Consider the following 288358-nt stretch of genomic DNA (forward strand, 5'->3'; position numbering starts at 1 on the left):
AAGACACTGCGGGGCCTGTGTTTTTCTTATTGGTTGTAAAAAGAAAAGGAGTACTTGTGGCACCTTAGAGACTAACAAATTTATTAGAGCATAAGCTTTCGTGAGCTACAGCTCACTTGAAAGCTGTAGCTCACGAAAGCTTATGCTCTAATAAATTTGTTAGTCTCTAAGGTGCCACAAGTACTCTTTTTCTTTTTGCGAATACAGACTAACACGGCTGCTACTCTGAAACCTCTTATTGGTTGTGTACTTTCAAATGGTTGTTGCAGTGTTTTCCTCAAATTAATACTGTTTTTTCTCCTTTTAATAAAAGGTTCCTTTTGTTGTACACAGACTTAGTGCTTGCGCGTGGGGAAGTGCCTCTTAGAGGTGCCCGGGGTGGTCTTTAGTTTTCCCACATTACTGGGTGGGGTCTCAAGCTGGCTCTGTTTTGTATTGTCAAGAGGAACTGCTAGATATTGAATCCAGCCCTTGTTGCTGCGTATACAACCTAGAAGAAGGATTACAAGTATAAACAGCACTACCAGCTCAGTCTATAATATGGATGGTAAAAACATACTGCTAAAAACTTAACACATATGCCAGTATATTATGATAAAATTACCAGTAGTAATAGATGCTTTTCCTTCAGTACATTATAATGAAGTCTCTCAGCTAATTTATTTCTCTGTTGAATCAGAGAAAATCAATCCAAGTAAGAAATTATTTGCTTATGTATAAGTGATATAGCGATAACCTCTACTTTGATCATCTTATTTTGCAATCAGTATCAGACATGGCAGATTTAAGATACTTACTGTAGATTGCTGCTAAGCTTTTATTAAATAGGTCTGATGTGAGCAAGATACATACCACAATATTATATTATCAATCTTGTCCTTTAGCTAAAGTTCAGTATGTACTAGTTATAGTAAATCATTTATAGGTAGGTATCTGATGAGATAATGCAGAGTATAGTTGTCATTTCCTTGGCATAGCTCAATGGAACTCCAGGAGTGCAGTATCAGAACTTACATTATATGCTTCTAATTTTAGAACATGCAGAAAAGAGGTCCCAGTCCTTCAGGGTGTACCCTGCAGCTAAGAGTGAGCCGCCCAGCCCTGGTAGACAGACTCGTGATAGCAGGGCTCAAGCTAGCCCACTAAAAATAGCAGCGTGAACATGGTGGCTGTTCTGGAGTCTTGGGCTAACCATTTGTCTCAGGCCCAGGGGGTTTGGTGGGCTTGAGAGCCTAAGCTGCAACATCCACACTGATATTATTAAGCACGCTAGCTGAAGCCCCATTGGTTTGAGTCTGTCTACTGGGCTGAGAGGCTTGCTCCCAGCTGCAGTGTAGACATATCCTTTGACTCCAGTTGAAGCCAGAGGCTTGCAGAATCCGATCAAGAATTATTTAACAACAGGTATTATAAAATTATATTTTTTTACATCTTTGGAAGTTTTCAGTCATTTTATTCATTTATTTCTCAGTCAGACTCCACTTACAGGCTGCTGTTAGAAAGCATGCTAATAGGATTTCAAAAATACAGGATTGAAGATATTGTATAGTGGGGTACGATCAGAATAGTTTGTGTAGATTACAAGTAGGTCCCTTTCATTTGACCTGCTACTGCTGACCTAGTGATCTTGCTTGTGTTCATGAGGTTAACCCCACTACACTGATTCAAATAGAATTGTCACTGTGATCACATTCTTCTTTTCTTTTGTGTGTGTCGTACTATAACAGAATAAAGGCAATCAATTTTTCACGGTGGCACAGAATCCATTGGACACCGTGAGCTACAAAAATCAACATCCTGAAACCACATTTTATCAGCTTGTAACCAAACGAAAAATTAGATGGCAACAAGTAAGGAAGGAGAAAAGGAACTAGACTATTATACAGAACTTTTGTTTTTTTTTTAATTAGGTGTTTCCATTGTTTCAGTATCCTTTATCTTTAAAAATTCTAGCAGCTTTTCTAGCCCAAAGGAACAACTTTTTGAATAGCTGTTTTTCATAGTGTTCCATTGCGAAACCACATCTACCCTCAACAGAAGCAGATTACCTAGAATTTATAATGTAATATTGTTTCTCTGAGTCATTGTAATGAATCCAGATTAGTTTATCATCACTTTCACTCAGCTGCACCAGCACATTATCCAAATGCTATTAGGTAGCTTACATATCTGAATGTTGAAGTTTTATAAATGTTAGCTGCTGCTCTGATTTAGAACTTGAAGGGACAAAATGGCCTTTATAATGTGCATTTGTTTATTAAAAGAGTGATAAAATCTTAGGCAAAGCTTTAAAACAAATCTGGACAACTGAAGTGCAGTGAAAAGTTGTAAATAAAATCTATCTTAAGTTTTGCTTGAGTGCCTATTACTGTACTGTCTCAGCTGTGGTCAGATTCTAATAGCCAATACTAATATCACATCCATTCCACTAGAACAGAAATACAAGGGCTTGATGTTTGAATTAGTGTCTGGAACCACAGCTCAGGTGCCCACCAGTAACCCACCATTCAGTCCGTCTCACTCCCTCAATTTAAATCTTTATGGCCTAACGTCACATCTCTGTAGACTACTCTCTACCTTTTTAGTTTATATTGTAAACATCAATGCCTAGCTCTTGGCTTTTGTTACCCTAGGCAAAATGAAAAAGCACATGCTTTGCAGTCTACAGACGTTAACACAATTTCTGTCACTAAACATTTTTCTTCCCTGGATAATCATCTGATTTCTCTATTTGATAGAGCCAACCCTGCCCCCATGGTTGTCATGCCCTTTTGCTGCTGAATGTATCTGCAAGCTGCATTTAAGGACTCTTGCCATTGTGGCGATTCATACATCAAAACCTACATTTGTGGCTTTACATAAAATATTATGCAGCCACAAACCCTATATATTGCACTATATTAAAGAATTTTGGATATCTCAGCATACGACTGGAAAATTCTTCCCAGCTTGCACTCAAGACATGGTGGATAAAAATCAATATGATTTTTTAAAATCAAGAAAATGGATTTTTTTATTTAAAGACATTTTTTTTTAAATGATTTCAGTTATTTATTATTTGAATTTTAAATCTAAGGCCTAAACTTACTATTATTTATTTAAATGATTTTAATAGATAAAAAATAATGTTCTGCATCAATGAGCCATCTTAAAATTTTAATGAGTTAAAAGGTGCTGCTTTTTTAATTTTACACAGAATCAGGGAGAAAACATCTAATGGTTGAGGTCACCTCATGCTTTATAAACATGCCACAATGTCAAGCATTGCATTAAGTATCTATATATTTTGATCTTTACAATGGCACAAATGCCGTTATGTATAGTTTTTCCAAATGTAAGTACTTTCAATTTGTTTTATGCAAAAAAGCTTGTGCCATAATTACTTTTGTTTCAGTTTAGCTAGTAGGTGCATAGAGAATATTTTCTTCATTTGGACTAGTTCATTCAAAGGTGAGAAATTGATTGGGAGTTTAAAAAGAAGGAAAGCTTTATTTTCCTTTTTCAGTCAATGATTAAAAACCAGATAGTAAAGGAAGTGATCTACTAATTCTAAAAACTTGAAGGATATGGAGCAAGATTTTCAAAGGTATTTAGATGCCTAAAGATGCAACTATGTGCTTTATAGGATTATCAGCTGTGTCTAAACAGGTTAGGCCCCCAACTCCCATTGAGTGCTTTTGAAAAATCTTTACCCACTTAAATTCCTTTGAAAATTGGTATGGCCCATTGTTTCTGGTTACCATCTGTCAATTGACTACAGTTAAGAACATCCATACTGGGTCAGACTAGTGGTCCATCTAGCCCAATATCCAGGCTCCGACAGTGACCAGTACCAGGGTTTCAGGGGGAATCTACAGAACAGGGCAATTTGAAGAGATCTGCCCTGTCTTCTGGCAGCCAGAGGTTTAGGGTCACCCTGAGCATGAGGTTACATCCATGATCATCTTGGCTAATAGTCATTGATGGACCTCTCCGCCATGGACTTATCCAATTCTTTTTGAACCCAGTTATACATTTGACCATCACAACATCCCATGGCAATGAATTCCACAGACTAATTGTGCACTGGGTGAAAAAGTACTTCCTTTTGTTGGTATTTAACCTGCTGCCTAATAATTTCATTGGATGACCCCCATTTTTTGTACTATGGGAAAGGGTAAAAAATACTTCTCTATGCACTTTTTCCACACCATTCATGATTTTATAAACCTGTCTCATATTCTCTCTTAATAGTCTCTTTTCTAAGACGAACAGCCCTCATAGTCTCTCCTCATATGAAAGCAGTTCCATAGGTTGATCATCTTTGTTGCACTTCTCTGAACCTTTTCCAGTTCCACTATATCCTTTCTGAGATGGGATGACCATACCTGAACACAGGATTCAAGGTGTGGGTGCACCATGGATTTATATAGTGACATTATAATATTTTCTGTCTTATTTTCTATCCCTTTCCTAATAGTTCCTAATGTTCTATTAGCCTCTTGAACTGTCACTGCACATTGAGCTGAAATTATCAAAGAACTATCTGCGATGATCTCTTTCTTAAATGGTAATAGCTAATTTAAAACCCTTCATTATATATGTGTAATGGGATTATTTTTTCCAATATGCATTATTTGGCAGTTATCAATGTTGAATTTCGTCTGTCATTTTGTTACCCAGTTTTGTGGGATCCCCGTAACAGCAAATATTTCCTCTATTTAATAAATCAATTTTAAATACAAAACATTTTGAAAAACTTATTTTTTCTTATGTATCCAGCATACTTAAAATTTTTTTATTAGTTAAATAAAACTCTTTTAAAATGCTTAAATTTTTAAATTTCCATCCAAATACAGCTTGATACACATCCCAAATAAAAAAAGAGCATTTAGTAAATAAGAGTCTTATTCCCCATTTCTTAACATAATGAAAAAAGTAATAAGGAATCTGAATAAATGTATGTTAAGCTATATAATTAACTAAATAAATGTAGTACTTGTGGCACCTTAGAGACTAAGGTGCCACAAGTACTCCTTTTCTTTTTGCGAATACAGACTAACACGGCTGCTACTCTGAAACCTAAATAAATGTGTATAGCAGATATAGTGTATCCTCCTAGTTAGCAAAACAAAGTGCCAGATTTAGTATGACGGCTATATTTGGTTTCAAATCAACATGTTTTAATGGTTGTACCAACCAATGAGAATGAGCCTTTGATTAGGAAAATAACTAAAAAGTACAAATGCAACATACGATTCAAATCACTGACTTAAATCAAGGTTTGCTATTTGCGGATTTAAATCATGATTAAAATCAGTGGCTTAAATAAATTGACCCTGACCCAAGAGACACAATTTTAACAAATGTTTTAGGCAATTGTATTATAAATTTGCATGACTTCCTGAATTTAGAAAAAAATTGGGCTTTGGAAATGGTTTCAATCTTTCAGAAGAGGTCAGCAGTTTTGGGTGCCCAACTTGCGATACTCTGTACCTGTTTATTTCAGAAGTGCTGAAGGCCCACAGCTTCCATTTGAGTCAGGGGGCTGGAGGTACTCAGCACTTCTGGAAATCAGGGTTTGTCTTTGTGGTGAGTTAGGGCCTGGCAAGCCAGGATGGGAATCTACAGAGTGCAGCAGACAAATGCACCAATTGGCCATGTCGACGCTGCTGCTGTGCACTAAAAGTTCCATAGGTTGCTTTGATCTACTGGCATAGTAATAACTGTTTAAAATATTATACAAAATAAAATAACTTTGAATGTGGATGTTATGTTACTATTTTTGTTTATTTTTAGTCTTTTATGTAATTACTTGTGAAATAGTACCGGAATGCTGAAGATGAAGATTTTTGTGTTCTCTACCTGTCGCTAAGAACAAAATAGAGTCTCGTAGTCAGACATAGCATAGCCAAGAGTTATGATACTCCCGTTTGGATCATTTGCAGGAACTGAATGTAGGACCCCAGGATCAAAAAGTACAAGCCTTCATCATTTGAGCTAAAGGACCAAGTTCTGTAGCATAGAGAGGAGGCAGGAGCAGAAGGGGACAAAGACATATATGGTGTTAATGTGGGTACACAAGCATATAATTTGGTATATTTCTTCTTAAAGGCTGTGTGGCAAAATGAATGAGAGTTGGGTCTGTTTAGCTGAGAGTTGGGTGTTCCATTTGTAGCTCTGCCTAAAGTGATATTGCAGCCATACTTACATTTCTTATTTGTAAACAGGTGAAGGATAGTTGCCTTTCATAAGTGGGGATATAAGGCCTTGGTTAATAATAAAGATTGTGAAATATGCAGAAATCCTAATTACAATCAGTAGTTGAACTGGCACGAGTGCTGATGGATTCTGACTTTCCATGTTAGCCAGTAGTCCGGGGAATATATGTTATCTTGTAGATGAGCCTGACATTTTCCAGTCTGTAGGAATGCATAACAGACCTATCAAATGTGAGATATGGGACATTAGGCAGGTATGCAATGCCACTGGCTTACTTAGGGATCTGCAGGGTTTGGAATTCTCTGGAGCTAGTTCATTTCCTTCTGCACTGAGGGAGGAAGGGCTGAGGGAACAGCAAAGAAACTCTTGCGTTATTAGGATAAGTTGTTTTGCAATCTCTGTGGAAGGGAAAAAGAAAAGCAGTACTTGTGGCACCTTAGAGACTAACAAATTTATTAGAGCATAAGCTTTTGTGAGCTACAGCTCACTTCATGTAGCTCACGAAAGCTTATGCTCTAATAAATTTGTTAGTCTCTAAGGTGCCACAAGTACTGCTTTTCTTTTTGCGAATACAGACTAACACGGCTGCTACTCTGAAACCTGTGGAAGGTAAAGATCTGAGCCCACCAAAGGACGACCCAGACTCCCATGATTTAGTAGTTATTACAACCATGATGACCACACTGCGTTATTAAAGTGCCACATTACCAGTAGTATTGGCTGCTGCTGATCCTCCTTACTAAACGTGACTTGCTACTGTCAGAGGCAAGAACTGACTCAAAGAGAAAAAGAAATGATCTGCTAATTCTTAGACTGAACCAAAGGCAGTTCAGGCAGCAGTTCAAACCCTCTGCATGGTTAGTGTAATGAGATATTGAAGAGCTGCTTCACTTGTGTGTCTTCAATGGGATTTCAGCTGCTCCTTGCATTTGTGATTTCCTCTCTTGCTTTTTTCCCCACCTCCCTGACAGTCTTCATTTCTCCCACTGAACCTGGCTTCCTATCAACTTTCTCTCACTGCCTGCTTTCCCGTTCTCTTCTCCTCACAGGGACAGCTGCTGCTGTCTGGTTATTCTCTGCAGAACTCTCCTCTCTAATCTGAAGATCACTCAAATCAACAGAGAGTCTCCCATTGACATTGGTGGACTTTAGATTGGGTCCTAAATGACCAAATCCAACCTCCATGGAACCTTCTGACCTAACACTTTATCCCATACCCTTTTACAAAGGGATAGTGCAGAAAGAGTCTACCAGCTGTTTAAATACCAGAAGAGAGGAAAAGAATCATTCCGTGTGCTTTGTCACTGATCGGTTAGTGTATTTTTCTGAGACCAAAATGAAGATTCTTCCTGTTTTTTCCCCCTAGTTAATATTGCTATATGTCAATTTGCCTGCCTGGCTTAGCTCAGTCTGTTTTGCACCATAATCTACTTTGGGAAGAGTGTGCCTGACTAATTTTTATGTGCTCTCCATAGCCGTTCTATGGCATATACAAGGATATTGAAATGTTAGGCCATTTTTCACTTAGCTTCAAGAGTGTGATGCTAGTCAGCAAATATACCTGGGATCTTCTTTTCAATAGTTTACTCTTAATTGACATCTTTCTTTAGGACACAGAAAGGAAAAATTAATACAAGTAAAATTCAGACACTGTACAAATCCTCCTTCCTCATTGCTAGTAAGGAACCATTTCAAAATCATTATCCTATATAAGAACCTTGGACAGACAACCTGCTGAACTTCTTCCAAGAAACACTGAGACATCCATCATAACACCAGAGTATAATTACTTTAATTATGTATTCCAATTAATCTGAAAACAGTCCAGACATTAAAAAAGTTCTCATCTGGCTATTTTTTATCGACACAATGCTCAGTACTGCCTAGAGAATTGGATGTCCTCAATTTACCTGATTAAACAATGGGCTAATCAAGTCTTGCCTTTCTAGAAATACTTTCTGAGTATTGTAATTTGGAGGTGATGAACTCCATCTCTTGAGGTTTTCTTATCCATGTTATCCTCAGTTATTTCTTTACCTGGCCACAGTACTGGTACAGAGTGTAGAATTTCAATATTTTACAAATATGTTTCTTTAGAAACAGATTTCTGCTGGAAAATGTCCTAAAATGGAAGAGACTTTTATTCAAGTGTACAGTACCTTGTTATGAACCTGGATCCAATACAAATCCGTCTTTGGACACTTGCAAGATATGTGTAAGACCATACCGTTCTCACTAAATACAAACAATTCTCTATAGGATGATGGGGTCACTGAAAATCAAATTATCCTTCTCTGAAATTCCCTCCGTGAGAGAGAGAATGTATTGAAGTCACATGCATGTTGAGCATTATTTCTGACAGTCTCACTTCCAGGGTTCTGATTAATTTTGATTTTCTTCTTTATCTTAGATAAATCATTAAATATTATATGCATTATTTGTTTCAATACTTGTCTCCATCTCTCCCAAAGGAATTTTTCATCCAAATCAAATTATACATATCTAGGTTCCTTTGGAAAAGGAAAAGAAGAAGAGGGAAACTTAAAATGCTGCAGGACATGGAAAACCAAGGGAGGACTTCCTTTACCATGCTTAATCAAATACTACTATGTAGCACGTTTAAACAAATATTCATTGGATTTCACAAGCAAGAATTTGGAAATTAATTGAATAGAATGCATTCTATCATCTATTCCTAAAGGCTCATCCATTTTGCGACTAGAACTATGGACAGGCTATTACTAAATCTGAACCAGGGAGCTTATGATAACTTTATGTATCATGTAGGTAATGAAAGAAAGCAGTGCAGCAGCTACTGCTTGTCCAAACCCAAGGGTCTTCCAAGAAGCCAGGAAGTAGCCTTACCTTTCTCTGACTTCTCTTTCTGCATGCAGTGGGCAGCAGGATATATATTACAGATAAAAGAGAAATATAGACTATATGATTGTATCACATATTCAGAGATTCCAGTTGCCTCCTCCAGACTCCTGCTGCTTACTTGGTCTGGGTTAGGGTTAGGGTGAATTTTCCCACCCTGAATTTTCAGAGGGCATCACCCAGTTGCTCCCTGTTGAGTGCAGGGCAGGTAAGACTATTCCCCTATCCTGATCCCAAGGGTATTCTGGGAGCCAGGAATTCCATTCTGTTTAGGATCTTATATCATGTCCATTACTGTGGAGTCTGAGCAGCTGCTAGAGTTAAAAAGTTTATAATGTCAGTCAAATGAAGTTTCTTCTTCTCTTTCCCCCATGTGTGAATCAGGGACAAATCAGTGAATTTTGCATTTCGACCAGAAAGTGGTGTGGTTTGCAATAATTCTGGGCCAGATTATCTGCTTTGTCAAATTTATGTTCAATGCAGTAAAGAGGATCAATTAGAGAAAGAGAGAGTGTTATGGTGAACTGATCATCTGTCTGCTCCTTGTGCATGTTACAGCAGCAATCTGAACTATCCTCTCACCCCAAGAGTATGTTCTTCTACATTAGGAACACCAGCAGTGTAGTATGTGGACTCTTGTACTACAGTGTCCACATTATGGTCCTGATCTTACAGTTTTGGTCTACGTGGGCAGACCCATGTCCCTCTGCAGAGATCCACAGAAGACTATACGCAAAAAGAAAAGGAGTACTTGTGGCACCTTAGAGACTAACAAATTTATTGGAGCATAAGCTTTCGTGAGCTACAGCTCACTTCATCGGATGCATCCGATGAAGTGAGCTGTAGCTCACGAAAGCTTATGCTCTAATAAATTTGTTAGTCTCTAAGGTGCCACAAGTACTCCTTTTCTTTTTGCGAATACAGACTAACACGGCTGCTACTCTGAAACAGAAGACTATGAAGTTCTGCCTGTGTGGATCAGTTTGCAGGGCCCTATAATTCTTCTGTGGATAGAGAGAGGACATAGTTCTCTGCTTCTATTAATTTTGCACCTTCACAAACACTAAAGTAATTATGACTTTAATCCCTTCTTTCTACTGCATTCTCACTCATATCTTTGCTTGACCCCTCTCCCCTGATACCATGGTCTATTGCAGTGCTTAATTACTTTAACTGTTACACTTTGCCTTCCTTAGTTTTAGGCCATTACTCTTTGTTTTATCATTTTTTGGTAATGTGAGTTATCCTCTTCCTTTGAAAGTATTTATACAACATGATCTTTTCTCCCCTGAGTCTTCTCGTTGGAAGTCTGTAGAATTTGAGGTCCTTCAGTCTAACTTCCTATTTTATACATCATTCACTAGATAATTATTTTTTGCTGTGTGTATATTCTTTTTCAATGCCCTTCTTAAGCTATGGGTCCAAACTGGGTAGGGTCAGAGTGACTTTCCCAGCTACAGTATTCTATAACCCCGTGTCACTTTTATGATGTTAGCTTAAATTCAGTCACCCCTCTTGAACTCTCTCTACATATCTCCACATGAGGAGAAGGAGGAAGGAAAAGGGAGCATCCATTAACCCATCTGCCATTAGCTAATGTAAAGTTTATATCAAATATACAATTAATTATGGCCATCATGCACCACTCTGATCCTCAATAACGTATTAAGATTGAGAAATGTAAATGTACATATCTAAGTCTTTTCGACTGACCCTTATCTCACCTACATTGTTGGTGAGATACAACAACTCTGTTGATTTAAGTGGATTTATGCCAGATATGCAGTAATGTGAAACAGAATTAAGCCCTTTGTTTCATATATAAAACTATTCTTCCAAAGTGTCATTAGATAAAAAGCTGACCTCTTGTGGTGAGGATACAGTGAAATTCTGAAAAAATCAGAAGCACTGATATCCCCCCATGTGTTGGATTTTTTCCAACAGGGAAATTTGTAATTTTCAAAATGTCTTAATTGATAATGACAATATGGATACTCAGTTATTCTGTCTCTTTGATAAGTTTGGATGGATGAACTCTGGCCAGAAAATGAACAATAATTTCTGATGTACAAGTGTATTGACAGCAAATGCTAAACTAATGCCTCTGCTGGGTATCCTGGGGCATTGTGTCTTTTCTATATTTATTTTTAGGCCCTGATCCTGAAATCGGCTCCATGTGATCACCACAGGATCAGAACTTTAGACTGTAAGCTCCACAGGGCAGGGACTGTGGTCATGTGTGCTGTGTACACTGTTGAGCATATCACCTGCCCTTAACAAAATAAACTTTCAATATTAGATATCTTTAGTTACCTTGCATCAGTCAGGACTTTTAAAATCCCTGTTGGTCCAAGTGCAAATTATCTAGGTAATCAAGAAGCAGCCAATTACATTGCCAAAAGGCATGGATAAAGCTTGTTTAAAATTTTTTTATATATACATATACACACACTCAATGAGCAATATTAGGTATCTCTGGAAGAAAAGAAAACTTGAAGCAATTATTTTTCTACTATCCTTGTTTATCTCGGGATATTTGTGCTGCATTACCTTCTTTTTAATATAGTAAGTGATAATTACACCCCTTGGGTACATCTTGGGTACATCTTAAAACAGATCTAGAGTTGTTTCCTTATTACTCTGAAAAAATATTTGAAATGAGAGGTTATATATTCTTAATATCAGGAGCACAAAAGGACATATGAAGAAACCTCCATCTTTTAAAAATGCTAACTGCCTCTGAGATATACTAAATACTAAACATGATTGGCTCACCACACCAAGTAACTGTACCTCCCTGTTTTGTTACTTTTATTTTTAGTTTTTTCATTTCTGCTTTTTAATCAACTTTATGCACTAGGAAATCTAGTACAGATGAGAAATACCCTGTTGAACACCCAAATGGTCTATTCTCTGGCATAGAGGTACAAGCATTGCACAATTTCCCACCATCGTGTTCAGTGACTTCAGTGGAGCCAGGATTTCACCCTAAGAGAATAACTTGTCTACAGAAATTACTCTGATAAAAGCCCCTGCCAAATAAAATAATATAATTAAAATGGTTTCCTAGCAAAATCTGATTACATATTGGTTGGAACGTATATGCTTATGGGATGAAATGTACCCCTGTGTCGTTGGCCAGCTGTAGGCTGTGATGGCCGCTTACACCCTATTTTCAATGGTACTTAAGTGGTGCATAGGCCTGTTGCTGGCATCTATACAGGGGTGAATTTCATCCAGTGTGAATGTACCATTTTAATAGTCTATCTTAAGTTACAGGAGAGCGGTAGCCAGTTTAAGTCTCTCTCTCTAGAAAAGAGAGAGAGTTTTGTTACTGAACAGCAACTGAAGTGTTCTTTACTTATTTGTTAGTTTATTTAAATCCAGACTTGGAGAAATAGACAGTGGTTTTTACTAAAGATCAAGGCCCCATGGACTCTGTGGCACAATGTGACCAAACTCTGCCACTTCTTAATTCTATGGGCCTTCACGCAACTCCTCTCCTGCCCTTACCCCCTCCAACTATGGTTCATAGTTAAAAATACTTACTGACATAACAGTGGTTGATTTTTCCACCACGATTATTTTTGAAGATGGGTTTTTCGTTATCTCCCAGCAGTCCAGCTGCACTTCTCTGGCTTTTGTTCCCATGATATGGTTCAGGAGACCACCAGCCCCTCAGAGCCTCTCCCTATGCACCTGGGAAGAGGGAAGCTTGTAGCCACCTCCACCAGCCCAGCTCCCAGGCCTTGACTGCTGCATTGTTCTTTAGGCTATCTAGTTTGCCAGCCTACACGTTTGTCTCCCCAACTCCCTGGCCGCAAGCTGGATTCCAGCTCTTACTCCTCATTAAAATGGAGCAGTGCAAGGAGCATAGCTAAACGGAATAGAGCCAGGAGCACTCACAGTAATCCAGTTAACTCCCCCTGGTGGGGATAGCTGTAGAGTGAGAGGCAGCTGAAGATTTGTCCTAGCGGAAATGAGCCCAAACATAAAATGGCAGATGCAGGGTGACAGCAAAATTGGGAAATGCATGGCAGAAATGCTGAATTCTATGGCATCTTGGGAAAATATAGAATTGCTTAGTCCACCCTAAGAATTGCTTAGGACCCTAACTGAGATGAACAGGTTGGTCACACCCCTCAGAACTATTTTTCAGTCCTTCTGCAGACATGGGCATATAACATCACATTGGTTTACACTTTATTCATGTTGGAGGTTTCCTCTGCTACTATTAAGGGCTAAAAACAAAATCTTTTAAAAATTAAAGGTCTGATTCTGGTGCACAGTTCTGGAGCAAGGGGGAAGGTGGGGGACGATTCTTTGGCAAATTGCATGGCCCTGGACGTGTGGAAGTCTTGTGGCCCTGCACATGATTCATTAGATTATGGAGTCAAGATTTCCATGAGTTCGCTCTTACTCTTTAAGAGGTTGCATACATCTCTAGCCTATCAGGGAAAAAATCACCTTATGTGCGCAAACCTTGAGAATTCAAAGAATAATGCTAACTATATGCACATATAATATGACAATCCATTATCTGCTTGCCACATAATTCTACGTTTTAAAAACTTACCCCATGCACACAGCTTACAGAGTCTGAAAGCAAAGAAAAAGCAGATGCAGTGCAAAACACAACCTACTGTTAAGTGAAGAAAAAAATCAAATGTGAAAATAAAAATTTATGCTCAGTGAGCTGATGAACACAATTTTTAAAAGTTGGCTGAAGAAAGTATCTGCTGTTGACTTCAGTACACGGACATATTGAAATTGGAGAGCTGAAATAAGTGCAAATGAGCAACTGTCTAAAAGTTAATTGCTCCTGTTTCCATCAGGAGCGGCTCTAGGCACTAGCAAAGCAAGCACATGCTTGGGGCAGCACAATTCCAGGGACGGCATTCCAGCCACCCTTTTTTTTTTTTTTGCTGGGGCAGTCGTGCTCTCAGAGCTTGGGGTGGCAAAAAACCTAGAGCCGGCCCTGGTTTTCATATAATTCAAAGTGATAACATTCACAATAGTTACCTCATCTTAGTAATAGTCCAGAAAAGAGGAAGAGTTCTGTGAAACTGAAAAAAGATGATTTTGCCCTAAGTCTTTCAAAATGCTTGGGGCATCCATGCTCCCCTGTTAGGGAAAAACAATAGGGGATTGGAAATGCCACTTGTTTGCATTCACCGTTTCCATAAAGGATGGAATTTGCCCCATGAAACAGCAGGGCACTTGGCCCCCTAACTCTGTGGATCTTAGAGGAGCTACCAGAAGGAAAGGTCTATTCACAAAGAGGTTCCTTGCCTCTACATAGCCATTTGCCTACCCCAGTACCTGTAACTGGTACACAGCTACCTGGCTCCCTGCCTCCTCTTGACAGTACGGTTCCTGCAATCCATGCTGTTAGGGACTCCTATAATGCCTGCTGTCCCCAGAGTCCTCTTGGAGTGGCAGTCTTAGTGATGCATTGTGAGTTGGAAGGGGAAGGGAAGGAAAAGCTAGCACATGATGACACCCACAGCCACAGGCCTGGATCAACATGAAGCTCCAACACAGGGACTACACAGGAACAGGGGAACATGGTGTTGAGCAGGCACTGTCCCATCTCTGTCCCTTGAGCTTGGATTCTGGGTTTGAGGTTGCCTCCTCTCACACATGTGGAGGAGCGTCTGGGTCTCTTGGGTTTAACAATGGAATTAGATCACAAAGAATATGTGGAAATCAAATACCTGATAAAAATGCCAGTGAGATTAGCAGATTGTCTGAAAAGACAGCAAAATGACTTTAAGATTAGTAGACTCTAAAAATGACAGTGAAAATAATCATATTTAGTCAAAAGCATATATCAAAATATATTTTCTTTAGAAATCAATAGCAATTAATCTATAACCACAGTGACAGTATAAACTTAATAAAATCCAGAGCACCAAAAACATGGTAAGAGTAAAGTGTTAAATTTAGTCAAGCAAATACAGCAGAAATATTAAGAACAAGATTTAAAAAAAGATAAAATCATGAAGACAGTATGAAGGCAAGGATTCAAACAAAGCATTTTCCCTGGGACATTTTGTGGGATATAATTTTGACCACAATCCAATTTTATGCATCTGGAAGAAAAACTTTGAGTGTTTTTTCTTTAAAGAAGAAGCACAGTGCCAGAAAGGAACCAGTCCTGACCAGGGCTCACTGGAGGGGCCTTCAGAAATGTTAAGGTCATAAGGGCCTGTGTGTCTGGTTCACCTGTTGTATCTCATCTCACACCTACACTATAAGATGTGTAGGACAGGTACCATCTTCTTGGAGTAAGTGTGACCTAGGGCACTGGACTGGCACTCAGGAGACTTGGGTTCTGTTCCCAGCTCTGCCATAGGATTATGTTGGATAAGTTACTTTCTGTGTGCCTCAGTTTCATGATTTGTAAAATGGAAATAATGATGCTGACCTTCTTGGTAAAGTGCTTTGAGATCTATGAATGAAAAACACTGTGTAAGAATTAAGTTTTATTATTATTGTTTGTTACTTGTTTGCCCAGTGCTCCCCTACTTCTAAGTACTACCATAATAGAAATAAGAAACAACAATGGAAGGAACCTTGATAATCATCTTGTCAGACCTCCTGAATACCACAGAGCATAAGATTTCACCATTGAGTTTGGTCAGCAGAGCATTAGACCTATTCTTCATCTTTGTCTTTGTTTTAATGGTCTTAAGAACAAAGGCCCTGTAAGTGGGTATTGGGAAATTATTTCTTAGCTCTGAAGATAGAACTCAATATGTAGCAGGTGACGTGAGTAAGAGTAGCATGTCACATTTCAAGCTGACCACCCTTCTCACTGTATTTGCCAGTGGGGATGTAGGTTTTGATTCACAGCAAGGAAGCTCCATGTAAAGCTTTCTCCAGCTGATCAGCCACAGTCTACCTGTTCCTTCTTTTTATTTCTCAGCACAATCAGGACCATTACAAAGCTTTGACCCTTCAGGGAGTAACTCCTCCAGTCATTTGAATCAGAAGAGTAATGAGATCTGAGGCCTTCTCTGCCCCTGCTGGAGTCATTAGTGCCCTGACACCTCCTTACTTAAAAAAAAAATCCGCTCAGCCTGGCTACCAATGAGACTTAGTTTTTGAGGCCTAGAAGGGACTGGAGGAGATCCAGACTAATAGGGAGCTGGCAGTCCAGCTAAGAAGGCTTGCCTGCTTTCCTCTAGTGCTGAGTGAGCCTGGGATGAGAGAAGAGCTGCTCAGTGCTACCCCAGAGCCCTAGGGCCTTTGCTTAAGCACTGTGACTAAGCAGTCCCCTTTTGTGTTTGTTTATAGTTTAAAGGCGCAGACAGCCAAATCTTGTATCTGTTTATTGTTAACTGTTTAAACCTGACACTGAACTCATGGCACAGGCTGATCTGCTCCAGCCTGGGTGCCACAAGGGGCAGGGAGGCTATCTTTTTTTTGACAAAACTAAACAAAAAAAAAAAAGCCCAACCAAAAACCTTAGCCTCCTCATTTCATAAAAACATAATTTTAAGTATAACTAACAGGAAAGAAGGAATTTTGCCACCACCACTTTTCCCCTCCAATAAACTGACCTCTTCAGGGTTACAGCAGCTGACTAAAGTTGTCAGCTGTCTAATCGCACAAACCCAAACACCCTTGCCCCATCCCTTCCTTGTGGCCATGCCTCTGCCATGCCCATGCCATGCCCCTTCTCTGAGGCCCCGATCCCTGCTCACTCCATTCCCCCTCCCTCCATTGCTCATTCTCCCCCACCCTCACTCACTTTCACTGGGCTGGGGCAGGCGGTTGGGGTGCAGGCTCTGGGCTGGGGGATGGGGCCAAGGGGTTTGAAGTGTGGGAGGGGGCTCTGGGTTGAGCCTGGGGCAGGGGGTTGGAATGCAGGAGGGGGTGAGGTGTGGGCTCTGGGAGTTTAGGTACAGGAGGGGGCTCTGGGCTGGGGTGGGGGGCTGGGGTGTGTGGGCTCCAGCTGAGCGGTGCTTATCTCAGGAAGCTCCCGGAAGAGACTGGCATGTCTGGCTCCTAGAGGTGGACAGGTGGCTCTGTGCACTGCCACTGCCTGCAGGCATCGCCCCCATAGCTCCCATTGGCCATGGTTCCTGGCCAATGGGAGCTGCGGAACCGGTGCTCAGGGCAGGCAGCGCGCCGAGACCACCTGACCGACCCTGTGCCTAGGGGCTGGAGGGATGTGCCAGTCACTTCTGGGAGCCATGCAGAGCCAGGGCAGGTAGGGAGCCTGCCTTAGCCCCGATGTGCCGCTGACAGGACTTTTAGCGGTCTATTAAAATCTCCCAGATTGCTTTCAGTAACCACCAGGAGACCAAGGCTGATTCCAGGAGACTCCCGGCCAATCTGGGAGGGTTGGCAACTCTTCAGCTGACTGAAGTTATAACTGGAACAAAAGGAAGTGTCTGTCTGTGCAAAGGCAAAACCCTGGCTGGAGAAAAGCAGACAGATGCAGCCTGTAGGTATTCAGTAATTGGAATCCTGCTTGGTACTTTATAAAGCAAACACTTGCGCTTATCAGAATGATTGATTATTAAGGTGTGAGTTTGGGTGTTTCTTTTTTCTGGAGGGAGGATTGGGAAGAAGATTGTTAATAAATGGCTTTGGGCCTATTTGAAAAGCCATCTCTCTGCTTTGGTGCCACAAATGTGGTGAGCAAATACACGTGAGCTGAAATCCCCTTGATTTAAAAGGGAAGGAACTGTTGCCAGGGAATTTTTCCACAACAGCCCCAAGATTTTAGAATACACTCTCCCACCCTAGTCTGCAACAGCCAAATCTCTCGACCTCCAGGGCAAACCACTAAGTCTCATATCTTCTTCCAGGCTTTTGGAAGGTGAGTTGAGGTTTGGGATGAGAGTATTGTGGTCTCCCATGACCAATCGCCCCAATATTTTTGGGTTGCGTGTGGAGAGGAGACAGTTTTTTTGGCAAAGGTGTGTTTTGTTCCTGATTTTGGAAGGTCCTAAAAAACCTCGTTGCATCCAGAGAACATTTTCCTCAACCTTGAGTTTGATCAGGATTCACATCTTGATTCCTGGGTATCTCATCTTGGTTTATGGCTTGGGAGGATAATATTTATACTTCCTAAGTCTTAGCCTATGAATTTTCAGTCCAAAAAAGCTTTACCATCTTTAGGTTTAACTTATTTTTTTGGAGCACATTAGTAAGATAAATCAATTTCTGCTTGTTCTCAGATATTGCTCTATCCTATTATCCCATAAAAACCCAGTTTGTTTTAGATTAGTTTATAACCCTTTTCTTTAATTATTTTCAGATCTGGGTAAAAGGAGTAAGCCTTTGAGTAACAAGACAGACTATTTCTCATACTCGATACTTGCATTTCCTCCAGCAGTGATGTCATAATTTGGGAGGTTATTTAACTTTCCTCTGATTTAAATCTTTGACACCTTTGTTCGTTTTCTTTATGACAGGGAGATCCAGTACATTATACTTTCTTAGCTACCCAGGTTTCTCCAATAATAGCTGTAGGTCTTCAGGATTGTCACCCATAAAGTTCAAAAGGAGAAAATTATGTAGATGCCTAAGGTTCCTTTCTGTCAATGCAGCTAGCACATGAAAAATAATCACATTCCCTGAAATCCCCTTGAACAAATTTTCCCAGCATCTTTTACACAGCATGCTTTAAACATACAGCCATGTTATCGGTGCCAGAATGATAAGAGTGAATTTGTGGGTGTTTGGGGCCAGATTCTCAGCTAATATAAGTTGACTTATTTTTCACTGACTTAAATTGTTCCTATGCATTCATACCATTTTTATTTAATGGAATTACAGAAGTGGTCTGGCTCCTAATCTGTTAATTCAGAGGACATTTTTATCTGAGCAAAAAATTTTAATTTTTATTAGGGATGGAAATATTTCTGGAATGCATCACCTTTGAATATTTAATCATTTTAATAATGAATACCAAATGCACCAATTTCCTTTCTCTTCCTTTTTTTGGAGAGTAATTATTTTTGCAGTTAGTTAAGCTTGGGAAGCACTCACCTTTCTTTATATTTTGAAAGACTGATGATACAAAGAATCAAAAGAAGAGGAAAAGATTACAAGGAATGGTGGTGTTTAAAGTAAGGTTAATGAGGTCAATTGTGCCTGCTGTAGACATGTTTTAAAAGCCCTATATCAGGTCTAATCAAAATTTAAAGACTACCTAGGAAGATAAGCACTTCTAACCAAGTGTCCATTGATTTTTACCTGAGTAATACAACTGTCAAAGTGGGTTAAAACCATCATGTCAACTGTTTCCAGCATTGTACTTCTAAGTGCAAGAGCTAAAAGTGTAAGTGTAGAAAGGGTCACAGGATATGTTCAGTAGTGCAGTTTTTTTGACATGCTGTGAACTTCTCCATTTACATACTCCTAAGGAGGAGCTGGGCACATTCCAGTTCTTATGCTTCTGGGGCACAGAATTATAGAACCTTAATGCCAGCAGTAGCACCAGAAATCCTGTAGGTCACTGTCAAGATTCCTTCCCCACTCTGAACTCTAGGGTACAGATGTGGGGACCTGCATGAAAACCTCTCCTTGATCTTTAAATATTCAGGGTAAATAGGACTAATCCCCTGAGATGGGATATTAGATGGATGAGATCTGAGTTACTCAGGAAAGAATTTTCTGTAGTATCTGGCTGGTGAATCTTGCCCATATGCTCAGGGTTTAGCTGATCGCCATATTTGGGGCCGGGAAGGAATTTTCCTCCAGGGCAGATTGGAAGAGGCCCTGGAGGTTTTTCGCCCTCCTCTGTAGCATGGGGCATAGGTCACTTGAGGGAGGGTTCTCTGCTCCTTGAAGTCTTTAAACCACGATTTAAGGACTTCAATAGCTCAGACTTAGGTGAGGTTTTTCGTAGGAGTGGGTGGGTGAGTTTCTGTGGCCTGCGCTGTGCAGGAGGTCGGACTAGATGATCAGAATGGTCCCTTCTGACGTTAGTGTCTATGAATCTACCTCCTAAGCTTACTTTTACCAGCTTAGGTTAAAACTTCCCCAAGGTACAAACTATTTTACCCTTTGCCCTTGGACTTCCATTGCTACCACCAAACATCCAGGTTTATTTTTTGAGAAGAGTTGTTTGGAAACATCTTTTCCCCCCAAAATCCTCACCAAAACCTTGCACCCCCCTGCCTGGGGAAGGCTTGATAAAAACCCTCACCAATTTGCATAGGTGACCACAGATCTTAAGAACAATGAAAAAAGCATTCTGTTTCTTACAAGAAGAATTTTAATATAAGAAAAGGTAAAAAGAATCACCTCTGTAAAATCAGGGTGGTAAATACCTTACAGAGTAATTAGATTCAAAACATAGAGAATCCCTCTAGGCAAAACCTTAAGTTACAAGAAAGACAAGAATATTCATTCTATTCAGCACAGTCTAATTTCTCAGCCATTTAAATAAATCATACTCTAACGCATATCTAGCTAGATTACTTACTAAGTTCTAAGACTCCATTCCTGTTTTGTCCCCAGCAAAAAGCCCCACACACACACACACACACCCCTTTTGTTTCTCCCTCCCTCCAGCTTTGAAAGTATCTTGTCTCCTCATTGGTCATTGTAGTCAGGTGCCAGCGAGGTTATCCTAGCTTCTTAACCCTTTACAGGTGAAAGGGTTTTTCGTCTGGCCAGGATGGATTTTAAAGGTGTTTACCCTTCCCTTTATATTTATGACAGTCACAGAGACTCGAGTGGTGTGAACAAGGTTCCATGTACCTCCTCCTAGGGCTGGACTGGCATGGAGAGCACATACTGCACCATGTAGAAGCATGATGAGAAATCACTACTGAGTGCACATCCCTAGTGCTATGGAAGCTGCCCTATCTTCAGTTCAGTGTGAGCTGTGGCTAAAACACAAAATCTAGCTAGAAATGAGTGCAGGTCTGTTGGCAGCGTGGCCAGCTCCCTTACCTTTCCTCTGGCAGAGTGGAGTAAGGTGTTCTGCCTTTGCAAATGGTTAACAATAGTGTTTTAATTCTGGTGACTCTTTGATTTGCTTCTCTGTGCTAAACTATAGTATCTACATTTTGGGGACGGGGACCTGTATAGTCTATACTTCTCCTTTGTAATTGTTCATAATCTTATCAGATAAATGGGAAACTCTCCAACCCAGAAACTGCTCTTTTACCATTTTCTGTTTGGTGTTACATCTACAATTTGGCATGCTCAGAGAAAATGAAAAGCTGCCCTCTCTGTGGAGAAGTGTTGGTGATTGCTGTATGGAAGCTGGCGATTCCAGTCTGCTATTGGTCAGTTGTGAATTAGTTTGGAGTTGAGAAGTCCACCATTGCGGCTGCCTTAACGCAAATGTGCAGGTCGGGGATTGGAGTCGGTGCCTATGATGCAGGGCAGCAGAGTTCAAACTGCTGACCACAGTGGTCAGGATGAGCATTGTGGGACACCTCCTGGAGGCCATTTACAGTGACATAACCAAGCACAGTGTCTACACTGAAACTTTGTCAATATAACTTTGCTGCAAAAAGCTCTATGCTTTTTGTTGAGGTGGTTTTATTTTGTCAGCAAAGCAGGAGAGTTCTGGTGGTGGAATGAATATTGTATTGGAATTAATATTATTGGAATGAATATTGTAGCGTGTTCACCTTCACTATTTTGCCAACGAAAGCTGACTTTTGTTGACAATACTCTATAGTGTAGACAAGGTCTTAAGGAAGCATCATAGACTTAATTTCTGCCCATTGCAAATTCGCTCTCCTACTGTAACTCCTAAAGATTGTCCCCTTTTAAATAAAGCCAGTGCACCATCAGAATTCCAATAGGTTTCAGAGTAGCAGCCGTGTTAGTCAGTATTCACAAAAAGAAAAGGAGTACTTGTGGCACCTTAGAGACTAACAAATTTATTTGAGCATAAGCTTTCGTGAGCTACAGTTCACTTCATTGGATGCATTCGGTGGAAAAAAAAAAACAAATGCATCCGATGAAGTGAGCTGTAGCTCATGAAAGCTTATGCTCAAATAAATTTGTTAGTCTCTAAGGTGCCACAAGTACTCCTTTTCTTTTTGAGAATTCCAATAGTCTTTCTTCCTTCTATCCAGGTTGAAGTTGCCATGGGTGGTTGACAGAACGTGCCAGTACTGCTGCTTGGGTCTTCTCCAGTGGCATAGCCAGGTGGAAAAAAACAGGGGGAGCAGAGATAAAAAAAGGTGCTACCCCCTGGTACTCACCCGGTGGCGCTCCGGGCTTCAGCAGCACTTCCGCGTTGGGTCCTTCACTCGCTCTGGTCTTTGGCACTGAAGGACCTCCCCCCGCCACCACCACTGCAATGCCGCCGGATGAGTAAAAGTTTTAAATGCGACAAGTAATTACAAAGGCGCCACTTCTGCTCGGTGGGGGAGTGGCCACTTCCCCCCGCCCCCTCCAGCTACGCTACTGGTCTTCTCTTGCTTCCACAGAAGTCAGCAGGAGCAGCTTCTTTATGCACTGAATTCTTTTGAGCTTTCTTCTCAAGAACTGTGGAGCATCACAAATGTTAGACTGTCAATGCATCCCATTACAGCAACCATATACTGGGAGATCTAGCCTGCTAGTGACTGGTCCATGTATTGTTTGATTAATTATTCTTATATTTGTGTAATAGCAGAAAATATTCTATTTATAAAACAGACCAAATCAGTGGGTCAGGCTACCTCCATAAATTGTATGGAATGTTCTGGTACATGTAGCAGCAACCTCAACCATTTCTGGAAATAATATCAATTGGTCTCAAGCCAAAGGAATACACCACAAACATTTGGGCCTTAATATAGTTTTTTATTATATCATTTTGAAAAATTCAGCTAATACCATCCTCAAAAGAGACCTGCTTCCTCAAAGGAAGGTCAATAACGCAATTAGCAAAAAATAGTTAAGAAAATGGTGCTGCAAAACTCCAATAGAAGAAATGCATGTGAGGCCAAATTCTGCCTCCACTAACATTAGTGGGGTTGTACCATGTGATAGGATGCCCAGAGGGCCAGGTCTGATTATTAGTGCACCTGACTTCCACTCTCTGCCTCTGTTGCAAAGAGGGGTAGTGGTGCCTGGTTCCTGACTCCAGGCCACAGCATTTGTGCTACCCCCTGTATCTGGGCCTTAAGTGGGGAATGTTAGGGGGACCCAGGCCATCCCTCTCTCCACCAGGTTGCAGCTCAGTTACTTCCTATCAATGTGCTCCTTCAGTTTAGGTTGTGGCCCCTGTAGTCCAAACAGGCAATAGCATCACAAAAAATTCAAATGAGCAGGACCCTGCAGGTGGTGGTTGGAGAAGGCACTGCCGGGGGCGGGGGGCCTTATCCGCTCTGTGGTTCTCTCTCGGTCTCCGCCTTCTGTCTGGTTTCCTGGAGAAGGGTTCTTCTCTCCTGCAGCCTGTCCCACAGCCTGCGCCTGGGTTTCTGAGCTGCTGTCAGCAGGCTTCTCCAGCTGGTAGGATTGCCAACCCTTCAGGATTGTCCTGAAATCAGGAATTAGAGATTAATCTTTAATTAAAGATTATGTCTTGTGAGGAAACCTCCAAGAATACATCCAACCAAAATTGGCAACTCTACCAGCTGGGGTGTGCTTGGCAGGCTCGGAGGGCTGGGGCTACTTGGGCCTAGTGTGCGGTTTGTATACCCCATCACAGATGGCTGTAAATGATGTGCAATTATTTCTGACATCTAAAGGCCAGATTCTGCCACTCTCGCAGAGTAAGGTACTCCTAAATATGGGTGGCAGAATATGACCTTTAGATGGGATTACACAGAAGTCATTTAGGACAGATTGGCTAATAAGTCTTTAGTATTTAGTCTGAGTATTTGAAGTTTGAATTTGACAGCAAGTTTTGATTTGACACAACCCTTTTGTGTCCTTATTCTGTAAACATTTGAATGCTTGAGATTTCCTAGTACAAATGCTTAGCAAAAAGCATTTTTATGCTCTCATATTTTCCAGAAATAGTTTTTGCATTATATGTTCATCATATTAGAAATCTGCAGTTCACACTTTGCTCTTACTTATATACATGATCCCATCAAGTACTATGAGGGAGATCACTTGCCAAAGACACCACTCAGTGGTCAGGCAGGGCATGCAAAGTTCTCTTCTTCCCTGGCGCCCCCTGTTGGCAGCCACTCTGGTCCTGCAGCGCTCTGCCCCTTCCATGACTCATCCTGCCAGCTGGTTCACATGTTTTATGTTCATCCTTTTCAGGGTTTATAAAGGGTCCAGCACTGGGGCAGCACTCTGGTCTTCCTCTGGGTTGAGGTCTCAGGATCTTGACCCTTCTGTTCTCAGGACCGTCCCTCCTCTAGACTCCCCATATAAGCAGTACACTTCTGCCTCCAGCACACACTAGAGATTGGTAGGGAAACCCAGGCCCACCCTCTCCACCAGATTCTGATCCAGGGCCCAGTGTAAACAACTAAGACCTGTACTCTAAAGTGCTACACTGCTCCCTCCTTCATGGACCTCTGAACATGGGCGTGTATCTGGCACGGTTCAGCCCCATCCCCGCCACTTGTCCATTTTGAGGCATGAGGGAGAACCTGGCGCATGCCTAGTTGGAATGCACAAGGTTACAGCCCCTATTCTGGCTCCTCCAGAGCATCCTGTTGAGGTTCTGGCTGCACTTTCCCCCACCTTGTTGTATATGCACACCCAATCCATGGCCCCATGAAGTTGTGAGACCTCCTCATCAAGCTCTTCCTGGCACTGGCCAATGTAGCCATCTACAACACCAGGAGGAGGATGCTGGATGGGGAGGTGCTTGGCAACTGTGCGGCTTATTTCTGTTCCTCCCTTGTCTCATGTATCCAGGCAGAATTCTTTTTGGGTGCTGTCTGCTGGCTCCCTAAACAGCTTTGAGGAGCAGTAGGCACTGGCCGTGGTTCTCTGCTCAGTGTCCCTCTTTTTGATCCCTAGTTTTGAACCTATGACTCCACTCCTGACCCCATTATTCCTTAGTTGTCCCCAGTCATCAGTTGAGTTCCGGGTCCAGTGGTTCTTCCCACAAGGCTGGGGGAGGGACCTTTAGACGTGGGCGGGCTTGTGCCCACCCACCTCCTGGAATTTCAATAAGGCCTCCCTGGATCATTTCCTACCACTCTCCTCATTCCCAGTGGGTCAAGTACTTACATTAAATTACTGGAATCAAAGATAAAATCTCAGACCTGAGAATCACAAATCTCTTCCCTCTGGGCTTAGCAACAGCCAAACCTCAGACAGCAGGCACACAGGGTGTAGATCAGTTCCCCTCCACTGTCTTCTGGCCTATTCTCATTTGACACTCCTCCTCCAGGTCATGCATGCTTTGCAGGGTTGGCAGGGTGGAGGTGCCTGGGCTCAGAGCAGCTGCTTAACTCCTTTGTTATTGGTGGGGATTAAGAGTGGGGGTCACAGAAACCAAAAGCAATGCCTTGTGATATACATAACTCACCAACACAGCACAAATTTGCAAATTGCTAATCTTAATGAACTCTTTGTGCACAATCTCAGAGCAAGAATTAGTCACAGAAGAAATTATCGAACAAGAGAGAGATCTGAGAATTTTGCAGTTTGTTTGCGGACAATTCACAAAAGAAAAAAGTGAATAGTTATCTAATAAATTATTGATTGTGAATTATTGGCCCAATGCTAGTAAATAACACAGGGACAGAAGAATTACAGTCTTGTGACAGACCAGTGGTCCTGTCTGGTCTGTATCCTGTCCATGACAGTGGCTAGCACCTGATGCTTTAAAGGGCGGGTGCAACAATTCCTATTATTAATATTATGTAGTAATCTGCCCACAGTAGTAGTTCTTAACCTCAGGCAGGTTATGATTGGCTTATGCCCTGCATCATGATACCAAAAATCTCAAAAGGTTTTTATTTGCCTCCTCCCCTACTATGACCCTATTCAACAAAAAGGCAGAATAAAACTAACTTCTAGAATTCACTTATATATTGGTCTTTTTTTTTTTAAGTGAATCAAGGTATTGACTTGGCAGCCCCAGAGAAAGAAGTCCTGTATTTAACCATATAACTGATACAGCATAGGGAGTGGCAAAATAAACCTCCCCCTACTGTAGGGTGACCAGACAGCAAGTGTGAAAAATTGGGACAGGAGGTGGGGGGTAATAGGCACCTACATCAGACAAAGCGCCAAATATTGGGACTGTCCCTATAAAATCTTGACATCTGGTCACCCTACCCTACTGCCATGCTGTATATTTTGAAGTAGTTCTTAAAGGACCAGCTCTGGGAGGGGAGGTTGGTTTGGCTTCCATAATCACTTTTTCTTTGGTAGCTCAACCTGCTATATCCTCTGAGATTCATCACCAAATGTCATGGTAGATTTTTGTGATATAGCTCCTGTTTACTACTAGCTGTATTGAGACCAACAATTAATTTCACATACAGGTTGCCAAGCATTAACAACTTTCAGTCACTACTGTGCAGATTCATTTTTTCCTTGCTATTTGAAAAACTTTATTAACTTTTTATTATGTATGCATGTGACCTTTTCTCCTGATAGAATTCAATTCTCACATTAGTATTTCATGATAATAAGTCTATAAACTCCATGAATTCTCTGAAACAGGACTTGTCACCAGATGTTTTGAACATTCTGAACATGTTTTTCTTAATGATCAGTGATTATCATGTCACTTGAGTACTTTATGTTGTGGGTTTATGGTTGTTTCTATTAAAAAAATGTTTGAGAACAGGTTAGCTATTCAACTGCTAACATGAGTTGACACTGTAGACTGATGGACCATTACAAATAACTGTTTACAGAGAAGATTAATCAGACAAATGTGCTCACTAACCTAATCCTGATACTTTCCCATTTTATTGAGAGCCCGACCATTTTCCTTTTCACTGCAAAGTTAAGGAATTAGTTGTCTTGCTGAAAAATATATATATATATAAAACTTAAAGATATTCTTTACTGTTGAGAACCTATTTTATTGACTGCAAAAAAAAAAAAGCCAAAACACACACACACACACACAAACACACACACACACACACACACAAAAACCCCATGTAAATGAACAGAACATAGCTTGTGCATTTCAGTGATTTCTTTTATTATGGATGATCTTGATGACTTTTCTTATTTTCTCTAGTCCTTCTTTCTGTTTTCTGTCTCCTTTGGATTTTTGTGCCTTGTGCTCCTATTCTTCTGTTCTTTGAGTACTTTCAGATTATTTTACTCTTCTTGGGCTGTTTCCTTACTTCTTAAAGATGCCTGATTTTTAACTCTTTCCATTGGTGTTCTTTCTTGTGTTTCTTGTAGCCTCCTTCCTGTCTCAATGCAATAACCTTAATTAATGAGTAGGTTTTCTTTAATAGATGAAGCACTCATGTCTTTGGAATGTACATAATCTCACTTTAGAACATTCTGCTCATCCTGAGCTTTGTTTCCCAACTCACTAGGTAAAGGCGTATTTACTTTCAGCTATTTTGTACAGCTAATGTATTCTGCCAGTATTTCCTACTGAGTAATACATGAATGGCGGGCCAAGCCATTTCTTTTGTTTTCCTACAATTATATAGGAATTCACATGACTTGTGATTCATTAATAAGAATGGGCTAGATTGATACATGTACACGCCTCCATTTACATGGGTGGAGCAAGCAAGATTGGAGCATCTGGGGTGAGAGCGTGGAAGAAGGGCAGAGGTGAGTCTGGTGCATGCTATCCACTTTGGAATCTATGGAAATCCCTCTGTAAATACTGGAGAGTGCATGTTGGGGGAGATGTAGAGGCACCAATATCTGCAGCATGTTCCCTGGACACCTGGTGGATATCAACTGAGAGTGAAATCCTGGTGCTTTTGGGGTCACTGGGAGTTTTGCCATTGACTTTAATGGGACCAGGATTTCACCCCAAGAATTCCTTTCAGAAGTTAATGTTGTTAATGTAGAAGTAGTATTAATCCCCCTTCTCCCCCAACCCCCCGCCACCCCCAATAGCTTCTGCAGCCATGATGGATTAAAACTATTCCTGCTAGGCTTTACTTAAAGGGGAGAGGGACAGGATTTGTCTACAACTCCTCCCACCGCCTTTTAAAGAGCAATCTGTAATTCCTTAGTTCTGTTCCTGCTAAAAGCTCTCCCCATCCAATATATTACAATAGAATTAAAAACTGAGTCCAAATTTTCTCACTAAAATGTTCCCATTTATAAGTTTCAAAAATTGGCAGGTATGGAAGTACTGTAAAAAGTCTCAAAAGGATGAAATTTCTGAAAGAGAGTTGGATTTAAGGTGAGAATTCATAAAAATGCCTTTAGTTAGACATACCTTAAAAACTTACAGCTATCCATGACATACATTTATATTGATTTGATTTTTTTTAATTAGGATTTTTTTTCATGGTGAAAACCTCTTTGAGCAAAGCATTAATCAGTTGTTTTTGCTTCTAGACAACTACTTGACTGTATTGAATCTATAGAATTTTTCATAATACAATGCTCCTTATCACAGAAAACATTTAGATATTAATCAGTATTAAATGTCAAATACATATCTGATATAAGGGTTTGTCACTGCGGATACGCCTATTTCAGTGCTCAAAGGTACTTATTTGAGAGAATGGCTGGCAACTGCTGATGGACAGTTCTGTTCCCTGCTCTGTCACTGGCCTGCTGTGTCACTTTGGTCAAGTCATTTCATTTTACTGTGCCTCAGTTTCCCCCTTGATAAAATGGGAATAATGATATTTGCCCTTCTTTCTAAAGTACTTTGAGATCTAAGGATGAAAAGTGCTAGATAACCCTGTTGCAAAGCTTTTGAAGTAAATAGAAAGGTTCTTGTTGACATCAGTGGAAGATATTGTAAGACATTGGGACAAAATAATGCTTTGTAAAGCAACTGAAGCTAGTGGAGTTACACCAATGATGAGTTAGGCCCCTTATTTGAGAGGGAGGTTAACTGAATTGGTGAAGATTTCCTATATGTTGCAGAGCACATGGGCAAAGGAGAACAGACCACTCACCCAACATGAACAGACATCTATTACAGGCAGAGAAAGATTTCTGATGAAGAGGGTTTGAAAAGATGGGACAGTTTTGTTTAGAAAGGAGATGAATAAAAGGATATGAGAGGTATACAAAATAGTGTTATAGAAAATGTTAAATCAGACCCCCCTATCTGCACTTTTGCCTAATACAAAAACAAGTGGATATTAAATTAAATTGAAAGTGTGATACAGCATGGCCAGAAGGCAGCAGGAGATTGATATAGAATAGATATGTAAGTCCCAGGATGAGGAGAAGCCTTATTCCCTGTAGAGAGAAGAAAGGTTTCTATAGATTATTTAAAAGCACTTGAAGCCAATTAGAGCACCTGAAGCTAGTCACCTGATAAAAACCACCTGCTTCAATCAGCTGGGGAAGGAGTTGGAGCAGTAGTGCAATTTGGAGAAGCTGAATTAGAGGAGAGTTTGGAGAAGTGCCTTGGCTGGCTAGAAGACCAAGACCCTAGGCAAAGAGACTCTTGCCTTGTGCAGAGAGAGAGAGAAGGGGGGCAGGAAGCCCCACAAGCTGAAGAACAGGAGAGGGAAGTAGCCCAGGGGAAGGAAACACTAGTTCAAGTGGTTTACCACTATCCCTAGAGCCCCTGAGCTGGGATCCGGAGTAGAGGGTGGGCCTGGGACCCTTCCTCTCCATTACCCTTCTCTGGGTTACTAGTGGGACAGTAGATACCCTAGTTTAGGGAAAGGAAACTGTGCCTTGACCCCCCCCCCCACCCCCAAGAAGAGGAAGTGCGGGACTCATAATCGTACTGGCAATTTGCCACAATTTGCCTGGTTTTAACCAGGGTTTCTGAAACAATGCTAACTACAGTTATCTGCATTTGCAGTAAAACTGTGTTCAGCACCAGTTCAGTTTCACCCATTGCTGACACATGTTGTCAGGATCAGGTAATTTTCAGTGTAGATAATGCTAGAGAAACTGAACTCTGCCTGGGAACTTAACTGAAGAGGAGTAAATTCATCCTTGGGATAAACCCATTGACTTCAGTGAAATTACACCAGAGATTAATTTGGCCTTAACCTCTTTTGCTGTAGTTCTGTCAGTGGAGCTGCATCTGCTTGAAGCATGGCTGCTGCTTGGCTATTCTTTCTGTCTTTGTTCAAAGCAATAACAGGAATTAGATGGGGGTCAGGGGTGACAAAAATGATCAGAGTCACGGGAAAACTCTCCTGTGAAGAGAGATTGGGATTGTTTACTTTAGGAAGCAGATTAATAAGAGGGGACATGATAAAAGCACATAAAATAATGAATGGTCTAAAGCAAGGGTTCTCAAATTTCATTGCACCATGACTCACTTCTCACAACAAAAATTACCTCACGACCCCAGGACAGGGGGTGCAAAGCCAAAGCCCAAGCCTCACCACCCCGTGTGTGTGTGTGTGGGGGGCTGTCAAAACTGAAGGCCAAGGGCTTCAGCCCCAGGCAGGGGGGCTTGTAACCTGAGCCTGGCCCCCCAGGGCTGAAGCTGAAGCCTGAGCCCCTTTGCCCAAGGCTGAAATCCCTTGGGCTTGGGCTATGGCTTCAGCCCCAGGCCCCAGCAAGTCTAACACCAGCCCTAGTGACCCTGTTAAAATGGAGTTGAGACCCACTTTGGGGTCCCAACCCACAGTTTGAGAACCCCTGACCATGCTTTTCAACCTGTGGTCCTCAGAGCCATGGGGAGCTGCAGACTACGTCCATGATTTCCAAAGGGGTCCACACCTCCATTCGAAATTGTTTAGGGGTCCGCAAATGAAAAAGGGTTGAAAACCAGTGAGCTTGGGAGCTTCCGTTCTCGGTATCTTATGACAGAAGAACACAGAGACTTTCAATGAAATTAGAAGGTGGCAAATTCAAAACCAGTAAAGCCAGAAATACTTTTTCACATAATACATAAACAGAGAGGGAACCTCATTGCCACAGGATGTCATTGAGGCAAAAATTTTAGCAAAAAGGAATTGGGTATTTATATGGCTAATGAGACTATCCAGAGGGGTCGTAATTCTAAATAATTTTGGAAGAGCTATTGACTTCATGCTTCAGGATTTAAAACAACCTACAGCTATTAGAGATTAGGAGGAGACTAAATGGGGGGTCAGATTACCCCACAGCTGCCTAATTCAAGGTTTCTTGCACCCTCTTCTGGAGCACCAGGTTCTGGCCACTGTCAGTGAGAGCATACTGGACTAGCTGGACCGCAGGACTGATCCAGTCTGGCAATTCCTGTTATATATTTCTATTATAACTTAAAATATATTAGGAAAGAGTATCCTGAGTGTGAATCCACCCTCCATTTCTGTCCTGGCATGGAAGTAACTCACTTGGAAGTCGCATCTTTTCTCATCACGCAGAAGCAGGGACAATTTATTCACTTATCAGAGATTTATATAGTTGTGAAGGGGTCTTTCCCATGTTCCTTTGATTTCCCTCCTCTTCCACAGACATCACAAGGGGCAGACCCATGGCAAAGGAGGTTGAGACTGGGCTCTATGGGAAACCATTAAATACATTCCTGCGTCAGTTAGAGGGGTTGGCTTGGCTAGACAATAACTGAGGTGGTCAGTGTCTCTATTGTGCTCCCAGACCTTGCTAGCTCAGGCCCAGACGTTTAAAGGCATTTAGGCACCTAACTCCCAGTGGGAGTTAGCTATCTAAATACCATTCCAGATCTGGGCCTCAGGGGGTTGGCTTATGTTTTGAGCTCTGCTGCTATTTTTTTTTCGTTCATTCATTTTAACTTCTCTCCTTTCTTCCTTAGAGATTCTTTGTATTTTCGCAAAAAGAAAAGGAGTACTTGTGGCACCTTAGAGACTAACAAATTTATTAGAGCATAAGCTTTCGTGAGCTACAGCTCACTTCATCGGATGCATCCGATGAAGTGAGCTGTAGCTCACGAAAGCTTATGCTCTAATAAATTTGTTAGTCTCTAAGGTGCCACAAGTACTCCTTTTCTTTTTGCGAATACAGACTAACACGGCTGCTACTCTGAAATTTGTATTTTCGAAGTTTATTCATGTACAGGGATTTGCACAGATAACTCCTGTTAGCAGCCACTAATGGGAACTCTGCACTTAAATCCCTTGTGTGTTGAGGTGATTACATACCCTTTAGTCTTTCAAAGCAAACTCTAATTTATGAGCATTCAACGGAGGAGTAAATACAAAACTAGCCAGTGCTCTGCCTGATTGTGGTTATATATACTTCTCCAGTGAACTAAAAGTATGCAGTGTAGAACCCTAGACACCCAGTTATATTATACTCATCAATCACTAAAGTAAGTGACTAGGTAGAGAGCCCTTACAAAGAGGAATCTGTTGTTAACGTTAAAGATGTAACCTATAGACCTTTTAAAAAAGATATTAACAACCTTCTTCAGAAAAGAATAGATTGCAGGTGTGCAAGCTGCTCCTTGTGTCATTAAAATGCAGTCTGTACTTTCAAGATCAGAAGATTGAGTTGCAAACATTCCCAGGGTATTTTTCAGACAGACTATGCTCACGTCTGAATCTTGCAGTTTGCAGGTGTGTGAGCTCCCTGTGGACACTTTATATGGTTACTGCATCTTTAAGGCCTGGCACCTTCTGGACACAGAGGGCAAAAAGACTTGTTAGATGGAGAAACAATGTGAATGAGGTAATATCTTTTATTGGACTAACTTCTGCTGGTGAGAGAGACAAGCTTTCAAACTACACAGAGCTCTTCCTCAGGTCTGGGAAAGGTACTCAGAGCATCCCAGCTAAAGGCAAGGTGGAACAGATAGTTTAGCATAAGTAGTGAGCACATATTGTAAGGGACCATTCAAGGTAGAGTGGCCTGTTAAGACCTCCCCAGTCAGGGCTGGCCCTAGGATTTTTGCTGCCCCAAGCAAAAAATGTTTGACTGCCCCTGCTTTTTTTCGTGCCCCCCCCGAGCCCCCGGCTCCACCCCAACTCTGCCCCTTCCCAACCCCTTCCCCAAATCCCCAGCCCCGCCTCCTCCCCCCCCGGCATGCTGCATTTCCTCTGCCCTATTGCTTCCTGCAGCTCCCCCCCCTGCAACCCCCTGCCCTAGCTCACCTCCGCTCCACCTGCTCCCCTGAACACACCGCCGCTCTGCTTCTCCCCCTCCCTCCCAGGCGAGGGAGAGGCAGCGTGTTCAGGGGAGCGGGCAGAGCAGAGGTGAGCGAGGGTGGGGGGGAGCGCAGGAAGTAATGGGGGGGTAGAGGAACCACTCACTGCCCCAGTTCATCTCCGCTCCACTACCGCCACCTCCCCTGAGCGCGCTGCCTCTCGGCTTCTCCTCCCTCCCTGCCAGGCTTGCCGTGCAAAACAGCTGTTTTGCACGTGGCAAGCCTGGGAGGGAGAAGTGGAGTGGCAGTGGCACGTTCAGGGGAGCAGGTGGAGGCGGAGCGGAGGCAAACTGGGGCAGCGGGGAACATCTCTAGGGGCGGCATGGCCGGTGCTGGAATGCCCCTAGAAATGTGCCGCCCCAAGCACCAGCTTGTTTTGTTGGTGCCTAGAGCCGGCCCTGTCTGCAATCATAGGCAGTGATGAGCTGCCAAAATCTTAACAACCAGTTCCCTCCTCGCCCCCACCCCCGGGACTCCTGCCCCATCCAACCCCCCATGTTCCTTGATGCCCCCCGGGGACCCCTGCCCCATCTACCCCCCTCCCCTGTTCCCTGACTTCCCCCAGAACCGGGCAGGAGGGTCTCGTGGGCCACCGTAGTGGGTGCCCACTGCGCCCCACCCCTAAGAGCCAGAGGGACCTGCTGGGGGTGAGGTGGGGAGTCCCGGAGGTGCTAACATGGGGCAGCTCCCAGGAAGCATCTGGCAGGTCCCTCTGGCTCCCAGAGGTGGGGTAGCGTAGCTAGGGGGAGCAGGGGGAGCTACCGCTCCCCCCACCGATCACATCAAAAGTGGCGCCTTAGGCACCGACTCTCTGGGTGCTCCGGGGCTCCCCACCCTGCACCTGGCCCCAACTTACCTCTGCTCCGCCTCCTTCCCTGAACGCCCCGCCCCGCTCTGCTTCTCCACCCCCCCCGCCCCGGCTTCCCACGAATCAGCTGTTTGCACAGGAAGCCGGGGAGGGCTGAGAACCAAGCGGCGGCTTCGCACTCAGGCCCAGGGAGGCGGAGGTGAGCTGGGGCCGGGAGCAGTTCCCCTGCACGCTCCCCTCCCCCCCAAGTTACCTGATGCGGTGCAGGCGACCTTCCTCACGCCCCCCCCCCCCCCCCCGCTTACCTCCGCCTCCCTGGGCCTGTGTGCGAAGCTGCCGCTTGGTTCTCAGCCCTCCCCGGCTTCCCGCGCAAACAGCTGATTCGCGGGAAGCCGGGGCGGGGGGTGGAGAAGCAGAGTGGGAGGAGGCAGAGCAGAGGTGAGCTGGGGCCGGGCGAGGGCTGCCGGTGGGGGCTTCAGCTCCGGAACACCCACGGAGGTGGCACCTAAGGCACCACTTTTGGCCGGTTGTTAAATTTAGAAGCCCTTTTAGAACCCGTTGTCCCGGTTGTCTTCTAAATTTAACAACCAGCTCACCACTGGTCATAGGACATAAGGAAGAGGCTGGTGGGTTACAGAATGTAAATTTCATGTTAGGCAGAAGCAGTTGCAACTCGAATTATTTGGAGACTTAAATGGGTCTGGATGCAGCTTGCAAACAGGGACTCTCTCACCATGTTAACTTGATTTTGTTTTTACTTTATTATCTTGTTGCTCTCCTGATCCAATTAGTCATTTTAGTTCAAATGAATTGCACAATTGGTTGATTGGATATTGGGAGACATAACAGCCCTACTGCTTTATTTTAATTGGCTAGATGCTTTTAATTTACTATAGAAGTAACTATTTGGACTGTGACCCCCTCAAATGTTTGTGCACACACTTCATTTAAAGGTTTCAGAGTAGCAGCCGTGTCTCCTTTTCTTTTTACTTCATTTAAAGCAAGGGAATTGTTCCACTGACTTCATGGTGGTGTTTATAATATCTTAGTTTATGTATATTACTGTATTTGAGAAGCTTAATTTGAAATTTAAAGTTGGGGTGTGTATGTGTGGTGTATAGGAGTAGTTAATAGAGTCAAATATTACACAATGTGTTTAACATTTTAAACAAAAATACTGTGTACATAGTTCCTATATATTAAAGTATGACTGCATTTCAGACTAATTTAAGAATGCAGTAGCCTATATGTAGCACTATATTATGAAAATGTTAATTCTGTAAATTTAATGTGCAGCAATAAGGGAAAGATCATTTGTAAATGAAATGTAGTTTAATCAAATGCACAAAGTTGTTTCATGCAATAATTTTAATGCAAAGCTTCTAAAATGTACAGTGTGTTTCAAAAAATACAGCAGCAGCTGTAGCAACTATTATAGTTAAGGATGCATAAGCCTTTCCACTCTAATCTCCTGATCTCATTTGCTTGTAAAACCATTTTACACATTCATCCTTATGGGCTGAAATTTTCAATGTTGGGCTTGTACCTGTATGAATATTTTTTTGTTGGAAGTTTAAGCAAAAATGGTTCAAGTGCTTTTGAGTAGAAGGCTAGTAGAAAAGATACAAAGTTATAACCATCCTCATACCTGCTGGGATTTTCCTAAATTGAAAGGCTTCTGGGCTTATGTTAGAAAATGGATGCAAGAGTCATGTTAGAGATACACATGGCAAATTCCTTTTATGCTGGTGTCACGGTATGCTCTACTCACCACTGAGTGGCACCTCCTCTGGAGTTTCTGGAGATTAGCTCTGCCTAGTTCAGCGCCCCCTTTCTTCTCTTCCACCATTGCTGCTCTTCCCGCTCACGGAGTCATAGTATGGCTGCTTTGTGACTTGGCCCTCTGGCCCGGTCACCAGGGCTGGATTAATGCAGGGGCTTTAAGGCTGCAGCCCAGGGCCTCGGGCTAAGGGGAACCCCGCAAAATAAATCCATATACAATTCAGTGGTCACCAACCTATTGAACGCAATCGACTGGTCAATCCTGGAGCCTCTGCCAGTTGATTGCAATCTCTGGTCCGCTAAAAGTCCAGCAGCACAGCAGAGCTCAGGCTAGGGTGACCAGATGTCCTGATTTTATAGGGACAGTCCCAATTTTGGGGTCTTTTTCTTACATAGGCTCCTATTACCCCCCACCTCCTGTCCCGATTTTTCACATTTGCTGCCTGGTCACCCCAGCTCAGGCAGGCTGCCTGCATGCCGAGGTCCAACGCTGCTCCCGGAAGTGGCTGGCTGCTGACAAGTCTCTGTGGCCCCTGGGAGAGAGGGGGGGGAAGGTGGGTCTGTGCGCTTCCCCCGCCCTCAGCATCATCCCCACAGCTCCCATTGGCCAGGAACCAGTCAATGGGAGCTGCAGGGGTGGTGCTTGTGGGCGCGGGCAGCGCACAGAGACATGCTGTCCCCCTCCCCCAGGAGTGCTCAGAGATGTCCCAGCAGTTGGGCAATTCTGGGAGCAGCATGGGGCCACGGCATGCAAGCAGGCAGCCTGCCTGAGCCCAGCAGTGCCACTGGCCGGAAGCTGCCTGTGGTAAGTGCCCCCTGGCCAGAGCCTGCACCTCGCACCCCCTCCTGCACCTCAATCCCGTATCCCAGGTCAGAATCCCCTCCTGCACCAAACTCCCTCTCAGAGCCCGCACCCCTCACCCTCTCCTGTGCCCCAATACTCTGCCCTAGCCAGGAGTCCCCTCCTGCACCCAAACTCCCTCCCAGAAAGAAACTAATATATAATCTTCTTAGATAAGAAGTAGGCTATTTTGAATTAACTTAACTATATTCTACATATTTTAAGACTGAAATGTAACCACAGAATGGCTTTATGTTAATTAAAAGGAAATTTTAGTACAGCGTTAAGAGCCTCAATGCCATAATTGTGATCCTTTTGTTTTAAATTAGGAAAAAGACTTTTATACAGGGACCCCACAAAATCTAATAGCCCTGAGCCCACAGGAGTTAATCCGGCCCTGGATGGCAGTGCAGTTAATCATGAAGTTCCTAACTGAAGAAGACTCCCAGTTGCCTGACATGCTGTGTGATATGGATAGGAGCAACTTTAGATTGCTTTTGGAATTCACAGAACAGCTTCAGAGGGTGGACCGTCGCTTTTGGGCTCGGGAAACAAGCACTGAATGGTGAGTTTGCATTATCATGGAGGTGTGGGATGACAAGCAGTGGCTATAGAACTTTCAGATGCAGAAAGCCACCTTCCTGGAACTGGTTTCAGAGTAGCAGCCATGTTAGTCTGTATTCGCAAAAAGAAAAGGAGTACTTGTGGCACCTTAGAGACTAACAAATAAATAAATAAATTTGTTAGTCTCTAAGGTGCCACAAGCACTCCTTTTCTTCCTGAAACTGTGTGTGGAGCTCGCCCCAGCACTGCAGCACAAGGACACCAGAATGAGATCTGACGTATCGGTAGAGAAGCGTATGGCCAGGGCCATCACTACCAATTCTGGGGCCTTATGCAGCCCCCCCAAGGGGGAGGGAGGGCCCAAGCCTCCGCCAGGAGGAGGAGTTGGGGGGGCTGGATTGGGGGGCCCCCCCAGCACTCACCGGCAGCATGGCTGAGGCCAGGTCGCTGCACTCCCGCTGCCAGTGAGTGCATGCCTGCAGAGCTCAGGGGACTGGGGGCAAGGCTGGGGTGGAACAGGGGCGGGGCTGGGCCTGCACTCACCGGCAGCGGGAGTGCAGCGACCTGGCCTCAACCATGCTGCAGGTGAGTGCTGGGAGGGCTGGGTGACGAAAAGGGTAGGGGACCAGGGGAAGAGGCGGGAGGGCAGAGCGGGGACCTGGGGAAGAGGTGGAGCAGGGGCTGGAGCAGCACGCAGCTGCGCAGGGCCCCAGGAAATTTGGTGTTCCAAATTTCCTGGGGCCCTACGCAGCTGTGCGTTTTGCGTATGGGTAAGGACAGCCCTGCGTATGGCAATCACTGTGTGGAAGCTGGTGACTCCAGACTGCTACCAGTTGGTCATGAATCAATTTGGAGTCGGGAAATCAACTGTTGGGTCTGCGTTAATGCAAGTGTGCTGGGCAGTTAATCGCATCCTGCTACGAAGGACCGTGACTCTGGGAAATGTGCGTGAAATAGTGGATGGTTTTGTAGAAAAGAGGTTTCACTAACTGTAGAGGGGCGATAGATGGTACACACATTCCAATTTTGGCACCAGACTGCCTTGCGATGGAGTACATCAATAGGAAGGGATATTTCTCCATGGTGTTGCAGGGGCTTGTGGATCACCATGGGCATTTCACTGACATCAATGCGGAGTGATCCAGAAAGGGACATGACGCATGGATTCGCAGGAACACCGGCCTGTATAGAAAGCTACAAGTGGGGACTATCTTTCCAGACCAGAAGATTACATTGGGGGATGTTGAAATGCCCATAGTGATCCTGGGAGATCCGGTATACCCTTTACAGCCGTGGCTCATGAAACCTTACACAGGAAACCTGGACAGCGGGTTTGAGCGGTTCAACAACAGGCTGAGTAGGTGCCGGATGTCAGTGGAATGTGCCTTTGGCAGATTAAAGATGCGCTGGTGATGCCTTTATGGCAGGTTAGACCTCAATGAGGTCATAGCCATGTGTTGTATGTTGCATAATCTTTGTGAACCTAAGGGTAAAAGGTTGGCTCAGGGGTAGAGTGTTAAGGCAGACTGCTTGGCTTCTGATTTAGAGCAGCCAGATACAGGGCTATCAGAGGGGCCCGGGGGGGGGGGGGCAATTTGAATCAGGGAGGCTTTGAGGCTACACTTTGAAAATGAGACCTAGTAATTTATATCACTGTGATTGGCGCTGCGATGTTACATTACATGTAGTTTTCCTAGAAAGCAATGGTGACATTTGGGGCCTTACATTCCAGTAAGCAAATGATTAAACTGCCTGTTTATGCATTGGTAGTGCCTGCTATCTCAATTTGTAGAAAACAAATAAAGATGAGTTATCATTCAAAAAAATTGCTTTTATTGCACAAGAACCAACACACACACACACACACAAAAAAGAAGCTTGGTGGGAAAGGAGGTACCAGGGAAGGGCAGACTTTCATAGCTGTGTGTAGGTCCAGCTATCATTTTTAAAGTTGTCCAAGGAGGTAGAGTGAAGGGGAAACCAAGAAGTCCCAGAAGGTGGAAAGGATTTGCAGGTGGAGTTTGGGGGGTATGAAAAAGAGTTCTGAATATGCTCCAAGGGAGGGTAGGCACGCATCTGCTCAGTCTGCAGCATTATTAAGGACTTCAGCATCTGCGTTTGCTCCTCCATGACTTTAATCATTTGCTCAGTAGCGTCCTGAACAAAATCCTGATTTTCTTTTCTGGCCTGCCTTTTGGCTTCCGTCCACTCCATGTGTTTCCTTTTCTCTGCTTTGGAGCAGTGCAGTACCTCCAAGAACATGCCTTCTTCACTCGGTCTTGGGCACTTTCTTATCTGGCGGAGATGCTTGGCCAGTGTGTGTGGAGTGTTCCCGAAGGCCTCATCTCCTGAAGCAGAAGGACCAATGCACAGAAGCACGATCATTATGTTAACGCACAGCATTGAAACATTTCAGTAAAAATACACCTTTTGTAACATAACAATCACTTTCTCACTGGCCCTTGGCAAGCACACATTTCTGTGAACACCCAAAGCATGGTAAATGTTGGCTGCGGGTGTGGGCACTCTACATGAGGAAAAGAGCACGCACTCTGCAAGGGTTGCAGTGCAGCCAACAAGGAAAAACATTCTAAAATTCTCCCACACTTTTCCACAGGCGGGGCTCATTGTAGCAGATATCTCACTGCTGAGGGTAAGCAGGGAAGCAAGGGTACATCTACTACATGCTTGTGGCTTCCGCCCTGGTCCCTATGCTGCTCACCAGTGTGCTGCTTTGGTCCCTGCACAAGTGATTGCCGAATGGCATGGGAAAGTTCCTACAATGGGGGAAGGAAGAAAACAGTTCTGCCAAGGAACCTTCGGCAGCGGATTACCAAATACCTCCAGGAAACTTTCCTAGAGATCTCTCTGGAGGATTTCTGTGAGATCTCAGTGTGCATCAACACCCTGTTCCACTGTACTGATTAGCTACATAGGGAAATGTCCAGTTCACAGAAACACAGCCAGCCTTCTACATTTCTATACCCTGAACCCGCCTCCGCACTACACAAACCACAGCCACTTACCAGGCATCTGTCCTGTTTCTTATTCACTGGAGAGCAACTGCTGAGATTGGCTAGAACCTCTGGAGTAGAGAACAGTTCCTGGCGGCCTGCCCCACCAGGTGGCCCCACTGGGAGCTCCACACTATCGTCTAACTCCACCTCTTCATCAGTGATTTTGTCTGGGTTAGGCCCTCTTTCCACTGCCTCCAGGCCCACTGAAGTATCCACAGGGCTCTTGGTGGTAGAGGTGGGGTCGCCACCGTGGTTAGCATCCAGCTCCTTATAGAACCGGCAGCACCAGAGCGATGGTTTGCCTCCCTCACCTTATGGTATGTCTGCCTCAGCTCCTTTATCTTCACTCTGCATTGCAGTGTGTCCCGATCACAGCCCTTTTCGCAAAAGCCTCGAGAAATCTGCTCATAGGTATCAAAATTCCTACAGCTCAGGCGCAGCTGGGACTGCACAGCCTCTTCTCCCCATACACTTAGCAGATCCAGCAGCTCCGCAGTGGTCCAAACGGGATAGAGTTTGCTGTGATAACCTGCCATGGTCACCTGGGAAGATGTGATGAGACCTCTCCACCCTGAGCAAACAGGAAATGGAATTTCAAAAATTCCCAGGGCCTCAAAGTGGGAGGGGCAGATGGTTGTTTACCTGGCTGCACGGTAATGGAATTCAAATTGCTGACCAGAGCTGTCACACTGGGCATTGTGGGACACTTCCAGAATCTTAATTAAAGCGATAAAGTCGAGCGTGGTGTCTACACTAGCAATTTGTTGACAAAAATTTTGCACAAAAAGCCTTATGTCTCTCATTAGGGTGGTTTTATTTTGTCGCCCAAACAGGGCCTTTTTGCTGCCAAAAGTCACATCGCAGTGTGCATGCATCCACTGTTTTGTCAACAAAAGCTGCCTTTTGTTGACAAAACTTTGTAGTCTAGACAAGGCCTAAATTTGTAGTGTAGACCTGGCCCAAAATCAGAATCAGGGCTGCTATTTTCCCATTTTGTTACCCTAGAACGTGTTAATTGCTACCAGTATGCATGTCTTTTATCTATAGGCAATCATAGAAACTGTTAAAGTTGATGAGCACACTAACCATCCCCCATTCAGGCTAGATGGAAGGAGCAATTAAGCTCCTTTTTCAGAGTAAGCTGAAACAATAGCATCCACCATCCAAGGCACAGGGCCACATGGGAAGGCTTAAGCAAGAACTAACTCAGAAAATAAGAGAGAGGGGACTGATTGCAAATACAGGGAGTGGGTCGTGGATTGTTGGTGCTGTGTGTGTCAGAAGGAGATAGCAACCTGAAAGCCAAAAGAAAGCAGCAGTGAGAGAAGCAATCATGAGTGTGGCCCTGAGAGGAGCAGAGACTCCTTGAGGCACAGGACTAGCTGGAGTGTGATGTTTGGAAATTGTGAGCAAGGAAACTGTCTACTGGTGGTGGGCCTTCTGTGTTTAAAGGAAACAGAAGTCTGTGTACATGCTTTATAAATAAACAGGATTGTATCAAAGAATATAACTGATTCGCATAATTGACAAGGCCCCGAAGATTGGCTAACTGTTCACAAGTGTCTCTTTGCCTTATAGACCTGGTCTTCCTATATGTATAGGAGTATTCATTACTTGCATAAGTAAACATTTGTAGTACTACAAATCAGGTGGCCCTGACTCCACAAACATTTGTGCTTAACTTTAAACATATGAGCAGTTCCATTGGCTACTAGGGTTGCCAACTTTCTAATTGCACAAAATGGAAAACTCCTGCCCTACTTCCTGCCCCGAGACCCCATCCCTACCCTGTCCCTTCTCTGAGGCCCTGCCCCCACTCGCTCCATCCCCCCTCCCTCCGTCACTTGCTCTTCCCCACCCTCACTCACTTTCATCTGGCTAGGGCAGGGGGTTGGGGTGTGGGAGGGGGGTGAGGGCTTGGCTGGGGGTGTGGACTCTGGGGTCAGGCCAGGGATGAGGGGTTTGGGGTGTGAGAGAGGGCTCCTGGCTGCGGCTTGGGTGCAGGGGGGGTATGGGCTCTGGGCTGGGGGTGTGGGCTCTGGGTGGGGCCAGAAATGAGAGGTGCAGGGGTGCAGGAGAGGGCTCTGGGCTGGGGCAGGGAGTTGGGGTGTGAGGAGGGGTGTGGGCTCTGGTAGGGAGTTTGGGAGTGGGAGAGTCTCAAGGCTGGGGCAGGGGGGTGGGGTGCGGGAAGGGTTGGACAGTCCTGGTGGCACTTACTACAGCTCCCAGGAAGCAGCTGCTAGGTCCCTGTGGCCCCTAGGCACATGGGCTGCCAGGGAGGCTCCATGCGCTGCCCTTGTGCCTGCAGGTGCCACCCCCCACAGCTCCCATTGGTCGCGGTTCCCGGCCAATGGGAGCTGCGGAGTCTGCACTTGGGGCAGGGGGCATTGCAGAACTTCCCTGGCCACCCATGCGCCCCGGCCCCCTGCCGCGCCACTGCCTGAACTTTTAACAGCCTGGTTGGCAGCCACCAGGGTCCCTTTTCGACTGAGCATTCTGGTCGAAAGCCGGGTGCCTGGCAACCATATTAACTACTGTGTTTGTAGGATCAGGACCTAAATTTGTAAAAGTGTCTAAAGGGCACATTTGACTTTGGATGGTCAAGAGCTGTTGTAAAATGTGCTATATAAGAAAAATGTAGCATTTAAAACATTCCCACTGTGCATTTCTTCATTTAAAATTTAGCTAGCTAATTTCCTGGCTGACTGATGCACTAATATTTATTTCCATCACTTTGCATTTGGAATCTGATTGCTAAATGAAAGAGGCACTCCCTCTACAGGACATTGTATAAAGTGAAAAACCTTTTTTTTAGGAATAAGCATTCATGTTTCTTATTGGCAGGAAATTTGTGTCACCATGGTATTACTGCAGGTAGTAGGAAGCTCAATATATTCTTTTAATACTACTACAGTTTTTACCGTTATTAAAGGAGTTTTAAATGTGATCCAGTACTTTAAAAAGACATGGTATTGAACAGAATGATATGTTTTGCTTCAAACTACACTTTCCCCATTTTGTTTGTAATTTTAAAAACTGATATACAATAACAAACATGTCAGATGTATAATTACATATTACGAAATATTTTCCTCCATTTCAAAATTATTTTATTCACATTTTTAGAAAAATAGCAAAATGTATTTTCCATTTTACTTATTTGTTATTGCTGAAAATGTGCTCTCACCTTTGGTAGGTAACTAAGGTCACATCTATACAGCTGCACTGCTGCGGCACATCTGGTGACAATGCTCTATGCCAGGGGTTCTCAAACTGGGGGTCGTGACCCCTCAGGAGGTCACAAGGTTATTACATGGGGGTCGCAAGCTGTCAGCCTCCACCCCAAAACCCTGTTTTGCCTTCAGCATTTATAATAATGTTAAACATTGAAAAAGTGTTTTTAATTTATAAGGGGGTGGAGGGTCGCACTCATAGGTTTGCTGTGTGAAAGGGGTCACAATACAAGGGGTTTGAGACCCACTGCTCTATGTTGATGGGAGAGAGCTCGCCCATCGGCATAACAAAACCACCTTCGTGAGCGGCAGAAGCTGTGTCGCTATGACATAGCACTGTGCACACAAGCACTTATGTCAGTGCAACTTATGTCTCTCGCGGGGGTGGTTCATTCACACCCCTGAGCAACATCAGTTATGCTGACAGGCTGCAGTGTAGACGTAGCCTAAGTCTAGTCCAATCTCTCCCATCCAGCACCACAGAGAAACGACACAACTCATAGCGCATGATCAACACCCATTATCTAGCAAGCCTCATATTGCAGTGAGCAATAGACAGATTAGCCAAGATGAGGAAAAGAAACACTGAGGATCTGGGAGTCATGAAGGGCGTCAAAGACGAAAACAGAAGAATGTTAATGGAAGATGGCAAAATCATTAGAAGATAGCAACAGTTTTATGAGAACTGCTCAATAAAAAGAATCTGAGGAAACTGTTGAGGGAAGTGTGCGCAAGCAACAACCTCACAATTTATTAGCATAGTGAGTTGTCAGGCAGCACTAAAGATGATGAAACATGCAGTGGGATTGGGTGGTGTACCAACTGAGGCATTTAAGGCATTAGGACATAAGGGAGTCATGGTGATGACGATGAACTTCTTCCACTTAATCTTGAATTGGAAAAATGCCCAACAAATGGAGGAAGAGCACATTGGTCTCTATTTTCAAAAGTAAAGGGGATGTTCAAGAATGCAGTAATTACAGACCCCTCAAGTTAATGAGTCACATGATGAATGAAATGGTTGGAAAGAATTATGGGGAAAAGATTTCATGAGGAACTGGAGCCCCAAGTAAATGACAATCAATTCAGGTTTATGCCAGAAAGGTCAACCATAAATGTAGTATTTGCAACCTGAATGTTGCAGAAGTACAGGGAGAAACACAAGGAATTGTGTTTGGTGTTTGTGGACTTGAAGAAGCTTTACCACAGAGTTCCTAGAGGATTAAGATGATGATGTCTGTGGTCATGCAATCTGCTGGAGACGATCATATACATTTACAAGTGTAGCAAAACAGTAGTGAGAAGCAACTGCAGCTACAATGAGCCATTCATTATGCAGGTAGGCCTATGTCAAGGATCAGTCTTAAACCCATTGCTATTTGTGATTGTAATGGAAACGGGAATAGAGGAGAGACTTCATGCAGCATGCTTTTCACTGATGACATTATATTGTGTCATGAAGATAAATACGAACTGGAAAAGGATATAGAACAATGGAGGGCTGCATTAGAAGAATATGGTTTACAAATCAGTCTACATAATGGATTACATGTAATGCTTCTTCTGAGAGGGACAATGAGAAGCCAGTAATCTAGATGGTATAGAGTTAAAGTCTGTGCAACAATTTAAATACCTCAGTGTCAAACTATAATGGGGATGTGGATGTTCGGAGTGCATGAAGAGCACTTGGTGCAAATGCATGGAGCTGATGGGAATTCTCTGTGCTAAGGATATGCCAAGTAAACTGAAGAACAAAGTATATAAGACCATGATTAGGCCAATCCTGGCATATGGGTCAGAATGCTGGCCGGTGAGCTACAGAGAACAACAACTACATCAGAGTGCCAAAATGAGAATGCTCAGGTGGACGTTGGGTAAAACAAGAGTTGATATGCTGTGCAGTAAAATAGTATAAGCCATGATGCACGTAGCTCTTACCCTGGAAAAGCTGTGGAAGCATCAACTGAGAGGATTGAATCATGTGAAATGATGAGGTGTGGGATGTGTTGGTCAGAGAGTACAAGAGCTAGTAGTCATGGGACAAAGACCACAAGGAAGACCCAGAAAAAGATGGTTTGAGATGCTGCAGGAGGACATGAAGAAGATCAGTGTCTGCTTGGAGATGAAGAATAAGAGCTGATGACCCCGACTAATGGGGCAAGGTGAAGGGAAAGAAGATTATATTGCAGTGATCTCTCTGTCTCCAATCAGGTCCATTCTAAATTCTTTGATTCCTTTATCCTCCCTCAGAAAATGAAGGATACCACTATCAGCTGGAGACTCCCCATCATTCTGGAGGTCCAGGAAGCAATCCAGAAGACAAGAGCTAGCTATGCTCTTGGAAATGCTGATTTCCCAGTAGACTTATTCTAATACCTATCCAAAACACTTGCCTCTCTGTGTGTATATTAATCTGTGCATGTCAATAAAATCCTAAAAGGAAATGTTCTACTTCCCATCCTGCAAACTGCCCATATTTCATTACTACTAAAACCCAGGTTAACATGTCAGTTAGTGCCCACTGTCTATGATAAATCCCAACAGTAAAATATTGGCAAAAATATCTGCACAGAAACTGAAGAAAGTTCTCCCAACCATTAAACATATCAATCAGATGGGCTTCATTAAACCACCTGCAACATTTGATAACCTCATCTTAATCTCTCAGGCCTCCATTGTACCTGTCTCAGTAGATACAGAGGCTTTTGACAGTCCCAGTCTACGCTCCCCCTCCATAGGGTTGGATTTGTCCCAAAAACCTCTATATGCAGAATAGCTTAACCTATGGATACTTACTTGTATTTTGGACTCAAGACAGCAGATGCCCAGACCCCATTCTCATTGGGTAGTTCTCTATTCACTGATCATGAAAAAGGAGATGGTGCTTTTTTCCAGCCTCATACTCAAAAATGGCTGAGCAGATTTTCCTCAATCTTCTCAACAGAGATAAAAACAAACACACTTCAACTCTTCAACTGACACCAACTATGAAAAATTCTGCCAAAAGGAGATGAAAACAGTCTTACAATGGAAACTCTTTTTGCACCTATAATAGTCAATCCAGTCACATATTTAGACAATGAATGGTCTCATGAACTGCATAATGTTAATTAGCTTTGTTTGAGTGAGGTTAATATGAGAAAAATCATATTTTTTAGATTATGGGGCTCTAGTCAAAATGTGTGAAGTCAAATTATGGAAAGTTGGAAGTCTACACTGCATAGATTATGAACTTGTCAAAAGTCAAAGTTTTATTATTACAGTAACTATTTTGGCTTAAGAAATGTATTCACTTTACATTTCATTTCTTTTGCAGTACCTATAGATAAAAATGATTTTATATTTAGTTATTGCCTTTCACATGTTTCTATGGAAGTAAATGTTTTTGCTTTTTTCTTTGATTTTTAAAAAGTACCTGTCATAGTTAAGAAATTACTATTTTACTCTGAAAGTTGCTTTTTTACAGTGTGCTTGATATACAGTGGTAGCAGATTGAACTAACTGCAGCTGCTGTTTTGAAGAGAATTACATACAGGCATTTTAAATGGTTTAAAAAAACTTCTTGGAAATGGCTGCCACAAAGTTAATTATGTGTTTAAATAGGAGGAACAGATTTCTGGAAACCCAAGAGTGCTTTTGAAAACCAAAAGTGGTGCAGAGATTCAGTCCTCAAGTGTAGAAAATTGTGATGTGGTAAATAAGTAGAGAATTTGGGTGCAAGGATGGGAAGAAAATATCCATTTTATAAATGCATAAAGAGAACATCACTCTAATGTACTAATTGTACTTAATAACAGCACTTTGGCCTATGTCTTGAAGCGTACCCAAGTTATATTGATATTATGGTGTAATAAATGTCCTGCCTTGTGTTACTGCATACTTGAAATATCTAATAGACTTGTCGTTGGTGATGTTTTAGTTCTTTACATTTGAAGACCATGGGCGAGATCTTCAGTTAGGGCTTGTCTTCACTGTGAGGAGATCAACGCCAGGGTAAGTCAACCTAAGCTATGATGACTCCAGCTACATTATTCACGTGGCTGGAGTAGCGTAACTTAGGTTGACTTACCCCGGTAGTGAAGACAAGCCCTTAGTGTAAATAGGCATGGCTATTTGTAAGTCAATTTAGCTTCCTTATACCTGCTGAGGATCTGACCCTGTGGTGTATTTTAATGATAAAAGATTTATAATCGAAGGTAAGATACAAATGTAAGAGACTTCCCAATATATTTTTGTTGGTTGCATTGACTGTTCCTCTTTTTCATTATTACTGTATATACTTCACTTGGGCTTTGCCTCTTAATCTAGTTGGTCTCCCCAAACTGCTCACTTGAGCACATTCTACCACAGAAAGAGACATCTGCTTTTGCATTTATTAATAATATGCTGTTATATAAATGATTAATATAAGACACCACAGGCCTCGAGTTATGATGTGGTAATTCACACTTAGCTCTTAGACAGCTCTCAGCCTCCAACCTTTTGATTCACAATGTACTAGGCATAATTTATTATGTACTAATACATAATAATGTACAGTATTGAATTATACTGTAATTCACACTCTGTTGTTTCTAATTGCTAAAATTTAGTGTCTGGCATGTACAGAATGGATCATACAGTTGATTAGAATGTGCAGATCAGATCTTGCACCCAAAGGCTACAGTTGAAGTAATTCTCCAGATTGGTTAATTTTGCAACGTTTGAGATGACAACTGAAAGACAAAACAGTGAAGCAGAGTGTAAGAGCTCAATCCTTCAAGGTGCTAAGCACTCCAGACCTGATACAGCAAAGCCCTTAAACATGTGCTTAACTTTGACCATGTTTAAAGTTAAGCACATGTTCAAGTACTTGTTGGATTGGGGCCAGAGTGCTTCAGACCTTGCAGGATCAAACCCAAAAGAAACCTCCACAACACTTTCAAAAGATAAGTCTGGGAGCTTAAATTCATAACTTTGTTAGACGTTAAAAATCCCGGCCACAATAAAGACACTGGATTTCTGGCTTATTACTACAATCTATAACCCACTAACCACCCTTTAAAAAAGAAAAGGAGTACTTGTGGCACTTAGAAACTAACAAATTTATTTGAGCATAAGCTTTCGTGAGCTACAGCTCACTTCATCGGCTGCATAACTAATAAATTTGTTAGTCTCTAAGGTGCCACAAGTACTCCTTTTCTTTTTTGCAAATACAGACTAACACGGCTGCTACTCTGTAACCCCCCTTTTTGTCCTATGACAACAGGGGTGTTGATGGGTCCTTTCACCTTGAATAGTTCCTTAGAATATGTGAAAAGAAAAGGAGTACTGGTGGCACCTTAGAGACTAACAAATTTATTAGAGCATAAGCTTTCGTGAGCTACAGCTCACTTCATCGGATGCGATGAAGTGAGCTGTAGCTCACGAAAGCTTATGCTCTAATAAATTTGTTAGTCTCTAAGGTGCCACCAGTACTCCTTTTCTTTTTGCGAATACAGACTAACACGGCTGCTACTCTGAAACCTGTGATTATAATATGTGCTAACTACTTATACTTTTGCTAAATCACTCGTTCCTGTATTTAGCTGTGATGATACTCTCCCTATCTTTCCCAGACCTGACAGAAGAAGAGTTCTGTATCGCTCAAAAATGTGTATCTCTCACCAACAGACATTGGTCCAATAAAATATATTACCTCACCCACCTTGTCTCTCAAACCCTAAGACACTGGTAAACACATGCAGATTTCTTGAGTGTCTGTATTCATGGGGTCTGACTAACAGAGGGTCAGTAGGATAGGATTGTACAGCTTTTGAGGTCAAAGGTGTTATCCTTCTATTTACAACCATGGTGAAGGGTGAGAAAAAGACCAGAAAAGACCATTCTGTGCAGAAAAGACCAAGCGCTTGCTCCTTCTAAATAGAGGAGATAATTACAGTTATGAACCAGCTATGGGATATTGAAAATTTCAATTGAAAATTGAAAAAAAAAACAACTAAAAAATACTGCAGATTCCTAAAAAGGTAGGTCAGATTGTTTGAGAATTAACTGGCCTTAGAACTCCATGTTTAAGAGCTATCACAATTTCCCTGAATGACCTAGTAAATTTCTTGTTTAAGATTTTTTTTACTCTTTGTCAATCAAATTATTGATTGTCACATTTGATTGTTGTGAAAAGAAACCTTTACATCTCCGTTTGCCAGCTTGTCTACACAGCCAACGTTAAGGTAGTCGTGGCTCCAGCGCTGGGGAGAGAGCTCTCCAAGTGCTGTAATAAAACCACCTCTGCAAGGGGAATAGCGCTTCCAGTGCTGTAGCACTATCTACACTCCCACTTTATAGCACTGAAACTTGCATTGCTCAGGGAGGTGTTTTTTCACACCCCTGAGCAAAAAAAATGTCAGTGCTGTAATTAGTAGTGTAGACAAGGCCTTAGTCTGACACATAGCTGCATGCATTCTGTCCATGCCACACTGAGGCTCTGAATCTTGCAGTGAACTGCTCGCTGGATGTGAGCAGAAGAATCACCTTAAATTATTATGCATTCTCTGAACCTGAACTACAGAACATTTCTTTTTACAAATAACAATAAAACAGGGCAGAGGATGAGATGGTGAGATGCAAATCACATGGCCAAGTTCCACTTAATCAGCATGACAATCACACTTATTTGTATAACATTGTCCTTAACAGAGGTTGTTCTCACACTGATACTTAATAAAGAGGATAAACAGCTGAGAAGAACAGCCAGAGGAGATATTTCTAGTCTGCTATTGTTCTTTTACTTGGCCAGTCTCTTTGCAACCTAAGGGTATAAATAGAGAGACTATACAGGGGATTAACTTACTTTCTTTCCAGCACTACTGATATGCCACAGTGATGACTCTATTGGCATTGTTTCATTTGAAAGGTTTATTTCACTCAGACTTTCAGAAATCCATCACAAAAGCAAAAACTCAAGAATTCTGGGGCTCATTTTCTTCTTCCTTCCCCATGGGAATGAACTGGGCAAAGATTACCTGCTTGGTCACGGAAAGATCATTAAGGATCTAGCCACCCCGTGGGCATTGTGGCACTAGGTTTAGCCCTTAAGTCCTGTAAGTGCTGCTTAAAGTTCTACCTCACATTTCCTGCTTAGCTCTGCTGATGGACCAGGAAACCACAGGCAAGATGCATATGAATATTATGTGCCCTTATAAGCTCCCGATGGATATGAATATGGCAGAGCCACTTTCCAACATACTGTAGGTGATAGGATCAATTTAAGCTTCATTATAAATTGCCTAGTAAAAAAGATAGATGCATTTGCCCTTCCAATTAATCATGGAGGGCTGGGGGGCTGGAATAGAACAAATACAGCACATATTTCATCCTTGAAGGGAGATCTTGATTTGATACCCAAACAATTAAACAATGGTGGATGACAGAGCTTGGGGAATTCCTGATCTTAAAGAAACTACTTTTCAGCTCAGTTTCTCAGAGTAGCCCATGCCAGGGCAAGACGGACAATTGACCTTATGGGCCCCCACCGCTCTCAGCTTTTTATCTGAATGAAGTCTCATATTCCCTAGAAAAGATGAGAATCCTTCCCATCAATCTGGCGTTATCTGTCCACGAGGTAACAAGATGCAAGTGCTCTATTACTACTTTATAGAAATGTCTGTGTGCTGATTGTCCCATTCAGGCTGGCATTGAGTTCCTGATCTGCAAAGACACACTCACGCATGCTTAATTTATGTAGATAGAACTACTCACTGCTTAAAGTTAAAGGGTTGTTTTGGTGAATGAGTGCCTTTGGTATTTTTTCCACCAAATGCATCCGATGAAGTGAGCTGTAGCTCACGAAAGCTTATGCTCTAATAAATTTGTTAGTCTCTAAGGTGCCACAAGTACTCCTTTTCTTTATGGTATTTATGGCACAGTGTTGAAACCAAACAGAAACCAAACATGATTTGTTTGAACTCCGCTCTGCAAACTGCAGTCACTGAGTTTTGCAGAACTCTTTGCTGATTTTATATTCACTGAAATACCATAGGCACTTTTGGAAGAACAGTGGGAAAAACTGCAAATGGTTTCACTAGAAAAAGACAGTGACTTTCAGTGTGGCTGGCATGTATAAAACTTGTGGACTCCTGTGTTGGGAAAATTATGTGTGGATAGCAAGTATAGCACTGATGTACTCCAGTCTGCTAAATTTAGAAATATTGACTAGATTTAGTGATTCTCTAATCACATTCCACCTTTGACAGTTTGCAAACTGTGAGCAAATTTAAGTTTTAACTCTAGCCTTAGATGTATAATTGAGGATAAATTATTAGACAACCTGGATTTAAAGGAGTCTTCTGAACTGGTTGCTTGACGTTCTTGGAAAATAAATTAATTCTTTGAGCCTCAGGACTGAAAATTTCTAACCCTGCCAATATCACAGGATCAAAGTAGTTTATTTACAGGGCACTCTGACCTTTCCTGTTGTAATACAGCTTAAGGTCAGGTAACAGGCATAAATGAAACCTCTGTGTACAGCAAGATCCTAAATTAGGGAATTCTGTATTCACTGAGCTGTGGGATTCATTTACATGGTTTAATTATAATTAAAGATGGAACAAAGAGGTAGTGTCAGCTTAGGCTGAATTATTATTTGTGTTGCAGTACTAGAAACCCCAGTCATGGATCAGGACCCCATTGTGCAAGGGGCTGTACAAACACAGAACAAAAAGTCAGTCCCTGCCCCAAAGAGTCCACAATCTAAGTATAAAATGAGATACCAAAGGTGGATACAGCAGCCAGGAGGAGCACAAGGAACCAATTGAATAAGCCAATAATGTTTTAAGAGTTTGGGTCCAGGTTTGAGGCTGAATCAAAGCTAGGGCTTGAGTTCAGCTTTGGTGGGGCTGAATGGCAGAAATATCACAAGAGCTTCTGGCATTGTGAGACTTCCACCATCTTGGTTTTTGTGACAACAGCTGGTCTTATGAGATTTTGGCTGAATTGGAAGTGCTAAATCTAGGCTCTTTCTGGTTTTGAATCAGACCTGGACCCAAAACTATGAAGTTCAGAGCTGAATATTCTATCCCAACCCCAGCTATTTTAGATTGGATTTGAGGTCTGTTTTTGGACATCTTTTCTTATAGAACACGACTAAGTATAACGTAAACTATAGTGTAAACTTTGGTGGATACTTATGAAGTGGTCTCGTGGACAGGAGAAGAGGGAAGTTAGAGACAACCTGTCAGATTCTTTGCTTTAGCTGGACAATGGAAAGAGGAAAGGGATACCTTTAACTACTTTTAACAGTCCTTGAAAGAGAATGGTAGACAAGAACTACAGCTTCTCTGTAGATCAAATGATAGCTGGGAATACCCCACCTAGTTTATCCTAATTATTACCCCTCTCTAAAAATGTGGTTGATTTTTAATCTACTCCAAATTTTTCCTTCCTTGACAAGTTATCTTTGAGCAGATAGGAACATCTGGAAAATGAAAGCTCTGATCCTGAGCCTGCTGCCTGCCAACTTGGAGAAAGGAAGGAACTGTTAGTGGCACATCACTTTTGAAAACTGAAGCCTCAGTGGTTAATGAATCCATCCATCTTCTTCAGAGACCAATCCCGGAGATGTTCTCAGATTGTAAGAGTACCCTCAGCTCTGTCCTTTTTCACTTGCTATTATCCTGGCCTTTGTTTATTTGTATTACTGTAGCAAGTCTGAACCCTAGCTATGGATCATGACTCCATTGTGCTAGGTGTTGTACAAACACAGAACAAAATGACAGTCTCTGACCCAAGGAACTTATTGACACACTTTAACAAGTAAAGTACCATAATTACAAGGTAAAAGACATTACACAATGCCCAGCAGACTGTATGTGATAAATGCAGGACTTTTGTCTTAACCTCAGCTTCATCATCAATACTTTTAGTATTTATTTCAAAGTTATATTGACCCAAGATTTATTAAGGATTTAATATTGACTCGGTGAGCTTTTTCTTCTCAGTGTGTTTTGTTGTGTGTCTGCCTTGTCATTAATGAGAATACATATATTGGTGTTATAAACATATACACAAATAAAATTAACAATACCCTCCCACAGCCCCAAAGCCCCCTTGCTTTTTGGTGAAATGTTCCAATTGTAATAGTCGCAGGCAGATAAACTCAGTGTAACTTCTTATCATGTTTGTAAGGTCTGTTTCTGTCTATGCCTTTCGATTGTGAGCCTTTTGGGGTAGGGATCCAGTTTCTGTTTGACAATGACCTTCAGTTGTTCAATGTCACATTTATGGATCTGAGCTAGAGTCTCATTTATGATCTGCAGTAGTCTCTTCTTTTCCCCATCCTGCCCTCTGTCAGGAGGAGCTTGTAATTAGAGGAGAATCTGGCCTATGGTGTGGGTACAAAGGTTAAGGCTAGGATTCTGACATGGAGGTCATGGTGTAAATGGTAACCATGAATTTTAATGATGTCTGTGACACCTGCAGCAGCTATAGGCCTGGCTTCTACTCCAGGCATTGCGACCTGACCCACACGGTCACAGCACCACTCATGTTTAGTATGTCCCTCCCTCTATATAATCCCAACTATACGTATAAAATGATGAGGTCTAAATTAGCTGTTACCATGCAAGAAAGAGCTCTTGGAATCATTGTGCAGCGGCAGTCAAAAAAGCAAACAGAATGTTGAGCCTCATTAAGAAAGGGATAGATAATAAGACAGAAAATATCATATTGTCTCTATATAAATCCAGAATATGCCCACAGCTTGAATACTGCATGCAGGTGTGGTTGTCCCATCTCAAAAAAGATATATTGCAATTGAAAAGGTTCAACAGGGCAACAAAAATTATTAGGGGTATGGAACAGCTTCAGTATGAGAAGCGATTAATAAGATCAAGACGTTTCAGCGTGGAAAAGAGATGACTAAGGGGGGATATGATAGAGAGCCATAAAATCATGACGGATGTGGAGAAAGTAAATAAGGAAGTGTTTTTTACTCCTTCTCATAACACAAGAATGAGGGGGTCACCACATTAAATTAATAGGCAGCAGGTTTAAAACACACAAAAGGAAGTATTTTTTCAAACAACACACAGTCAACCTGTGGAACTCTTTTCCAGAGGATGTTGTGAAGACCAAGACTATAATAGGTTTCAAAAAAGAACTAGATATAGTCACGGAGGATAGGTTCATCAATAGCTATTAGCCAGGATGGGCAGGTGTCCCTTGCCTCTGTTTGCCAGAAGCTGGGAATGGGTGACAGGGGATGGATCACTTGTGGATTACCTGTTCTGTTCATTCCCTTGGGCACCTGGCACTGGCTACTGTCGGAAGACAGGATATTGGGGGTAAATGGACCTTTGGGCTGACCCAGTAGGGCTGTTCTTATGTTCTTTTGAGCTAGAAGGGGTGCAACGTAACACACAGGGTCACACTGCTCAGAGCAGAGAGCTGGGTCCAGCTCTGTGGGAAAGGAGCTGCTACTATGGGGTAGATGCACGATGGGTTTACTCCAGCCCTACTCCCGGGGCCTCTCCTCCTCACTGGGGTGGGCTTGCTCACTAGCCTCTTCCCCCCAAGCCTCTCCTCCACCCCAGGGTGCGCTCATTCTCCATTCCCAGGACCTCCCCTCCTCTCTGGAGTGGGCTTGCTTACCAGGACCCTTGGGGCTGCCTCTCCTTGCTGGAGTGGGCCCTGTCTTCTACAACCCGCCCCTCCCCCCGAGCCATGACCTATCCTGGCCATAGGTTCCCCCCCCCCCATACCTATGAAATTGAGTACAAATTTGCATGACAGAATTGTAGCCTTAATAATAATGGATTACGAATAGTAGTGGGATAGATTTTTCAAAAGGGCAAAGTTGCATGTGCATGTCATCAGTGAAGGGTTTGCTTTCCTTCAGTCAATTTTTGGTCCACAACAGTGTTCATACCCACGCTATTTGAATTAATTTTACAAGATATGATCCTGTGACAAATGCTAGCAAATTATTTACAAAAATAGCTAGAGAGACTAGGTGGTGAGGGAATATCTTTTATTGGACCAACTTCTGTTGGTGGAAGGGACACGGTTTCGAGCTTGTAGCTCGTCTTCCTGTACTACCTCTTCAGAGTTCTGTGTAGCTTGAAACCATGTCCCTTCCACCAAAAGAAGTTGGTCCAATAAAAGATATTCCTTCACCCACCTTGTCTCTCTCATTTCCTGGGCTACAACACTGCAAACAAAAATAATTAAGTAAGTCTGAATTCGACCTTTAACAAAACTTTGCATTCTCAGGCCCCATCACATGGTTACATGTTGTAACTGTGTCTCAAGTCCTGAGACACAGTTACAACATGGCTCCCATATGTACCATAGATTGTACTTAACCTTTTTATCTGTTAAGTTCTTTGTTTTAAGCAGGTCCCCTTACTCAGTTATGTCTAGCTGGTTAACAATCCTCAGTGAGCTAGAAGGAGGTTTTAAGCACTTCTGCTTGCCAAAGGCAAGCTGAAAAACTAGTGAAGTCTTTGATTTAGTAGCAAAACCTGTTTTCATTACTCATCTTGAAGTCCTGAGGACAACCCAAATTCCTGCAACACTGAGCTTTCAATAAGACATTGTTTACTCTACTGTGCTGTCAATAAGATGTTATTACTTTAATTGCAAGATAAGAAAGGATTTTCTAGTTGCTCCAATTAGGGATGGTGAATGTCTTATTCTTTTCCTTGCAGCTCACTGGGAACAAACTAGGGAGAGAGAGAAACACAAGGAAATTTGACAAAACTATTCTCTGGGTTTATGCCTTTCAATTAAAGTTTTTAAGATTTAAAGTTGCATGAGGTCTCTTAATTTAAAAAAAAATGCTCCTGGTGGAGAACAGTATATAACATGCAACGTTATAGGAAACATAGTTTATGCTATAACAGCCTGTGTGTCTCTGTGTGTGTTTAAAATAAACCATTAAAGGAATAAAAAGCAAGACACATTTTTGTCTGTTAGGGAAAAAAAGTCTCCTAGTTCCTCTGTCATTAAAGGAAAATGGCAGTGAGTAGTTATAGGGCCATAATCTGCCATTTATCCAGAAGCACAATCCTTTGAGATGTAGATCAGTGGCAGGATATGGCTTTTACATTGCTAACTAAATAGTTACTAATTAACAAAAGCTATGGAAAGAATGTTCAGTTTAGTTCTTAAAAATACCTGCCACCAGGCTATGGCTCCATAACTGTGATTGGAGCTGCTCTCCCATCAGTGACCAGTGCCCCATTACTGATACTTCCCAACAGCAATTCTTGTCTGATCTAGTTTGTGACACAACGGATGGAGCAGACTTTTAGAAGACGCCGTAACTAAAAATGTCACTCTCAGGACTTTCTCATACTTTCCAGTGCTGCTGAGCTACATTTCCTGTCACAGATTCCACCAGAAGGCTGTCAAAATGGCAACTTCCTGTTTGACTCTCACTTATTCCTTTTAAAACTACATTTAAGGCCCAGTTCTGCAAATTTGTAGCCCTGATGTAATTTTCCCATTCCTTTAAGTTGTACACATGAATTATAGGGTTTGTCTACACCTAAAGGCTAATTTGGATTAAGATAGGGTGAATAGTTAAAACACTCATATCCACACATGGAGTTATTTGGGAAGAGCTATTGCATTTTAAATTCACATCCTACTTTAATCTGAATTAATTTCCATGTGTAGACAAGTTTCAGAGTAGCAGCCGTGTTAGTCTGTATTCGCAAAAAGAAAAGGAGTACTTGTAGCACCTTAGAGACTAACAAATTTATTAGAGCATAAGCTTTCGTGTGAGCTGTAGCTCACGAAAGCTTATGCTCTAATAAATTTGTTAGTCTCTAAGGTGCCACAAGTACTCCTTTTCTTCATGTGTAGACAAGTATTTGCAGCAGTGAAGGATCAGCAACTAGAGTCTTAAAGATAGAGTAGGACTTGGTCAGCAGATTAATCAAGTAAAAACACACATATGGGAATGAAGCTATCTAAAATGTTCATTTATTAATTCAATAAAAAGACCCATGGGAAATGGGACACATTGGACATACTAACTGTGGGAGGAGAGGGATTTCCTAGGAGGAAGAGGTAAAGATTTGCTCCGTCTCAGTGGTCAGAGACTCTCCCTCTTCCCTCCACTGCAAAAGGTGCTGTCTAAACTGCTTCGAGCCCACAGACCCCCAAGGAATTAGCAAATCCCTGTACCATCCACTTGGGGATTAGTACATTTCCTACCGGTTGACTGCTGGGCTATAGATATTTGTCACTAACTTTCACTAGTGCTGCACTGGCGATGAACAGAAAAAAGCCCCCACAATGTTACAATGGTGTATTTGTAGATAACTCAGCGTGATTCAGTTCAGTCTGGGCAGGGCAGGGCCAAACAGTCAGGCTGGTTTAGAAAATGACTGGCTGAATGAGAGAGGCGTGTCTGTAACAAGAGACAGTGATGAGGTAGGGCTAACCTGGATTGTGTACAGTGGAGGTAATACACTAGCTGGCTGTATGGCTATGGATATAAACAGATATCGTTTATTGACTCATGGTCATTAGTCAAGAAGCAGGGAAATGACAGAGGAGGCTGGTTAGTAAATGGATACTGTCAATAAAAACAACTTGCATTAAACAATTGTTATTAGTGGTACAGATTATTAAAATGGAACATTTGCTGAATTTATTTTCCACCACTTATGCTGGTAGTTTGGATTTTATGCAGCTTGGACAATGGGAACAGATGTCTCAATCTAAACTCATTTAATTAAAATTTTCCATTAATATTGTGTTTTATCACACGCACACCTCCTCCCTGTGCGAATCCCTGCATGCCTTTCTTCACCACTTCTAGATCAAGCTGCTTCTTCTCACCTTCAAGGCCCTCCTCAACTTGACCCCTTCCAACTGGTCTGCTCATTTCTTTTATTAATAGCCCCCTTACTCAAACACTCTGCCAACTATGCTAGTCTTGTCTATCAATTGATCAGCTTCTTGCAGAACTGTCTCCATATCTTCCATGATGCCCCTTACACACCTTCACTGAACTTGAGCCAGGCCTACGAGCATCCCAACTCCCTCCCAATGACTCAGTGTTACCTTAGTCAGCTAATCGACTTAAGAACACAATTTTTTTTTCAGTGAAGCTGTGTCCTTCAAGTCCCACCTCTGCTATAATTCTTAAAATAAATCATCCAATTAATAACGCTTATTTGCGAGAATAGCATCATTTTATTTATAATTTAAAATTAAGCAAATGTGTTTATTTTGGTATCCTTTCCCCCTTAACTGACAATAGTTTTTTCGGGGTTATAGATTCATAGATACTAAGGTCAGAAGGGGCCATTCTGATCATCTAGTCCGACCTCCTGCACAGCGCAGGCCACAGAACGTCACCCACCCACTCCTATGAAAAACCTCACCCATGTCTGAGCTATTGAAGTCCTTAAATCATGGTTCAAAACTTCAAGGAGCAGAGAAGCCTCCCTCCAGTCAACCATGCCCCATGCTACAGAGGAAGGCAAAAAAACCTCCAGGGCCTCTCCAATCTGCCCTGGAGGAAAATTCCTTCCCGACCCCAAATATGGCAATCAGCTAAACCCTGAGCACATGGGCAAGATTCACCAGCCAGATACCCAGGAAAGAATTTTCTATAGTAAATCAGATCCCATCCATCTAATATCCCATCTCAGGGGATTTGGCCTATTTACCCTGAATCCCATTATCCCATCATACCATCTCCTCCATAAACTTATCGAGTAGAATCTTAAAACCAGATAGATCTTTTGCCCCCACTGCTTCCCTTGGAAGGTTATTCCAAAACTTCACTCCTCTGATGGTTAAAAACCTTCGTCTGATTTCAAGTCTAAACTTCCTGGTGGCCAGTTTATACCCATTTGTTCTTGTGTCCACATTGGTGTTGAGCTGAAATAATTCCTCTCCCTCTCCTATATTTATCCCTCTGATATATTTATAGAGAGCAATCATATCTCCCCTCAACCTTCTTTTAGTTAGGCTAAACAAGCCAAGCTCCTTAAGTCTCCTTTCATAAGACAAGTTTTCCATTCCTCAGATCATCCTAGTAGCCCTTCTCTGTACCTGCTCCAGTTTGAATTCATCCTTCTTAAACATGGGAGACCAGAACTGCACACAGTATTCTAGGTGAGGTCTCACCAGTGCCTTGTATAACGGTACTAAAACCTCCTTATCCCTACTGGAAATGCCTCTCCTGATGCATCCCAAAACCACATTAGCTTTTTTCACAGCCATATCACATTGGCAGCTCATAGTCATCCTATGATCAACCAATACTCCAAGGTCCTTCTCCTCTTCCGTTACTTCTAATTGATGCGTCCCCAACTTATAACTAAAATTCTTGTTATTAATCCTTAAATGCATAACCTTACACTTCTCACTATTAAATTTCATCCTATTGCTATTACTCCAGTTTACAAGGTCATCCAGATCCTCCTGTATAATATCCCGATCCTTCTCTGAATTGGCAATACCTCCCAGCTTTGTATCATCTGCAAACTTTATTAGCACGCTCCCACTTTTTGTGCCAAGGTCAGTAATAAAAAGATTAAATAAGATTGGTCCCAAAACCGATCCCTGAGGAACTCCACTGGTAACCTCCCTCCAACCTGACAGTTCGCCTTTCAGTAGGACCCGTTGCAGTCTCCCCTTTAACCAATTCCTTATCCACCTTTTGATGTTCATATTGATCCCCATCTTCTCCAATTTAACTAATCATTCCCCATGTGGCACGGTATCAAATGCCTTACTGAAATCTAGGTAAATTAGATCCACTGCATTTCCTTTATCTAAAAAATCTGTTACCTTTTCAAAAAAGGAGATTAGGTTGGTTTGGCACGATCTACCTTTTGTAAAACCATGTTGTATTTTGTCCCATTTATCATTGACTTCAATGTCCTTAACTAATTTCTCCTTCAAAATTTTTTCCAGGACCTTGCATACTACAGATGTCAAACTAACTGGCCTGTAGTTACCCGGATCACTTTTTTTTCCTTTCTTAAAAATAGAAACTATATTAGCAATTCTCCAATCATTCGGTACTACTCCTGAGTTTACAGATTCATTAAAAATTCTTGCTAATGGGCTTGCAATTTCAGGTGCCAATTCCTTTAATATTCTTGGATGAAAATTATCTGGGCCCCCCGATTTAGTCCCATTAAGCTGTTTGAGTTTTGCTTCTACCTCAGATATGGTAATATCTACCTCCATATCCTCATTCCCATTTGTCATGCTACCATTGTCCCTAAGATCATCTTTAGCCTTATTAAAGACTGAGGCAAAGTATTTGTTTAGATATTGGGCCATGCCTAGATTATCCTTAACCTCCACTCCATCCTCAGTGTTTAGCGGCCCCACTTCTTCTTTCTTAGTTTTCTTTTTATTTATATGGCTATAGAACCTTTTACTATTGGTTTTAATTCCCTTTGCAAGGTCCAACTCTACTCGACTTTTAGCCTGTCTCACTTTATCCCTATATGTTCTGACCTCAATTAGGTAGCTTTCCTTGCTGATCCCTCCCATCTTCCACTCCCTGTATGCTTTCTGCTTCTTCTTAATCACCTAAGATGCCTGCTCATCCAGCTTGGTCTACAACTCCTTCCTATGAATTTTTTCCCCTGTCTTGGGTTATAGGCTTCCGATAGCTTCTGCAGCTTTGATTTAAAGTAATTCCAGGCCTCCTCTACCTTTAGATCCATAAGTTCTTCAGTCCAATCCACTTCCCTAACTAATTTCCTTAATTTTTGAAATTTTTGAAAGTCAGCCCTTTTGAAATCAAAAACTCTAGTTGCAGATTTATTTTTGTTAATCCTTCCATTTAGTTTGAACTGAATTAGCTCATGATCACTTGAGCCAAGATTGTCCCCTACAACCATTTCTTCTATGAGGTCTTCGCTACTCACCAAAATTAAATCTAAAATGGCATCCCCTCTAGTCGGTTCAGCAACTACTTGATGAAGGAATCCATCAGCTATTGCATTTAGGAAAATCTGAGCCCTATTATTATTACTAGCACTGGTCCTCCAGTCTGGGAAGTTAAAGTCTCCCATGATCACGCAGTTTCCATTAGTATTTACTTGATTAAAAACATTAAAAAGAGCTCTATCCATATCCAAATTAGATCCCAGAGGTCTATAGCACACCCGAAGCACTATCGTAGGAGAGGCTTTACTAGTTATCTTCCCCAATGTAATTTTTGCCCAGACGGACTCTGTCTTATCCATTGCGTCGCTTCTTATTTCTTTACATTCTACCTCATCATTGATATACAATGCTACTCCACCACCTTTACCTTTGTTTTTGTCTTTCCTAAACAGCACATACCCTTCAATACCTGTAGTCCAGTCTATTCCACCGTGTTTCTGTTATCCCTATAATATCTGGTTTCACTTCCTGCACCAGTAGCTCTAGTTCCTCCATTTTGTTACCTAGGCTCCTCGCATTGGTGTACAAACATCTTAATTTTTGTTGTTTGGCCTTGTTCACATTTTGTACCCTATTAGGCACAGTCATTCTACAGTCAGTATAACCTATTAGACTAGTATCGACACTGCCCTCGCTCCTTATATACATTCTCCTACCCACGGCTGTATCCTTTCTTACTTCGTCTTCTTCCCTCTCAATGCTAAAATCTGGCGTGGAGATTACCTGGACATCTCCCAACTATCTCCCCCTAATTCCTAGTTTAAAGCTCTCTTTATCAGTTCTGCCAGCCTTGATCCTAGAAGTCTATTTCCTTCCCATCTCAGATGAAGTCCATCCCGAGAGAACTGTCCTCTGTCTGTGAACGCCTCCCAGTGACCATACATCCCAAAGCCCTCCTTAGAGCACCACTGCCTAAGCCATCTGTTGACAGTCATAATCTTGTCACACCTTTGTTGCCCTTCTCTAGCAACAGGAAGGATCCCACTAAAGATCACCTGAGCCTCAATTTCCTTAAGCGTCTTCCCCAGCCTAGCATAGTCTCCCTTAATACTTTCCAGAGAGAATCTAGCCGTATCATTTGTTCCCACATGAAGGATAATTAGGGGATTCTTTCCCGCTCCCTTTAGGATCCTTTTCAACCTCAGGTCTACATCCCGTATCTTAGCACCCAGAAGACAGCACACCCTTCTATTCTCTGGATCAGCTCTAGTTACAGGCCTGTCTATTCTTCTCAATAAACACAGGTTTCAGAGTAGCAGCCGTGTTAGTCTGTATTCGCAAAAAGAAAAGGAGTACTTGTGGCACCTTAGAGACTAACAAATTTATTAGAGCATAAGCTTTCGTGAGCTACAGCTCACTTCATCGGATGCATCTGGTGGAAAAAACAGAGGAGAAATTTATATACACACACACAGAGAACATGAAACAATGGGTTTATCATACACACTGTAAGGAGAGTGATCACTTAAGATAAGCCATCACCAACAGCAGGGGGGGAAAAGGAGGAAAACCTTTCATGGTGACAAGCAGGTAGGCTAATTCCAGCAGTTAACAAGAATATCAGAGGAACAGTGGGGGGTGGGGTGGGAGGGAGAAATACCATGGGGAAATAGTTTTACTTTGTGTAATGACTCATCCATTCCCAGTCTCTATTCAAGCCTAAGTTAATTGTATCCAGTTTGCAAATTAATTCCAATTCAGCAGTCTCTCGTTGGAGTCTGTTTTTGAAGCTTTTTGGTGAAGTATAGCCACTCTTAGGTCTGTGATCGAGTGACCAGAGAGATTGAAGTGTTCTCCAACTGGTTTTTGAATGTTATAATTCTTGACGTCTGATTTGTGTCCATTCATTCTTTTACGTAGAGACTGTCCAGTTTGGCCAATGTACATGGCAGAGGGGCATTGCTGGCACATAATGGCATATATCACATTGGTAGATGCGCAGGTGAACGAGCCTCTGATAGTGTGGCTGATGTGATTAGGCCCTATGATGGTATCCCCTGAATAGATATGTGGACAGAGTTGGCAACGGGCTATGTTGCAAGGATAGGTTCCTGGGTTAGTGGTTCTGTTGTGTGGTGTGTGGTTGCTGGTGAGTATTTGCTTCAGACTGGGAGGCTGTCCGTAAGCAAGGACTGGTCTGTCTCCCAAGATTTAGGCCATCCTCTCTCAGATCTTGGGAGACAGACCAGTCCTTGCTTACGGACAGCCCCCCAATCTGAAGCAAATACTCACCAGCAACCACACACCACACAACAGAACCACTAACCCAGGAACCTATCCTTGCAACAAAGCCCGTTGCCAACTCTGTCCACATATCTATTCAGGGGATACCATCATAGGGCCTAATCACATCAGCCACACTATCAGAGGCTCGTTCACCTGCGCATCTACCAATGTGATATATGCCATTATGTGCCAGCAATGCCCCTCTGCCATGTACATTGGCCAAACTGGACAGTCTCTACGTAAAAGAATGAATGGACACAAATCAGACGTCAAGAATTATAACATTCAAAAACCAATTGGAGAACACTTCAATCTCTCTGGTCACTCGATCACAGACCTAAGAGTGGCTATACTTCAACAAAAAAGCTTCAAAAACAGACTCTAACGAGAGACTGCTGAATTGGAATTAATTTGCAAACTGGATACAATTAACTTAGGCTTGAATAGAGACTGGGAATGGATGAGTCATTACACAAAGTAAAACTATTTCCCCATGAAGAAAAGGAGTACTTGTGGCACCTTAGAGACTAACAAATTTATTAGAGCATAAGCTTTCGTGAGCTACAGCTCACGTGAGCTGTAGCTCACGAAAGCTTATGCTCTAATAAATTTGTTAGTCTCTAAGGTGCCACAAGTACTCCTTTTCTTTTTGCGAATACAGACTAACAGGGCTGCTACTCTGAAACCTGTATTTCCCCATGGTATTTCTCTCTCCCTCCCACCCCACCCCCCACTGTTCCTCTGATATTCTTGTTAACTGCTGGAATTAGCCTACCTGCTTGTCACCATGAAAGGTGTTCCTCCTTTCCCCCCCCTGCTGTTGGTGATGGCTTATCTTAAGTGATCACTCTCCTTACAGTGTGTATGATAAACCCATTGTTTCATGTTCTCTGTGTGTGTGTATATAAATCTCTCCTCTGTTTTTTCCACCAAATGCATCCGATGAAGTGAGCTGTAGCTCACGAAAGCTTATGCTCTAATAAATTTGTTAGTCTCTAAGGTGCCACAAGTACTCCTTTTCTTCTCAATAAAGACTCCCCCATCACATAGACCTGCCTTTTCCTGGTGACAGTGCTATTCTCCAGTCTCTCCCCTGTTCCCTCTGGCTGCAAGTTCTTTCCATTCCTATTTTCCCTTATAATCCTCTTCACCACATCCTGTATCCTCCTGGGGCTCATATTTGGTGCAGTCTCCCTTGACTCTTCCACTTTTCCTATAGGACTAGCCTCTCTTCTCTTCTTCCTTACCCTTCCACCTTCAACAAGTACCTGCGGAGCCCCTTCTTCATTTTCCAACTCTGCAAACCTGTTCCTAAGCTCTATTTCTCCTTCACTAGCCCGTCTTTTCCTCTGCCTGGTCCTTTTAGTCACATGCTTCCACTGACCACTTTCCTCACCCAGTCTCCCCTCAGAATTCCCCAGCCCTGCTTCCATCTGTGAGTCTGAGCTTTTCCCTTCAGATACCTCATATCTTTGCTCCATCATCTGCTCAAACCCCTTCCTAAACTCAACCAGACTTTCCACCTGCATCTCCAAATCTCAGATCTTTTCCTCCATCAGCTCTATCAGATGGCATTTCATGCAGAAAAAACTCTTACCAGGTCCCCCCCTCCAGGATCATGTACATACCACAGCTTCCACATCCAGTCATCCTCAATGCGTCTTCCACCACATGAGTCACTCCCACAGCTGCCTCCGTATCTGTCATCGCCTTCCCACCTAAGTCCTGTTAATCTGGGAAACACAAGTCACACCAAAAAGACCACCGCCCCCAGCAAAAGCAAACCCCAAACAAGCACCACAACACAAACTCCCACTCAAACTCCGCCGTTTACAGCTCTGTTTGCTAGCTCCTGTGCCACTGCAGCTGTCTGTGATAAGCTCGTTGGTGAAAGGACAGCACTTATCACACTAGCCCCTCCAGCACTACCACAATAAAAATAATAAATGTACAAAAACTAAATTTTGAGCCTAAATTACCTACCCAGCTTCCCACGGTACTGACTGGAGAGACACTCATAGCACGAATGTGATCCACACTGATCACAATTTGATTATGTTTGGAATTTGGGTTATATTTTAGAAATAGAGGACTGGGAATAAAATATGTATGCAGAGTTGTTGTAGCCACATTGGTCCCAGAATATTAGAGAAACAAGATGGGTGAGGTAATATCTTTTATTGGACCAACTGAAACAGTAATCTTGAGACTGGGCAATTCAGAAAGCAGGACGTAGTGATTAAACTAAGATAGGGGACAGGGGAATTAATGAGGGACCCTTGATGAATATACTTATGATGATAAATGATGCTGAATGCCCATGAAGATAAATGGTTTTGCAGTACCTGCATGCACTAAGGGGCTCAGAGTGATGGAGGCAATTCAAAGCAGTAACACGTTTATACTAAAGTTGTGAGTTCTGCAAAGGGGAAAACTGTCCTTGGGAAAATGGCCTTGCCCAGTGGGGGTGCTATTATAAAACAAATTTAATAAATTGAAAAAACCACCCATGGCTGAATATAAATAGTTTTTCAAAGGGCTGGGGAAAAAGTAGAGTTAAACATACAGTCTGAAGGAAGAATACAAATCTCCAGCACGTTGCCAGACACTGGTGACTAGCACCTGGGTCTTGATAGCTGGGTGACTTGCAAGGAGTTGGCTGGGATTGGGGGGGGGCATTGCAGCAAAATTCCAGCTGTGTGCCCCACTATTTGGTGTGTTCAACTAGCTCTTCACCAGATGTGAGTGGCAAGTCATGAACCGCAACAGTGTGCAGTGCTGGTGTGGGGAGGATGGAGCTTGGACAAGAAGGGCTGAAGCACCAAACCCTCACCCAACAGCACCCACTGCTTCTATCAGCATGCCAACCCTCACCCACAAGCACCTCCCCCACTACTAACACATCCAGCAGCACCCATGCAAGTGCCTTTTCTCACCCAGTAGCACCCATCACAACTCCTCCCCATCCAACAATCCCTACCAACACCAAGCCAGTCAGATTTTTTCTGCGACTACTTGCCTTGTTAGGCTCCTAATTTTGGGTGCTATCTCTTGGTCTTCCAACTGGTTGGCTGGGCCTCCCATTGGGACAGGGTGCCCTCAGTTGTCCCCAAAACTCTGCACTTTCGCAGGGGTGACGATCTGCTCACTAGCCCTGCCTCCTCCCACAAAGCCACAGCCTGGATAGGCTTGGTGCTGCAGGCTTCAGCGGGATGGAGGCAAAACCCTTCACCAACAGCCTGGGAGGGAACTAGATTCTGGCTTCCAAACACATAACCAAGATGAGACTTCCTAGCTCCACACACAATGCAGGAGAAAAGGTACTGCTACCCCAGGGGAAGCTGGAGAGTCAGATGAGTGCAGAGACACTCAAGGCAGGGGGCACCAGGGAGAGAAAGGGAACACAAAAGGGGAAACAGAGCAAGAGGGGAGGGCTTGTCGAATTCAAGGAGGAGCTAGGAAGAGGGGGAAGGATGGGGGAGAGGATCGATTTGAGGGCATGGAGGTGAGGAAAGTGATTAATTTAATTGTGGTTAAATCTATAGCAATAAATACATGTATATCCATCAAATATGCAAATTAGGATCAAGTTGCATAAACTCTCCATATTCCCAGCCCTACATCCTTAACAGGCACCCAGTGACTCACCTGGGTGATTCTTGGCAGGCAAAATGTGTGGATTTGGGGGTTTTGGCCCTCTAATAGCTGGCCATCTGAGGCTAATGCACTGTAATACTACAGAGACCGACACAAAATTCTTCTGGAACTGAAGGTAGCATCCTCTACCATGAAGCAGGTGTGAGTTCTGTTCCCCGAGTGGCATGGCTATGACTTAGCTGATGACCAGGATGTATGTGTGTGACCCTGTATTGTTAGCGTAACAGACTCAAACTACTGAATGGGGAAAATATAACAAGTCAGGGCGACTAAAAGCAAGAGTGGTGAGTTAATAAGTACAGTAATGGGCATTGCTGAGAGCCTCAACCAATTCTTTGCTTCATTGTTGACTAGCAAAATGGAGTTACATTTTAGAGATTAGTGTTGTTTTTTAGGGGCTAATCATATCAAAGCCCAAAATTAGCAAATTAGAAAAATAAAAGGTGCCAGTCCTCATGCTGTTTCCAATTTACAGAGCAGGCTCAGGAAGCCTCCAGTACTGTGCTATTACTAGGCTGTTGAGAAACGTTTCTTTCTTACTAGAGAAATATCCCCAAAATAAATTAAAGTTCACACAGTTTGTGTTGCTGCTGTTATACCAAGTCATGTCCTAATCACTGGGTACATGTACAGTGCCCTAGCATAATGGGGCCCTCAGTACTCTCTCTGTTTTTTTTACGTCCATATGCGGAATGAATTTCGCTATGTGCACCAATATGGAGGCTGGGGTGAAGGGTTGGGTGCAGGGGGTGAGAGCTCTGGCTTGGGGTGCAAGCTCTGGGGTGGGGAAGGGGCCGATGGGTTTGGAGGTTGGGAGGGGGCTCAGGGTTGGGTGCAGGAGGTGAGGGCTCCAGCTAGGGATGAAGAGTCTCTGGGGTGGGGCCAGGGATGAGGGGTTCAGGGTGCAAGAGGGGGCTCAGGGCTGTGGCAGAGGACTGGGGTGAGGGCTCTGAGGTGGGGCCAGGGATGAGGGGTTTGGGGTGCAGACTGCCCCGGGGCTGTGGTGGGGAGAGAGGACTCCCCGCAGCCCTCTCTCGCCGCAGCAGGTTGGGGCCGGGGGAGAGGTGTCTCTCCCTGGCTGCGGCAGCTCTGGCTGGGCTGGGCTGGGCTGTGCTGAGGAGGGGCTCCTCTCCCCTGGCCACGGCAAGTCCAGGGCAAGTCCACACAGGGGCCAGTGGGGTGGGGTGCCTCTCCCCACTGTGGCAGGTCTGGACTGGGGCTGACGAGGAGGGGCGCCTCTCCCCACTGCGCCAGGTCTGTGCTGGGGCTGGTGGGGAGGGGCGCCTTGTCCCCCCATGGCGGGTCTGTGCTGGGGGAGAGGCATCTCTCGCTGCTGCAGCCCTAAGCCCCTGTGCAGGGCTGTCCTTACCCATGCGCAAAGTACGCAGCTGCGTAGGGCACCAGGAAACCTGGGGCACCAAAGTTCCTGGTGCCCTGCGCAGCTGCCTGCTGCTCCTAGCCCCTGCTCCACTTCTTCCCTAGGCCCCCCACCCTTGCTCTGCCCCAGCTGCGCCCCCACTCCACTCCCCCCCAAAACCCCCGCCTAGCCCTGCCTCTTCCTGCCACCGCCCTGCTCTGCCCCAGCCCCACCTCTTCCCGCCCCTGAGGAGTGCAGCAGGGCTGAGCCTGCACTCACTGGTGGCAGGAAGTGCAGGGACCCAGCCCCTAACTTGCCACTGGTGAGTGCTGGGGGGTGGTTTCCCTCTGCCCCCCAAGCCAGGCCCCGTCCCCCCATGGAGGCCTGGGGCCAGCCTCCCCCACTCTCATAGAGGCCTGTCCCCCCCATGGGGGGGGGGCTGAGTAGGGTCCCAGAATAGCTAGGGACGGCCCTGCCCCTATAACGCGCTTAATAGGCAGCTGTGTGGCTGCGCAGCTTACAGGGAACTTAGGCCCTGATCCCTGAGTGGGCTGTGTAGGTCTACGTAATACAAATAAATATTTGCTCTAAAGCCACCAAGCATGCTTCCTTTCCTGAGAGGAATTACAGTAACTCCCCACCCCCCTTTTACCAGACATGAAATGACAATTGGAGCATTAAGCAAAATCCAGACCTGGTGTAAATTGGTGTAATGCCCATGGTAATCTCTAGGCCAAATTCTCCTGTGAGGTATACAGTAGAGTAAGCTACTCAGCTGGAGTTTGTTAGAAAATGGGTGCAACTGGTAAAGCAGTTTAATTGTGCCAATCTGGCATGCAGTGGATATGCAAAATAAGAGTAATTCTCTTGAACAACGGCAAAAAGGGAAGGAGGTAGCAGGTAAACTACTAACAGTAAAAGCAACTAACACTGTTGTGAGAGCAACAGTGTAGATGGGGTACTGGCATTTTTATGACTGGGTTGTCAGCTTGCTCAGTACAGGGCTAGACACCCTGGAGGCAAAAACGGCTAAACTAGCGCTCTAGTGTTACAACCACCATGGAGCGACACTGGTGTTTAAGAGCAGCTGTGTGGAAAACAGTTTGTGTCTGATATAGCCAGAGAATCTTTTATCGGACAAGCCTATCCATTCTCCTAGGCCTCTGAAGAGGCTATTGTTGGGCTACAGAGGCATAAGAGAGTTAAGTGGCTTGAGGTCTGAATGGATGATAGGGAGAGGAAGAGTTCATGAGTACAATAAGATCTGTAGATTGTTTCTAATTGTATGTACATGCCTAAGTCAAATAAATACCCCACTCCCATCCATAGGGGGGTTATAGCAGTAACAAACAGTAATTCATGCTGATTGTGCAGTCCCAGATAAAGGATAAACCTGGATTAACAAGAGCCCAAGAAGGGACCCAAAGGCTGAATTATCTGTAAGTAGGGTGCTCATCATAGATCTGATCCTGCTGGAATAAACTGAATCCCAGATCATTAAAGAGCTTAAATTGTTTAAAAAAAAAAAAAAAAAGCTTAAATCTTAAGTTTTTATGAGAGCATAATGATTTTACTCCTCCATATCATAGCTCTGCTGTGGAAAAGGAGGAATTCCATCATCCAGAGAATTTAGAAAAGAAGCTGATAGTTCGCAATAGCAGTGGCACAACTTAATGGCAAGAACTTGAAAATGGGCAGTAATATGGAAAATAGACAATGTTGATATTTTTATAATTTAACCATGGTACTTGGTGGCTGCTCTATTGTTCTGCTTCTAAAAAAGAACAGCACAAATGAGGACACTGAATGGATTTTAAAATAAATTTTATTAAAATGATAAATATAAAGAAATATCTTAATGTTCAGAAATTAATAGCAAATGTTCTTAGCAAAAAATACAAAATGTATATTTTTATGCATCAAATCATATCAACTTCTGAAGAACCTTACAAATATCAGTATTGTTATGTAGTTTATAAAGTTGCTCAAATAGCCTATTAGAGAGACAAGGTGGGTGGATAATATCTTTTACTGAACCAACTTCAGTTGGTTAGAGAAACAAGCTTTCGAGCTTACACAGAGCTCTTTGCAAGTCTGACTTCACTGAATTTATACCAGAGATGATTTTGGCCCACAGCGGATGATGATGTCACAGTTTGTGATCTGCAGCGTCAAAAGCGAAAAAGCTATTTATATTTTCAAGCAGATTCTAATTTTCCCTTTAAAAGGCTAGTGAAATATTCTCCGAGTGACCTAGTTTCTAAAGGAGTTACAAATACTGTTGTTTTTCTCCTCCTGATTGTTTCATTCTTATGCTTCAAAAGTTCTGAGCGGCCTAGTAATCCCATCTTTAGCAGGAAGAGATAAAGTCTATGTAAACTGCACAGAATGTTAAGTATTTTTTTATTTAAGGTAATCTTTAAGGCACCATACTTTTCACTATGTGTAATTCTGAATTGTGTGCATAATGTTATCCTGAAGGAGGCATAATTGCCAGATGTGGATTAAGACTACTATGTTCAAGAGAATAATGCTAGATGACAGCAAAAGGAAGAAATAGTACATGCCCTTGGGTATACAGGGATGAGGTCCAGTGGACTGAATAGGTCACTGGGGACCAGGAGCTCCTGCATGTTAATCCCAGCTCTGCCATGGATCACTGTGTGACCATAGGAAAGGCACTTAACCGCTTTATGCCACAGTTTCCCCATCTATAAAATGGGTGATAAGTGTTGTGAGGTTATTTACATAGGCCAAATCACAGAGCCATCTCAGGCTGGTCTCTCCTCCATTCCCTCTGGATTTTGACCTTTTTCATTAGGTAAATATTTCCCCACCACCACTGTACTGTAAAAGAGTCTTTAAGGTTAACATGGATTTTTTTTGCATGATGATGATTGATGCGTGTGGTACTGGGAGTGGCTCAGGCTAGCTGCCCAACCTCCTGGGTAGGTACTCACATGGCTAGCCTGAGCTACTGTGGCCACACTGCTCTTTTTAGTCTGCTAACTCGAGCAGAGCTAGCATATGTCTGTCTACCCATGCTGGAAATCACACCTCCTGGCTACTGTGTGGACACATGCTATTTTGTGATGGATTGAATTGCGGTCCAACAGTAGGTCGAATCCTGCATTCCTTGCACACTGAAAACTACCACTGAAGTGAATGGAGTTTTGGTTGTGAAAGAAATACAAAAAGTGAGCCCTCTGTGCATATTGATCTAATGTGTGACAAGAATTTAAACTCTCACTCCTGTTACAAGTAAGAAACCTCCGAGAGCATATAGGTTCAACACAGAATGGGCAAAATGAACTACTTAATGTACATCAACTGGGTAAAAAGACATGCCCTGATTCTCCGTTCACTCATATTGCTGTAAGAAGGCAGGGAATCGCCACTTACCTTACATAGGTATCAGTGAGAGGAGAATCAGGCTTACACTGCTTCCTCTCATTGTGATTCAAGTTCATTCTTACCACGTTGATTGAAATATCTTGTTATCTGTATAATCCCCACTGCACATTTCTTAGCTTGTATGGCACATAGCAGGCTTATCATGGCAACAGCAATGGCTGAACATCCTAATGTTTAGTTCTTGTCATCTTTTCTTCTTCTGTCTCTTTCTGAGTTTGGCTTTTCCTCTTAGCTTAATTATATAGCGAGTGATTGAATTATCCAGTGACAGCCACTTCAAGTGATCACAACTCATTCAACGGCAGCTGTGTTGTTTTTAATACAAATTATTTGGTTTCTGAGGGTTTGTGCAAATTGAACAGCAGATGAAATAACCAATGGCTGAATGAAGTGGAAGGTGCTCTGCTGCATTTCAGAATGAATCTGCCCCTTTTTACGAGACAACAGTCTACAGAAAACTGTGTGATTTTTTTTTTCTGTCCGGCTACAACTATTAAAGACTTCATTTCACTTCTTCCAGTGCCCTACTGAGTCTCATGGTTTTGTATTTTCCAATCCTTGCCTTTATAGCCAATGATGTACAATGATGTTCCAGACATAGGTAAGAGTTACAAGAAACGATTTGCTAAAGGGAGTTAATCCCCAACTTTTGATTAGACATCAGTAATATTTTGATTAGCCATTAGTAACCAGTACTAAGCCAGTTAAGTACTGTCTGTGTGTAAAATTCTTAGTCATATTTAGGTCGGAAAGTGCCGTCTGCTTCTTTCCAGATTCTGTCAGCTATTTTCCCCATTTTTTTTTTCACAACTTTGAGATGATTCTCATGGAGGAGTGTCTGTGTTAAGTATTTCTCTCGTTTGATCTTGCTCTTCGTCTTTTGTGATACATCCGGAATTACGTATGAAACAATAAACTTCACACAGTATATGACATGCTAGGGAAGATGAAAATCAAGAATGTCAGTCACACAGAATAGGCTATTATTATTACTACTAATTAGAAGTTGAAAGCCCATGCTGTTGCACAGGTGTAATTCACAAAGTCATGCACGGTAAAAAAAAAAAAAAAAAATGACTGAACTTAAAAACTGGATGGTAACTGACCACAAATCCCATTGATGATTGTACCTGGTGATATTTTGAACAAAAAGAGCTCTTAACCATGCTTGTAGCTGTGTCCACTACTGCACACTGACGCAACAGATATTCTAGGCTTCAGAGTGATGTTTGAGGTGATTGTGTGTACTGATGTGTGGTTGTGTGGGTGCTTGTGTTGATTTGTGTATGAGTTTTGTTCTGGGAGAGTTGTGTGGATCTGTGCGGGAAGCAAGTGAGGGGTGTGTGCTGTAGTGAGGGGCTGTGTACATTTGGGGTTATTGTGTATGCTGGTTGTGTTGCTGTGTGGGTTGTTGATTTGTCTCTAGAGAGAGTGTGCTGGGAGAGTGGTGTTGATTTGTGTGGGTGGTGAATAAGCGTGTGTGCTGTGATGTGACAACTGGGTCAAGTAATCCACCATCTGTGCAGTATCCCTCATACAACCAATGAAATTGTTGCATACAATTAGGGGCAGAATAAGGGTGGTGGATGGTTGAGTTATCTCTACTATCACAATGGTCGAGGCCTCTTGGCATGACATAGATACATGCCTTACTGTGTTGTACACTGCACAGTTATAATTCGTAAAGTCAAAATGGCTGAGAACTTAAAAGCTGGATGGTAACAGACCACAAAACCAGTGGTGATTCACCCTGATAACATTCTGAACATAAAGAGCCCCCAAAGCACACTTATAGCTGCTTCCGTCCCTTCATGATGATTGTACAGACATACTAGGCTACAGAGTGACTTTTTTGCAATCTTATTACATAGATGAAATGTTACATTAAGGTACATTTGTGTTTTATACCACAGTAGCTAAATGTCCCAACGAATACAGAAGTGTGGAAAGAAGCAATGTCCTGGGAAAAATTAGCTGTCTGAAAACAAGACAGAGTCAGGAACTCCTAATTTGTAATTCTGGCTCTGACAGTGACTTCTGTAGCCTTGGAAAACTTATTACCTGATGACTTCCTTTTGGGACTGACCTCTTCCCCCTTTTCCTCCCCATCTGACACATCTGGCTTGAGTCTCTCTTTTCCTGTAACTATTGGAGCTAGTGCCGACTTGTCCAGATGACTCCAGGACTTGAGTACATCTCCTCTGACCTCTTACCTGGACACTGACCCAACCACCATTGAAGTCAGTAGGAATCTTTCTATTGACTTCAGTGGGCCTTGAATCAGGCCCTTGATGAATTTTATACAGAAACATTTAACTAGTGTGCTCCTCCCACAATCCCAAACTGCTTCATAACTCCCCAAATGCCTCCACAAAAGCCTCCACCTTTTCCCAGATGACTTCCACCATGCAGTACTTTCAAAGCTGTATGAAAATACAAATTTCTTACTAGTAGATTAAATAGAAATTTTGTAACAACATTGCTTTATTCCACTCTATATATGGATCCTGAGAAGGCCACCCCCCAACAGACTTAGTTGGGGGCAGGACTAGGAGGACTTAGACTAGGAGGCAGGTCAGTCCCAGAAAGGAAATTGTCATGTAATACGTTTTCCATTCTGGATCCTGCCCTTTCCCTGAGACATTTGGGATGTGATGGGCACAGGGCCATCCTTAGCCATAGGCAGAATAGGGGCAGTCGCCTAGGGCACCACTCTGCTGGAAGTCCAAACACAGGGGAAGCAGTGGAGCAGGTAAGAGCAGGGATGCTGGGTCCTAGAGACAGCCGAATGCAGCACAGTCTGAAGGAGGGGATTGGCTGCTGGGGTCTCTGGGAAGGGGAGGGGTAAGGGTGGGGGAAGGAACTCACCTGTGAGTGTGACTCTCTCCCCTAGTGTGAGGTGAGGCAGGCTCGGCGACTGCAATATCTATCCTTTGTTGTCCCCCCTATAATGTCCATTCTTCTTCCCCCCACCACAGAACCCCCCATGGAGCACCCCTCTCTCCCCCCTCTCCTCCGGCCGGGCTGACTGGCTGCGGAAGTGAAAGTAACTCACTTCCTCGGCAGCCAACCAGGATTGGAATGGTCACACACACAGCTGGCTGGGCCAGATAGCATGAGTGAAAAATAAGGATGGGGGTTGAGGTAGGGTGACCAGATGTCCCACTTTTATAGGGACAGTCCCAATTGTGGGGTCTTTTTCTTATATAGGCTCCTATTACGCCCCTCCCCCGTCCTGATTTTTCACACTTGCTGTCTAATCACCCTAGGTGATTAGACAACACTACAAAAAGAAGGATTCTGGGTGGACTCCTCCTGAAGGTCGAAATAACAGACTGGACTTCTACATAGAGGGCTTCCGCCGACGTGCACAGGCTGAAATTGTGGAAAAGCAGCATCACTTGCCCCATAACCTCAGCTGTGCAGAACACAATGCCATCCGCAGCCTCAGAAATAACTCTGACATCATAATCAAAAAGGCTGACAAAGGAGATGCTGTCGTCATCATGAATAGGTCGGAATATGAACAAGAGGCTACTAGGCAGCTCTCCAACACCACTTTCTACAAGCCATTACCCTCTGATCCCACTGAGGGTTACCAAAGAAACTACAGTATTTGCTAAAGAAACTCCCTGAAAAAGCACAAGAACAAATCCGCACAGACACACCCCTGGAACCCTGACTTGGGGTATTCTATCTGCTACCCAAGATCCATAAACCTGGAAATCCTGGATGCCCCATCATCTCAGGCATTGGCACCCTGACAGCAGGATTGTCTGGCTATGTAGACTCCCTCCTCAGGCCCTACGCTACCAGCACTCCCAGCTATTTTCAAGACACCACTGACTTCCTGAGGAAACTACAATCCATCGGTGATCTTCCTAAAAACACCATCCTAGCCACTATGGATGCAGAAGCCCTCTACACCAACATTTGACACAAAGATGGACTACAAGCTGTCAGGAACAGTATCCCTGATAATGTCACGGCTAACCTGGTGGTTGAACTTTGTGACTTTGTCCTCACCCATAAGAATTTCACATTTGGGGACAATGTATACCTTCAAATCAGCGGCACTGCGATGGGTACCCGTATGGCCCCACAGTATGCCAACATTTTCATGGCTGTCTTAGAACAACGCTTCCTCAGCTCTCGTCCCTTAATGCCCCTACTCTACTTGCGCTACATTGATGACATCATCATCTGGACCCATGGAAAAGAAGCCCTTGAGGAATTCCACCATGATTTCAACAATTTCCATCCCTCCACCAACCTCAGCCTGGATCAGTCCACACAAAAGATCCACTTCCTGGACACTACGATGCTAATAAGCGATGGTCACATAACCACCACCCTATATCAGAAACCTACTGACCGCTATTCCTACCTACATGCCTCTACCTTTCACCCAGATCACACCACACGATCCATTGTCTACAGCCAAGCTCTACAATATAACCGCATTTGCTCCAACCCCTCAGACAGAGACAAACACCTACAAGATCTCTATCAGGCATTCTTACAACTACAATACCCACCTGCTGAAGTGAAGAAACAGATTGACAGAGCCAGAAGAGTACCTACCAGAAAAGTCACCTACTACAGGACAGGCCCAACAAAGAAAATAACAGAACGCCACTAGCCATCACCTTCAGCCCCCAACTAAAACCTCTCCAACGCATCATCAAGGATCTACAACCTATCCTGAAGGATGATCCATCACTCTCACAGATCTTGGGAGACAGGCCAGTCCTTGCTTACAGACAGCCCCCCAACCTGAAGCAAATACTCACCAGCAACCACACACCACACAGCAGAATCACTAACCAAGGAACCTATCCTTGCAACAAAGCCCGTTGCCAACTCTGTCCACATATCTATTCAGGGGACACCATTATAGGGCCTAATCACATCAGCCACACTCTTAGAGGCTCGTTCATCTGCGCATCTACCAATGTGATATATGCCATTATGTGCCAGCAATGCCCCTCTGCCATGTACATTGGTCAAACTGGACAGTCTCTACGTAAAAGAATAAATGGATACAAATCAGACGTCAAGAATTATAACATTCAAAAACCAGTCAGAGAACACTTCAATCTCTCCGGTCACTCGATTACAGACCTGAGAGTGGCTATCCTTCAACAAAAAAACTTCAGAAACAGACTCCAACGAGAGACTGCTGAATTGGAATTAATTTGCAAACTGGATACAATTAACTTAGGCTTGAATAGAGACTGGGAGTGGATGAGTCATTACATAAAGTAAAACCATGCAAGCTTTTCAATAGTTGCAATTTTAAAATAGCAACCATGGGTATTAATGATTGGAAAAATCTTAGTCACATATTACTGCAACATGAAAAGGCACAACACCACACTGAAAGTATGCACAAATAGTGTGAGCTGAGTGAAAGATTAAAAAATCAGACAACTCTTGATGCCCAAAATCAAAGATTGCTGGAGTAAGAGAAGCAGCATTGGCGCTGTGTTCTTGAACGTCTATTATCTATTGTTGAATATCTATCAAGAAACAATCTTGCTTTTAGAGGAAGCGTTGAGAAATTATTCCTGCCCCAAATTGGCAAAACAGATGTCGTTAGTAGTGAGATTTGTCAACATTAGTGATTCAGTACAGATTACAGTTAAGGAATCATATTGATCACATTTTTAGACATAGAGGACACTACAGGTTTTGGACTTCTTCAAGCTCTCCTTGATGAACTAAAATGAATGGGATTGTCCGTAATGAACATTAGAGGACAAGGCTATGATAATGGTGCCAATATGAGAGGATGCATTTCTGCCATGCAAGCTAGATTGCTGGCAGAAAATCCACAAGCCTTTTTTGTTCCATGTGCATGCCACAGCCTTAATTTGATTTTGTGTGATATGGCCAAGTCTTCTGTAGAAGTTATTTCTTTTTTTGGTTTGCTGCAACGCATTTACGTGCTCTTTTCAGCTTCCACTCAACGATGGCAAATATTCAAAGCACATGTCAATTCTATTACCGTTATGCCTCTATCTGAGACACGCTGGGAAAGCAGAGTAGAAAGTGCAAAAACATTGAGATATCAATCTGAGGAAGTTTACGAAGCACTGGTTGCTATTTCGGAAGAAGCCAGAGATCCAAAAGCTAAAAGTGAAGCACAGTCATTGGCCTCTGAAATATCCAGCTTCAAGTTTCTAACATCTGTCGTAATCTGATATAACATTCTTGTTTAAATCTCAAGTGTAAGCAAAATAATGCAGAATCCAATGATGCAGCTTGATTCAACACTTACCTTACTAAACAACACATAAGACTTTTTAGTGAAATACAGAGAAAATGGATTCAAAGAAGCACAGGTTACAGCAAGAGAGCTTGCACAGGTACTCAGTGTAGAACCAAAATTTCCATGTCCAAACGTGACACGAGTTTCAAGGAAAAAACGGCAAATGGAATATGAAGGCGCAGATGAGCCCGTAGACAATCCAGAAAAGAAATTTGAGGTTGAGTTTTTTAATGTTGTGATGGATAAAGCAGTATCAGCCGTTGATGAAAGGTTTAATACCTTACGAGCACACCATGAACAGTTTGGATTTTTGTATGACATAACTAAATTCAGCGAAATAGGAAAACAAGAGCAGCAAATGACAGAGAGCCTCCTGAAGCACAGTGATAGTTTTGATTTAAATGGACTTGGTACGAAGAATTGAGTACATTGTCATCAATGTTGCCACATGCAAAATCGGTGATGGACATTGTACAGTTTATTCATATCAGCAAACTTGTTGACATATATCCTAATGTGTATATCGCCACTCGTATTCTACTGACAATTCCTGTAACAGTAGCATCAGGAGAACGGAGTTTCTCAAAACTAAAACTCATTAAAAACTATCTCCGTTCTACAATGGAACGATTGACTGGTTTTGCTATTCTTGCAATCGAACAAGACATCACTTTGTCTTGTCATACGATGATATTATTACTGATTTTGCAGCCAAAAAAGCCAGTAAGATCACTTTTAATTAAAAACAAATCCTTGTTTCAATACCTCTTCATAGAAATTTCCAATAAAATGTTGACAAATTTAAAAAATTATATTTGCATCATTCTGACAATAAATCAGAATTTTTTCTATAGCGTTACTTCTTCAGTGCTAGTCCACCAGCATTACAGTGTGCTTAATTAAGTTAAACTGTTTTTAATAAAGTGCATGTGGCAAGTTTTCCAATACTATAAGCTTATGTTTGTGTTGCTAAGAGCAATTCAGGCATAGGGGCACCAGTTTAATAATCCCGCCTAAGGCACCATAAATCCTAAGGACGGTCCTGGATGGGCATTAAGGAAAATTAAAAGGGTAGGAGAGATAAGCAGAAAATAACGTTAACTCCTCCCTAAACTTAATACTATTAGACTATTTTGAAGCCACTGCTTGGAATACCTTTCTTTTGAAGGATGCCTCTGCAGAGGAATAAAGGCCAAACCTGTACTGTTTTACTGAAGTGTTGATGGGTGACTAACTGGTAGCTTTGCAGATCTTCTGTGATAGGCAATGCCCTTTCTTCCCAGGATATTACAAAGGAGTTAAATGGACTCTGATCCCTTATTATTTAGTATTTGCATTGTGGCAGTTCCTAGGAGTATCAACATGCAAGGCATGGTACATGCATAACAAAAGAACAGTCCCTTGCCTGGAAGTGTTTACAATATAAGTATATGATGAGTCAATGAGTGGATACAACAGACACGGAGCTGGTGTGCACAGAACAATGCGGGGGACAATTATGATTAGTGTAAGTAAGCAGTGGTCACTACACACCAGACACCTAGCAGTGGGCAAGACACTAGTGACACTAGTGAAAGGGCAGAAGGAGTGTGGCCAAATCCCAGAGCTGGAAGGACCAGTCTGCATTGCCTCCAATATTTGTACGAAGGGAGGCACAGCCCAACTCTCTTGCACTGTGGGAGAGGTCAGAGTCCAGAAGTCATTCAACCTCTCTGACTCAGAACCCCCATTTTAACAATCAGGATAATAATAATCCTTCCTTATCTGCTATATCAGACAGGGCATTATGTGGATTAATGTCTGTCTGTAAACTGCTTGGTAGATGAAACACACTCTATAAATTATTATTACTACTAATGTCTGCTCTGCCTATGCTTTTAGCTCCTTGTCCACCAGATTTGCAGCTCGTGATTTTATTGCAAGTCTCATGATAGTTAAGTTTTTCTTACTCACCGGACTCCAATAGCTGGGGATTTATGTTAGAATCTTTGCTTTTCCTCTTTTTTTTAAAAGACTAAGTTTCTAGCCTCCATGATTACGAAGAAAAGCTTGGAAATGCAATACCTAAATGCTCAAAACCCACATGGAAAATAAAAGAACCTAACAAAGTTAGCTTCACACTTGAGAACATGCAGCTTCTCTGTTGCTCCTTTCCCAGCTAGAATTAAAGATGGCCATATCTACAGTATAATGCTAATAAAAGCAGCTCTTTTGCCCCCAGTATAGGTTTAGCTCTGGATTTGGGAATTTTGCTACACTTCATGTAATGGAGGATAATGTGGCTATATTGATTTTTACCCAACAAGGATCATTAAAAGACTAATATTTAACACCGATTATTTTTACACAGATAATTCTGTGTGTGTGTGTGTGTGTATGAACGCGTGCGTACACACACAAACACATACACAAGATGATCTAACAGCTATCTACATACATTTATTAGAGCAATGTTTTTTTTCCAGATCTGATGTACAAAATTTCTCTGACGGCATTTTAAATTGCCAAACTAAGAAGCTGCTAAATACATAGGGTCAGATCTTCCACTAGTGTAAATTGGCATAGCTTCATTGATTTTAAATTAAGATATGCTGAGCTAAGGATCTGGCTCATAATATTCAACACTGTTCACAAAATAAAATGAATAACTTTGAGTGAAGAACATAATTAATTGCAACTGAAGGGTTTTTTTTTTTGTTGAGGGGAAGCCTAAAATTATATTTAAAAAAAATCAAGACCTAATGTACTGACCTCCATGACAATGATGAAAGACAACTTGGCTGCAATCACATGCCAGTAATACATGTTGTGTTCATACTGATATTGGTGCCCAGGAGGGTATCGGAAATCACGATATCTAAAGACAGTTAAAAAAAGCAAGAAATAATTTCAGCAACCTCTGCAGTAATGCACTATGGCCAGGGGATGGAGCAAAATCTGTCACATTTAACAGAGCCTAGAGTCATAAGCTGTATACAACTAAAATGATGGGTAAATTTTACACCTACAGAATAAGCTGAACTTAATGAAATACATTTTTTCTCCACTATACCAAAAATATGTTTAAATCACCTTTATATTATTTTGAATAATGTATTATTAATTATTGGGGGAAATACAACGAATCAAAGATTTAGAAAACTCCATGTTGTTTTATTTTACCTTCTGACTGTTCTTGAGGTTAGCTGAGTCTTAATATTACTAAAGAGATTTTTATAAACAAAATTAGGATATTTTCTTATGTTTTCCTTTCCAACAATGAGAATAATTATTTGACACTTGCCTGCATGTTGTTTGGTTGCCAAACCAAGGAAGTGGAACTGGTTTGCTTTCATTTTTGAAGTCTGATATATTGAAGACAGAAAGCGTATTGTTGATATACCCCTTCATGGTGTAACTGCTGTGATCCCCATAGGGAGGGACTGAAAATGACCAGTAATAAACCAAACGAGGAATCATGTCAGATGTAAAAGCAATTATCATTGCCTGTATTTTAGAAGAGGAAGACAAAAAGGGAGCAGTATTTAACTGGCAGCTTTAATATATACATAGCTTTTCCATGCACTTTAGATTTCAACAAATATGCATTACTGAACTAAAAATCAGAAAGTTTGCACTCTTCCATTCAGTGGTTCTCTCTGCAAATAGATATGCAATCATTCAGTGGCATAAAACAATCTCTCTGGAATATGCATTCTCTATAGTTTTAAATTACATCTTTTGTGCGTGATGCCTTAAAAAAGTTGTGCGGTTAATGTTTTTTTCTTACGGCCACTCTCACCAAATTAAACATATACTACTGTATATTCCTCTTCAGTCCACGTTTCCTATTGAGACCTGCTCACCACATATTTTAAACAACCACTGCCTTATGAATTTGAAGTAAAATGACACACACAAAGAAGCCTACCATTACAAATAAATTAAATTTCACAAGGAACATTTTAAAGATAATTCAAACTTTAAAAGCTACAGATCATTCATGTATAACCTCCAAAACATTCCTTAGGGGTCATAGCCAGCCCGAATTCACTTCTGCAGCTGCTGGCTCGGGGATTCCAGTTGTCAGCAGATTTGGAAACTGCTCCTGATTCCAAGGCAGTATTTCCCCTCTTGCTAGCAGCTGCTTAATATTGTTCACATATTACATGGCCTCTTATTGCCATCCCGTTCCAAAGAGTATCCATACCCCACTCAGAGTGAGTGCTATAAACTGTATGTGGGAATCAGGCCTGAGGTTTTTGGCGGGATGGTTAAAACAGTGACTCATAAAGACCTCCTGTTCTGGAAGAGTCATAGATTCCAAGGCCAGAAGGGACCATTGTGATCATATAGTCTGACTTCCTGTATAAGACAGGCCATCCAACATCTTCAAAATAATTCCTAGAGCAGCTCTTTTAGAAAAACACCCAATCTTGATTTAAAAACTGTCAGTGATGGAGAATCCACCATGACTCTTGGTGCAAACCAATAGTGTTCTCTATTTCCCAAGCTACACTGAACACAGTTTTCCATTTATACCATAACAAATTAAAATCAGTCTTCAAATCAACAACAGATGCTCTGGCATGGTACAATAGCAGCTCTGCTGCTTGAAATGCAAGTCCCAAGACTGACAGTTTTACACAAAAAAGTTTCTTGTAGCCTTGCAGGTGCTGCAAAGGTAATATATGCAGTGGAAGAATATATGGTGCCTTAGGCTATAACAGCTAAACAGCAATAGCAAAACCAACAGTTGAGTGGAGAAGAGGAGATACAGATTCTGTATGTTCAGGTTAATCGATCAGGTGGGAGGTAGAGATGATGAGAGAAAGTTCACGTGTAGATGTAGAAGCCCATACCTCAAACAAAACAAAACAACACCAACAAAAAGCTTGTTCTAATATTTGGGCTACAGCACCATATCCTGAGGCTTAGCAAATTTCCATCCAAAATGAATCTTGAGTCCCTTGTACTGTTAGAGACCCAGTGCAGCCCCAGCTAGAAAACCTGAAGGATCTTCTGCAGGCTGTCCAGGGATCTCAGATGCAGGATCAGGGAGTTGAACTGGTGCTAGAGCATGGACAGGACCATCTGGTTGAGCACCTTCACCCTCCCTTGACGGGAAAGGCACCACAATAGCCTCTGCAGCTGGTCAGCCTCGAGATTGACTGAATTCTCCAGCAGGGAGGGATCGGTGGCACAAAGATAGATGCTCAGACAGAGCAGCGGACCTGTGCCCCACTGAATATTCCATAGTGCAGATGGGAGGAAGGTCACTTGCTAGCTGACCATGATCACAAGGCCAGAGCTCTTGACCCAGTTGACCTAAGTGGAGTAGGCTGCCAAATAGGTGGCTTGGCAAGCCTCCACTTGCACTAGGTCTCCTGGAGGAGCATGTTATTGGCATATGCTGACTGCACCACCCGCAAGTCCAGTTCTCAAAGAACCAACCCCATCATCCTTTTACAGAGAAGATAGAGGAAGGGTTCAATAGCCATAGTATAGAGCTGGCCAGATAGCAGGCAGCCCTTATACACCCCTTGACTGAAAACGATGAGTTCAGTCAAGTCCCATTTGAGTTTGACCAGGCACTCCACAGAGATGTACAGCACCTGGACAAAGCCCATGAAGGGGTCCTGAAGCCAAATGCCCACAGAGTGCCCATGAAATACCCATGATCCATCCTGGATTGGGGGGCAGGGTGAACCCCTCCAGCACTCACTGTTGGTGCGTTTGGAGCCGGGTCCCTGCACTTCCTGCAGCTGGTGAGAGCAGGCCCAGCCCTGCTGCACTCCTCAGGGGTGAGAAGAGGCGGGGCTGGGGCAGAGCAGGGCAGGGCAGGAAGAGGCGGGGCTGGGGTGGAGCAAATGCCTTCTCCTGGTCCAGGGACAGAAGGGTGAGTGACAGACCATCCCGGCACATAAGATGGAGTAGGTCTTGGATCAGATAGAGGTTGTCGAAAATGGTCCGCCCTGGGATGGTGTGGAGCTGGTCAGGGTGGTGCATGTCTATCAGAACGGACTCCAGCTGCAGCGAGATGACTTTCACTATGACCTTGTACTCCATGCTGAGGAGCAAGACTAGGCACCAGTGCCTAAGGTTGTAGAGATTCCTCTTCTTAGGGAGCAGAGCAAGCATGGCCCAAATGGAGGTGAGGTCTGAGCTGAGGACATCCTAGAACACACAGTAGAACTGCACGGTCAGCCGGTCCATGTCCGGAGATTTGTTGATTGGCATCAGACAGAAGGCTTCCGAAAACTCAGCCAGAGCGAGAGGCTGCTCTAGCCAGTCCTGGTTGCCTGTGCTGATTGTAGGGAGTCCATCCCACAGGGTCCTGCAAGTTTCAGCATAGGTTGGATCTTGAGTCCCTTGTGTTTCTTATAACAACTCGGACTGGGGAAATTGCAGAAGAGCCACTCACTGTGATCTGCAGCCCTTACGTACTAATAATCTCACTGAAGTCAAAGGGAAATGTGTTGGTACTCAAGGACTATGGGATTGATTCCTAATTAGAGAGCTAAGGACAGTGTAAAACTGCATTTTAAAATTTACCTGTCTAGTGATGGTTACAAGTATTATACAATTAAGAGCTGCTGCTTGCCTTTTGAGGGAGAGTGTTTGCAGCTAGTCTGAGGTAGCAGGATTTGTCTTATGGGAAAATGGCAGACAAGTAAATAATCAATTGTGGGGGAGAATGCATCTTCAGTTATCTAGAATTCCTTGCACTGGAGAATGTGAGATAGCCTCCTCTTCTGAGTTGTGGAGGGAAAAGAGAGAGAGACAGACCAAAATTAGTTCTTTGCATCAGTCTTCTATAGAACCTAAAAACAGAACACTCTAATAACTTCCTGGGCACTAAAAGGAATCCAAACAAATTAAGGTATCTAAATACATAGTTAAATCACCAAAACAATCCTAACAATCTACAGGCTGCATCTGACCTGTAGAGACACCATACAATAACTGTAAAGATTATGATGAAGACATTTTAGTGTTTGTGCTCCCAGAGTAGTTTAAACTAATTTTTAAAGATGCATTAGACTTTTCTTTCTTTCTTGATGTCTTTACAGGGCAGAGTTAAGGTCGTTTGGAGTTCCTGTGTGATAACATGTTTGGATTTATTTTGGTGCATCAGGGTTATATGTGTTTTATTATTAGGTTTGTAGCAGTGAGGCCCAAAGAAAATGACTAAATTGTACTCAGAACCTTAACTGTAGCTTAATAGAGCTATTTTTGTCTGGGAATTTTCCTGGTTTTTTTAATTGAAGTTATTATTAAAAACTTTGTACATGAACACTAAACAAGAAAGCCAAATATAAACTGGTGCCATGAAATATTTCTAATGATTTGAAGATATGTACTATCAACTTTGAATCATTTTTATTTTAACTTTTAGCTCCAGATTCACCAGTAAATTCTAGCTGCTTTACACCACTCTGGAGCAGCATAAATCAGCCAGACATTACTGGACATTTAATCTGGATTTACAGTTGCTTTGTATCACCAGAGTAGCACAAAGCAACTTGAGGGTTTATCTCAAACTCGTCTTCCACATTCGCTTGTGAATCCCCTTTGCTCTAAATTGCCTTGTTGCCTGCACTTCCCTCTACAATCCTTTATGCATCTGCATACATATGCACAGGAGTAAGAGTCATTTTTTATTATTTGTCATAACTGAAAAATGTATCTGTCAGCAGAGGCTTACATAAAACCTTCTCCTTCCGAGAAACTCGCCACGAATTGCCCTCTTTCCAAATGGCGGCCACGTCTGATTGTTCACTCAATAGTAGAGAAGACAAGTTGCCCTCTGGGCAGATGATAGCATCATATGAAGTCAGAAGTGGCTATTTTTGCTAAGGACAGCCTGAGGCCTCAGTCCTATTGAGAACAATGGAAGATGGTGGCCATTTTGAGAAGGACATTAACTGAGGACACTCTGTGGCTCAGTCCTGCTGAGGGGGGAAAAGGCAACCATTTTGAAAGAGGGCAGTTGGTGGAAATTTCTGAAGGATAAGATTATATGTTAGTTTGTTCTCCAGCAGAAGCTCGTGTACTTCATAATTGCAAAAAAGGCAATTACCTTTTTTCCAACATAGCCTATGCGCAAGATTTCAGTATGATTTAACTATATGGGAAGTTTGAAGAGTCTGCACTTGATTAATAAGACCTTTTGGGGGCAAAAAAAGATCTTAAACCAAGTACTAAATTTCGTAAAGGACTCATTTTTTAAATTAACTTTAACTCAGACTGATTAATAGATTTACTTGTAATTCTCAGAAAATTCATTTTCTACTCAAAGGATAAGTACTGTAATTTTGCGGCTACATTGTATTTTTCATACCTAACAAAGCTATTGAATCTCTGCTTTAAGTGCAAAACTGCTTAGATGGGGAGGCATGACCGTAATAAGTACAATAATAAATAAAGTTTAATTACAACCTGATTTCTTCAAAATCCATGAAAATTCTCAGAAAATTCATTGTGTATTCAGTGAGTGCTGTAAGTTTAGGGAGGATATACTGTATTCTTCATACATAATGGAAGGTTGGACACAGAATTTTCTCAAGGATGTCGCATCTTGAGAAGTGAAACTTCCTTTATTTAGGCCTAGGGTTTTTGAAAGCACGTAAATGACTTTGGAATCAAAGTCTCATTTTCAAAAGAGATTTAGGATGCTAGATATTTGGGCTCCTAAATGCCTATGTCACTTTTAAAAACGGGACTTAAGATCTAAGTTCCCTATAAACTGTGTGGCCACAGGCTATCAAAGGTTGCGCAGGTGGGGGTGAGGCACCTCAGCCCTGAAGCTGCCGCAGCCAGGGAGAGGCATCTCTCCCCCAATCCTGACTCCGGGCTGCTGCAGTGAGAGAGGGCTGGGGGGGATTCCTCTCTCTGCACCACAGTTCTGGGGCAGCCGGCACCCCAAACCGCTCATCCCCAGCCCCACCCCAGAGCCTTCACCCCCAGCAGAAGTCCTCACCACCCACACCCCAACCCTCTGCCCCAGCCCTGAGCTCCCTCCCACACTCCAAATCCCTTGACCCCACCCCCGCCACACATCACCTCCATATTGGAGTGCATAACAAAATTCATTCCGCACACGGATGTAAAAAATTAGAGGGAACATTGCTTAAGATCCTAAATTACTTAAGTGTTTTTGAAAATGTTACCTCTAGTCAGTCTGGCACAATACATATTAATATTTCACATCCTCACTTGACTAGAATATTTAGAGTATACCATTTTTTATAATTATCAGGTCATACTTACATTGGTCACCACTGCTAGAATTGCTATTCCTTGCATGATTGGCTGCCATGCTCCTATATCTTGTGCTTTCTGTGGCACCATGCGTCTGAACTGGGTTGTAATCTTCCAGGCATCAACTCGTATTTCCAACAAATTATTAACAAGAGCCAGAAGAGGAGCCAGCGGGAATGATGCCACAAATAAAGTGACAAATCCAAATTGTATAACTGCCAATGAGAATGTGACATACATTGGTGATGCCTTAACTCTGATGTGTATATATTTACCCACACCGTGACAGACACAGGAATGCATGTTTTAATGGTTAATCAGAGACTCTTTCTCTCTCTCAAATAGCAGACCTTGTGTGAACATACATGCAGAAAAGTACAATAAACCCCTGAAAGATAGAGAGGCCTACCAAAAATGAACAACAGCCTGTAAAAGTATGTGAGGTGCACACTAGCACAAAAAAGCCATAACTCATACATATGAACTATTCTGAATATTTAAATATCTGCTTCTTTTATATGACTTCTTACCTTTCATGCTTGTAGATTTATTTATTAATCCAGTGCTATGCTGAAAAACCTCAATTAAGAATCACATTATTGGTGTTTGTGTGCTGAAATAAGTATGAATATAATACTATTAAAGTATGGTTGGTTGCAAAGAAATTAAAGTTTCTACTGCTTCCAAAAATCAAAAACTTGAAAGTTGCTGTAAATCTACAGCAAACTGGTATAGGAATGTGATGCTGCAGTGCTGGAGTTGAAGATGACAGTCTTCTGGCCCCTGACCTGTGAATAGGGTAATAGATGAAGAGGCAACAGACTTAGTCACACAATCCCTAGCTATAGAAGCCATGTCGTCCTTGGTTGTAAACTGGATTGTCATTTATTTGATTTAAACTAACAAAAATTTCTACCTTTATTCATTTCGCACAAGCTTTAATCTCTATAACATGTTTACATTATCTATAAAATCATCAGGCATTAATTATCTGAAGACTTTTAAAAAAAAATACACATTTGGGTCCTGAAAATATTTCATACGAATCAGAATTGCACAGATGACTTACCCATTTCCAGATACTCATAAAACAATCCAAGTTTTCCAACGGGTTGCAGATGGTTGTCCTGTTCCCAGCGTGGAATACTCTTTTCTGATCTAGCAGCTGAGCAACATCTTCCGATTAGATTCTTAACCCAGCTATCAGTCAGGAGAAAAGTGATGACTCACATTGTTAGTCTACCCTGCCAAAGGCTGAGCTATTGCAAAGTTCTTGCTCTGGTGCTCTAGCCAAGTTTGAAAATTGGTTTTGATAATAATTGAACTACTGAAACTCCTTAATACAAACAATGGGTCTGTGATTCGCTATTGTCCTGTACCTTTTGCAAACATTTACAATAATGCAAAGTGGGTGTACAACACTACCATTCTGTCTGGTAGCATTTCACACCCACCTTGCACTGGTGTAAATGATTGCAGCAGGTGAAAAGGCAACAGAGAACCAGGTCCAATATGTTTCTCAGACTGCATAGTTTTTAATCCCTCTTCCCCAAAAGCTCTTGGTCTGAAAAGCAAGCACCAGAATTTAGGAAAACTGATGTTGTAGTTATAACTATTTCTATCTGTTACCTTAGAATAAGGAGCAAGCAGCCGATGAGCTTTTAAGGAAGGGGGCGGGGGAAGTATCATTTGCACATAAATATCCTTCATAATAAAGGAAGAGAAAAATTCCATTTGTAGTAAGAGAAATGAAAATGAGATATCAGCCAAACATTTTTAAAGATTTGCATGAGGCATCGCAGTTTTACAAAAGGTGTGTTATTCCTTAAAATACACAGGAAGAATTGCTTTTTCAATATTTGTCCAAATTTCCAATCAATCCAACTTCTAATGCATCCCTCACTGTGGTATCTTGGCTTAAAGTAGCCCTTAAATATATCCTGAAAAACAGATGCACTGAGACTGAATCTGAAACCATTTAATATCAAGTAAAATGTGACACTCTTCCTTTATACATTATTCTTCCCCTTTCTCATCTTACTTACAGTTTTTGGGCCCAATCATTGCAAACAGGAGTTCAATGAAAGCAAGATTTTGGCCTTTTCTCTTTTCCTCCATTTCTAAGTCTCCTTTACCCATATTTGTGTTTTAGGTCACTCCCTATTTCCAACCCCTTCTCCACATTTTCTTCCTGGTCATCTCCTCTTACACTTCCCTCCTGCCCACCAGCTACCTGTTATAAAGGCCCTAAATTTACACTCCCTGATAAGCTTGTCAAAATTCTGAGTGTTATTTTGTTTAAAACAGCTTTATTTGTCAGACAGCATGCTCTCTGTCTCCTAATCTTTCTCCTTCATTGCCTTCAATCCATGTATTGTTGTAGCCAGTGTGTATTGCTTGTGTCTGATTTAGATTGCAAGATGTTTGAGTCTGGGATCATTTGTTTTCTGTATTTGTATAGTCCTGAGTATTCTATCAGTGCTCAATAAATAATAAAAGTCCCTGATGCATATCCAACTCACTGCATACTCCACTTGCTCCTCTGAATCACCATATGTAGACACATTTTAATCTTCACAATTCAATTTTTCTCACCCTAAAGCATCAGTAATGCCTATTACATTAAAAATGTCAGAATTGGATGGATTAAAAATGCCAGAATTGGGTGGATCTAGTTCTTTAAATGCAAGCAATACCAGGCCATGTTAAGAATTGATCTGGGAAGGAAGCACAAACCTAGAACTTGACTACTGGTTGCATACCGCGAGTGGTGATACATCATGTGTGGTGATGGATAGGCATAAGTAATGGCAAGAAGAGATAACTGGCTAAACAAACTGGGAGAATACTGGCATAAATAAAATCAACTACCACAATGAGACTTTTTGGCTGTCAGCTTGAAGCAGAAAAAACTGACACCTGTGGCAATTTTTTTAATCCACAGATGTACATACACAAAATCAGACCTGTTGATTCTAAGGGACAGATTCTACTTGTACTTGCAACAGCGTACCCTTGGAGTAACTCTCCTGAAGGCAGTGGGTTTACACTAGTGTAAATGTGAACAGAATCTGACCCTAGTTTCTAGGACTCCCACCTCCAGTTTTCAAGATAATTGTTATTATTTACAATTGTGCATACTTGACTGGTGAAGAAATGTCCTAAGTTTCCATTACAATTCCATCAGATACGTATTTAAATGAGTTTTTGCTGGTTCCCTTGCTTCGCCACCTCCATTCGCTATACCTTTTCCAGCTTTCTGTACCTAGATCATTCCCTGTCTATTGACAAGCGCAATACTATTTAACAACTTTGTGTAAGTTACACAAAAGACATGCAGCCTCCGGTTTTACTGTATCATATACATTCAACATTACCCTTTGGGAGTGTCTGGCATATGAATAGAGCTGTGAATGTCAAAATACAACTACAAAAATATATTTAAAAAACTAAAATAGCATTTTAAAAACTTTTCTGTGGAAAGTCTAGGAGTACTTGTGGAACCTTAGAGACTAACAAATTTATTTGAGCATAAGCTTTTGTGAGCTACAGCTCACTTCATCGGATGCATTCGGTGGAAAATAAAGTGGGGAGATTTATATACACACACAGAGGACATGAAACAATGGGTTTTATCATACACACTGTAAGGAGACTGATCACTTAAGATGAGCTATTACCAGCAGGAGGGGGGGGTAGGAGGAACACCTTTGTGGTGATAATCAAGGTGGGCCATTTCCAGCAGTTAACAAGAACATCTGAGGAACAGTGGGGGGTCGGGTGTGGGGGAGAAATAACATGGGGAAATAGTTTTACTTTATGTAATGACTCATCCACTCCTAGTCTCTATTCAAGCCTAAGTTAATTGTATCCAGTTTGCAAAATTAATTCAGCAGTCTCTCGCTGGAGTCTGTTTTTGAAGTTTTTTTTGTTGAAGGATAGCCACTCTCAGGTCTGTAATCAAGTGACCGGAGAGAATGAAGTGTTCTCCGACTGGTTTTTGAATGTTATAATTCTTGACGTCTGATTTGTGTCCATTTATTCTTTTACGTAGAGACTGTCCAGTTTGACCAATGTACATGGCAGAGGGGCATTGCTGTGCATCCAAGTTGGAGACCATGGAAAATTTTGGTCTTGTTCTCCAGGTGCCTGAGCATATGCTGCTATTGAAATCTAAATGTCCACTTACTTCCAACAGGGCAGGAGCAGGGCCTTAGCCATCAAATATTTGACCTTTTTGTTTCATTAGGTCACTTTTAAAAAACATTAGGTACTTACGGAAGAAGCACTTCTTGAATGTTATTCCAAATTGCTTTACCTCCCATTATTATTGTTAGCTGCGTTGTAAGTTCAAGGAGACATCCGCCCGGATCACACTAAAGGTTGAAAGAAGTGTGAAAAATGCTGCATAACTCTTCAGGCAAGATTGAAGTGTTTAAATTAAAAAATATACTAAAATTTTTAAAATTACATTATTTTAACCTTAAAAATAATCCAAGATGACAATTGAGACAAATCCCTTTGATAATTTAGACAAAAGGCCCAACAGACCAAATCTGACATTGCTATAAGTGGGCAGGATACCAGTGAAGTCAATGGAACAATGGCCCAGATCATACAGCCTCTCTGTGTTGCACTGTCATTATGAGAAGATCACTCTAGGGGAGGGGGATCCGTGGATGGTGGAGAGCTGGTGCTGAGGATATTATACCACCCCCCTCTCTGCTGCTGATATAAGTGGTGTTCATGGGAAAGTGAGTGTGGCTGGGTCCTTGTTATGCCACAGTGGTCCCCTGTGGGTCAATGACAACCAAAGTAACTTTAAGAAACCTTAAAGCTACTCTAAATTATGCTAAGGGGCTGGCCCAGCACACAGTTGTCCTGGAATTGGGGAAGTGCAACGGCTACCTTTTAACTCCCCTTCTGTGCTGTGCACTCCTTGGCAATAGCTGAAAATCTAGGGCTTGTCTACACTCTAAATGCTACAACGGTTCTCCTGTTGGCATAGGTAATCCGCCTTTCTGAGAGGCAGTAGCTAGGTTGATGGAAGAATTTTTCTGTTGATCTAGCGCTGTCTACACTGGGTATTAGATCAGAATAATGACATTGCCCAGGGGTGTAGATTTTTCACACCCCTGAGCGCCGTAGCTGGAATTGACCTAACTTTTTAGTGTAGACCAGGCCCTAGGCTAATATCTTACATTGTTAATTAAGAAAAAAAGATACACTATAGTGGATTCTTACCTCTTCATTTCTGTATTTTCCTAACCAATAAACTGGGTCTCCAGGGAATCCTACAAATTTACCCTTAAAGAATGCAATGTAGAAACATGAAGAATAATAGTTGACAAACTGGAATAAGAACATCTTCATGGTCAGACTGTTTTCATAATCAGTCTGCGTCCTTGGTAGTTCTGTAGTTTAAAAAAAACACACCAAAAAACAAAAAGGAAAAGAAAATTAATATTTGAACAGCTTTAGTGCCTCCGTCAAAAATGTGCATGTGCCTTTCATGCTTGAATAGAATTTACAGCACAATTTAGATTGTTTAGGGTCCCGATTACATTGTAGCCATTATGTTAATTATAAGACACTTGTAAAGAGGAAATAATTTGTTCTTTGACACTAAAAGAAAAAGAGTAATACAATTCTCTATCGCTCTCATAGAAAGAAAATCCTAGCAGACTCAACAAACAGCAAACATAACACTTTGAACTGATGGACATAAACCATATTAAAATACCACTACTTTACACAGGTAAAGTAGAATAGCTACTTTAATGTAGATGGCCTGAATGGAAAGAATAGTAATATTTGTGAATGGCTATCTGTTTAATAATGAGAGAAAAGCATCTAGCATTGGATCAGTGACCATATTCCATTTATTTACAAAAAAGGGGCTGTTCTCTCCATAATGTCCTTAAATGTGTTGTGGTACTGATCTTTTTTCATAAAGCCTGGGTATTATAGTAATCTTCCTTGTTTTGTCTGTTTCACAAAGACAAAGCTGTAAACAATTAATCTTTCATGCTGGCTATACAATGATTTCTTAGGCAAGGAGTAAAATATATTTCTTTGATAAAAGTGAAAAGCTGTATTTGAAAAATTCTAGAAGTCATTGCATGCTATAGAGGGAAAATTCTGAAATACTTGGTGTAGATATTCATTTACTGGGGTCCTTATTATAAGAATGATGTTGTTTTCTCTTATAGTTCCTAGCTAAAGCATAAACTTACCAAAGTCAGTAATCATGATTGCCACTTTTTCATAGATGATGTTCAAAATCATGATGATTATAAAACTGATGATTGAAGCAGTTACTGAAGTGGCTGCCTGGGGAGTCAGGTACTTCTGAATTGCTTCTGTTCCATTAATGTGCCGTGGCAGCTTTGCAGAAAACACAAGGAAAACAGAGAGTCTGTAGACGATGATGCCAATAACTGATGCAACGATCAAAAGAATCTGAAAATAGAGTACAATATACATATTGGTGTAAAATCATATGGCTTGGGAAAAACAGTGGTTTGAAATATATATTTCGAAGGGCAAAGTGAAACTATTTGGACCCTCTTTCTCCCCATCCCATAATATGAAAGCAAGGAGATGCTCTGTGAAGATAAAGCACAGTAAATTTAGAGCCCATAAAAGAGAAGACTACTTCGTGTAGCATACAGTCAACCTGTGGAAAAAAGAGATGGATAATTTTATGACCAACAATGTTTGTAGCTATGCAAGCTAAGATAAGGAGAAAGGTATATGCTTTGGGGCATATGATGGTCACTTCCTGGGGTTAGAAAAGAATCTTTCTTCCCAACACCCCATATACAGCATTGCACAATTGGCAGAATGCATTCTGGAGGAAAAACACTGTATATGAGCCAGGTTTTATTGTTGTTGCGGATTGTGGCCAGAAAAAAGCAACTGCCCCTCAAGAGAAACAGGCACATTTTAATTAGGGCTGTCAATTGATCACAGTTAACTCACGCGATTAACTAAAAAAAATTAATGACAATTAAAAAAAATAATTGCGATTAATTGCGCTGTTAAACAATAGAATGCCAATTGAAATTTATTAAATATTTTGGATGTTTTTCTACATTTTCAAATATAATCAATTTCAATTACAACACAATACAAAGTGTACAGTGCTCACTTTGTACTATTTTTGATTATCATTTTTACAGTGCAAATATTTGTAAACAAAAGAAATAGTATTTTTCAATTCACCTCATACAAGTATCATAATGCAATCTATTTATCGTGAAAGCGCAACTTACAAATGTAGTTTTTTTGGTTACATAACTGCACTCAAAAACAAAACAATGTAAAACTTTACAGTCTACAAGTCCACACAGTCCTACTTCTTGTTCAGCCAATTGCCAAGAGAACAAGTTTGTTTACATTTATGGGAGATAATGCTGCCCACTTCTTATTTACAGTGTCACCTGACAGTAAGAACAGATGTTTGCATGGCACGTTTGTAGCTGGCACTGCAAGGTATTTATGTGCCAGATATGCTAAACATTCATATGCCCCTTTATGCTTTGGTCACCATTCCAGAGGACACGCTTCCATGCTGATGACACTCGTTAAAAAAACAAAGCCTTAATTAAATTTCTGACTGAACTCCTTGGGGGAGAATTGTATGTCTCCTGCTCTGTGTTTTACCTGCATTCTACCATATATATCATGTTATACCAGTCTCGGGTGATAACCCAGCATGTTGGTTTTTTAAGAACATTTTCATTGCAGATTTGACAAAACGCAAAGAAGGTACCATTGTGAGATTTCTAAAGAGAGCTACAGCACTCGACCCAAGATTTAAGAATCTGAAGTGCCTTCCAAAATCTGAGAAGGACAGGGTGTGGAGCATACTTTCAGAAGTCTTAAAAGAGCAACACTCTGATGCGGAAACTTCAGAATCTGAACAACCAAAAAAGAAAATCAACCTTCTGCTGGTGGCATCTGACTCAGATGATGAAAATGAACATGTGTTGGTCTGCACTGTTTTTGGATCATTATAGACCAGAACCCATCATCAGCAGGGACGCATGTCCTCTGGAATGGTGGTTGAAGCATGAAGGGACATATGAATCTTTAGCGCATCTGGCATGTGAATATCTTGTGATGCCGGCTACAACGGTGCCATGCAAACGCCTGTTCTCACTTTCAAGTGACACTGTAAACAAGAAGCAAGCAGCATTATCTTCTGGAAATGTAAACAAACTTGTTTACTTGTAGGCTCTACATTTTACATTGTTTTATTTTTGAATGCAGGGTTTTTTGGTACATAATTCTACATTTTTAAGTTCAACTTTCATGATAAAGAGATTGGACTACAGTATTTTTATTAGGTGAATTGAAAAATACTATTTCTTTTGTTTTTACAGTGCAAATATTTGCAATCAAAAATAAATATAAAGTGAGCACTGGACACTTTGTATTCTGTGTTGTATTTGAAATCAATATATTTGAAAATGTAGAAAACATCCAAAAATATTTAAATAAATGGTATTCTATTATTGTTTAATTGCTTGACAGTCCTAATTTTAATCAGTCATATCATCTGCATTGGTTGAAATAATACTTTCATGTTCAGTATTTCCCCCCCCCCCTTTTTTTTTGTCATATCTGCTTCTTTTCCCATTTTTATTTCTTATTAGCTATCTAGTTTTTATTTAGATTGTAAGTTCTTCAGGGCAGCAAGTTTCTCTTCTTATGTGTCTGTAAAGTGACATTTATCCCCTGTCCCCCACACCACGGACATAATACCATAGTAATAAACCAAATCACAATACATGTTCCCCGCATTCTGAACCCCAGCCAGCCAGTTAATTAGTTATTTTCTTCACTGTGTTCCAGACATGAAAACCCAGAGCTTAGCCTCTTCCATGCTGGCCAGCCAGCATTCTATACAGGCCCTGTGCTCCAGCTTCATTTCCTATCACTGGTGATGGTTTTCCGGCTCGAGAATGTTGTACAGGCTCTGGGAGCATGCAATTATTAGAGCCTCAACTTTTAGAGATGGCCTTTCTGGGCCTGCCCAACATGTTACATATTGTTTCATAGATGGCTGGACTTCTTTCAATTTTTAGTTTTAATTAAAGTAGCAAGAATGGGAAAATCAAAGAGCTCCCAGCTTTGCTCTTTTAAGCGAAATGAAAAAGCTGAAAGAGGCCCAGTCGTCCATGACATGCTATTGAACTGAACGGCTGGAACAACAATGAAAGAAACTGGGAAGGAAGGGGGGAAAGTGCAACCAGATCTGTCCCCAAGGTAATCCATTGTTCCACCTACCAGCAAAACGTGTATCTGAAACTGCTGATGGAGGAAACAGTGAACCACATTTTCAAACATAGCGCATAAGCTGTAGCCACAAAATATGCGTAAGTATAAACTTATCTGCATGGGTATCTGTTTTGCATATGCAAATATACGTTTGGTGTATGCAGTTATGTGTTTGGGCATGTGTGAAGATGCTTTTAGGGGGCAACTTAAACATCCATATTTGAAAATTCAGACCAACCTGCACTTTATTGACTCATATATAGTTTAGTTTTTCATGAAGCTATTATTTGTCAAGAGAGGTACATTATATTAAAGAATAAGACCAATAAAATTTTACCCAGAAGAAGACTGCACTTATACAGAAGGTCATCCGTACACACTTTCCACAGGCAGTGTATGGCACGTGCTCTTCTTGCTGGAAAGAGTTGATTTAGAAGGGGATTAATCATACATCTGCTCTTCTTTTAAATATATTTTTCATGTGACCTGTTAAGCACTTTGACATGTTTAGGGCACAAGAACGGGAATCAGAATCCTGGTTTCTATTCCCAGACCTGACATCTTTGCCATGTCACCCTGGCAATTCATGTGGGCCGACGAGTGTTCCAAAAAAAAAGTGTTCACTGATTTTGGGTGTCAGTTTTTGGGTGCCCAATTTGAGAAATGTGGGACCTGATTTTCAGAAGTGCTAAGCACCCACTGCTCGAATCAGCTGGATTAGTGTGCTCAGCACTTCTGAAAGTCAGGTCCCTATGTACCTAAAATTTGGCATCCAAAAACTGTCACCCAAAATTAATGGACACTTCGAAAATTTATACCTCAGGCTTTTTGTCTCTCAGTTTACCTCCCTCTAAAATGGGGGTGATGCCTACCTCACCCAGGTGTAATGAGGCTTCATTGATGTTTTAAAAATTTTTTGAGACCCTCAGATGAAAGGTCTATATAATGGCAAAAATATTATTTTTAGCCAAATCTTCTCTATCTAAAAATGCCTTAAGAATTGTTTAGAATTATCATTGTGCAGTAAAGATAATGTAAGTTTCATAAGCTTATTAATAAAACTAGGTATCCTGTAGTACAAGATTATAATACAGAAGGGGCCACTTAGGGTAGATTTTTTAACCATGTCAGTCTAGTTTTGGAACTTTTCAAGTTCCCTATTATAAACATTAATATAGTATGGCTAGAACATGAAAGCAAAGCAAATGATCAGGTAAACGCTGTAGTGATGCAATAACAAAAAATAATAAAAACCTGACAGCTGAGCTGAGTGAGCCGCTAAAGCCACTTGAAAATGTATTAAAAAAAAGAGCTCTAAACTAAGAGCCTCGTAAATGTGTATTGTATTTCACTAGAATGAGAATTATCCCTGTCCAGGTGAACTCATTAATGTTATTAGCATCCATATATGGTTGGCCATAATACCTGTTTGTGCTTCTCTCATTCAAAGACACCTGTGGATAACAAAGTCTGGAAACTGCATGAAATGCAACTTCTCTTCCTCTATTTTGTCTTGTTTTCCTGGCATGTCTCCAGGCTTCCAAGAACAATGAACAATTAGTGAGTTGAGGGTTGCCAACCCTCCAGGATTGTCCTGGAGTATCCAGGAATTAAAGATTATAACGGCTAATTAAAGATTATGTCACGTGATGCAACTTCCAGGAATACGTCCAACCAAAATTGGCAACCCTATCCGTGACCACTATGGGCTTCTCACAACAAAAATTATTCAATGCCAGGCTGTTATCTGAGATTAGAGGTACTGTTTTGTGGCACCAGATCATTCTACTGCAGTCCCTTTGGCTGTTAGGAAACTGCCCTTTAGTAATCACCCCCTCACTTGGTGTTATGGATTACAGAAAGTTGCCAGTCCCAAGGTTGCAGTAATTGGTACAACCAGCTGAAATGATAAATGTGATTTCTGTGAACCCCAGGCCTCACATTTTAGCCTGATACAGATTGGTGTATGCTAGGCCTGCAATTTATTAGATCAACATATTGGGTCAGATCCTCAGCTGGTGCAAACTGAGGTAGCTCCATTGACTTCAGTGGAGAAATGCTGATTTATATGAGTTGAAGAGCTGGCCCATCACAAGGTCTTTGTTTGAATTTCTAGCTTTCACAGTTTGCAGTATGACCAATTCTAAAAACATTCCTTACCTGTGTGATTTCATTTGTTACTACATGAATGCACCGTGCTTCGTATTCTGGACGTACATGTTCTTCCTGCTCTAAAAATTCAACAGTGTCCCATTCATATTCCAGTTCAGCCTGACGTCGCTTCCAAAACTCCAGAAACAAAGTAACTAACCAAAGGAAAAACAAACAGAGCTATATCGCATATACACCAGACAGCGTTTGAACTCCTATGCTGTAATATGTTAATTTTTTAGATCACTTTTTGCAGACACAGAATATAACCTTTACTGGCTGGTGGGACAGTGCCAAGACTTTCTTGGGCAGAAAATAATTGGATCTATTTCTTTACCTAATTACTGCTCTAATGATGTAGGTGTTTTTATGATATCAACCTGTGGATTCTTTATGCTAAAGAATGCATAAAAGTTTACTTTTCCTTTCTGAAAACGTATTGAATATGAACAATTTGGATTTTATATTGCAGTATGGTTTTTCAAAGCAGATTGTTTGGTTAATTGAAGGAAAATAATTTTGGAGAGTTATGGATGTTTTTAAAATAAAACTTTAGCGCATATAGGAAATTGCCATAGGGAAAGGGCTATTTAATATACATACAGTGCCACACCTACTAAAAGTTTTCCAGAAACAGTTACAGTCATATCACCAAAACCAAATATGCAATAAAAAGAAAAACTCTAAGGGTCAGTTTGGGACAGTCTGTTGCATGAGCGCATCCTTGGAAGGAAGGCTCCTATCTTTACATGGCTTCACACGGGCCTCTCACACTGGCAGTCCCTGTGCTCCCTGAACTCTAGGGAGCACAGAGACCACTCTTTGCAAGCAAGAAGCCAAAAAAGGGGAAGTGGTGCCCTGACCTTCTGTATCAACCTGCAGAGCAAGGCCAGTGGACCAAAGAGGAGCAAGCTCCTCCATCCCTACATTTGACAACTGGTCTGGTCCCCAGCATAATTTACAGCATCTCATCAGTGCTCCAATTAGCACCAGCTGCAAAAGGCCCTTAAGGATTGTTCCAATAGCTGGGAATTATTGGAGTGCAGGGTTGTCCTGGCCTTACAGCATGCTGCCCCTCCCCCTGCCACAATCCCTGTGCTAGCAGCCAGGAAGTGGGTGTGGCCCAAGAGATGCTATGATGACTCTGTCACTAAGGGAGCTGCCTACACAGAGGGACTCCTCCAGGTGTGATAAATTTATAGCTGTATTGTAACGCTCAGGCCTCAGAGCAGGGCAGGTTCTTCTGTCTGTATTTTAACTGCTCTTTTTTTAAAATTTATTCTAAGACGGCATTTTCTACTGGTTAAAACAAATGACTGGGAGTCTGGAGATCTGGGTTTTAATCCTGTCTGGCCTTGGGCATGTCACTTACTATAATTTAGTAGTCCATACCCACTTTACAGGGGGTATTATGAGGCTTAATTCATTCATGTTTTGTAGTTATTTGAGTTCTCTGAAGGGAACATATTACAGAAGTACCATTATTAAGTATATTAATGGCAGCAATGCAATCATAGGGCTAAAAATGTATCATTACTTAAATTATTTAAAGTATGACAATTCAATGAAAATTACAACTAAAATGGCATCAGGACCATGGCTCACTTGGATTCAGTACAATTGTGATGGACAATTCACCTCCTTATATAGCGGGTTTATGATGAGAATACTAACATACCCTTGTAAGCATTATTGTAGCTATGCAGTTTAACTTTCCGTTTATCATTTTTGGAACCATACTTCAAAACAGAAAATCACAATTTTTAATTAAGAGGCAAATTACAAATAAGTTAACTATTGGAACAACAGAAAAAAGATTAAATTAACATCAAACGGTTCTAATCTTTGATTTAGGGAATTTCCTGCTGGTATCTTGAGCGTAGTATACCTTTGAAAAGTTCTTAAAAGAATTAAATTTAACTTATTTTATTGAAATAGTTACTTTATAGCACTTTATATTAAGTTCATTATCAAAAGATCAAAGTACAACATGTTTTACAATTACAAGCATATTAACCTTTCCTTATCAAGCTGACATATTGTTCTAAAATGTTACAGTAGTTGTCTTCTGTACAATACCCTTCATGGAGCACCACTGATAACATAAAACTTACTTCTGTAACTTTATTGACTAGCTTCCAAGTCAACGTTACTTGTTAATCACCAACAAGTAATCACTCTGGTTAAGGGGCTACAGTTAAAGCCAATTAGCAACCTTGCTAATATGGACAATCCAAAGAGGCTTAATAAAGGGGGGAGGGACCCTCAGGCTCCTCCCTTGGCCATAGACAATGCTGCTACTACTAATTCACAGTCCCCGTCTCTCTAGTGGGAGGTCCTGGACGCTCCCCATCTCTCTGGTGGGAGGGGAGAAGGTGGGAAACATCCTGGTCCTGGCTCCCCACTTCTCTGAACCCCGGGCTGCTATGTCATGCTGCCTCCTCTACCACATCCACTTCCAGGCTTGCTCTTGAAGAAGAGATGGTGGCTTGGTGAGAACATGGGTGACACTGTGAAGCGGTGGGAGAGGGGAATGGGAAGGAACCCAATAAACATCTGCAAACCTCCTGGTAAGCAACTCATGCATAAAGCAGAGTCCCGTCGATGAAGAAATTGGGAAGTAGCACATACTGTGATTTCTACTACTTGGCCAGTAACACAGGCCCCCTTGTTAAGAAAATTCTGGTTCTACCTCTGCGGTCCAGTGAAACAAGACACTTTCCAGAAAAATAAACTTTGACTTGTCCATTGAGTCCAGTACAGAATAGAATCAGTCAGTGGGAACCCCCTAATTAAAGAGACACTTTCACTGCCACAAGATGTCCCTAGTGCTTATAATTCCTGCATGTTTAGCATATCAATTACGTAAATGAAGAAGGAAAGAAATAATTACTAGAGTTTATAATAAATGGCTCTATTTTTCCCATTGCCTTCCTTAGTCATGCAGCTGCTAGTAGGAATAGAGAGCTCCAAGATTCCTTGGAGAAAAAAACAGTTCCTTTGACAGACATGTTTAAGCATGTGGTTCCCTGCTGGTTTACCACTGGGCAATTCTAATCCCTTCTTCTTCCTTTTCTCCGAGTTTAAAAGGATGAAGCAAACATCTAAAAAAACTAAAAAGAGTTACTGTTATGCTTAATTTTTGTGTGTGAATTCCCTTTTTATATATTCCTGAAACACTAGAAACTGACAGGTTTCAGAGTAGCAGCCGTGTTAATCTGTATTCGCAAAAAGAAAAGGAGGACTTGTGGCACCTTAGAGACTAACAAATTTATTTGAGCATGAGCTTTCGTGAGCTACAGCTCAAGCTGTACTTCAAGTGAGCTGTAGCTCACGAAAGCTTATGCTCAAATAAATTTGTTAGTCTCTAAGGTGCCACAAGTACTAGAAACTGAAATAGTTGTACATTTAGCTACACTTTTTGGCTTATGCCTTAGGTCTGCCCAAAATTAGATGACAAAATTGTAGATAGAAAGCAAAACCTTGAAATCGACTTACCCCATACTCCCATAAATACTGCAAATATTAGTGTTCCAAAGCTATCGAATATACACAGTTTCTGTAAAGAATTAAAAAATAAACACTTTAGCTATAATGGGTCAATAATTTTTCTACATGGGATAAGAACGCTGAAAGAATGTTGCACATTTTGATTTTAGTTTTGAGCTTTTACATGGTTTAATCTTCACCTTTCCTCTTAGTATTCTTCCAATGTGCAAAATCAAGGAAATTAAATGCAGAAAACCTACATTAAACCTACGAGCCAAATATGCTGCAAAAGGGTATACAACTGCTATAGTATCAATGTTCCACCAACTCACTGTACTGGAAGAGGAGAGCCAGTACTTCAGTGGTAGGAATTTCAGTTGACATGACACACACACATTGTATTCTCTCTCTCACACATACACACACAGAGCAAATGAACAAATAATTCTGACAAACAAGAAGTGACACAAAAAACATTAACCTATTTAATAAGAAAACACTGTTTTGATATGGTAATTGTGGGGTTGCCCTCTGCCTTTTCCTTCCAACATTTCCATTTTCACATGTTTCTCTCTTGTACTTTTCATATTGCTGTGCTGAAGAAACATTAATCTTGCACTGGAGGGAGAATAACACCGCTGCCACTTTACCCCATGGATGGTGTAAGAGAAAATACAAAGGCTACCGCAATTGAACTTAGAAGCCCATTTCTGCAGGATGTAAATGGCATGCTACCTTAGAGGATTCACAGGTAATAGTGAGGTTCCAGTATGTGCATTCCTGATCACACTGCGGGCACATTAGGATGTTGCCACCGATGTTGGGATCACACACTTCTTGGCTAAAAATAAAATCAATCAATTACACAAGCACGAAACTCAGACTACCATTAATGCTTGTAGATGGTGTGATAACTCGGTGAAGTACCGAATAAGTTGCTAAGTGTGCTGCTTTCAGACAATGCGCCTCCTCCACTTCTACTCTTAGCCTTCAATATATTGCAGATTAGATTATGAAGCCTGGAAGGAATTATCTCCCATTACTCTTGGTGCTATTCTCTAAAACAAATCAAGTTAAGAACAAAACAGAGATCTTAAAAAATCCTATTGTTCACATTTTCAGGATTTCAGGGTGACTCTTTTACCTGATTTACAATGGGCAAATCCACCCTATAATGTTTAGTCTGAGCATGGTGATAGGGGAGGTTTGAGGCGGAAAAGTGAGGAATTCTCTTTCAGGCCAGGGAGTGGCTGCAGAGTCACTCGGAGTAGCCAAAATGTCTGAAGTAGTTCTAGCTACAGAGGGTGCAAGAGGACCAGGGGATCTGCATAAGTGCAGATCCAGTAGCCTCTTCCCCACCAATGTCTCTCTTCAGGGTGTAAAGGGGAAGCAGAATTTTCTCTGTGCTGCTGTTCTGCCTATTCTCCTATAGAAGAACGGGGAGGGAGGAGGGGGAAAGGAAAGTCCTGAGTTCCAAGCAATGCCTTTTAGCAGGCCCTCCACCCATATGTGAATTTCACCTATGAGAAAGTTTATGCTCTCCCATAAGAAGCAGCAAACATAAATGGGCATGCTATGGTAACCTGTGTTGAAGTTTTGATTTTTCACTGTTTTCTTTACATTTTTACATTATACTGTATGTGGAGTCACATAGAAATGTCAAACTATAAAGAATAAAAAAACCAAAATCTTAAATACAAGTCATTGTAACATCTCATGTCTGTCTATTACTTTTTTGCCCTGTATCTTTGCATCTTTAACTTCAGAAACAAGCCAGTTGCTATTCTTATTCTCTGTATTTGTTACTCCATTAACTTGATTTTTGTTAGTGCAGGGATTGATCCACCACTCACTGAAGTCAATGGGAATCATTTCAATGACTGACTAAGTATTGGATCAGGTCCTTAGTGAGCCCTTTCCGTACATGGTAGCTTTAGTTTCCTAAAAGATATTAATGATTTGATTCTGTTTCAGATGCCATGCTGTATTCTTTATTTTCTCCCCAGGATTTATTGTCATTTTCTTTCCCTGTGTTTTAATTTCCTTTTATGTCTTCTTTATTTTGAAGGCAGAAAACTGATTTATATTTTGGTATGTTCTTTTAATGTTTTAGTTGTTTTAATCATTTTGCTCCTCTGCCCCTTTCATTCCATGTCCTTTTTATTTGACATGAATATCTCTGTACATTCTGATTTGTAAAAGCCTTCGGGCCATAACATGCCATCAGATTTATAGCACAACTCCCCACTGATTTCAATAAGGAATTCTGCTTAAAAGCTGATGGCATGATATGGCTCTTTGTTTGTTTACAGTATATGTCAGGAAGGAGAAGGAGGACAGAGAGTAGAGGAGGGAACATGCACAATGAGAAGGGAGGATGCAAGGGAAGTAGAAGAAATCGGGGGGCGTCGGAGGACTTTCATGTTCCTTGGACTAGATGACCCAGCAATGTTCTTGTAGTCCTGATATATGCTTGTCTTTTCCTTTTCATAGTGTTCATTCAACAGTACCATGAACTTCAACCTGGGATCATTAACAAGGTTCCCTTTTTTTTTTTAATGCCTAGAAAACTCTATGCTATTTGTGAGTATTCAGAACTGTGTCAATATGAAAATACATTTGAACTGTCCATCCGGTACCTCCATGTGCAGTTGTCCTTTGTTATGTATCCATACAAAAAACAGGCAAGTCCTACTACTGCTGCCACGATCAGCATTTGAGTGTAAAAACCAAGCCAAGCAAAATATATTCCAATTTTCTCTCCATAATATTTCCTGTGAGGGGAAACATACTCTTTGAAAATGCAAATAACTCCACATTTCTTTCTCAGACAACCGTCCATTCTAAATATTTAGGGCTAGACTCTATTTTCATATTTTTACACTGTGTGACTGTAGAGGTGCAGCAGCTATCCATATCTGTGAATCTGCATGATTTTTTATATTTGCATGCAATGCCTACTTCTCACTGAAGCTCACTTTTGATTAGTTATATAGGCATGTGCCTGTATCTTATAAAGTCAGAAACAGAGCATGCTCAAATGTGTGTGCAGATATGGGCATACATATCAGCAATTAGAATTAAGACATGAATCTTCAATGTACCAAAACATGAAAATGTTTTGTGAATTCCTAGGTCTTTCTGAATTGTACTGATCATATGCATACTCACCTGACAAGATCCAATGGCTGCAATTTGTAAATACTTCGGGGGTGAGCCCATTCCTTGTAAAGAAGATACCGTTCATTAGGGCAGTTGGGGTCCTCTGACCGGTGATTGAATCTAGACTGCAAAAGAGAATGAATATGGAAACACTGTCCCATAAAATTACCACTTACAGTACCCAAACTGTATGGGCAGCTGAACCAGTTTACAGTGCCACTTCAGCCCCGCTGGCTGTGTGAAATCTGATCCCCGTGGAGCTACACTTGTGAGACTAGTGTCAGGGGTAATCTCTTAGCCCAAGTTCCATTGCAAATTACAAAAAGGAGTAGGAAGTAAGCAAGCAGTAACAGTACAGAAGCTTGTCATTAAGGACCCGATCTTGCAATACTTATGCACATGCTTAATTTTAATTATGGGAGTCATCTCATTGAAAAAAATGGGGTTTAGTCATGTGCTTAAACATGCATGTAAGTATTTGCAGGCTTGGTGCCTAGGATTGGGAGAATAAATAGAAAAGGATCAGTTCTAATTAAAATGAAACTTTAAGTACCCCAAACATACTATCAGGTGCTTTCTTCAGGACAGTGATGTACCACAATGAATGCTGAAAATTCTGGAGAATAAATGCAGGGCTTCCAGCATCTGTTTTAGATTCAAAAGAGGGTACAGAGGGAAATAACCCTTCATTTCCTTGCTGGGTTAGTTGTAAACGTATTTGGTGAAAATGTGAACTTGTATTAAGAATTTTTAATGGATTTTTCCATTCTCATTCTATAGTGCAACAAGAAAGGCGATGAGGAAGAACATTTGGCTTTCCCTCTTGGAGAGGGAAGTGATACATCCTGGGAGTTTCTGGCCATGGAGCATCACAGAAGATATAGACTGGCTGGTGAGCCTGGCGCACAGAGGCAATAGGGACATGAGGCAACTGAACTACATACAACTCCCATCAGGCACCTCGGCAGCATTTCCAGATAAAAATATTTCAGTTTCTGGGTGTTTGGTTTTTGAAAGAAAAATTGAAATCTTCTGTGAAAAGACACTTTTTGTGGAAAATTCTGTTGACTTGAAAAATCAATATTCCTCTGAAAAAGAGTTTTGAAGGGAAATTTTCTTCCAGCCATTGTCTCCAAATATGACAGTCAGTGAACAAATAAAATCAATGTCCATATGTATTTTGCTATAGGAATCATGCATATGCCTTCAATCAGCACACAAATTTATTCCCAACTAAGATACCTGTTCCAAGCATTGGACTTACATCATGAAGAGGAAATGCTGCCTTGTAGACTCCAGAGTCCAGGAGTTTGTTAATACCAAACTTTTTCACATTGTCTCTTACTGCATATTCCACACGGGAAAGAATAAAATGAACCTGAAAAGTACAAAATGCCTTGAATCTCTTGCAATTTGTAAATGAGGAATATAAACCATAACTGTGTCACCACAGAATCATAGACGTTAAAAAGGGGCAAGTTCTCTGGGTGAAATTCACTGTACAAGGCCACTGCCCCATTTAAGTCCCACTTAAACTCTAGTTTGGGGCATAAGTGGAACCCAAGTTGGACAAAGGTTTGGAATTTCACCTCATTAGACTGTTCAGTCAGTTTCCTAGTCAATTGTTTCCTAGGACTGTTCTCTACAGTACATTTCTAATGTGTCAGGAGGGTTGTTTGTTATTGGTGATGGTAGTTGTCTTGCTCTGATTGACAAAGAGAAATAAACAAATGTCTTTGTGTGGGTTTAGAGACAGAAAAGAAATAAATCTTTATATTGACTTACAATTCTGCTTCTGGTTGCAGGGTTGAAGAAGATGTCTTTGTCTTGAATATAAAAATCAGACAAACGGGCCTTTTCAAATGGGGCAGTGAAAAACTCTTGCTCTGGTTTGATGATATTTTCATCCACTCGGAAGAGTCTACTAAACCAGTTGAAAGCTGAATCTCGGGTTTTCAGGTCATTCGGCTGCAGCGGCAATTTGACGTGCATAACCTCGGCATATGTGCATAGCACTTCCCAAGGTGCGTGCACTTTTACAAAAATAAACTTTTCATCTAAGACCTAAAGTGAAAGAATATTAAAAATATATGTCCTCAAAAAATGAAAGCAAAGAGCTCTTCATAATACTTTTAAAAGTAACACAGATTTTCCCAGCTTTCAGAGTAGCAACCGTGTTAGTCTCTATCCGCCAAAAGGAAAGGAGGACTTGTGGCACCTTAGAGACTAACAAATTTATTTGAGCATAAGCTTTCGTGAGCTACAGCTCACTTCATCAGATGCATCCGATGAAGTGAGCTGTAGCTCATGCAAGCTTATGCTCAAATAAATTTGTTAGTCTCTAAGGTGCCACAAGTCCTCCTTTTCTTTTTACAGATTTTCCCTTCTCTTTAAAACCCGTAGAAGACCAATTCAGGGGTGTATTCTTTATCCACTTTAGTGAACATCTCATTAACTTCTGTAAAGGCACCGAAGGGAGATGAGAACTCTCTGGAGAGACTGGCATTTTAAAAAGATCACTAAATTGTTGCTTTAATGGTAACACCTTGCAAAATATGTTACAAAGCAATTTAAATTTTAGCACACATTATCTATATGGATTTCTTAATGCTTGTTTTTAGATTTAGTTCTCAGGAAGCTCACTATTTAAAAAGATTTTGAACCATTAGCATTGCAGGATTACCAAAACCTGCACAAATTTACAATGTACCATTTAGAAGTAGCAAAATATCCATGTTGGGTTTTTTTCCTAACAGTTCTTCTTGTTGCACACTGAGGTGCATGCTATGGTCAGAGGGCCAAATCATGTGCTGGGATGCACAAGTGGGGTTTCCACTGCAAAGTTCTATTTAATCAAAAGCCTAAAGATGTGGATTTTGAGCCCAATTTGGAAGGAAGTGGCAGAGGGCCTCCTGTTCCAGAACTCATTACGTTACAAAATAATCATAAAAATACTTTGTGTCAGAACCTGTGCTGCATCTGCTGGGAGCCATGGCAGCCCAGGAAGAAAGGAGGGGAAGATCCATCTTTGTGCTGCCTGGATTCTGGGATACTGCGGTGGCTAGCATGGCCTCCAGTATAAATGAGAACATCCCTAGTGGCTGCTTCATCTTGTAGCAGCCTATCCAGGGATGCCTACAGGCTGGAATGCAGCCCAGAATTTTCATAATGCTGAGCGCTACAGCTACTCCCACTATGCTGGGGCATGCAAGGAGCATTCACCACTTATGTCAGATCTATGGCTGCTGTTTCATTAGGCAAATTCTCCCCAACCTCTGGCGTCCATTTACAATTCCTATATGCCACAAGGGCAGGGGCAGAACTGGCCCCTTAGAATTTTTATAGGGCTTCATGTTTCAAAGTGCTGAACAAACTAACTATTTTATCTTCCCAACCCCTCTGTGAAGTAGGTTACTACTACCTCCATTTTGCAGAGAAAGAAACAGAGACAAAGCTTAAGTGACTTTGCTCAAGGCCACAGAGCAAGTCAGTGACAGATCCATGATTTCAGCACAGAGATTCCTGGCTCCTAGACAAAGAATAGGGAAAGAGGTAGCAGGAGGAACCTCTTGTAACCCCAACATCCTGATCTCATAGGAATAAAGAGGGGGAAGAAGCTACAGTGCATTCATGGACTTATTTCCTTTTCCATATGGAGCCAAAGTCTGCTTTCAGACACAATAGTCCACACAAAGGAAAGGATACTCACCGATCTTGTTGCTTCAAGTTGCAAGCCATTGCTTATCAGATTAGACTCATATGCTTGCCTCTTCCTCTGTTAAAATCAATTGCAAGTAGTAAAATATCTTTGTTTGCTGATTTATGTCCTTCATATAAAGTAGTGTACATAAAATAAAGGAACTGGATTGTCCAACAAAAGTGAAGAATCACCCAGATGATGAGTTATTATCCTCAATATTTATATTATAATTGCTATGGCAATCAGTGCACTATTAACCACTAGTCTTATACTTTTTTCTAAAAGCAATAACACTTTAAAATGCAGTTATGTGGAATACCTGCTCTCTTGGATTGCTGAAGGCACTTGATCTTTAGCCCATATTTTACAATTACAGGTGGGCCGAGACACGAGTTCAGATCTTGATCTGTATCTAGCATTTTAGTCTGATGCATCACAGAGATGAGTCAGCCCCAAATTTTGGCTCTGTGAAAACAGTCATCAACATTGGCAATCTTCTCCTTTTCTCATCTAATTTAACCACTGAAGGAATCCCTCCCAGTAGCCTGTGCTACCCACCGGCAAATATTCTTCACCTCCAAAATCTTGCCATGACAACCAATCCCCATTTCCCTGCCAATAGTCTGCAATTTTTTTCCGTTTTTAACAATAAGGACATAACCTCATATTATTATTCTACCTAAATCCTCACCAATCTCACAATCCATAAACGCAACATCCTAAAATTAAAAAGCTGGTGGTTGGAGTGGCTGTAGGGGTAATAGTGTTGTCCCAACAGTCCTCAGTGTCCCTAGGTGGGGGCGGCGGGGGGAAAAGCCTGGTTTCATAGCCTTTCCTCGTGTAACAAAGGAGTTTGCAGATGGGGCAGCTACAGACCCCATGACATGCAGTGACAGCAATTTGCTGAAGTCCATGAGAAATGTTAATTTAACTCACAGTGTCTCTCACTTGGCAATCTATCCAGAGGCTGAAAAATCTGAAATCTGTCTCTGATGCTCAACTCTCCTCTGTGAACTTCCTCAAAAACCCCCAAATGGAACAAAATAAGGAACTCACAAAGAGATTTGTATTTTTACTAGGTATTTTAAAAGTTGATGTGAAGTAGACCAAATTAAAGCTACTTAAATCCCACTATAACACTCCTCTATGGGCAGTTTGTTCATCTAATTGATCACATATTCTAGGTGAAGATCCATGATTAGTCTTCTGGGTTATTAAGTGCAATAGACTGTTTTCATACCCCAGACCATTTTCTTAGTTGTTTGTATTGTCCTGTGCTTAAGGACTTCCGGACTCAAAGTTTCTCAAACAAGAACAGCCTAGATCCACCTACTCTGGTACGCTGCATCCAGCTGTAACCTCTGTACATAACGACCAGTCCTGCTCCAACAACCAATGGCAAAACTCTCATTGATTAAACTGGAAGCAGAAACAGAACCTTGATAGGAATATGGGAATGGGCATACTGGCTCAGATCCAAGATCCACCAGGTATCCTGTTTCTGACAGAAGTCAATACCAGATACTTCAGAGGAAGGTCTAAGAACTCCACAGAAGGCCCATGTTGGATAATCTGCCTTCAATTTAGGTCTCATCCTAATCTCTAATAGTTAGAGATTGGTTTAAACCAGAGGTGGACAAACTACGGCCTGTGGGCCACAACCGGCCCCTGAGCTCCCGGCTGGGGAGGCTAGCCCCCGGCCCCTCCCCTATTGCCACTCTCCCCTACTGCCCCCCTCCCCCACAGCCTCAGCCTGCCATGCCGCCAGCACTCTGGTCCACCGCTCCTGCCTGGCAGCTGGGCTGCAAGCTCCTGCTGCTCTGAGCAGCATGGTAAGGGGGCAGGGAGCGGGGGGATTGGGTAAGGGGCAGGGGGCCTTGGGGGCAGTCAGGGGACAGGGAGTGGTTGGATGTTCTGGGGGGGGAGTCAGGGGACAGGGGGCGGTTGGATGGGCAGAGGTTCTGAGGTCAGAGGTTGGGGGGTGGATAGGAGTCGGGGCAGTCATGAGACAGGGAGCAGGGGGGGGTTGGATAGGGGCTGGGGTCCCAGGGGGTGGTTAGGGACTGGGGTGTGGATAAGGTCGGGGCAGTCAGGGGACAGGGAGCAGGAAGGGTTGGATGGGTCGTGGGTTCTGAGGGGGGCAGTCAGAAGGCAGGAAATGGGAGGGGGTGGATAAGGGGCGGGGGCCAGGCTGTTTGGGGAGGCACAGCCTTCCCTACCCAACCCTCCATACAGTTTCGAAAAGCCAATCCGGCCCTCAGGCCAAAAAGTTTGTCCACCCCTGATTTAAACCCTGAGGTTTAAAATCCCTTACAAAATGTTTGTTAGCATTAACTATGATAAGTCTGGATATTCTTGACAGCCCTATAAATATCCAATCCCTTTTAAGAATTTATTCAATTCTTGGACTCAACAATTTCTTGTGGTAACACATTCTACAGTTTAATCCCACACGTGAAAAAAAGTATTTCCTTTTATCGGTTTTGAATTTCCAACTTTTAAAAAAATTTAATTGAATATTCATCCCTTTGTTCGTGTGTTATGAGACAAGGAGAACAGAAGAACTATCTTCTTTAGACTATTTATTATTTTAATCTTTTTATTATGTCTCATCTTAGTGATATTTCTTCTTGATGCCTGCTGTCATTTGACTAATACATGAAGCACAAAGACAGAAAGTCTCTTTTTTCTAGATAATGTAAATATTGATACTGTGGTTATTTACATGTGTCTAATCCTTTTTTAAAAAAATCTTGCTAATCCATTTTCTTCAATAATAATAGCATGCCAATGAGTTCCACAAGTTAATTTGGTCTTCAGAACATCAGAGGGAGATCTGTCAGTCACCAAGAGAACAAGGGCTCATCAGGCTTAAGGCACCCCATTGGTAGTTGGGTGGGGGGACAATAGAACAACCAAACCTCCAATCTCATTTTTGCCATCTTTCATGATTTTATTGGGCAGTTTTCTTAAAGCTGTTGCTTCTGGCATCAAGAGGTTCTCCGCTTTGTTTTTTTCTTTAAAAAAGTAAGATTCTATTGCTCATGCTTGCAAGACTAAAGCTTGAAAATGTGAAGTGAGTGTACCATAAAGGCTCAGAAACCTGAAGGCAAAGAAAAAAAGAAACCCTATACAATAGAGTTTTTTCATATTAAATATATATATACATTTTAAGCCAATCTCATGATTTCTGCAGGCCTGACTCATGATTTTTGAACACTTGAGATTGGTAGCACTGCTGACTCCACCCTGACTGTCAATGATAATTTTTAATAATTGTACTTGGAAAGAAACTAGTTCTGGACCCATCTCCCCATGAAGCTGCCCACTTATAATTCCTGATTTCTCTCCTGCCCCAGTAGGTGAGGTAAGAAAGTGAGAGCAGGATACAAGTAGGGTTGCCACATGAATAGAGACCTTATTTCCAGAAGTTCCTTACTACCCTCAGCCCTGCCAAACAAATCTCTCCACCAGACTGCAGAACAGGTATGGTTGCCCTTCTCCCTTACCTTAATGGGCTCTTTATCTTTCTTACTTCACTGCAAGGTAAAGTATAGGTATAGTATAGGTAATCTTGGCAAACAAACAGTTTATATAGCTTGCTGTCTTTTGAAGACCCAAGCAATGGCATAAAATGGACCTAAAATATATTTGTTTGCAGTGTTTATTTTAATAACACAGCTATTGTTCCCTTTCTTCAGGCATGACACATTCAAAAACAATGGAAGAAGTAATGTTGGTTTTTTAAATTGTTCAAACCAATTTTCTGTTTGTCAGGTAGCTAAACTAAATTAGATTAATTGTATTTGATTAGCAGGAACAATTTAGAAAAAAAAAAAAGACTGTTTACTTATGAAAACAAACCTCTCATATCCTGCTAATCTAGAGTTCTCTGTAAACTTTCTGTAGAAATTGCTGAACATCAAATATTTGCTGTAGGTTGTTTCTTTGTTGCCTGGATAAAAATTTTTTTTAAATTATTTTTATAAAGCACGGATTGTTTTATCCTCATTGGTGACCAAGATCAGAAACGAAGGTTCTGATCCAACTCCCACTGAAGTCAATGAGAGTCTTTCAATGTAAATTGGACTGGGATTAAAACCACATTATCTGTTAATTTATTTTGAAGTTACCTTTCTATTGCTGCCTCATTAGTTTTCAACTACAAGCTATTTTTCCCAGCAGGAAAAAAAAAATGGCATATTAGAACATTTACTGAAACTCTAATGACTTGTAGATAAAAATAGTTCATAGGAACTAAACTGAGCACATCAATTGCAGGGATTTAAATTCATACTTCATGGGAGAAATTTTAATCTCAGACACACACAAAAATTAGCACACCCTCAGATAGCTTATAAAATTTACTTGAAATGCACTCCACCCATTGGAGTTTGGCATCTAGTCCTAAATTGTTTTGATTTTCAACAGTGCTTGTAATGTTAGTTTCAGGTAAACTTCAAAGAGCTCAGAGTTCAAGTTCAGATGCTTATATGAATCCCTTCTGAATCTGATAAATTTGGAAATCTGGAAATTGTATGAGAACAGGCTTCCTTCATAGTATTTCAGCATACCTGACTTTTAGTCTCAACTATACCGCAAAGACACAGAAGCACATGGGGCTGCAGCTAGGGAAGGTGAATTGTGATGGGTCATTCACCCCACACTAGCCCTGTAGGAGTTAATATAGGCAAGAGGCCAATTAGCCATAGGCTGCACCTGAAGGTGGAGCTAGAATGCAATGAGGCTTAATTGGTGAAGAAGTTCAACTGGGCACAAACAGGCATGGCTTCTATAAAGCCAGGGAGCTGGCAACAGAGACCTGGCCTACAGATATATTCCTTGACACAAGGAGGAAGAGTAGGAGCCTGTATTAGCTAAGGTAGGAAGCAGTCCAGGGAAGAGCAGTAAGGGCTTGGAGAATAAAGCCCAGAGCTGCTGGGTTTAGGGTACCACCTGGACTGGAAACTAGATTAGAGTGCAGGCCAGAGATCCCCTACAAGCCAGTTTCGGAATGGCATGTTAGGAGTGCAGGCCATTTAGGGACTGCCAGAGACAGTTAGGAAGGAGAGTGTTATTATCCTGGGGAACACCAAGGTGACTTGACCAGAGGGCTAAGCCATGAAGAGGAAAGCCCCTCCCCTGCAATTTACCTAATCATGCTACTAATACATACAAATTAACTAGAGCTGTTGATTAATCACATGATTAACTCAAAATTAATTGTGATAAAAAACTAATTACGATTAATTGCAGTTTTAATTACACTGTTAAACAATATAAAATCAATTGAAATGTATTTTGGATGTTTTTCTACATTTCCAAATATATTGATTTCAATTACAACACAGAATACAAAAGTGTACTGTACTGTACTGTACTTACTTTGTATTTTTATTACAAATATTTGCACTGTAAAAATAAAAGAAATAGTATTTTTCAATTCACCTCATAGAAGTTCCATAGTACAATCTCTTTATCATGAAAGCGCAACTTACAAATGTGGTTTTTTTTGTTACATAACTGCACTCAAAAACAAAATAATATAAAACTTTAGAACCTACAAGTCCACTCAGTCCTACTTCTTGTTCAGCCAATTGCCAAGAGAACAAGTTTGTTTACATTTATGGGAGATAATGCTGCCCACTTCTTATTTATAGTGTCACCTGACAGTAAGAACAGATGTTCGCATGGCACTTTTGTAGCTGGCACTGCAAGGTATTTATGTGCCAGATATGCTAAACATTCATATGCCCCTTTATGCTTTGGTCACCATTCCAGAGGACATGCTTCCATGCTGATGACACTCGTTAAAAAAACAAAGCCTTAATTAAATTTCTGACTGAACTCCCTGGGGGAGAATTGTATGTCTCCTGCTCTGTGTTTTACCTGCATTCTACCATATATATCATGTTATACCAGTCTCGGGTGATAACCCAGCATGTTGGTTTTTTAAGAACATTTTCATTGCAGATTTGACAAAACGCAAAGAAGGTACCATTGTGAGATTTCTAAAGAGAGCTACAGCACTTGACCCAAGATTTAAGAATCTGAAGTGCCTTCCAAAATCTGAGAAGGACAGGGTGTGGAGCATACTTTCAGAAGTCTTAAAAGAGCAACACTCTGATGCGGAAACTTCAGAATCTGAACAACCAAAAAAGAAAATCAACCTTCTGCTGGTGGCATCTGACTCAGATGATGAAAATGAACATGTGTTGGTCTGCACTGTTTTGGATCATTATAGACCAGAACCCATCATCAGCAGGGACGCATGTCCTCTGGAATGGTGGTTGAAGCATGAAGGGAAATATGAATCTTTAGCGCATCTGGCATGTAAATATCTTGCAACACCGGCTACAATGGTGCCATGCGAATGCCTGTTCTCACTTTCAGGTGACATTGTAAACAAGAGGGCGGGCAGCATTATCTCCTGCAAATGTAAACAAACTTGTTTGTCTGAGCAATTGGCTGAACAAGAAGACAGACTGATTGGACTTGTAGGCTCTAAAGTTTTACATTGTTTTATTTTTGAATGCAGTTATTTTTTGTACATAATTCTACATTTGTAAGTTCAATTTTCATGATTAAGAGATTGCACTACAGTACTTGTATTAAGTTAATTGAAAAATACTATTTCTTTTGTTTTTACAGTGCAAATATTTGCAATCAAAAATAAATATAAAGTGAGCACTGTACACTTTGTATTCTGTGTTGTAACTGAAATCAATACATTTGAAAATGTAGAAAACATCCAAAAATATTTAAATAAATGGTATTCTATTATTGTTTAACAGCGCGATTAATGGTGCGATTAATTTTTTTAATTGCTTGACAGCCCTAAAATTAACATGGGTCAATTTCCGCCCTCAGTTACATTCATGAAATCCCATTAGAATTATTACGGATGTGGAGCTACTGAGCTGTCGCACTGCAAAGTGACTCTGGTGAAAATCCCTTGACCAGGCTGACTTTCTCCATTAGAAATTCATTCTCTGATCATTCAGTTCTGCCATCTTCCTACCTAAACAACTGTCCTACAATGGGATGTAGGCAGTGTGGCTTACTGGTACAGAAGAATCAGAGGGTAGAACCGGAGGCGTGGTCAGAGGTCCAACCAATGGTTGTAGCCAGCAGTCAGAACAGAACCAAGGTCAGAAGCCAAAGTCATGGTCAGGAAATTCTAAGACAATGGTTGAAGTCCAGTAATCAGAAATTCTGAGCAAGGTCGGAATGAGGACTAGAACTGGAGCAGGCATATTTTAGAGCAAGGTCCAGTACAGGAAGCAGGCCTGGCACATTTGCAGGCATAGAGCAGCCACTATGCAACTCTTGCTTCAAGGCTTAAATGGTCAGGGTTTAATGGTTCCTGCTGAGCTCAGTGGGGTGCTAGGTGATCATGCCTGGAGCCAGCTGAGTTCCTGACAGTACCTGTACACCACCCCTTGAGGGCTCCTCCTAGGGTCCCCCAGCCCTGGCTTGTCAGAGTATCTTCAATGAAATTACTGCAGGAGACAGGGAGTATGAATGTTTTCTTTTGGTTTCCAAGACTATACCTCTTCCAATCCATCTAGAGCAGGGGTTCTCAGGACAAATTTTTTGGTGGCCTCAGAGAGCGGCCACCAACTTTTGCTGCTCTCATACTTTTTCCTAAAGTATTTAATTAGCTTTAGGAAAAACAAATAAATATGCACATAGATACGTTCAAATCATTGTAATTTTTTTACTGCTAGCTAGTACATCTGCTGTGAAAAGTGATATTAACCAAAATACAAGAAGCATTTTTCACAGTAGACTTACTCAGCCCTGCCAAGCCTGCGGACAAATTAAGCCCTGTCCAGAAGGACAGGGGAGGCAGCCAAGGGCTAGAGTCTGAAGCCCTGCAGCTGGAGGCTGATGCCTGCTGCCATGCAGTCAGGGCCCAGGGCTGAAGCCCCAAGTCTGAGCCCCACCACCCCGGGAAGATGGGGAATTCACCGGCTGCCAGCTCCTCTAGTGTTGTGCCCCAGGTGTCAGCCCAACTCCCGTTGGCGGCCCCAGCAACCAACAACACCAAGGAAATACATCCATGAGCAACAGGGAGGGGGAAGGGCCGCAACTTTGCCCTCCCGCACATGAGGCTGTGGCCACAAGAAAAGCCCCTGGTGGCCGCATGTGGCCACAGTGGCTGCATTTGAAAAAAACTGATCTAGAGCTTTCCCCTGACTCGCTGGGGGTCAAGGTACTTTGTATTCCTCCTATCCATGGACAATAACTGGTGCGAGGATGGAGGAGGAGGGTGCAGGAAGTCGGACTAGATGATCAGAATGGTCCCTTCTGACCTTAGTATCTATGAATCAGTAGGGCAAGGAGGTTGTCGATGAACCATTTGAGGAGACAAACCTGAAACATGGGGTGAATCTTTGAGGCATTCTGGGAGTTGAAGCTTGAAGGCCACTGGGTTTAAATCAGTGACCACTTCTGAATATATGGATCCTAACTCTCATTAATTTTAATGAGTCAATGAGCTAATTTTTGCCCTTATTTATATGTCACAAAATAGGGTTGTGTGGAGTGCAATTCAGGCCAGAATTTGTCCCAGTAGATATTATCCTTACCTATCAAGGGTGAAATCCTGTTTCTATTGAAGTCAACGGGAGTTTTGCTATTTTATTGCATGAAGTCACAATTTTACCCCAGGAGAATAGCCCCCTTTGGATCTATTACTCTTCAATAAACCAAAGTTCTAAAGCTCTGTACACAGCAAACACCTGGCTAATAGGTATATAAAGCTGCCAAGAGAGTCAAAAAAAGAGTAGTACAAACAAGAAAACTTTCAGTCTTTAAGCACCTTGAATTGCACAATGTGCTGTATATAAAGTTTGGCTTTTTTTTCAGTTTATTATTGATCAGGGACAGACAGTTAAGTATGCAATATTTAAAGTTGATTGTAAATGACAACATTTCCTATTTTGGTTACTTGTAATAGTATTTCATCATAAAAGTAGTAGTCAATTTGCCCCAAAAGAAAATATAAATAAATAAGCAATAGTGCCTGTAAAAGACAACATAAAAAGATTTGAGATTACTCCAAGGCAAATAAAATCTTTACACATAAAATATTTTCACATCTTTCTGGGAATTCTGAAAGGCCAAAATGCTAATTCTGTCATTACATTTTCTATTTATTAGTATTTTCCACGGCTGCAAAATTGCACAACAAATAAATAAGCCATCTTCCCTTCCACCTCTTAGTTACAGAAACTTTTGTTTTATTCTCCACCCACTGTTTTCAATTACTCTAACTCCCTTTATTTCTTTGCTTCTTCTCTCTCCTCTTCCTAATAGGAGGCTGCAGTAAGACCCAGAGAAAATCCAGTGCATTACTTGGAAGGAAACAGGAAGTTTTACATGTCTATACAGAATTTGCTTATGAAATGAAGTGGTGTCGAATTTGGTCTCAATACTCTCCGCTGTTCTGTAATTGGAAATAGCATATATCATGGAAAATACACCCTCCACTCTCCCTCAGATCATGTCATCATAAAATTATCAAAAAGTGGCTAGTCTCCACCTTGGCCACTTGTATCCCACTATCCCCTCTTTTTGTGTCCTATGGACCCTGGTCCTGCAATTCATAATATGTAGGTGTACTACTGCATGCACAGAGCCCCACTGACTTCACCTGGGCTCCACAGAGGCACAGCAGTCTGTGCACACGCAACAAATGACAGGATGCGGCCTTGGATTGTAAGCCCCTGGGGACACGGACTGCACCTTCTTTTATGGATGGAAAATACCTAGCATAATACTGATAATCTTATTGGTCTGATAATTCAAGGGTTAATTTTATCTACATAATAAAATGCTAATAATTTATTGCACATGTTTAATTTTCATCACTATTTGGAAAAGACACTCATTTAAAAAAAAAAAAACATTTGGGCTCTGACCAAAAATGACAGACAAAAACATAAAAATGTAATTGATACGACAATGTTTCCAAAAGGGCAGCTTTTTGTTTTTAATTACCTCTCCACTTCGTTTTATTTTGGTAATTGTGACCATGTGTAAAGCTACATCCACCCACTGTTGTACTCTATTAAACACCACTAATGACATTCCTTATGGCTACCTCAGCAATGCCAACTGCAATACTGTGCAGTGAATATCAACCCATCTAGCTACAAGGCTTTTTACTCCTACTCCTTTTCCCTAAGGCAAGTCATTATTCATAAACCTGCTGCTTTTGGTATTGTGTTGTATCCTTGCCTGTCTCCAGCAGAGTCTCTTAGAACTCAAAGATTTAAGAGAGAAACATTGCTCAGAACAAGAGTGAAGTACATGTTAAAATGCACCTTTCAAGTTTAGATACGTCTACATAATCCTAAAATTAAAGGGACAATATCAAGGAGTCCAGGATTAAAATGTGACCTACAATGCCTATATGCTGTAATAATATGGCTGGAAATGTTCTCTTGGTTCTAGATATCTTTATCAACAAAATCTACAGTTGGGAATACTGAAGAAATTAAATAACCATGTTTGACCTTTCTCTGTAGCAGTTCAATAGCACTATTCCTACTGCGCACTAACAAGACACTGTTGTGAATAGGAAGCTGACGTATTGCAGGGGATCATGGTGGAGGATCAGATTATTAGGGTGACATGGGAGAAGAAAGGATTAGGGGAATAGTATTGCTGGGGGAGGGACACAGAAAGAAGAGTAGGGAAAGTATGGTGTCGCTGGAGTACGTTTGTGTGTGTGCCTGAGAAACAGGTGTTCTGGAGCAGGCTTGTGGAGTGGGAAAAATGGATGGAACAGATTACAGCATAGGCTTTCAGGCAAAGTGGGAAGAGGGCCCTGCCTCCTGTCTCAATGACCCGTTTATCTCCCTCCACACCTCAGGCTTATCCCTTTTGTATGCTATCCTGATCCCTTTCTTATGTGCATACATTTAATGCTGAAAACTTTATCTATGTAAATGTTATACACCTTAAAATATGTTGAGGTTGGAGTTCACTAAAAAATAGGATGAATTTTTCATGAACATTTTCATGAAAAAATTGTCCTTTTTTTCTTGTTGAAAACTTGGAATTTGAAACTTTTTGACCAGCTCTTGCTGGGGCAAAGGACTGTGAGGAGAGAGGATATAGGAAGTGACAATCTGCTCTCTCTCTCTTTGTGTCCCTGCCCTAGTCAAGATTATTCTTTTAACACCCTATTTCTCCTTAGTGCAGAAAAGAGCTCTGATTAAAGGCCTGGAAAAACTCTCATATAAAGAAAGATTTAAAAGATTGGGGTTGTTTACATTGGAAAGGAAATGAATAAGAGGGTCATTATATATGCATATAAAATAATAAATGATATCAAGAAGGCAGATCAGGAACTTCTGTTCTCCCTGTCTCATAACACAAGAAGAAGGGAAACATTTAAAAAGTGGGTAATTCAGAACTGATCAAAGGAAATACTTTTTCACACAATGTGTAATTTGACTGTGGGATTCAGTGCCATAGGAAGTCATTAAGGCCAAGAACTTGACAAGATGCCAATAGGAATTGGGTATTTATATAGTTATCAAGAAAATCCAGAGTTGTCATCATTAGTGATAACTAAAACTTTGGAAGGGCTATTAAACCTTGTGCTCCTGGGTTTAAGCCAGTCTCTAACTATTAGAGACCAAGATGAGACTTATATTTGGAGTAGATTATTGAACATCTGCTTACTGCAAGGTTCGTACACTTTCCTCTGAAACATGTAGCTCTGGCCACTGTCAGAGGCAGGATACTGGACTAGATGAACCTTGGATCTGATCCAGTCTGGCATTCCTATTTCTATGTTCTTCCTCCCACCCACTCTTAACACCCATATTTTTCCTATAGCTCACAGCAATACCCTCTCTTTCCCATTCCTCTCCATGCCCCCACAACTGTTCTCCAAATTATCCACTCCTCCACATCCCCTCAAATCCTGGTCCTTCAGAACACCCCAGTTCTCTGTCAATCATCTACTACCCCTAGTGATCCTTAATATGTATCAAGTCAGTGATGAAGCCCCAGAGCATTCCAGGTGCTGATGCTTTCGTCACAGAAATCTAACCATGTGAAGTGCACAAATGGATCTCCAGCTGCAAGCTTGGCCCCAAGCTCTGAGCCATCTGGGAGCTCAATCTTGGAGCTCACCACTAATCCCACAGTTTATGATAATCCCTCACATTCAAGGCCAGATCCTTGGCCACATTGCTGGTTACTTTCTGCTAAAGCTGCCCTTATGGGGCTGATAGGGATTTCCTTTGTGTAGGCATAGCCTTGAGTGGCTTAATGGTGGGGCACATCAAGCTCAGTAGGGAGTGTGACCAGAGGAGGCTATGCCATCCTGTGCTAGTGAAATGGCCCTAACAGGTCATTCCAGCTGGTGCAAGTTGCAGTAGTCCTGTGACTGTTACAGCTTGTGCCAGCAGCCAAACCAGCCTTCACCACTCTTCAGGAGAGGGGAAGTGGAAAGATGGTGGAAAACCACTCCCCTCAGGTGTGTAAAGCAGAGGATCTGGTCTTCTCTATCTATAGGTTTCCACAGTGAAGGCCTGGTGTGCTCCAGTGCTCACTTGGGTGTCTAAGTCAACACAGTGACACTTCTGGCTTTGGTATCTTTCTAGCACCAAAGCTAGAGGAGCCAACCTACAACAATAATGATTCCTTGATTGTTCTCTCAAGGGAAATGATCTGTGAATTAAAACTGCCCTATTCCTCACTGCCTAAAAATCAGTATTTATGAGTGAAACTTGGAGTTCAGAAAACTTGCTGCTGCTGAGAACATGTGGGCTGAAAAATCATGAACGCATGTAATTTTTGACTAAGCAACATATAAACATCTCTATTCTTACTCTTTCCAAATTCCCCGAAAGAAGTTTCACAGGCTAGGTTAAGCATTCCAATGCGCAGACACATTGGTTACCCAAAACAAAAGTGAGAGAAGATAGAAATAGTGCTTAAAATACAAGTCTGGTTTCACCCTGAACTATGGATGACATTGGGTGACATTTTTTGGCAAATAGTAAATTCACTGAAATATGCAGTTTTCAGGGGCACTGATACTACTTGCCAAACTGCATTTAGAGAATAATTTCAGCCAAAAAAAAAGAAAGAAAGAAAAACTGAAAAAGTCAAAACATTTTGTAACATTTTGTTTTGACCTTTCCTCTCAAAATGGTGTTTTGTTTTGAAATTTAGATAATTAAAAAAAAAATAAAAGATGAAAACACCAAAAAAAAATGGCCCAAAACAAAATGAAAAACTGAAATAAATTTAGTTTTGGGTCAAACATTTTGTTTGCAAAAAAAATCATCAATTTTTTTGGTTTGTTTTTGTTTAGTTTTGGATCAACCTGAAACAATTCCCCTTCTCTCTCCTCCAGCTTTCAGTTTGGCCTGAACTGAAAAATCAATTATTTTTTCCATGCTAATCATGACCAATGCCTTCATGAAACAGAAACTGAGAAACACCTTACCATTTGCTTTTTATTCACACTCTTCTTGCGATTCTCATTTTTGCTCTCATCTTCATACACCAAAACAAAGTCAATTCTTCGTTGGCCATCATTAAAGAACAAGGAGTCAGGTTTTTGATCAAACTCTGCCTGTAAGGAGTGCAGAACATTTTAAATATGAAGATCTTTACAAGCCAGTTCTTTTTGTTAGTTGACTATGTACGGAAGTTGAGGAGTAGAAACAAGTTACAGTAGCAACAAAACTCATGATCATACTGTTCCCTTTTGTAAAGGGTCAAGTCTCTGTAGGACATAAGGACAGCAGAACTTCTACCTAATTTTTTCCTTCAAAAATTGCAGATTAACTCTTGCAAATTATGGCAATGGAAGGAGCTTAGGTGACCGCATGATTACCAAATAAGGCATCCATCAAGTAATTTACATACCATTGTGATATACTGTTACAGATCCTTGTTATAAAACATTTTGGTTCCTGCAGGGACTCTCACAATAACTGGCTTCCAGTCTTTCCCAGAAACTTTGCCAGAAGTCTGAGCTTCTCAGCAACTGAAAAATCCTTTCATGGTTCCAAACACACTAATCTCCATAAGAATCAGTGCCACATGCATGACCCTGAACCAGAGAAGGACACGGCCATAGCGCAAATGCATTCACAAAATGTAACGCATCTCATGTGGATATACTTCTTATTTTTATTAGCAAAATCTCAGCAGGCACAGATCATTGTTAAACGCCACACATCCATCATGTTATAATATATACCAAAATAAAAAAGATTAATATATCCATAAACCATCACCCAGTCCCTAGAGGAACAAAGGATAGATTGTCATATCCACTAATAACATCTTAACGTGTTAATTCATGTATATGACATCTTAGGCACAACTGATAATGGGTTTGATGAAGAAGTCTGAATGCTGGAGTTACGTTTTTGCAGTTAGTTTGTGGGAATACTTGTGGGCATCACCATGTGCAATAATGCTTAGGGTTAAGATTTTGTCACGATTATTTTTAGTAAAAGTCACAGACATGTTGTGGGCAATAAACAAAAATTCATGGAAGCCAGTGACCTGCCTGTAACTTTTACTAAAAATAACAGGGGAGGGAGGGGCTGAACGCTGGGGCTGGGACTGGGACTGAAGCCCAAGCCCCGGAGAGGGGGACTGACAGCTGTGGGGCCCCCGCTGCTGCATGCAGCAGAAGCTGAAGAGGTCTCTTACAGTCACAGAATCCATGAACTCCGTGATGAAATCGTATCCTTCATAATGCTCATCCTCACATCCATTTTGTTAACAACTAAACCTTAATGTCATTAGAATTCTTACCCAGTTTGAAGAAGTGGGTGTCTGTGTGACTTAGGTTAAACTGGAAGGTGTTTGTGATATTGGGCCAGATCCTCAGCTGCTGTAAACTGATATAGCTCCACTGAAGTCAATGGAACTATGTTAACTTATTCTGGTTTGGGATCTGGCCCAAAGTTGTATGAAAGAAGATATGTATTCCTAAAAGCTTGCTAAACTGCTGAAAACAAGGACTTCTTTCCCCGCCTTTCCTATTTTGACCCTGATATCAAAAGTAACGACTTGTATGAGGCTAGGTCAGGTTATAGTCTTCCTCTTTAAGCAAACTAAATATCTCTAAACAACAAACAGGGGTACAAAGGTATGGCTTTACTCATTGTTGTTTGAATGGTAATATTACCTATTATTACGAACGTGTTTAGATACAACTGTTATAAATTACTCCAGACTTTAAAGATTTGGGATAATTAATGTTTAAAACTTCTTGACATCCAGCATCTTTAGATTATTGCAGTGACACAGAGTATCTATTTGAATCAAATCAATCAGCAGTTGTCATTTCTTAGAATTATAGGAGTTAGAGCTGAAGGAAACCTATTAGATCATCCCACTTGGCCATTCAAGGATTGTTTGCAACAGCTGTAGTTTTAAATATAAAATGCAGCACTGCTAGTGCTATCTCCAGACTATTTTAAATGTCACGTAATTGGGCTTAGCTGCATGATGACTATATTCTAACATGGAGTTAAAATATCAAATTACTAAAAAATATTTATGTTTTTATTTTTAATTAGCACCCTCTTTTCTACTGAACCAGAACTTGATCATACTTTTACAGCTTATTACGTTTCTTGGAACTAAAACAAACAGTGGAGTGATGTTAGACACTGCATTTGTATGTTTATCATACTGATTCTACCTTGACAACTACACTATCATTTGCATTTTAAAAAACGAAACAATATGAACTTGGGAAAGAGTAAAATGACTAAAATCAAGTCAGCAACCAGGTATTCTAAATATATCATACTAAAAAGAATGTATAACATCCCTGTTACTTAATGGACAAAGACAATAAATACTAAATGGGCCAATCTCTATGCTCATATTTACAGTGGAGTCTCATGTATCTAAGTCTATAATAGAAAGGGGAAGATAGAAGTGAACTGTATATTTAGGTAGCCAAACACTTTCCATTATAAAAAGATTCCTGCAATTTTTTAAAGAGAAGTTCTAACACCTCTATTGTTTGCAGAAGGCCTTACACATTCAGCAGAGAGAATGCCCTCAGGTTAGAGAAGAGCCTTTTCTTTGTCCCATGAAATTCTGTTCAGGTTTTACTGAGATTTAAAAACTGTTGAAAATCACTATTTCCCTCTTCTCACTTGTGTTCCCCAGGAAAATTCTGGCAGTAGATCTGGGCGTTCACCCCCACCAAAGCAGCAGCAGCAGACACTACACTGAAAATAGAAAAGGAGTACTTGTGGCACCTTAAAGACTAACAAATTTATTAGAGCATAAGCTTTCGTGAGCTACAGCTCACTTCATCGAATGCATTTGGTGGAAAATACAGAGGGGAGATTGATATACACACACAGAGAACATGAAACAATGGGTTTTATCATATACACTGTAAGGAGAGGTTTCAGAGTAGCAGCCGTGTTAGTCTGTATTCACAAAAAGAAAAGGAGTACTTGTGGCACCTTAGAGACTAACAAATTTTCCAATGAAGTGAGCTGTAGCTCACGAAAGCTTATGCTCTAATAAATTTGTTAGTCTCTAAGGTGCCACAAATACTCCTTTTCTTTTTACTGTAAGGAGAGTGATCACTTAAGATAAGCCATCACCAGCAGGGCGGGGAAGGAGGAAAACCTTTCATGGTGACAAGCAAGGTAGGCTATTTCCAGCAGTTAACAAGAATATCTGAGGAACAGTGGGGGGTGGGGTGAGGGGGAGAAATACCATGGGGAAATAGTTTTACTTTGTGTAATGACTCATCCATTCCCAGTCTCTATTCAAGCCTAAGTTAATTGTATCCAGTTTGCAAATTAATTCCAATTCAGCAGTCTCTCGTTGGAGTCTGTTTTTGAAGCTTTTTTGTTGAAGGATAGCCACTCTCAGGTCTATAATTGAGTGACCAGAGAGATTGAAGTGTTCTCCAACTGGTTTTTGAATGTTATAATTCTTGACGTCTGATTTGTGTCCATTCATTCTTTTACGTAGAGACTGTCCAGTTTGGCCAATGTACATGGCAGAGGGGCATTGCTGGCACATAATGGCATACATCACATTGGTAGATGCGCAGGTGAACGAGCCTCTGATAGTGTGGCTGATGTGATTAGGCCCTATGATGGTGTCCCCTGAATAGATATGTGAACAGAGTTGGCAACGGGCTTTGTTGCAAGGATAGGTTCCTGGGTTAGTGGTTCTGTTGTGTGGTGTATGGTTGCTGGTGAGTATTTGCTTCAGATTGAGGGGCTGTCTGTAAGCAAGGACTGGCCTGTCTCCCAAGATCTGTGAGAGTGATGGGTCGTCCTTCAGGATAGGTTGTAGATCCTTGATGATATGTTGGAGAGGTTTTAGTTGGGGGCTGAAGGTGATGGCTAGTGGCGTTCTGTTATTTTCTTTGTTGGGCCTGTCCCGTAGTAGGTGACTTCTGGGTACTCTTCTGGCTCTGTCATAACCTCAGCCATGCAGAACACAATGCCATCCACAGCCTCAGAAACAACTCTGACATCATAATCAAAAAGGCTAACAAAGGAGGTGCTGTTGTCATCATGAATAGGTCGGAGTATGAACAAGAGGCTACTAGGCAGCTCTCCAACACCACTTTCTACAAGCCATTACCCTCTGATCCCACTGAGAGTTACCAAAAGAAACTACAGCATAGTAGTTCAATTTGGTAAATGAAATAACCAAACAATCATTCATTTTCTGATGTAGCTGTAAAACTCATCTGAAAAGTTTTCAAAATAAATCACTCTGTTTAAAAATGTATAGTGTGTACTTTGTAAAAATGAAACCTACATCTATCTCTAAGTTGTGAAGAATATGTATTAAGGTTATAACAACCAACAAGAATGTACTTTTATTTAGAAAACCATGATTAAATTGAGTCTTCCTGACTAGTGATTTAAAACATGATTTAAATCAAATCCACCCCGCCCGCTGTGCTCTTGCCCCTGGCCCCTACATTCCCCAGCAGGACCACAAATATATTTGGCACCAGGCCCACAAAAGTTAATCCAGCCCTATCGGCGCCCCACTGCCAAGTGCCCTGCCTGCCCATGAGAAGCTCCACAGAGGTTTTGCCAAGCCCAGGGCCTGTGTAAGGAGGGGAGAAGTTGGCCACGAGTCTCAACAGCAGCCAGCCCCCAGTTTCTGGCCTGTGCCCTGGGGATGAGTCAGGTGTCTCCGTCCAGAAAAATCGGGGGAAGGAGGGGGGGGGGGCGACATGAGCCTGCATACCCCTTCCCCCCTCTGATTGGCGATTCCATAATTGAAGAGTCATTTTGGAAAAAATAATGGCAACAGCAGCAATTTCCAGAAAACACCGGCCCTAACAATCACATACTTCTTTTTCCACAGTACCCATACCTCATTCAGTATGCAGGACAGACATATAAAGGGGCCAAATGAAGGCTGCATGTGCACCCTTAAATCTGGTATTTCCTAACTTTTGAGTGCTTGACTTTGCAACCTAATTTTCTTTTAATAATGTGGAGGTTTTTTTGAACGTAACAGTATATAGACTATCATAATGGGGAGGGGCAATAATGCTACAAGCCTGCAGAGGCTGGCCATTCCCCAGTGTCCTACATTTCAATAGCATGCATATGTATCACCTTTTATGTAGCTGAAAGATTAAGCAATTTTATTGCAACTTCATGAGTCCAGGTCCACAAAGGGTTCACAGTTGTGAAAATATAACTGAAAGCCCATTTTTCAAATTTAATCCTATTGGGAAGCCTTTGTTTAATTTATGTTTTTAGCTACTGTAAATAGTGTCCAGTTTTCCCCACATTACACACTTATAAAGCATTAAAGTAAAACAACAGATTAAACATGGGTATTTATCATTTTGTTATAAGATCAAAATTATCAAATATAAAAATCTATATTAATGTAATATTAAGTGCTGCAAAGTTAAAAAATCAGGAAATGCAAACACTCAGGTTCCAATAGTCACACTACCTCAACTGTGTTGTACATCCCACATATTTTATTGGATAGCTTTTGTAATGTACAGTAACAGATTAAGCAACACATTTAATTGAAAAAAAAGGGGAAAATAGAAAATAGCATATCTGTGTAATGCAGCTAAATTAACAATTCTGCTGGAATCTTATTTTTTGTTATTTCATCTATTCAGCCATAATGTTACATTATTATACTCTTTTACTTTTCATTTTCAGGTTTAAAACGGTTAAGATGATGCTTAAAAATGCTGTTATCAGGGATTAAATTCAGCCAGAGCTCTGAAATATTTTCAACCCTCCACCCCTGAGTTTTTATATCATATGAGTGGATGCGGTATGGGGGACTCCAGGAAATACTCTATAAGAATTCAAGCCCTGGCTATTATTAAAATGAGTTGAACTGGGCTGCAAATTCAATGAGTTCTGCCTAAACATCAATAGCTTAATATAGCCCAAACATTATAGACAGGCCCTCTGTATCTGACAGCCCTTTCTTTGGGAAGAAAAAATCATCAATAATCAATTTTCAGAGCCTCAGCTTAATCAGCTAATACATTTTAAGTAGTGATGCAGATATCACTCTTCCAGTCTGGCATTACAATAATGCCCTAATACATAGCAGACTGATATTGATCAATACTGTTAAACAGTATGAAACAATACCTTTACCTGGTGAATAATTACATTTAGCACATATTATTTCATGTTTTGAAGACTCAAAGCACTACACAGTTCACTCCAATGAATCAATCACCACAACACTCTTGTGAGATAGGTACCAGTTATCCTCATTTTATATATAAGGAATCCGAATGAGAGGTGATGGGCTAGACTGTGGGTAAATGTTTCAAATACACCTAAGTAATTTAGGAACCTACGTTCCATTTTCAAAAGTGATTTAGACACTTAACTCACTGAGGTGCTTTCGGAAATTGTACTCTGTAATAACAATTGCCCTGAATAAAGAGTGGTGTGTAACCTCTATGCCCTAGGAGCCAGACAAAGGAACAAATTGTGACTCAGAGTCAGTGTTCTCTGCCCTTCTCTGGCTCTGTATTTAGTAAATTACTGCCCCTGTGAGCCTAACTAGCTACTATGGCAAGTGAATTACGGGGCACTTAGGCAGGGCTGCGCCCTCTCCCCATTTCTCTCCACTTCCTTCCCATCTACTTGCTAATATGAGTGAGTATCAGGCGAGCAGCCCTTGCTCTTTGACTGTCAGAACAAAGCTGCAATCTGAACAGGAAATAAAGAGGGAGTTTATCCTGAACAGCCAAGCAAGGTCTGGGATAACTTGGCTGGCAGTGATGGTCCAAGGCCATGTGGCCAATCAGTGAGAACCTGTAGTGGAACTGAGGACATCCTGGCTCTCGGTCCTGTGCTCTAGGTCACCATGCCTCTCTAGTGCAGAATGCTATTTGAATGTTTTGTCATACATGTGTCATACATATGTGAAATCTAGCTGCACAAGATTTCTCCAGCAGAAGATGAAAGAATAACATTCTAGCAGTGAGCATTCTTCAGCAGCAGCTTACGCCTGTACTCCAATTTCATGGAAACAATGGCCACATGGCATTAGCCAGTGTGAAATGTGTCTACATTTACACCGGTTTCACAGGACACTCGAATGGTCTGTGGGTGGAGGCATGGAAGGTCAGTAAAAAGATGAGAATGAAGAAAAATGATGTGAACTAGTAAAGCAAAGAATGTTGTTTATTTATCTTTTACTACACCATGAACAAGCACCATATTTTAAGAGGAGTTGATCTGAGTGACAAGACCCTCTGCAGGAATGACTTGTCCAACTGGCATTTTTATGGCAGAAAACCCAAGCTCACATTATATTTGAAATTATAGAGGAGAACTTTCACAAGATTAAATTGCTCTTCAGTAATTTACCATTGTAGTAAAAATGTGCTTGCCTTGGACATCAGGTTATATATACAGTGGGCCTTATCTGCTGCTGATGTAAATCCCTATTAGGGTGACCAGATGTCCTGATATTAGGGGCTTTGTCTTATCTGGGCAACTATGCTCCCCTGCAAAAAAAGTATCCTGATTTTTCACACTTGCTATCTGGTCACCCTAATCCCTATAGCACTAGTGAAGTCAATAGGACTGTTATTTTACACCACCTGAGAGTCTGACCCATTGTTTTGCTTTATCTTTAGATTATTTTTCCCTTACAGATAGAATAAAATAACCATATCAAACCACAGAAGCTCCTTTGCACTAATGTAGGCTGCTTTTTCATTGATATTCAAGTGCCAAGTTCACAATCCATATTATGACTGAGACAGTTCTATTAAAAATCAAAAGAACTATAGTGTTTTGCTGAATTTCCTTTTGTTGCCAGATGCCATCAGCCCGACATGGAATTAAGTTCTGGTCCACAGGTGTCAGCAGTTAGTCTGGAAACAAGTTACCCTTCTGTCATGCCCTGAGCTTAACTACTCAATTTGGGCAGCAGGAGAGAGACTCCGTCTGAAAGGAGCTCAAAAAGATGAAACAAAATAATGTCCATATGGCTTGGGACCTCTTCGGGCCAGAGATTTTCTTCATTGTGTGAATTAGACAGAGCCAAACACGTTGTTGGCACTTGAAATAATAACCACTTAGGCCCCTAGTTCTGTCACTCTTGCATGGAGTAGTACTTTACTCTGGAATATTCCCAAAGGCTCCATTGTCCCTTGGCCTAAAAGTCGCAAAGCACACGAGACGGGGCAGAATAGCAGGAGGGAAAGCAGCATTTTAGAAAGGCTGAAGGGATGCAGGCTAAGAGTTGGGTAGGCTGGACAGCAGCAAGATGCTGTAAGGCTGGTCTACATGACGTGGCAACATGCACTACAGGGATGTGATTTCTAAAGTACTCCAACATGTGCTCACTGACTGGCTTGTGTAAACCCTGCTGGCTCACATTAAAAGGTCCCTAGCATGCATTAACATAGTGATGGGGAAAGAGCAGATTTAGGGAAAGATGTTGTAAGACTACAGAACTTACACTGCTAAAGTTGTAGTACGAATCTTTCACAAGTTTGTGCTTGAACAAGTGACCTGTTGGGTGTTCAACCAGAGGCCTGTGCATGACAAAGCATTCACCATTTACTGGGGATGTTTTCCAAAATATGTTTTGTATCCCCCAAGACAATATGAACGCTGCTAGGGCTGTAAGTGGTGGTACAGCTGTAACTTGGGTGTGGTGTTCTGTCCCATCTAGTGGCACCAAGACCACTTAGATTTAAATGAGTCTGCTCTACAGCCTTAGCTAAGAGCCAGTTGGCTTCTAGCTCTTGTGGTAGAGGCTCATACCCTAAGTTCCTGAGGCCCCAGGTTTGATCCTGCCAATGACTGGGGTCTGTTGGTGTTACACAGGAACAAGACAAAAGGGCAGGTATTGGGTCCAATAGGAATAGTGGTTTTATCCAGCAAGCAGAAAGGGCAACAAGAATATCCAATGTTGCAGATGATGGAGTGAGCAGATGTCTTCATCCTGGAGGTAATGCCCCAGTTATAGCCTGGTACTGACTACAGTCCCAGTAAGCCTCTGTTGCCCAAGAACAACTGTTGGGCCAGAGCCTCAATAAGTAATACAGCTAGTGGTGTAAGCAGGCAAACTGATGCCACAAAATAAAAATGCACAGACCAATAGAACAGACAAAAACATAGTTAAATGCCTGGCAGCAGTTCAGGGAACAGAAAGACTCTTGTGCTTTCCACTTCTTCATATTCCAAACAAAGCGAGGAGCTGACCTCACCCATGAGAGCACTTTGTCCCTTTATGATGTCTCGCGTGCTTCACTTTAGTCCAGAATCATTCAGTGTTCTGGGCCCTTTAACAAAGGAAGCTGCGAGCCAGGACATTAGTGGGGCCTGGCCCTTTAAGGCAAGAAGCTCTAAGAGTTGTAGTTCCCCCATATGGAGAAAATGAGCAGGAAAGCTCATGTGACGATATCAGGTGATAGTCAGCTGACCTACAGTATAAAAGGCAAGGAAGACCTTTAAGAAGTAGAAAACTATAGAAACAGTTTTGCAATTCTCTAGGGGAGATCAGATGTAGAGGGTGGCTCTCCACTAAGGGACTTGACCTCTGTGGTCTCCCTTACAACCTCTTCTGGGCCATTATGGAAGTGGCCCTAGGACACAGACAAGATAGTTGTGAGGAGAGGGTAAGTGTTGGGGCTCCAGGGTTAGGGCTCCAGGGTTAAAGGGGCTAAGGGAGGGTGTTGGGTTCTGCCTGCAATACCACTTGCCATAGTGGTGTGGAAACACTCGGTGTCAAAAGCGTAAAACTTGAAAAAGGGAAAAGAACTATTCAAGTCCAGGAGGGCTGAAAAGACTCTTAAGCTGGAGAATGGTCAAGCAACCTAGTCAGAAAGCTCATGAGGGCTGGCTAAGGACTGCTAGTTCCCCTTTGTGCTCAGAAGAGTGTTTTGTTTAATTGGACTCTTATTTCATCCCTGGAAAGGGTAGACTTCTAGTGAGAGGATCAAAAATGCCAGTAGTGGCCTACCAGCCTGCAGCAGACTGTCAGGGATTTGTGACCAATGCTGGAGAGGTAAGCTACTTGCTTACATCTAGTAGCCTTCAGGTAGGCTCGGCATAGCTTTCCGCTACATGTCAGGGGCTCAGACCAAGTGCAGAAAAACTCTGGGCTTCGGTGACAAGTGGGTAGAGCAGTGACTGAATATCATAGCCTGCAATGACAAGAGCTTTCTGAAAAACCTGAAGGCTGAGTGTGCAGCTGGAGCCAGTGCACCAAGACAGTATGAGCAACCTGAGGGGTAGCTGCATTTCCAAGATTGTATCCTCTCCTATTCTTGGCTTTATACAGTTCAAGAATGCCAAGTTAGGAGCACTCTACTTCCTCACTGCACTCTCCAGAAGCCCTTGTGACATTGCACCCGATAATGCTTTATAGAAATATGCTTATGAATGTAAATGTGACATAAATGGAATATGTTTTATGCTACAGATGCCATGTAACATATCTCTGAAAAGGTTATGATCTACTGAATATAGTCATCCTATTTGTATGCATGTACCATTTTTGTATTTGAAGTTATGAATATTGTCTGTGTACTTGTTTGCTTTTAAGTAGCCTCAGTGAAGCATTTGGTCAGCTTCTTGAGAAAAGACTATTCTCAGTAAGTGCCCAATCAAGAAACACTTAATCTGACAATAGACTTTGAAGGACGCCAATCCACACCTGAGCTTTCCTGAAAACATTCCTGTAGAGAACTAAAGGAGTACTTGTGCATCCAATGAAGTGAGCTGTAGCTCATGAAATATGCTTATGCTCAAATAAGTTTGTTAGTCTCTAAGGTGCCACAAGTACTCTTTTTGTTTTGGCGGGTACAGACTAACATGGCGGGCTACTCTGAAATCTGTAAAGAACTAAGTGATGCATGGACATGTGACTTGCCCAGGGGACTCCAAAACTCCATCTTGTAGAGGGGATTCTACACAGGGGGCGGGAGGGGTTTCCATCCACAAGAGAGAAACTATATAAAGCCCTGGGAGACCCCTCCATCTGGTCTTCAGCTGGCTCAAGCGGTAGCCTCTCCATCCCCAAAGGATACCTGAAAGAAACTGGAACAAAGGAAAGTAACCACAGAGGTGTTAGTGATTGCTGGACCCAGACTAGAAGGAAGCTAGTCTATAAAAGAAGCTTTCTGGAACATCTCTGAGGGTGAGATTTCCTCTGTAATCACTTTCTTACGGTATTAGGCTTAGACTTGCGAGTTTTATTTTATTTTGCTTGGTAATTCATTTTGTTCTGTCTGTTATTACTTGGAACCACTTAAATCCTACTTTTTGTATTTAATAAAATCACTTTTTACTTATTAATTAACCCAGAGTATGTATTAATACCTGGGGGGGGGGGCAAACCGCTGTGCATACCATTCTATCAGTGTTATAGAGGGCAAACAATTTATGAGTTTATCCTGTGTAAGCTTTATACAGGGTAAAAAGGAATTATTTGGGGTTTAGACCCCATTGGGAGCTGGGTATCTGAGTTTTGGAGACAAGAACACTTCTTAAGTTGTTTTCAGTTAAGCCTGCAGCTTTTGGGGGACGTAGTTCAGACCTGGGTTTGTGTTTGTAGCAAGCTAGCATGTCTGGCACAACCAGACAAGGCACTGAAGTCCCAAGCTGCCAGGGAAAATGGGCTCAGAGGTAGTCTTGGCACATCAAGTCAGTTCCCAAGGGGTATCTGTGATCCAACCTGTCACAGCCTTCTCTGGAAATCTCCATGTCTCTCTCTCCCTCCCCCCCATATATAACATTAAATAATGAACACACGTGGGTTTTGTGAAGCTTCATTGTTTGCCAAGTGCTTTGTGATCATCTGATTAAATGTGCTAAAGAAATGTAAAATTATTTAGTATCACAGACTTAAAATAAGATATTTTGTTCTTATTTACATATTGACCAATGCACACTGCAACTTGGCTGACATTATGATCCACAAAGTCCTTTATTTCTGGAATCTACAAATTCAGTTGTGTACCACAAGAAAATGGGGTGTGTCACAAAGCAATAAAACTGTTATGCCGTTAACTGGTTTTTCTTCTGACTCCTGCTTTGTAATAAAATGTAATGAAGTGCTAAACGGAGGTATGTTTTTAGTTCTGTTTTTAGCAACAATGAGATTAGCAAGCATCAGTCAAAAGGAAAACTTTCCTATATGGTTTCAGTACCCCAAAATGTAAAAGGAGACAGCTGCTTCCTTTCTATTTACTGAATGAAGCTCAATACTAAAACTAAGCTTTTGCACCAGTTAGAACAGAGGAATATATTGGGAGTCATTAGTACCCCCTTGACTTAAGAAAACTGATGGTAACTCCATCCGATGAAGTGAGCTGTAGCTCACGAAAGCTTATGCTCTAATAAATTTGTTTCTCTAAGGTGCCACAAGTACTCCTTTTCTTTTTGCGAATACAGACTAACACGGCTGCTACTCTGAAATGCTGACATATGATGACGTTGAAGTCATTTGACTGTGCTGTGCTAACTTAGGTTAGATATCCAGCTGACTTCCTGTTATATTTTTCATTTAACTTTTGCAACTTTCACAAGAAATTTGTTAAGCTTTATGAAGAAGAGGCTAGAAGTCTTTACCTTTACATATGGCTGAAGCCAGCGCTCCTTGGACGGACTGGTTTTCAGCCCCCATATAAGGGAAGAAGTGGGGAAATTCACACTTTCAGGATATTTGGGTGCCTTCTAAGGCTACATCTGCACTCCACTCCACTGATGACAGCGTGTAGGGTATGTGTAGCAAGATGTGGAAAGCAGGATGCGTCCACACTGCAGTATGTAGCTACAAGTGCTGGTTAAAGACTCTGGTGGGGGGGAGGCAGCTGGAGCCTTTCCCCGCTACCAGAATCTTTCCCTATGATGGAGAAAGACTCCAGAAGCAGGACACTACAATGCTAAAAGCAGCAATGTAGACGGGGAAGCACTGTTTAGGCAGGGAGAGAACTGTATGGGGTACGTACTCTGGTACATATGCACATCCTTCAGGCATGTCTTTACTTGCCTAAGCCATGCCTCACAGTTTACACTGCTATTTATACTGGTCTAGGAGAGCTACCCACGTATATACTCTGTACGCTGCCGAAAGAAGCATGCAGTGTAGACGTACCCTCAGGCTGAAAGGTATGATCTGAATGGATACGCTAATATACTAGTTAGAGTTTTGGGGATGATTCCTCCCATGAAATTGTTGAACTTAACTCTCTTACAGAATGCAACCTTGACAAATTGGAGAATTGGTCTGAATTCAAAGAGATGAAATTCAATAAAGCAAGTGCAAAGTACTTGCTTAGTAAGGAAATTTCAGGCACGCAGCTACAAAATGGGGAATAACTGGGTAGGTAGTAGTACTGCAGAAAAGTTTCTGGGGGTAGAGTGGATAGCAAATTGCATACGAGTTGACAGTGTGATGCAGCTGTGAAAAGGCGAATACCATTCTGGGGTGTATTAACAGGAGTGTCGTATGTAAAACATGGGAGATGATAATCTCACTCTACTTGGCTTTGGTGAGGCCTGAGCTGGAGTATGTGTTCAATTCTGGGTACCCAGAGGCATGTGCAAAGGAGGGACAAGCAATCAGACCAGGCACAGAACTCCTCCAGGGCCACAGGAGAAGTGGGGAGAGCCAGCTCCACTGGCCCAGGGCCATGGCAGGAAGATCCAACTCCTCCAGCTATGGGGGGCACAGAAAAGCAGCCAAATTTTTATTCCTGTGCATGCTCCTGTGGGCACTGCACCTTAGGAAAGATATGGACAAACTGAAGACAGTCCAGAGGAGAGCAACAAAAATGATAAAAGGTTTAGAAAACCTGACAGATCAGGAAAGGTTTAAAAAAAACAGGAATATTTAGTCTTGAGAAGAGAAGACTTGGGGACCTGATAACAAGCTTCAAAAATGTTAAGGGCTGTTATAATGAGGACAGCGATCAATTGTTCTCTGTGTACACTCAAGGTAGGACAAGAAGTAATGAACTTAATCTGCAGCAAGGGAGATTTACATTAGATATTAGGAATAACTTTGTAACTATACAAGGGTAGTTAAACACTGCAATAGGCTCCCAAGGGAGGCTGAGGAATCCCAGTCACTGGAGGTTTTAAAAAACAGGTTGGACAAACATCTGTCAGGGATGGTCTAGATTTACTTGATCCTGTCACAGCACAAGAAAACTTCTTGAGGTTCCTTCCAGTCCTATGTTTCTATGAGTCTATATTATGGCTATTGTTACATCCAAAACAAAAAGGAAAGGAGGACTTGTGGCTCCTTAGAGACTAACAAATTTATTTGAGCATAAGCTTCTGCGAGCTACAGTTCACTTCATCGGCTGCATTCAGTGAAAAATACAATGGGGAGATTTATATACACAGAGAACATGAAACAATGGGTGTTACCATACACACTGTAATGAGAGTTAACAGATAAGGTGAGCTATTACCAGCAGGAGAGCGGGGGGGGGGGGACGGACGGACGGACAACTTTTGTAGTGATAATCAAGGTGGGCCATTTCCAGCAGTTGACAATGGGGGGGGGGGGAGAATAAACATGGGAAATAGTTTTACTTTGTGTAATGACATATTCACTCCCAGTCTTTACTCAAGCCTAAATTAATTATATCCAGTTTGAACTACATTAAAGACCATTAAGGTTACAAAGTCAAGCACTCGAGTTGGAAAATACTTCAATTAAGTCTGCCTGTGCAACCTCCATTTGGCCTCTCTGTGTGTAGCATTATGATAGGCTTTACTTCCATGACCAATTACTATTCCCCCAGGATCCCTGCCTCATTCAATGAATAGGTAGTTATTGACTTATTTTTTTTTATCTTTGCCATTCAACGTCTGGCCCCAGGCTTTATTTATTGAATACCATCCAAACTGTGTACTGAACACATTATTATTTTCCTCCTGTGTGTTTCTATGGTATCTGGGTACTTCACAAACATTAATGAATTTATCTTCACAATACACCTCTGAGATAAAGTGGCATTATCTCCATTGTATAGACTGGGATGGGTGCATGGGAATGAGGCACACCGAGATCAAGCCAAAATGGAAATGTGTCTACTAATTTGCGTGCCCAACTTGAGATACCAGGCGACTCCTTTTTTTCAGAGTACTTAACATTTTTACAGCCCTTTATTTGTTCAAAGCATAGCTCGAATTTACTTCACTTGCAGTTGTGAATGCTCAGCACTTCTGCAAATCTGGCCTTGTCTTGTCTGGTACACCCTTAAAATAGGGAACACAACAGTAGTGGTCACCTTTGAAAAGCTTGGTTTAAGTGACTTTCCCTGCATCACACAGAAACTCTGTGGCAGAGGCAGGGGCAGAATCCAGTTCTCCAAGGCAGCATTCCAGTTCCTTGACCACAAGACCATCCTCTCTCTTCTTCAAGCCCCTTGCCTCATTCACTACACACCTTCCAGTTTTCCTAAACAGTGGAGGAGGAGTCCTACACATAATAGGCTCTGTCTCTATACAACCTTGATTCATTCCTAGAGCACTGTCCACCCTTTGTATTGAATAGGGTAGGGGTCTTGTGGAAAAAACTTGTATAGGATCATGTAATTAGGCTTTATCATAATGCATATACAAGGCACAGGCAGCCTTATTTCTGGCATTATCTAACTTGAGTGTTTGACTTTGCAATCTTAATTTTTAAGGAAGTTTTTGGATGTCACTTCCTTTTTTTTTTTTTTTTTTTTTAAAAATAGGAGACAAGGAACCATATTGACCCCCAACTTGAGTCATCATCAGAGCTTGGATTTTTACATCCACAGCACAAACTTCTACCACTTGAGCTACCAGAGCAGGGGTGGGCAATAATTTTCACAGTGAGCCACTCCATGAATTTTGGAAATTTTATCACAGGCCGCACATTTCTCCTATATTAATGAAGGGTGTACCGGGTGTCGGAGGGAGTTTGGGTGCCGAGGGAGCTCCAGGCTGGTGCAGAGTGTTGGTGTGCAGGAGAGGGTGAGTGGTGTGGGCTCTGGGAGGGAGTGTGGTGCAGGAGGGGCTCTGGGCTGGGGCAGGGGATTGGGATGCGGGAGGGGGTGCGACGTGCAGGCTCTGGCTGGGAGGTACTTACCACACTGCTCCCGGAAGCAGCTGCAACCGGCTGCTGCTGGAACATCTCTGCGTGCCCCTTCGGGGGAGGGGGGTAGTGGGTCTCCATGCGCTGCCTGCGTCCGCAAGCACCACCCCCACAGCTCCCATTGACCGGAGCTGGGGGTGGGGGCAGCACACAGAGCTGCTTCTCACTTCTGGGAACGGCGTGGGTCACAGCACGCAGGCAGCCTGCCTGAGCGCCCCGCTGCACCGTCGGAGTCATGGCGGGCTGGACAGAAACCGATAGATAGGCCGGATCTGGCCTATGGGCTGTATTTTGCCCCACCCCTGTACTAAAGTAACTGGTAGCAATAGTAGGCTGTTATCCTCTGTGGGCCATCCACTAGAATGGCATGACCCACACACTTTGCTAGTGGAATCCACAGCTTAAAAAGGAAAGCGTTAAGCAACTTAACTATGGGCTGCTACTAGTTTCCCCTATGATTACTTACTACATTTATTTCTTGAACTGATTCCTGTGTTACTGAGGATGAAGTCAAGAATTCTTGTGTGTTCTAGACCTAGTTTTTGCAAGAAGCAATCCTCTAAGTTGTCTTAAAAATTGCTCCTCTACCCTTTGTCCTGTTATAACATTTGACCAACATATGTATGTTGCTTAAAGCGATAGGCTCCTTGTTAACATCTAAATCCAACAGTACTAAACATGCTCAGTAAAGTAATGAAGCACACAAATTACAGATATCCTAGAAATTAAGGGGATACGTTTTCAGACCAGTTTGAGGCCTTGACCTCCATATTTCTGTGTGTAATTTGAGATCACAGTTTGCACCCTAAAGTGAAGTGTCAGTGCAAAGCTGAGTAGCTGCAATTCCAACTTACATGAATCGGTGGCCACATTCTAGTTAGAAATGCAGCTATTCAGACTCATGCATGAATCTGAGCTGCAGGCACTAACTGCAACCTGCAAAAGGAAAGCCACTCTTCTGGAAGCCTACCCTAATTGTACAAAACACTTTAATTTCATTGGAAATCTAAAGGTAAACTTAAAGTGAAAGAGTACTCACCCACTCTGAAGTATGAAGCTTTTGCTGATCGGCACTGTTCCATAGCTGGGAACAATGGTCTGTTCCACTTCTTCCAAGACTAAAACAAAGCCAATAGAAGTATAACCTGTAGTGCATATGTTTGTAGCTTTTAAATAAGTGGCTTGAGGGCAAAGTGCTTACTGCATTTCAGGATTTGCTTATTTTGTCCCTTCCACACTTTCAAATACAGTCAAGCTTGGTTAATCAACATACATTTATACAGTTGGGGTGATTCTGGACTCCTTTAGACTGATTTTGTCTATGGAGTTACACTAGCAAAACAGAATAAAGAATAACACCCTTAATTTTTATTTGGAGTAGAAGACTTTCTATTAGCTCCTCACTGTTCATGGTGGAAGAAAGGTTATCATTAAGGTCTAGATTCCACCACCTTTACTCACATGCTAAATAGTACCTTACTCTGCAAGGAGCCTTGTTCACATAAATAACTGAAAAGCCAATGGGGTATTTGCCAACTGAGGTACTAATCAAGGCTTGTCCATGTGACAGATTTTAGGGGTGGAGGGGTGGGCAGAGATCTAGCTGTACTGATGCAAAACTCTTATTGCAGATATGTTGCATCAGGATAATAAGAAGCTTTCACCAGAGCAACGTATCTACACAAGGAGTTTGTAATGGTGCAGCTACACAGTTGCAAAAAATCCCAGTGTCAACATTATCTCATGATGAGTCAGGGTGCGAGGATCTGGCTCCATGTCTACCTAGCAAAGATACACCCTGGCTGAGGCTGACTGTACTTGTTATGCAATAAATTACGAGTGCGAGAGAATTCCTTATTTCAGGTCAAGTGTGGAATAGACAGTGACACTGCAACATTTACTCATGCCATTGTGTGAATGACTTCCATGTAACCTGAAGGGATAACTTCCTAACTATCACAAGCACAATAATATTAATGTACCATCCTAAGCAAATCCTTGCTTCTCTAGAATGGCATCCTGCAAAAAGAATCTATGTCCTGGTTCCAGCAATGTGAGACTTCTCTTCTAAAATTACAATACAAAAATCAAGATGATTTAATGAAAGACACCACTCTGCATCTCTCAACACCATAATCTAATATCAACTGTCTATCAGTTGCCTACAGGCAGGAAAATTGGCTGCCAATTCAAGCACTCAGTGAATTATAAGATAATTATCAACCCCAAGAAATGTATTCGAGGCTAATCATCAGAATATTAATGAAAGGTGAATCATTGTGAGCCATCAGGATCGTGATCTTCCCTAAGCTTTTTGATATGAATTTCACATTATTCTCTTTTCGGGTTCTAAAAAGAAAAGCATTAAACAACACACACATTTGAGGTTAGGGAAGAATGGGCAAGGGGAGAAGATTACTGTTCTCTCCCCCTGTAGGCGAGCTACTTTGGCTCTTTCTGCTATTTTTCGTGCCCTACATGCCTTAAAAATGGAAGGGATGGCCTTCACTGTGGAAAGGTCACTAGGGCACTGGCATACAAGTGCTGAGTGGGGAGTCTAGGCTCCAGCATCAACACTCACCAATCGTAGTAGTCAACTTGACCAGATGGTGTTTTTAGAAGGCTATTTAAACAAGTATCAGATAAACAGGTGAGACTCACCAACCTCACTAGTATCTAAACTACATTATATATGCCCAGATCCTCAGAAGGTGTAAATAGGTGTTACTCTGTTGTCTATGCTGACTTACACCAGCTACAGATGTGGCCTTACAGTGCTTGCTGATCCAATATGAAAAAGACTTTGAATAGTGTACCACAAAGGATTATCCTTAAGCTATTGCTATATCTCAGGAGAATAATGTTTATGGTTCCAAAACTGCACATTGTTAAAGCCCCTGGCTGCTTATAGTTTGGTTGAACTTTGTAGTAGATGTTGAGCCATCAGTTTCCAGAGCTCTAGCGTGGTGATGGCATTTAGTCCAGGGAGTAAAGCAAAAACAACTCCATGAATTTTCCATCAGCATAAGCTTCAGAAACATTTGAATCATAACTTAAATGTTGACCCAGCTGGATAATCAGACTTGGTCAGTTCTCAAAATAACCGTTTCTGAAGCTGATGGGGGAATTACAGAAAATCTTAAAAGCTGACCACCACAGGCAAACATAAAACAGGAAGTAGCCCAGAAGTCCAGATGAAATATCAGACGCATTCTAAATCCTATTAAGGGTAATCAGATACAATGATACAATTCAGCATTTCCTGCATGGTTACCACATATGCATCATCATTATTCTTTTTGTAATGGCTCAATCCAAACCAGTGTGAGGAAATGGGAATTATATATCTCCTATATAAGGCTAGTGTTCATCACTTTTTATACTCCTAAACACGAGTCCTGCACAGAGTTAAAGACCTCTGTATATTCTATCTCTGTCTGTGGCATAGGTCTGAAATCCTATGGAGGAGAGAGGGGTATTGCCAGTACTGCAAAAGGGATAGGGACTAGATGGAAGTAGGTATTTTGCACAGTCATCCACTCAAAAATTTGCATTCCATTATATTGAGCAAGTAGATGTGCAAAGTGAAGCATGTGACAAGAAAATTGCTCCAGCCACTGAACTGAAGTAATAAGAACCATGTGTTAAAAGTGGGCTTGGTGCTAGGCAGTCGTTATGTGTAATTGCACAGCTCACCTCAGTGCTGTCTAGAAATCACTTCAGCCACAATTGGAGAAAGACGAAAGTATGACATTCCTGGTGGAAAGGGTCACACTTATGCTTGCTCACAAGTTCTAATAGTTTGGGTCTCATCAGCAATAACCATCAGAAGTAGCACAGAATATCACTGTACAAATACATATATCTTACACATTTTTGTTGGAACATTGTCCAGTACAATGCCTGGACCATTGGTAGGCCACATGCAAAGGGGACTTGACCACTCCCACCAGCGGGGACACTGGCCCATAATCTTACTTCAATTTAAACAAGCATTTATTGTTGACACAAACCCCAATATCAGAGTACCCATACTATTTCACTGTGTACTTAATGTCATCACCCCTTCAGGCATGCAAGTTCATTGCACCGAGCCTTTAGTAAAATAACATGTTTACCTTTTTTATTACTTCAGTAGCATACCAATTACAGTTCATGCTTAGGTTACAGTTTGTCAGATACAGCTGTATGTAATGTTGCTTGCTCAGCTAACTAAGGCTTTGTCTATGCTAGGACTTTTGCTGGTAAAACTTTTGTCGGTCAGGGGTATGAAAAAATACACCCCAACTGACAAAAGTTTCACCAACAAAAGCACTGGTGTGGCGAGCGTCGTCGGTGGGAGTTGCTCTCCTGCCGACATAGCTACCGCTGCTTATTAGGCATGGTTTACATTATGCCTTTATAGAGCAGCTACACAGGAGACCTTACAATAGTGCAGCTGCAGTGACACTGTTGTGCCACTGTAAGGTCCATAGTGTAGACCAGTGGCAGGCAACTTGTGGCCTGTGGGCTGCACGAGGCCTGTCAGGGTAATCCGCTGGCGGGCCACGAGACAGTTTGTTTACATTGACCGTCTGCAGGCACAGCCACCCGCAGCTCCCATTGGCCGCGGCTCATTGCCATTGGGAGTTGCGGGGGCCGTGCATACAGACTGTCAACGTAAACAAACTGTCTCGTGGCCCGCCAGCGGATTACCCTGACGGGCCGCATACGGCCCGCGGGCTGCAGGTTGCCCACCACTGGTGTAGACAAAGCCATAGTCTCAGAAAGGGAACACAAGAAATCTGATAGATTTGTCTGGTCTGTGACTCTGCTTGACCTACAAGTTAAAGACCAGGGGTCAGATTCTGTGCTGCATCTTCTAAAAGATGCAACTCGGAAGGCACCCTTCAAGAAGAGTGAGGGGCAGAAGTCCCTTTATGGCACCTTTGTGTTGTCAACATGCTGGGGGTGGGGGGAGGGTGGCAGAGGGAACAACTTGCAGCGTAAGGTAGAGCAGAGCCAGGAGTTGCTCTAACTCACAGTCTCCCCACTTGTCTATAGGTTACTCTGAAGCCAAGATTAGACACTGCAGAGTGCACTGACCATATCCCTGTCCCTGTCCTTGACATGCCCTTACATCAGTATAAGCCACTTATGAGGCTCTTTTACAGCCAATATACTGCTGTGGACAGGCTGTGGAAGCGGTCAGAATTTGGCCTCAGCACTGCATCACGAGACCTGGGTTCTGTTGTTGGCTCTGGCACAGATTTGCTATGTAATCCCAAGGAAGTTTCACAGCCTTAGTTTTCCCATCAGTAAAATTTGGATATTTGCCTGCCTCGGAGGCATAGTGAGGCTGGATTTACCAAGGTATGTAAAGTTCATTGAGCGCTTGTCACAGGGTAGCTGGCCCTTTAAGGGAAAATGGGGCCTCAGCTCACAAGTGACAAGATCAGTTCACCTCCCCAGGTGGGTAATGTGATTAACTCAGGCCAGGTGTCAGGATGGAAGCCAGAAAGGACAGATTCCTGGGTAGTCCAGGAAGAGGGCATTTGAGTGGGAGCCTAACACTCCAGCTAGGAGGGCTGGGCCTGGGAATTCCAGGCAGGACAGAAGCCTGAAGAATTGCAGCTGGCTGGAGAAAGCAGCTGTAGGCAAGTGCTGCTGTGAATAAACTGAACTGAACACAATTCTGGGACGAGGACCTGGGGTTCCTGATTTAAGGAGTGTGAGGAACTTCAGTGAAACCAGAAGCTGGAGCAGAGAAGAGGAAGTGTTTTGGTTTTTTTTAAGTTTACGTAGACTCAAAGTAGGCTCCTGGCAGAGGACTTATGTCTCATACCTTTGGACGCCTGTGTGGTGTTGTCCTGAATGTTGATAAAAGCAAACTGAGGCAGGGTGCTGGCAGGGCCACCCTGGAATCATGAAGGAGTGGTGGTGGTGGTGGCTGACCCTGTTACAGAGAACTGAGATGGAAGGCACTATGGAAGTGTAAAACATTACTGCAATACAAAGTGTGTCATTTTATCATTTGGCTGCTTTTGTGTTGCAGTTTCACTGAAAACTAAAAATTTCTATTATGCAGCAGCTAGTTGATACTAACTGTAAGCCGTTTATCGGCTTTTGTAGTCTCTTTGCTTCATTTTTCAATTAAATAATTCAGTTTTTCTTAGTATTACACTATTTCCACATTATGATGGAGGATGGGTGAAATCTCATTGAATCTGATGGGTATAATAACCGTCCTTCACTCAGGATAGATGAAAGAAGTGGTTGGAATAATGTAATTGAAACAACAGTAGCCACCACCTCAAACACAGGCCAAATGCAAGGCTGGTCGAAGGGGTTTTGCTAGGTATCATTTGCTGGAGGTGTGCGTTGGTGAGCAGAAAGCAGATTGAAGGATCTGGGCTTATTTAGCCTAATGAAACAAAGGCTGAAGGGAGCTCTGATTGCTCTCTATAAACATGATAGAAGGATAAACAACAGGAGGGAGAGGAGTTATTTAAATTAAGGGTCAACATTGGCATAAGACCAAATAAGTATAAACTGGCCAGCAACAAGTTTAGGCTTGAAATTAGGATGGTTTCTAACCATCAGGGGAGAAAAGTTCTGGAATATCCTCGCCAGGGGAGTAGTGGGAGCAGAAAACCTAACTTGTTTCAAGACTGAGCTTGATAAGTTTATGTAGGGGATGGTATGATGAGACTGTCTATATTAGCATATGGCCCATCTGTGACTGCTATTAGTAAATATCTCCAGTGGCTGGAGATGGGACGCTACATGGGGAGGACTCCGAGTTACTACAGAGAATTCTTTCCCAGGTGTCTGACTAGTGGGTCTCACCCACATGCTCAGGGTCTAAATTGATCAACACATTTGGGTTGGAAAGGAATTTTCCCCCAGGTCAAACTGGGAGAGACCCTGGGGTTTTTTTTTTTTTTTTTTGTTTTTGCATTCCTCTGCAGTATGGGGTACAAGTCATTAACTAGTTGGTTTGAACTAGAACAAAACAGTAAATTCTCTATAACGAAGTTTTTATACCAAGATTTGAGGACTCCAGTAACTCAGCCAGAGGTTATGGACCTATTACAGGAATGGATGAGTGAGGTTCTGTGGCCTGCGATGTGCAGGAGCTCAGACTAGATGATCATGATGGTATCTTCTGGCCTTACACTCTGAATCTTGGGAGAAAGCAGAGAAGTTTTTGGAGAGAGTGCTAACTGGAAAGAGGCTTGCAACCGAGAGCAAATAAACTGCCACCTGTTTGATTCTTACTGAGTTTGGGAAACAGGATTTTGTACACATTCTTTCGTATAATCCTCTTTATTTACAAAGAAATACCCGAGTCATCAATTTCTCCTTTTAACAGAAACAATCAGCATGACTGTATATTGACTAACTGCTTGGGCGAAAAGAGGAATGATTATTCAGGCTTCTAAATTATAGCAGGGTGACAGCTCTTCTATATTTTAGGGCAAGACCAGCTTTCTGTTTAAAACTCGATTGTTCTAAGTGTTCTAAAATCTGTACAGTTGATCAGACTGGCTTGAATTTTGGTGTGCCTCGTGGGGCATGGGGAGTAAAACAGCTTTTTCTTAAAGTTGACACATTCTGGCAATTTGTGTGGAGTTGTGTGGTTCTTCCCCCGCCTTCACAGATGGAGATCAAACTAAGGCTAATTGGACCAGGGTCTCAAATGCTTGATGGTTACCCCCAACAGAGTGCACCCACTCTGCCCCTTGAGGAAATCAAATTAAAATGTTATTTGAAAAAGTTTGCTTCTCTATTTAGGCACCCTGAAGCCTCAGCATTGATTCACACATCAAATGCACTACACTGAGCATACATTGAAAGAGAGGCTAACTATTTGGAAAATAACTCAGCAACCGCAAGATGGGGGAGGAGGGAAAGGGCAGGCATCCAACCAATCTCCAGGGGTAGGACGGATGCAAGCTTGCCCAGTAATAGCTAATGCCCTTCCAAAACATTGAGTTCAGAAAAACTCAAATATCTGAAAACCAGGAAATAAAAAATTATGCTAAATGCCTACATAACTTTAACTCTGCCTTCTTTGAGCAATGCCCCAATACCCCTCAATCTCTTTTTCTCTGTCTTTTCACTGCAATGGGTAGGTGTTACTTGCACTGTGTCCTCCTAGGCTCAAACACTGAGCCTACTTCCCTGGCAAAATACCACTCTGGTAAAATTTAACAACCATTTTATATCCCCTTCAGACTTGCACAGAGGATACCGCCTAAACTTATACTTCCCCCTACCCATCACAGAATCCACAGATTGCTGTCATATTCCACTATACTACTGACAGCAACCCTGTCAAGGAGACCCCAGTGCCCTGTTACTGACACAGCCTACACAATTCTGTATTGAAATGATGTAGACTGGAACCTCAAGGTGCACATGCACTATTGATAACATGACGGGGTGGTGGTGCTCAGACCCAGATCTCCTCATATCACAGCTCTTTCAAACTGCTCCAGCTTATCCTTCCACTATTCAGTGCAGCTACAACTAACACAGTGAATGCAGCTGGAAATCATGCAGATAATTCCCAGGGGTGATTCCCAGCTTCAGGGGCGTAGTTAAGGTTGCGTGGGCATTTACCTTAATTCTGCATTTCCTGGTTTTCAGATGTTTCAGTTTTGTGGCACTCAGCAGTCTGGAGGGGCGTGAGCTATCACTGGGATAGTGATAAGTTACCTCTGTGTTACTGAGGTTTTTTGCCATTCAATTATCTAGAGAAGCCAAACCAATCAGAACAGAACTACTCCAAGCACCAAAATCTCACTGCATAATACTGATCACGTGCAATCTTAATAACTGAGTTTTTCGTTTCAACCCTGTCAGACACCCCAAAGGACAAAAACTCAGCCATGGCAATGAGTAAGACACCTACTATGTAAATCACTAATACAATGCCAGTTTGCCAGTACTTTCAATTCCCCAATGTCCTCAAACATTGTTACTTTGCCATAAATGTCATCTCTCACTTTCCTCAGAGTACCGACAAATGAGAGCATTGACTGGTTGTCACAGCAGTTATTTTTAAACACAGTCCAAATCCTTCACTCACAGGGGAAAAAAAAGAAATGGAACACTGCACTCTCATGGGGTAAAATCCACTCCTAAGCAAAGGGTCAATACAAGGGCCTATACGCCAGTCAGTGCCTGCTGAGCCTTTCAGTGGGATTTGCCTTCTACACAGGCTTTATAATTGTGCCCTCTGCACATGGGAAGATTTACAGACAATTATTTAGGAGAGTTCACTGGTTGACTGAACAAAAACGTAATCATACATTTTGAGTCAACTGGGTAACACCCCATTAGGTTTTGGAGGGAAACAGAGGTGCTTACTAACCTAATAGAAATGTCACAAATAAAAAATCCATAAATATTTACAGCGAGTAAGTAAAATGCAATAAGTTTTTATGTGAATTTAAATATTCCCCTGCAGTGTTTAGTCTAACCGCTGCAGCCCAGTGCTACTTCATGAGAAGCAGTACATGAAATCGATTAGTCTTGTTTAATTGTCTAAATTGAATGAAATGACAAAATAAAATAAAGGTGTCAAAAGATCTAGATTTGCAGCTACTGAATGGAGTCAGATGGTCCTGGTTCTGTTCTGTTCATCTGGTATAAGCTGCAGTGTCTAAATGTAACAGAATCCTAGCAGAATTTCTTTCAGGATGCTCCTTACTAAGGAGTGCTAATTGTGTGACTTTGAGTTCCCTAAAAGAGGGTCTGATGCTCCTCATGCTGGTACCCGATCACACCAGTGGAAGAGTTTCCATCAAGGAAAGCAAATGGGCCTACCTCTAGGAACAGGTCACTGACACACAAAGAAGTGAAGAGCTTTCTGAAGACTGCCCCTTGCTCACAAGGCCACATCTCACCCGCACTGTTCCAGGAGCTCTGGGAAAGGATAAAGAAGAATACAGGGATACAATCTGGCTCCTGAAATGAAGTCCATTCTGCAGCTGGTTGTCTAAAAATCATACTTCCCTCCAGAAGACCGTGGGATGGCTATGAGTGGTCTCTCCCCGATTCTGAGGAAACCAAAGGTCCACAGATGAATTACTTTGACCCGGTTCTGTTGAAGGGATAGGACTAATAGTCAGGCAGAGGCATCTCCTAGCAAAAGATGGCTATCCACAGATCAGACATGAAGAATTTAAAATTGTTGTTTCTATCACAGAAGAGGTAATGCGACTATATGCCAGTACATATCTACTGGAGTCTAGCTTCCTTAAAGTCTACGGAGCAGATGTAGTATTTGGGGAGAGATTGGTGCACTGACTGAAATGGGCTTTATGCATTTGCTCACTCTAAAGAAGAGAGCCTAGACTAGGTCTGAAGTCCCCTGATTTTTTGGTCAGTAGAAAAATGATATTAATTAAAGCCTAGAACCTTGTTCTGGCATTTTAGAAGGTAAACATGGCTTGCTGCTATAAGCTACGATCTCAAGCACACTTGAAGACCAGAGGTGAGAGAGGCTAAATCTGAAGATGTAACTGTCCTGGACTACTGAAGAAATTCCCACTGAAATAAAGGGGGTTTCCCTAAATGTGGGAGGATTTCCCTTTTCCAAGTACCGGTACCTAACTGAGGAAGGCTGAAGATGCAATTCAAAAAAGCTGTGAACCATAGGGCCATGGAGGCAATTGAGCTGCACATGAGCAAAGGATGATCTGAACATATGCTGATATAAGGTAACGTGACAGGGTGTACCAATCCTGCACTGGGGAGATGAGGGTTAAAGAACTGTTCTGGGCCCAAGAGGCCGCACCCCCTTGCTTCTGCTGGACATGCTTCCAGGGGAGGGAGCATTTTAAAGGAAGTGACTCAGATCAGTCTGGGCTGAATGTGGAGGAGAGCAGTGAGGTGCAGCTGCCTCCTGCTGGGAAGTTGCCAAGCCTCCATGCCACCAACCGAGCCTCATAGCGAAGCCGCTGGAAGAGTGAAGGCTGATGACTCACCAGGGCCAGTGGGAGAGACACTGGATACATATTGGAGGGAAATACAAGAGAATCCCACATCCAGCTCATGATGACCCCAGAACGACTAGAACAAGGGTAGGAAGTGACCCCAAAGCACTTGCCCTGGGTATCAGGCCCTGAGCCCTGTACGAGGGCTGCTGTTGCAAAGGGCCCTGGGTTAGAACCTGCTGGGGTAGGGTGGACCCAGGTTCCCTATCCCCTTGCCAGTAGGTGACTCTACCCCTGAACTGTAGCCACTGTGTGGAATGCACTACCTTGAGCTATAACAGACAGAGAAATAGACCCTTGGACTCTCACCATTAGGCGTCATATCTTGGAAATACTGCCACTAGGCAATTCTGCCAGCCTGGACCACACAGGCAACCCCAACAGGTAGGAACTGGAGCATTTGCTTCCAAGGCTTCAACATTTGCTTCAAAGTTACACGATGGGGTGAAGGGGATGACAACCTAAGGAAGAGTTCCAGAGTACACACACTTTTTCAAGTCCCAGGTGAAACTCTGAATTCAAAGCCACCAAAAACTACTCCTCAGTTCAACAGATGAGATACTTTAACTTACTGTCTGTTTTTGGGACTGGGTAGATGGGGAAAGATACTGAAGTAGTGAGGTACGATTTTTACCTTTCAAGAGAAGGCAAAAAATACAAAAAACCTGAGGAAGAAGGGTGGGTTGGAATATTAACACCAGAAGTAACGGAGTCTTCTTTCCTCCTTGTTAGATGGACGTCGCACTATTTGTCACAATCTTCTCAATTGTTAGATACTGTCTGGGTAACAAGAACAGTTGTTCTCTGGGATAAACTATTTTCAGAACTCACCTGTGAGCCCGGACATTATGATCAAAAATTATAAAGAGACCTTATGTATGTTCATTTATCAGAAGCTTACATTATTTGCTTCACTACATTTGTGCAGGTCTTAGCTTAAAAATACATGCTACTAAAAACCTGTGCTCCGCTTTATATAGGGGCATATATTAAAAAGGAATTGATTTTTTTTCTAATGGGCTCTCTTATGTATGCAGTATTTATAGTTAACAAGATCTTATCACTTTTTTTAATATTAAAACTTAATTCTCTCCTTATGGTCACTTACAGCTCCTTATAAGGGTGAGTAAGAAACAGATAGCAATTAGTAATGCCGCAATGGCTTTTAAACTATTGGTAAATTACGTTGTTAGCATAGTCACAAACCACATGTGTGTAGGTATTGTTAAACCAAAGACTAATCTACATCACCTAATAAATGTTTATTTTAGTTTCAGAATATGCAACCTATATGTAGTCACACACTCCCACACACTCCTCAATCTTAAAGGAAGTGCAATGGCTGTCTTGGAAGATTCCTCTTTTTTGTTTGGAAGACTTATTTTTAAGGATTCCCCCTCCCCCCTTACAGCTGTACAAACAGAGCACTGAGAACAGATGATTAGAAATCCAAAACTAAAATATCTGCTAAGACTAGCCATAAAGACAAAGACAGTTCTGTGTTGGGAATATAAATACAAAGAACATCAGTATGAAGCCCTGTTGCCTGAAACTGGTCCGAGCCAAGGTAACTCTTAAGAAAACTCGCTGATTGTTATAAAGTGACAGATGCGGGAAATGATTATGCTAACTGCAGTGCTTGTACATTAAAAAAGCATGAGACTGGGATGTTTAGAGATTCAGTAACCAATTATTGCTCAATTCTTGTGTTCAAACCTTGATTTGAAAGTTGGCCACCTGCCCAAAGGCTGGGAAAGGCTCTTAACTGCCTGTTTGTAGGCAGCTGACTCATCAGAAAAACAAAAGGGCCTGACTCTGTTTCCAGTGAAGTCCATGGCAAAACTCCCATTTATTTCAATGGGAGCTGACTGGGCCCAATGTTAGTTTATAATGGACCATGGGCCAGAGTCTGATTAGTTCCATTGCTATAAATCCAGAGTAACAGCAGTGAAACTCAAATGCTGATGCCAGATCTTCACTGGGGTAATTCAGACCAGAATTGAAACTCCAGAGTAAATTCTACTGATTTATACACCACACACTCTCAACTGGGTGCACAAGGAATAAATTAAAGCAGAAACTGATCCATTAGTTTTGCAATGGTAAAGACCCATTTTAGAGGCCAACCAGTTATCCCTCCTACAACGTGTTTAAGAATTATTATAAGTTTCATCTATCACTAAGGCCAAATCTAGATGAGGAAAATGGCTTGTTTTAAGATCTGTTTAACACTATTTAAAGCCTGTTACAAATAACAATGCAAATCATGTTTAAAAAGATGTTATCTGGTGTGGTCAAACCTAGGGCATAATAGAATTAACTGATTAGGAAATTCAAAATCCTTCCTGTTGACGTAGGCCTGCCTTGTTCCTTGAGAGCAGCGCATTGAGAGAAGACCCTCCACACACCCTCCTCCAGCTCCAGAAGCTGGAGTGGCAGCAATAGCGGCTTCACACAACAAGCAAGTGCGCAGGATGCACCTGCTTTGGGAACGAAGCTGGGCTGAGAGTGAAAGAGGCTGTTGTTTGTAGGGCCCTACCTCATTTGTGCCAGAAGCTGGAAAGTGTGTACCTACTGTGGTTACCAGGAGACAGGGCCTAAGTCTGCCCAAAGCTGAAGTCCCACTCCTTCAACAAAGGGGGAGAAGCCCCTGAACCTAGGCCACAAGTACGTACTGGGGACAACAAATCAAAAACAGGAACAGGACTGAGGTCAAAGGTTGAAAAATCAGGGATCTGGAGGGGGACACCAAGCAGAGAACCCCCGACAGCACCCGCTGCTCCTCAAAGGTATCTGAAGAATCAGTGGACACTGCCTGGAAAGTATGTTGTGAATGAGGCAGGGCATTAAAGGAAGAGAAAGGATGGCTTTACGGTTAGGACAGTTGGAATGCTGCCCTGGAGAACTCATTCTAGCCCTGCCTCTGCCAGAATTGCTATGTGATGCTAGGGCTAGGCAAGTCACTTAAATAACATTTGTCCCAGGTGGCGACTAATTGTGATTCTCATTTTCTAGATATTCAAAGTGAGACACTTGAGGTCAGATTTGCAGAAGTGCTAAGGACTCGCAACTAAAGTTTGTTCAAAGCACTGCTCCAATAAAATAATAAAAAAAATGTTATGTACTCTGAGAAATCAGGCCCTAGGTGTCAAGTCAGACATCCAAAAGTACTAGACATGATAATTTTGGCCTAAACCTCTGTCTCTCAGTTCCCCAGCTGTGAAATGGGGATGATGATGCCATCTGATTTCACAGGGGTATTACAAAGTTACATTCACTCTTTGGGAAGCCCTCAGATACTAGAGAAAGAGAGGACTGTTTAAAAAACAAAAACAAAACAAAAAAAACCCAACATCCTTGAGGAAACTACTATTCAGTTCAGGATTTGAATAAGTGTTAAAGTGGGTGGAGGACATATATTTTTTGAGGGTAAAAAATACTGTACTAACTACTAATTTATTAAATGAGGCGGCAGACCTCTAGCGGGAAAAATAGTGTGATTACATAGTTAAAGACTGTATCATAATGTATGTGCACAAAGAAGACCGAATTAACATAGTACAGACTAACTTAACTCTGCCACTTCCTAACTTCTGTGTGCTTGACTTTGCAACTCTAATATTTGGATGTAAATGTATGACTGTGTCAGCTGTTGCCAATAGGGAACCAATGGGAAGTATATTAAACTGATATCCGCATTTGAGCTTACACATGTTTAAAGGCTTGTGTCTTTAACCAACAGAAGTTGATGCGATAATAGATATTATCTCACCCACCTCGCATCTTTAAATATGTAATTAAACAGTAAGTTACAAACAAACAAAATTGAAACATTTTAGAGGTGCCCCTGACCAGAAGTGATGTAGCAGTAATTATTCCTGAGAAAGGGGAAACTTTGTTAAAACTCTAGAATTAAACCTAATCAAGCAATTTGGTTAGTGGAATACATGTAGAAGCTATAAAATACACTCCTTACTGTTTGTTCATTTTAAAGTGTGGGTATTATGAGATAAGTGACTGACACTACTCTTTAGCAACTCGCATATCAGATTTGCTAGGTTTTCAAAGTCAGTACAAAGTGTCTAATTAAATGGAAATTTAAACTTAATACCTGAAAACCAAGCTGTATTTTTGGCTTTGCATAGTCACTATTAATAAAAGGTTTTGGATCCTGTTGATAATTCATGAAACTCCATGACTACAGCTTGTTCCTAGCTATGTTTTGATAACTTAATGCAAAACAGCTGTGGCTTTGAAGATGGTGCATGTAAGCTGCCTTTTGGTAGGAGGAGGCAAGGAAGGACCAACAGGAAAGATTACTTGTGCTCACAGCCTTCCATTAGTGTTCAACCAAGTACAACAGTAACGGTAATTTATTTTTGCCTACAGCCAGAGTGCTGGGTGCACTGTACAACAGAACAAAAAGAAACCAAAACATAACATACAAAAACAAATTTGGAAAATGTGAATAAAACAATCACAGGGCCAAGTGTGATCAAACAAAATTCCACCCTGAAGGAGTGGGGGGGTAAGGAAAGTCGAATGATAAATGGCAGGCCTTTTATAAGTGGGGATGGATCAAGGCAATGGATGTCACTGGGAAAGAATTTTACACCACCTTCTGCCTGATCGTCTGATGACCTTAGTCAATGATGGAAACCATAAACTTTGGGTAATGTGTGAGTGCAATGATCAGTCAATACTCTGCTAAATGAGCAAGCCTGAAATACAGCCAGCGCCAACAATGTTACAGGCTTTAAAAGCCAATACTGCCAATTTAGTTTACAGGTAGCTAATATACAGAATGGAAAACAGGAGTAACATAACAGTCATCTCAGGTCAGTGAACAATTGTGCTGCTGCAAGAGATGCCACAACCCTTCTGAGAGCCATGAAGTGCAGAGATTACACAAATAAGTCTTATGGTCACAAGGCCAAGTGTGCTGTTGCAAGGTCAGCACAGTATAAATAAAGACATGACTGACAAGTTATGCAACTAAAGAAAATTCCAGGACACATCCCATGTGCCCTTCCGTGGAAAGGCTATCATGTTTCACCCTGCCCGTCTCAGTGCTCTTTTCTTTGCTGTATGTGAACAATTCTTATTGTGAACAGATTTAGAAGAGTGAGCTTCCTCTATGGACAACTTCTACCCAACAGCAAAACTATGGTTTTCTCAGGGTTGAGGACAAAATAGCTGCAATGCATCCAGCTGGGATCATTCATTTTTCCAGTGCAAACCTCAATTTACAGGGTACACAGCCCCAGAGGTACATACAGAGCTAAAGCATTGCAGGCCTTGCATATCTACAGAGCTAGCAAGAACTCACCATCTGCCAACTGTACAACAGTCTCACACAATAGAACAAGCAAAGGGACGGCTTCATCCTTCCTGCCCCTGCTCCTTGAAGCTGGAGAAGGATGGGGCAGGGGCGGGGCAGGGACAGAGACAGGATCATGCCTTCCAACCCCACCCCATGGATTAAGGCTGGTACACTAGGAGGAGCGATATGCTCCATCCAAATGGGTGAGCACATTGCACTTCATGCTCAAGGAACAGTACTGGTAGAGACTATATCCCAAGTGCTCCTCCTGGGGACAGCGCAGGATCTCAAGGACTCTATGTACAGATGAGATCAGAGTGCCACACTCTAGCCCACAGCTGTGGGCAACACTGATGATACTCTACCACAGGGATACTCAGTCTGAGGTTCAGGAGCCACAAGTGGCACTTTAATGTGGCTCCTGTGGCTCTTTGCAGCACTATGTGATTTAATTATTAACTAACCTAAGTTATTAACCAATCAGGATGCTTTTACTATGTTATTAACGACTTGGAGTTGATAAAATAACACTTCATCAGTCATTTATAAACTAAATATTTTCCATCATACAGTTTAAATATGACTATATAGTAGAGTAACTCCTCACAAAGTTGTCCCGGTTAACGTTTTTTCATTGTTACGTTGCTGATCAATTAGGGAACATGCTCATTTAAAGTTGTGTAATGCTCCCTTACAATGTCATTGGCAGCCGCCTGCTTTGTCCACTGCTTGCAGGAAGAGAAGCCATGGGGGCTAGCTGTGCGAGCATGGAACCAGGGTGGACTGGCAGCTCCCATCAGCTCCCCGCTTCCCTAAGTTCCCTGTACAGCAGACGCCCAGCAGGTATCAATTGCTGGCAGTTCAGCTGTCCTTCCCCCACTGCCATGTGATGTTCCTGCCCTCTGCCTTGGAGCTGCTCCCCGGAGCCTCCTTCTTGCTGTGTGAGAGGGGAGGGAGAAGGGGAAGAGGAGGGCTAATGTCAGGGTACCCCCCCCGCTACTCCCCATCTCCATAGAGCAGGGCGGGGGGGACAGAGGGGGGACATGACAGAGCTCAAGACAGAGGAAGCTTCCTGGCAGCAGCCTCTGTCTCAACTTGCTGATCTACTTAAAAAGACAGTAGACTTAGAGTGGGGTCAGCGTACTTAAAGGGCCAATGTGCATCTCTCGCTCACACACACTGTGTGTCTCTCTCTCTGTCTGCTATGCTGTCTCCCCTCCCTCCTTTCGTGCTGCCTTGTAGGGCGAGAGGCTACATTAACAACAATGGGTAACCCTTGAGGGCTCAGCTGATTGCTAGTTCATCATTTAGCCATAAGGCACTCCCTGGGAAATATCCCACCTTCTGACTTCACAATCATCATCACTGTGTACCAGTATTAAATTGTTTGTTTAAAATTTATACTGTGTATACATATATATAATATAGTCTTTTGTCTGGTGAAAAATATTTCCCTGGAACCTACTCCTCCCCCCATTTACATTAATTCTAATGGGGAAATTGGATTCGCTTAACATCGTTTCGCTTAAAGTCGCATTTTCAGGAACGTAACTACAACGTTAAGCGAGAAAGTTACTGTACTATAGTACAGGCTAAGATTTTGTTGCACATATTTTTAGTAAAAATCACGGACAGGTCACGAGCAATAAAGCCTATGATCTATCCATAACTTTGAATAAATATATGCACAACAAGATGGGGAGTTGTAGGGTCCCCACAGCCACCTTGGGGGCCCAGGCTCAGAACTGTGGGGTCCCCCAACCACACATGGCTTAGAGCTCTGGGGTATCCCTGCTGCTTGCAGCAGCTCCAAACTCTGGAGCACTCGTAGCGGCCAGGAGTTCTGGGGCACCCCCTCCACTCACAGTGGCTCTGAGCTCCTGGGCACCCCGCGACACCCATGGTGGCTCTAAGCTCCAGGGCACCTCTGCTGCTCACTGTGACTGGGAGCTCAGGGCCCCTGCAATTCTCAGCCACCACAGGAGGTAGGGGACCCTGCAGCTCCCGTGGGTTCAAGTCACAGAGGTCGCTGGAAGTCACGGATTCCATAACAAAATTATAGCTTTAACTATAGTAAATGAAACACTACTGTGAATGAATTCATGCTACTGTGTCCCTTTTGGGTAATGCTGATCGCTAATTCGGCTCCTGAACCACTGAGGCTTTAGGTATCACTGCTCTAACGCATGCTTAGAAACCCTCTCAAAGGCTTCTTTTGTACATTAAACAACACATGCACGTTTCATATTCCATAGTGATGAGATGGCTGACTTCTGTCTTCTAGGGCTGGAACAGTAAGGCAGTTTAGACACATCAAAGCACATAGGAAATACAGTAAAAAGGTGCAATTTGTAGAATCTAGCAGTAACTTTACCCTCCCACAGGATGGGCAGGAAGATGATCAGAAGGCAATATAAGACCTAATGTAAAAGAACATGAGTAAATGTGAGTCTGTAGCTGATTAAAATATTTATAACATGAAAATGTGGAAAATTCATGTTTTGAGAGTTTCTTGGGGAGGTGAAGGGGGGGAGAAAGAGTGGTGGAAAGGGTAGACAGAATCACACGCTGACTCTTGGTAGCGGAAAAAAATCTGGCCTTTGACTCTGCATGCCACTCAGCCCTAAGAAACCAAAAGAGGTAGGGAGGATAGAAATCCTTTAGGTTGAAAGTTAGGATAGACACAATTAAATCACAGTGCCGTACTATGAAACAAACAAACAAAATACAGAAATGAGACAAGCCAGCTTTGCTCTGGATTCAATTTTACTTTGATTGAAAATAAGATATTGTGAGTGTTATGAAACTATTAGTTAATAGTATAAAAATAATCTGAAATATCTTGGGTTTGATCTTTTCATCAAGTGTTAGGGAGATGTTTCAAATAACTATGTCCCTGAAAAAGCAAAAATGCTTCTCTTTCCAAAGTTATTGTTTCTATTATAATCCATTCATTAAAATTGTGGAAGTGGGTAGGTTGTTAAAAACCACACTTTCCAGCTCCAGGCTCCACAGAATCGTTTCTCATCTAAGTAAGAAGGTCTTTTATTTCATCACTGTTTTATTTACACATATTATTACAAGTTTCAGCTAAAAAATACTGATAAAACATCAGGTGGCAGAAAACTAGCTGAAATTCCTGATATTGGTCATATTACACCATTAGATATTTCAAGCAGAACACCAAGTGAGGTCAACGCATACTATTGGATTTTGGGGGAGAAAAAAAAAAAAATCAACTAGCTGAAGGGCGTGACTCTGACTCATAGATTTTTTTTTTTTTTTAAACAACAGAAGAGGTCATTATAATCATCCAGTCTGACTTCCTGTGTACCACGTTATAGAATCTCACTTGGTAATTCCTGCATCAAGCCCAACACTTGTAGTTGAATGGGAACATCTCTCTTATTTCCAAATTTGTAACACATGGATTGCAGCTTGGTTACAGACTGATTTCAAGAGAGAGTTCTGATTAAACTGATAGCAAAATAGGGCCCAGTAAATTAATCTAACAAATATTTTGCTTACTTCTTTCAAAAGCAAGGAGTTTGCAAACAATGAGCATGACTTGAAAAAAAACGTTCGGAAGCCTGTGCAGAGCCACACAAGTAGGGCCCTACCAATTTCATTACATTCTGGTCAATTTCACAGCCATAGGATTGGAAATTAGTCAGTTTCACATTTTTCAGATGGCTCATGGGATTACAACCCTCACTTCTGCACTTTCTTCAGAGCTGGGCTTGAAGGTAGCAGCCACGGAGCTTCCTGCAGTTGCAGGAGGTTCCCGAAGGCGGAGTCGGGTCTGATCTCCCCCCTGCTGCTGGGAGCTCCTTGCTGCTAGTCTGGCTGGGCTGGGGAGGGACAGGACCTGCTCTTCCCCGTGCACGGCTGCTCTCGAGGGCTTGGGGGAGATCAGACCCACTCTGGGTATGTCCCCCTGCTGCAGGGCATTCCCAGCAGCACGGGGCAAATCAGTCCCACCTCCACCTCCTGTGGCTGCAGGAAGCTCCAGGGCTGCAGCCAGGAGAGGTACCTGGAAATGGGTCTGATCCCCCCGAGAGCAGTTATGCAGAGGAAGAGCAAGTCCCATCCCTCCCGAGCCTGGAGGGAACTAGCAGCAGGGGGAATAGCAGGAGCCCCCAGCTGGGTCACCCCCAGCCCAGTCCCTCCCTTCCTCCCAATAGCTAGATTTCACAAGGGTGTGTTGGGGGGGGTCTGATTTCACAGTCAGTAACATGTTTTTCACAGCTGTGAATTTGGTAGAGCCATACACATAAGCCCTGAGAAAGCAGCATGGCAGCCAGACGTTCTTTTTCTCTTAGTTTGACTATGATTAGATTTATAAACAAAATCTTTTGTGCCACTACATTTGGGGTTCTGTCTAAATTTCCAATGTAAACTTCATTTGAGGAATTTCTTCATTCAAACATTGGGCTGAAAGTTGTCTTAAATTCTTAAAACTGACCGAGGTAGTATTTGATATTGTTATAGATTCATATTATGCACTTTTACTGTCTTTTTATAGAGTGGTTAAAGTATTTTAGTTTCTTGTCCATTATCTCTTTTGTACAACTGGAAGGTTCTTCCTTGCCCATACCCACGAGAGTGTCTCTCAACCTTTCCAGATGACTGTATCCCTTTCAGGAGTCTGATTTGTCTTGCATACACCCCAGTTTCACCTCACTTAAAAACTACTTGCCTCAAATCAGACATTAAAAATACAAAAAAGTGTCACACCACACTATTACTGAAAAGTTACTTACGTTCTCATTTTACCATATAATAAATCAACTGGAATATAAATATTGTACTTACATTTCACTGTACTGAATATAGAGCAGTATAAATAAGTCATTGTCTGTATGAAATTTTAGTTCTACTTACTTCGCTTGTGCTTTTTATGTAGCCTGTTGTAAAACTAGGCAATATCTAGATTAGTTGATGTAACCCCTGGAAGACCTGTGAGTACCCTAAGGATACTTGTACCCTGGTTGAGAACCACTGCCCAAGAGCACAGTTGGGGGTGAGGTGGGGAAAGAGGGGGAGTGAGTAAGGAGCTTGGGCAGAACTGTCAGTCAGAATAATGCACTGACCACTCCTTAATTACTGCCTCAGGAAAAGCTAACAACAAACCTCAAGCCTATTGTCCCTCCGCAATTTGTGTACACAGAGTCAATCTCTTACCTCTCTCTAAAGTGCAAAGTTTCAAAAAGTTCATTGAACAGAAGATTGTTGGGGAGTGGAATAGATCTGGACAAGGAGAAGAAGTCTGGAGATCAATGTGAGAAGGGAAGGACAGGCAGTAGAAACAAAAGTGAAACTGTTTGAGCAGCATATTCCAGAAGTATTGAGGTCTTTCTGAGGGTAGCCTTCATTGATTTGAGATCTACCATGCCATTCTCTCACTAGAAGGGAAAACCTATAATGGCAGCAGGCTGTAAGAGGGACCCAGTTTGGGAATACTTTAATGAGGTTCCTCTACCTGTGGGTAAGACAGGCATGCTTGCAAAATGCAAAGAAGTGCAACAAAGAAATGCAAGGCCTGGTTGCCCGAATGAAACAACATCATGAGAAGTGTTCCTTTTCAGGAAGAAGCTGCATTGAAGATGATGAAAGGAACATGTCTGAACATGCAGGATCTTCAGGTTGGTAAACTTTTTTATTTCATACTTCTTTCTTAAGGACTGCCTGTCTTCCTTCTGGACTACTCTTCCATTCTCATGTTTGAGCAAAAATATAGTTGTTACTCTATGGTACTATCATTTAGATGCAGTTGCGATAAAAATAAATAGCTGAAATAGGCAGATCATCCTTTTACAATTTCACCTTGAAAGTAGTACTGAGTGACAGTGAATGCAATGAGTAATACTAAATGAGCAGTATGGTAATAATAATTAAATAACTGCCTTCACTTATTTTGTTTAGGAGAAGCCATTCTTAACATACAGGATTCTGAAGACTATCCACCTTCAAGATCACTATCATTTTCTATAGTTTCAGAGTTATCTGCCAATGATAGTGTTTTAGTCACACCATGTAGGTCACACAGCCACGGTACATCACTTGTAGCAAAAAGAAAAAAAAAATCTCCATCATCCAGAAACAACCATAGATAAATTTGTGATTAGAACCAGCAGATTACAAAAAGAGGTAATTGATGAAAAAATTGCCCAGTTTGTTTATGCAACAACCTCTCCTTTCTGTATAATTGAGAACCCCACACTTCATTAACATGATTCAGTCATTAAGATAAGGATACAGTCCACCCAAGAGAGCAGATGTCATGGGCAAATTGCTGGATAAAGTGTATGAAAGAGAAATTGAGTAGTGTGCAAAAGGTCTAGAGGGTAAAATTGTTAACCTGAGTCTTGATGGGTGGAGCAATGTCCACAATGATCCTGTTGTGTGTGCTTGTATGACAACAGAAGGGGATGTCTTCCTTACAGAAAGAATTGATACATCAGGAAATACACACACAGGAGAATACTTACAAGAAGTAGCAGTAAAAGCTATAACAAACTGTGAAAAAAAATTCAAATGTGTAGTACGCAGCTTGGTCACAGACAATGCTGCAAATGTATCCAAGATGAGAAGAAATTTAGAAGAGAGAGTCCCAAGCTAATAACATACGGTTGCAGTGCTCATTTCATGCACCTTCTTGCCAAAGACTTCAGTGTTCCAGAAATAAAGGCTAATGTTGTTGAAATTGCAAAAATACTTCCGTAACAACCACTTGCAGCAGCTGCTCTGAAAAAGTGGGAGGAACCAAGCTAACTCTCCCACAAGACGTGCAATGGAATGCAGTAGTGGACTGTTTTGAGCACTATATCAAGAACTGGTCTAATCCGATGACAGTTTGTGAACAAATTGTGAAAAAATAGATGGCACTGTCACAGCTAAAGTTCTCAACATTGGGCTGAAGAGAAATGTTGAACACATGCTGAGTACCTGGAAGCCTATTTCTGTAGCCTCGAACAAAATGCAGGGAAATAGCTGTTTTATTGCTGACGCTGTTGAAATTCAGAAGGAACCAAAGTAGCAGCCGTGTTAGTCTGTATTCGCAAAAAGAAAAGGAGTACTTGTGGCACCTTAGAGACTAACAAATTTATTAGAGCATAAGCTTTCGTGAGCTACAGCTCACTTCATCGGATGCATTTGGTGGAAAAAAACAGAGGAGAGATTTATATACACACGGTGTGTATATAAATCTCTCCTCTGTTTTTTTCCACCAATGCATCCGATGAAGTGAGCTGTAGCTCACGAAAGCTTATGCTCTAATAAATTTGTTAGTCTCTAAGGTGCCACAAGTACTCCTTTTCTAGAAGGAACCAAGTGAGATCTTAAAAAGAGAAATATGCAATGATAGAGTTAAATTACAAGCATTACAAAAATGAATGGGACAAGCACTATCCCCAGCTCCTTTCTAGCAAATATTCTCAATACTTGGTATCAGGGTCAAACCTTAAATGCTGAAGAGGAGGAGCTGGCTATTACATGAGCATCCAGCAATCATCCCTCCATAATGCCAACTACAATAAACTTCAGAGCTAAGGGTGAACCAGTCAAGAAATATATGTTTTCTGATGTTTAAAGAAAGTCACATCAGTGAACGGGTGGGAGTCTCTTAAGCACTTGGATTCAGAGACTGTTGAAGTGATAATCTCACTTTTAACAGCAGTAGCTTCTTCTACCGGTGTAGAAAGAAAATACTCTCTCTTTGGACTAAATTCATTCTAAATTGAGAAATCGTTTGGGACCTGAAAAAGCAGGAAAGCTTGTTTTTCTTTTCCAGATTACGAACAAACAGGAAAATGAAGGTTAGATGACTGAGTTAGCTGCCGAAGCCAATATTTTAAGTTTCTCATGTTGACCTGGCTGACAGTTGGGGTTTTTTTTGTTTGTTTATTTTTTAAATTCATTAAACTATTTTAGTTAAAAACAATTTTAACAAAACAACCCTGATTTAAAAAGCTTGAACGTTTAACTAAATTCAAAAAATCATATGCTTGTTTTATTAAAATATATGTTTGCTATTGAAGAAAAAAATCCAGAATACATAACGTTGTTGTTTTAGTTAAATAAAACAATTTAAATATCTGTCTGGTGATGTTCTCCTCCTAATACAGCCAGGCAAGAAAATCCTCCAATTATTAATGATTAACCTGTTGAACTGGAGATAGTTCACCTCCCAGTGACTTCATAAACATCTGCTTCAATTGTCTTTGGTAAATGAAATAATCAAACAAACAATTATTCATTTTCTGATATAGCTGTAAAACTAATCTGAAAAGTTTTCAAAATAAATCACATTAAAAATTTATAGTGTGTACCTTGTAAAAATGAAATCTATCATCTATCTCTGAGTTGTGAAGAATATGGATTAAGGTTATAACAACCAACAAGAATGCACTTTTATGTAGAAATCCATGATTAAATCGAGTCTTCCTGACTAGAGATTTAAATCAGGATTTAAACAATTTGATTTAAATCAAATCCACCCTGCCCAAAACATTTAATTTAAGTCTTTCTCCATTCAAAGAAAGCAGCCGTAATTCTAGAAACTTCTGAGGGAGACCAGAGCACAATTGACAGGTCTACATGATACCATCATTAACAATCTCTTTGAATGGGACCCACGTGTAGATACAGTCAACTTCGGACTATGTCACATATCTTTGACGAGTGCCCGGCTTTACTTCGACGGCAGGCTACCGGCTCTTCATCTGACTGATGATGATGCTATTCAATGGCTGGGCACACTGTGCATACTCAGAGATTAACAATGATACTTTTGTCCATTCCTAAATCTCAAATAGCTTGTGCTTTGGAAGATAAGCCATGGAGGAGAGTACTATGAACAACATTCATGGTACCTGGCCCAGTAAACATATACATGAATAAATTTACTCATGGGGGTAGTTCTGTTTCCAGGATTGCATCAGTAAGTGAAGTTATTTATCGCTAAGTGTTTGTGTAATAAGCTTGTAAAATGTGTGGTGTGTCCTGTAGTAGCAAGTACACAGAAGATAGTAGCCGGCTACTACTGCCAGTTAGTGGAATTACTCCTTTAGATCAAGCCTTAAAGGTCTGGACTTTGGTTTGAAGACCCTAGAGTCAAAGCCTACTGACAATCCTGTAAGCATAATAACGCCTACCATGGATTGTGCCCCATATGAGGAGAGCAAGCAACGTTTCTAGACATTAATGAACAACAAGATACTAGAAACAATGTGCAACTCATGTCAAATTACATAGTTTGTGATTGCTTTTTTCCAGCGTGCTTTTCTGGGAAATTTCTAACCTGATGGTAGTTATTGAGATCTGAAATAGCCTAGCACAAAAATCACAACAATTCTGTTTTGAGAGTTGCAAAGGAAACAAGTAAGCAGCAGCGAGAGCTGTTTGTCATTTGGTGTGTATATGTACTATAGCCTGTCTATCATAATTAAGAGGATGCCCAGAACCTTGCCTAATTAAAAAAAGATATATTGTATGTGTCACTATTGTCTCAACTTCTAGAGGGGCTGCAAAAATGGTTATCCTTTCGGTCAAGTGTTTGGCAAGCTGCTTCCTCCAAGTGTTATCTGCCCCAGAGCTGAAGAGCATCATTTCCACATGCACCTGAGTTATGCCAGCTCAGGGAGCTATTCTTGAACCCATGTCTAAGTGTGCGTCACCAATGCCAAATCTCCAGGAAGCTGTGAAACTAGATTTTAATGAGAACTGAAATGATCAGCCAAATTGTAATTGCAAATAACTGTTTGGTTAGACTTTGATGCCTATGAGATATCTAATTAGAAAATTGTAATCTTAAATATATTATAAAATTATACCCATCTTCCTTAAATCATCAGGTCTCGAGGGAGGCAGATATTTGAATTCTGTACTCAGTTTCTTGGAATATTTGCTTGAAAATATATCTTGTTCTTTTAGCACATTGCATAGTTAGGGCTCATGGTTTGATTCTGCCATATCTTATGAATGTGAGTCGTGTGTGTGTGTGTGTAAAATGTTTGCAAATTTGATCCCAAAGTTAAGAAAACTACTCATTTTTTTCCCCTCTAATTAGACAATATTTTCCTGGTTTTTCCAATTTTTAAGAGATTCTTCTGGGTTTTTTTTTCCCTACCAGCTAACATATGCCTAGTAGCCAACTTTTTTACTTAAAATCTTGTACTTGAGTGAATAACTTGCTCTTTTCTCAAAACCCAGTAAGAGTAAGAAAACCTCTGATGTTCTGTTGACTAGGCCACACTATCCCTGAAACACATTTCCCTTATCATGTTAGTAGCATTAAGGAATTATTTAAAAATTAAGCTGCGACTCCATCAGGGCATATTTTAATAAGAGTAAAACAAACACATTACATCTTTAGTCTTTCCAAACGGAGGAGGTTCTCTTTTTTTTTGTTGGTTTTTTTTTTTTTTTTTTTTTTTTTAAGTGCAGACCCTCTTTTTATGTACCAAAAGGCCCATATGTGCAGCTTCTTATTTATCTTTTTATAGACTAGAGTTCTTTTTGGGGGTACAGTGAAAGGGATTTTATTCAGATTAACTGTCTCTCAAAGTACACAGAATATTATAGTACAGTATGGAGATGAAAGACTTTATGAAGAGAACAGGAGTACCTGTGGCACCTTAGAGACTAACAAATTTATTAGGGCATAAGCTTTCGTGGGCTACAGCCCACTTCTTCGGATGCATAGAATGGAACATATCGTAAGAAGATATATACACACACACACACACACACACACACACACACACACACACACACACACACACACACACAGAGAGAAGGGGAAAGTTGCCATACAAACTGTAAGAGACTAATTAATTAAGATGAGCTATTATCAGCAGGAGAAAAAAAAAACTTTTGTAGTGATAATCAGGATGGCCCATTTAGACAGTTGACAAGAAGGTGTGAGGATACTTAACATAGGGAAATAGATTCAATATGTATAATGACCCAGTCACTCCCAGTCTCTATTCAAACCCAAGTTAATGGTATCTAGTTCGCATATTAATTCAAGCTCAGCAGTTTCTCATTGGAGTCTCCGTGGCACCTTAGAGACTAACAAATTTATTATTTTGCGAATACAGACTAACACGGCTGCTACTCTGAAACCTGTCATTGGAGTTTGTTTTTGAAGTTTTTCTGTTGCAAAATTGCCACCCTTAAATCTTTTACTGAGTGGCCAGAGAGGTTGAAGTGTTCTCCTACCAGTTTTGAATGTTATGATTCTGATATCAGATTTGTGTCTTTATTTATTCTTTTGCATAGAGACTGTCCGGTTTGGCCAATGTACATGGCAGAGGGGCATTGCTGGCACATGATGGCATATATCACATTGGTAGATGTGCAGGGGAACAAGCCCCTGATGGCATGGCTAATGTGATTAGGTCCCATGATGCTGTGACTTGAATAAATGTGGACAGAGTTGGCATCAGGCTTTGTTGCAAGGATAGGTTCCTGGGTTAGTGTTTTTGTTGTGTGGTTGCTGGAGAGTATTTCCTTCAGGTTGGGCGGCTGTCTGTAAGTGAGGACTGGTCTGTCTCCCAAGATCTGTGAGAGTGAGGGATGAAGAGAGTATCTTCTTTAAGGGATTGGTTCTGCAAACCTGGTAACAAGTAGCCCTTACTCACATGAGCAGTCCTATTCCTTTTGATGTCAATGGGACTACTCATATGAGTAAGGTTTGGGGAGTCAGACCCTCTGTTAGATTTTATTCTTTGACCTGATCCTTATTCACACATACCTTTAAGAATTCTGCCAATTATTCCACTTAAAAAGCCATAGACACACAGAAACAGATCATAATTTTAGTCCTATCATGTTAATAAACTAATACAACTCTAGCAATATTACAGCACTCTAATTGTCTTGATCTTGCTTGGTTAAATGTCATTATCCCTATCTCCACAAGTAAACCTAGAGCAATTCATATTTCTTGCAAATAATGTATGCTATGACTATAGTCTTCTTTCTGTTGAATTATCCATAGACATAACAAGTGATTTTTATTTTGTATTACAAACATGACTGTAATTAGCTCACTAGAAGTACTTGTATTCACTATGCACACTGCGGTATCCCCTAAGTCACATGGTATTGTTTCTGTTCCCTGACTAGATGATGTAACTGTTACAAGTGGGAAGAGTCATTCTTGGCCCATGAATTACCCATGAGCAAGTTGCCACTTTTATGAATTCATTCACTATGTGTAATTATTTGTGCCATCTAAAGAGAGCTGTGACAGCACTTCTGCTGCTGCTCTTTATTCACATTAGCATTTGCAATACTTTTGAGTTCCATGAACACTCTTGGGAACAACAAAAAAACCATTTGCTTAGGAGTACATGAACAGAAGAGGTGTGAGCAGCAGTGTAGTGTGTTGGTAGGTTGGAAGAATAGTTTGATTTTTTTTTTTTTTTAAACTGTTTGACTAGCTGAATCTGGATCTTTGTCCATCCATCATTATCTTTCTACTGAAGTCCCCTCTTCAACCTCCCTGTATATTTTCAACTCTTCCCATCTCAAACTCTTCAGTCTAGATCTTGCCCCATTCTATGGCTTCTTGGCATTACCTAAGCGCAGAGCTCTACCCTCTAGTTCAAATGCAGGGCTTACACCAATGTCAACACTACGCCCCAGCTTGTATTTGAGAGCAAAAGTGGTAGATCACTGGGCCAAATCCTGAGAGCGTAACAGTCATGTTAGTCTGTATTCGCAAAAAGAAAAGGAGTATTAGTGGCACGTTAGAGACTAACAAATTTATTTGAGCATAAGCTTTCATGAGCTACAGCTCACTTCATCGGATGCATTCAGTGGAAAATACAGTGGGGAGATGATTTATATACACAGAGAAGATGAAACAATGGGTGTTATCATACACACTGTAAGGAGAGTGATCACTTAAGATGAGCTATTACCAGCGGGGGGGGGGGGGACCTTTTGTAGTGATCATCAAGGTGGGCCATTTCCAGCAGTTGACAACAATGTCTGAGGAACAGTGGGGGGGGGGGGGAAGAGGGAGAATAACATGAGGAAATAGTTTTACTTTGTGTAATGACCCATCCACTCCCAGTCTCTATTCAAGCCTAAGTTAATCGTATCCAGTTTGCAAATTAATTCCAATTCAGCAGGCTCTCGGAGTCTGTTTTTGAATTTTTTTTGTTGAAGAAGCGCCACTTCAGGTCTGTAATCGAGTGACCAGAGAGACTGAAGTGTTCTCCAACTGGTTTTTGAATGTTATAATTCTTGACATCTGATTTGTGTCCATTTATTCTTTTATGTAGAGACTGTCCAGTTTGACCAATGTACATGGCAGAGGGGCATTGCTGGCACATATCACATTGGTAGGTGCGCAGGTGAACGAGCCTCTGATAGTGTGGCTGATGTGATTAGGCCCTATGATGGTGTCCCCTTAATAGATATGTGGACAGAGTTGGCAACTGGCTTTGTTGAAAGGATAGGTCCTGGGTTAGTGGTTCTGTTGTGTGGTTGCTGGTGAGTATTTGCTTTAGGTGGGGGGCTGTCTGTAAGCAAGGACTGGCCTGTCTCCCAAGATCTGTGAGAGTGATGCGTCATCCTTCAGGATAGGTTGTAGATCCTTGATGATGCGTTGGAGAGGTTTTAGTTGGGGGCTGAAGGTGATGGCTAGTGGCGTTCTGTTATTTTCTTTGTTGGGCCTGTCCTGTAGTAGGTGACTTCTGGGTACTCTTCTGGCTCTGTCAATCTGTTTCTTCACTTCAGTAGGTGGCTATTGTAGTTGTAGGAATGCCTGATAGAGATCTTGTAGGTGTCTGTCTCTGTCTGAGGGGTTGGAGCAAATGCAGTTATATCGTAGAGCTTTGGCTGTAGACAATGGATCGTGTGGTGTGATCTGGGTGAAAGCTGGAGGCATGTAGGTAGGAATAGCAGTCAGTAGGTTTCCAGTATAGCGTGGTGTTTGTGTGACCATCGCTTATTAGCACCATAGTGTCCAAGAAGTGCATCTCTTGTGTGGACTGGGTCCAGGCTGAGGTTGATGGTGGGATGGAAATTGTTGAAATCATGGTGGAATTCCTCAAGAGCTTCTTTTCCATGGGTCCAGATGATGAAGATGTCATCAATGTAGCGCAAGTAGAGTAGGGGCATTAGGGGACGAGAGCTGAGGAAGCGTTGTTCTAAGTCAGACATGAAAATGTTGGAATACCTTGGGGCCATACGGGTACCCATCGCAGTGCCGCTGATTTGAAGGTATACATTGTCCCCAAATGTGAAATACTTATGGGTGAGGACAAAGTCACAATGTTCAGCCACCAGGTTAGCCGTGACATTATCAGGGATACTGTTCCTGACGGCTTGTAGTCCATCTTTGTGTGGAATGTTGGTGTAGAGGGTTTCTACATCCAGAGTGGCTAGGACGGTGTTTTTAGGAAGATCACCGATGGATTGTTGTTTCCTCAGGAAGTCAGTGGTGTCTCGAAGATAGCTAGGAGTGCTGGTAGCGTAGGGCCTGAGGAGGGAGTCTACATAGCCAGACAATCCTGTGGTCAGGGTGCCAATGCTCGAGATGATGGGTGTCCAGGATTTCCAGGTCTATGGATCTTGGGTAGCAGATAGAATACCCCAGGTCGGAGTTCCAGAGGTGTGTGTATGCGGATTTGTTCTTGTGCTTTTTCAGGGAGTTTCTTGAGCAAATGCTGTAGTTTCTTTTGGTAACCCTCAGTGGGATCAGAGGGTAATGGCTTGTAGAAAGTAGTGTTGGAGAGCTGCCTAGTAGCCTCTTGTTCATACTCCGACCTATTCATGATGACAACAGCACCTCCTTTGTCAGCCTTTTTGATTATGATGTCAGAGTTGTTTCTGAGGCTGTGGATGGCATTGTGTTCTGCACGGCTGAGGTTATGGGGCAAGTGATGCTGCTTTTCCACAATTTCAGCCTGTGCACATCGGCGGAAGCACTCTATGTAGAAGTCCAGGCTGCTGTTTTGACCTTCAGGAGGAGTCCACCCAGAATCCTTCTTTTTGTAGTATTGGCAGGAAGGTCTCTGTGGGTTTGTATGTTGTTCAGAGGTGTGTTGGAAATATTCCTTGAGTCGGAGACATTGAAAATAGGATTCTAGGTCATCACAGAACTGTATCATGTTCGTGGGGGTGGAGGGGCAAAAGGAGAGGCCCCGAGATAGGACAGATTCTTCTGCTGGGCTAAGAGTAAAGTTGGATAGATTAACAATATTGCTGGGTGGGTTACGGGAACCATTGTTGTGGCCCCTTGTGGCATATAGTAGTTTAGATAGCTTAGTGTCCTTTTTCTTTTGTAGAGAAGCAAAGTGTGTGTTGTAAATGGCTTGTCTAGTTTTTGTAAAGTCCAGCCACGAGGAAGTTTGTGTGGAAGGTTGGGTTGGTTTTTTTTTTGAGAGTATCCAGTTTTGAGAGCTCATTCTTAATCTTTCCCTGTTTGCTGTAGAGGATGTTGATCAGGTGGTTCTGCAGTTTCTTTGAGTGCGTGGGGCACAAACTGTCAGCATAGTCAGTGTCGTATGTAGATTGTAATGGATTTTTTACCTTCAGTCCTTTTGGTATGATGTCCATCTGTTTGCATTTGGAAAGGAAGATGATGTCTGTATCTGTACAGGTTTCAGAGTAACAGCCGTGTTAGTCTGGATTCGCAAAAAGAAAAGGAGCATTTTCAGTTTTTAGCCTCTCTACTGAGTCTGCCAACCAGTATGATATGGTGGTTTTTGAAGTACGGACGCTTCTCCACTAAACTTGGCTGCTGCCACCAGCACATATAGACCACTTAATGAACTTCAGATGGTAATGACTTTCACTAACCATTTACTTATCATTCATCCAGTGATCTAGAGGTGAAAGGCTTGGTATCCCATTACCAATTCTGTCAGCCATTCTGTTGCCTGAAGCTTGATGTAGTGATCATCAAGGTGGGCCATTTCCAACAGTCAACAAGAATGTCTGAGGAACAGTGGGGGGGAGCGGGAGAAGAGAATAACATGGGGAAATCACTACAGAAGGTTTTCTTCCTCCCCCTCCCCCTGCTGGTAAGAGCTCATCTTAAGTGATCACTCTCCTTACAGTGTGTATGATAACACCCATTGTTTCATCTTCTCTGTGTATATAAATCATCTCCCCACTGTATTTTTCACTGAATGCATCCGATGAAGTGAGCTGTAGCTCACGAAAGCTTATGCTCTAATAAATTTGTTAGTCTCTAAGGTGCCACTAGTACTCCTTTTCTGTTTTTACTCCGACACTTTCAAACAGGTGGTTTCCCAGTGCTGTACTGCCAAAACTTTAACAAGAGGCTCCATCAAAATTTCCACCTCAATCCATGATGCACTTGACATTTCCTGGGTAAAATACTCTACTCTTACACACACACACACACACACACACACACACACACACAAATCCATCTGTTCCACATTCTTTCTTCTCTCCCCACAAATACAACTGCCCAAACCACTAGTCCCCTTGCCATCAAACCAGGAGAGGCCAGTGCCATTTAACAATCGTGCTTCCTCCTCCTTAGCACCTCCTGAATTCTCCTCTAGATAGCTCCTTTACTTGGCAGCCATTTCCTGTAGCAGTGGTGGCTGAGGGATTGTCCTGTGGCTTCTGCTGGCAGCAGTGGTAACAAGCACTGAGAGTCTTGTTTACAGGGCCCAAAGGCTGGCTCTGTTAACAAGGGGCTCCCCTCGAGCTCACCAGTGACCTCTCCCTGGGAAAGGACTGAGAAGAAACTGAGCGAGGTCCTCTGAATTTGATACTTAAATGTTGATCTGTAACTTGATCCTTTCATTCGCTCCACAGAATAGAAACACTGAACACCCAAATTTTCATACATTTAGCCCACTGTATTATCCATCTGCAAGCACTCTTTTCAACTAGTGCTTGTGTAGAAAAGGGATGCCTGCAGTTTTTTAATGCAAATGGAATGGTGGATTGGGAGTTTGTTCTGAATTAAGTGCTCTATTATGTAAATATTTAATGTCCCATGGTGAACTACATTTAAAAAAATCCTGAAGAACCTGATTGACCAGATTAACATGGCAAGGGGAGAAAATCTCTCCACACAAAATTGAATGGAACAGAAACTGTAAAAGAAAAAAAAACATACCCCACAACTGGTGGCAGTCACTACAAACCTTGGCTTTTCAGTTATTCAAAAAAAAAATAGTAATTAATGGTTTAGATGGAAAGTATTTAATGTAAATGCTAATGGAGGGGTTTGTTCTTATTCAGCCTTCTTACAATATTTTGAAAGTGAGCCGCAATTTCAACCACATGAGGCATGAAATCAATTAAAGAACGTTTATGCTTCAGCCCACTTGTAACTACATCGCTTAAAGTTGTCAATTTACGCTCTAAAACATTTTTGTTAATTTCCCAATCTGGATGTGTAATAACTAAAGATATGAACACAGCATAAGCATGTCTCTCTAAACCATTTAGTCTTCCTAGATTTTCCTGATAAAAGGCTGGTTTAACTGGTTTGAATTTTATCCCTGTACAAAAATGACATGCAAATTTAACTAATATATCTACTACTGCACACAAAACCACTAGCCTCTGGCCTTTTCATGACCCCCTTCTGGTTAAATAGTATTATGCACTTTAATAGTTTAATTGCTGCACAAAGACTTTAGTGGAGCAAATAGAACATTTATATCAATAAGGTTTAGAACTGACAGCATTATAAAGGAGAAACTTTACACAAGCTGCATTCTCCACTGTTGGACACAGTATTGCTGTAGGTGCAGACAAGGGATACAATCATAGTTCCTGATCCACATGTGGGCAGTACTCCATCTACAGAATAGGGAGGTTTCAGAGTAGCAGCTGTGTTAGTCTGTAGTCACAAAAAGAAAATGAGTACTTGTGGCACCTTAGAGACTAACAAATTTATTTGAGCATAAGCTTTCGTGAGCTACAGCTCACTTCATCGGATGCATCCGATGAAGTGAGCTGTAGCTCACAAAAGCTTATGCTCAAATAAATTTGTTAGAATAGGGAGGAGGGCAGCTTCCTCTACAGCACCATTTCTGCTATTACCTTGGATTCTGCGGTGTAGGGACCATTCCATGAGCCCTGGAATGAAATCCTGGCATTACTGATGTTAATGGGAGTTCTGTAATTGACTTGAGTGAGGCCAAGATTTCACTCCTGAATGCCATAAGGGGAGCAGGGAGGAACATTGTTCTCTCCACTAGCTGTGCAGTGCCCAGCACTGAAAGAAAGCACAGCTCTATTACCTTAGCAAGCAGAAATGTATTTCAGTTCATATACTTCTCCAAGAAAATGCCAATATACCTATCCTGGAGTGGAGCAGAATCACATGGAAATGAGAGAGGATTCTACAGGCAAATATTTGTTTTACCTAGGACTTGTCTACACGGAGAAGCAGTGCACTTTAATTGACCTGTATAGACCCGGTGCACACTAAAGGTTCTCTAGCACACTTTAACTGTTTGAAACAGCATTACATTAAAGCTCACTAGGGAACCTTTAGTGTGCATCAGCAGGGTCTACACGAACCAATTAATGCACAACATGTCAGTGTGCTTTAGAAATCACCTCCGGCAGGGTCCATTACCCTGCTGTTTAGACAAGCCCTTATATTAACTGGCAAACGAAAACTGTATTTAGTGACTTATGTTTGCAGGGAGGACACAACCCACCCACACAAATCTTTAAAAGTACCACCATAAAAAGCTGGGAGAACAGACTCCTTTCTGCCTTCATATGGCTTACAACTCTGTCAATAAAACACTCCAGTGTGCCATTTCCATCTCCAACAGATACCCAAAAGCAACATGAACCCCAGCTCCATCAAACTTGCACTCTAATGCAAAACCTTAACTGTGACCTCATATGTATATTAGTTCTATCAACAGATCAGAATACAAATAGTCCCATACAACATTCACTGAGGCAAGTTCTTTCAATTCTACACAGCTGAATGCTGAATTTGGATAGCAAACCTGGCAGAATATGACTGCAGGTACAAGTGATCTCAGGGGTATTACCATAGGAACTGTTTCTCATTTTAGGTCCATTAAATGCTTGTGGGTCAAGAATCTGTTTAATAATTTTATTAAGATAATGTTGAAGTAAAAAGAAAACGGTACAGAGTTTAGGCATAGAAGTTTCTGGTTATCAGGGAATAAGGTACAGATTATCAAGGGGTGTGAAGTTCAGTTTAGGAGCGGGTGGCATAAGGAATACATAATCTGCAATCTCTCCGATTGGGGTAAAAGTTTAACGGGTCAAAGTACAGACATTGAGATATGCGGGTATGTTGTCCATATAATGGCTATGTTCAGGTGTGGAGTATAATGAGCGGATATGATGATGAGGCTGGATCTACCCTCATTTGGTGGGATTTAATGTTCAGTGAGTTTATGGTTCCAGTTCATATGGTCCAATGGGAAAAAAAAAAAAAAAAAAAAAAAGAAGTCTCTCAGTTCCTTTCCCATGGTTGATGCACGATGTTGTACTGGCTCACACCTCCTGGTACTGTCGGTGGCTGGTGATGTGTTCTATGTAGATGTCCCTGGACCATCAGATTGTGTCCGAGACCATGAGGCGCCGCATGAGCCGTGCGTACCGTCGACCGATCCTGCATAGTACAACTACTGTAGACCAACACTTCATAGTTGTTACAAAGGACTATGCCAAAAACACATACTGAAGCAATGACTACAGCATAGAAAATGAAGTTCTGTTTTTCATTACTTTAGGTTACAAAGCTCAGCAATTGCATTGAGCCTCCCACAATTCTTCTCTTCTGACTCTTGCACTCCCAATACAAAAACAACAAACAAACCCTCCGTGCTTCCTATTTATGTTCACATGCTATTAAATTCATGTCTTGTTAAAACAAACACCTGCAGAGTCTTTATAGTCTTAATGTCTTCTATACTGTTTAGAAAATGTTTTTTCTTATATCAAGTACAGCATGCTTAGTTTCTCTAAGCATACACTTAACTATTTCAGAGTGAAATGGACAACGCTTTTCCTGACCGGCTCCTGCTAGGCCAGGCTTGTTTAATGGTGCTCCTTCTCTCTCCCCTCTCCTCTCCCCCCTCTCCCATTGAATACAGACAGGTTTCAGAGTAGCAGCCATGTTAGTCTGTATCCGTAAAAAGAAAAGAAGTACTTGTGGCACCTTAGAGACGAACAAATTTATTAGAGCATAAGCTTTCGTGAGCTACAGCTCACTCTCATGAAAGCTTATGCTCCAATAAATTTGTTTGTCTCTAAGGTGCCACAAGTACTTCTTTTCTTTTTATTGAATACAGAGTAAGTCATCTCAAACTGCCAAATCCAAACAACCAAATAAAATTCTTCCAGCTGTCTGTGCAAAAAGGAAAAATGGGAAATCCGTGCAAGGCCAGTTACATTTGCTGTTGGCAAATGCTCTTACACACAGCTCAATGGTTAGTTCTTGTTTTTTAAAATACGGTATTAGAAACCTCAGGGTTGGGGTTAGTTACCCTCTGGGGTTTGGCACATCTGTAGTTGCAAACCAGACAATTTGAATCCACAGCATCCAATACATCATTTTCTATGAAATTACAAGGCCTGGGTGCCAAGAAATGTTAGGATGAAGTGGTTTAAAGGATACAGTATGATGTACTTTAACAAGAATGGTGTCCTTAAAAAAAAAAAATTATATATTTTGTCATTAACATACCTGAACTTTTCATGCTTATATTAATAAACCTTATTCATAACCTGTATCTGTTACTTTTAAAAGATCCATTGGTGTTTGGTCAACCTCTTATCATAATCTGTGCATAGATTTAGTTCAAATTCCAAAAATGGTCACCACACATTATAAAATCTACTTGATCCAGATATAAGGCTGTCATTTTTCTATTGAATGGGCTTTCCGTACTTTATTTCTCCATGTCACTGATGTTAGGGGATCTGTCCTTGTCCAAAAACAAGCTATCACACATCAGGTAATTGTGTTATCAATGGGTCCTTCCTCAAGTCAATAATCTCTAAAGTAATAGATCCACTATGGATTCTGTGGGTAACCGAACTTCAGATGTATTGAAAGTTCTATTTGTTATTTTCCTCCAAAAAAGACTATTGCCTTAAGGCATTCCCACCATAATGCAGAAAGGTCCCTTTTCTTCCACATCCTTTTCAGCACTTATGACTAAAGCTCAGCAAATAATGGGGTTTTTTGGTTCAAGAACCAAACCGAAAAAATCCAAAAGAAAATCCAGTTTGATTCAAACAAAATCAATGGGGGGGGACGACGACTCTGGTTTTGATTTGATTATTTTTCACCCTTTGTGGGTTTTTTAAAATAGGCTAAATTTGAAATAAAAATATTGGTTTGATTAGAAAAATGGAAACATTTAGTTTCAACTCCCTCTCTCCTCGCAAACAAAAAGTATTAGACAAATTCAATCCAAATTTGGCCAAAAGTCTTTGGCTCTGAAAAATACATATTTTTATGAAAAAATATTTGTCTATGTAACGGAGTGGCTTGCCTCTTAAAAGGCTGGAGGGCCTGTGGCTAGCCAACTCTGATTACTATTGAGGCACTACTAGGAGAGATCAAGTGATACAGTTATAAAGAGAAGCAGGAGGAAGTTCAGGAGATGACAGGTTTCAGAGTAGCAGCCGTGTTAGTCTGTATCTGCAAAAAGAAAAAGGAATACTTGTGGCAACTTAGAGACTAAGATTTATTTGAGCATAACCTTTCGTGAGTTACAGCTCACTTCATGGGATGCATCCAATGAAGTGAGCTGTAGCTCACGAAAGGTTATGCTCAGATAAATGTTAGTCTCTAAGGTGCCACAGGTACTTCTTTTCTTTTTTCAGGAGATGAGAGGCTCCCACAGGAAAGACCCTGACATCAGGAGAGTTTGGAGTCCAGTGAGTGGGAGGCTCCTGGGGGAAACTCTGCCTGGCTTTGCACCGGCAGGCCAGAGCTGGAAAGCTGAGCTCTAGTTAGGAAGAGCTGGGAAGGCTGGCTGAGAGAACAGAGTGGAAGAGAAAAGAACTCCAGTTATGATATAAGATGCCAGAGCTATATATGAACATTAGTGTTCTTGTTTTGTGGTTATTTTGGGAAACTGAGGATTGTTTTGAACTGTTACTGTTATTAAACCAGTCCCAGGCAGGGGTGGTATTAACCCAGAGGGAAGCCATTATGCCATTCTAAAAGGGCTGTGAAGGGGGGAAAACAGAGGCAAGGTGCTGCAGAGTGACCTTTGAGCACAAGAGAGCACTCAGGAGGCAGCGGCCAAGTTACATTCAAGTTTTGCCCAGCTCTATTAATGACTCTTTAAATACATTTTATATATAGTAAGGCACCATTCATAAAGGATTTATAATAATTTTTCTTAATGGTTACACAACTAGATGAGTTCTTCCTCCAGACATTTTCCCTAATCATAGAACTGGAGGGGACCTTGGGAGGTCATCTAGTCCAATCTCCTGCACTCTTGGCAGGACTAAGTATTATCTTGACCATCCCTGACAGGTGTTTATCTAACCTTCTGTGATAAATGAAGGGGGTAGGGAGGTAGCTCCCTTTTATGGACTATAAAATCCCTCTTAGTAGCTGTTCTCTACTTGCTTTACTTCTAAAGGGTTAAAAATCTCACTGCGATGCATAGGTGAAAGGAAATGAGTGGGCACCTGGCCAAAAGAGCCAATGGGAAGGCTAGAACTTTTTAAAATTGAAACAAGACTCCCCTTTTGTCTGTCTTTTCTTCTCAGGGAGAAAGAGACACAGAACAACTATGCTGTAAGAAACTTGGGGCCAGATATGAAAAATTGGTACATCTAGAAACTACTCATTTGAAATCCCAGACAGGTAAGTAGATCAGGAAATGTCTAGGAAGACGCGATTAGTTTTCTCTTTTTATGGCTTGTGGATTCTTCTGGGTTAACCCCAAATGCTTTCGTTTTCCTTGTAACTTTTAAGCTGGACCTCAAGAATGTTATTCTTAATGCTTAATCCTTGTGGGTTTTTTTTGTTGGTTTTTTTAAATCTAGCAGTAGCCCGAGTTTCCAGATGTATTTTCTCTCTTTTTATTTTGAATAAAATTTACCTTTTTTAAGAACAGGATTGGATTTTTGTGTCCTAAAAGGTCTGTGCACATGTTGTTTAATTAGCTGGTGGCAACAGCTGATTTCCTTTGTTTTCTTTATCAGCTCTCCCCTGGGGGAAAGGGGGCAGGGAGGTGATGAAAGGGCTTGAGGGTACCCCACAGGAAGTATTCCCAAGTGCGCCTTCCTGGGTCCTCAAAGGGGTTTTGCACTTGGGTGGTGGCAACATCTACCCATCCAAGGTCAGAGAAAAGCTGTAACCTTGGGAGTTTAGTACAAGCCTGGAGTGGCCAGTATTAATTTTTAGAATCCTTGCGGGGCTCCACCTTCTGCACTCAAAGTGGCAGAGTGGGAAAATCAGCCTTAACACCTGCTCTTAAAAATTTCCAGTGATGGAGATTACACAACCTCTGTAGGCAATTAATTCCAGTGCTTAACCACCCTGACAGCTGGGAAGTTTTTCCTAATGTCCAACCTAAACTATCCTTACTTCAACCCAAGCCCATTGCTTCTTGTCCTGGCCTCAGAGGTTAAGGAGAACAATTTTTCTCCCTCCTCCGTGTATCAACATTTTATGTACTTGAAAACTGTTATGTCTCTTCTCAGTATTTTCTCCAGACTAAACAAACCCTATTTTTTCTCCCAATCTTCCCTTATAGGTCATGTTTTCTAGACCTTTAATCATTTTTGTTGCATCTTTCCTGAAATGTGGCTCCCAAAACTGCACACAATACTCCAGGGTGATTTCTTATTTCAGATCCTTTCCTCACTTTTCTATAAAGGTATTCTTATATTCTAGATACCTCAGTAACAATATGTTATACCTGTGTTTCTTAAAGTTTTGAGGTTGGTGACCCCTTATTCAAAGTGAAAAACATTCACAGCCTTTATATTTACTATAAAAGATACTAAAGAGTAACAACGATAGGCCTGTATAATTTCTGTATGTTTTTGCAAGAGGTTGACAGAGACTACTAGTCTTCCAGAGGCAAGATGGTGCAGGGAGTGGGGGAGTGAGTTTTTCTTTGTTTCAGATTGTACTAAAATTTCCAATACCTCGCAACCCCCTTGATTGCCTTTTCTGACCCCCTTCTGGTTCATGACCCACTGGTTTAGAACACTATCATACTATGTGGAGATCAGGTCCTTTGAGGTGGCCTTTTTGGAGTTAGGGATTTTATCCTTGTTAACGGTCTTCTGAAATCTGGACTTTCTACATGGGTTTTGATACAATGCTTTAGTTGCAAAATAGCCAATGCTAGTGTATCAATGCACAGCATGAGTTCTTTGATGTTAATTTCCATAATTGAATCATTATGGAATATTTGGCCAATGGTTGTATAGCTTTTCACCTCAGACATGATATATTGTATTAAACAGGCCTAGTTGTCTTTAACCGCCTATTATGGTAAGTTTTCTTTATGAATCAGAACTGAGAAAAGCTTGGTTATTTACTTCAGTTCTGTTTTAACTAGGATGACCAGATGTCCTGATTTTATAGGGACAGTCCTGATATTCAGGGCTTTTTCTCATATAGACACCTATTATTCCCCATCTTCTGTCCCAATTTTTCACACTTGCTATCTGGTCACCCTAGTTTTAGCCAGTTAGGTGCCTGGGGCAAATAGTGAAACTGGAAAAAAAAAATTGTGAATAATAATGACAGAAAAAACTCTACCATCTCTGGCATATTCAGCAGCAAATTCTGAGAGATATTTGGTCTTAAAAATACCCCTTGTGGATTGAGTTAAAATAGTTAAACCTTTAAGGAAGCCATTGTGATATACATATTTAATAAATATCACAGGCATATAAGAAAACATAAAATAATTGCTGGTAAAGTTAGCAAATAACACAAACTAGTTAAATGGTAAATGACAGATCAGTTCTAAAGTGTGATCTGGATTGCATGGACTCATTTGAACAGCATGCATTTTAATACTGCTGAATACAAAGTGATATACCCAGGACCCAGTAAAATAATTTCACTTACAAGATCAGGGAGTGTATTTTGGAGAACCAGGGCTTAGGGGGTTATGGTGGATATCAGCTGACCATGCGTTCCGACATAGTGGCTAAGAGAACAAATGCTATTCTTCAATATTTAAGGAGATGTTATTTTAAGACCATTACTAGAATGCAGTATTCAGTTTTGGTGTCTGTACTTCAAAAAGGATGTCAATGAATGGGAGAAAGTTCAGAAAAGAGCTACAAGAAAAAAGAATGATTTTGAAGTCTGGAACATCTCTAAGAGTGGGAAAAACTTAAGAAACTTGATGTATTGAATTTTTCCAAGAGATGGTTAAGAGATGATTCATCATTGTCTGTAAGCGTACCTGGAGATGATATTTAATAGAGGGCTCTGATCTGGCAGTCAAACAACAGGATTCAATTATTGGAAGCTGAAGCTAGACAAAGTCAGATTGGAAATGTGGTGTAAATGTTTAAACAATGAGAGTTACAACTGAAATAATTTATCTACAGAAATGGTGGATTTTCCATCACTTAAAGTCTTTAAATTAAGACTTGAGGTATGCTATAGATCAAAGAAAGATATGAGCTAGATGTAGAAGTTGCCTGGTAAAATTCTATGGCATATGTTATTCAGGTGATCGGACTAGATTATTATAATGGTCCCTTTCTGGCCTTAACATCTATGAATATGTGAAAGGTTTTTTTATTTCAATTGATTTTTATACAATACAAATTATTTAATGTACTGATCGGTACCAGGGGTTTAAAGAGGGTGCAGAACTGCCAAAATGCTTCCCACTCTTTCACTTATTTAAGTTGGAGAATCTTAAAGAATCACACTCAACATTTTACTATCTCGTAGTAGTGTTTTCCCAGAGGACCAACACTCCATGAAACTAGGACCAACAGCATCTAATTACTGGCATATATAGAGTGACTAATATTAAAACACTGCCAAGATCAGACAAGCATTCCAAATCGATCATAGACTCGATGTACAATCACATCCAAATTTTAAATGTATAACAAAGCCTCGTATTAACTGGGTTAACTATTTCATGGCTACTAATCTCTCTTATTCATCCTAAGGTTTTATTCCACTGTCCCTCTCCATAATATCCGAGGGCCTTCCATGAGACATAGGCTGGGAATAGCGAGGTCCTTAATGGATTTCATAGAATATACTCTGTTTAGGGTAGGGATTATTTTTTGTTTGTTGATTTTTGGATTTGTTTAGCTTTTTTTTCTTGGATTTTTGTTTGTTTTTTTTTGTTTTTTTTGCAGATAGAGAGGTATTGGTGGCATTAACATCAGAGGGAAGGTCATTCTGCTGGAAAGGTGGAAAGGCTTTGTCATTCAGAAAGAAGGTCTTGCAAATTCCTAAAGTTTGCCAGACTCTAGATTCCTTTTTGTTTCTTAAACGTTCCGATATCCTCCAGAAATTGTAAATTACAATTACTGCAAAACAGTATTTATGCACTAGTTACATATACATATATTCCCATCTACATGTGTTTTAGAAGATTTGTAGGAAAATAAAACCTATTTAAAAAAAAGTGAAGTAGCATTCATGTGTGGGAGTTCAGGCATGATCGCATTCTATTCTATTTTGTTGCTGGGATGCTGTGTAGTAAGTGAAAGTAAAATGGGGACAGAGTAAGCTGGTAGAAGGAAGAGGGGAAGAAGAGATGCATGTAAACCAAAGGATAAGATGTGTAGAAGGAGAAGCAGGCAGAGAACATGAACAATAATTAACAATTTGATGGGTATTACAGATCATTGTTCTGTGTTTGTACAGTGCCTAGCACAATGGGGTCCTCCTAGTTGATGACGAGGGCTCCTAGGTACTATGCTAGTACAATAATAAATAAAAACTGCACTCCAAAATATCTAAATTCCCACCATATTTGTCTGTGTATGTGCAAGAAATTCCACTTAACACAAATATATTTAAAAAAATGAAATCCAACTGTCTGTCCGTCTTCATATGCTAGAGAGGCAGTGAACATGGAAATGGGGACCAGAAACTCATGAATTCTAAATCCACCTCTGCCACTTACTATGTGGCACTGGGTGAGACCCTTCATTTCTCTTTTCCTTAGTTTCCCCATCTGCAGATCAGAGATAGTACTTACCCATCTGAGAGATTCTCACATGAAAGATGCTAGATAAGTGCAAAGTATGTAAGTTAAATCTAAAACTAACCTAAGAATTTGTGTTTTTCAGATTAAGTCCCTGTCAACAAGTTACTCTCAATCTTTTGACAAAGTTTGTAGAAAAACTGCCTGTGGAAACAGCAACAGAACTATTGTTGTCATACTGAATGGTTCCGGAATTATCTCCAGAATCTTGCTCTCCCAAATACTGAAAGAGTACCAAAGCTGCAATATAAAAAGTATGAAAGCAATTCCTGTAGCTGCAGTGAAAAAAAAAAGGGATTTTTCTTCTATTTGATTTCTTTTTTTGGTGGTTGTCACTGCTTTGTGCCAGCCAGTCACTTCATTTAGTATTCCAGCATGAGCCTAGTACAGCAATAGCAGAGCAGAGCAAGTTGCATATTAACCCTTCTATGCATATGCTCAGCCTAATATGTTTTGGCTGAACAGCAAACGAAATTGCCCTGCTGATCCATCTCCAATTATTCTGCAACAGACATTTAGCCTGTAGTGTGCTTCAAAATAAAGGCTGAGATGTACCTTAATTAATTTTTAGTTAGATTACTAAACAGAGAAACAAACTGAAGAATAACAGAAGTGACAGGAGTGGCGCAGAACAGACAGTGTTTTGTACTGTAGGGATTCATATCCAATATGTAAACCCCAGAGGGAAAATATCTTCGTATGAAAATAAAATCGAAAATGATGTTGACTTTGTTAAAAGACCAGATGCATTATTAGGTCACTGAGTCCAATACCAGCATCTAGTGCAGAGTAGACCAATTTGAAAATTTTCACCAACTGTATGGCTTGCAGTAAACTATAGCAGAAAGTAAGTTATATTTTGGTAGGTCAGGAAATCTCCTGACAATTGACATATTCCTTTGCTGATTGGGGAATTTGGCACATACATATATGATTTATCTTTCTACAGTATCATTCAGGCCCAAGTAGTGGTGTGCATTACAGATCATAGTGTATACACAATATTTTATCTAAGTAAACTATTTAGAAAACAATTTATTGTGCTCTAAATTTACTTACTTAGGTAGGGTATTGTGAGATTTTGAATAGCAAGAGAAGAAGAATGAGAATGGGTGGGAAATGGGAAGCTTTGAGTAGTATGAGAAAATAATTAGTGCACCCTCTGGGGAGAACAGAATTAAAAGCAAAGATAATGAGGTGAAGAATCACTATAATTATTCTTCTATATTTGTGCTGCAGTAGCACCCAGATGGTCAGTTATGATAGGAGCTCCATTGTGCTGGATGCTGAACAAAACATAGGAAGTTAGGATCTATAGGGGATCTTAAAGACTAGGAGAGAAATGTGCTGGATTCAGAAATGGGCAGGAAGCCGCTGAAGATTGGTGATGAATTTAAGAGGCATCACCATTAAGGACGTATGGAAAGAACTGTTCAGGATGGGGTAGGGAGAACTAACTAGAAACAGGTTTCAGAGTAGCAGCCGTGTTAGTCTGTATTCGCAAAAAGAAAAGGAGTACTTGTGGCACCTTAGAGACTAAAATTTATTAGAGCATAAGCTTTCGTGAGCTACAGCTCACTTCATCGGATGCATTTGGTGGAAAAAACAGAGGGGAGATTTATATACACACACAGAGAACATGAAACAATGGGTTTATCATACACACTGTAAGGAGAGTGATCACTTAAGACTAGAAACAGTGGCTTAAGAGCTAGGAAAAGTTTTAAGACAGACAAACAACTGGGTCAAATATGAAATCTTTTTTTTTTTTTTTTTTTTTTTAAAAAGAGGTATAGTACCTGGCAGGCATGAGCAGAAAAAGATATGGATTGGTTCACCTGTAATTAACATCACATGAATGGTGCAAAGTAGCATCCTGCCAAAGATGTTTCAGTGGTTATAGCAGCACATTTTCAAGACCAGATAGATGAGAGGCTAGTGTTCAGGTTCAAATAATACATCTAGGTTCTCAAAGAGGGGGCAACTCTTTGATTTGAGTTGGCAGGAGATGAGATATTGGAGTTTTGGCCAATAATGCTTTCCTTATCAATTGGATATCAGTTTTAGCTAGAATGAACCTAAGGTTGTTATGGCAGATTTGGGAGTTGATGAGATTGAGGCAGGCAGACAGGCTGAGTATATCTGCAGAGAAAGGATACCCAAACTAAAATTCAGAAAAGAGATAAGTAGGGAGAGAAAGAGGGGCTAATGAGTGACTAGTAAAAGGCATTGTCATGAAGAAGACCCATTTATTGCCAGTCAAATGCAAGTACACCTAGAATAGAGCAAAACTAAAAACAAACTGCCTGAGACTGCAGCAAATTATCCCAGGCAAGTGACAAGAACGCAGTGCTAAATGGCTCTTCCATCTGTGAAAATAGCCTTTAACATTAATTCCTCTAGGGAGAACACTGAGAAATTTAGGAAATCCCCACACACATATATATAAACCAATTTAGATGCAATATGTGGTCTTGCACTAGCAAAAGAACACAACATTTTGCAGAGCTGTCCATAGTAAATCATTCAAGATGGTTTCTAGAGAGAAAATTGTTTTTGGAATTTTAGCTCCTGCAGTAACCACACTTCAATTCCCATTCCACCACTTATGCCCAGTATCTAGAAGCTTCAGAAACAAACAGATGTCACAAATATAACTCTCCCTTTGAAAACAATTTGCCTCTAAAATATAGAGGTGTCCATGCACTGGAAAAATATCCTTCCAACTTGCTATAAGCCCAACCAGAGGGCTAGACCCTGCCATCCTTACTCAGCCAAAACTCCCACTGACTCAACGGGAGTATTGCATGACTACAAATTTCAAGAGAAGGCCTGTTTAATACTAATATATAGCAGGGGATGCTTTTTTGGTAAATGCACATGCACACTTGTGCGATGAGGCAAACATGTGAACTGCTAACTTCTCTGACTAGCAGTTATATTTCCTGGTAAACATCCTCTCCATAAAAAACAACGAGGAGTCCTTGTGGCACCTTAGAGAATAAAATTTGGGCATAAGCTTTCATAGCTCTGCAGTTCCTGTAAAAAAACCTCAGACATGTGACCTGAATATTCATGCATTAACAGAACATGCACTTTACAAGGCTGAATAACAGTTTCAGCAGAACTCTGTGATGGAATTTCTCTGTGTAACAACTTATGAGATCACTCCTGCCCACTTTGTAGTTAAATTTCCAAAATATCTTTGTTGTTCCAAACTGGTGTATCCTGCAAGTACGTAACCCATGATAGCTGGCTTTGGGAGTGAACCCAGCCCAGATCCAGAGCTGATATACATCCCTGAACAGAAAACAATTGAGTTGTTTTCTGAGGGACAGGATGGAAAGGAAAAGTCATGAAGTGATTATAAAATTCCAGTGCTGATCCACCCTTTCGTGGGGGGAGTGGAGCAAAACTGTTATTAAAGGGAAGAATGCAAAACTAGTTTTCCACTTGGTGTGACCCAAAGTATTATGCGCATACTCCCTAAGGGCCTGATTCAAAGTCCATTGAAGTCAGTGGAAAAATTCCCCACTGATTTCAATGAACTTTGGATCAGGGCCAAAAATCTGTGCAGTTTTGTACTGAACTCATAATAAACCCCAAGAAGCTAGTAACGTGCTTTAGTTTTAGTGGCACTTCACAAGAGTTAGTGTTTACAGACAACTATGCCTTCATGAGTATCAAACAGTGCTAGTATCTTCATTTTTGCTGTTTTCTACAAATACAGAAATTCAATCCCAATGTTCTGAAAATATCAACATTGTTTAACTGGCATTAGAACTACTCATTAGCTTTTGAATATTAGTAAACAGGAATCCTATTTATTTGTTAAAACTTAACATATGGAAATCTACTCACTCTCCCTTTGATGAATCCAGGATAATATCTGATATCCAATCTCTTCCATTGGCATGTACCACTGACAAAGATAGAAATGCAGCCCGCTGATATGTGTTTTCTTATTTTATTTTTTTAAATCAACTTATGTAGAAACAAGAGATTCTGGATGCCATGGCTGCTATCATCCATAAACATAGGACCAGAGCCTCAGCTGTTGTAAATCAATGTATCACCATGGAAGCAAATGGAACCACATCAGTTTACACCAGCAGAAGATCTAGTCCATTATGTCTATAGTCTGGAAGGGAGATACTCTGACAGAATTCACTCCAATATTAAATACAGAAGTAATGGCTCTGGCAAGTTGCTGTTGGTACAGAAACTAGTGTATAATCTTAATGGACATAACGTTCTCCAGTCATTTAACTATCGGGAGTATACATGTTCCAGTGAAAAGTCACTCTCTGTTGGGCCAGTCTTCTCCCTGCTTTGCTCATTGCTTCCCCACCCCATTAAGGCACTTAAGCCTGGAAAGGCGAGGGAGCAATCTGCTTTCTTAGGACAGGTATGCCAATAGCTCATGCCAGATCAGCTCCAGGGGATCCTGTGTGTGGGGTGGAAACTGAATTCTTTTCATTATCTAAAAGGTACTGGGCCAATCTCACCCCCACCTTCCTCCAAAACCAGCTCTAAGATCTGGGCTCCTAGCTACATCCTCAAGTGTTACTGCAAAGTGCTTCCCCTGTGCCATCAAACTGAGTTTCTTTTTCTCTTCAAAAACAGGCCAGTTTATGGATAAAATTTTCTATATATTTATGCACACGAAAGTAGCTCCATATTGTCTTTCACATGAAAGGAGGAAAGATTTTCAGGCTAACTGTGGAAGTCAACCCATTTCTACATGCATCACTTGTGCTGACAAATTCACAGCGTTTTCTATCTCACCATCATCTGGAGAAGTCTCAGACCTTGCACTTGAAACTTGCAGAACAAAAGTAGATCATAAAACTAAACATTGCAACTCACTCCCAACTGCCCATGTAAACCAGGTACCTTTCTGCCTCTCACCCCCATTCACACGCTCACGGCAGGGGCAGCTTCAGTCATTCCAGTCAAATCGCATTTTCAAACGTGGGCGTCTAAATGGAAGCACCTGAACTCCAGCCTCAGGCATCTCTTTGGCCTCAGCTCTTCACGCAGTTCAGAGCCAAAACGAACCGCCGAGGGGTTTAGCTTTCAACCTGAGCTGGAAGAGCACGCTGGGAGAGACGCTCTCTCAGCTGCGCAGCAGGGCAGGCAAACGGAGAGTTTCAATAAGCGAAAGCAAAAAACCCCACGTGCGACTGAAGCCCTCACACAGAACAAGCCTCGCCCCGCCCCAGGAGCAGAGTCCAAACCACTCTCCTAAAATTAATCCCCCAAGTAAGGGGCGCTTCCTCCCTTCCTGAGGTGTGGGGTCGGGGTTATCACGCCCTCTCCATCGCGACCCCCTCCACGTGTCTGCGCTTAGCTCCAGGACCCCCCCCTCTCTATTTCTAGGGTGCCGGCTCCCCATCTCGCTCCCAGCCAGCCGTGATCAAAAACTCTTACTTACCCACCTCCCCATCTTCCTCCTCCTCCTCCACTTCCAGCAGCACCTCCTGGGTCTCCACTGTCATCCTCCCGCAAGCGCTGCCCCCCCCCCTCCTTTGTACCGACTCGGCCTCGCACGCGAGTTCGCTCCCTTCCCTGGAGCGGGGTCTGGCGCGAAGCCTCCCTCGCAGGACCGAACGCCGAGCCCAGCCCGGCAGCTGCGCTGAGCTCCGCCGGCGGAGTCCCGGCCCCGCAGCAGCGAGCTCCGGCCGGGGCAGGGAAAGGGAGGACGCCTGGGGAGGCTAGACTCGCCCAGAGCCAAGGGTGGGCTGGGCTGCAACCTCCACCCTCCTCGCCAGCGTCACTCGAGGGGAGGGGACGAGGCTCTCGTTGCCCGCAGAGACAGGACAGCGGGAGGGGGAAGGAGTGACGAGCCCATCCTCCCCTTTCCGTGCAGCGCCCGGAGAGCCGGAGTTTGACACCTTCTCCCGCCCGCCCAAGCAGAGACGCCTCCCAGCTTCCAGAGCCCGAGCGCTGCCTCCGACCGCCGCAGGGCACGTGTTTCCAGCCGCCCAGGGGTTGTCCCACCGCGGGCGGAGGGGCAAGGGGAGGTCTCCCATGGCCACACTGAGTCCTGCCCTTGCCTGTGTCCTGAGCCCACACACAGGCGGCGGCGAGGTTAACCCGTGCCCGCTCAGGGTCAGCCCCCACAGCATCAACCAGCTCTTCCTTCCCGACGTGGATGTTTAGGGGTTGTTTTCAAAGTGGTGGCCAGGGCAACGGGGTGCTTACAGTTTCAGGCCCTGCTCTGGAAAAGTAAGAGCAAGGGTGGCCAATTTGTAACTAGTTGCGAATTGCCACCCGGATAGCCATAAAACCAAAAAGCGTGTGTAACAAACATAGCCACATGCAGGCCGACCCTTCAGCCATTACCACTGTACTGAAGACCGGGTCTTTTTTGTCTTAATAGATTGTGGCCTATGCTGAAAGGGATCAGATTCGCATTAGGTATGAGTATTCCTTGTTTCTATTAGAGAAGCACACAGAGGTCCAAGTCAGAATCCAGGTCCTGCTGCGCTAGGTGCTATACCACTGAAGACCAGGTTGCCACCCCAAAGAAAGATTATGGGGCTTGTCTTCACTGCCTTGTTAGCTCAAGCCAGAAGTGAAGTTTTGCTCCTAACCCAATTCCTGTCCATACACACAAATCTCTGGCTTAAGTAGTGCTTTAAACTTGAGCTAACTGGCCACCATGTCAGGGTATGTGTACTGAAAGTCCAGTGCTGCTGATGCTGAAACTAGTAAAGGCTGCCGGGGTGCAAAAGCTCAAGTTACAACAGCCCATCTGCTAATCCAGTCACTCTGGGTATGGCTGCTTTGAAGTGTGGTCATTCTAAGGACTTGACTACACAGAGACAGAGCGTGGCAAGTGAGTACAAAGTTTTGCAAGCACAGCTGTCTTGGCCAGGAGTGTGAAAATAATCACACCCAAAGCCAGCATAGCTATGCTGCCAAAAGCTTAGTGCAGGGTTTCTCAACCATGGGTTGGGACCCAAAATTGGATCACCAGAATGTTTCAAAGGATCATGTGGCAGCTCTTGTCCCATGGCGCTGGCTGGGCTGACCTCCCTCTTCTAGGCACTGTAACCTCCAGGGTCCCAGTGCCACTCTGGTTTGGCCCCACAGTCATGATGAGGAGAGCCCAGGTAGGCCAAATCTGAGCGAGTGGCACTGCAGCCCCATGAGTAGGGCCCTACCAAATTCACAATCCATTTTGGTTAATTTCATGGTCATAGGATTTTTAAAATTGTAAATTTGATAAATAGCTGAAATCATGAAATTTCATAATGTTGTAATTTTAGGGATTCTGACCAAAAAAGGAGGGGGGGAAGGGGTCGCAAAGTTATTGTGTGTGAGGGATTTGCGGTACTGCTACCTGTACTTCTGCTCTGTTGCTGGTGGCGGTGCTGCCTTCAGAGCTGGGCAGCTGGAGAGCTGTGGCTGCTGGCAGGGAACCCAGCTCCAAAGGCAGAGCTGGCAGCAGCAGTGCAGAAGCAAGCATGGCATTGCCAGTTACTTCTGTGCTGCTGGTGGGGCGCTGCTTTCAGAGCTCGGCACCTGGCCAACAACCACCACTCTCCAGCCACCAGCTCTGAAGGCAGTGCAGAAGTAAGGGTGGCAATACCCCCTAAAATAACCTTGCAACCCCCCTGCAACTCCCTTTTGAGTCAGAACCCCCAATTTAAGAAACTGGTCTGCCCTGTGAAATATATAGTATAGGGTAAAAGCACACAAGAGACCAGCTTTCATGGGGGGAGACCAGATTTCATGGTCCATGATGCATTTTTCATGGCTGTGAATTTGGTAGGACCCTACCCATGAGCTGGGTCACAACTCCATTCACACAAATTTGGTCCAGTCAGGGGAAACCACAGCGGTTGCAATTCCCAGAGTGGAGAGCCAAGCCCAGCCAGCTCCACAGCACAGGAGCCGCCACTGTGGATTGTGTGCTGGGCAGGACCCAACCTGAACCACCCTAGGGCAGGGCTGTAACCAGGGTGGGGTGAGTGGGGCAGCTGTCCAGAGCACAAAAGCTACATGGGTGGCTTGGTCAGTGACACCAGGCAATGTGGGCCACCCAGCCTGTCTGGGGTGGGGAGGAGGGGCACAACCAAAACAATCTGGAATGGCACCTCCCCCACACCCATGCGTTGCCTTTGGTAGGGGGCACAAATATGCTTGCTCATCCTGGACACTAAAATGCCTAATTATGGCTCTGTCCCAGGGCCTCCACCCCAGACTATTTACTGGGTCACGACGGGCCATAAACATTTACAAATGGGTCCTGAGCCCAAAAAGGTTGAGAACCACTGCCTATTGTATACAGAGTTACACCAGGAAAAGGGTCCTTTTGGCAGTATAGTATATTGTTCGAGAAAGTGGTTTAACTATACCAGCAAAATACTTATAACTCCTTTTGTCCATATAATCTTCACCACTACTAGGGGGCTATTGACGTAGCTATGCTGGCAAAGCACTTGTAGTGTAGGTAAGCCCTTATACATGGAGAAACTTGAGTGTACTAATTCAAGTTATCAGGTGTAATGAAGACAACCCATGTATAGAAGTAACATGTTTCTTTAGCTCTTGGATCATTATCTCTCTGTAACTTGTAAGCTGCCTACTGCAGTCAGACCTGCTGAAGTCACTAACTTAGGGAAGGATGCTCCCTTGGTTTAGATGAATTTGAAGGCAGTTTAAACCTGGGACCCCTTTAATGTAAAAAAAAAAAAACCCCAAACACTTATTCTAATAGTATCCTAGATTATGAAAAAACAGAAAGGAGTCTAAAAATCAATTTACTTGCCCCTATGCATTTCCACTTGTATGTTTTGTTTTTGCTTGTAGCCACTTTCATACCATTAGTGCTGCTGTGATTAGATTTCAAGCTCTGCAAGGAACTTTCATTTGCTTAAACCCATTTGTTTTTATTCTTTTTTAAATTGGGGAAACATTTCTATTGGTCTTAGGTTTGTAAAATCTGTTTTGTTTAACAAAATTAAGCTTTGGGCCAAACGTAAGTGGATAGCGTCCTTAAAAAAAGTATTTAACAAGTTTATAACCACCTTAAATTCCACAGTTGTCACAGATCTGTATACTACTGCCACACCTATCTTCATGCCAACAGGAGAGAGATCAGATTTATTCCAAAAGCAAAAGCCACGAAAGCTAGAGTTTAAGGAGAATCTCAGTTTCATGTTTGCAGTATAGGGTCTATGATAGTCAGTTCTAATTCTCTTCACTAAAGTGCAGTGCTACACATACATACTAGCAAGTTCATTGCAGTATCTCACTCTTGAGATAAAAGTGTGTTTTATTGAACCATTATAAATTGAAATTTTAGAAAAATTAGTGAGATTTTCATTGTCTAAACTGGCAAGCCCTGATCTGTTTATTTAACAAAACAAATAGACTAATTTGTGGGGCTAATATAATGATGTAAGGACAGAAGTGGTACAAAAATAACCCTAAATATTCTTAGCAGGAGCCATTGTAAAGATTTTAAAAATTGATTAATGATTTTGGATGCCTCCATTTTTGTTGAGCATCCAATCTTTTGAAAATCCGGTAAAGTGCCTTTAAATTGTCTCAGATGGGGCATCCAAAAATGGAGACAAGGGAAAAAAAAAAAATAAAAATTGCTGCACCCTGAAAATGCTGGCTCTATGTAAGGAAGGCCAGCAGGTATAAAAAAGGAAACCTATGCAAGAGAGGTGTATTAGTTTAGATGGAATAAATGGGTCAAAGGTGTTATTACCTAGTCCCAGCAATATTAAAGAGAATAAAGCAAGATTTGATACACAGAGCCCTCAGTCTGCTTAGTACCATGACTAACACAGCATTACAAATCCTTTCAATCTGTTATTTAAGATGAACACAAGTAAAAACAGTTACTTTACATTTCAAATGCTTTATTAAATAAAGCTTTCATTTTAACATTTTTTATTCCCACTCCTAGCTGGAGAGAGATGGAAGAAAGTCTGGTGTTTCAAGAGTCCTTGGATCTGGTAGTTTGAGATTTAATTCAGTCAATGCAGTAGCAGTGCTGAATTAAGGGGGTAGTCTGTCAATGGGCATGGGGAGGTTACTCCAAATGTTATTTCAGTAAAAGTCTGTTTTAGCAACTTAGCCTTCAACAATTTAAAACAAACTTCATTTTTATGATTTGCTTTTTCTTAAAAAAAAAATATTAAACCTTCAGAGTTAACAATCACAGAAACTATAAACCCCATTATAAAAAGAAAAAAATGAAACTAAGCATTAGTTAAAATATTTCAAAAATTAGTAATTTAAAACAATTGTTAACCCTCTTTAAGACAAAAGATTAACTGTTTGTTTTGCCTGCTTATTTCAACAAGCTCAAGATGTAAGAATTTTAAAAACAAGCCTTGTTTTAAAATTCTAACTTTGAAAACAATTGCTTGTTTGCTAACCTACAAGATTCGGAGGAGTATAATTAAACCTTTAAACCCCATGTTGGGCTGCCAAAAAATGTATTAATTTAGACAGAATAAATGGGCCAAAGATGTTCACATAACCCAGTCACTGTCTAACATTAAACAGTTAGAAACAAGGTTCAGCATTTACAGGTATACATGAGACCTCAGCTTGCTTAGTATCATAGCAAAAACACCATTAAAAATCCTATTGCCTTTTATTAAAGATACCGAAAAGGTAAAACAGTTAAAGCATTTGAAACGTAGAGTATCAAGTAAGGCTTTCACTTTCCCTTTAGCTGGAGAAAGTTTTAGAGGGAAACCCCCACCCTTGTTCGGCAGTCTCCTTGATGGTATCAAAGATGGTAATAAATTGTCCTTATGGGGAAAAAGGAAAAAATTTGTTGAGAGGGGCTGGAGCTGTTAGTGCTGCTGTTATGTCCAATCCAGTTAAATCTCCAATGGTGTCTGGCACTGGTAGGGATGATGATGTCATCGGGGTCCCTCTCTGACCTGATCTGGTCAGGACATCCCTCAGGATTAGGATGAAGGTGGCCTGGGGTTCCAGAAGGTGACTGGGGATAGCAGCCATGAAGTAAAATTTGCTCCTGTAGCCTCCATCAGTTTCCCCTCTCCCCTTTATTTAAGGGGCCTGTGACAGGGTATACCAGGTCCTCTGAGGCCCCCTGCTGGAGGTCTTGTGGTCCTACCTCACCCCAGAAAAGGAGCAGTGAAGATGGCTGCTTCCATGCAGCATCTCTAGGCCTGCCTGGAGGACCCAATCAGAATGCACCAGGCCCAGTTAAAAGGAGCTGCAGGACCTGAGCAGCTCAGTGGCTGGCTGGGACCAAAAGCGTGAAGGACTAAAAGACTGTAAAACTCCACAGGTAAAGAGATGGGCAAAACCCTGTATAAGCAGGGATGGGGCTGGGAAGCTGCCCAGGTGCACAGGCCTGGGAAAGAACCCTGATTAAAAAGGGGGTGGAGACTGTTAAAAGCTCTCCTTCAATATTTAAATCTCTCCTCTGTTTTTTCCACCAAATGCATCCGATGAAGTGAGCTGTAGCTCACGAAAGCTTATGCTCTAATAAATTTGTTAGTCTCTAAGGTGCCACAAGTACTCCTTTTCATTTTGTCCAATAGTTAGGCCTAATATCTGACATAGGTGAACTTGATTAATTTCCACTTCAACATCTTGTTTTTACCAAGCATGCGTTTAACATGGCCTATTGTTATGATCTAGGACTCTCTTGTTTAGACTAATTCAATCTTTGTTTCCTTTTTGTATTTTTCCTATCTATTTATTATAGGTTAGGGGTTCTCAAATTTCATTGCACCTTGACCCTTGTCTGACAATGAAGTTACTACATGACCCCAGGGGTGGGCTGGAGCAGGAGCCTTGCCACTCTGGGTCGGGGGAAGAGGACTACAGCCCTCGCCCCGCTGTCCTGGGTGCAGATAGAGCTTGGGCTTCAGCAAGTCTAATACTGGCCTGGCAACCCCATTAAAAATGGGGTTGTGACCCACCCTGGGGTCTCAACCCAGTTTGAGAACTGCTGTTATAAGTTATTATGACATCTTATGAACTTGCACATACATTTCACAATTAATCTCACACTTAGAGCAAATTTGTAGGCCCAATGATTACAGAGGAATGCAGAATTGTCACTGTATGCTTCTCTTTGCACACATCTTCCAACTGTGCAGAAGTGTCGTTAAAGTGGACGGAAAAGTGTGAGGGGAGAATCCTCTGAAATGCAGGTTTGGTAAAATAGTTTTTAAAGTGCACCCCTCAGTGACCCAGCTCAACTAAATTTTTTTCCAGGTCTGTGACTTCTTGAAATACCACTACCCCACACAGTTTAAGCACTGAGAGAAGCGTCTTTAAAAATGGGAGAAGCTATGTCACACAGCACTCCCACATAGGGGCATGGATCCATTCACATCTGCTGGTCCATGGGGAGACCAGAAAGGAGTGGGAGGTGAAAGATCTGGCTGAGTGATGGTGGGAATGAAGGAAAAGGGCTGTGCTTAATAAGGAGTAAGAGCTGGTGGTAGCGAGGATGGAGGGAAACAGGTTAGTAGAGATATTGTGGGTTGGATCAAAGCAACCTGGTGGCAAGAGTGGAAAAACCACCACTTTGAACCACAACCTTCTTTTCTGCATCTGTGTATGAAGTTTTTCAGAGTACAGCCTGTTGCAGCTTACATTTATCCTTTGCTTTGCAGATCAGATGAGCATCATAGTATCACAGGCAGACTGGCCTAAGATGCTTATAGTCTGCTAGCCTTTCTGGTAAGCTTTTAATTGAGCAACCTGGCAAAAAAAAAAAAAAAAAAGCCATTTGTCAGAGGCCTCTTCTGCTCTCTCAGAGGATATGTCTACACTGCATCTGGGAGCAAACCTCCCAGCCCAGGTCTACAAACGTGTGTTAGCCGGGCTCATGTTTGCATGCTAAAAATAGTTGTGTAGACACCGAACTGAGGTTACAGCTTGAGCTATCAAGCTAAGCAGGCAAGAGGGGAGGTGGCTTGAGTCACAATGTCAAAACAGGTTTCAGAGTGGTCGTCATGTTGGTCTGTATCAGCAAAAACAAAAAACCAGCAAGGAGTAGTAGTGGCATCTAAGAAACTAACCCAGGAACCTATCCTTGCAACAAACTCTGTTGCCAACTCTGTCCACATATCTATTCAAGGGACATCATAGGACCTAACCACATCAGCCACACCATCCGGGGCTCGTTCACCTGCTCATCTACCAATGAGATGTGCCAGCAATGCCCCTCTGCCATGTACATTGGCCAAACTGGATAGTCTGTAGACAAGAATAAATGGACACATCAGACGTCAAGAATTATAACATCCAAAAACCAGTCAGAGAACACTTAAGTCTCCCTGGAGACTCAATAACAGACTTCAAAGTGGCAATTCAACAAAAAACCTTCAAACAGGCTCCAATGAGAAACTGCAGAACTGGAATTCATTTCAAACTGGACACCGTCAAATTAGGCCTGAAGACAGACTGAGTTGATTAGTTTTTTGTAGTGACCCAGTTTCCCCATACTAATTTCCCCCTACTGTTACTCACCTTCTTGTCAGCCGTTTGACATGGCCCAATATATACACACACACGCCTATTGTATTTTCCACTCCATGCATCTAATGAAGTGGGTTTTAACCCACAAAAGCTTGTGACCAAATAAATGTTAGTCTTTAAGGTGCCAAAAGTACTCCTCGTTTTTGCTGATACAGACACACGGCTACCACTCTGAAATATATCTATAGATGCTCTTGGTAGTGAATGAAAAGCCCAGCAGGCTGGTTGTTACTTGTGAAGTTATTAAAAAAGGTAGCTAACAAGGGTGGGGGGAGGGGGAGAGAAATAAAGCAACAGCACCATCCAGTTGCAATCCCTTTGTCAAATAGATAACAGGAAATCTGTTCAATCAAATTTGGTTTTGTAAACCCTGGGCCAAAATTAGATTTTTACAAAAGTCAGATACTGTGATGAGGATGAAGTGTTTAAAAATATCCTTTTCCTAACTCTGAGCAGGGCTACTTTCAATTCTTTTTTTGTAATTAAAGCAATACAAATCTGTTAACATTCCTGGCAAAGGAAGCAGCAATGCAATGGAACTAAGTAGAACTAGTGGAAGAATGTAGGGCAATTGCTGATGTGAGTAAGAGGTTGCAGAACAAGACTCATTTCCACCCCCACCCCACAGATGGAAAGAATTTTCTTTTTTGCAAACTCTTCCATGCAAGTCCAGTGTGGGGAAAGATCATATGACCACTGGAGCATTTGTCAGTTACTATATTTACAGCTGCAAAACAGGTATAATTCCCTGATCACAGATGCTCAAATGTTTTTTAAATCCCATTTTTAGACTGTTTGATTTCTGCTTAAAATTTTAAGCAAAATCCTTTCCACCAATTTAAAGAAGAGTGGGGAAAATGCACTTTCCCTTTAACAAAAAAACCCCCAAGAGTTTGCAACAGCCAAGGTTTGAAAAATGCTGTCCCAGAAATCTTATCTGAGGAGTAGCAGTATATCTAGATACTTAGATGGCCCTTATCACCTCTAACTGAACACCTCAGATTACTTGTGAGGTAAGGAAATATTATCCCCATTTTACAGATGGGTATACTGAAGCCAGGGTAGATTAAGTGCAAACTTGGCAGGATTAGGGTTTCTGGCAAATGCTGCTAAAAGTAAATTTCACCATACACATACAAACCAATGAAACTATTTCTACTTGTGATGGAGTTGGAACTCATCACCACAGTGCTTCCCGCTGGCACATCTGGGAATTAGCTCTGTCCTCTGCAGGGCACCCTATGTTGGTGGTGTCCCATCCATCATTTGCTCTGATGCTTTGGGGACCCACTTTGGTCCCCATTTGGTGGCATCATCTTCAGGACACTGGCTTCCAGCAGTGCCCACTACTCCAGTCTCACCCCCTTCCAGGGGGTTTGGTATTATCAGCAGTCTTCAGCCTATACCCGCTCTAGTGGCCAACTGCAGCCTCAAAGTTCAGCCCCTTTGTCACAGGGGCCAGCCACAGCCTGTATCAGGCCATGCTCATCCTCAGCCAGATGTAGTACAAGGGGAAAGGAAGGGACCCAGGCCTACCCACTACTCTGGGTCCCAACCCCGGGACCCTCTAGCAGCAGCCTCTCCACCCTCCTTCTCTCCCCTCATCTGTCCATCCTCCCTGGGTCATTTCCCCTTTGCACCCTCTAGGCCCTTCTGGTCAGGGCCCACCATCTGACAGCTATCAGGCTGGAGCTCGCCTCTGCCGAGCCGAGCCGAGCCGAGCCGAGCCGAGCCGAGCCGAGCCGAGCCGAGCCGAGCCGAGCCGAGCCGAGCCGAGCCGCCTTAGCTCAGAAGACAGACCTTCCCTTCTGATGGTCTGGGAGAGACTCCTACAGCTCTCCTGGACAGCCTTTATATAGGGCCTAGCCTGGCCCTGATTGGCTGTCCTCTGCTTGGCACTGATTGGCTCCCCCACAGGCCCTCTCTGATTGGCTGCCGTTCGGTGCAGCAGTTCTGGCCTGTTGTAGCCCAGTCTTGCTTGGGAGTGGGATACCACCCCACCACACTATTGATTATCAAAATTTACAGATAGGCAAGTTAAGAAAAATACTGCTCGAGAGCTTAGTTTGATTTAAGAATATTTACTTTGTATATTTCAATATGTGATTGACAAATTTTGTGTTAATGGTTATAAAAGCTTCAACTTTTTGAATCTCAATGTCTACTGTAATTAATTCTGACCCTCTATAATTTTCTGCAACTGTTAAAATTTAAATGGATTAAAAAAATCTTAAACCCCGTAACTTTTTGTAATTTTGAAAATATAAATAAAAATAAACATTGATATCTGAAATTATACAAAAATAAAATTGAATTCTGCCAAGCCTAATTAAGTGACTTGCATAAGGCACACAGGAAGTCTGTAACTGAGTTGGGCATTGCACCCATGTCTCCTGAGGCCAAGTCCCATGCTCTGGCCACTACCACATTCTTCCATCGTAGCCCTCATTTGGAGGAAATTAGCTCTGATTTGACAAAGCTATGACTATCTGAAAACCACATGCTAGCCATTTAATATAAACTCAATGGGAGTGAAATTCATGCTGGCACAGAAGGCCTTTCTAACCACTGAAGCCCTACATTGGGGCTCTGCAGCAAGGTAACTACCACATACATTTTGTTATACAAATTGGAATAGTGCAGGCATTATATTGGTGTCTGTTAGCATCTGTAGATGCTACAGAAAACTAGAGGCCAAATATCCTTGACCTTACAAGGATCACCTCCCTTGTGTTGGCAGACTGCTACAAAGTGACATTGGAGGAGCATGTGAAGATTCCCCAGGTAATATGCTAGTTTTACTACCAGACTGTTCACTAACTCATGTCCATTGCCTCATGTCCCTGTAACTAATTTTCAGTTACTTAGATTCATAGATACTAAGGTCAGAAGGGACCATTCTGATCATCTAGTCCGACCTCCTGCACAGCGCAGGCCACAGAACGTCACCCACCCACACCTATGAAAAACCTCACCCATGTCTGAGCTATTGAAGTCCTTAAATCATGGTTCAAAACTTCAAGGAGCAGAGAAGCCTCCCTCCAGTCAACCGTGCCCCATGCTACAGAGGAAGGCAAAAAAACCTCCAGGGCCTCTCCAATCTGCCCTGGAGGAAAATTCCTTCCTGACCCCAAATATGGCAATCAGCTAAACCCTGAGCACATGGGCAAGATTCACCAGCCAGATACCCAGGAAAGAATTTTCTATAGTAAATCAGATCCCATCCATCTAATATCCCATCTCAGGGGATTTGGCCTATTTACCCTGAATATTTAAAGATCAATTACTTACCAAAATCCCATTATCCCATCATACCATCTCTTCCATAAACTTATCGAGTAGAATCTTAAAACCAGATAGATCTTTTGCCCCCACTGCTTCCCTTGGAAGGTTATTCCAAAACTTCACTCTTCTGATGGTTAAAAACCTTCATCTGATTTCAAGTCTAAACTTCCTGGTGGCCAGTTTATACCCATTTGTTCTTGTGTCCACATTGGTGCTCAGCTGAAATAATTCCTCTCCCTCTCCTATATTTATCCCTCTGATATATTTATAGAGAGCAATCATATCTCCCCCAACCTTCTTTTAGTTAGGCTAAACAAGCCAAGCTCCTTAAGTCTCCTTTCATAAGACAAGTTTTCCATTCCTCGGATCATCCTAGTAGCCCTTCTCTGTACCTGCTCCAGTTTGAATTCATCCTTTTTAAACATGGGAGACCAGAACTGCACACAGTATTCTAGGTGAGGTCTCACCAGTGCCTTGTATAACGGTACTAAAACCTCCTTATCCCTACTGGAAATGCCTCTCCTGATGCATCCCAAAACCGCATTAGCTTTTTTCACAGCCATATCACATTGGCAGCTCATAGTCATCCTATGATCAACCAATACTCCAAGGTCCTTCTCCTCTTCCGTTACTTCTAATTGATGCGTCCCCAACTTATAACTAAAATTCTTGTTATTAATCCCTAAATGCATAACCTTACACTTCTCACTATTAAATTTCATCCTATTACTATTACTCCAGTTTACAAGGTCATCCAGATCCTTCTGTATAATATCCCGATCCTTCTCTGAATTGGCAATACCTCCCAGCTTTGTATCATCTGCAAACTTTATTAGCACACTCCCACTTTTTGTGCCAAGGTCAGTAATAAAAAGATTAAATAAGATTGGTCCCAAAACCGATCCCTGAGGAACTCCACTGGTAACCTCCCTCCAACCTGACAGTTCGCCTTTCAGTAGGACCCGTTGCAGTCTCCCCTTTAACCAATTCCTTATCCACCTTTTGATGTTCATATTGATCCCCATCTTCTCCAATTTAACTAATCATTCCCCATGTGGCACGGTATCAAACGCCTTACTGAAATCTAGGTAAATTAGATCCACTGCATTTCCTTTATCTAAAAAATCTGTTACTTTTTCAAAAAAGGAGATTAGGTTGGTTTGGCACGATCTACCTTTTGTAAAACCATGTTGTATTTTGTCCCATTTATCATTGACTTCAATGTCCTTAACTAATTTCTCCTTCAAAATTTTTTCCAGGACCTTGCATACTACAGATGTCAAACTAACTGGCCTGTAGTTACCCGGATCACTTTTTTTTCCCTTCTTAAAAATAGGAACTATATTAGCAATTCTCCAATCATTCGGTACTATTCCTGAGTTTACAGATTCATTAACAATTCTTGCTAATGGGCTTGCAATTTCAGGTGCCAATTCCTTTAATATTCTTGGATGAAGATTATCTGGGCCCCCCGATTTAGTCCCATTAAGCTGTTTCAGTTTCGCTTCTACCTCTGATATGGTAATATCTACCTCTATATCCTCCTTCCCATTTGTCATGCTACCATTATCCCCAAGATCCTCTTTAGCCTTATTAAAGACTGAGGCAAAGTATTTGTTTAGATATTGGGCCATGCCTAGATTATCTTTAACCTCCGCTCCATCCTCAGTGTTAAGCGGCCCCACTTCTTCCTTCTTAGTTTTCTTCTTATTTATATGGCTATAGAACCTTTTACTATTGGTTTTAATTCCCTTTGCAAGGTCCAACTCTACTCGACTTTTAGCCTCTCTCACTTTATCCCTACATCTTCTGACCTCAATTAGGTAGCTTTCCTTGCTGATCCCTCCCATCTTCCACTCCCTGTATGCTTTCTGCTTCTTCATAATCACCTCTCTAAGATGCTTGCTCATCCAGCTTGGTCTACAACTCTTTCCTATGAATTTTTTCCCCTTTCTTGGGATACAGGCTTCCGATAGCTTCTGCAGTTTTGATTTAAAGTAATCCCAGGCCTCCTCTACCTTTAGATCCATAAGTTCTTCAGTCCAATCCACTTCCCTAACTAATTTCCTTAATTTTGGAAAGTCAGCCCTTTTGAAATTAAAAACCCTAGTTGCAGATTTATTTTTGTTAATCCTTCCATTTAATTTGAACTGAATTAGCTTGTTGGACTGTTGAACAGTGTACCTTCAAAGAATACAGTAATTGCCATCAAAACTTTGATTATTGTTGCAGCAGGATTTTCAGTATTTGTGGTAAATGAATTCTAAATTCACGAATGCTGCAAATACCATGGGAAAGCATCTGTAATTGGCTGTAGCTAAAGGATACCAGTCTAGATTAACACTTGATCTACTCTAGTGCGGCAAGTCTTGAGATAAACTGGTCAGGTTGCAAGGGGCTCAGATAATGTTTATGAAGCCATATCAATAGTTACATAGTTGGAAGTCTGGACATGTTACATACCACAGTTGAAAGCCTGTCTCCACTGGAGTCAAAGAAGCTTTTGCTGTTGATGTCATAGGACCTGGATTTCACACAAGATATTAATGACTGACAGCACTTCTAAGCTAGGAGATGAGCAAGAAGCCATCAGTGGGACAGATTTTATTCTTAGAACCAGCTCCCATTTTCTTCATTGGACTTTGGATCAGGCCCTTAGTTACCAGTGTAAATTGGGTGAAGCTCCACTAAAACCAATGGATTTAATCAGGATTTACACTGGTATAAATGAGATCAGAATTTTGTCCAAAATATTTAGATGATTCTTTAGCCCCTGATTCTCCTCACTTGTCCCTGTCGGACTTTCACAAGTCATCTTTGGTCCAATCCACATAGACATTCACATCCTGGACTTGGTCTTTGGATTCCATGTCAATATAGAGGATATCTAAACCCAGCTACTGTCTTGGACATCTCATTCAGGTACTGGTCAGAGCTCTCCCAGGTCCCATCCTTCAAGAAAGACCAGTGTTCCTGACTCTGCCATGAACTATCAAATTCCAGAGCACGCTAAAGTACAGCAGTACTTCATGTAAAGGACAGAATTGAATCATTACCATAGTACGCTGGCTCCCAAATGGCTCTTCTCTGTCTATCATCCCAACAGAACTCCTTGGTTTCCTGACACTCTGCATCAGATGTAGAAAGAGGGACAGAAACGTGAGTGCCAATTATATAAAACTACGGAGGCTGCCAAGTCCCTCCCTAAAGAACTAAGAAGAGTTGTAAAGTGGTTAATTATCCCTGACTGCTTACCTTCCACAGCAGAATCCAGCATCAAGTGTTGTAAAGAACTGTCATTCCACTGAACAGAAAAATATACATGCATTTCGGAAGGCTTCTCATCAAGCATGGATCCATTATGTCTTCACTAGCCAATAAACAATCCACCTGCATTCCCAGAGTTCAGTGCATTCACTCTTCAAGGAGCACTGGACACTCTGAAGGAAACTTGACCTCTGAATCTGACTGCTACCCTTCCTGGTTGATGAGGGAGTCATGAGCATCTTTAGGAACTCCGGGTTGTTCAAGCACCTGCAAGAAGGGACTTACTTCTCAGACCAGAAAATTACCGTTGGGGATTTTGAAATGCAATAGTTATCCTTGGGGACTCAGCCTTACTCCTATGGCTCATGAAGCCGTACACAGGCAGCCTGGACAGTAGTAAAGAGCAGTTCAACTATAGGCTGAGCAAGTGCAGAATGGTGGTAGAATGTGCCTTTAGACATTTAAAAGCTCACTGGCGCTGTTTGCTGACTAGGTTAGACCTCAGCGCAACCAATATTCCCATTGTTATTGCTGCTTGCTGTGTGCTCATAATATCTGTGAGAGTAAGGCGGAGACTTTTATGGTGGGGTGGGAGGTTGAGGCAAATGGTCTGGCAGCCGATTTTGAACCGCTAGACACCAGGGCAATTAGAAGAGTAAAGTTAGATGCGCTGTGCATCAGAAAGGCTTTGAAAACCAGTTTCATGGCTGGCCAGGCTACAGTGTGACAGGTGTGTGCGCATGTGTGTGTTTTTCTCCTGGATGCAAACCCACCCCCTTTGTTGATTTTAATTCCCTGTAAGTCAACCACCCTCCCCCGTTCAATCACAGATGACAAAGGAAATAAAGTCACTATTTTTTTTTTTTTTTGGAAACCATGCGTTCTTTCTTTCTTAATTGAAAAAAGTGAGATAACTGACAAGGTAATCTAGGTGGGGTGGGGGAAAAGGGAAGGACAAGGCCACGTTGCTTATTGTAACCACACTACAAATCAAAACTGTTTGAATGATAGCCTTCTTTTTCTTGGAGTGGAGTGGCTGGGTGCCTGGAGCCTCCCCTTGCGTTCTTGGGCATCTGGGTGAGGAGGATAAGAACTTGGGGAGGAGGGCAGGCAGTTGTACAGTGGATGCAGCAGCGGTCTGGGTTCTTGTTGCCTTTCCTGCAGCTCCACCAGATGCCTGAGCATGTCCATTTGCTCCCCCATTAGCCTCAGCATCGCCTCCTGCCTCTTCTCATCGTGCTCACTTAATGCTTTCCTGGCCTCTTTCACTGTATGCCTCCATGCATTCAGCTATGCCTATCAGTGTGGGAGGACTGCATGAGCTCAGAAAACATGTCATTGTGGGTGTGGGTTTTTTTGCCTTCTAATCTGTAATAACCTCAGGGACAGAGATGATGGGGGAGCATAGAAACATTTGCACCTGCGGGGGGATACAAAGGGAGAGTAGAATTTAAGAAGGTGTATTTCTGAGACTAAAAGGGAGACTCTTTCACAGTGAATCAAGCAGTTCATAGCAGACAGCACATGTGCTTTAGGTACAAGGTCGCATTTTGCCTTTTATATTGAGCGCCTGCCGATATGGTGACACATCACACATGGCTGGACAACAGAATTCGGTTTCCAGGCACCCATGGTAAGCCAAAGGGTACACGGGGTTGGCTTCTTATGCCTTCATAACATGTGGGAACGGTTTCAAACTGCAGTGCCCTCCTTTCCCATAACAAGCAATGCCGGTTGGGTTTGCCATTTAAAAGGAGGGGCTGCGGTTTTCTGGTGGATGTGCAGCACACCCCTCCCGCCCACCCCACCACGCGGCTATTCTCTGGGATGATCCCTTCACCCTTCCCTGCACTGCGTGGCTATTCTCAGGGATGATCCCTTTTAGCCAAGCACCAACAGCCCAGCATGAACTGGGTCCTTTTACTGTTCCCTTACAAAAATTCCCCTATTTCAACCACGTGACCATGAATGATACCACTCTCCTGACGCTAACACAGAAAGATATAGACCGAATGTTGCTTGAATGCGACCAAAACCCAGGACCATTCGCTGCCATGCTTTATGCTGCAATGATTGCAGACTACTTGCTACTGACTTGATGTGGTAAAGTGTCCTACCGTGGAGGACGAGATAAGGCAGCCCTCCCCAGAAACCTTCTGCAAAGGCTTTCAGAGTACCTCCAAGAGAACTTCATGGAGATGTCCCTGGAGGATTCCTGCTCCATCCCCAGACATGTTAACAGACTTTTCCAGTAGCTGTACTGGCTGCAAATGCATCCCTATTCTTCAGGGCAAATCAAACATTAAACACAATTGCTTTTAAACCCTTTAGTGTAGTTACAAATGTGCACTCACCAGAGGTGCCTTCTCCGGCTTCCGGGTCTGGGAACCCGCCTTGGGAGGGTATTGGCTCCAGAGTGATGAAAAGGTCCTGGCTGCCGGGGAGAACAGATTCTCCGCTTGCCTGCTGCTTATTCTCCTCCTCCTCCTCTTTTTCATCCACAAAATCTTCCCTCCTGTTGCATGAGACTCCCCCCTTGCAGGTGTCCAGGGACAATGGTGGGGTAGTGGTAGGGTACCCCCCTAGAATTGCATGCAGCTTATCATAGAAGCAGCATGTATGGGGCTTTGACCTGGAGTAACCGTTTGCCTCCTTTGTCTTTTGGTAGGCTTGCCTGAGCTCCTTAATTTTCATGTGGCACTGCTGTGTGTCCCTGTTGTAGCCTCTCTCCAACATGCCCTGTGCAATTTTGGCATATATATTAGCATTTCTTCTTTTTGATCAGAGTTCAGCCTGCACCGATTCTTCTCCCCGTACAGCAATCAGATCCAGTGTCTCCCCTTTGGTCCATGCTGGTGTTCGTTTGTGATTCTGGGATTGCATGATTACCTGTGCTGCTGAGCTCGCCATGCTGACCAAACAGGAAATGAAATTCAAAATTTCCCAGGGCTTTTCCTTGTGTACCTGGCTAGTGCATCGGATTTGAAAGCGCTGTCCAGAGCGGTCACATTGGAGCACTCTGGGATAGCTCCCAGAGGCCAATACTGTCAAATTGCATCTGCACTACCCCAAATTCAACCCAGCAAGCTCAATTTTAAGGCTACTCCCCTCACCGGAGAGGAGTACAGCAGTTGATTTTAGGAGCCCTTTAGGGTCTACTGAACTGGATTGGTTGTGTAGATGCATTGAATCAACCTACCGTGGCTAAATTTGACTTAACCTCGTAGTGTAGACCAGGGCTAAGAGACTGAATAGAGTTCACTTCCTGCCATCAGGTGCTTTTGTCTGGTTCAGTGATAGGCAAAGCAGTGGGACACTAAAGGAAATTACAATTACTATCTTAAAAATGAACCATAAACCTGTGCAGTTCCAGTATTTTCTTTCACTTTAGTCTTATTTCCTGTTATATTTTTAAGACTTACTCTTGCATACAATTTTCAGTCTGTGATAACAGCTTCAGACTTTTGCCCTCTATTGAAGGTAATTGGTAATAACAATTACCAATAAAAAGTGAGTTACCGTATGTAAATAGAGGGTATAAATTGATTTTTAGATTAGTGGTGTGTGTAATTACTGCTTGTAGGAAACCTCATGAGCACTGGCAAATCTTCTATTGGCTGTAGCCTTTTCTAACTCATATTTATGGTTTTGATACTCAGCCGTTCTTTGCAAAAGGTGCAGAAGTTGGTCCTTTGTACAATGTCTCCTCAAGGGCCTTTGTCTTTTTCCCTTTCAACAGAAAGGAAACAGCTTACTGTTATTTTCGGATCAGTCTTTTTATAGTCTCAACACCACTGCAATTCTGACAGTCTTCTCATTGGTTCAGCACAGCCTATGATCTGGCTCTTATTAACCAAACCAGGATTACTCTGCTTATAGCTGGATATTTGGCCTCTGGTCCTGTATTTGTTTCTCCAGTCATCAGTTCTCTGCAGACTGGGGAGACCACATGATTCTTTGTGAGGAAAATCTGACAGTCTGTCCTTTATGCTGGTAAAAGACTTAAAGGACATGTGTGTGCACACATCTTCTCCTGTTCCGTTAAGGGGGAGAGTTTCCTGGTCCCATGCCTTGGGAGCTCTCAAACACGCTCTTCCTCACTGCCAGAGAGGAGCCGGGCAAAGATTCCTTCCCCATCTTCACTGGTCAGCAGTTCTAGCTGGGTGAGGAGCATGCTGTACCCTCTTCAAAGGCTGTGGAGGGGCCATGCTTCTGTCCACTGGCTGAGGGCACCAGGAGAAATTCTGGCAGACTTTGCCAGAATGCCTACTGGAAACTCCAGCCCTGTGTAGTTCCTCTGCCATCCTTGGTGGGAGCTTGGGGAAAATCTATCCCTTGTTTAATAATTGTACCATTCTGTGAAAAATTCAAGCTGTAGGAGCAGTAAGTTATTTACTAGTATGAAGCATTAAAAATATTTAGTAGGCTTCTTAACTTCAACCTATTAATCAGTCTTAAACTGGCTATTTTATCTCCTAGGGACACTTTTGGGCCTTTTTCTATTCTAGCTAGTTTACAGAAATCTTATTCTATTGGTTTGACAAGATTTGTCACCCATGGCATAGCAGATCCAGGGAGGGAGACGCAAAGTGTATCAGTTTCAGAAAGATGGAAATAATATATTTTTAGTTGGATTCTCTGCCCTATGTTTGACACTTACTAATATTTTTAAGTCTGGGAGTTTTGAATGTTAGTTGCTATAGTTTGTCACTTCAGTCTAACAGTATTACACTCAAGCAGCACTTTTCATCAAGGAATCCCATGTTTCTTGTGCCTTGGATCCTTCTTTGTTACAGTTCCCTCCTTTGGCTGTTTGCCAGTGAAATCACCTAGGAAACCCAAGAACTGGTTACCATGGCCACTTACATGAGCATATGTTCCCTTCCATTGCACAGTGTATCAACATGAAGAAATCCATGGGAGTTTGCCTGAGTAAGGTCTGCAGGATCTAGTCCTTAGCATAACTTAGGGTATGTACGTGGCAGTTAGCGGTGTGACTGCAGCATGTGTAGACATATTTGAGCTAGTCTGACTAGTAATAGTATAAAGCAGCCGCATAGGCTAGCCGCTTGAGTACAGGCTAAGGGTCCCGGATGAGTTTGTATAGCCTCTGTTGCTGCCACTTCACTGCTATTGTTACTCGAGCTAATTGGATCAAAGCTAGTTTGGGTATGTTTACAGGTGCTGCAATCACCTGTGATGGCAGTGTAGCTATACCCTTACTCCATGCAACCCCTGGTGCATTCGCTGGCATTTCGGAAAGTGTAAGCAAGGGCAGAATGTGGCCCTTTGTGAATATGCTTGTAGTTGAACTTGAAATTACACCTTATAAGTAACATGGTTTTGAGTGTCTAAAAACCAAGAGATCCAGAATGAGCCAAAAGAAATAAAATGGAGTCTTGATCTCCTTCAAGCTCAGATGCATGAGACTCCACGCAAGAAACAAAAACATTTGAATGCATCCACCTGAACTGTGAGGTGAAGGATACAATCAACTTAGGTTCAAAGACAGACCACCCCACTGAAGACCCGTTGACTTCCTCAGGAAGCAATGGAACGTCTGCTCAGCATGGGGCTAGAAACCTCTGGTTCACTCTTCCCGGTGACCTCAACATCAATGCCAGAGACACCCTAGCATCTGATCTCATCTCCTGCCTAGAACCTATATGTTACTCACAGGCCATCTGTAGGTGCACACTTAACCTAACCTGCTTAAGAATGGACATTGGGGACGTAGAAAAGGTTCTGTGATGAGGCAATAGATGAAGAGGCTTCTATGTCTGTTGGCTTTGAAGATTGGACAGACTGTGTCATGCTTTTAAGTGAGGTCAAGAGGTTCCCTTTTCTGAAGGGTTGTTGGTAGTTTCTAACAGCAGTAAACACAGTGGTTATTCATCCAGGAAAAGCATGAGCTTCTTCTGAAGGTAGTTCCCATTTTTCTTTACAAATATATGATGCTTCCTTTATGTGTTTGTACAGTGGGGCCCTGATGCCTGAGTGGGGTTCCTAAGCACTACTGCAAAACATAATTAATAGTGATGCTTATACTACTTCACACTTCAGCACAGCAGACCATGAGGTATTGCCAAGTCATTTACGTGACATAGCAGGAGTAGATGGCACATCACTGCAACTGCTTCAGTCATTTGTCTTCTGCAGGACCCAGAGAATGTGGATGAGCAATTATTCTTCCCCAAAAGTCTCATCCATGGAATCCCACAGGGATCTATTCTATCCCTCCTTCCTCTTAAGTATTTACATGAGACCATGTGATGGGATGCCATGGACTGCAACTTCATCCCATCTCTGCTACTAACAGCATTTGAAGACTTGTTTGGAATTTTTTCCCCTACAAGACACTTACGCTTTCAACTGTGTTTAAATCAGGTATTCAGGAATCATTTTCTGACAGCTTACACCAGTGCACAAACTAAGAAAGCAGTGACGTACAAGTCAAAAAAAGAAAATGTCCAAAGGGCTTAGGTAGTTATCACATAGTTTAGCTTTGGGGTCAGCTGTGTGGAATCTGGAAAGTCTTCTTGATAGACCAGCACAGGATAAACAGCCATCGAGTAAGCGTGTGGCATCCTCAACCACTTTGCAGCTAATCCAAGTGATGATATCTACTTGCTTTGTGGCCTTGAGCAAAATACTTAACTTCTCTGTCTTAGTTTCCAATCTAAAATGGGAATATTGATAGAAAGAATTTATCTCATTGGGCTGTTGTGAGTATTCATTCGCTAATGTTTGTAAATGAAAGTGCTATTAAGAGGGATTCTTCAAACCCTTTTGTAGAAAAAGATGAATATTGTCATTTGGTACCAGCATTTTAACATTGCAGACTGCAAATGGCCTGGACTAGTTTATTAATTTTAAGATGCCAATATCTAAAATTGACAAAGGCAGCTTTTTGGAGCTATAGCTTTGGACCAAATAGTAAAATGAACAAATTCAGACTGCATGGCGTTACCTGTTACTAGAGAGAAGATCAAGTTTTCAAAAATAGATTCTTCATTTACACTCACAAAACTTACATTTGATTATTATGTCATAATCAAAAAAGCTGAGAAAGGATGTGCTGTCATCATCATGAATAGGTCGGAATATGAACAAGAGGCTACTAGGCAGCTCTCCAACACCACTTTCTACAAGCCATTACCCTCTGATCCCACTGAGGGTTACCAAAAGTAACTACAGCATTTGCTCAAGAAACTCCCTGAAAAAGCACAAGAACAAATCCGCACACACACACCCCTGGAACCCCGATTTGGGGTATTCTATCTGCTACCCAAGATCCATAAACCTGGAAATCCTGGACGCCCCATCATCTCGGGCATTGGCACCCTGACCACAGGATTGTCTGGCTATGTAGACTCCCTCCTCAGGCCCTATGTTACCAGCACTCCCAGCTACCTTCGAGACATCACTGACTTCCTGAGGAAACTACAGTCCCTTGGTGATCTTCCTAAAAACACCATCCTAGCCACTATGGATGTAGAAGCCCTCTACACCAACATTCCACACAAAGATGGACTACAAGCCGTCAGGAACAGTATCCCTGATAATGTCACGGCTAACCTGGTGGCTAAACTTTGTGACTTTGTCCTCACCCATAATTATTTCACATTTGGGGACAATGTATACCTTCAAATCAGCGGCACTGCGATAGGTACCCGCATGGCCCCACAGTATGCCAACATTTTCATGGCTGACTTAGAACAACACTTCCTCAGCTCTCGTCCCCTAATGCCCCTACTCTACTTGTGCTACGTTGATGACATCTTCATCATCTGGACCCATGGAAAAGAAGCCCTTGAGGAATTCCACCATGATTTCAACAATTTCCATCCCACCATCAACCTCAGTCTGGACCAGTCCACACAAGAGATCCACTTCCTGGACACTATAGTGCTAATAAGCGATGGTCACATAACCACCACCCTATATCGGAAACCTACTGACTGCTATTCCTACCTACATGCCTCCAGCTTTCATCCAGATCACACCACACAATCCATTGTCTACAGCCAAGCTCTACGATATAACCACATTCGCTCCAACCCCTCAGACAGAGACAAACACCTATAAGATCTCTATCAGGCATTCTTACAACTACAATACCCACCTTCAAAAGTGAAGAAACAGATTGACAGAGCCAGAAGAGTACCCAGAAGTCACCTACTACAGGACAGGCCCAACAAAGAAAATAACAGAACGCCACTAGCCATCACCTTCAGCTCCCAACTAAAACCTCTCCAACGCATCATCAAGGATCTACAACCTATCCTGAAGGATGACGCATCACTCTCACAGATCTTGGGAGACAGGCCAGTCCTTGCTTCAGGTTGGGGGGCTGTCTGTAAGCAAATACTCACCAGCAACCACACACCACACAACAGAACCACTAACCCAGGAACCTATCCTTGCAACAAAGCCCATTGCCAGCTGTCTCCACATATCTATTCAGGGGACACCATCATAGGGCCTAATCACATCAGCCACACTATCAGAGGCTCGTTCACCTGCGCATCTACCAATGTGATATATGCAATCATGTGCCAGCAATGCCCCTCTGCCATGTACCTTGGTCAAACTGGACAGTCTCTACATAAAAGAATAAATGGACACAAATCAGACGTCAAGAATTATAACATTCATAAACCAGTCGGAGAACACTTCAATCTCTCCGGTCACTCGATTACAGACCTGAGAGTAGCTATCCTTCAAAAAAAAACTTCAAAAACACACTCCAACGAGAGACTGCTGAATTGAAATTAATTTGCAAACTGGATACAATTAACTTAGGCTTGAATAGAGACTGGGAGTGGATAGGTCATTACACAAAGTAAAACTATTTCCCATGTTATTTCTCTCCCCCACCCCCACCCCCCACTGTTCCTCAGACGTTCTTGTTAACTGCTGGAAATGGCCCACCTTGATTATCACCATAAAAGGTTTTCCTCCTCCCTCCCTCCTGCTGGTAATAGCTCACCTTACCTGATCACTCTCGTTACAGTGTGTATGGTAACACCCATCGTTTCATGTTCTCTGTGTATATAAAACTCCCCACTGTATTTTCCACCGAATGCATCCGATGAAGTGAGCTGTAGTTCACGAAAGCTTATGCTCAAATAAATTTGTTAGTCTCTAAGATGCCACAAGTACTCCTTTTCTTTTTGTGAATACAGACTAACAGGGCTGCTACTCTGAAACCTGTCAGTTTTCAGAAATTGACCCAGTGCCCTTTTCTTTATTATAATAAAATAAAAAAAAATGCAGGAACTAAAGAATATGACAACTCCTACACTGTGCCCCTTTTAAAAATAAAATTTTAAATCAAATCAATCAAGCCATGGAACTGATTTAAATTTTCAAATTCTACACATTCTGTTGATGTGTGGTAGCCCATTCAGTCACCCTAACTTTCTCACAATTCATGGAGGTTATCTTTCAGTGATTGATACTGCATTCTGTGCCAGGCCGTCAGAACATCTGGGATGCCTTTTACCATGTTGCAATTGCCATCAGCAAAATTGTTTCTGCTGAAAGCACGAGGGTTGTAAGTAACTGCAGCTTGATTGAAGCATTAACTTCTCCAATGATCAATTTTGTGCAAACCCTGTGAAGTCTTTGACACAGGACTTTTATTGTTAACAAGTAAGAAAAATCACCTGAGTTTTCATCATCACTTAAGTTTACTCCATAAACAACTACCTGACATAGCTAGTTTTTTGCTGCTTCACCAGCACTTTCAGTATGATTTTAATTATGAAAGTAAGGGGCTATCCTGAGCAAATAATCTGGAAATCTGATAGTATAGCTTTACTCATGCACAGTTTGGTACCCAGTGAAAAGCTGAACCCATCTCTGAATTCCAAAAGATGAACAAGAACTTGCAAATCTCTCATTCATTTTCATTGCCTTTATTTATTTAATTTATTTATTTATATTTAAACAAATGTACTATGTTAGCCCTGGATGTGAGCTATTCCAGCACAGGCTAATACTTGACCTGACTCACTAGCGTCAGTTAGTTTGCTTGTTTTGTGAAATGATCCATTTTACATTAACTTATCCCCATACTGTTTGCAATATCAGCATCCCATAACCTCCCTTTCCACTTTGTATAAACCTGAATAATACTAATGTTCTTAAAATGCCATTCTCAAGCTATTGTATACTGGGTAGTTATTTAGCAGTGAGGAACTCTCCTTGGTCCCAGCCTACTCTTCTAGTGATATCAGCATTTTGTGCTTCCCTGTTTGCCAGTCTATGTAATATTACACTGAAAAATGACATCAAAGGAATGCTAATAGGCCATAAAGTCAAGCACTCAAAAGTTAGGAAATGCCAGAATTAAGGTTGTCCATGCTTTGTGCATACCAATTATTTTAGTTTTTAATCATACAGTCACATATTATTTTTTTTCCACAGAACCCCTGCATCATTCAATATATAGGATGAACAGTGGGCTGGGGATGAATCAGGGTTGTATAGTGAAAGAGAAAGTTGTTTGGAGGATCCTTGCAAAAGTTGCAAGGAGTGTCGTGAATGAGGCAGGTGATAGGCTAAGAAAAGTTGATCTCAAGATTTAAAGGCAGTTGAAGACCGGCTTAGACAATGGTACTCTATCTTTGCCTCTGTCACAAAGTTCCTATGTGATGCTGGTCAAGTTACTTAAACCAAACTCTTCACATGTGGTCACTAATGTGCCTCATTTTCTGGGTGAATGATTGAGACCCTAGTGTCTGATTTGCACAACTGCTGAGCACTCACTGCTGTAACTGAAGTCAATGGAAGCTGTGCTTTGAACATATAATTCTAAGTACTCTGGATAAAATCAGGCTCTAGTTGTCTCAACTTGGGCACCTAAAATTAGTGGGCACGTTAAACATTAACCATGCCTCTATTCCTCATCAGTAAAATAGGAATATTACCATCTTCCACCTCAAAGGGTTGTTGTGAAGATAAATTCATTAATATTTGTGGAGCATTCTTGTACTATAATGAGGAAATTAATAATTCTGTATTCAGCACTCCATTTGAATAGTGCACAGTAAACAAAGGCCTGGGGCCACACTTTGAATAAGGAGGATAAAACAAAATTTTGAATGGCTGCTCATTCCTTTGTTGTGCTCTGAATGAGGCAGTGTTCCTGTAGAAAAAATAATATAACAACCTAATCATATAATTAAAAGCTTTTCCACAATTTGGCCCTTTTGTGGTTATGCATTAAGGTTACACAGTCAGTCTTAACTTTGGCACTTCCTAACCTTTGAGCACTTGACTTTGCAACCTTAATGTTCTTTTAATGTAGTTTTTGGGTGTGTAATACAATTTAGTCTAGTTTGTACATACAATGTCTACTATATTTGAAATCTGTTATGAAATATATATTAATTTAATAGGTTTCTCTAATATTGTATCTTCTTTGAGTATAGATCTTATATTTCCATTGAAATACCACTGAATTTAAGGGATCAGTTCTTTTATTTTCAGCCATTGATTATGAATACTTTGCTTCACTCCTAATCCAGCAGCTTCTGAATTTAGGGGCAGATCCCCTGGGCTGCAAGAAGGTACTTGGTAGTCCTGGGGAAGTTATATCAATCAATCCTCACATATTGCAGCGACATGTGGACATAGCACAATTAACTTTCTTGCTATGTTCCGCAGTTGCCACTCAGAGCTAACTGTGACTCAGCAGATCCACACACATTTCAGGGATACAATTAACTTAGGCTTGAATAAAGACTGGGAGTGGATGGGTCATTACACAAAGTAAAACTATTTCCTCATGTTTATTCCCCCCCCCCCACACACACACACTGTTCCTCACACAGGTTTCAGAGTAGCAGCCGTGTTAGTCTGTATTCTCAAAAAGAAAAGGAGTACTTGTGGCACCTTAGAGACTAACAAATTTATTAGAGCATAAGCTTTCGTGAGCTACAGCTCACTTCATCGGATGCATCCGATGAAGTGAGCTGTAGCTCACGAAAGCTTATGCTCTAATAAATTTGTTAGTCTCTAAGGTGCCACAAGTACTCCTTTTCTTTTTGTTCCTCACACGTTCTTGTCAACTGCTAGAAATGGCCCACCTTGATTATCACTACAAAAGGTTCCCACCCCCCCTTCCGCTCTCTTGCTGGTAATAGCTCACCTTGCCTGATCACTCCCGTTACAGTGTGTATGGTAACACCCATTGTTTCATGGTCTCTGTGTATATAAATCTCCCCACTGTATTTTTCCACTGAATGCAGCCGATGAAGTGAGCTGTAGCTCACGAAAGCTTATGCTCAAATAAATTTGTTAGTCTCTAAGGTGCCACAAGTGCTCCTTTTCTTTTTGCAGATACAGATTAACACAGCTGCTACTCTGAAACATTTCAGGGCTGACTGCTCTTGATAAGAGTCATGTAGCTCAGGATCAAGCTTTAGGAAAGAAATGCCTTTGCATTCTAAATAATCACACGAGCAGATAGCAAGCTGCCTTGGCACTAATCCATCCATTCAGTTTGCCATACAAAGCAATGTCCTCCCCAAACCCCACACATTCTTCTGACCATTTCATGCCAAGTTAAAGTTGTTTTTGTTTTTTGTTCATTTTTTCTGGGTGGTGGAAGATTTTAGCAACTGTACTATTGCAACAATGTTTAACTTATAGAAACCATTGCAACAATGTTTAAGTTATATACTCCTGCACATAAAACACTGCAAAGCCCATATCAGAGCAGAACCCAGCACTCCTCTACAGCTGAAATGGAGAAGCACAACTCTGGTGCCACCAAGTGGTAAATTCTGAATTATACCAGGAGATATCATAAGTTTCCCTTACTGAATGCTTTGGACCCAAGAAGTGGGACTCTTAGTGCTTCTGTCACTAATACTACCTGAAATGTCTTTTCCTTTCAGTAACATGATACAGCATTTTGTTTTTATTTTATATTTCTGTTGTTGACGAGGGAGAATATTTCCTAATTTTTTAACCTGGAGTTTCTCACCATTGCATCTGATTAGTAGAAAAAGGGACTTCCTGTAGGAAGCACAGACCTTGCTAATGGTCAAATCCCAAAGTCAGGTCTGCAATTATTTCATGCTGAAACCTGGCTTAAATGAAGGCTGTGGTGGGTTGAACCATTTAATGTGTGTGATGCTGAGGGTTAGGGTGAAATCTCTTTGTAGCTCCTTCAGGATAAATGTAAGACTCAGTTATGCTCCTTTATGGAATGAGATAGCTGAAACAATAGGAGCCACTGCCCAAACACAGGCCATGTACAAGACACCCAGCACAAGCACTGGGAGCATGGCCCTGAGAAAAATCCAAGTGAGATCTTTTTTGGGTAGGAAAGAGAGTTGGGACTCTGGTCAAAGAAACTGTCTTCTGCTGTTTTGTTTCCTACTGTGTGCAGGGAAGCAGGACTTTGTACATCCTCTGTAAATAGGATTGCATCAAATGAAATACCAGACTCCATCAAATGTCTCAACCTAACAGAAACAACCTGCAAGACCCTGAATATTGGCTAAATCATCAGGTCAAATGGAGTAACAAGTGATATTCTCCAGGATACTGCCCCATTCCAAAATCCAGCTCCACTTGGCTTCTGTGTGGAGGGAAGACTCTGGAAGTCAGTCCTGGTTAGAAGTGTATTCTACACAACTGACAACTGAAGCTATTTCAGCTGTTTAAATACTTCTTAAATGAGAACCAATATATAATAATAAATTAGGTGTGGAGTAACTTACTTTGCATTTATGATATAAACAAGCAGCATCTGACCTGGAATTACAGTCTCTATCCCCTTTTTTTCATGTGAAGCCAATAGAAAACTGATTGTCAACATGTGGCTTTGTTAGCACAAATATAAAACTAAGTTGGACCTTTAAAGCACTGCCCCATAATATGGGGTTGTTGAGGCCCATGGCCGAGCAGAAGCTGTGGGTACAATATTGCCTGAGGGAGGGCACAATTCCTCTCTGGAACAGCCTCTCCCACAACCATTTTAGAGGATGCACCATGTGCATCCCCTATATGTAGGGGCAGCTATGATGGCCAGCCTGGAGGAAGTCCACCCTCATGTGCCTTTTGGGGAGACCATTGTTGCTGTCAGTGCTAGCCTTGAGTAATCTTTGTACTCCTTGACTGTGAGGAGCAGGATTGTGTCTGGCTCTGCAGGGGGCTGCAGGAGGCAGAAGTGGCATAAATGGTCAGTAGTTACTGTACTATTGAGGAGGATCTTTCATCGGAGTCCTGGAGACTTCTTTCCTCTAGCAGATCATGGGAGGGGGAGATTGTGACATTCCCCAGGCTACAATCGGGACTGTTGAATAGTGGTGACCCCTTAACTCTCTAACTTGGGTGCCTTTTACACTGCTTTGCTGCCAGAATAGCCACTCCTGGTCTGCTCACGCAGTCTTCAGCATGTAAATTCACTTGCAGCTAAATACAGGAGAACTCTCGCCAGTCACTCATTAATTACATACAGGGTGACTCCCACCAATTGTTAGTACCAGACTGTCCCCCAGAAATGCAGATCTTGTACTGCATAGTATCCTCCTGGACAGTACAAGCTCATAATAAGTCCATCATTTCATCAAAGGAAAATGATAATATATCAACCTTGTTATCCCAAATGGAGTTTCCCATACACTTTAATCCAAACACACTGGTTAATTGATGATTACAAGTGGTAGTGCATAAATACATTATACATAAAAGTCAGGATTGGTTACAAAAGACATAAGAGTAATATGCAAGCTAATACCTAACTTAACAAGCTAAATGAACTTAAAAGCAAAGGTTTTGTTGTCTCCCCATACACTTATAAATTTCACAGGCTGGGTCTCCTTCCAGCCTGGGACCACTCCCCTCTGAGTTCAGTTCTTTGTGAATTGTTGTTGTCATGAACAGAGAGATGGAAGGAGGATAGGTGAAGTCAAGTCCTCCCCCTTTACAACTCAATTTATTGCGCTAGAAACATCCTTGCTGAATCATGGTGACACGTAGTCCGTTGCAGATGTGAGGCTTGAAACATTGCTGTGATGCAATGTAAATTTCTTATTCACACCTTCCCATTAGTGGAGAATTGCTGCTTACATAACTGATAGCCCACTTAACTTTTATTGATACACTGGCACCCCCAGACTGGTATCTTTGTCTCTGAAAAAATGTTATGGATCTGCCTCTCTAACTCTGGAACATGTTATACAGTAGCAATTTATAACTTTACATACAATGTTGATACACATACTTTACCAAAACAATAATGCTCAGCAGATTATGAATTTTCAAATGATACCTCTCAAGGCACACTTTGTACAAAATTTATCATAATCTTGTAAAAGTGGTGACCATAATAGTATAGATCATTATAGGAGTGGGCTGATCTTTCCCCTCCATGACTGACTGACTTGTAAAAGGTTTCAGAGTAGCAGCCGTGTTATGCATCCGATGAAGTGAGCTGTAGCTCACGAAAGCTTATGCTCAAATAAATTTGTTAGTCTCTAAGGTGCCACAAGTCCTCCTTTTCTTTTTGACTTGTAAAACAGAGCTAGACAGATAATATATCTCTTTTTCAGTCAAGGAGAATAGTCACTATAGCTTTTGTGCCTGTGGCATCACCTGTGGAGGATCCTTTTAACTGGATCAGCCAAGGCTTGAAGTGGGTCAGTAAACCACAGTGCAGAAAAGGAGTAAAAGGCCTTCCGGGGCTCTGTGCAAGGAAAAGAAGAGATGTGGGAGAAGGAATCCACAAGAGAGGCTCAGCTGTAGTGAAAATAAGATGGGAGCTCAAGCCTGGAAGCAGCAACCAACTCCTGTTTTTTGTTTTCAGCATTTGTTAGGCTGATCCTTATGGGGCTAGTTAATCCTCTAGTTAGTTTTGAAACTTACTGTAGTTATACTCATTAAAAAACTACTGAAGATTCAAATCCTACTTATTATTTTAAACATGTTTGTTTGTATCTGGACTTTGGGAAGAGGGTGATGGCACCAAAATGGTAGAAATAGAAAACAAAGCAAAATTATAATTTTCTAAACACATGCTTTCATTAAGAACGAATTTCCAAATGGTTCTGGCTGTTTTAGTTGCAGATAATGGTACAAAGCACTCAACAATTCAAAAGAGATTCACTATCTCTTGTGAATAGGAGGAAAAACGAATTAGTAGACTAAATATCCCCAGAATAAACAATAGCATTAGAGAAGGGGGGAGGGGGGAGTCCATTCTTCTGCCAGCTTCTAATAAAGTTAGAAAATAATTGATTGTTTTAATAAGAATGAATCATGATCTTTGAAATTTGTCCATCCCCAACTAGAATACTGCTTTTGGAAATCACTTGCATATTTAACCACTTGCAAACACCACTTGCATATTTAAATAATTACGGCCCACTCCAGCCCCTGTGAGGGTTATTGGCACCTAAGGGATTGGAAATTCAAAATGTGCTCCCTCTCCCCATCCAGAGCTGGGGGGAAGTCCATCTTCAGCCCACCAAAGTAGCAGATCTACTGAGATCTACACGGATCTTGCTGGGGTTCACTGGATGCCAGAATAATCTGGGCCCACTGGCACTGTGGCTGCTGGCATTTAGGAGCCAAAATGCTGATGTCTCCATATTTTGTTGCCCTCCAACCTCCCCACTTAGAGAGGAATTCACAGTATAGCAGAGGAGCTGATGTAAGTTAACTCTGATAGGGTCAGAATTAACATACTGTGTTTTGCAGATCCCTGTGTGTTTGGGGGATGGGTTGGAGAAATGATGTATCACCTTTATAGGTAGTACTAAGGACTGCCCATTTGTCCACCCTCCCTCTCCCCAACCCAGAGTACCTGTAGAGGGCCTTCCATGGAATTGTGAGTAATATTGACTAGTTATCATTGGGACCTATAAAACATCCTAGTCATTACTAGCTGTAAACCCATTTATTCCATAATGTTAATTTTTTTTAAATGTGCTGTTACTAGAAAGGCTAAGCAGATGTTGTTTTAATTACTGTAGGAAAGTATGGCTACTATGTGTTGATTATTTTAAATTCCTTTAAAATTCGCAGAGATACTAATTCCGCATACTTATGTGGCCACTTTTAATCTCAGGGCACGAAATAACTTCCCCAAGTGAATGACAGACTCAGGAATTCTCAACATCAAACAACGCTATACAAAAACTAGTGTTTTTGTTTTTGTTTTTTTAAAACAAAATACTAGTGTTTTTCTATAAAACTTGATCTGTGCTCCCAGGGAAAGATAGACTGGATGGTGCAGGGGGTTGGATATTGTATAAACCAAAGGGGAAAAAGGGACTCCTTAACTTTTTGGGCAAAATTTTGCTTTTGGAAGTGTACATCTATCAGAGAAGCAGGTTAAGGGACAGATCCTCAGCTGGTGTGTATTGTCATAGTTGCATTGACTTCAATGGTGCTATGTCAGTGCTGTATACACGTGATGAGGCTCTAACTTCATATATAGACATAAATAACTGATTAGGTTCCATTACTCTGAACAGTGTCCCAATGGAAATACAGCTTTTTATTGTTGAGGTTAACAATTAATTGTCATAATCACATAAGTAGAAATATATAATTATATGGGCACTTCCTGCTTCCCTGATCCTATTTGGGAAGCGTCATGGTGAAGATGGAACAATTACTTTTCATTGCCGTAATTAACAAAATGTGGCAGCATGTTAGTGCAACACTCACTCGCGCATGCCTAATGTAGGCGTGAACAGTCACTTAACTAATGTAACTTTTAGCCATAATTTAGAAACAGCCCTAGGGTAGCTCATTAGTTCTTTCCCATTGCTATTTATGTCCTCAGTAGCTTCGTGAAAAGCTCTAAGATTGTTTATAGATATTTGTGGAGCAGAAGTCAAACCAATGTCGTGAAATACAGAACATGTCATACAAAGTGGCCTTGTGGTGGCAGCAGTGTCTCAGTTTGCAATCTGAACCAAAAACTGTGGCAAAGAGGGAGGGATTACTAGCTATTCTCTGCAACTGACAAAGATGTGGCAGCATTTATCTAAGCAAAACCAGGATTCTCTAGTTTTTGTAGTAAAACTCACAGCATTTTGGTCACCTTAATTAAATGTCCCAGGCCATATTTCCTTTCTCCTTTAAGATATATTTTTAGTTACATTTTTAAGGCAACTAGAAACCTTTGGTGGCAGGATGCCCTATAAATAAAACACATTGTGCATTTATTACCATTATGATAATGATGATTAAGAAGCTATTTTGACCACACATAGTATAAGAGTGAAAATGTTTTGTATGAATTATACCTCAGCCTCAGATTTTAGGATGTATTGATTTTTTCCCCCCTGTGCCTAAGATACCTTAGCAAACAAAGTTTAACTCATCATCCTGAAGTTGGAATGAATAATGATAACCTACTATCTATTCCCCTGTAAAGGGATTAATACACACGATGACACACAAATGCTGGGCCCAATTCTGCCTTCAATTACTCTTGTGCAGCCTCCTTGATTTCAGTGTCAAATGCATGATCTTTCAGAGGAAGAGGAAACCCCCACCTGCAGAGATGAACTTGAAATATTGTGAAATTAGGTTTGGCAGCCTTGCTGCCGTGATGCCGTGTTGCAAAATTGTGTTACAATTATGTCACTTGCTCAGGAGAACACAGGCTCCAGACATTTATCCCTAAAAGAAGGTCCTAGGAGAGAGTCAGCCATATGGTGGAGTAGTCAGACCTTTTGCTGTCATCTATACTCCAGATAGATCCAGGGTTATTCTGCCGACTCATCTGGCAGCCAGAGCAGGTACATCTCATTAGCTCCAGATCAGTTGAATTAGAGACTGAGGGTTTGAGGAGGAGCTCTTGGGCAGCTCATCACAGCAACCTAATCCTCCACTTGGCCCCCTGGTATAGGGAGAAGCTTTAATTTACACTATTGAAGTAAGGTCCCTCAAGGACTTTTTGTCATTTGAGAATCAGGGGTAGTAGAGCCTCACTCCACCACTACTCTCCTTCACTACCATGTCTCTTCTCTGACCGTGTTCCAGAGCAAAAGACATGGAAGCTGCCTCTGTCAGCTTTATGCCAGTGGAGATTTCCCTATACAGTACTCTTGAGAGCATTCCGCACCAAAAAAATTAAAATTCTGCACACAATATTTTAAAATTATTCAAATTTTATTTGTCAAATAAATGTGGAGGCTCAAGCATGGCACTGGGGAGCACAGGCCACTCACTGGCTGCATGGAAGTGGGAAATCACTGTGCAGCTCCCTGCCCCAGGACATGGACTCAGTAGTGAGGCTGCACCCAACCCTGACCTGCCCCAGAAACACCCTAGGACCCTGCTCCTCTGTGTGGGCAGGCAAGCTCAGCAAGGCAAGATTGAAGCGTGCAGGGGCTTAATGTGGGGGAATGCAGGTGTGGATTGAGAGGGTTCTGTGGGGGCAATCTGCGTATGGGCGGCTCAGTGGGAAATCCGAGTGCGTGCGGGATCTGGATGCACAGGGACTTGTTGGGGGTGGTTCTGGGTGCAACAGTCATGGGACTCTACAGCGAGGTCCAGGTGAAGGTGGTTGGGGCTCTGCGGGGGGGCTCAGAAGGAGGGTCTGAGTATGAGGGGGTCTGGATGTATGGGGGTGGGGCAGATGGGGGAGCAGCTCCCTGTACAGGGATCCCTCTCCCTGCAGCTGAGGAGCAATGGGTTCAGGAAGTGGGGGAGGGGAGGAGTTTGCAGAGCTTCCTGCAGCCGGGGGAGAAATCTGGGGGTGAGTCTGACCCAGCACCGGATGCCATGCGGGGGAATAGGAAGTCCTGTCCTCTCCAGCCCAGCTGGGACTAGCAACTGAGCCTGGCACAGGGTGAGAACCACCAGCCGGGTCTTTCCCAGTCCTGCCTCCTGACCCACAGTGATTTACCTCACTGCTGACTGCCTTGGGCACTCAAAACATACTACTGGAGAGGGTCGCATGACCGCTCTTGTGACTTCCCTTTGCTTCCATGTCAGAAAGTCATTTTTCTGCAGGAAGCAAAGAAATCTGTGGGGGACATGAATTCTGCGCATACGCAGGATGCAGAATTCTCCCAGTAGTAATACCGGTGACATTTCGCAGGGATAATCTCATGTCTGAGGAGCATGGTAAGCTAAAATGGTACTAGGAGCTGATATAAGAAGACTTAGAATCATAGAATATCAGGGTTGGAAGGGACCTCAGGAGGTCATCTAGTCCATCCCCCTGCTTAAAGCAGGACCAATCCCCAATTTTTGCCCCAGATCCCTAAATAGGATTGAACTCACAACCCTGGTTTTAGCAGGCCAATGCCCAAACCACTGAGCTATCCCTCCCCCTCCCCTTGTAGGGGGACATACAACCTCCCCACCTCCCAGAAAGAGGCAGCTAAGGAGGGAACTTGGACTAAGATTTGGGGGGTTTGGGGTCTTAAATTAGGAATAAGGGACAGCCCCACAAATGGGAATCAGTTTTTTTTTTTTACATGAATTGGGTGTGCATGCACACAGAGTTAAGAGTGGAGTTAGGACTCCAGCCATTCATACCATTCTTTTTTTTCCCCTTTCAGGCTCTTTCTGCAACAGTTATTTCTTTGGAGAAAACAGTCCAAAATGGAGATTATCTTTTGGTAGAATTATCCCCATCCCCACCAAACATACAGTGGGAGGAGTTATGCTAATTAGTGGGTGGAGCTTGATCCCTTGGATGCAGATACCTCACTACTGATGGTCTAAGCCTTGGTAAGCACTTGAAAACCTCATTTTGTAATAGAACTACACACGCTTGGTATGTTGCAGTAAAATATCTCAATGCAGAAAGGTTGTTTACCATCCTCTCTTCTCTGCCCCCAGTCATACCAGGAGGTCTGATATCTTGGTCTCCACTGTGTCTAAGTCTGGCACTTAGTCTGACACACTGTACTGTGCAGATCCATGTGTAAATAAAATAAAACTCAAACAGGGATGAAGCCATTATACCGCAGAAATGTAGATGTTTGCTTTTTGCATGTGAGGAAAAAAAATGGTTCTCAGAATTATACTATAACACTAAAGACTCAGAACCTCAGTGCGGCTCTCCTCTGAATTTATAAAACTGAGACAATAACCGAAGTTTAGTTGTTCTATTCAGATTGTAGAAATCAAAGGCCCTTTTACATATAAGAGATCAGATGGGAAATGTGGAATGTGCAGTTGTATATCTGGAACAGAAGATCCATGTTGCTTATACTCTTGGTGGAAAGGCTTGGATATTTGCTTAGGAAAGATGTTCTCGTATCGTTAACGTTTGTTTCCTCGTTTGAAGGCTATTACTAATATTGCATTTGCTGGCGTCTATCATTGCAAAGGAATTTCACAGGGCAATAGGCTTTACTATAGTTTACTGTTGTCAGCTGCATCACGTAAGAATTTGTCATATATTAGCTGACAAACTACAATGACATTGCTAATAGATTAATTATTAATCTAAGTAATTAACACCAGAACATACTTTACATTCTATCTCTCTTCTGAACAGGCATGGTTTTGGGGACATCAGGCCTTTGCACTCCCTCTTCCTCTCCCAGCATCAGCATGGGTGGAGCCTTACCAAAGTCACCTTGGTAATATCAGATCTGGACTCTGAGCTGTTTAGTAGAGCTGGGAATTTGATGGTGGGTATGGGAAAGAGTGGGAAGGTGATTTAACGGATACAACGGATTATTGAGATAAATCATCACAATGTGGACGCAAGAGGACATCAAGGACAAATAACCAAAGAATGCAGTATAGATGTTGCAAAGAGTTTATATAATAAGACCGACTCTGCTCTTACTTATGTTGGTGTAAATCCAGAGTAACTCCCAGAGTAAACTGGAAGTAATTCGGATTTACAGCAATGCAAGTGAGAGCAGTGTCTGGCCCCCTGAATGTACACTTTTTTTTTTATTATAAAGCTTAAGCGATGACTCATGAGTTTCACTTATAAGTTGTGTTAGGGACAATTGAAAAAGGATATTAATTGGAAGTATTCTGATTTATCACTCCATATAGAGCCCCTGGATAACTGAACATGAACAGGTAACTGTCACAGTGTCTGCAGTGGCTCATGAGCATGAGTGCCTCCCTCAGGGTAGACTGTCAAAAACATGGCAGACACCCATCAACTCAGTAACAAATGTGAGCTCCTGGATCACACTAACAGTTTTACCATGGAGTCACAGACAGTCCCCTTAGTCTATCTTGCCACCCACTCAAGCTGGACTTAGAGATGAATGGTCAATTACATCAAAAATCACAAAATATTCTCCTGGCTTTCAGTCCCAAGAGACCAGTCACTTACATCAGATCAATTGGTATCTTAGATCTCACACCAAAGACAATGTCTGAAGCCAATTATGTAATAAACTAAATAATAAGGTTTATTAGCAAGGAAAAAGAATTAAAACTCTTATTTTCAGGTTCAAGCAAGCATATAACACAAAGGAGTTCCAATCTAAATCCTACGAGTGACAGAATTGTAGTGATCTGTCAATTCAAACTTTCTTTCAGGGCAACCCCAGGGATAACCCTGTTGATCTCTTGCTTCTGTTTAGAGTCTCTAGCCCGGTGATGAGACGACATGAAGATTTTTCATCTCTCTTGACAACTATTTTTATTTCCCTCGTCCAGCATTCCAACCAATGGGATGAGGTGGCCTTCCACAGGTATTTCTCCATGGGTGGATGGGGGCATTTAACAAAGCTTTTGTCTTATAATGACCCACTTAATTTTTGATAGTCCTCCTGGATGGGCAGAGAGGGGGAGGAATGATTCCTGTGGCTGGGTTCACAAGTTCAGAGCAAACATTTCAAAGTAATAACGCAAAATTTACATATTTCCTTATAGCATGCAATACAGACATTACAAGTAAAATTAATGCATGCAGCAACTTACAAGCATTTCATAGAGTCTAAACACTCAATACCTTCTAATGAGACTAATACCCATTTTGAACAAAATTAACGTATAGATGAGCTGGTTTGGTTTCCAGCTGTGAGTTTGTCCATTCTTAGCTAATACCTATGGCCCTGGCCAGAGCTGGCACATGGTTTACCAGCATCACAGTAACATTTTCCAAAATGCCTAGGTCCCATTTCAAAAGTGACACAGGCATTTAGCCTCATTGAAAATCAATGGAATTTAGGCTCCTCAGTCCTAAATACCTGTTGCTTTTGAAACTGGGACTTAAATTCCTAAATCGCTGAAGCAAATTTGAAATTCTACTGAATGTCCATGGAATTTGGGCTCTAAATCACACAGGCGTTCTGTAAATTTTTACCACAAATTTTTACGCAAAATCAGAGGCTTTACTACCATTGACTGCCATGGAGTTACACGGGTGGAGCTGAGATCAGCATGGCCGGCTCCAGCCTTTTTGCTGCCCCAAGCAGTGAAGAGAAAAAAACAAAAAAAACACACCTGATTGAGCTGCCGCCAAAGTGCCACCGAAGAGGAAGAGAGGGAATGAAGGACCCGCCGCCGAAGATGGCCCCAATAAGTGCCGCCCCTTTCTATTGGCCGCCCCAGGCACCTGCTTCCTTCGCTGGTGCCCGGAGGTGGCCCTGGAGATCAGAATCCAGTTCTGTAGCCATACGAATAGCATTTCTTTTTCTTTATAATGTCAAAATAATATTTAATGTTGTAAACTGAATTAACTTTTAAAAATATTAGATTGACCAGACCTTTACTTTTGTATTCCAAACACCTTACCTCACACTTCTGCCAGGGCTTCCTTCAAAACAGCTTCATCCACCCATCATTGAGTAGTTTTTAACTTTCATTCTTAAATAAAATGCAAATTGAAAAGTGTTTAACAATCCCTGTCAATTATTAAAATGCTAAAACAGGTTTGTAAGACACAAAAAAAGAAAAAGGCTTCCTACTAAAAGAAAAATTATTGCCATGTTTGCAAGTTTCACTAGTAGCTCACCAGAGACTACACCGCTTTTTGCTACTTCTTTTAAAATGTTTGTAACAAGCCATACTGGGGAAAACTGTAAAACCTCCTTCATTTTTTAAAAATAAAAATGAAATGAAATGTAGTATGATTTCAAGTGAAAAGGTAAGCAGCTTCCTCTCCACCGACATTGCGAGAGAGGGCTGAGGAAAGGTTTATTTGTCTACAAATGTAGTTCTGCTGGTGACCTGTGATGTTGCTTTCCATGTCTGCAGCACTCCTTGTTATGAAGACTGCCAATTTTATCTCATTAGAGAGCACTATTTTATCAGCTCAGATTGTTAAATCTGAATCAAGATGGCTCTGATCTCATATTGGTTCATAGTTTAGTACATGTTGTTGCACAAGCTCACAGGTCAATGGGAATCTTACACAAGAAAGAACTGCAGGATTGAGCACAAGTGAGCACATCTGATTCTTCTGTTTTCTATAATCCAGCAAAACGCTCTCATGAACAGATTCAATAATACTAGAATCGCTTTCCAAAATAATGGTTGTTCTTCTCATGTGCAAATTTTGTATTACTTGGATCTGGAACATTACAGAAGTTTCCTATATATGAGATTTTTCAAGGTCTTAAAATAATGAGTTGTTCCTAGTCAAATATGACATTTAGCACATACTGATATAATATATCATTTAGTGTGTGTAGATGCTGGTTGTTATAATGGAAGGATGCATTGCAAAGTTATTTCATACATGGGGTATTTTCAAAGTCCTGCAGTGTTGACATTGATGTAGTGCTACTCTGTTATAATCTTTGTATATTATTTAAGTGTAACAAATACTTCATTCATTGCCTGCCCTAAACTTTGCATTTGGTGACATTCTTGCTGCTGTGTTAATATCGGGTCTATTAAGCTGGACCTCATGGTCCATTACCCTTTCTTTAGGCCTGACCCCAAGAAGTTTATGGGTCTTGAGCACAGTGTGAAAAAGCAAAGGGTTTCACTCTCACCCAAGGAGCTCATTAGGACTTTATAGAAACACAAAAAATACCCCCACAGTACCAACATTTGCACTGAGGGATACTCACCAGACAAACAGCCTGGTGTCAGGAGGTGTTCATTGTTCTCTTTTTCCAGTCCTGCACACCAATTTAGCAAGCTAACTAAAGGGAGTGCTCATTTGTAATCCAGCATTTCATCCTTTGTGGTAGAGATTCATTTACCAGCATCCCTTAGCTTTGCTTCCTGAAATTCCAGTTTCATTTAGAGCAACATTTTAAATTAACTGACTTGCTGAGGACAGGACTATGCTGCCAATTGTTAACACAGGATTTGGTAACTGTGTGTGTTTGTTCCAAAAGCAATAAAACAATAATTCAGAGCCTATTTTTAACAGACTTTTCTGCAGAGCATTTATAAAGTAAGGGCCATATTCTGTTGTTTACTCACCTCCAATGGTACCGTACTGCTCCTTGACTTCAATGGGACTACTTGAGGAGCCAGTCACTACTAAAGGGGAGTAAGGATCCCAGAATCTGGCCCTGAATATGGTGAGAAGATAGAACTGTTCTTCTACCATTAATAAAAGGGGCTTTTTCCTTCTTGGTCCATGTTCCATCATCTCCCTGTCTCTTTAAAATATCAACATCTTTGATACATTCAGTGTATGTCATTTTTTAGTATACAGCAAAAGTCACTGTAGGTTTTTATTCACTATAAAATGCCTCCATCTCTAAGGTACTGAGTGCTCTCTGCTGAGGGCACTCAGCCCCATGCAGGGTTGGCACTCAACTCATAACAGTGTAGCCAATGCCCTAAGTAGATTTTGAATTGTGCTTTGATATTTAAGGCACCAAAGAAAGCTCTGGTTTTTAATCAATTACAATATTTTCTTTGAAAGGTTGAGCTCATTGGCCTGTAGAAGCAGCCACTTGCAGGTCCTGTTTCATTTTCACAATTGCCACTCTCTAGGAAGCACAATCACAACAAATTTGCAAACCCAAGTGGTCTCACTTTTACCAAAATATTAAGTGTTTTGTGTGTGTGTTTGTGGGAAACAAGAAAATGTAAAGATAATTTTGCCTTTAATATTTCAACACAGAGCATCCCTCCCAAATAAAATCCTACTTACCTGGGGTATGGGTTTTTGTCAAACTCATGCAGCAAGACTGTTATTTAAGAAAATAAAAATGGCCATGGATGTTTATGGGACTGCATTTTAACTTTCCACAGTGAAAAGCGAAATTAGGGAAGTTTTATTTTGTGTACAAATCAAATCTAGATGGGGTATTTGTCACACCTTTTTATCTTGACATGTATAATATATGGCAAGCATTTCTTATTTTGTTTAATATATCTACAACACATATCAAAAATTGAATTACACCTATATTGCCTGAGAGAAAAATAGCTTTATTAGTCCAATGGAAATTATTTTTTTTACTTCATTGACATGCACTATGAATGTGTTTGGCCCAATTAGCAGAGTAATCATACAAAATAAACAAACAAAAGCTAGAACCAGAATATGCTACAGGAATGTCAAATCCCTACAATTACTCTGAGATGGAATTGTATCAACCAGAGAGCAGGGATGTTGTACACTAACTGATATACACATTGACATTTATTTCTCAGTCCATGCTGTCTGACTGACTGAGTGGAGCCAATTTGTATAATGACTGTATAATTTATCCTCAATAACTGTATGATACACAAACTTCTGCGCACTATCCAGCTGAGAGCCATAATAAACCAGAGAACTGGGATTTATATAACCAACTGTGAGGTTAATTCTTAGTAACTATACCATGATTCTACAATTCTTTCTTTTTTGATACATTTCAGCTCTCAGATTTCCTATCCACCTGCCCATGCAAATATGGTCACCTCAGCTTCTAATTCTCACCCTGTCTTTCCATCTAACTCCAGATATTAAATATAATTTTTAAAGGAATCACACTTAGTGGGAGAGAGGGGCCTTCTTCAAAGGGCAAATAGGAATAAGAGAGAAGATACTGAGAAGGCTGCTCTTAGATAGAGTGATGGAGTAAGGACGAGGCCAAAGGTTGACCTGGCCAAGTCTACTCTAGCTTCATGGATGGAGAATTCTCATGGTAATAGCCAAGTACAGTTTTATAGTAGCTAAGAGGAACACGGGGCTGAAAGGGCAGTGCCCACAGTTCAGTATAATAATAATTTGAGGGTGCTTTCTTGATTTGGCAATAACTGTATCTTGGGCTAATTAAGTTCTTGACCTTGACCTTCAAATGTATTTAATCTGAGATGTGGCCATTCCCCTGTAAACACGAAGCACCCTCAATTTATCACTTTTATAATGTGGGACTTTTCTTTGTTCATTTAGGTACAGTGTCAACAAATATTTTTATAAATTGTACTTCCAGCGGCTCTTCCTCTTAAAGGCTGAATAAAGAGTGAAAGCCAAGTAAATCTAACAAGATCCACCAAAAGTCATTGTTCCTTTAACAGTAGAATTATCCAACTTGATGGCTTGTTAGATAAAACCTAGCGTAAAAACATTAGTAGGTTGTTGATTGTTTTAATGTCTTGTGTTTGAAGTTATGTGAATGCTTGAACATGAAGGTGTGGTGTACTGGTTTTGGACACTTTCAGTGCACTGTACTTTGGGTAAAATGATTAGTCCATGTTTGTTGTGAGGGCCCACTTCTCATTCTGTTGTGGCTTTTAAGTAGGGTGTGGAGTGGAGCTGTACTAGCTCAGCAGGAACACTGGGTGGCAGTCTCCCTGAATTCCTTAGCTTAAAAAGGGACTGCAGCTACTGCTAAACCCCTATAGGGTTGTTCTCTGTGTATATAAAATCTCCCCACTGTATTTCCCACTGCATGCATCCGATGAAGTGAGCTGGAGCTCATGAAAGCTTATGCTCAAATAAATTTGTTAGTCTCTAAGGTGCCACAAATACTTCTTTGCTTCCTATAGGGGATGCAGTGTACTTTTTCTCTGCATAGGCTAACCAACTCTATAGCTTGTTTGGAGTAGCTAGCAGCATAGGTGCTGACTCCCTGGGTGCTCTGGGGCTGGAGCACCCATGGTAAAAAAATAGTGGGTGCTCAGAACCCACCGGCAGCCCCCCACATCAGTGCCTCCCCATCCCTCCCAGTGCCTCCTGCCCGCCGGCAGCCCTTTCAATCAGCATCCCGCCCAATGCCTCCCACCCACCGCGGATCAACTGTTCAGTGGCATGCAGGAGGCGCTGGGGGGGGGAGAAGCCAGGGCAGGGTGTGCTCGGGGAAGGGGGCAGGAAGAGGTGGGGCAGGGGTGTAAGCTTGGGGGAAAAGGTAGAGTGGGGGCAGGGCTTAGGGTGGAGTGGGGTTGAGCACTCCCTGGGAAAGGACAAAGTCGGCACCTGTGGCTAGCTGCTGGCCTGACACTCCCTGAACACAATGACTGTGATTTTGCTTAGCCTTGCACCTGGGTGAGGGTCCTTGTGCCTTTTCCTTGTGCACACTTGGGCAAGGCACAATCTCTCTCTGGGTCAGCAAGATAAATCATATTAGGGAAAGGAGCTCACCAAGGTGAAGCAATGCAAGAGAACATCAGAATGAAATCCTGGCCCTATTGAAGTCAATGGCCTGGCACAATGGGGCTCTGACCTGGCTAACCTGTAGGTGTTACCAGGATGTAAATGTTAAATAGTAATTATAATAGAGAAACTGAGATATGTTTTAAGAGAAATATGAGCCTGCAAGGGCCGCAAAGGTTAACTGTAGGTAGAACAACTATTGTGCATAACACTGGACATTGAATAGAACCAATACAACAGAATAGACATTGAATAGAACCAACATAACCAGAAAAATATAGCAAGTGATCAAAGAAAAATAAGATTGGTCTAAAAGGCATAATGATATAAAACTACTAAGATCCAGGCTAGAATTTAATATTTAAAAGGGGAAAATGTAAGGAAAAGATTTTAATAAGGTCAGAAAGAGAGGTTGCTGCATAAGATGTGAATGGAAAGATGAGTACATTGTATGAGGAGCAAGAGGCTGGTGATAGAAATTTAAGGTTCCCCTGTGAAGAAAGGGTGGATGGTGCAGGGATGGTGAATAACTTCTTCACATCAATGTTTGCCAAGCAGGGATGTAAAAAAATGCTACTATACAGATAAATGTTTGGCAGCTAGGGAAGAAAACAAAACAAAAAGAAATCTGGAAATAAGTCAAACCAGAATAAGATAAGTTTAAAAGTAAACAATAAAATGGACCACCTGGAAACAGATGAGGCTGCAGCAGTGGATAATCTGCACCCTGTAACTGTCAAAGTGAAGTAACTGTAATGGTGATTTTTAACTCCATACTACGTAGTAGCTGGAGAGAAGCTAACGTGATACCTCTGAGGCAGGCATGAATGGAACAACCAGACAACTAAATACATATAAACCTGTACTGATAGAGCTGGTCAAAATCAGAATTTCTGTTCTGTGGGAAATTCTGACATTTTGAAATTTTCTTTGATCTCAAACTGGAACAAAAAAAGTCAAAACTTCCCGTTAAATGAAATTTCTGGAAACCTTTGCAAATATTGAAATGACCTTATCAAAGCACTTGTTTTTGATAAAATTAAATATGATATAATAGTTGAAATAAAGTCAAAATGAAGTGCTTTGACCTTATTGAAATGTAACATTCTGATAATTTTTCAATTAAAATTTTGACTAAATTGATAAGTTCCTGCAAAACAGTCAATTGCAGGTTCAAGGCTTAAATAAACAAGACAGACTGACAAACAGCAATAGATAAACACCCATTCAATCAAAATATCAAAACATTCATTGTCACATTTTTTAAAATTAATTCTCCCCCCCACCATCTTTCACCATAACACAATACTACTCTATATAGCCTCTACATCCCTACAGGATAACAAATCTCATCAGCCTTAAAATATTTAAGGAGCTCAACCTCAGGAATCTGACTGAAAGAAAGTTGTCTCAGAAAAGTGTCCTTGAGGTTTTAAGACACACAAAAGTCACTGAAAAGATGGGTCAAGCATTGAGGCGATACATTGATTAACCAACCAGTTTTATAGATTTTTTTAAAAAAACAAACCAGTTATTTGTATTCAAATGTCAAAATCGCTAACACCCAAAGTTAAAAGGCAGACAGAGGCCTTTAGCTTTCATCTTTGCCTTAGTAAAGGCTGTGAAACTCTGTTCATTTACACTGGCGAACCTGAAAAGCACTAATGCTCATTCAGGCTGAAAGTGCATTCATATTCTTTATATATAACTTAAATATACATTGTCTGGTGATTATGACATAACAAAGATAAATAGGGACTATGTTAATACCCCATAGGGAACTTTTAGTGTGCACCAGCAGGGTCCATGCAGCCTTGTTAGTACACAACACACTGATGTGCATTAGAATTTCTCCCCACCTGGTGTGGACTAAAAGGCACCATGTAGACAAGACGTCAGATTACTTGCCCACTCATAAAGGGATTAAGAACTTTAGGCTATGAGAATTTAGGTCTGGGCACTCAGGAGTAAGTGGGGCTATTTGCTCACTTAGTTCTTCCTTGGAGTAGATGAGAGTGGTAGAAATGGGATGGAGTCTTGGTTGCTCCCTTTTCCCTCCCATCCCACTTGCTTGCCAAAGTAGCTGCGGGGAGCAATTAGTTCACAGCTGGTATAGGCCAGCAATAGATTCATAGATTCATAGATACTAAGGTCAGAAGGGACCATTCTGATCATCTAGTCCGACCTCCTGCACAGCGCAGGCCACAGAATCTCACCCACCCACTCCAATGAAAAACCTCACAATGAATTACTGCTCTCTGGGAGCAAGGATAAAACAGGGATTGTGCTGGGTAGCACACATCAGTGGTGTGTCTGAGTATGTTTATGCAGCAATCACAGGGTGATATTGCAGCTTGACTAGGACATACCTGAGTTACCTTTAATCTACTTAGCTTGGGTCCCAGAGCAGTGAAGCTGCAGCAGCAAGTGCTTCAGCACAGGCTTTACAAGCCCACCTGGAAGCCTGGGTAATTACTGACAGGCTAGCCCATGCTAAGCATGAACTACTGTGGTGTCGCTGCTCCACTACCCAAACTAGATTAAAGCAATCTTGCGTATGACTATTCGAATCGCAATTGCACTTCATGATTGCAATATATTTACAATGCCTCCCAGGGCTAATCCTGGAGTGCTACAATTTATGTGCCACCTCTTGCTTAGGTTTGTGCCTAAAGTCACAATCTAGCCCAAAAAGGCTTTTAAGGGAAAGATTCTTGGTTGAAAGTCTCTCACAGGGTATGAAATGTCCTTACTGGGGAAAAAAAGTTGGGTATAGGTGGTAGCTCTCAGGTTCTGTTGTTTTAAGTCCAGTGCTGTTTCTTCCTAAAACTAAACAAGATAAATGCACACAAAGAGGGAAAGAGAAATGAAAGGCAAAAGACAGGAACGTGCAACTTCAGTCTCTGAGGCTTTCAATTACTGGAAGACCATAAACACAGCATATGACCCATTTAGCCACTCCTAGACCTGGGTTTGCTTCTCAGGCTCAGGAAGATATTTGGCTAGGCTGCCCTGGTTTTTCTTTGGCTAGGGTGTGGCAAACAAAGCTTATTACAAAGATCTGGTTGCTTGGCAATCATTTTAGTAGATGACATGATATATCTTGATTTTAGTAAAGCTTTTGATACAGCCCCACATAACACTGTCATAATCAAACTAGGAAACTGTGGTCTAGATGAAATTACTACAAGGTGGATGCATAACTGGTTGAAAAACTGTACTCAAAGAGCAGTTATCAATGGTTCACTGTCAAACTGGGAGAACATATCTAGTGGGGTCTGTCCTGGGTCCAGTATTAGTCATATTTTCATTAATGACTTTGATTATGAAATGGAGAGTATGCTTATAAAATTTGCGGATGACTCCAAATTGGGAAGAGTTGCAAGCACTTTGGAGAACAGTCTTAGATGATCTTGATAAATTGGAGAGTTGGTCTGAAATCAACAAGATGAAATTCAGTAAAGACAAGTGCAAAGTTCTGTACTTAGGTAGGAAAAATCTAAGCACAAAGACAAAATGGGAAGTAACTGGCTGGGTAGTAGCACAGCAAAAAAGGCTCTGTGGTTTATAGTGGATTCCAAATTGAATATGAGCCAGCAATGAGGTGCAGTTGCAAAAAAGGCTATTATTTTTCTGGGGTGTAGTAACAGGAGTGACTTATATAAAGCATAGGAGGTAATTGTTCCATTATATTCAGCACTGGTGAGGACTCAGCTGGAATATTGTGTCCAATTTTGGGCACCACATTAAGAAAGAGTCCAGCGGAGGGGCAGCAAAAATTGTAAAAGATTTAGAAAACCTGACCTGTTAAGAAAACTTAGCATGTTTAGTCTCCGAGAAAAGAAGACTGAGGGGGGACCTGATAATAGTCTTCAAACATGTTAAGGGCCGTTATAAAGAGAACAGTGATCAATTGTTCTCTATGTCCACTAAAGATCGAACAAGAAGTAATAGGCTTAGGCTGCAGCAAGAGAGATGTAGATTAGATATTAGGAAAAACTTTCCAACTATAGGGTAGGTAAGCTCTGGAATAGGTTACTAAGGGAGATTGTGGAATCCCCATCATTGGAGGTATTAAAGAACAGGTTAGACAAACACCCATCGGGGAATATGGTAGGTTTACTTTGTCCTGCCTCAGCACAGGGGTCTGGACTAGATGAGCTCATAAGGTCTCTTCCAGCCCTACTTTTCTATGATTTTTAATTTGCCAAATTGATCACGGCAACGGGTTAAAGTTAGATTTGTCCTGCTTGCCTAATTAGGATTATTATTAGACAGAAGGCAAAAAGAGAGGAGAGAAAGAGGAGGGAGAAATAATGTGAGGGTGGCAATTGACACGATAGGGGATGGAATAGTGGTGGACAAATGATGATGCCAGTGCTGATCATTATGGTAAGGATGCTGCTATTCAAAGCTCCCTGCCATGTTCAGTAAATCACCAAATGCTCCACCCCAAATAAATGCCCTAAAGGGTGGCAGACTAGTTGCATTAACATTGTCCAATTAAAGCACATTCTGATAGGTTACATGAGGAAATTTCCTCTCATCTTGACAATTCTGCTTTGTTGGTAGAACAGTTTTGCAGAGTTTTGCCAGATATCTTGAAAATCCCAGATTAACATCTTTTTTCATCCAGACAAGCTCAGAGCACACTGTTTATTGGAGTTCATTCCATGTTTTTTTTCAATGACAATTGTACTTAACATATTTATAGATTAAAATAACATCCTGCCATATTTCACCTATGCTGGACAATTTAATTTTTAACCAAAGTTTGAGTTCAGCACAACACTGTTTTCCCCCAACCCTGCTTTCAGCAAAGATTGAAATATTCTGCCGTATGGAGGACCCCAGTTACAACATTATTAAAACTTGGTTCTGTCCCGTAGTGTAGATTAGACTGAAGTATATCGAGCCCTGCTCCTGAATCATGGTACATCCTTCAACTGTTTAGCAAGGTTTAGGACTCGAGTTAAAATAGTGTTTGCAAGACCAAACCATAGGTTAACTACATCAGGGGACAACACATTGTAACTGGGTCCTGAAACACAATGGGTGAAATCCTGGTTCCACTCAAGTCCATGGCAGAACTCCCATTGTTGACAAAGAGGTCAGGATTTCACCTCACAGGATTTACAATGTAGTTCGGATTTGACTTCATTGCTTTGAAGCATTATCAGTAAAACTCAACTACTTTCTTAAAATAAACTAATAAAGTATCTGATTTTTATAAGTCATGTTTATTCACACAGGGCCTGATCCAAAGCCCATTGAAGTCAGCGGAAAAACTTCTGTTGGTTCCAGTGGATATCAGATTTAGCCCTTTCTTTGCAAATTCCCGTATTTAACTAGTTTTACTTTTATAATCTGCAATGGTCTTCCATTCATTACACCAAGTAACTGAGGTTCTTCTGTACTGTGCCATACTTCTCTCTATTATTTTGCATTCTTTTATCTGCAGGAGAGTTTCAAAAGAGAATAATTTTGAGCTGGTTCAGTATTTTCCCAATTAACCTCAATCTAAATCTAAAATCTTTAGATTTTATTTCTGGGGGAATGCTTGTGCTCAGTGATTTGTTTTACCTTTTTAAAATCTAAATGCTCTTCTGTCTGAAATTGTGTTTCTACCTAGCAGCAAAAGAAATTCTGGGTTCCTGTAAGGATTAAGTCAGGAAGCAGTTTTTAACAACAAATTGAAACGTTTACATAAGGAAGTGTTGCTTTTATAAGTGATGGGAAACTTCAAATTTGATTACAAGCAACCTTTGGCTTCCTATCTGTTCAACAATAGGCCATGTTGTTAAGGGCAATTTCCATGCACAGCATGTGGGTCCCATTTTTTCATCCTTAGACATGGCTGTTTACTGTTCAGAACTGTTTATGCATTTTAATCAGGCTTATTCAACAGCCCTTAATAAATCACTACTAAGTGAATGTACCAAAACAAGAACTATTATGCAGTTTTTGTTGTCCTTATGCAGTATTCACTGCCCTCAGTTTCCAGTGGATATGAAAATAAAAAGCAGAAGGGTAAAGGAGCCAAAAGAATAATTATTAGACATATGATTTTAATGCCTCTTTCTGAACAATCATTTCCAGCTACTTCTGTTAACGACAGGAGCCTGACTTTAAATTCAGTCCAGGCAAGAATGACTTAACAATTGGAACCTGCCTTCAGCTCATGGCACTGAAAGTATTTTTGATGAGATGAAGCTGACAGGCCAGTTCCTGCCTGGCAGATGATCTCTTGAGACAAGGCTGTATTTGTATAGATAACTGCTTAAACATTCAGGTATCTTGGTGTCTGGAGACAATTTGAGAGGAATATTATTAGTAAGACATTGGTTTGCAGAAGTAAATATGTTTTTTCTGTCATTCATATTAGTAGCAAGCAGGACAATAACTGCCTTCTACTATCTGGCACATATGCAGTACAAGAGAAACAGTTTAATCAATGCAACGGGGTTTCTGTGATAGCTAAAGTTAATTAAATGTAAAGCACATTCAAAAATAGTGTTATTTTATTGTAAATAAGCTATAAACGAGCAATTAGCTTTGAAAGGTTTCCCCCCATTTTTAATGCCAAAGTTCTTACTGTGAAAAATAGGGGATTTTAAACATATTTTGAACGTGTGCAGAAAATATCTGAAGCTAACCCCACATGGGCCATTATGTCATTAAAACAATTGTTTGTTCAAAATAAAACAAATGGAGTTTGGAAAAAATGTGCAGATTTGCCCAAAAAGTGGGAGTTGAATTGCGAAACATCCTTTCAGGGTTGTTCAGTAGTATCTAATCCTGTTCCCTTTACTCTAATGGTTAGTCCCACTGAAACCAATGGGATGAATTTAGATAATCTGTATTTGATCCCTATGATCTTCACTTTCAGAAAAACTGTTGTCTTCTTAAAGGCATTATCTGGTCAGTTCTGTGTTTATGGAAATAATAGCCTGGTACAGGTGGCAGGTGTTATGCAAGATCCCCAATCTGTTCTACTGTTAAGTCTCAATCGTGACTGGAACTTTACAAAAAAAATTTTCACTGCTCATGAAATATTTGTACTTGTTTCTTAAGAAGCAAGACATATGCGGTCTCTGCCTCAAGTCCTTTGCTTGTTTGCCATGAAAATGAAAAGCAGCTTTGTGAGGGGGAAAAATGCTCTATGTAGCAAAACAACTCTGAACTCAAAATTGTGAGATTTACTTTGGGAAATTATAAGACCCAGTCTTGCAAAGCCAAACTCACATGAGTAGTCCCATTGACTCAAATAGTGTTCAAATGCCTCGATAAGCATGGTATAAACTAGCTAGCTACATTTGGGTCTTTCATATGTGCCAGAAAAAAATATTACTATTTTCTACTGGACCAGAAAGATGGCCCTGAATTGTGCAGGCACAGTGATCAGTTACTAATGTTACCCTAGCAATTGTACCATACTTACTTTGAAAATGTATCCCAGTTTGTCTGCTGGCAGTAACTAGGGTGACCAGATGTCCCAATTTTATAGGGACAGTCCCGATTTTTGGGTCTTTTTCTTATATAGGCTCTTATTACCCCCCACCCTGTCCCGATTTTTCACATTTGCTGTCTGATCACCCTAGCAGTAACAGAAAAACCTTGTGCTGGGTCAAATGAGTGGATTATTATGAAAAAATTGTGCAGATTTCAGCTTTCACATGCAAAATTCACAAAGAGAAAATAGTTCATTTTGTTCATCTCAACTCTCACTGTCCTGTTTGCTCTGATCTTTGACAACTAGCACCTGCTATTCTGGTAATGGACTTCTCTAGAGAAAAAATGCCAACATGCTAAATTAGAGACAAAGTGGGTGAGGTACTATATATTATTGGACCAACTTCTGTTGGTGAAAGAGAAAAACTTCTGAGCTCCACAAAGATCTTCATCAGGGCTTGGAAAGGTAATCATACAACATGCTAAATATTATGATAGTTTTGTGGTACAGAGAAATTTTCACTAAGGGCCCGATCCTGCAGCTCTTTACTCAGGATTTCAGTGAGAATTTTGCCTGAGGAAAGGTTTCATCATTGGGCGCTAAAGACTGGGATGACATCCGACTCTCAGTTTTATTTCCTTTGGCAAATTGGAAGTCACAAAATAAAGAGTTATCTGCCTTTGCCACTCTCCTACATTACTCTTCCCAAGTAGTAGCACCTGCCACCTCCAAACCCATAGCCATTTGGGACCTAATCAAAATTTGAACCTGGATCTCTAAAGGTGAAATGCAAATGCAGTAACCCACCTACAGTAGCTCCCTAGCATTATATTACTAAATTTAACAGAAATTAATTAAGTAGGTCAAATAAAGCAAGCTAATGTTCTCCTCCTTTTTTATTTCATAGATACTAAGGTCAGAAGGGACCATTCTGAGCATCTAGTCCGACCTCCTGCACAGCGCAGGCCACAGAATCTCACCCACCCACTCCTACGAAAAACCTCACCTATGTCTGAGCTATTGAAGTCGTTAAATCGTGGTTTAAAGACTTCAAGGAGCAGAGAAGCCTCCCTCAAGTCACCCATGCCCCATGCTACAGAGGAAGGCGAAAAACCTCCAGGGCCTCTCCAATCTGCCCTGGAGGAAAATTCCTTCCTGACCCCAAATATGGCGATCAGCTAAACTCTGAGCATACGGGCAAGATTCACCAGCCAGGTACTACAGAAAATTCTTTCCTGGGTAACTCAGATCCCATCCATCTAATATCCCATTTCAGGGGATTAGTCCTATTTACCCTGAATATTTAAAGATCAATTACTTACCAAAGTCACATTATCCCATCATACCATCTCCTCCATAAACTTATCGAGTAGAATCTTAAAACCAGATAGATCTTTTGCCCCCACTGCTTCCCTTGGAAGGCTATTCCAAAACATCACTCCTCTGATGGTTAGAAATCTTCGTCTAATTTCAAGTCTAAACTTCCTGGTGGCCAGTTTATACCCATTTGTTCTTGTGTCCACATTGGTGCTGAGCTGAAATAATTCCTCTCCCTCTCCTGTATTTATCCCTCTGATATATTTATAGAGAGCAATCATATCTCCCCTCAACTTTCTTTTAGTTAGGCTAAACAAGCCAAGCTCCTTAAGTCTCCTTTCATAAGACAAGTTTTCCATTCCTCGGATCATCCTAGTAGCCCTTCTCTGTACCTGCTCCAGTTTGAATTCATCCTTTTTAAACATGGGAGACCAGAACTGCACACAGTATTCTAGGTGAGGTCTCACCAGTGCCTTGTATAACGGTACTAAAACCTCCTTATCCCTACTGGAAATGCCTCTCCTGATGCATCCCAAAACCGCATTAGCTTTTTTCACAGCCATATCACACTGGCAGCTCATAGTCATCCTATGATCAACCAATACTCCAAGGTCCTTCTCCTCTTCCGTTACTTCTAATTGATGCGTCCCCAACTTATAACTAAAATTCTTGTTATTAATCCCTAAATGCATAACCTTACACTTCTCACTATTAAATTTCATCCTATTACTATTACTCCAGTTTACAAGGTCATCCAGATCCTCCAGTATAATATCCCGATCCTTCTCTGAATTGGCAATACCTCCCAGCTTTGTATCCTCTGCAAACTTTATTAGCACGCTCCCACTTTTTGTGCCAAGGTCAGTAATAAAAAGATTAAATAAGTTTGGTCCCAAAACCGATCCCTGAGGAACTCCACTGGTAACCTCCCTCCAACCTGACAGTTTGCCTTTCAGTAGGACCCGTTGTAGTCTCCCCTTTAACCAATTCCTTATTCACCTTTTGATGTTCATATTGATCCCCATCTTCTCCAATTTAACTAATCATTCCCCATGTGGCACAGTATCAAATGCCTTACTGAAATCTAGGTAAATTAGATCCACTGCATTTCCTTTATCTAAAAAATCTGTTACCTTTTCAAAAAAGGAGATTAGGTTGGTTTGGCACGATCTACCTTTTGTAAAACCATGTTGTATTTTGTCCCATTTACCATTGACTTCAATGTCCTTAACTAATTTCTCCTTCAAAATTTTTTCCAGGACCTTGCATACTACAGATGTCAAACTAACTGGCCTGTAGTTACCCGGATCACTTTTTTTTCCTTTCTTAAAAATAGGAACTATATTAGCAATTCTCCAATCATTCGGTACTACTGAGTTTACAGATTCATTAAAAATTCTTGCTAATGGGCTTGCAATTTCAGGTGCCAATTCCTTTAATATTCTTGGATGAAGATTATCTGGGTCCGCCGATTTAGTCCCATTAAGCTGTTTCAGTTTCGCTTCTACCTCAGATATGGTAATATCTACCTCTATATCCTCATTCCCATTTGTCATTCTACCATTAAAGATCCTCTTTAGCCTTATTAAAGACTGAGGCAAAGTATTTGTTTAGATATTGGGCCATGCCTAGATTATCTTTAACCTCCACTCCATCCTCAGTGTTAAGCGGTCCCACTTCTTCTTTCTTAGTTTTCTTTTTATTTATATGGCTATAGAACCTTTTACTATTGGTTTTAATTCCCTTTGCAAGGTCCAACTCTACTTGACTTTTAGCCTATCTCACTTTATCCCTACATGTTCTGACCTCAATAAGGTAGCTTTCCTTGCTGATCCCTCCCATCTTCCACTCCCTGTATGCTTTCTGCTTCTTCTTAATCACCTCTCTAAGATGCTTGCTCATCCAGCTTGGTCTACAACTCCTGCCTATGAATTTTTTCCCCTTTCTTGGGATACAGGCTTCCGATAGCTTCTGCAGCTTTGATTTAAAGTAATCCCAGGCCTCCTCTACCTTTAGATCCATAAGTTCTTCAGTCCAATCCACTTCCCTAACTAATTTCCTTAATTTTTGAAAGTCAGCCCTTTTGAAATCAAAAACCCTAGTTGCAGATTTATTTTTGTTAATCCTTCCATTTAGTTTGAACTGAATTAGCTCATGATCACTTGAGCCAAGATTGTCCCCTACAACCATTTTTTCTATGAGGTCCTCGCTACTCACCAAAATTAAACCTAAAATGGCATCCCCTCTAGTCGGTTCAGCAACTGCTTGAAGAAGGAATCCCTCAGCTATCTCATCTAGGAAAATCTGAGCCCTATTATTATTACTAGCACTGGTCCTCCAGTCTATATCTGGGAAGTTAAAGTCTCCCATGATCACGCAGTTTCCATTAGTATTTACTTGATTAAAGACATTAAAAAGGGCTCTATCCATATCCAAATTAGATCCCGGAGGTCTATAGCACACCCCAAGCACTATCGTAGGAGAGGCTTTACTAGTTTTCTTCCCCAATGTAATTTTTGCCCAGACGGACTCTGTCTTATCCATTGCATCGCTTCTTATTTCTTTACATTCTACCTCATCATTGATATACAATGCTACTCCACCACCTTTACCTTTGTTTCTGTCTTTCCTAAACAGCACATACCCTTCAATACCTGTAGTCCAGTCATGACTACTATTCCACCATGTTTCTGTTATCCCTATAATATCTGGTTTCACTTCCTGCACCAGTAGCTCTAGTTCCTCCATTTTGTTACCTAGGCTCCTCGCATTGGTGTATAAACATCTTAATTTTTGCTGTTTGGCCTCGCTCACATTTTGTACCCTATTAGGCATAGTCATTCTACAGCCAGTATAACCTATTAGACTAGTATCCACACCGCCCTCGCTCCTTATATACATTCTCCTACCCACGGCTGTATCCTTTCTTACTTCGTCTTCTTCCCTCTCAATGCTAAAATCTGGCGTGGAGATTTCCTGGACATCTCCCATCCATCTCCCCCTAATTCCTAGTTTAAAGCTCTCTTTATCAGTTGTGCCAGCCTCGATCCTAGAAGTCTATTTCCTTCCCTATTCAGATGAAGTCCATCCCGAGAGAACTGTCCTCTGTCTGTGAATGCCTCCCAGTGGCCATACATCCCAAAGCCCTCCTTATAGCACCACTGCCTAAGCCATCTGTTGACAGTCATAATCTTGTCACACCTTTGTTGCTCATCTCTTTTCCCACAGATGGACTTTGATTCTGTGCTATTTTGGGAAACAATTATTTCCAAAATGTAAAGGTGTTTTAAAAAATTAATGAATCATGACTGTTTCAAAGAAAGTGGGAAGACTTTATCTGCTCTGAGAAGCAGCCATGCACATACAAATCATAAAAGACTTACAGTGGGAAGATAAAGTATGGAGCATGCATATACTTAACACAAGATCTAATTTTTCTAATAAGTTTCCTCTGAAAAGTTAAGCACCTGTGGAGAACTTGCTTCATATTAAAAATCCATGGGTTACATTTGGAATCCTACATATCCTACTCTATATATCTACCTTTATTGGCAACATATATTATCTTTACTCAGGCAAATTTTCAAGTTCCTTCAGTGGGAATTTTGCCTGATGACATGCAAGATAGGCTGAGAAAATGTAAATAGAAATTGTCTACCTTGCTCTATTGATCTGGATACTTTGGTCCAATCAGAGAGGGTCCTAGGTATTTGTGAACAGTGCAATAGCTCACAGAGCCCTCTTGTCTACTGAGCCTTGAGTGTGGCTAAAGCTCAGGAAATGGTAGCTGGCGCAATAAAATAGATCATCTTGGAAACAGGAAGAAGCTGGAATGAGCAAGAGCACTGGAGAGAGGCAGTAGAATGAGCCTTCTGGTGGGAGACGGGGACTGGAGACATTGGTGATTCTAACACTTCCTCCACACTATTTGAATCTGACACAGGTTATTATAAGTATGTTTAATAATTCATATGAGGCTAAAAATACAGTAAAAGATACATTCCTCTAGAAAATTGCCCTGCTCTGACTACAAGAACACATGCTACATGTACTTCATCCAATTAGTCCAATACCTAAAATACCTTCACTAAAACAATCACACACCCTTCCAACAGCTTCACTTTCCTCAGAGTGAAAATGTAAACAGTACTAGCTTCTTGAAATACATGAGACACCGAAAACCTTCAGGAAATGTTTTCTTATAACATCAGCAGACTAGTGGGAAAAACAACACACCACTATGTTGGCAGTAATTCATACTGGTGTATATTAACCTATACTGAAGGCTGTCACATAAATGTTCCTATTTTTGATTCTGCTGACATGAAATGCAGTTACTATCGGGAATGAAACTCATCTTTGGGAACATGATGTTTCAAATACTGACTACTGAGCTCTTTATGTTATAGTTGGAACAGCAGATCTTGCTACAATATAGTTAAAATTAGAATGCAACTTCCATATATAAGCTCCTTTTCAGTTGCTTATATTATTCCGATGTAAAATCCTTTTGGACTGAAATTTTCCATATGTGGTTTCTGCCCAGAGGTGAATCTTTTTAAAAGATTCAGCAACATCCATGTCGCTACAGTTCCGTGTGTATTAAAATCACACAATAAACTTGTTTCATGTTTCAGTAAGAAATATTGTGCATATATTATACATCACCAGGGAACCAATTTTTTTTCAAACTTGGATTCTTTTTGTTGTTTACAATTTGTTAAGATCGAAGGAACAAGCCAAGTTTGAAGGAAATTGATTCCATCATTTGAAATTAAGAGCACTGGAAGCTTATCATGGGATTGCAGTAGGAGTTCCTGTTAAGTGTATTTGTTCAGGTGGAATCTGATACTTTTGGAGGCTCCCATCCCCAGTTTTTCTGTTCATCCCAAAGTGGGTATGCTCACTGGGGTGATGTGAAATGCTTCAGCTAAATCTAACCTTTCAAGGGCTTGACAAACCTGGCAAATCTTATACATATTTCAACATATCAGGGCTGTAAAAGCCAGGCAGGGAATAGGAACTGAAGGAAGAAGAGGGGCATAAATCAAGAACAACTCTCTAGAAATTATGTACAAGAATGAGTACAGGGCATTGAGAATCCAGACCTCTTGAATTATATTCACATTTGCCACTGACTGAGCTGAATAAAAGTTTGGGCATATAGATATCACTTTACAAACATTAATTGGGTAGGTCTGACAACATCTCTATAAAACAGATAAATAATAATATCCTCATTTTACAGTTAGGGAAATTGAGACTCAGAGACCTGCCAAAGATAATACAGCAACTCAGTGTTAGAACCAGTATTAGAACTCAGATCTTCTGATTAACTAAACATGTGACTAATCCACTACATAACAATGGCTCACTGACAAGCTGTTTAATTTTCCTGTAACTCACCTTTCAACAGCTGTAAAATTGGACTGATGCTACTTTGTTATCTAGCCCGCCAAGGTAGCCACTCCATGACTTCTTTGCTTAATGGAAAGCTGGAATTCACTTCGTTCTCATATACTGACTTAGGGTACGTCTACATAGCAAAAGCCTGAGTTAACTTGAATCCAGCTAGTGCAGGTAACAATAGCAGCAGGCTTCAGTGCAGGTAGTGCAAGCCTGACACTGATCCTGTGTATGTATTCTACTCACTCTGAAGCCCATGTTGTGGTAACTTTTCACCTCTGTGCACACATGTAGATCAGTTGTCAGCTCACTGACCCTATGGTCCTGATTTTCAGCAAGGTCTCAAGCCGGCGTTCCGTACTGCAGGCCCAATTTGAGGCTCACAAATCAAATATCTGAAATAAACCCTGGGAATAGATTAAAAAATAATTTTCAAAGTTGTTCACAAAATCCTGTGAACAGGTTATAAATATATAATAGTGGCAAGTGCCATTAGAGAGAAGGCTCCATACTGATTTCCATTTTAATTCCTGTTTTTACTCTGTTGTAACTTTCTGATATTCTCACTTTTCATGCTGATATTTTTCAGGCTTGGTATTTTATCAATGGTACATTTTTGGGGAAGTTTGAGCAAAAACATGGCAGAAATTTGTATATAATAGAAAAACATAGTATTATATAAAATAAATAGTTGCAACCTATTGCAGCAAGTGAGGTTTAGGTTGGACATTAGGAAAAACTTCCTAACTGTCAGAGTGGTTAAGCACTGGAATAAATTGCCTAGGGAGGTTGCGGAATCTCCATCATTGGAGATTTTTAAGAGCAGGTTAGACAAATACCTGTCAGGAATGGTCTAGATAATACTTAGTCCCATGATGAGTGCAAGGGACTGGACTAGATGACCTATCGTGAGGTCCCTTCCAGGCCAATGATGCTATGCTTTTTTAATAGCTATACAGTTGAAAGGGTTGAGATTTGAAAGCTGGAATTTCGTAGGGACATAGCTCTCTATAAGGATCCATACACAACTTTGTTTCAGAATAATTTGGTTTTGATTTGACCAAATCATGAAAATTTAATAATTCCCTACTGAGCATGTATAATATTTTATTAAGCTTGTTAAATTACATCAAAGGCACAATTAATTTATCTGTGCAGTGGATTATATCATTGTCAGAATGACTCCAAACTGTCCAGGGGAAACCAAAGTTTTGGCAAACTCCTGTGTATGGATAAGCTTCTGAGAAGTTCCTAAGCACTGCAGAGTGAGGAGCATTGAATTGAAGCATACAGGTAAATTACTGCCCAGATCCTAAAGTCTTCAGGAACAGATGTGTAGTTTCAATCCTGAGGACTTAATGAGCCATTGAAGCATCCAGGTGAGTGAAAAGTTTTTAGGCTCCGCAGAGGTAGAGCTCCTCAAGGCCTTTGGATGGAGACTCTGCAACAGTGATGCATGAAGATAAACTCCTGACCAAATGCTAAATTTCTCAAGTTCAGGAGTTTAGCTTTGACGCTGGTCTGCCAAGTACCTATGCTAATGCTGCTATGTTCACTCTATTATACTTCATCTGTAGTATATTGTGTAAGGGAACGTCTTCACTGCAGAGTTAGCCTAGGTGAGCTGCATCTGGGTTAGTCTAGTTTGGGTGTGAGCAGCCACACTGCATAACCGTACCTGAGTTACTGTGCCCTTATTGCTGCTACGCTTTGCCATGTATGTTGCTAGAACATCTGGGGATCCCATGACTCTTTGTGCTAAAGTATGCTGAACTCCGGCAACTTCCTATTGGGGGAAAAGCTGCAACAGCGGGGAACTGCCAGAGCTTTTCCCTGCTGCCACCAGCCTTCCCACTGCCAGAGCCTTTCACTGCAGCACAGAAATTTGATTTTTGGTGGTGACATTTTATCCACAACTCTTGGAAGTTTACATTGGAGAAAACTGTGTAGGTAAGATGCTGAGGCTTGCATTTGGACTGGATGAGGTAGGCCTACTCCCTGATTTGCTGGTGATGTCATATTTTATTCATGAGTATTTTTTATGAATGTATTCAGAGACATAATAGGGGATTTCTAAAAGAATCTTCCCAAGTGCTGAATTGTGTGTTTTTAGAAACTTTCAATGTATCAGCGCCCTAATGGGAGTTTGAACTATGGAAGAAAGGGCAGAATAAATCTTTCAGTGTGAACAGATTCATGAGGGTTAGTCGGTAAGGCAGCTAGCTACCTGTCTTGCTCAACACCAAGTGCTCTCCTGGGAAGACTTGTATCTCCAGGCTTTTTAAAATGGTAAAAATAAGTCTGGGTCTATTATTATTTATATTATAGTAGCATCTAAAGCAGTGGTTCTTAACCTTTACTGCAGCCTGCACCCCTTTGGTTCTCAAAATATGTTCTCGCACCCCTTGTCAAAAATCAAAATATGTTCTCACACCCCTTATCAAAAATCATTGAAGTAGGTCAGTTCTTTAAACCTAGATATATTTTTTGTTTGTATATTACAGTAATTGTTAAATATATATATAATGTTAATAAATACATAGGTTTGATTAAACAAAATAGTTGTACTTATGTGCCTGTGCTTAATTTGCGTTTTTGATGATTTACCTTCTAAAAAAATCTGGCATGTCTTGCACCCCCAGAAAGGGCATCTCGCATCCCCAGGGGGTGCATGCACCCCAGGTTAAGAACCACTGATCTAGAGCCTCCCCTCCACATAAGATCAAGTTAGGTTCCATTGAAGTCAATGGCAAAACTCCCCCTGACTTCAGTAGGACCAGGCTCTTACTTAGCCCTGGTCTACACTAGGCGTTGAGGTCGAATTTAGCAACATTAAATCGATGTAACCCTGCACCTGTCCACATGACGAAGCCCTTTTTTTCGACTTAAAGGGCTCTTAAAATTGATTTCCTTACTCCACCCCCGACAAGGAGATTAGCACTGAAATCGGTTTTGCTGGGTCGAATTTGGGGTACTGTGGACGCAATTAGATGGTATTGGCCTCCGGGAGCTATCCCAGAGTGCCCATTGTGACCGCTCTGGACAGCACTCTCAACTCAGATGCACTGACCAGGTAGACAGGAAAAGGCCCGCGAACTTTTGAATTTCAGTTTCCTGTTTGGCCAGTGTGGCAAGCTGCAGGTGACCACGCAGAGCTCATCAGCAGAGGTGACCATGATGGAGTCCCAGAATCGCAAAAGAGCTCCAGCATGGACCGAATGGGAGGTACGGGATCTGATCACTGTATGGGGAGAGGAATCCGTGCTATCAGAACTATGTTCCAGTTTTCGAAATGCCAGAACATTTGTGAAAATCTCCCAGGGCATGAAGGACAGAGGCCATAACAGGGACCCAAAGCAGTGCCACGTGAAACTTAAGGAGCTGAGGCAAGCCTACCAGAAAACCAGAGAGGCGAACGGCCGCTCCGGGTCAGAGCCCCAAACATGCCGCTTCTATGATGAGCTGCATGCCATTTTAGGGGGTTCAGCCACCACTACCCTAGCCATGTTGTTTGACTCCTTCAATGGAAATGGAGGCAACATGGAAGCAGGTTTTGGGGACGAGGAAGATGATGATGAGGAGGAGGTGGTAGATAGCTCACAGCAAACAAGCAGAGAAACCGGTTTTCCTGACAGCCAGGAACTGTTTCTCACCCTGGACCTGGAGCCAGTACCCCCCGAACCCACCCAAGGCTGCCTCCCGGACCCACCAGGCGGAGAAGGGACTTCTGGTGAGTGTACCTTTTAAAATACTATACAAGGTTTAAAAGCCAGCATGTTTAATGATTAATTTGCCCTGGCATTCGTGGCTCTCCTGGATATACTCCCAAAGCCTTTGCAAAAGGTTGCTTTTCTTAAGGGGAAATTCAGAGGTGCCCGTTCCTGCTGGGCTGTTTGCCTGTGGCTGAACAGAAATGTTCCCCGCTGTTAGCCACGCAGTGGGGGGGGAGGAGGCAAAATGCGACCTTGTAACGAAAGCACATGTGCTATGTATGTAATGTTAACAGCAAGGTTTACCATGAAAGAGTGTACCCATTGTTCTATAAAATGTGTCTTTTCAAATACCACTGTCCCTTTTTTTTTCTCCACCAGCTGCATGTTCCATCCACCATGGTAGGACACTTTACCACTCCAGGCCAGTAGCACGTACTCGGGAATCACTGTAGAACAAAGCATTGCAGTGTATGTTTGCTGGCATTCAAACAACATCCGTTCTTTATCTCTCTGTATTATCCTCAGGAGAGTGATATCATTCATGGTCATCTGGTTGAAATAGGGTGCTTTTCTTAAGGGGAAATTCAGAGGTGCCCGTTCCTGCTGGGCTGTTTGCCTATGGCTGAACAGAAATGTTCCCCGCTGTTAGCCACGCGGTGGGCGGGGGGGAGGCAAAATGCGACCTTGTAACGAAAGCACATGTGCTATGTATGTAATGTTAACAGCAAGGTTTACCATGAAAGAGTGTACCCATTGTTCTATAAAATGTGTCTTTTCAAATACCACTGTCCCTTTTTTTTTCTCCTCCAGCTGCATGTGTTTCAAAAATCACAGGATCTTCTCCTTCCCAGAGGCTAGCGAAGATTAGAAGGCGAAAAAAACGCACTCGCGATGAAATGTTCTCTGAGCTCATGCAGTCCGCCCACACTGACAGAGCACAGATGAATGCATGGAGGCAGACAATGTCAAAGTGCAGGAAAGCACAAAATGACTGGGAGGAGAGGTGGCGGGCTGAAGAGAGTAAGTGGTGGGCTGAAGAGAGGGCTGAAGCTGAAAGGTGGCGGCAGCGTGATGAGAGGAGGCAGGATTCAATGCTGAGGCTGCTGGAGGATCAAACTAATATGCTCCAGCATATGGTTGAGCTGCAGGAAAGGCAGCAGGAGCTACAGCCCCTGTGTAACCAACCGCCCTCCTCCCCAAGTTCCATAGCCTCCTCACCCAGACGCCCAAGAACGCGGTGGGGGGGGCCTCCGGCCACCCAGCCACTCCACCCCAGAGGATTGCCCAAGTAACAGAAGGCTGGCATTCAATAAGTTTTCAACTTTTAAAGTGCTGTGTAGCCTTGTCCTTCCCTCCTCCACCACCCCTCCTGGGCTACCTTGGTAATTATCCCCCTATTTGTGTGATGAATTAATAAAGAATGCATGAATGTGAAGTAACAATGACTTTATTGCTTCTGCAAGTGGTGATTGAAGGGAGGTGGGGAGGGTGGTTAGCTTACAGGGAAGTAGAATGAACCAAGGGGTGGGGGGTTTCATCAAGGAGAAACAAACAGAACTTTCACACCGTAGCCTGGCCAGTCATGAAACTGGTTTTCAAAGCTTCTCTGATGCGCACCGCACCCTCCTGTGCTCTTCTAACCGCCCTGGTGTCTGGTTGTGCGCAACCAGCAGCCAGGCGATTTGCCTCAACCTCCCACCCCGCCATAAACGTCTCCCCCTTACTCGCACAGATATTGTGGAGCGCACAGCAAGCAGTAATAACAGTGGGAATATTGGTTTCGCTGAGGTCTAACCGAGTCAGTAAACTGTGCCAGAGCACTTTTAAATGTCCAAATGCACATTCTACCACCATTCTGCACTTGCTCAGCCTGTAGTTGAACAGCTCCTGACTACTCTCCAGGCTGCCTATGTATGGCTTCATGACCCATGGCATTAAGGGGTAGGCTGGATCCCCAAGGATAACTATAGGCATTTCAACATCCCCAACGGTTATTTTCTGGTCTGGGAAGAAAGTCCCTTCCTGCAGCTTTTGAAACAGACCAGGGTTCTTGAAGATGCAAGCATCATGTACCTTTCCCAGCCATCCCACGTTGATGTTGGTGAAATGTCCCTTGTGATCCACCAGTGCTTGCAGCACTATTGAAAAGTACCCCTTGCGGTTTATGTACTCGCTGGCTTGGTGCTCCGGTGCCAAGATAGGGATATGGGTTCCGTCTATGGCCCCACCACAGTTAGGAAATCCCATTGCAGCAAAGCCATCCACTATGACCTGCACATTTCCCAGGGTCACTACCCTTGATATCAGCAGATCTTTGATTGCGTTGGCTACTTGCATCACAGCAGCCCCCACAGTAGATTTGCCCACTCCAAATTGATTCCCGATTGACCGGTAGCTGTCTGGCGTTTCAGGCTTCCACAGGGCTATAGCCACTCGCTTCTCAACTGTGAGGGTTGCTCTCATCTTGGTATTCTTGCGCCTCAGGGCAGGGGAAAGCAAGTCACAAAGTTCCATGAAAGTGCCCTTACGCATGCGAAAGTTTCGCAGCCACTGGGAATCATCCCAGACCTGCAACACTATGCGGTCCCACCAGTCTGTGCTTGTTTTCCGAGCCCAGAATCGGCATTCCACGGCATGAACCTGTCCCATTAGCACCATGATGCCCACATTGGCAGGGCCCGTGCTTTGAGAGAAGTTTGTGTCCATGTCCTCATCACTCTCGTCACCGCGCTGACGTCACCTACTCGCCCAGTTTCGCTTTGCCAGGTTCTGGTGCTGCATATACTGCTGGATAATGCATGTGGTGTTTAATGTGCTACTAATTGCCAAAGTGATCTGAGCGGGCTCCATGCTTGCCATAGTACGGCGTCTGCACAGAAAAAAGGCGTGGAACGATTGTCTGCTGTTATCCTGACGGAGGGAGGAGCGACTGACGACATGGCTTACAGGGTTGGCTTTCAGGGAATTAAAATCAACAAAGGGGGTGGCTTTGCGAGAAACTGAATGGCCGCCTCAAGGATAGAATTCAAAACCTCAAGGATAGAACTCAAAACTGGGTTTAGCAGGCCATTGATTTCACAGAGGGAGGGAGGGAGGAGAAAATGAATACAAAACAAATCTGGTCTATTTCTTGTTTTGAGCCACTTCATCTATCTTTATACATCTTGCTGGCAGCAGACTGTGCAGTACGACCACTAGCCATCATCACCTCCTGGGTGCTCGGCAGAAGACGGTGCAGTATGACTGCTGGCCATCATCTTCTGCTAGCTGCAGATTAAAAGACAGTGCGCTACTGGTAGGACTCAATCGCCATGAGATGAAACAAGGGAAATGACCTGGCTGAGTCACTCCCAGGTTTGCCTAGGTGCCCGGTTAAAAGAGCACCCAGGACTACGTCAATGACGGTTACCAGTCATACTGCACTGTCTGCTGCCAAAAGGCAATAAACTGCTGCTGTGTAGCAATGCAGTACCATGTCCGCCAGCACCCAGGAGACATACGGTGATGGTTAGCTGAGCGGGCTCCATGCTTGCCGTGGTATGGCGTCTGCACAGGTAACTCAAGAAAAAAGGTGCAAAACGATTGTCTGCCCTTGCTTTTATGGAGGGAGGGAGGGAACGGGGGCCTGACGATATGTACCCAGAACCACCCGCGGCAATGTTTTAGCCCCATCAGGCACTGGGATTTCTACCCAGAATTCAAATGGGCGGTGCTACCCCCAGTGCAAAGCTCCGGAAGTCGACGGTTGCCTCGGTACTGTGGACACAGTCCTCCGACTACATGCACTTAGAGCACTTGTGTGGGGACACACACACTCGACTGTATAAAAACGCTTTCTACAAAACCCACTTCTATAAATTCGACCTAATTTCGTAGTGTAGACATACCCTTAGAGTGCCCCAGGACACATAAGGAGCCTTCGGGAGAGCTAGGAAATGAATATGCTTCTTGTGAGTCCTAAGCCAGTGCTTTAAGAAGGAGGCCATCCTTCTCACCTACCTGAAGATATTGATGAGTCCACTCTTGGGGTGATTATTGTTATTTGACCCCAGTCAGGAATCACGGTCCAATTATTGTTCAAACACCTATTAAAAGACAGTCCTTATCTGGAGGAGCTTACAAGGAAGGACTACAATGGGCGAGATATTTTGCTGTTGCTTGAAGTAAAAGAGTATGAGTTTGGTGATCCCCTTCATTCCACTTTATTAATCTTGGGAACAGATTGCTTTTTGGCTTTCTTTATGTCTTTTAACTACGAAATTATTGTAGGATTGTTGTCAAGTTTTCTTTTATATACCCTCAAACAATGGGAATCAGACAAATTCAGTCCTTGTACCAAAATATTTTCATAACCCTAGAAAGCATCTTCAGATGGCTGAGGATTATTAATAATGTAGCGATGTTTTTATTAGGTTTATTGATACAAATGTTTAAAAAAAAAATAAACTAGCTGTACCAAATATAAATGCCCCGAAGGAGAGAACGAATATACCTTAGTTTGTGAGAGCATGAGCTTGAAGCAAGATCACTTCTTTGTTCCCTTATAGATCATCCATTTCTCAACTAGTAACAGAGGCATCTTTCCATAATGATACAAACAGCAGTGGCCCAATGCCCATCTCAGCTACAGAGGTGGACACCAGGAGCAGTTCCCTTGGCGGTACTCTGGATTAAGTGAGGTGAAGATTTGGCCCAGGGTTTAAAATGTCAAGACACTGAGGATGGGAGGTGATTACATCTACTGGGTCTTGATATAGAGCAGTGAAATTCCCCTCATGTTCTTGTAGAAACAAGCTTGCCAGGGAGCTAGGGCGAGTCGGACCCGTGCCCCGTAGCTCCCCCGGCCTTTGCTCCATAAGGGGTCTGAGCCAGTTGGGGAACCCGATGGGTGTTGCCTGGACTTTGACACGTCGCTGCCCGCGCCCGGCGGGACCCTTTCCCCCAAGCCGGGAGCGCTGCCGCCACTCCCACAGGGGGGCGCGGCAGCGGGAGTTCAGCTCTCGGGGGAAGCCCCAGCAGTTCGGCGCGGTCCCACGAGGCGCGGCCGGGCTTGCCCTGCGCGCTCGCGCCAGCGGCCCCGCCCAGGCCCGTGGAGGGGCTGGACGGCCCCCCCCTCCCCTCCCCCGGGGGCTCGGGCAGCCCTTTATTGTGGGCCGCGTCCCCCCCGTGCCGCTGACACACCTTCCCTTCCCGCCCCGGCTCCGCTCCACCTGCCCCCGCCTCCTCAGAGCGGCCCCCGGCGCCTCAGCCCAGGGGCCGCGCGGCGGCCGGATCGGGCCCCGGGTGCCGGGCGAGGCGCGGCCAGCGCCCGGCGCAGCCCCGCGATGCTGCCCACCGCCCTGGGCTGGGGCGTCGCGGGCTCCGCGGCGCTGCTCGACCTACCGGCGCCGCCGGGCTCCGGCAACCTGGGCAAAAGTTTCCTGATCGAGAACTTGCTGCGGGCGGCCCCGCCGAGCCTCGCCCGGCCCCTCCCCGGCCCGCTCACGCTGCGCACGGCGGCGGAACCAGCCAGCCCCGCGGGGGGCCCCGGGCCGGCCCGATGGGCTTGTCCCCGCCTTCCCCTCTCCGCCGTGGCCAGCGGCGGGCTGCCAGCGCGGGCCCCGGACAGAGCCGGCATCCTCCCTCCTGCAGCCACAGGTGAGCGCGCCCCCCTCGCCCCGGCCCGGCCCCCGGCAGCGCCGGCAAAACTTCCCCTTGGGAGCTCGCCCCGCAGCCAGGGCCCCGGGCAGCGGCGCGGAGTCATTCATCGGTTAGAGACACCGCGGGACTCCAGCCCGGTCCAGAGCCTGAAAGCCTGGCTCTGCCGCAGCCCATGGGGCTGGGATGTCCCCGAGGGTGTTTCGCCATTTCATTGCCCCCTCCCCCCCACCCCGCGCTTTGCTTTTTAATGTTTTTAAATTGCTCCGTTCAAGGCCCCCGACCCTTGTGCCCAGCTGTGTAATTGCCCAGCCTTCTCTTCCATTTAACTGCTAATGTTGATTTACTTATGTGGCAAACACCTTGATAGAAGCGTTTGCCGAGTGTGGTTGGCCAGTTCCGAGGTACTGGTAAATAAAGTGATACAGTTCAAAGAAGCGCACCTGCCTTTTGCAAGGCAATTTTTTTGGCACCATTTGGAAAATCAGTAATGGATTGCAGTAAATCCCCCCCCCTTCCCTTAGAAATATCTAAATAAATTGTAAAAAGAAAAGGAGGACTTGTGGCACCTTAGAGACTAACAAATTTATTAGAGCATAAGCTTTCGTGAGCTACAGCTTTAGCTGTAGCTCACGAAAGCTTATGCTCTAATAAATTTGTTAGTCTCTAAGGTGCCACAAGTCCTCCTTTTTCTTTTTGCGAATACAGATTAACATGGCTGCTACTCTGAAACCTAAATAAATTGTATTTCTTATGCAGAGTCCTATTGCCTGAGTAAAAGTAATTGTAGTTTCTGCCCCCAAATTACGATCAGTATGGATATTCAAGTACAGTTTATAAAAATTATGCTTCCCCCAAAAAACTACTGTCTTAGAACCAGAGTGGCTATATCAGTGAAGTTATTTTAAATTTTTTTTCTTCTGTTAATATTTTTAGTGTTTTCAAACACTTCTGGGGAAATCGGGATTGATGCTATGAACATTGAGAACTATTCGTTTGGCTGCTTCTACTCCCACTGAAATCTCAATGGGAGTTTGGATATTGATTTCATTGCAGCACTGACTACCAGGATGGATTAAAAACAGAGCCTTGAGTTCGAAGTAAACAGTTCAATCTGCTGTTCTATGACCTAATATACAACTGTAAAAGGTTTTAAATCTTGTTAAGGAAAATTTCCCTCTGTGCAAGACCGAAGTGTTCTTTAAATCAGTTTTGAATGGCAAGGTTATGAAAGAAAGTCTGTTGTGGTCTTTCTCTTTGTTCAAGAGAGTAGTACAGAATGACCAGTAAATATTAATCTGTCATATTTGACCCATTTCCTCATATAACATCTGATTAAAACAAGGTTACTGTCCTGTATGCCTGTGGATTAATAACCACAGCAAAATGTTTAACAATTTTTGATACTATAATGAGGACTTTAAATCTTCCTTAGTCCTTGGTCTTTCAGTGCTGCTAAATGATTGCAATCTGAAATGATATCAGAGGGTTAATCATGAACAAACACACGATAGACCAGAAATCCTTCTGAGTTTAGGAAATACAAGAAAGATCAGATTCTTAGGTAATGATAAGTCTGGATACTAATGTCCTTGGACACCCCCAAAATCTTATGGACCTTAATAGGTACAACAAAGGATGCAAGAACGGGCCTTTTGTAGCAAAAAGAAATTGAATTGAGACATAGCTACAATTTTCTTGAAGTACTAGAGGCAAAATTCACCACAAAAACTTTATTAGAAGTTTGCAAAATATGTCTAATACTATAGTCACTTGTACATTAAAATAAAAGCCATGGCTTTATTAGACTATAGAGATACTGAAAGATTTGTCACTGAAACTGGTAATGCTATTTGGCAGTAATCTGAACCGCACAAAGTTTTGCTGTACTATTTGGCAATCGCAGTTTTTTATTTATTATGCCCAGGTTTAACTGCACTGCAAGTTTGAACCATATAAAGCTTTTCCAGACAAATTATGCTTCTTTAATGTGTTACTTTTCATGTACATTTTGTTGTAAGAAATTTAAAAAAAATAAGTTTGAGGAATAGATACCTTGTCTAGTTATGGAAGTGTTCAAAGCTGGATTAGAAATTAATTCATGAAAACTGGATAATGAATAAAATGTATATCATTAATTAAAATTCCCACTAGAACATACCTACTTACTCTAGACCAATATAATATTTTCAAAGTCTTAAATAAAAAGAAAAAAACATATGTATTTAAAATCGAAGTAAACAAACAAACAAAAATATTACTTGGAGTACAACCTTAAACTACCACTGCAAAAGGTGTGTATTAAAAACCAAAAATGAAAACGTATATTCTTTTTAAATGCTCCAAAATATTTTTTATTTTATTTTAAATGAAATCCTGCAAATAGCTCCTACTTGTAGTTCCATTGACTTCAATGAGTCTACTCAAAGAAATTAGCAGGATTGGGCTAGGTAGGTGCATGTTTAAATTTTCAAATAATCAAAACATTAAAAACTATTTTAACTTACTTTATACTAACTCAGTTAAAAGCAGTTGAGGAAATGGGAAAGGATGCACATTTCAACCAATTTTGAATAAATGTTGTTTATATTAAAAAAGGAAAAGAATTTATTTATTTCAAAAATATCAGTGAAGAAGGCAGATTCCCCAAAGATCATCTCATCACTATGCCTAGTTACTAGAAACTAGGTGGAAGTTACTGTGTGCCCAATCTTGCAAATACTTGCATGATTAGTTCTTACTCTAGCCAGCAGGCCATTGGGATATGACTTCTGGATACTCAGTTGAGTAAAGAGTTGCAGAGTCAGACTCTCCAAGTGGCAATGGACCTGATCAGAGTTTCTCTTGAGCTCAAAGTTTCCATTGGTTTCAGAGTAGCAGCCGTGTTAGTCTGTATTCGCAAAAAGAAAAGGAGTACTTGTGGCACCTTAAAGACTAACAAATTTATTAGAGCATAAGCTTTCGTGAGCTACAGCTCACTTCATCGGATGCATTTGGTGGAAAAAACAGAGGAGAGATTTATATACACACACACAGAGAACATGAAACAATGGGTTTATCATACACACTGTAAGGAGAGTGATCACTTAAGATAAGCCATCACCAACAGCAGGGGGGGGAAAGGAGGAAAACCTTTCATGGTGACAAGCAGGTAGGCTAATTCCAGCAGTTAACAAGAATATCAGAGGAACAGTGTGGGGTGGGGTGGGAGGGAGAAATACCATGGGGAAATAGTTTTACTTTGTGTAATGACTCATCCATTCCCAGTCTCTATTCAAGCCTAAGTTAATTGTATCCAGTTTGCAAATTAATTCCAATTCAGCAGTCTCTCGTTGGAGTTTGTTTTTGAAGCTTTTTTGTTGAAGTATAGCCACTCTTAGGTCTGTGATCGAGTGACCAGAGAGATTGAAGTGTTCTCCAACTGGTTTTTGAATGTTATAATTCTTGACGTCTGATTTGTGTCCATTCATTCTTTTACGTAGAGACTGTTTCCAAAGTTTCCATTGACTTCATTAGGAACCTTGGGTTGAACGATCAGTCCCTTATTACTTGAAACAAGGAATGCTATGTCCAATCCTTCCTTATTTACTCAGGCAAAATTCCCAGTAAAGTTTTATAAAAGCCATAAACATTATATGGACAGATTCTGATCTCAGTTACCAGTGTAAATGCAGAAGCTGTTGCCTTGTAGGAGATGCCCTGAACTTTAATGATTGAAAATTAGTTCAGAAACTGGCCTTTACTGCTGGATTCTACAGCCCATATTCAAGCAAGGAGTCTTTTTAGACTAATCCAAATGGAACTACTCACTTGATTAAGGGCTATATTTGTGAGTAAAGGTGCCAGGATTGGGCCCTTATGTTATTTTTCTTGTTTGCAACAGTTAGAAGGACAAGAGTTTTGTCAGAGTAAGGACGGTAGGACTGGGGCAAAATAAAGGTGTTTTAACTAGAAGATTTATACTATTCTTATTGACTTGATTCTTGTGTGGTATCTAGGGATACTTCTTTCCATTTAAAAAGCTATATGCTCGGGTAATGTCACAATGTTTATTATAAGAATTTTCTTCACATAGTAAATGTGCATGGAAGCGTTACTATATATCCCAGTAGGATAATTCTCAGAGGTCAAAATTTTCAAAGTGATTACTAATTTTATGTTTTTCGATATGCAATGCGAGGCCGCTTAAAAAGGGCCTGATTTTCTGAAAGTGCTGGGCATCTATCCACACTATGAAAATCAGACCCCTTTAGGTTGTCTCAAGTTCAGCACTCAAAACCAGTTGGTACTGATGAAAATCTTGGTCCAAGTCTTAACTAAAATGAATGATCATGACAAAGCAAATTGAGCTCTTCTAGCTTTATGTATACTTTGAACTAGTTACTGTAGCAGAATTTCTTAGCATTCAGTTGTATTTAAAAGGAAAAAAGTATATGATTTTCCCCCTTTTCAATGAAGGGGAACTGAAATGTATCATAAATATTGTATTCATCCTGTATTGCTTATGTGTCCAAAACTTACAGTGAGGTTAATGGGAGTATTAGGGGAGCAAGGAATGCACAATCACTCTGGAAACTGAAAATCTGAATGAACTGAACCTTTGTTACAGTTCTGAAAATAACAAGAATCCACAACTTCTGTAAAAAAAATTTTTTTTTTTTTAAACAAACGGGCTTGATTTATAAAATCTTTTAACACCATGTAAAAACCCAAATCCTGGTTTCTGTTTGAACCTTAAAACTCCCATCAATGCCGGCAAGGGATGCAGGATGACACCCTTTATCTGTGACATCTGGCCATGGCAACATCTGATTGCATTAGAGCTCGGTCATTGCCTGCCTCAGCCATTGTGACTCTCTGTCAGCGGTGCTTTATCGTGTGCCTTTTCATTCCTGTCGTGAGTTACAAAGGGTCTACATTTATAGTTCCATATTTTTAGCCCCATGTGTACTTTAATAATAGTGCCAAAATGTCCCCAGTGAAAAGCTGGATGACAAACAGTCATCCACAAAGCATCATGCTATGAGATATGTCACACAATGAACAGTGTTCAAAGAGATATCCCTTTGCTGGCTAAGAGGCCATGAAGGGGTTAAAATCAATGCTTTCCTTTGCTATATTGATTATTTAGTTGTACAACTGAATTATAGAATTTTAAGCTTATTTTAAATTATTTTGGTTTTTAATTATTACCACCATGTGCAAATAGTAAACTATATAAAAGTTAAACCATACAGGCAAACACAATGGGATCCTCAACTGGTGTAAATTGGTTGTAGCTCCATTGAGTTAAATGGAGTTATGTCAATTTATACTAGCTGAGGATCTCTTGCACCACAACTAGTAAAGAAAAAATATTTTAACTGTTGAATCTGACTGCTTAAACACCTATGGACATTAATTCTGGAATTACAGGCCTAATTAGTCTGTGGAACTCATTACCACATGATATAGTTGTGACCTTGTAGTTACTAGGATATAAAAAAGGATTAGACATTTATATGAATAACAAGAGTATCTTGAATTATCACAGTAAATATTAAAATAATAAAAAGGCATTTTTGAGGCATATAAACCTTCATTTGTCAGGGCATAAGCCGGCCATTAACTACTGGGAGTTATGAGGGAAGGTTCCCTGGAGCTAGGTTATCCCATAACCACTACTGCTGGGTTTCTTACACCTTATTCTGGAACATCAGAGGATAGAATTTGTTGTAATCTGTATACTATGGGCTTGATCCTTATACTCCACTGCTTTGTGTAGTCATTACACCTGTATAAAATGCTACCCTTCTGATCCGGTTAAAATTGACGTCCACTTTGCACTCACAAGTCTAAATGACTGCACAAAATGCAAGGCAGTGAAGAATCATGCCATCTCTTTTAAACGCTGAATTACTGCAGTGCGTACTACATGGGGCTATACCAGGGGTGGGCAAACTACGGCCCGGGGACCACATCCGGCCCTTCAGATGTTTTAATCCGGCCCTCGAGCTCCAGCCGGGGAGCAGGGTTGGGGGCTTGCCCCACTCTGTGCATGCCGGGCTCTGCGCGGCTCCCGGAAGCAGTGGCATGTTCCCCCTCTGCCTCCTACGCGTAGGGGCAGCCAGGGGATTCTGCACACTGCCCCTGCAGCTCCCATTTGCTGGCCACTACGGCCAATGGGAGCTGCAGGGGTGGCACTTGCGGATGGGGCAGCACGCAGAGCCTCCTGGCTGAACCTCCACATAGGAGCCGGGGGGGGACATGCCGCTGCTTCTGGGAGCTGCTTGAGGTAAACACCCAGCTGGAGCCTGCACCCCTGACGTCCTACTGTGCCCCAACCCCCTGCCCCAGCCCCGATTCCCCTATTGCCCTCTGAACTCCTCAGTCCCAGCCCAGAGTACCCTCTTGCACCCCCAACCCCTCCTCCCCACCCCAGAACTCCCATCCCTAGCCCAAGCCCTCACTCCCTCCCAACCCCCAATTTCGTGAGCATTCATGGCCTGCCATACAATTTCCATACCCAGATGTGGCCCTCAGGCTAAAGAGTTTGCCCACGCCTGGGCTATACCATCTAACCATTACAAATTACAGCTGTTGTAGAACCCGGTGGCATGCTTATTAGGCAGTGTTTTACCCAGTGGAGCACTTTATAGCTATGCGCTATCCGTTACTATGGGGGTGAAGTTTAAGATCCTGGTTCTTCTGCTCAGCCTAACAGTCCTGCTTTAAATGGGAGGGGGCTGGTAAGAGCAGGTGTTCCTTGTCTCTGGAATTTGCTTCTGCCTCTAGTCCACCAGTGCCTGTGTGTGGTTCCCTTTAGGCTGTACTGCAGCACTCAATTGTTTTCCCAAGTATTTTTTAGAGTGAGAGAGTCACTTTAGGGACTGATGGGATGTAATTTGTTTTGGGGCTGGGAAGGTTTTTAGGAGGTCTGTTTGGCAGGTTTTCTTATGGCCTGATTTCCAGAAGGGCCAAGTGACCACAGCTCATATTGATTTCATTGAACATTGCAGTTGTTCAACAGTTGTGAAAATCAGTCTCTATAAAGCTGTGCACTTCTCAAGTAATCTGCACAGTGCAAAATGACAGCAAATCCATTGGAGCCCATGAATTTTCACTAGGGTAAATTTAACCAAAATCAGGCCCTGTGCGTTTACATTTTGTAATGTGCCTAGAGTAATGATAAGCACATCTAATATAGATTGCAAGGAAATAAATAAAATACAACAGTGGACATGCTTGCATTAGAAACTTTGCTGGTATACTGAACACATTGGATTTTTGCCTAAAGTAAAATATATACGTGTGTATATACACAGAACATGTGTAAGTATAAAATAAATCAGACACATACTAACACAAATCTAGCTAAAGTACTTACAGGATTCTATTACCATAGTATTTGAGTACCTCACAGTCTTTAATGCAGTTATCTTCACAACACCCTTATAAGATAAGGAAGTGCCAGCACCACCGTTTCACAGATGGAGAACTGAGGCACAGGGACAAAGTGACTTGCTCAAGGTCATATAGCAAGCTTGTGGCAAATTGACATTTCACTCCTTCTAGAATCTAGCACTCTCACTAGGTAATATAGACTGCCTGTTATAAAAGTTAGGGACTCTCATAGACACAATATTACAACCATGATTCTCTCTGGAGATGCAAAGGGTTCTGTGGTGACTAGGTACATGTAAAATTAATTTTCACATGATTCAGGACCTCTTCTTGCTCCCTTCGCAGTTGGTGGGCCAGTTCCTAGACGCAGGTCTTTAGGTACCCATCATAATGCAGAAGAGTGGGTGCAAAGGTGGCTTTGCTACCTTTGCTTTCCCCCTATGCTGGGGCTGCCAGGCTAGCCTAATTATGCTGTTTAGCTACAGCCCCCAGGGCCCATTGCAGCAGAGATCATCAGACCATAGGGATGGTCTGGTCATGCCCCTTTCCCCACAGCCATGTCTTCTGCTTTGTAGTCTGAGGAAACGATTGGCATTGGACCTGGTCCTTCAAGCAGGGTTTAAGCACAGCTGGAGGAGCACAAAGCAGCATTAGCAGGGCCATGGATCTGGGTCTATAGGAGGAAAAACAGGTTCTTAGGGGGAAAATGATGGAGTTAGTCAATTCACTAAATTTAGTGAAATCAGTTATTGTAACATGGATTTTATATTGCACAATGCGATGCTTCTGAAACAGGAACTTCAGGGCATATGCTTATGTTTATGAAGAAACTGAAGAATGAAAAGGGAAAAAATTTAATCTGATCATGCAAGTTACTGAAATTCCTGACTACAAAATGATGGCTATATCATGCCATGATTCTTTGTGTGGAAAAACTCCCATTGATTTCAGTGGGGGTTATGTGCATGCGTTGCTTGCCGAATGTGGCCTCAGGAAATTTTCCTTGGAGAACTCAGCTCTGCAAGCTAACGATTGCTTTAACTGTTCTGAGTGACACTTTATGTGGCTAGGTTTCAGAGTAGCAGCCGTGTTAGTCTGTATTCGCAAAAAGAAAAGGAGTACTTGTGGCACCTTAGAGACTAACAAATTTATTAGAGCATAAGCTTTCGTGAGCTACAGCTCACTAATAAATTTGTTAGTCTCTAAGGTGCCACAAGTACTCCTTTTCTTTTTATGTGGCTAATAACCCTTGACAGCCTTAAGGCTGAAAACATATTCCAGTATATTAGACACTAGGAGGCTTTTTAAACATCAGACACTTATTTCTTAGGGTAGGAGAGTGGGTTTTAAATAGGAAAGGGCTTGATCCTGCAGTCCTTACTCCCACAATTCTCTCGTCAGCAGGATGCCTATTTCTGTATAGTACCTAATTATGTTGGTCTAGCTAGGTTATTATACAACATTTACAGTTTTGCCAGATCTCACCATTTTATCATGAGTCTTCTGATATTTGGTGTCTTTTCTAAAGCCCCAGTTCCCAAAGTCATGAGGTTAAAATGAAAACTGAGATTCTCATTATAATAAGTGTAAATACTAGCCCTTGTGGTTGCAGTGAAAAGCTTGCAGACATGAACCTTAAAGGCTTAAAAACAGAAGGCAAATAAAAATAATCCAATATTTATTATTTTTAAAATCTCATGATTTTTAAGCCTAATTGGCAAGTTTTGACCAAGGGAGACCCAGGACTAGAATAACGGGTGCATTTCAGTTGCACGTGGTGAGAATCCTTTACTTTCATTTGTAGCCCAAGGCAGGATTTTAAATAAGGTCTGCAGCAGCAAAAGACAAGTTCTCTAATCAATTGTACCACATAACCCCAATTTCACTGGGGTTCAGGGAATTCTTTTTAAACAAAGATGTTTTATGAAGAATACAAGGAAAATCTGTCAGTCCATTTATGGCTGAATTCTGTTGTTTTGCCTCTTATGGTGTCCTTAGTAGCTACATAGAGAAGGATATTCTTTTGATGGTGTGTGTGTGTGAGAGAGAGAGAGAGAGAGGGGGGGGGGGGTGGGGACTGGGCAGGAGGAAGATTCCCACTGAGAACTCTAGTGTCACAATAAGACAATAGATAAGCATCAGGGAGCCCTGACACAGCCATACATAGGCAGCATGTGGGAGAAAAACAAGGGCAGGATGGTCCTGGTGACAAAGCCAATGGATCCACCACTATGTAAATCCCCCTTTCTTCTGCTTAGGCTGTGTAAAAGGAATTGCCAACATTGCATTTCAAAAATAAGGAGCTGTTTTCTTAGTACTGCAACCCCACCTCTCCTCCTGATATTTAATTTAATTTATTTTTTTTTTATTTTATTTTATTGTTGATTACAGCTTCTCTAATGGACATGATTGGTCCCTAGTGTGCTAGAAGTGGTTGCTGAGACTGTTTGACTAAACCATGTCACAAAACCAATGAGTCTATATGCTCTACTATTGTTTTGCAGTCTACATGTGGTGTTAAGATTTACAGAGTGCCTAATATTGGCACAGAAGTGATTCTAATTCCCATATGTGAAATCCATGCCTGCTATGCCATTGACCAAAGCCTGCCCACATGGCATGCTTCCAGTGCACCCTTCTTACCATGTAGATGGTCCCCAAGATAAAGGATACATAGAGAAATATGCATAAGCGCCTAAAGTGATAAGGAGCATACAGAAAAGAAAGAGTCTCAGATGTTGTCACCTAATCTTAGGTGTGTCTTTAACATCTGTCTGATTTTTGTGGCTGCAAGGGAAAGATCATCTTGCTTCTTGCATATTTCAACCCCTTTTGGGTGACACATCCTTTTTTTTTTCCCCCCCACAGTGTCTAACTGGCTATTTTTTGAAAGCCCTACTGAAAACTAATAACATAAAAATGAAAACACAATTATTTCCATTAACTTTCTATGCAGGATTTTAAAATACTTTTTTTGGTGGTTTTTTTTTTTAAGGAGTTGCAAAATACTTTCAATGAGTATTTGCTCACGTTTTTAAATCTACTTCTGCCACGCATGCACTGCTTTTGTTTGCTGTCTGAACATCGTTTTATTGACATGAATGTTCATGGAAAGAAAGGCATGTGTGAATATTCACAGAAACCCAAATTTAAATTTGTAACAGTAAATGCATCAGAAGAGCTTTACTCCTGGGGGAATTCTGAACCACTGCACAATGCAGAATTTTGCAGAAAATAATGTTGTGCATGCAGAATTTCCTTTCCTGCACAAAATAATGTTGTGCATGCAGAATTTCCTTTCCTGCACAGAAATGGGCTGCAGCCACTGGACCTGGCAGAGCCCAGCTCACACATAGAAGACACTGCTGGGGGAGCGGGAGGAAGCTAGAGGTTTCCTGGCAGCTGCAGTTCCCCACACACAGAGGAAAGGAGACGGTGGCATGCAGGAAACTCCACACAAGCCTGGGACCCAGCATCAAGCTGTTTCTCCCTCTGGATTCCTGAGTTCTGAAGTGCAAAGGGGGGCTGGTGTCTGGGCCGGGGGAGCATGGCTGAGCTCTGGAGGGGGAGGAGGAGGAGGCGGCGGCTATCTGGGCTGGAGGGGCCCTGCAGCTGAGCTCTGAGGGAAGGGGGTGCAGGTATCTGGACAAGGGGGTGCCCTGTGGCTGGGCTCTAGAGGGGGTGTGGGTATCTGAACTAGGGAGGCCTTGCAGCTGGGTTTTTGGGGGGAGTGGACAGAGAAACACGAATTGCGTTGTCTTTAACTACTCCTGGGAGAATTTGTGTGTGTGTCTGTATTGTCACAGACATACTTGCTGACAGGTATTTTGAAATAAATTATCAAAATAATTGAAACTGATGTGATTATGTAGTGTTATTTTGATAAATAAAATTCACAGAATTTTTCAGTATTTTAAAATATTATGCACTGAATTTTTTGTTGGCACAGAATTTTTAATTTTTAGATGCAGAATTCCCCCAGGAGTGGACCTTGCACAATACACTAGCTAAATGCATGTGATTGTGACTTTAGGTCAAGTGGTGAAAGCTTGTGCTTTTGGTGCTGAAAAAGTCTTAGATTGAACCCCTCTGATGACCCTGGTGTGTGCAGCTCTGGTTCCTTAGACTTGAACATTCATCCAATTTGTGAACAGAAACAACACCATGTGACTTATTTGGCCAGTCACAACTAACCAATGCCCCTGGGCTATCCACTATTGGATATTTGCAGAGAACTGTTCATGATTATTCTATAGAGTTAAATTTTGTTTATTGCAAATGTGATTTCTTCACATTTATTCATTCTTCAGAATAATTCAAACACATTTTTTTTAGTATCTACTCCATGGACAGAAAAGGAGGCTAAATTTGTCAGATGAATTATTTATTCAGGTCTAATATTTTGGAAAGGTATATTTTCAAACACATTTATCTGGGTCTTCAATCACCCGGAAAGAAGATCCTCAATGCTGCAGTTGAAAAAAATAGGGTTCCACATAGGTGCATGTGAATTTTAGAATTAGGGCCTAGAATACTTCCTAACATGTTTCAAAGTGCTAGAGTTTAAAAAAAAATACCCCACCCCAGAAGCCCCTTGAAAACAAGTCACTTTAGAATTTCTTAATGATTTAATCTAAACTCATTTCATGTGAACTGTACTTAGGAAGTTGACTATAGAAAGGACTGTGCTTTGGGACCTCTGTCTGTATTATAGACATGAGTTTCTAGTGTGGCAGAATTTTCAGTTTTAGAACTATTTTGTTTTCAGATTTGGAAAGCATTTTAGACTGTCAGTATCTGAGATAATATCTAAGTATTATCCTGCTGAATGCTAGGGTTCAGTTGAAGTGTACAGGTATATTACAGTATACTTAATTGCTTAGTGTTTGTAAAATGCCTTGGGTTTCTAAAGTTGAATATAAATAAGCATTATTAATTATATTTTGTATTCACCATCCTGTTATAGTATAACAAGAATCTATCATTGTTTCAAATACTAAATCCTGGGAGATTTAGGACCAGATACTGTCACTTTCAAGAAAAAAGCACGTAAAATAATTTTTGAGCTCTTTCATATGTAAGCAGGGCAGTGGAATTTATTCCTTATTCTGACTTTTGAGTTTCATGATCTGTGTGAACAAACCTGCAACCCGTACACCTATGTATAGTGCTGCTTAGTCCCACACATTGTCCCATTTAATTCTATGGGAATGCTAGGGGGAGTGAGGAGTAGACCCAGGAGTAAGGATTTGCGGGATTGGCCCAAGGTTAATGTTTAGTTCACAGATGGGTCTGTACATAAGCAGTTTTATGGCTACCATGTGCTTAATTCTGGCTATCAAAAAATCCTAGGTTTCCTAGCAGCCAACTGGCATTGCAGCTGTTTTCGGCCTTATGTAAGGACTAAAAAATGTTTGGTTGAAATTGCTTGACCAACAAATAGCAATTGAGTTACCATTTCGTATATGAGAAGGAAATAAAATGTATATAATATTTGCCCCATCCTTATATCCATTATTTGTTTTACATGATACCTACCGTTATAATCATGCTGTATAAAATTCAGGAATAAATGAACCTGACCAATACATATTGCATCATTTTTGCGCAGACAGTTTCCATTCTGTTATGCTGTTTCACACATGGTACTTGAAAAAAGTTTAATAAAATGAAAACTATTTACTATATCTGTCATACATAAAAAAAAATGTACTTGTCTGAATCAAGATAAACCATCCATGTTTTTACGGACCGCTGGTCCCCCCGGTGAGTGCTACGCATCTACATAATGGACCTGAGCCGGAGTTGATGTAAATCTGTGTAGTTCCCACACACTGATTTCAATGGAACTACACTGATGTACACCTCCTGAAAATCTGACCCAGTGTCTCTAAGAATTTGTATGTAGATCTCATAGCTGAAAGATTTAAAGATGTTTAATGACCATTGGCTATACATCTAAAGAAACTCAGGACCGTTGTTTATCCCACAAGATCTGGAATAGATTAATCTTAAAAAACAGCCCCAGAAGCCACCTGTTTCAGAGATCTGTGGAAGGATGTCATCTGCATCTTATTTTTGGGTGCATCATCACAAATACAACAGAGAGGCAGTTTTGGGGCCTGATCTAAAGACCACTGAAGTCAAAGGCAAGATTCCCACTGACGTTGTTGGACTTGAGAGCAGGTCTTTAGAGATCTTTGCTTTTTGTATGATGGCAGAATCCCAGTGGATTCAGGTGCTGTCTGCAGCTTGCATGCAACTGCATAGATTATTTCAGGTTTTATAAGGCAGGATTGTGTTTTAGTTTCTGATGCTGCTCCCATTGAAGTCAATGGGAATTTTAACATTTACTTCAATAGACATAAAAGGACATAGACATAAAAGGATCAGGCCTTTTATGTTTACAAGTCATAAAGGTTTAGTGAATGAGAGAACTCTGTATGCAGGAATATGCTACCCACCCCTCTGAAGTGATGGTCTACTCAATTGTGATATATCCAGGTGACGAGAGTATAATATTGCAAGGTCATTCTGGGCACAATATTCCTGAGGGAATGATTATAAAGATAAAAATATTAAATAGATATAGGGTGGCCTAAGGTGGGGAGGGCATGATAACAGCCCACAGATTAAATATTTGAATGATTTAAACATCAAGGAAATGTGGTGCCTGGGGTATAGTAAAGACCAATGGGCTGTGATTCAGAAATAGATAATTCAGGCTGACTGACCAGTTTTGCTGTTTGACTGTAGAATAGCCTTCCAAGGAAAGCAGTGAAATCCCCTCACTTGGGACTGTGAAAATTACAGTGGACAAAACATTAGAAAATGTACTGGAAGGAATAGGCCTGCATTTTCAGGGAGATCGACAAGATGATCTAATGGGTCTTTTCCATCTCAGTCTTCTGTGATTCTGAAATTAGTGCCAAATCCTGCCCATCTTATTTGCCCCAATAGTTCTATTGGTGCCCTGTACTGTAAGGTCATTGTGATGCCAATGGGACTATTTGGATAAGTAACGTGGGCAAGTTTTGACTTTATATTTTTTTATGTCCTTTACACTGCCTACCATAACTGTTTCTGATGGTAAACAGTTCCATGTTTGATGATCCTGTCTGTTTGTAAATGCCTCCAAAGTATATTCCGACAGTTTGGACAAGCAGCTTGCAATCAGTTACGTTAGTGTATTTATTTGTATTGCACCTGGAATTCCAAAGTGCTGATGAACAGTTGCAGCTACAAAAGAATGATTATCCTTGTTGTTGTATAATCAAAAGAGAATACATTTACAATAGGGTTGTCTTGTGTTAAGATAAATTTAATGTAAAGGCCAAGATTTAAATAATAACTTCTTAAAGTTAGGCTTCTAAGACCATATTTGATTATAATGGGAAGTGCGCAGCACATCTGAAAATCAAGCTACTGATGAAGGTGTCTGAATATGGACTCAAGAGCCTAATTTTGAGTGCTCATTTTTAAAATCATGTCAATTTTTTTAAAAATTATATTAAGTGAGGCAGATTGATGGATCAAAATGAGTGTATTTGTCTATCTTTAGTTCTGGTTATCGACTGCTTCTGTATAGAAAAAAGAATGTTGTTCAAAGTCTTTTTAAAATAAACAGTTTATTACAAAATATTTTTTATTCAGATGTGACACTGGAGATTTAGACAGATTACAACACAGAGGATTTCCCTCCGCCCGCCCCCCACAATAAGTCAGGCAACTGACGGGGTGGTTACATTGCATATCAAACTTTGAAAATATATTATTTTTTCAACTATAGCATGTCTGCTTTCAACTTGGAGGAAAAAAAAGAAGAAAACCACATTTTAATAGTTCATTGGTGCTGGCAAAAATGTGAATATAATCAAGAGTATGTTTAGAAAAAAATTATCCTAATGGAAATGTCCTATAGAATTTACTACAGAATATGATCTTTTCCATTGTGGGTTGTTTTATTTGTTTTTTTTTTTTTTTTTTTTGACATTCTGTAGAAATTAACACAGAATGCTATAGACCGGTTTAAAAACCGCTATAGAGATGTCCAATTCTCTGAGCCCAGTTCTGCAGCTCTTAGTTGTATTAATAGAATCTTCCTCTGCATGTTCTTACAAATAAATGAGACTGTTTGTGTAGTGAGGTACTATTTAACAGAAGAATGGCAGAATCAGACCTTGTAGTTTTAGAATAATTTCTATAGAACTTAGTTGGTTTATCCCTATTACATTTTACAGGCATTTTCAGAGAGACTTGTTTATTGATTTCCTTACTCCATGTGAGTAAAAGTAAAAAAACTGACCTATAAATAAGATACTCATTGCCAGGCAGTGCCTGTCAGTTCTGTTTTTTTTTTTTAAAGGTTTCCCTCCCTGGTATATTTTACCTAGCAAGGTTGTATAAAGTAACTTTTAGATGGATTTACAGTTAGTTGAATGTTGGCCAATGTCTTCAGATATATTACTTAGGATGTATGGCACTAAAACAAACAAATATTGAATCCTCGGAATTGCAGTCTTGTGATAAATGTACTGTGATGGTTCAATATGTCATAATTGTAGCAAAAAATGAGTTAAAACTAGCCTTGATTAAGTTACTTAAAGATTATTTGGATTGTCCTTTTGTATAAAAAAATCTCTGCTTAAGAAAAGGAAGCAGGGTTTGTGAGGCAAGGACTTCAAATGCTGACTTTTTGAAAATTGTTGTTGTGAATATCACTTAAGATTAATGGATAATCAATTAGATCTATGCTTTATTTGCAGTTCTTTCCAAACATTTTTTTCTCCGAGCCCCACCATTCTACTCAGCATGCTGCGGTGGGTCCTGTCAGCACCCTGTATCCCCCACTGCTTTTCCAAGTAAGTTTTTATGCTTCATCAGTAATGCTTGAGTTATTCTGTAAACCAAAGCAGCAGGATTTAATGTGTTCTGGAAAACTAATTGGTGATGCAATGGCAGCAGCTAATTCCTCAGTAAAATCACAGCAATCCTATTCAGAAGGTTTCCAAAGATTTATCAAACTTAAGTACACTGAGCAATTGTGAGAGATTTCTAATGGCATTGAGACATCCAGACAGCTAACTAAGGAACGCTCCTTGTTTTCAGTTTGCTTTTAAGAGTCAATAACTCTTTTTAAAATCTGTATCAATATGCATTTGCAAACAGGAAAAGAAAAGAATGGAAAGATCATAAAATGGACACTGCATATTAATGTCCGCTTGGCATAAATTATGATTCAGGAAATGTTAACTTGATTTAAAAAATCCTCAAAACCCATCCATTCTGTTCATAGCAGACAAACACACGTATTCATTTAATTTTGTTTTAGATTATAATGTTAAAACTGGAAGTCATGTGGAATATGATTTGGTTCCAGTATTATACATTTGGGATGAAAGCTTTGTTTTATATTACCACTTAATCAGAGTCTAAATTTACCCTTGATTTTTGAGGTTTGTGCATCATATAAGATTATTTATTAAAGAGTTTTGATGCTTATGACTAAGGAAGACAAGCAGAGGATACACTTTAGTTCCTCAGAATTGAGTAAAAAGTACAAAACTGTGTGTCAGTCTGAATGGAACTAGCAATTTATGCATTCTGGAACATATATTTTTTTATCACAGTTGAATTCAAACCACTGCCGACTATGTGTATGTGTTTTATGAATGTTTCTGAAGGGCAGTTGCTAAGTCAAATGATTCCTGAGAAGTGAGGCAGCAAATGCTGGCAGTTTAATGAGCTGCAAGTTTCTGAGCACCTCTTTAGGGAGTTGACACTTTCCCACAGAGCGTTTTACATGGCCCCAGCTCCATCACAATGGTTGACAGCACCATGACCAATCACCACTTTCACTTTACTCATCCACACGCGACCTCACCACAATTTTTCACTGTGCAGATGAACTTTAGGAACCATTTCACATTGAAAAGGCCTGGGCAAGGGTCAGTTGTCCTTTTGTATGGTCATAAAGCAATGCTCTATGTGCCAGTCTTTTCTCCTGTCTCACATTCCAAGAGAATTTCTGGACAGCATTTAAAGCACTTGACTGAAAAATAAAGCAGTGAATGAAACTGACTTTTATAGACTCATTCTAGCTCATCTTCCCATATAACCCTGTCTACCTGAAAAGGGATTTAGTGGATGAGCTGAGTGTATACAGGGACTTGCTGAATACATAGGGCCCATTATCAACTGTGTGGATTGTTTATTAACCAGGACTGATACACTACTATTTTGGAAGTGACCTATTAATTGTCCATTTAACTAGAATGTATTGAATTCAAATGAAAAAATTGAAACCATGACTAAAGCTTTTACTTGCTCCTTCAAGGTGGTCTCTGCAATGAAGGCAAATTAAGATTGTTCCACAGATTAAGAAGACATTTATCACCATATATTAGGATACGAAGGAAAGACTTAAAAACCAAAAAAACAAAAAACCCCATGCCAAACATTTTGGTACCATATTAGCATTTATGTCAACACAGTATTAAACCTTTCAGTGTCTGTTCAGCAGGACAGACTGCAGGCTTGCTTCGCTTAACTCATTTTGACATAACTGTTGTGCTGTGTGTGTAAGCTCATGCCTCCAAGTATCAGAAAAGTAGACAATGTACACTCAGTGGATTTCACTTGTACGATTAGCGTATTCACTCCATCCACAAGATCAGAGGCTTTTATGTGTACAGTTTTGGTGTATTTTATATTGTTTAATATAGAGCAGTTAAAACAAAATTCGTAGACCACCTTCTTATCAGAATGTTCACCTCCCCAAAAATGTTAGCTTTAAAATTTGACCAAGTGGCTGGCTCCATTGTTCACTAGTGCTTGTTTGTGGTTCTGCTCACTGTTAGTTTTTGTTTAGCTGGGCATTTATACTACTTCCATTACTGTGGTATACAAAGTCAGAGAGGTTTCTCCCCAAACTGGGTGGATTCTTCTCTACTATATAATTCTAATATTGGTATTAAAACAGTCACCTGCCTGCTTCCTGGGTATGGCAGGTAGGTGCATGAACTCACAGTGTTCTAGGAGCTGTTTCTTAGCTGAGTGACTGCCAGTCAATAATCAAGGAAAGAAAATTGTAAAGGGGTCACATAATCTGACACCCTGTCTTTGGCTGACAATTCCATTTTGGAGCTCAGCAAGGGAGGTGAGGTGAGGACCAGCCTTGTTGGCTAAGAAATTATTTTCTTCCTCCCCTGTGGCAATTGTGGGGATGAGAGGAGATATCTCTTCCACCTGTTTCGATGGAGGCTGTATGGACTGGTCAGGAACTACCACTCCAGCTAAACTGCAGTCCAGACTTAACTCTTTCCCTCCTACTACAGCCATGTATGAGGTGACTACAGCTTTAAGGCTGTATCTCTCAGCTGCCTATGCTTACCTGTGGGGAACGGAGACCATCCTTGATCAGGAAGGTGACCATCCTTGACCAAGAAGGCCAACGGCATATTGGGCTGTATTGGTAGGAGCACTGCCAGCAGATTGAGGGAAGTGATTATTCCCTGCTATTCGGCACTGGTGGGGCCACACCTGGAGTATTGCGTCCAGTTTTGGTCCTCCCACTACAGAAGGGATGTGGACAAATTGGAGAGAGTCCAGCGAAGGGCAACAAAAATGATTAGCGGGTTGGGGCACATGACTTATGAGAAAAGGCTGAGGGAACTGTGGTTATTTAGTCTGCAGAAGAGAAGAGTGAGAGGGGATTTGATAGCAGCCTTCAACTACCTGAAGGGGGGTTCCAAAGGGGATGGAGCTAGGCTGTTCTCAGTGGTGGCAGATGACAGAACAAGAAGCAATGCTCTCAAGTTACAGTGTGGGACGTCTAGGTTGGATATTAGGAAACTCTATTTCACTAGGAGGGTGGTGAAGCTCTGGAATGGGTTACCTAGAGAGGTGATGGAATCTTCATCCTGAGAGGTTTTTAAGGACCTGGCTTGACAAAGCCTGGCTGGGATGATTTAGTTGGTGTTGGTCCTGCTTTGAGCAAGGCATTGGACTAGATGATCTCCTGAGGTCTTTTCCAACCCTAATATTCTATGCTTCTGTGATTCTAAGGTGTAATATATGGGAGGCAACATGTGGATTTGCATGAGGTTCTTGCCCCCATGAAGCTCTCGGCAGCAGAATGGGGTTTTAGAGGGTTCTATGCACTGTGTTGAAATTTCCCATGAATAGCTTGGCCCTCTTCAGAAGTCTCAGATATGGCTTTCTGGGGCTTGTGTGCCATAGTCGGCATATTTGAATCTGAACAGAATCCTATTATGTCGTATTAGATACATAAACATAACAAAAGTATCCAGTAAACTCTGATGTTTGTGTCTGAGTGGTTTGAAATATCAGTTTTAAAGTTGATATGTGGCTGTTCCAAGCTGTAACTTCATATGTGCTAACATTTAATTTTAAAACCACTCAGATACACATCACAAAAATATCTAATAAACTGTGATATATACAATGGGGACATGTTCGGACTCTATTCAGACTAAACTGTATGTGTGCATGCATGCATGCGTATCTGTCTACAAAAACACACATATACATATCTATCTATCTATCTAATGTATTAAAATTAAAGATTAGTACGCCTCCAATTAGTGGTTAGTGAAAGCTGCAGCTGAATTTGACTAGCATTTCAATGGGGACATGTTTTTTAAAAAAATTTCATTCGTTTTGTCAAATTTAGTTTTTGTTGGCAAATTTCAAAACTTGAAATTATTTTGATCATCTCTACATAGGATTTTTTTCACTGAATTCAATGGGAGAATGAATCAGGACACTATACGAAGAAGGCAATCATTCTGAAGCTTCTGTGAGAGAGAAGGTTATATCTGAGATGTTTGGATTGTATCTTTAGGGTCTAAAACGAATGTGATTTCAAAACAAAACCATCTCTATGACTGCTGGCCCACAGAAAGTCCACAGGTGTCTAAGGCTATGTGGATGTGGAAACTGTTTCTTACTCAAAGAAGGCACTTTCCTGTAGGTAATGATTATGGAGTATGTTTGTCCTTGCCCAAAAGCCACATGTAATATTTGGGTTCAGCACATATTTAGTGGGCCTCTGGTACCTCCCGCAAGCCCTGCTCTCTGGAATTTGGTGCTGTTGGAGGTGCACTGCCAGGACACTCCTAGCCAGCAGTTGCTTTGTGGATTCTCATGGAAAATGGATCCTTCTTTGGAGATGGGGGGGAAGGGCACATGAAAAAGTGATAAGGCTCTAGGCTTTATTATCGTCTTTCTGGGGATGGTGGAGGAATGATGTGAGTGTCCCTGCTCCATGAGTTGGATGTGCAGAAGGTCCCCTCAGTGTACAGATCAAAGGGGTATGACTGGGCCCAAAATAAACTGCCATACCAGAGCTTGCTGAAAGGTGTTAAAGGATTAGAAATGAGACTGAATGGAATAAATTCAAATGCTCCAAAAAGCTTTTAATAAACAATCTATAATTTCCATAATAATCAAGATGCGAATGGCCAATGATTTTCTATGGAAAAGTCTACTACGAGAGCCTTGTCATTACATTATTTATATATATAATATAATATAGCATAGCTTACTTAGCCCCATTCTTATCTCATTATGCATTTTATACTGGGGCTGATTGAGCACCCATGAAAAACTCATTGCAGTTTGCTCACCCTGATCATATTTTGTAAGGAAAAATGTAGACATTTCTCCCTGATCCTATCTGGATTTCACAATAAAAAGAGCTCTACATTCAACCTCCTACATAGACTCATCTGATTATGCTTTTTATCACTCCAAAGAGCAGAATCTTGGCCATCTATAAACTTCTAGATCCCAGTGTCACTGAAGTTGATGAGAGCCACATCACTGCATCCAGTCTAGAATCTAACCCTTATTGAAATGACTGAATCATCGTGACACATTTGTAACACCAACAACTCAAAAGTGAGACTCCAGTCTGATAGTGGTGTAAAGCATAGTGCTTAATATTCCTCTGATATATGTTATACGTAGTGTAACGCTATCTTCCATTTCCTCTAGGAGAGGAAAGCGTTCTGCCTCTGTTGACCCAGGACTCCAACTCCAAAACCCGGAGAGGTATTTTAAGAAGAGCTGTCTTTTCTGAAGACCAGAGAAGAGCTTTGGAGAAGATGTTTCAGAAACAGAAGTATATCAGCAAAACAGACAGAAAGAAACTCGCCATTAACCTGGGTCTGAAAGAGACACAGGTATGGAGGGATTGGGAGACATTGTACTACACGTAGCACAATGGGAAGTCAGTCCATGACTTGGGGCTCCTAGGTGCTACTGTTTCACAAGTAATAAATAATAATAATTCACAGCTTTCTGTCTTTTGAAAGAAAAATCTTCAAAATAGCTTTGCTGGAGAGGGGTGGGGATATAAACAGCCCAGGACCAGTCCTATAGTCCTTACTTAGGCAAACGTCTCAGTGAAGCCAATGGTAGTTTTACCTATGTAAAGAATGAATAAAATAGAGTCCCCATCCTGTAGTGCTCTGCATTCAGAAGCTGACATCCCCATTTCCATACAAAGGTGGAGGAAAGTCCCCTCTGAACACTAGCATCCTCTATCCCCATTGCCCTAACTGATGGCCACTTTTGGGCCCTACACGCACAAAGCTCCGCAAGGATCTGGGAGCAGGGCACTGTCTTCTGCTCTGCTTCTAGGTGTCTGCACAGAAATCCAGGCTCAGAGCTGTTTTAGTTTTCTCTATTTTTGCACCTGTTACTGAGCAGCCACCAGGGAGTGATGCTAATGGCAACACAACTGCTACTGGACTCATGCCATTTAGGGAGATGGGGCAGTGGAGGCCGCAACCTTCCCTATAGAGCTGATCCTTGCTCCAGGCAGAGGGAGATCTATGGGGTTGAGAGAAGCATTAGAATGAAAATTCTATGAGGTGACCTTACTGGAGGTTCCCAGCTCTCCTACTTGGCCACCTTCCAGAGGTTTTTCCATATGAGAGTATTATCTGTCCCAGAATAGGACTTCAGGATTTGGCCCAGTGTTTGATATCACTACAGTGTTACTCTTATCATACACATGTAGTTGGATCGTACCCAGAGGTGCTGATGAGGTTTGGGACCGCAGTGTATTGGTGTCTCCGCAAATATAGCTAAAGTGATAGTACCTACCCTGGAGACCTTGCAGTCTAAAAGACACACAAACGAAAGGTGGAGACAGGAATAGAACACACAAGAAAATAAGCTTGTGTGATTGGCGCAGTTTCGTTAGTTACATGGAGGTAATGGGCAGGGAGAGGGGAAGTGGCAGGAATGGGGGAGTGAGTGGGAGAAAGGGAATAAGAAGAGGAGCAGTCCCAACACATCAACTGCCTCACCATAGTCAGCATGCAGGGTTTTGAAGGCATCTTGGGAGAGATGAGTCTTAAGGATGAATTCAAAGGAGGCTAAGATAGTGGCTGTACACTTTTAGAATGAGCTTTTCCCATGCATAAAGGGCATAAGTTAAAGCCTGAATAGGTACTTGAGGGAGAAGATAACTCATAGGCTGTAAAGGCTGGGAAATGTGGTGGAGCACTGTATATTACGGTAATTTTTAACTTGAACATTTCAGCCATAAAAAATAAAGAATGCACAGACTGAGACCCTTTCCAGTCTATTGGCTGAAACAGAGTAGTAATCACCATAGGAGAAACTGTTTCTTTTCATGTTGACAGTGTACAATCATGCTCTGCAGTGAGCTTTCTAAAATCCTCACAGCTCGTTATTCTAGTATGTGAATACGCAGGGTCCTTGTGGCACCTTGGAGACTACAAATTTATTTGGGCATAAACTTTCACAGCTACCACTCTGAAACCTATTCACATACTGTATGTTGCAGGTATTTCTTTCCTACATTCTTTTGCCTTTTGGATATTCAGTTGAGCCCAGGGGAATAGGAAACGGACTTAGAGGGAGGTAACTACTAATACTAAAAGAAAAACAATTTAATAAAAATAATGGGCCATCATTCCTCTCTAGGTTTTTCCTATATAAAACACAGGAAAGACTGTGAGTGTCTGTAGTTGTACCCTTCGGGGGCAGGATTTGCCATCTAAGGACTGGGAAGAGGATTTTGTCTCAAAACCCACAGGAGAGCCACATGGATCCTAGGAGATCCCTGGAGCCTACAGTGCCACCGCTCTGTCTTCTGGCCTGCATCCCATTGTCAATAGCCACGTTGCTCTTGCAGCTATGCCATGCTCAGCTGCTCTACTGGGTGTAAGAGCCACAGCTCCTGTAGCCATGCTGTGGAAAGTTGTCATCTCTTTGGCCTCTACCTGCCCTCTTTCCAGTCTGCTGAGCCAAATCCTCACCTCATCTATGCTGGTGGAAGTAGAGGGGAGTGTTTGGTTTGACTATCGTTGTTAATAATAATGGGCTGGATCCTCAGCTGGTGTTAGTCGGCATAGCTTTGCTGATTTCACTGGAGCTATGTTGAACTTGACTTCAGTCAGTCCCAGAGAGAAGTGTGTAAAATTGAAGGGATTTCAAGAAAAAAGGGATTAAGGTAAAATTACTTTAAGAAAACAATAATAACCTCCAATTAACTTGGGAACAGGTGAAAATTTGGTTTCAGAACCGAAGGATGAAATGGCGAAACTCCAAAGAAAAAGAAGTGCTTTCAAACAGGTGCCTCCAAGAAGAGGGTCTTCAAGAGAACTACCTCTCAAGATCCACTCTGAATTTTACTTCCCCATGTCCTTCTATATGGGAAGTGTCTCAACAGCAGGCAAGTCCAAGATGGAGGGAGAATTCTCCAGAATCTTCAGAAAGACTGAATAATAGAAATAGCGCACAGCCACCTCAAGGAGCAGAATCATTTCAGGGCACATTGTATTTGTACCCTGAACAAGACACTGGAGACCAGGCAGTTACATTATCAGTATAAAGGAATGATTAAGTTCTGCAAATTGATCAAAGAACATAGACTTTAAATGGGTGGTCTTTTAAAACTAACAATATTTGAACATTGTAAAGCTAACTAGTTTATACCTCATCACTTACTAAAATCTAACACCATTAAAATGACAAACAATTAATGCTGCAAGAAATATTCTTTAATATTCAATCTTCTCTCATGTCTTTTCTGGTCTTATACTGAACTTATAAGTGAATTAGGAAGGGATGGTAAGTAAAGTGAAGCGAAGAGTATGAAACTGACATTTTGCTTTGATTTACATACTGTGCTGTATATACATCTTCATTAAAACAAACTGATACCATACTTTTTCTCTCTTATTGTAGTCAGACTCATTAAGCTCTTTTTGCCCATAAGATAGATGAAAAAATCTCTCTAAAGCTCATAAATTTTTTTTAATTGCTTACAGCGTGTGACATTCACAAGAGGTTTATATTTTAGTGGTATTTTTAGTGGTATTTCTCCTCATTTATATCAGTATCCAGTTGTGTATACAGTACAGTGCAACAACTCAGATGAGTTATCCTAACGAAAGAATTGAATATTTAAAAAAAATATCATTGTTTACATCACTTTAATTTGGACACAAGCTGGGAAATGCCAGGAAATGCAATTTACTGAGTCAATCCTTTTCTCCTGGGGACGAAAAATACAATGTCCTTAGCTTTAGTGGCCTTTGTCAGATTGTCAGTAAAGTCTCTTGTATTGTGTTTTGCATTTTAAAATTGGTGATAGCTCAAGGGAAAATTAGAACCCACATGGAATTGACAGCAGTACTATAATTGTTCAAACTGACGCTCTCTTGCTCTACATAGGAAAAAAAAAAAAAAGACAGCTAACATGCTGTACCAGACTTATTCCTGACTATTTAAACTGGTTCCAGTGGGTTTGCATTTGTTCCTAAATAAAGTACATTATTATTATTATTTATTATTATTATTTTTATTTTAGGTATATAACTAGCTTGAAATGGTAGTATTAAAATAGCTTTACTTGAAATGATTTGCTTGCTTCATCCACTCTAAGGAAATCACTTTATTGGATTTAATAATCAATTATTGTTCAGTTGAGAAGCTTTTTAGCTCCGAAAAAGAGGAATATGTTTTCTTATTGTATATTTTTGTGAATGTTAGTTGAGGAGAATGGTTAGAGATATTTTATGTCAGATGTAATACCTGTTTGGAAAAATTTAGGACATAAAAGGGCAGAGCTGTTTTACTCCCTTCATAGATTTTTAAGGCCAAAGGGGATCATTATGATCATATAGTCTGACCTCCTGCACGACACGCTATAGAATTTCACCTGGTAATTCCAGCTTGGACACCTAAACTTGTGGTTGAACTAGAGCATGTATTTTAGACATTCAACTTTGATTTAAAGGTTTTCCCTAGGTGATCATTCATTACATCACAAATACAATATAATACTAAACAATGAAATATTTTCGACAATTTTAGATACGTGTGTGTGTGTGCTTGCGTGTGTATATAAGAAAACTTTAGATTGTATAAACAGACATTATATCATAATGCATATGCACAAAGAGGCAGAGTTAAAGTTATGTATTGATCTTTAACTTCTGCATTTCTTGACTTTTGAGTGCTTAACTGTGCAGTCTTATTGTTGTGCAAATGTAGTTTTTAACCAGGTTTTTTAAAGAAAATATGAAAGTAAAGAAAAATAATAAGTCCTCTGTTCTTTAAATAACTAACAAGCATTAGTTGGCAAAAACCACCAGGTTCCTGTCATTTATATTAGTTAGCTGCACATAGGGAACCTAAGTCAGTAAACCATCTCTCATATGGGTAGTTGAGTCATTTGAGATGAAATTCTCTCCTGTACGAAGGTAGTTAGTGCAGGGCCTATGCACCATGTAAATCCTTCATAGGCCCTATTTGAATGGATGGTTTATTCATAGAGGTGAATTTCATCCCATTGAAATTCCAGGGATTAGTCACATGTATAAGAACTATATTGGGTCCATGTAGAGTTAACTGGTACTAGTTGTCTAAAGATCAATTCAGATAGTGTGTCTTTGTGTTTCTGGCTAAGTATTCATTTCTATACACTTACATCCAGGGCTGCCAACTCTACATGCTTTGGTCCATAACTTGCAGGTCTTCAGTGCCTCATACCAGGGATATGGCCATAGAATTTGATTGGTTGCCTTCCCCCCTCCCCTGCCTCTTGGGGAAGAGTAACTAATCACACCTAGGCTATGTGTTGAGGGACTGACTACATAGACTAGGCAGAGTTCCCACACCCCCCTTCCCCCTAAAGGACCAGAAGTGTTCAACCCACAAGCTGAATGAAACTGCTCCTCTCGTATCTACAGCACTGGGAGCCAGAGACTCCAAGCTACCCCTGGGCTTGGTGAGAAGGGAGGAAGAGACTCTGATGAGTTGCTGCTCAAGATGGCGTACAAAGGTATCTAGTCACTGCAACACCTAACCCTTAGGCACCCAGTTGCCTAGTGGAATTCATAGCCCTGAGTTAGGAGCCCAGGTTCCACATTTAATGCATGTGGAGAATTAGGTGCCTAAGAAAGGAGTCTCGGAAGCCAACAAGCTAAGTGGGGAGCTACATAAGCCAGCTGGGAGTGAAATGCAAAGGAAAGGGATAGGGCTTAGGGCCAAATCCCATTGATTTCAGCTTTGGGAGTCTGATTCATGGGCCAGAGGGAGGTACCTATCTTTGCTTGGGATTCTCAGCCGTGAACCTAACCACTGGGTTATTGTGACATTTGTGCCTATGTCTCTTGTGCAGGGCCTGAGCCTATAAGGATATGACTGCACACAAACCCCCCCCCCCCCCCCCCCCCAAAACCTGTGGCAGTTAGTCTCGGAGCCTGGGTCAACTGATTTGAACTTTTGGGACTTGTGTATTGAGTCGAAAAATAACAGTGTAGACATTCCCACTTCGGCTGGAGCCAAGGCTCTGAGACCTATCTTCCTTGCTGGGTTAAAGAGTCTGGACTCCAGCCCAAGTGGGAAGATCTACACTACCATTTTTAGCTGTGAAGCGCAGGCCCAAATCAATTGACCTGGGCTCTGACTTATTGCTGCAGAGGTTTTTTGCGGTGTAGATATCCCCTCAGTGTACTCAGAGCACAATTAAAGGGTCAGGCCCCCCCGAAGAGATAGGCAGGGGCATGTCTAGTTTGAGAATCCTAATAGTTTGGTGCTGCTGGGGCTCCGTCTTGTGCCATGGCTCCAAGTAACTTGTTAGCTGTGGGGCAGGTGTTAGGACTTAGGTGGCTTTGTGCGTGCCCACCAGAGGAAACATAGGTACCTTCAGGGTTAGATAGCGGCAACCAAAAGAGGCAGTTAATCACTTCAGTGCCTTTGAGGATCTGGCCATAAAATACTCTAGGTGTGCAACAAGACTTCCAAAAACCAAAGGGAAAAGTTTCAACGTGTTGGTTTTAAATGTTCTCTACAGTGTCAATCTAACTTTCTATAGTCCCCTGGAAACACTGTGTGAATTTTGGACCATAACTAAAGTGGTCTGAGTCCCTAACACCAAAATAAAGTTAAACCTGCAACACATACAACCCTTGATCCCTCTTATTCTATGTATTTAAAGTGGAAATTTTCCTTCAACCTGCACTGTGAAATTTCAGCAAAGAAGCACCACTCCTCATGAATGTTGAAAATATCACAAGGCATTTACTTTGCCGTTCTCTCCTGAAATGTCATACTTTAGCGATGGATCAAATAGTATACGTGCATTTTCTTTAAATAATGTATAAACATCAGTTATGTCAAAACAAAGGAGAACAGAAATGGGTGATACAAATTTCCTGCTGCATCTCTACCTGCCCCCACCTAATTCACTCTCAGCCCTTTCAACTCATCCTGTCCTCCTTCTAGCTCAGAAATTTCCCAACCTCTCCCCACCTCCTGCTCATAGATGTTCTGCACATGCCTGACCCCTCTGATTCCTACCAAACCTCTTCATAAATCTAAACCACTTCCTGAGCTCTGTAACTTCCCCTACCCAGGCTCAGAATACCCCTGCCAAACACCCCCACCCAGGTCACAAAACCCAACCCCAGCCCAGAACCTTTTCCCTCCCTAGCTGGCACTCACCAGCATCACTCAGCTCAGAATCCTTTGACTAGCCCACAGTCACCACCTTGCCTTCTCCTATCTCATGCTGGACCTGGAGATGCAGGAGCAGAGGTAGGAAGAAAAAAACTGTGGCTGCTGGGTGCATGTGCAGGGAACCCCGTAGGCTGTCTCTGTGAGGATGTAGAGTGTTTGCTCTGCACCTTCTAGTGTTGCCACCTGCCAGATTTTCTCAGGACCATCCCTTTTTTGAGGTAGCCGTCCTGGGATATTTGTAAGGGTGCTTAGTACATAGCCAGGTGTCCAGTTTTATGGTCTCAAGGTCATCCATATCCTGGTTTTTTGTATCTCAGTGGGGGTAATCCTATCTCTTCTCCTTGCAGGCCCTGTGCTGCAGGGACTTGAGGGGCTCTATGCTGCGGCATTCATGTGCAAAGAGACCGGTATTCTGCCTCTGTGGAACTGAAGGAAATCAGCCCCACAGAAGACTGTATTCCCTATTCTGTGCCTCCTCCTTCTTCTGCCTGCAGTATTTGTGCTGCAGGGCTCAGAGACCCCCATGGCAGCCAGGTGCCTTACAGCCTCGAGGGCCTGAAATGGTTTCACCCCCTGAAGGAGTCCCTTAGTGGCAGCAAGTGATAATGCACCCTGCAGTGCATCAGTCATTGCTATGACCACCTACAGTGTATCTGGCAACTCGCCCCTAATGACCAGCTGTCACAGATGCTGTCTTCCTCAGTGTCCTGTAATAACATCCTGGGCTTGATTCTGATTTAATTTATCCCCATGAAAGAGTAACTCCATCACAGCCAATGGAATCACATGAGTATAAAACCAGCATAGGAGAGATCAGAATGAACGAACTCCACTGTGTTAGCTAATTTCATATTTCATTTTGAAAATCTGCCTGATCAGAGCATTTAAATGACAAGTGAAGGAGGGGAAAACATTTTGGCCTGGCTCTCAGACATTTCTGGTGCTGCAGCAAAGGCAGCATGAGTGGAGGAAGCTAAGATGACCTAGAGAAGAAACAAAAAGATTAACTAAGAAACAGGAAATGAATCCCACCTGACATCTGTGATGTAAACAGAGGAGTGGGGACAGCATTCCAAATAATGCTTATTCAAATACAGGCAGCTTGGGCATCACATCAAAGGGAGTGAAAAGAAAGAAAATCAGACTTGTTCTCCACTATGCCCAATGTACATCTTGTTTTTTTTTTGTAGTTAGCCCATGTTGGTTTAAGAGATTCCTTTGTCCTTAATCCCTTTATCTGGCTGTTGGCTTTGCCACTTAATAAAAGAATGGCATTCTTGAAGCCTTCCGAAAGGTGAGACAATTTATAGCCTCCTTTCTCATAAGATTCAATAAGATCAAAGAAGTAGAAATATTTCTTTGTCTGGCTGACGCATTCATATTATATGCTTCATAAGTAAGAAGTTCCTTCATGCTGCACCTTTGCTGGTTCCATTTTTGATGATTTAACCCTTATAGTGTTTTTTGCCTTTGGATTCCTGATGCATGATACCTGTACCAAAGTAAAGCCTCTGACTGACATGAACGTTGCAGAGAGAATGTTGGTAAGTGGGCAGATTACATCAGAGAAAATCTTTTTGCCTTAATTAATGTGTTTTTCTGTTGTACTCTCTCTTTATTGGCATTGCAGAGAATGGGATCATCCCTAATTAACACAATACATGCCGCACATTCATTTGGGTGCTAGAACAGGTAAGTAAATGGCAATACTGGACCATAACTTAGAGTGATTTTTGCCCATAATACAGTGTAAATTTGCTGTATTGGTTCATAGCTGTAACCATATTTTTGATGACCAACTTTCATGTTTGCTTGATGTAGAAAAGAGTGGTGTGAATTGCTTTCTAGACCTGTTACTCAGGTAAAAGAAATGAAATCACTAGATCAGTACTGGTGTTGGTGCACTTATGAATTGTTACTGAATCTTGACAGTCATGAACACACACACAGAGTTTGCACTATAAGGGCTACATTTAGTAGGTGTCCATCTCCAATTCCCTCTTAACACTTGCTCTGAGGATACTTTGCCTTAATATTGAAGGAGCTGTTTGGATGCCTATTGCATTGAACATTTCAATGGGTTTTCCTCTTTTCTTCTGTTTTCACAGTTTTATGCTGGTATCTTGGTTTATTTAATTATCTATACAATAAAATCTAATTGTGATAAATATGGTATTGTTAAGTGAGAGATTATTTAAATGGCAATTGATGGGATATCCTTTAACTTTCTTTTGCTGATCAGTAAATAGCTATTCCCGATTGGTGATAGAGGCAATGTCACTGTTGGGGGAGAGGGGAGCATGAGAGAGGAGCACAGTCACAAGATGTAGTTTTTCCATATGCCTACACTTGTCAGTCTCACAAGTCTCTAGTTTAGTTATTATAAGAAGCCTCAATTCCTTTAGAAAACACTGGAAATCAGAAATAATTAGTTTTGTATTCTATGATATACATGTAATATCATCTTGTCTAAGGAATTACAGTGAGTAAGATCTTCAGAGCAGGAGCTATGTGTTGCTGTGTGTTTGTACTATGTCTAGGACAACAGGACCCCAGTTCTGCCTGGGGCTTCTGAGTGCTTATGCAATATAAATAGTCATTAATAATTGCGATACTCCCCACAACTGGCAATATGAGCTCCATTCAATTACTGATTATTCTGTGAAAAGTGGGAGCAGGAATAACTTGCCTCCTACCTCAATCGGTCTAACCAGCAAATGCAAAGATGGCCCTTATGTAGAGCAGAATGGGCTGGGAAAGGAGTATTAATTGGCTGTGCCTAGTTCTTTTCTCCAGTCAGAGGAGATATACAATGCAGAGAATGGAAAAAAAAGGAGACAAGTAAGGGCCCAGCCATAGAAAGCCTGATTCATGAAAACCATCTCCATTTGAGCAGCTCACATCCCACCAGTAGAGGAAAACAGCATTCAGGTGCCCTCCTTGGTTGTACTGTTACAAGAAAAGGACAAGTGGCAAGTTCAGGGAACTTTTGGTTAGGTCTCTTCCCTTTTACTGTATTTGCTATGGTAGTACAAGACATTGTACATTTGTTGTGGTTAGCTGTAAGTTTTGGATATTCATAATCTTAGGAAGAGCTTTGGATTTTGTCTCCTTCACCAGTTTTGCAATAACTTACCAAATAGCGTAGGCACTCTGGGCTAAATTCACAAAGGGACTTAAGGGCTGCTGCAATGCCTCACTTTTAGATGCTCTGTTGCCCAGTGGAATTCACAACCCTGAGTTAGGCACCCAGGCTCCCTGTACAATGCATGGGGAAAGTTATGGGATTCACAGAAGCCTGCACACTGAGTAGGGGTTCATCTGAGCTAGGCCTTAGGAAAAGCCAAGCAGATGGCTATGGCCTAAACCCTGCCCCTCTCACAGAACTAGGTTCCTAACTCTGCTTCGGATTCATAGCTGTGAACCCTCTCCCGGAGAAGGCACCTCAGCCACTTTTTGCAAGAAATGTAGCAGCAAGTACCTATAACCTTTAGCCCAGTACTTAGGGCACTCAGCTGAGTTGCGTTCAACCCCCTTTTCCTCCTCATGCAAAGGAGGGAATCAAATCTGGGTTTCTAATATCCCAGATGAGTACTCTACCCATTGGCCGAAGAGGGGGCTCTCTTGCTCATCCTTGTGAGGCCATTTTGTGTGGGTTAAGGCATACTCAACGCACACCTACCAGATCAGGAAAAACAAGCAGGAGAATACCTCATTTGTGAATCCCGCTGGGGCTTAGGCACCAACCTGCTGGGTGGTATCAGGGCTAAGGCTGTGTGCATGCTCAGTTGCCTACATTTAGGCCCTTTGGCAGGCTCTTGGGTGCCTAGGGATGTTGGATGGCAGCTGAGTAGGGGGGGTTGTGAATGCCAGTGGTGCCTAAATGTTTGACTTAGGTGCCTTAGTCCCTTTGTGAATCTAGCTCTCTTGGGATAACTAACATTATGCTGTTTGAAATATGATCTTTTCCACTCTGCTGTCTGAAGACAACCTGAGGACAGTCACTTGGGCGGAGTTGCAGAGGTGCTGAGTTTTTTGCAGATATCTTCTGAAAAGGTCAGGCCAGCTCTGCATTGGTTGAGCTTATGGACGCTCAGGCATAACTTGACAAGTTGCTGCTCGGTGTTCAGTTCTAAGTTATCTCTCTGACTTTCTATGGTTTCCCACAGTAAATGTGCATATGCTTGCAAACTGTGCCCCTAATTCCTGCAAAAATGGACATTACTAGTCCCAATGGCACTACTCCCAGTAATAAAGTTAAGCACATGCATGAGTATTTGCAGGATCAGGGCCCTGGTAATCATGAATGCCAACACTGAGTCCAATGCCTATTCATATGCATTATCTGGACTGAGAAGGCAGAGATGTTTCATTCCTGATTAGTGTAAATTCAAATGATGTGCCATCCATTTGTTATAGTTAGGAAAATATAAAATAGCTCCTCCCTTATCACTCAGATGAATCTAAGGTTTTTCCTATACCATGGAATTTACAGCACCCATATCTCGGCACTGATTCTGGATATGTGTGCAGGAAACACGCCCCTATCCAAACTTGGCACTGAGACTGACCCATTAATTAGGCCCTTACTCATGTGCCATAGCACTTTTTTTTCCATAAGAGTGCTCAGTGGGACTACTTCTGGAGTAAGGTGCTACTCAATGTCCCAGTATCAGACTCCTGCTCTTAGGGATTCCTGAAACGGCATCAATATTGTAAAAGCTTGCAGCAATTTAGGAAAAAAAGTTAGAAGTTTGATGGGGAAGAAGGGTAGTTAGAGGGTCACGTCATCCTAAACCAATCAGTAATATCATATGTTGCTTACTCTTAAACATTGGTACTTTTGTCACATGGTGATAAATGAATCAACTTTTATTATAAAAATATACTTTACTTAAAGTCTATATATGTCTTGTACCAAGTTTTAGCTAATTTATTGATGTTTAGCTTCAATGACAATGTGTACACCTGAAAATATGTGAACTATTTAAAGTGCAGTTTGACATACTATATAGTCAAAAACTGGTTTATGCACTACCACTGAAATCCAATCTACCTGATGTGTGAAACCCACATGCACACATTATGCCTTATTTAATATTTCAACTATGTAGGTTAACAGTGTAAAATAAATAATTGGCAAACAAATTCAAAACTAGTTTTCTTTGTTAATAATATACTATTACTGCAAATGTCATAAAACCTTTATAAATTATTTTGTTCGATCTTTGCAGACAACATGCAGCTTTAATTCTGAAAATTGCCTGTCAGATTAAAACTCAACAACTATTTCCTGGCCAAATCCTACATTTAAGAATTTTTAAGTAGCTTTGTACTTTATTGGAGTCTCTCCTGAAGCAGTGAATAAACTTATAGTCACTCATCAAATTTGCTTCTTTACTAATGGATAAACCAGCTGCTTCTGATGATCCCATTCCATTCAATGAATTGCTGATG

At 41.7% G+C, this 288358-nt stretch overlaps 3 protein-coding genes and 1 long non-coding RNA gene across 5 annotated transcripts in view; 2 read left to right on the plus strand and 2 right to left on the minus strand.

Annotated features, from left to right (window-relative positions):
* Nucleotides 1–70383: 70383 nt before the first annotated feature.
* On the minus strand, nucleotides 70384–188016 carry ANO6 (anoctamin 6). Of its 2 annotated transcripts, none has more exons than XM_038376248.2 (20): nucleotides 187872–188016; nucleotides 139956–140034; nucleotides 122781–122909; nucleotides 109307–109372; nucleotides 107383–107661; nucleotides 106862–106975; nucleotides 105607–105722; nucleotides 105075–105209; nucleotides 103171–103276; nucleotides 102445–102505; nucleotides 98956–99101; nucleotides 97133–97210; nucleotides 93744–93969; nucleotides 92752–92921; nucleotides 91786–91883; nucleotides 88577–88707; nucleotides 87517–87722; nucleotides 81548–81750; nucleotides 81016–81121; nucleotides 70384–72927 (listed from the first exon to the last, which is right to left on the minus strand). In XM_038376248.2, exons 1-20 carry the CDS (start codon nucleotides 187877–187879, stop codon nucleotides 72721–72723), a joined length of 2664 nt encoding a protein of 887 aa, XP_038232176.1. In that variant the 5' UTR covers nucleotides 187880–188016; the 3' UTR covers nucleotides 70384–72720. The 2 variants fall into 2 exon arrangements, with proteins under 2 accessions (XP_038232176.1, XP_043350318.1); XM_043494383.1 differs by lacking the exon at nucleotides 187872–188016 and adding an exon at nucleotides 184230–184306.
* LOC122456185 lies at nucleotides 136776–149544 on the plus strand. Its single transcript, XR_006274898.1, has 3 exons — nucleotides 136776–136786; nucleotides 142276–142281; nucleotides 149042–149544. It is a non-coding gene; the product is annotated as an uncharacterized LOC122456185 (long non-coding RNA).
* A 66041-nt stretch (nucleotides 188017–254057) lies between the features above and the next one.
* On the plus strand, nucleotides 254058–279101 carry DBX2 (developing brain homeobox 2). The gene is made up of 4 exons (XM_038372055.2): nucleotides 254058–254488; nucleotides 270637–270732; nucleotides 275891–276078; nucleotides 278436–279101. The coding sequence occupies exons 1-4, from the start codon at nucleotides 254176–254178 to the stop codon at nucleotides 278763–278765; spliced, it is 927 nt and encodes a 308-aa protein (XP_038227983.1). The 5' UTR covers nucleotides 254058–254175; the 3' UTR covers nucleotides 278766–279101.
* An 8750-nt stretch (nucleotides 279102–287851) lies between these two features.
* LOC119859133 (prolactin-like) overlaps nucleotides 287852–288358 on the minus strand; it is a 9906-nt gene continuing 9399 nt past the window's right edge. The window contains exon 5 of the mRNA XM_043507637.1: nucleotides 287852–288358. This exon is cut by the window's right edge and continues 17 nt beyond it. Coding sequence (XP_043363572.1) covers nucleotides 288181–288358 — 178 coding nt within the window. The 3' untranslated portion in view covers nucleotides 287852–288180.

Source organism: Dermochelys coriacea, chromosome 1 (genome assembly GCF_009764565.3).
Source record: "Dermochelys coriacea isolate rDerCor1 chromosome 1, rDerCor1.pri.v4, whole genome shotgun sequence".
Classification (NCBI taxonomy): domain Eukaryota; kingdom Metazoa; phylum Chordata; order Testudines; family Dermochelyidae; genus Dermochelys; species Dermochelys coriacea.

Bases quoted from the DNA above. Each gene is read 5' to 3' on its own strand.
- ANO6 (XM_043494383.1), bottom strand. The intron at 87,723-88,576 runs GTAAGTCATCTG...TCTCATTGGCAG, and splicing joins TTATGAGTATCTGGAAATGG to TTATACAATTTGGATTTGTC. The intron at 72,928-81,015 runs GTCAGTACATTA...CATCTTCCCTAG, and splicing joins CTTTCATCATTGTCATGGAG to CATGTCATATACTGTGTGAA.
- DBX2 (XM_038372055.2), top strand. From the start codon at position 254,176: ATGCTGCCCACCGCCCTGGGCTGGGGCGTCGCGGGCTCCGCGGCGCTG. The intron at 254,489-270,636 runs GTGAGCGCGCCC...CTTTATTTGCAG, and splicing joins CCTCCCTCCTGCAGCCACAG to TTCTTTCCAAACATTTTTTT. The intron at 270,733-275,890 runs GTAAGTTTTTAT...CATTTCCTCTAG, and splicing joins ATCCCCCACTGCTTTTCCAA to GAGAGGAAAGCGTTCTGCCT.